We start from the raw sequence: 248,073 nt of genomic DNA, 5'->3' as shown, positions 1-248,073 counted from the left end.
CTGCTTGATTTTTAAACCAAATAGAACTTAGTTTTAATGTACCTCAAGTGTCACAATTAACTTTCTCTCCTGTCTTTGTCCAAACACTGTAGAAATGAGGGCTTATAATGAAGATGACGACACCTTTTGTTCAGGTGGGTGGTATAAGTTGCTTTGTTCAATCTGTTCAGTCATTAAATTCATATTCAGCCTAAAGCATTAGATGCTCTTTGTGCTCTAAAGAAAAGCAGGGTTTACAAAAGGTGTTTTTTCTCTCATAAGAAAGTTAATGCCTTAAAAGAGAGTCCTCTTGGAAACTGTCTTGAGCATTTCATTAGCTAGAAATCTTAAAATATTAACAATAGGATTTGTCTTAATACTATACCAACCCATCTAAATGCTATCTGTTCCAGGGAGGTGCATTTGTTGCTTATTATAGGTGGGGCTGCTCAATCTACCTATTATTAAAGTTGCTTAATACTTCCTACTGTAAAGACCTGTTTTCAGTTGTTTGTAACTCGGGTGAATTTTAGCCATGTAGGCAAAATCTTTGCCTGTTGAGTGTTTTATGGGGGGTAGTGGGGGGGGGGGGGGGGGGGGGGGGGGAGAACAGCTAAGAACTTAAACTTAATTTGCTAACACTGCATTTTGGAAAAGTCTTGGGGGGGGAAAAAAAAACCCTCAGGGTGAGGAAAAGTTAAACTCTTAACTTCACATCCGGACTGGCTCCTAAGTCCTCTGCTGTCCTGTTTGGCTCGGGGTTTTTATTTAATAAATGCCATTATGCAAGTCTCTTGTTTGGCTTGCTCTTTCCGTCTTTTCAAGTGAACATTTGTGCTTATGACTGGCAGCAGTGAAAACAAGTCTCTGTGGTTCCAACACAAGCAGCTACAGTCCAAGCAGCAATGCGTTTCCTCGCTGACGACCTCGGGGATGACCCGACACTCTCGAGGAATGTCCGTGCTGGCTGGAAGCTGAGCGTGTCCTCCCCAGCTGCTGCCAGCCCTGCCAAGCCAAGATGTGTGGCGTGATGTGAATTGCATTTAGTGCAGCTGGACTGTTCTCCTTCTGTGAAGTTGGAGTTGAAATGACGGGGATCTGACATCACGTTCCTTAATTTTTCCTTTTGTTCTAATCCTTTTTTTTCTTCTTTCTTTTTTTTTTTTTTTTTTTTTTTTTTTCAAGTGACTCAAACAGGCTGTCTTGACAGACCAGTAGGTCAAGATCTCTGCTACCAGAACTTTAAGTTAGGATAGTGTCACCTCAGTGACCACAGGCCTGGGGTCCAGGTCTGGAGCTGAGGGAAGCCTCCTGGTCTCCCACTCTTCTTCTGGTTCCTGGGCAGAGCCAGCAGCATAGGTCTGGCTCTCCGTGCCAAGACAAGACTCACTTTTGTTCTGCTCCTGCTTCCCCAACCATGCCAAGGTGTTTTCTCTCGTGCTCAGCTCAGCAGCTCTGGTGCCTGATTGTGGCAGGCTGGAGGTATGGGGTATTATTCTCCCTTCTATTTCAGGCAAGGAAGCATTTCTGATTCTTTCTTGGAACTGGCCTCTTGTAAAAAGCAGTGTTGAAGTCTGTGGGCTGTATTTGTTCCTTGCTGCCATGACTATTTTGAAGTTCTTCACCTTCAGTCTTTTAGTGAAAATGTTTTGCTTGAGGTTCTTTTGGTTGGTTGGGGTTTTTTTGAAATGTGATTCAATCTCTTGGCAAAATATTATAAGATGATGTATTTGCTGTTTTGTGTTTGGATGGCACGGTGGCTTACAGGTATCCACAAGTCACACGAGCTGCCTGGCACAACATAACCCAGCGCTCGTATCTTGAATTTGTTGGAAGCTTCCTCCTGCTGTTGGCTTTGGGGACTGACTTTACGCCCCTGCTGCCATGAAGCTTTGCTGCCATCACCGCCTGCCCGCATCCCACGGGCAATGCCAGTGGGGAGGTGGTGCGGGAAGGGGATGGAAAAGGGGATGCTTTCCCTGGAGCGAAGGGCAGGGGGCAAAAGGCTTCAGCCGTGAAAGGCAGCCCCTTCCCTCTGCGCGGGAGCGTGGCTGGTAGCCCTGCTGCCCGGTTTCTATAGAAATAGCAGTGATTCCGGCGGCACCGTGTGGTAAGTGACAGCCCTCTGTGTATTTACGCACCCAGAAGAACGCTTACCGGCAGCTTGCTTTAAACCAAGACCCACCGGGGACGCCAGTGCGCGTCCACCTACGCGGTGGCGCCAGCACCCGTTCATCCTTCCCCTCCTCCCGCACAAGCATTTCGGTACCACGGGCCGGGTACAAGCGGACCGCCAGAGCGCTCCTGGCTCCGCCGCCGCTGTCACCTGCCGCGGCCCCGCCCGCGCTGCGCTGCCCCGCCCCCCCACCCCCACCCCGCCCGCTCCGGCGGGGCGGCCGCGCTGCCATGGGAGGAGGCGGCGGCGGCGGGTCCGGCTGCGCGCGGCGCCGCGTGCTCCCGCGGGTGCGGAGGTGAGAAGCAGCAGCAGCGGCGAGAGGTGGGAGGGGGGTGTTGGTTCCGCGGGGGTCTTCTCCCGGCTGGGCCGTGGTGCCGGGGGTTTGTCGGGTGCGGGGGGCGACGCGGTGCAGCCCCTTCTGCGGGTCGTTCTGTCTCCCGGAGACGCTGCGGGGAAACGGGCTCCCCCGGGTCCGCCGCTTCCTTCACCTCCGTGCGGCTCCTCTCAGCGGGCAGGAGCCGCCGCCGCTCCCCTCGCAGGGTGGGCGTGTGCGGCGGAGCGGGTGCTGCCGCGGGCACCCTGGGCTGTCCCTGCGGGGGCCGCTGCGGGAGGGCCGTGAATCCCGGGAGCCCCGGCGAAGGGCGGCGGGAGCGCGGGCGCCCCCTGTGGGCGGGGCTGGGGCTCCGGGGCGGGGCCCGAGGGAGCGGCGGGCGCGGGGCGGTGGAGAGCGGCCGGGAAGCGGAGGTGCGAGGGTCGCGGTCGCCGTCGTGCCCCGGGTCCAGCCCAGGCGCTGAGGCCGCATCAGCCCAGCGCAGCGGAGCCCGCGGAGACCCCGCCACGGGGCCAGCGGCGTCTGCTGGAGGGAGTCGGGAAACGAGGAGTTCTCCCCGGCTCTTCGGTGATCCCGGCGGCAGAGCCCCCGCAGCGGGCGCAGACAGCCTGCCCGCCTCGGGTGGGCGTCCCGGCCGAACACCGGCTCCGGAGGGAAAATAAGACGGTAAGGCTGAGGGGCTGTTCTTCTGGCGTCCCTTTTCCTGCCGTGGGGTGAGCGCAGCGGCTGGGAGCCCGAGCAAAGAACCGCTGCAACTGAACCCCCTGACAAATGCCGTGCGGTCCCTTCCCTGACTCCGAGGCCTTCTGTCCCCTTCTGTCCCTTGCTCTCTCTCCCACCCGGGGTTCCCTTCCCAGCCTGGTCGTGCCGTATGCAGGGTTTTCTTGGATGTGTTAAAGTGTTGAAGCGCGAAGTTGCTGCGCTAGCGAGAGCTGCGTCTTTTTTCCAACTCTACGCGTTTTTGGCAAGATCAGCGGATGGTTGTATGAGGCAGTATTCGCAGTTTCTGTATCTGCAGTTAGCAGCTCCTTGCTCCGTTTGCCTTTCTCTGTAGCTGCAGTTGAGACCCAGACATCCAAATACTGTGGTTGGGCTTTGGTGTCAGGATCGGCGTTGTTCTCATGAGAATTTGGAGGACGCCTGACACAGAACGTGGGCAGCAGGGAACATAAGGTGTGAGTTAAAGGGAGTAGTGTCTTGCAGTATGAATTATGAGATGCCCTTCAGCACATCGTGCATTTCACCTGTTAATTTGTGTATGCAAATACAATGTATGTCTGTCTCAGCGGCAACTGCCTTTTTTTTTGAGAGAAACAAATCACTTTGGAGTATTTGTCTTCTTACCTGGGGAGAAAGTTGTCCCCACCCTCTAACTTTGAAATATATTTCCAAGTTAGATTAGGTTGGTTAAAACAATGAATGAGACAAAGAAACAAAATATTTCTTTTATGCCAAATATGGACACAATTAAAACCTGTGGTAAAGATGTTACTTTAGAACTCTTGTATTTCTCGGACTGTTTTGGATATCAAACACTCAATAATTAATCATAATTGCGGTATATGTTTGTTCTTGGGTCCCTTTCTTTTTCTTCCCTTTATTCCTTTGAAAAGCAGATAGGCTTTTTAGTAGTTAAATTTTTGCTTGGATTTTATTACACATCCCTGTCCCAGCAGTGCGTCTCGGTAATCTGTAGTTCACAGTCTGAACAGTTGTGTTGTTCCCCACCTCCTTTTGCTGTACTTCCTGCTTGGAGGCACCTGCTGATACCAACAAGCAGCCCAGAGCCTGTCCTGACTGCTGGCTTCTCTCCTATCCCACCCACAGTAATGGTGAGGGTGCTGGGAACCTCTTGGAGATGCTTCTCTGAAAGGCAGCAGGAGAAGGGAATTTTGACCAGTCACCTGGTAACTTGAGAGCTGTCTGCTTACAAGCAGGTGACCTCTGTCACCTGCGTCATTCTTATCTGTCAGAAGACAAAGCTGAATGCCAGCCTTTATGCTGTGCTTTCCTTTCATGCCTTCCTTCCAAGTGCTGATTCTTCCCCTTTCCTGGTTCTGGGTGATAGTTACCTCATCTAAAGCAGTACCAGGCACGTTGGCTTGAAAACAGTCTTTCCTGTTCTATTTATCTATCTTTACATCTAGGCTGGGATATTTTCTTCCCCTTGTGTTCTCCACTCCTTTCACTAGGAGTGTCCCTTGTCTAACTCAGAAGTGCTCAGGTCTGAGATCAGTCGTTTTCCAGTCTTCTGTGTTAGCACTGGAACCCGATGATTCATCTCCTACAACTTTGTTTCCTTAGGATTTGATCCCATTTTTCTTAAAGCATCTAGATTGATTGAAAGTTTCAAAATGAGGTTCTTGCATGTTGCCCAGGGGCATGGTCGGTCAGTCTGTCTGTCTCTCCTTGTGTTGGTTTTTTTTGTTTTTTTTTTGTTTTTTTTAATCTGTGGGAAACCAAGTTAGAGAATAATAACTGTTGAATACTGCTTTGTGATGGTGGTGGAAGACTAGCTAATGCATTTTTCATTTTAAACAAATGGTAAGGAGGAAAAGATTTTTTCCTACTTGAGTATTTCTTTAAATTAATGCAATGCTTAATTGCTTTAAGTGATTAATTTCTTTCCACCACCTTGCACCTGCTTTTTAATGCCTCTCTGCATCTATGATCATGAAGCTGGGAGGAGAGACACAAGCGTACAGAGCTCTGTAATAGTAAATGGTATTAATACTGCTTTAAATTTGCAACCATCTGTCCTGATCCACTTTCTTTGTAGCTCCTTTTACCCTGAAATTACAATATTTTCCATCATTCATGTGACTTAAAATTCATACAGATTTTTTAACATGTTTTCTATTCTTGCTAATACCATGCTAATGTAAGGTATAAGGTTGGAAAACCTGAAGCAAGAAAGAGGAGTTTGTTGCTACCTATGTAAACTTTTGAGGAGAAAATGTCTGGTGGATCGTTTTGTGTCAGTTTCCATTAACTTCAGTAAAGCTGTAAGTGGCTGAGTCCTTGCAGACCAAGAGAGAATTTGCCCTAAGGCTTGTTTCTATGACTTGGGTCTGTTTGTTCATGTACTCTGTAATGATGGATCTCTGGCAAAGACAGCAAAGGTTTTTTCATCACTATTATACAATGTCAAATTGATCTGAATTGCTGTTAAGTCCATGTGAACCCTGTTAAAGAAGCATACAGCTAAATCAGTGCCAAATTTCTGATTTTACATTGTCTTTGTGCCAGGGCATTACTTCAACTTTTTCTGTTGAGTTTTCCTGCACCTGATTTTTGCTCTGAGGGTGTCTTTCCTCTATCTAAATTTTAATAATGTTATTTTTTATTTTTTGTCAATTCCCAGGGTTTGGTTTTTTTTTGAGATAACTTACAAATTTCCATAAAATCATTACATTCTTCATTAGTCTATACTTGAAATATCTTAATTCTTGAGACTTACAAAGTAAATGTTTTTATTTAAAGTGGCTTGTCAAAACTGGGCTTTTCACAGAAGTCTTACTTGAAGGCTTACTGTCAGTAACAGAATCTTCATTTAGTAGGAGACAGTGTAAGAAAAATTGCTCAAAACTATTGTGACTCCTGTTAAGCTGCTTCATGAGGTAGTTTAGACGTGAAAGCTTTCCTAGCAATTTGAAGTTTTGCATATGTACAGCACTTAGCATGTGTAGGTTAGTGTTCCTATTGGCTCTTCTGCCCTTTCTCTCCCTCTCCCCCCCGATTGAACTGGCTGTTAACCTAAATACCAAAGCCAATTATAAGAGGCAGCTTAATCAAACTGTGTCCTTTCTTCTCTTGGTGTGTTTGAGTAGGTAGTGTAACCATACTGGTAATGGTGAAATGCAAATACTGTAGGTTTATGCTCAGTGAACGCAGAGTTTGTAGACTTCACATGTTTTTTTTCCCTTACTGAGAGCTGCATGAAAAATAAGAAAGCAAAAAGTAGTACGTTAGGTAAGATTGTTAAATAATTGCCATATTTTTTGCAATTTTAATGCAGCTTGGATTTAAACTGTGAATGAGAAGGGCTCAAACAGGGTCTGTTTGATCCAGTGAATCCAGTGCTGTAGTTAATACTTACATTTCTATCTGTGTGTAAACATCTTTAAATAAAAAAATAAAATGAGTTGAATAATATTTGTTTTAGTAATTTGAAATAGATATATTCTATTACAAAATTGCACTGAACTGAGAGTAATGGAGGGATTCAGTATATACTGTAGGTGATTTAAGAGGTGTTTTTATTTTTATGTTCTTGTAATCTAGGTATACAAAGCTATTTAAAATCTTGGCGTGGATAAATTTTATGCAGTTGCTCTGAGACTCTTGATCTTGAATTTCCTTTCTGAATTAAAAACTTGGTAGCTGTTACACCTGAATTTTGCTGCCTTTTCAGTGCGAGGGACAATATCCCATCTCTCTGATCTGAGCCTCCCTATTGTCCTTTGTTGTAGGTTGTGGAGATGATACAGTCCCCTCTTGTGTTGCTGCTGCTGGCAGCCTTAGAGCTCCAGAGAGCCTGAGGTCCCTGGCTGCTGTGCTCACTGCTCGATGCTTCAAACGGATGCAGGGAAGTGACTCTCTCCTCTTCGGAGAGGCCGTAAAATGCATGTTATGAATTGTCTCTCCTTGGTCAATGATAAAGAAAATGGGGCTGTTCCAGTCACGACAGGGTTGATGAACGAGGATACCACGACAGGATCTCAGCTTTCTCAGCCTGCAGCACTGCCGCCCCCTCCGCCATGTCCCCTGGCAGGGGCACCCCCAGCCCCTCCGCTCCCCCTGGGGATGCCCCCCCCTCCACCACCCCCTCCTCCACTGCCTGGGCCAAACCTACCTGTGCCTCCTCAGCTTGTCAATGGACATGACAACCACAGCAAAAAAAAACGAATGCGGAGCTTTTTCTGGAAAACTATCCCCGAGGAACAAGTCCGCGGCAAAAACAATATCTGGACAATCGCTGCAAGACCGCAGTATCAGATTGATACAAAGACAATTGAGGAACTTTTTGGGCAGCATGAGGAAGCCAAGCCCCAGGACCTCCGAAATCGACCTTTGAAGGCTTCATTTAAAGAGACTAAAGAGGAGGTAAGAGTTGAAGTACATCCTCTCTTTTATATCATGTTGTAGGAATTGGTGTGAGTTCTGACTTACCTGTGTCTCTTTCAATGTCTTGTTTGATCCTTGTGGCTTATTTGTCTTGATCTGAAGGAGAGGAGAATGATGGGGAGGATAAACTCTTAGTCACACACATTTGCTTTCGAAAGAGCTAGCAGTGTTTTACTGTTTTAACTTTAAGTTCTGTGATTTGATCATCTTTATTTCACCTACTCTGCTTTTTCTGCACACTAAAATAACCTTCCAAGAAGGTCTAAAGGCTGTTCCTGATCTCTGTTCTGGGGTGGGAAGGTGTGTACCAAGCACTTTCAGGTTCAAACACTGTCTTAGTTGCTTATAGTCTCCCTTGCAGACAAACTCTCTCTGAAGACCTAATTGAATTGTCTCAGGTGATCTTTCTGTCAAGTAATTGGAGGGCTGAAATGTAGATTTAATCTCTGATCTACATGCTAGCCTGTAAACAGAATGCAGAGGGCATGGGGTTAAAAGGTGTATCAGTGTATAATTTTTTAGTGAGGAAACAGGGACTTGTTGACAGTATTTTGCAGGATGCAGGAGCTGTCAAAATAAGATCAACAGGGACAAAAGGTGAGAAACAAATGTACTGATAGTGTACATGTTGTACGTAGACTAAGATGAGGGATTTAAAACAGGCATGTGTTCTGCAGACTTTGAAACCCTGGCATGGGGAAGGAGTAATTGGGGCCATCATCAGAGGTAGTCATTAACCTCTGCACTGTTTTCAGGCTACATTCATCTTCGAATCAGGGGTGCAGTGCGTGGACTTCCTGCACTCCACACAGCTGTACACAGCGCCAGCTCCACGTGTCTCCTTAGGAGCTCCTCCTGTTCAGGACTGCCGTGTGGTGAAGATTTAGTTAGAGAAAAATGATAAGTTTCATAAATTGAACGTAGCCCCCAGTGTATGGTACTTGGGGCAGAGGAAGCCCCAGCGTTCTCCAGAACTCTCGTGTTTTCATGAGAAACTTGGGGCAACTTAAGAGCAATGTTAGAGATTAAAGTTACAGGCCTACAAGACAAAGGTTTCTCCAAGACACAGTGCCTTGAAATCAAAAACTTGCTTAGTGGTTTTGTGTATTCATCTGGACAGTGGTCCAATGCACCTGTACTGCTTGATGCCTGTCCACCCAGGATCAGGGCTCTCACCATGCCTTTGCAGCTGGCAGGCCAGGAAGCCACAAAACTTGCCTCTGAGTTACACTACTTAAGTGACAAAAACGTTTGACTCCGTTTTCTAAGGCTTTGTCAGGCATGCCACAACAGTGTGCCAGGCAGGGGTGAGCAATTTCTTGTTAATGTGTTAATGAACTCCACGGGACAAGGAGGCGAGGAGATAATCCCGTGTTATTGGATGCGCGGAAGCGCAGATACGCAGAAGCTCACGTGCTTAACGTTGCTACAGGCATCGTTCAGCAAGAGGCTGGAGATTTTTGAGGCCTGTGTCATGTTTGTGATTTCCATCATCCGGGCTGCCAGCTGCTGCTCACTTACTTTACTGTGTGATGGTTATCCCCAGGACACTGTATTGAAACCAGCCAGGGCTGAAAGAAGGTGGGGGCAGGAGGAGGTGCACAGTGTCCCGATGAGCTGGCGGAGAGCATGTCAGTGTGGGGCTGAGGAAGTGGTTGATTGCCTCCCTGGCTGCCTCACTGGCCTGGCAGGGGAAGGTGGACAAGGCATTTTGTGTGTCAGTCCCTCTATTCCTTTTGTGCAAAACACAGTTATTGTTTAAAAGTGCTTTATGGTCGAGCAGTGAAAAAATGTTCATTGTAGATTAAATAGTAGAATTACTCTAGTTAACATAGTCAGTCAACAGTGAATATTCAAAATAACTTCAAGGGTGTAAATTGAAGTATTGCTTAGGTCCAAATGTTAAAAGAGTATCAGCACATGTCCAAAGTGCTGTACAAAAGTGTGTGGCCAGAGTCTGCTCTTTTGGCTCATCTGGGTTCCTCTCAATGCAATGGCGAAGCTTCAGTGGAAGTGGTGACGAGTGACTCCATCCAGTGCTGAGGAAACTTCCTTAAAGACTGTGGTGTTACATACCTTCTCCAGAGATTGCTGTTGATTATGAAATCATGAGCAGTCTTGGAAAATGCTCTCCGTGTAGGAGTTTACAATACTGTGTATCCTTTAAATTCTTCACTCACCAGTAATTTAAATAGGGAATTTGGTGCCCAACTCAAGTTGTTGAATCCCAGTTCTGGAGGGTTAGCACTGAACATCACTGATATTAACAAAGTCCCTTTTGAGAGTTGAGTCCGACTCCTACAGCTCATGCTTTCCTTTTTGCAAACAATCCCTCACCAGACTCTCAGGAGATTAATTAACATATTTCTTTGGCTAAAGGCTTAATTTGCCCTACGGTCTAACGTAATTTGAGCCTCTGAAAAATAAGGGGGGTAGTGTGTAGTTTACACAGCACTTTACTTTCCCTGTCCTATAGTGGTGTCACAACATACACTTACCTAGGCTATAGGTAGCCTGGCAGTGGAGTGGGCACAGCAGCTTGTTGCCAGCCAAGAGAGCTGGTTTTGCTTTTTCCTCCAAAAAAGTCCTTCTGCTCTTAGCCCTCAGCTCCCCCCATCTGCACTGGTTCTGGCAGATGCTGGGCCCTCTGTGGTTCAGCAGAATGTTGTTGGCATTTTTCAGCTATTTTATTGGGGTTTGAGGGCTTGCAAAAAGGTGCAGTGGATTCCAGAGCCTGTGCCAAGGGGCTAGTGAGAGGAGGAGAGAGAAGGAAGATGGAAGGGGTGAACAGGATGTCTCTTCTACCCTTTCCTAGCCATGGCCTCTCTGTTCTCCCTATGCTGGCTCTGATGCTCATTCCTTCCTCCTTGAGAGCTGATTCAACCTGTTAATCCAGCAGAAGACTAACACAGCAAGCAAATAATGAGATGAGTACCAGTGGCTGCCTAAGGGATTGAGCAGCCTAGGAACGTGACAAGGAGGATGACATGGAGGGGGACAGGCCTGGAGTAAGCTGCTAGATTCACTCTGCTGCTCTGTAGAAGTGAACCTTTCCTCAGCCACTCCAGGCTCAGAGAATAGAGGCCAAAATATTAAAATCAACAGTGATGGTTAGTGTGTTGTAAAGGGAACTGGAAGCTGAAGCAGGAAGGTGCTTATATCCTTCCTGACCTCAAGCACTGAGCCTGGACCACCAGGCTGTTCCATGCTTGATGTAATTCGTAAATGGTATCCCACCATGTGAAAACCCATTGCTCCCATCCAAAGAATATGTATAATGTTTTGTTTTCGTTAATCTGTCATAAATCCACTTTGTTGTGTTCCTGTTCCTCACTGACAATCTCATGCCAAGAAACTGCTGCATTTCTGTAGTCACTAAAAACTCAGTATTGATGTATTGCTTTTTGTGCATCTCAGAACACGTCTCTGAATCTTTTGTGTTGATTGCAAATTTGTGACAGTTCAGTAGCTTTCTTTTTACCATCACCACAACTTCACCCTGAAACTCAAGCTGATTCTCCACTTCCCTTAATACAGCTAAAAAGGGAATAATTCAGTGATGGGTTAACATTTGTCAAACTGAATGCTCCTATTACTTCACATGATCTGTGCCTGCTACAGATTTCAGAACTATGCTGAGTTAAGTACTGTGGTGATGAAAAGCTGATTCATGAAGGAATCAGGTGTCCTTGTTTCAAGGATTGCACTGTTTGTGAAGGAGAGGTGACAAGTGTGTGAAGCAGTAGCACTTGCATTGGCCAGCAAAGTGCAGATGTTGGGATGGTGCAAAGTACCTGAGAGAGCTGTTGTATTTCCAAGGTAAACAAAAATTTAATAGTTTTCTCTGTCACGAGAGTTGAAGATGAGAATGGAGAAAGCTCTCCTCAATTTATCTAAAGTAAATATTAAGAAACCATATGAGAGTTTTCTTTGGTGTGGAGAATCTCTTTGGTATAGAGAATAGGAAAGTCTCTTCTCAATTCTTAATGACAGCCCAGTGTACCTTTTTGAGTGAGGAAGTACAAGGGTATTACTTGTGTAGATGCACTTTAGAATCTCTTCAGTTGGTAACAGCGATTTGGAACATGCTGTGCTGGCACCGGTGCTGACAGTGTATATGAGTAAAAGATAGGAGCAGGCTGAGCAGACTTCATAAAAAGCTGTAGTAAAAAGCAACAGCTTGGTAGGAAGTGATGTGCAGACTACTTTCTGCAAGGACAAAACTGAATTAAAGCTCATTGAGGAAGAACAGTAGACCTTACAGACAGATGTTAAGGCTCAGATTATAAATTCTACATGCAACTGAATGTGAGATAGAAGATACAGTATTCATGTGCAAGGAGTAGGAACTTGAATTTGTGTCGCATCTGCCAGGTTTCCCTTTTCTCCTCTTCACAGTTCCATCTGGGAAATCCTTAAATGCAGCTAAGTAATACCAGCTTTTCCAAACACTTTTTGACAATCTTGAAGTGGCCACCAGGCAGAGAGTGACCAAAAACTGAACCGTGTGTTTTTGGCTGTGTGCTCAAGCAAGAAACAAAGCCAAAACCACCAAAAGCCAAGAGTCACATACAGAGCTAGAAGTATGTATGAGGTCCTAGTACTTAAGAATAGCTATAAAGTTTTCATGTTGTGTTGGTAGGGCAAATGCAGCTGTATGTTGTGATCTGTTGTTTTTCTTCAAGGGAAGGTGTTAAAAAAAAATACCTCTAGATTTGTTAGAGGTTATACTGTAAATCTGAGTTGTGCCATGCAAACCAGAGGTTTACCCAGCAGATGGTCAGTCTCTGGAACAGTTACTGACTGTGACTGAAAATATTATTTACAGAAGGTTAACTGTGAATATGCTTTTAAGAAACCTGACAAACCAAAAGCCAAATAATGATTGCAAAGCTTATAGGCTTAAGCTAGTACAAAGAAATCGGAGAATTAGGATTTACCAGAGCAATTGGAGACTGGAGCTGCAGTTTGAAAGGTCAGTGAGAGGTCCCTGCCATAAAACATTTGAAAAAAGATTAGATACTGCAGGGGAAGAGATAGTTGAAGCTGTTCTGTGTTAAGGGGCTTTTCCTTAATGATTTGTTGGGTACCTCTCAACTCCTAAGATAACAGGAGAATAAACTGCAGTCTGTCCTCTTATCTTTGCATATGCTAAAACCAAAGGGCTTCAGGCTAGCGATCATCTAATTAAAGCAAACATACTGATATTTCCTGTGTTTTCTGGTCTTTGCTAGTTTCAGAGGAGAAGAATTCCAGAATTTCAGAAAACTTAGAAAACTTTTAAATCTGGTTCACTCTTTTCAGCAGATGTCTCCTGGGTGTATGCTGAGGATAGCACATTAATCATACTGGTATTTTCACTGTCACTGTCTGACTGCAGGCTAATTCAATTCTGTAGCAATGCCAACATTGCATTTTATATATGTATTTCTAATTTGTGTACTGTCACAAAGGTCAAGACACCTTTCCAGCTGTCAGAAACCTCAAACATGTGAGTCCAATAGCAGTTGTTCACATCTGTGTGTACTGAGTTGTTCTATTGTAGCGCTCAGGTGGCACTGTTAAGGTGAAACTGTTCTCTTGTCCTTGTAAATCTTAAGACTTTTGTCACTGTTATCACAAAAATAGCTGTGGTAACCTTAAGGATGTGATTTGCTATACCAGAACAAACATGTCACTTTTCAACTTGTATGCTGTTACAGGAAGAAAAATGAGTATATAAGGAATTAATTCCTTTATTTAAAAACATTTTAAAAATTCATTAGGGAAAAAGCTTTTGGTTTTTTCCCTCCTCTGCTTAATCTCCAGAATTGTACACATAAGATGATATAGAAAATCAACATTAAAAGATGAAGTGGGGGGAGTTTTATGGGTTTCTGTTTGCTTCCAGGTAAAGCAAACAGATTTCAGCATTATCTGTCTTGGATTTTGGTTCAAGATTGACTTTGTGTCTTCCTCTGGATCAGCATGGCTCTGAGTTTGAGTGGCTGCAACCAGTGGTGCCTACTGACCTCTGGCTAGAAAGCCCATCCTTGCATTTGCTACAAAACCTCTGAAATATGTGGATTTTGAAGTGTGGTGCTCACTAACCATGGGGCCTTCAAATACAGTACAACGAATTATTTGATAAGCAACATTTTGCAGGTGCAGTGTTACAAAATAAGCAAGAAGAATGCTTTTACTTGGTTATGAAATAGAGATTATCTTCATTCCTCTCTTCTGTAAATGTTGCTATGGTTCTTTTTTTGCTTCTCTTAGAAAAAGGTGTTGTGGGTGTACTGTGTATTATCCTGGTAAAAACTAGTTCAGTAATATATGATTTTTGTTGGTAGGAAGTGACTATGTATTCATTTAGCCTGTGAATTGGTGGCAACTGCAATTACCTGGAGCAAGTTAAGAAATGATACCTGCATTATATGCTATTTTCCTAGGGACTGGGAGCTTAATCTCTCTTGCTTTCTCTCTCAGGTTTCCATTTTGGATGCGAAAAGAAGTATGAACATTGGGATATTTCTCAAACAATTCAAAAAGTAAGATTTTATTTTTCCATGCAGCTAATGTAAGCTACAGATGTATGGAGTAATTTGTAGTTCTCATCAGATGTGCGGTGTTTCTTGTGGGATTCTTGTAGGATTTTACAGTCCTACAAGTTTGTCATGAGTAACTACATTTCATGATTTCTAATATATTTAGTTTTGAGTGTCATTATGACTTAGCTCCAAACATATAGAGTTTACTGCTGTCAACCAGTTGAAGTGGGTTTCCAAGTACTGTTAAAGGAAGCACTTGTATCTCATGTAATAGTGCAAGAAAGAATAAAGGTGTTTTTCACTGACTTCTTTTCTCTATAAAGAATTAATAGAAAGGGGTGAGGTGAGAGAAAGCTGTTTCAAGGCTCTCTTTAGTCACTTATAATGCCCTTTAGTAAAGGCATCACTGAAGGTGGTGTTAGAACAGTGCTGCTGTGGACATTGATACATAACTTCACTATAATTCCTTTTATTAGCCCAGGCATGGGTTTTTTTCAATTTGTGTAACTATTCGCCCTGCAAGTGTTAGAAATGTGTATGCTCAATTGTTTTTTCAAGGTCTGCTGAATCCATCATTGAAGATATATATCATGGAAGAAGTGAGACCTATTGTTCTGAACTGCTGAATGAATTTCTTAAATTATTACCAGAAGCAGAGGAGGTAAATAATGGTTTTACACTGAACTTACTGTGTTTTTTTAGACTTCTACTGCTGGGATTCTAACCTTAAGGTCTATAAAAGAGGAATCCCAAAGCCTTCCTGAGGCCAGAAGATAGGAAAGCACTGAGTGCAAAAGTTTGATCTTAATTTGAGGTGGTATTGAGGTTACAGTGTAGTTATTCCCTTTACATCAGGTCATTTCACTTACTTTTAAGGTGCTGCTTAAAGTAGTGATAAGGTATTTTTGTTTCTCTTGTCCCTTATGGTCTTCCTTTTGTCACATAAGCAAGACCTGGAACCCTCCTGCGCACAGCTAACTTTGCTCTGGAGAGTTAAAAAAATTCAGAATCAGAGTATATTCTAATACATACAAATTAAATTTCACTACTTTTGCACCTTCTGTATGCTTTCCCATTGCAGTGTCTGCCAGTTGAGTGTTTGTAGCCCTCTGTTACTGTCTCCCCTTTGCTGCCTGCTTGGTGCATCTGGGATCTTCCTGCTACTGGGCCTGGGTCACTGGGTCCCAACAGGGGAGCTTTTCAGCTGTGCAGCACCCATAGAATTTGCAGCCATAACTGAGTGCTCCAAAGAGACAGGCAGGAAGGCACAGAAGTACCAGAAGCACCTTCTGCAGTGTCCCCACGATCGGAGTGTGACCAAGGTGCTGCTTGCTCCCTTCCCAGTCCCAACCTTCAAGTCCATTCACATGATTAAAGAGGTGAAGCTTCACAAACTGACCTGGGAGCCCTGCTTAATGATGCACAGTTCCTTGTCTGCTCATGTATTTGCACTGACCCATTTGTATGCACTTGAGAGAAATGTATACCACAAACCTGACAAAATTAGCATTAGAGTTGCTTGAGTGCTTCACATCAAAGTGATGGCTAAAACCTGGGAAATTGCAAGTTAACATCCACATACAGATCAACCTCAGCTCATATGCTTTACCACTTCAAGGTCACACTGTGAAAGCACTCTGTTTCCTCTCTGCAGCAGCAAATCTTAGATCCAGTCAAGAGCAAAACATGTTGTCTTGTTTTGCTGTCGAGTATATAAACCTAAGCTGAGTAGGGAATCTTTTAAAAACCATGTTGTGTTACTATATTTGATTAATGTCTTTTTTTTTTAGAGTTGGAGGATATTGGCAATTTGAAATTTAATTAATCTGAAAAAAAAGAGGGCATGGGAATTCAGGGAGCTCAAGACTATTCCCCCTTCCCTCTTTGTTTGAATTTCAGTACATATTCCTTTATTTAAAAAGAATTTAGAATAAGCCAAAGAACAGTGAAGTACTGACTTAAATGAAATTGACTCCTAGTTAACTTGGTCTGTATTCAGTAAAGTAGACTGAAAGGAAGGTACTTTTTCTTCTTCTCTTTCTGGTTTTGGTCTTGGTTGTTATTTTGTGACAAGTAGAAAATCTTTCAAATAATGTACTTCTATGTGATATAAATGTTGTAATTCATCTAGAATTGTAATGTAAATTTGAAATCTGTCAGAAATTTGTCTGCATACTCAGCTGGATTCTTTAAATATCCAATAGGTGCTGCTAGGAGTGAAAATGTGTATTTATTTCCTAGTAGGTGTTTGACAACTGGTTAGTGGGGCCGGAGCACTTAAGAAGTGCTTTTAAGGAGGCACTTGAAAAATTTAAAAAAGAAGTTTAGTTGTTCAGAGGGGTATTAGAAATTAAAGGGCATTAGGTGTTAAACTTTTGCCTTCCCAAGGGAAGGATGGAAAGAGACTTTTTCTCAGCATGCAGGTATTTGTATGTATTTAATTAGTTCCAAGCTTGAGGGATCTTGTTGCTCACCTTCAGGAAGAGACCCCCTTTCCCTTTGTGAATTTTCCCTGTAATTTTTTTATCTTCTTGGGAGTTCTGCTCAAGAGAGCTGAGGTGGAGGGGCAGGGCAGGGAGAAGATCCTGCGTGTGAGGGGCTGATATTTCTGCTGGTATGGAAAAATGTTTCAGTGTCTTTATATATATGTCCTCATGCTTCAAGTGTTCAAAGAATAAGTGTGTCTAATAAGTTGCTTGCTACTGTGGCTCCTAACATTTTAGTGCAGTCAGTTAAAAAATTCACTCTCTTTAGGAGCCCCAGGGCTTTTGTTGTTAATCTTCCTCAACATTTCTCCCCTAAATAAATGCTCACTGCTTTCTTTATCTGTCCCCTTCTTTTCTGCTAGTTTATTATATGCCTCAGAGTACGAATATCAGTGTCCTATAATAGGGATTCACCATTGCTAAGGGAAGGCCATCAGAGCTAAGGGGATATCATCAGAACTATGCAGACCCTTTCCACACAAAAATAATGCAAAATTGCAAGAGGTACCAGATGGTGTTATTTGTTCTGCTGTTCCCTATTCTGTTTAGTAGCCACTAATTTATTTTTGATCCGGCTGTTGCATCACATGGCATGGAGTTGGCAAGGTGTCATCCCATAAGCCTGTCCTTGTAGACTCTTTCACCCATCCTCAGCAAGGGTTCCCTGGGATTACCCTGAGATACTTCCCATTCTCCTGTTGTGTGGGTTGAGAATTACTTTGGGCAGAGACTTAAGCAGTCATATCCTAAAAAGTGAGTAATTACTCAGTTACCAGTGCCTGCTGCCTTGGTGTTTTGGCAGTTCCTCTGTGTGCACACTTCTTTCCAGCAGCTCAGGTATTTACAGTCACCTTTCCCAGTGGCACAGTTGTGTTGCAGGTTGGAATGAGAGCCAAGTGCCCCCTGCCAGGCATGTAACTGTGTTTGGAGATGTCTTCTGCTTTTTCTTTTATACAGTGCCATAAATACTTAATCTGTAAAAAGAGAAAGGGCTACAGAAAGGCCAACTCTGGACCATCGTTTTTCTTCTTTTTTATCAACAACCTGAAGAGTTTATCTAGTGTGACTAAACACTACCTTTAAACTCCAATCTTGTCTTATCTAGAAGTGTTGTGATATATAAATTACCTGTGTGCTCCCCCACTCACGAGTTTGACTTATGTGACATATTTTACATCATTTCAGTCTGTATTATCTTGGGCATGTGATGGATGCTCAGCATTTTTGAGATGGAACAGCTTTTTGACAACAGAGGCTAAATTCTTGGGTTACGAAATACATTTAACATCTGACATCTTTAAAATTATTCTTTTTTTTGCAGTATTGTAATGCTGTAATGCAGCACCTGTGTTTACATGCTAAAATAGGTATCAGTACTAGTAGCTTTTTAGCCATTCTCTATGAAAAATCCCAACAGCTACAAAAATGGTTTGAATTTTTGGGTATAAATGGCAAATACTGGCTCTTTGCTGGACGTTTTTGTCAAACTGAATGAGATCATTATTGAAGTACTGGCACTGCTGTGAAGTCTTTTGTCAGACTGAAAACGTTTGGGGTATTTTCAAATGCTGAATCTGAAAAACTTGAAAAGCCCCTGAAGCTGCCAAACCTGGAGCATGCTGCAAGGTTCAGTTTTGTTCAGGGCTGGGGGTGTGGCACGAGCCTACCCATCAAACTGGTTAAAAAAATAAAATAAAAAAAAAAAAAAACAGGAAAGGTATAAAAATTCTCAATACATTAGCAAGTAGGGCAAGAGCATTGGTTTTGTGTAAGCCTTGTCAGAAGTCCTGTTGCTTGTGCCTTGCTGTGGTTGGTAGTTTTGTAAGAGGAAGAAATGCCTCTTTGGGATCCCTTTTGCGGCTCATGGGTTTTTCCAGAGCCTTTGTCTTGATGGGAGCAGTGCCCTGTGTCACTCCTAAGAAGATACCTGGCTGTTTCTTAGCCAGTCTTAGTGTGCTGTTAAAGTGCCTGACAGCTGCCATTTACTGGCATCCTGACCAAAGCAGAGGAGTAGCTTTTAGCTGGTTTTATGTGCCTATCATTGTACTCTTCAGCAGGCCCGAGCTGGTGAAAGTTGAGAGTCCAGTGTTTAATGAGCTGGAATAGCCAAAATTTACACTTTAAGTATATAGAGAAGGGAACATATCCTTCTGCCGATCAGCCCACCCACACACATGCACGCCCAGGTTATCATCAGAATGCTTTAACTTCCTTTAGAATGTCTCAAGCGTGTCCTTTGCTCCTAGACTCTGTTTTAAAACATCTGTCAGCTGCTTTACTGGAATTGTTTCTGTCTCTCAGATCTGCCCTTTTCAAACCACTGCCCCTTCCTTTCCTCAGCCAGTGCTGTGTATGGCTGACCATCCCTCATAGCTTTCATCTCCTGCTCCCTTTTTCACCCTTTCTGATAGCTGCAGGTTTTTCTCCTTGTATCATGTCCTTGTAGAGGTTTGCTACTGCCCACCTAATAGTTTAGCAACTTTCCAACCTGCCCCTGTAGTTGGATTCCACTGTGAAGCCTTTTGGGGTTTTGGTACTTTTTAACTCTGTTTTTCTTTAGTGCCTTGAATGTTTGCAATAGTAGGGAAATATTAAAAAAAAATGAACAACAAAAAACCCCATCAAACCAAATAAATAAACAAACAGACCCACAAAACAAGAAAACAAAACCAACTCAACAACAGAAAACTAAAACCAAACCAAACAAAGAAACCCAAAACAAAACCAAACCACCAAAAAAAAAAAAAAAAAAAAAGAAAAGCAAAAAAAAAAAACCCAAACAAAAACAAACAAACAAAAAAAAAAAACCAGAAAAAAATGTTTACTCCTCTGGACTGCTGTGTTTGGCTGTACTTCATTTGTAATGTGGGGACTGATTGACTTGTTTGATCAGAATGCAGGGAAATACTTAGATATAAGGACATACTGGGATCTGTGGTGTAGTGATTTACACATTTCTGCAGAGGGCTGTGCAATTCTACACAGGAGTGTTGTAACACACCTGTCTTATGCCATGAAGTAAGATCCCACTAGCTCTAAGTAAGTGCTCAAATACAACTGAAAACTGGAGTGTCAGGAATACAGTACCTTTCCTGTCTGTGAGGAATGATATGATACTTGCAATAGGCAAACCTACTCCCGTTGTTCACAAATCACAGATCAGACTTTCTCTGTTTCATAACTGTTTTTAAAATGAAGCAAATTACCTGTGTGAGAATCTTCTATATCTAAAATCTGACTTGGTGTGCATGGGCATGCATGGACAGTGCAAATGCATATTCCATATACAAATGTAATGAAAAAATAAATTAGTAGCTCTGTGCCCAATTTGAGTAATACAGAACTAAGCATACAATGTAATTATGCTCTCTTGCATGTATGTGGCCACCTACTTTCGTGGAAGAGGTTTTGTTGGGCTTGAACAGAGGAGGTCAAGTCCAGAACTGACATAGTTATTCATTGTGATAAAAATACCAAAAACACTCCAATATGTTTTATAGCTCTTTTGTGTTTTCAGACTAATAGACCTGTCTGTTATATCTGTTATCATGATTAATGCACAACATTGTTGTAAATCCCCAAAGTTCCTTTCCAGTTCTTGGCTGCATTTGGTATTTGAATTTGAACACCACTTCTAGGAGCCATCAGATAATCTCAGTTCTCTTTGGGAAGACTTGGACAACATTGCTGCAGAGAGGAGAGGCCAATCTCATGGGTTTTTTAGTAGCCTCCCCTGGAATGTCTACAGGCTGCCGCCCTAATATGTGTCAACAGTTTTTAGCCTTTTAGTTCAGAAGTTGTTCTTTTAGTTTATAGATAGTGTCAATTAACTCAACTTTTTTTCTTTTGTTCCTTCTCTGCTTCGTGGTGAAATAACTGATCTCTTTCAATTAGAAAGTCTGTGGTGAAGAGACAACTCAATTTCTTGTCCTAACTTTACTGTAGCTATTCCCCTATTTACTGTTTTAAGGTAAAGTGAGCAGAGGATTTAATCTCTTCTGTCAAAAACTTAGGTACAGAGAAACAGGCTTGACCTGTGCTCAGTTCCAGGATGAAAAGGACCTTGAAACTCTTTCATGTTTCTGTTTTTACTGTTTGTGGAATGGGTCACTATCCTCCACCTTCCTTGGGTTTTAGTTTTCCAGGTGATCTTCTTCATTTCTTTTTATAAAGTTAGTTTTAGACATCTAAGGCAAAGGCACTGGGGGTTAAAATGGCTGATGTGGGCTGGGAAAAGTGTCTTTTGGGTTGACTACTTCCCAAAGCTTTTTGCATTGTTAACATTCACACCCCATCCTATCCATCAGAAGGCAGTGCCCCCTCATCAAAGTGTTCTGTTGTGCATGTACAGGAAAGTTCCTCTTCTGGATGAATTCTAAGGTTTAGTACTGTCTTGTACCACTACAGGCAGTTTTACTGATACAGTAGGAGAGAATAAAGAGGTTTTCATCCAATCTCTCTATAATTAATATTCCACAGAGATAACATTGATTGCCATTTACTATCAAAAGCATATTTAAATATTGTACAGGTAGCAAGAGTAAATTAATATTACTTTGAGTATCTTAGAATCCCCCGTTGTTCACTTTTTGTGTATTTAAGTCTTAAAACTGGGTCTTTCTATAATTACCTGTAGTTTATGTGATCTTGATTTTGATGATTTCTGGTGGGTTTTTTGGTGGGCTACTATTTTTCTCCCACTCACCCCACCCCAAGTCTGAATGCCTGTATTTTTTTCAGGCAAACTTTGATATTTGCAACATATTAAAATGAGGTTGGAGAATTTGTAGTTTTTGTTGTTTAGGTTGCAAACCACTATATTTTTGAAAGCTACGTTAAAGAACACCTGCAAAGACTGAGATAGTGGATGTCTCCCAGTCCCCACTTCATGATATAGAAAAAAGTGTTTATTTTGGTTTTGTTTCTTGCCTTTTTGACACCTTAGATATATAAGGAATGTCAAGCCTGGTCTTTCTTGTTTTTTGTTGGCAGGCATTTTGAGTGACTCTGTAAAATGGGTATGTTTTTGTATGTTTAAAAGGAGTTCTTGGCCAAGTGTCTTGAGTTAAATGATGGAGAGAAGATGCTAAGAAATTGAGTTAAGGTAGCCTGGTAAAAATTGTTCTTTGAATAGAATTATTTTTCTCAGTTATAAGGTTTTTTGTTTTGTTTTGTTTTGTTTGCTGCTCTTTTTCTTTTTACTTCAAAGAGAAATTCTTTTCTATTTTGGGTTTAATTGTAATTTTTATGTTCTCTTTCTTAAGGTGCTCACAGCATCTCTGATTTTTAGGGTGTGAAAAAAAGAATGGGAATAAAGCAAAACAAAGCTGTTATAAGAATCCTTCTCTTCTGCTAGTCCAGAACTTACTTTAGAAACCTGATATAACATAATGTGTGTTGTTTACCACTACAAATCAGTAACATTTTACTGTGTAAGCAAAAAAATAAATGATTCATTTGGAGCCTGGTGCTTTTAAAAAACATCTTGTGGATATTGTTTGTAGATAAAAAGGTGTGTTGTGGGTATATTGCTAAATCATGGCAACCTGTAACTGCTGATGCCCTGATGCAGTGCATCTCTATCCAGGGTAGCTTAACATGCAGACTAAAACTGAAGACCTTATGTGTAAATAGGTTTGTGAATGGAGGTCAAGTGTAATGTTATAGAGAGGAAGCAGAATAGCTTGTGCATAAATCAGTGTAAGCATGCAACTGATACTGGGTGTGAGCTTGCTGGTTGTATGAAGAAATAGTGTAATTGAGAGTGAGCTCTGCTTTTGGACACAGTTACTGTGTTGGAAGATGTGGAAGGAATTCCACATAAACATATGTGCATATTTTCCACTTCTTCTGTATAAACAAATAGTAAGCATGTGAGCAGATCAGTAGCTTCCAGATCATGCAAATAGTATGGATTTTGGTGGAGCTGGGAAGGAAGATCGACAAAATTAATGCAATGATGTTTCCTTTGTATGTAAATAGTGTTCTCAAAGTACTGGCAAAAAATCCCTTAAAATGCTGGATTGAATTTATCTGTAAAATATTTTGTATGCATGAAAAAAAAATCCAAACTCAAGACCTGAAGGTTATCCCTTAGGGGAGTTTAAGAGGAAATGGTGGAAGCAAGTATCCAAAAAAAAAACCAAACCACATAACTTAAGCCTTAGCTGCATTGTGCCAAAGAGATCTGGTAGTCCTGTGCTCAAAGTGCTGAACACAAATAATTTTAAACTATGCCCAAGTGTATATCACAGTTGTTGCAAAATCGAGGATCAATTTTCAGATGACCATCACTTAAGTGGCCATGTCCTGGGCAAACAGCTGGAGAAAAGAGGACCAGGCAGAAAGAGAAGTGCCAGCTCTTCTGGGGCAACTGGAACAGGAGTGTCCTAAACATAGTGATGAGAGCAGTCCTTGATCAGAAATCAGAACAATCAGAAATCAATCACCAGTGGGAATAATGGCGTTGGGTTTTTTCCGCTGAGCTGTGTAGATAAGTTTTTAGGAGAAGAGTGATGTTACTGGTTTTATATTTTTTTTTTTGTGCTTGGGGTGTGTGCAAATTAGAGAAGCTTTACAGTGACGCCATTCAGTCTGTCACAAACTGTCAGTGGACTCTGTTGCCTCTTGTTAAATTTACTGCTTTTCAAGGTGTTTCCTTCCAAAGTCAAGTAAATCTTGATCTTTGATGAAATTTGTTGCTACTGTTTTTTTCTCTTTTCTAGGTAAAGAAATTAAAAGCCTTTGATGGAGATGTATCAAAACTGTCTCAAGCTGATTCCTTCATGTATTTACTAATCCAGGTGCCAAAGTAAGGAGATAGTAGGTTTATTCTGTTCATGATAAATGTTCATTTTCAGCTGTCAGTTCTAAACTTGTTTGTTTGTGTGCTCCAGCTATGCTCTTAGGATTGAAGCCATGGTGTTAGAGAGGGAGTTCTCACCCTCCTGTGCTTCTCTACAGAATGACATGAAAATTATAAGACGGGCAACAAAAGGTAATTAAGCACGTTGGGACATGCATAATACTCTTGTTTTTGTTAGTGTGTTAATTAGTCTGCATTATGAAGACTAGAGCTTGAATTTCAGGTACCTTAGCTATTAAAAGGGAGCTAACTCCCCTCTGACAAATGCCATCAGGGTGTGCCTGGCAAATCTTTGCTTCCAAAATCAAATATCTGGAGACTTTGGACACACTGGCTATGAGTTTGTGACCAAAGCCTACAAGTAGTGCATACGAAACTGACAGAAGCAAAGGCATCCATGGCCAAATTAAGATAAATCATCTTTTGAGTACAGTTGGCTCATTCATGCGTTGCTGTCTCTGATTGAATGTGGCTTTTCACTTCTCTGCTCACCCTTTAGAGATCCACAGAGAAAATCACTGTATAGTTTCCAAATTTCTTTCTGTGCTGTTGCATTTTGAGGTGGTAGTATTGATGGGCTAAACTCTTAATTGTAGAGACTTAAAGTTATTCCTATTCCTTTGTTTTCTGTTCCTCTACATTTCTCTTTTGCTCTCTACATTTCACAAGTTTTGAAGTGCTGCAAGTAGTTATTTGTAAGGTTATCTGGTGTCTTCTACTCTGCAGGAAAATAGTTAATTTCCTGGTTTCTGTTAAACATTAGTGCTGACCTTTTCAAACACCTTGAGTGTCTATTTGTCCTGCTCATCAATATGCAATTCCTATTTCACGGTGCCAGATTTTATGACAGACCATTGGTTAGACTGCTTCTAGTGGTATAAAAAAGCACAGTAGTAAAAATATTCAAGTTGCAATACCAGTATTGAGGATAGTCATTTGTAGTGAAAGGAAAGGGAGGAAAGCTGGGTGTGTTTTTCCCACCAGTGGGGATTGACTTCTCGACTCAGAAAAAATTGCCTTAGCTTGGGCTGAGGTTGGAGTTTTGCCTTTTATTGGGCTGTCTTTCAAATCATCGTTCTTTGTGTTTTGAGCAGCAGACATACGTGAGGGAATATGTGATGTATAAAAGCAGCTGCACCCTCCTGTCCTTTGTGTCCCTCACCCAGGCCATCTGTGAGCTGATTAATTCATTCCCTTCAGAGGAGACGCTTTGGTCTCCAGCTTCTGCATTGGGCCAGTCATGCAAATCAGACTGACTGAGCTGCCCTGTTTTCAGTCCCCTTGTCATGTGCACCTCTCCGTTTGGTCTTCTCACTTCAGGGTCTGCTGACAGCCCGAAGTTGTTTAGAAATTACATCTGCTTTTCTATTCCTATCTCCTGTGTTTTTCCCCTTGTGATTATGCCGAGAAAATATTTACTTAAATTCTCACACTGCTAATCACTAAGGGTAGGATGGACTAAATAGCCTGATGGATTCTCATCCATCCTGCAAATGGATGCATCCCATAGTGACACTGAGCAGGCTCTTAATAGGCTAAAGCTTTAGAAGCTGCATTCTCCTCTTGGCCTTATGAAGCACCTTCTCTTTTGTATTCTCTCCTCTTTATTCCTTCCTCACCTATAGCCTCTTAGATCAAAGGTTGTTTAATTAGTTCGGTGTTTTTAGGCTGCTAATGCTGAACCCCAAAGATAGAAGGGCTGTCTGCTTCCAAAATGATAGTGTATTGAGCTGGGCAGTTAAATGTGGGGTAAATTATAGAATGTAAACTTGGCAGCAAAATAGTTTTTAAAAGTATTTACACTGCAATCAAAAGGATCCCACCTTTTATTATGTTCATCAGTGTAAAATATAGTCCTTCACATTAAAAACAGCTCATGTTATTTTTCTTGCCACATGGACACTTGCATAATGCTGATTTATTAACTCTTTGCAGTTCTGAATTTCTGTATCGTGTTTCTAAGGCAATCCCTCTGGTGACTTTCAAGCACATGTATTGTTTTGTGTTTAAAAGTAGCTGGGTGAAAAGGTGTATGAATTCAGGTAGAGCACTGTTGTGCCTTTTGCAAAAAATGGAAATATGTACCAAACAGGATTCTGCTATGGAAAAGCTTTAAAAGGCAGTTTTATTCCATTTGATTCTTTGCATAACACTGAATGTAACTTTGTGCTAAATCATCTTTGTGACTGAGGTAAAATAAATGCTGCTCTGAGCTGGTGATCATGCAGAAATAAAATGGTGATTCATAGTGACAGTGGAATAGGCACAGAAAATTTAAACATTGCCTGCTATGTTTTCAGGCCTGATGGCTAAGAATTCCCCCCCCCCAAAAAAATTGTTTACAAGACCAGTGCCAACAGAAGGCAAATGGGTCCTGCAGGATGCAGAACACTTGCTTCATGCTAGAATTAGTAGGTTGTGAGGATTCTTAACCACTTTGCACATTGCAGGAGTAGGCCCCAAATGCTTTGGTAGCTGCTGTGGATTGCCTTGGCAATACTGCACTTGTTTAGCTGAAGTCTGAACATGTACTTGGGGTTTGTCAGCTGTGCTCATGAATTTGAATTTTATAATGCAATAGCATCTTTTTTCCCAGGACCTTTTCAGTTTGTTGTAGTTCCCTGTTAGAATAAAAATTTTCACCTTTAGAGCTTGAGGAGAAGAGCTTGGTTACTGACTGTGTATATTTCTAAGCAAACAATTGTTAGACAGCAATTTTCTTGTTCCTTACAGAGCTAATGACTTGCGAAGAGCTGCATTCCATATTGCACTTGGTCCTTCAGGCTGGGAATATTATGAATGCGGTATGTGACACCCAAAGTGGAGCTGGCTGGTTGACCAAACTTCCTTGTTAGTGTTGCTGTCCACTGGTGCCATGCCTCAGCTGTTTGCTCCTTTCTTTTTAGGGAGGTTATGCTGGCAACGCTGTTGGATTTAAGCTGTCGTCACTGCTCAAGCTGGCGGACACAAAAGCAAACAAACCTGGGATGAGTCTGCTGCATTTTGTTGCTCTGGTATAAAAAAATTACTTTGTTGGTATAAGCAACTGCTACAAATGTAAAGCCATAAATGATAGACAACAGAAGGGCATTGTGTGCCTCTGAAAAAGCAGCTTTTTTACAGCTTTGATCCTAATCTTCACCCTACTTCTCCTGCCATAAAATTTACCACTTTACCTACGTCTTGTCATCCTATCCAGAAATCCACAGAAAACTTAGGGGTTTTATGCAAAAGCCTGCCTTCATCTAATTTCCTCATTGCAGCTTTTCTCTTATTGTCCTAAATTCTTGCACTGTGGAAGTGACTTCTTTTGATAAACATTCTTTCAATCTTCCTGTTGAATCTTTCGAGCAGATTTTTATCAGAGCTTTTTTTCCCTCCCTTGGTGACTGACTAGTAGTTTTAAAGCTGCTTCAGACTTTTTTTCATGGGGTTTTTCCTTCCTTTAAATCTTCTTGATTTTAAAAGGGAGATAATTTAAATGCTTCTCTATGTGACTTTGGTTATCTGTGTACAAACTGGCTTAACAGATTTCCAGTCAGCTAACAATAGGGTATTAATTGGTGTTTGTGCAGGAAACATCATATCTGCTTTAACAAAGGGCATCAGTAAATTGTTCTTCCCCTGACATCCCCTGTTAATACACGTGGCTTGTGTTCACTGGTAGAAGCAGCTATTGTTGTACTGTGCAAAATGGAAGCTGTTGTTTAAAGTTTCCAGTTCTGATCCCTGCCTTTTGTTCAGGGGTGTCCTCTACTCACTTGTGTTAGGATTGAACGGGAAGAAAAACAGTGCAGGAGAAACCTTTAAGTGCCCTCCCAGAGGTTTTAGAACTGCTGGACTTAAGGGCTTTGGCATGGTGGTGGAATGTTAATGGATTGTATGTGTTTTGGGTTTTGTTCTGTTTGTTTTAGGAAGCCCAAAAGAAAGATGCTGCTCTACTCAGCTTCTCAGAAAAGATTAGGAATGTTCATGATGCTGCCAGGTAAGTCAAAAGAAAACCAAGAACTTATGGTTAGACTGTGACCTGGAATTTTCCTATTTGTGAAGTAATGAAGTTATTTAGCGAAGTGTTGGCACAAAACCTGAGATCTTTACAAATGTATAATAGAGCTTTGAGGGTTTCATTTCCATTTGCTAGTAGAAGTATGCCTGAAATGTGCCTTCAGGTATGAGGTTTTTTTATGACATGATCTCCATAGGATTTCGATAGTTTTGTCTCTGTCAAGTGCATGTATGTTGCTTTTAAGGGACTGAACTAAAAACATGTTACTGTTCTCTTTAAATCAATTTTCATCTGTCTCTGAGCAGGCTACAGTACTTTTGCAAATCTGGTAGCAGGTACTAGTACTGGCCCTGGCATCTGTTGGATGCTTTCTGGTGTTTTGGTTGCTTATCCATTTCTGTATTGAATGGAAACTCTGAAGGGCTTGGGGCTCTGTGATGTTTTCATCTTAAAGGTCCCTAGATGCATAATTTTAAACTGAGATTGATTTGAACCTTGGTAACTGTACTTGCTTTTGTGAGACTGTGTCATCTAAAACCCAAAACTGGAATTGAGTAGTGCTGGAGTTCTGTACACAGTTCTGCTACTTCCTTACTCTTGAGCTTTGGGCAAATCTATTTACATTCTTTCCCACCTGTAAAATGGATCCAATCTCTAAAATCTGATGCAAAGTTAAATAATGTCTGCAGAGGACTCTGAAATCTTCTGAGGGAAGGAGTGGCCATGGAGTTAATCAGAAAATTTTTGAGGGACCACCTGTGTGGCTCTCTGCCATCCAACCCACACACCTTTTTGGACGTCTGCCATGTGGCCTGCTGAGGAATGTAACTTCCCTTAGCATCCAAGCCCCCTGGCAAACAGCAGGGGAACAGGCAGAATCCCAAATCTGGTGGTATTTTTTCTAACCACTTTGATCTCATTTGTTAATGTTGAAAATCTTCTGTTGCAGCTCATGCTGAAATCTATTCAGGGAATGCACTCTGTACAGGAAAATGAAACAAAATGAAGTACATGTCTCACCACTGGGCACAAGAAGATCTTTATTAGAGACAACTGTCATGTACAAGTTGCTCATAAATCTTCTCAATTAGAGCATGTTAAAACAACTTGCTTGTTAAAACAATGTTTTTATTGGTTTTTTTTACTTGTAGACCATTCTATTCCTCTGCGGGAAAAATATAGCCTGTATCTCCTACTGCTTTTCTTATTTGCAAAAAACACCCATGATCTGCCCAAAACAGGGAACTAACCTTTATAGATGAAGTAAACAGAAGAACAACCAGCACACGTTCTATTCATTTGTGTGCTCACTGACAAACTTAGCCATGCTGTCACCATCCTCTGCCATATGCACTTCAGTCCATCGTCCACAAATTTGTCAGCTCTACTGTTTTCACTGCTGGTGAAATGAACTTAATTGGGAGCATGTTAATTGTTATCATTTTGGAAACTGCAGTGGTTTTATTCCTAGGCAAAGCTCAATTCTCTTGTGAAGGAAACACCATAGTTTTAGAAGCATTAACCCTCAAAGTGACCGAGAGATTTGTGTGGGAGCTACTGTTGTATGGAATGTGGGTATCTCAGGATAAAGCTTAGATAACATCAGATCAGAGCCAGTTTCCAAGTTATTTCTCCACGGGAGCAGCTCTGCTGCTGGTGTGTAGTAGAAGGATAAAATATTGTAACTGCTGAGTAGGTTGCATTGCTGAGACTTCTCAGGAGAACATAACCTGCATGTTCATTATGCCAAATGCTACTGCCAAAATGGGGAGTCCTGGCTGACAGTCTCTTATAACCCTCATTTTTATGCCAGCTACTGCACTCAAACCATCATGTAATCAGCTGTACCAAATGATCCACCCAAAAGCAGATTGGTTTTTTCCCTTTCCTAGGTTCAGTACACTGGGTCTGGCCCTCCAGAAAATAAATGGTAGCACAGGCACTAGGGAGAGAAAAGGAACTCCTGGTCAGAGGCAGGGCAGCATTACCCTTTCTCATGGTAAGGTTGGGTAGGACTGGCTGGAGTTAATTGTGAAACCACACCCCATGGGAATCTTTTCAGGTTGCAAATAAGAAATGTGCTTATCTCTCTCCTAAATTTCAGAGTCTATTCTGTAAAGCTTTTCTGAACAGGCAGGTCTTGTTTGATAGCCGGGTTGCATCTCATGTTAAACACCTGTTTTTGAAGCCTGTTGTGGCTAACCTGTGGGCAACTCCTTGCCCCTTGCTAAACCTTTTCTGTATATGCTTTTTTTAGGTTATCCATTGATAATATAGAAGCAGAGCTCCACTCACTGTCATTGAAGGCAAGATCTGTTAGAGACAGCATTCGGCGAGACCCAAAACTCTTTCAGCAGATGGAAAGCTTTCTCCAGGTTTGTAGGATGTCCATGGTCACCTCAATTCAAGAGCATTCCTCATCTCTGTGTAATTTGTGTGGACATGTTAATGAACAGGAGCATTGTTTTGATATGTCTGCCCTATCAGTTTTGCAGAGGTGTTCAAACTACATGCTCTTTGTCAAGTGAGACTGTTGGAAGGACTGTGTTTTTACAGGGAGGGATACTGAGTGTACATTGCCTGAGGCTTGTTAGGCAGGCGTGTTCAGTGGCTGTGAAATGACTGATGAAGATGAGTAGTTAAAATATAAGACAATTTGAACTGATCTTTGGTTTTGTACTTCACAGCTGCCCCAAATATAGTATCTGTGTGTTGTTATACTGGAGCATGTCAGTTTCAGCTGAGGCTGTGCTGTGCATCCAAATCATGATTGTTGGGTGGCTGAACAGATATTGTTAGAAGCTAGAAGGCTAAAGGACTGTTTTCTGTACTAATTTACCCTTAGGTACACAGTGTGTTATTCTGAGCCATACCATTACTTCTGGGTGGGTACTTTTCTTTTTTAGTTCTGCAGTGACTTTATAGACATGAATGTGCATAGCACTTAACTTTGAAAGAGAGTTCTTGGTATTTTCTGAGTACATGGTGATACCCAGAGATACGTGATTTCTACTTTGATTAAATGATTTTTCTGTTTCATGTTTTAGATAACCATTAAAAGCAAGAAAGCAGGTGTTGATCTGGAACTTAACCTGCCCTGATTTTCAACTTGCAAAGCTAGTTAATAGCCCCTGCAGTTTTTCAGATGAGAAGTTGATGAAGAAAGGGGTGGGTTAAGATGGAAATACCTGTCCTCATTCACTCTGAATTAATTGGCTTTTATCCATTGCACCCAGACTCTTTAATGTTGTGTCCTAACATGTTTGGGATTTTTTTTTTTTAATAGCTGGTTTTATGTAACACTACAACCTTGTTTAGGCCACATTCCAAAAGAAATGTTGGGGGGAAAAATAATTTTACAAATGCATACCTTACATAAACACTTCCGGTTTTTGTTTCTAAATTGCAGATGATAACCAAGCTGATTTAAAAGTCAGCTTTCATTATCTCATCTTCATGAATGTATTACAGAAATATGTGGGAGGTACTAGTTTTCTATGTATGCTTTTACCAATTGCCCCATTTATCTTCAGCTTTTTTGGGAGAGAATGGCTGGTGAGGTGGAGGAGGAGACAGAGGGGCAACTGCTGCAAGTGTTCTGAGCAGCTCTGCTGCTCAAAGTCTTAACTACAGCCTTATTTTTTCCTCATGAGAAATCCACTAATCTATTCCTGCCATGCTTATAAATCTGCCCTTAGGATTCAAAGTGCTACTTTATGGCAACCTTTTCTACATGTCTTAACATTATGTATTTGCAGTTGTTCCTTACCTTTCCAGTGTGAAAACCTTTTTTATCGTGATCTAAGGTCAACTTAGGAAGGAACTGATTCTGTGATGTATGTCCAGGAATTTATTTTTGGGGAAAAGTAAGGAGGAGGAATGAATCCACTTATGCTTAGTTGAAAGTGGCAGGGAAAAATGGGAAAAAAGAAAAAGGCATGGAGCTTTCAAGGAGCTCCAAAGTCATCTGTCACTGTCCTGGGCTCAGTAACAGCTCTGAGGTTGGAACATGAATTTCCTAAGTTCCTAATATATACGTGACCTGTTGTGACTTAATTTTTCTGCCTGCTTCATGCCATATATGCTTTTTGCTACAGTTTGCTGTAAGACATCTAAAGGAGCTTGAACACCAGAAACAGGAATTACAAAAGGAGGGAAATGCTCTCATTGACTTTTTCTGTGAAGACAAAGAAACTATGAAGCTGGATGAGTGTTTCCAGATATTTAGAGACTTCTGCGTAAGATTCAACAAGGCTGTTAAGGTAAAAGCACTGAATGAGATTCTCACTTATTTGAAATAGATGTTGGCTCACATGATTCGTGCAGTACATCAGACTGCCCTCTTATAGGGAAATGGTATTTTTGTCCATCCCTGTGTGCATTCCCACTGCTCTCCATCTTCTGCTGCAGGCTGATTAGACCGTGGAGGTGATAGATCATGAGGGTACTGGTCTCCTTGGCCTCCTTGTAAGTGTGCTCCTTCCTTCTCTTTTGGTGAGGAGGTTGGTGATTACTGAGCTGAGCAGTGAAACACATTGTGCACAGTTCCTCATTGTTCAGGCCCAGAACTGGAAATGAGAGATCACTGGAAAGACCTTGGGATATCTTAACACGTTACAAGGCCATGCCAGCCTGTCCCCACTGCCCTCCTTTAAATGACCAGACACACTTTGCCAAGTAAAGTAAGGACTGTGTCAGCTCCTTTGTTCTTTCAAATGCGTTTCTGTGGGTGAAAACTTAAGAAATTAAACAGGCCTATAGTACAGAGATACCTCATTCCCATTCCCAGTGTGACTGTTCATTTGCTAAGAACCCTGAATTGGTCCCAAATAATTCCAGTAGTACACTGACGTGGAAGAATGATGTCAACATTGGTTACAATTTTTGATTCAGCAAAGTCTCCCTATTGCTACAGATATTCCTTAGGCCTTTATAAATAGCAGGAACTAGATGGATCCATACATTTTTCTACCTTACTCAGTCTACATTTCACAGCACTTTGTGTAGGAGCTTCAGTTCAGAAAATAGAACACTCTTGATTTACAGCAAGCTGACAGGATGTTCAGCTAACATGCCTGTTGTACCATTAGTTTCCCTAATCTTTATCCCCCAAGATAGTTATGCATGTGTGTGAACAAATAATGTAAACAAATGTGTAAAACCAGATGGTGGTAACTGTTGCAGATGGTTTAGTGAGTGGTGGGTTCATGCATACATGTTCAGTTATTCAGGACTAGGGATGTGATCCACAGTCACACATTACAAGTGGCTGTTGGATACCTATTACTTCAAGATCCAGTGGGGATCTTCCTTCCTCTCTCTGCAGCAAGTAGTTACACTTCAAAAATGACAGATTAATCTCTTCTTTGCAAATATTGAGGAGATTTGCTTACCTGATATTTTGTGAAGAGTAACTTCTGTCCCTAAAAAATCAATAGAACAATTCAGAATAAAGATTGCAGTTCTGACAAATTAATGTGATGTGTGGATAGCACAACCAGTAGTCTAAAATGATGGCTCATACCACAATGGACATGTGCACATATTTCAAATGTTTTAACATTTTTTTGCAATGTTTTAACATGTCTATGTGTGTTTAAAGTAGATTTTTTTAATTTGAATAAAATCTCCTGAAATGTGTTTTTGTTGAGGTTAAAATGTTCTGTGTCTAATATGGAATATAATAATAGTATCTACAACTATTTTTAACCATTTCCTCTCTTCAGTGGGATATTTAAAGTTGAGCTTTAGCATTTGGCAAGAATTCATCCTGTAATTCCATACCTGGGAAAGAAGCTCCCTGCCACAGACATTTTCCCTGAAATGCAAGTTTTTTTCTTTTTTGCTTTCTTAGCTGTTCAGGTTTCTGAGGTCTTTAATGCATCTTATCTTTCAGACTCCAGTGTGTTCTCAAATCCCCTTTAAGCAGTGTAAATTAATCCATTCATTGAAGAGAGCTTCAGCATTAGGCTTTTGTTTACTGAAAGCTTTCAAGTGACTTTTTCTAGTTGTGCAGCTCTTCTGTTGTCACAGTAATAGAAAGATCAAATTAGACAGTGCTTCAGACAAATTTGGGTGAGTTTTTTTTAAATGGTGTGTCATTGCTCAGAACAGATTTAACAACACGCTGGAAGATTATGTAATTTTTGAATCCTCTGTCAAGAGCAGCCTCCTTCTTCTTTCTTTTGCTACAGCTGTTCTGGTTCTATAGAACCAGGTTTTCCATTTAAAAAATTAACCTGAAAATTAACCGCAGCCCAGCTGCCAAAATCTCCAGCCTGTCCTGGGCAACTTCTGTTCAGTAGTTGCCAGATTTTGAAGCCAAGATACAAAACTGGGATGAGGGATTGATTCATGGTCCTTGAGTGGTGTCAGTTGATGTCTAGGTGGTAATTGTGAGGCATTGTGTGTACTTTTCTCTTTGCTTTCCCATGCAATTAAGTAATGCCTTTTCACAAAATTTTGGATGGGTAATGTTTGAGTCAGAGGTAAGTAGCAGCCCATAGAAACAGCACTTGCTAAGGAACAATTGCTACTGCAGTATGGGAGGATGGAAGGAACACATTGGCTGTGTGCTTGTCAGACAAGTTTGTCTTAAAATGTGAATGCAATGATCAGATTTACTTACCTGATAAAAGTGCTGACTTTAAATTTCATGGGGACTTGAAGCTCTCTGTCTTATAGCAGGAACATTTGGGCTGGACCTGACATCTACTTGGGTTTGATAGGCCACTGTAGTTTCTGCAGGGACTTGCACATTTTTTTGTTATGCTGACCAGACTCTGGTGAGCTGCCAGCATTAGTTTTGCAGGGAACTGCTCTCAGTAGGATTAGTGATTGCATGGTGTGGTATCACATGGTGATTTTGTATATGTGTTGGGGTTGGAAGAGGGTGGTAGTAGTAGGAGCTAACTTCCATGGGAAGAAGTAAAAGTAAATATAAAGGAGTGTGGCTAGTTCTCATGCACAGGACACTGTCCTCTGAGACACGTATTTATACTTTTCCTTATCAGGAAAATGGGGAACGAGAGATACAGGAACTTCAAAGTCTGCAAAGGCGAAAGGAGCTGGAGGAGAAGCGTCGATCTTGGGCAGCTGGAGAGCTTGGGAGCTTTGGACGGAGCAGCAGTGAGAATGATGTGGAAATGTTGGCCAAAAAAGGACTTGAAGAATTTCTTCCCTTCTTGCAGCAGAGACCGCAAAGCCCTTCGTACAGAAACACCAATTCCAGGCGCTCTCGGCTTTCTTTGGGAATAACTGCAGACAGGGAGTTGCAGAGTTTCCTGGAAATCTCAAAGGATGAGGATCCAAACAAGTTTAACAGTCTTCCCCGTGCAAACACCCGACAAGCAAGACCAAATGTAGCCTGGACTGAATCCAAAGAAACAGGAGATCCCAACTTAAATACCTTGTACTTACACCAACAGTCTGAAACCAAAGTGAAGAGTGGTGGCCTGCTACAGGTGCCTGCAGCTCAGCCCAGTCACTTCAGTGGCTCAACTGGTCCCAGTGCCCGCTACTCACAGAGCAGCACTGACTCCAACATGCACACTTTGAATGTGTCCTGTGAGGACTCCACAGATATAAATGCTCTGGCCCTTGCAATTGAGGAGCGTGAGCTTGTTAAGGGACTACGTAAGTTTGATATCCATGGAACAAAGCCTGCAGAAGATGCACCTTTGATATATTTAGAGGATGCTGGTGGAACAGACGTGGAAACTCTTGATGATCTAAGCTTTCATTCCCTCAGCACTGCTGATGATGACCTGCCTCCATCTTGCAGGAGTTCCAGACAGGCCCATGACAATAAAGCCAAGACAGTGGATTGCAAGAGTGAAGCTTCAGAGCCCAGCAGCAGCAGTGCCATGTCTATGGATACAAATGTTTCAGGAAGTAGGGAAGATGGGCCAGTGTTCTACATGTCAGATACGACGACTGATTGTTCTTTGACATTGGACTCTGAAGAGGGAAATGATTTTAAATCAGCAGGCAATGAAATAAGAAGTGAGGCTGACAAAGAACGCTCTTCTGGGAATGATGCTCAATACAGGGCTAGAGCATTCTTCTCAAACGTGAATTCTGCTTCTGCCAAGGATCTATCTCTTCAGACTTCCGCAAATGATAAGGATGATGCCAATAGCAAGCATGAAGCATCATTTCCTAAAGAAAAGCCCATAAAAAGTAAAGACCCAGCAGGGCCAAAGAAAAATTCCCTAAAAGATAGATCTCCAAGCTCCTCAAAACCCAGTGGCACTCGCCCTAGCCACACAGCTCCTTCCAGAACTGTCAGGACTTTGAATGCCTCCGAGAATGAAAGTATGAGGAAAGTGGTGCCTATTTCTCGGTCCAACAGAGCACCGAGCAGTGTGAAAAAGCCAGAACCCAAGCCAGCTCCTCGTGAAGCTGCTCCAGTGGAAAGTCGGCTGTCTCGTCGCAGCTCTGTCCGAGGCACCACAGACACACTGCCGAGAAGTCCTTACAGGCACAGCATGTCAGTAGAAGAACCAAAGTTACAAAGGGGTACTTTCACCTCAAGCAGTGCTCATTTTGAGAGAGACAGAGTCGCTCTCAAGAAGCCAAGCTCGAAACCTGTTAGGAGTAACGTCAAATCAAAGACGGATGACATTAAAATTTGCCGCTCCAGTGGGAAGCCCCAGGCCCCTACAGATGACACCAAGGTTGCCACAGTCATTGTTCCCAAAACACCATCCTCTGTCCCAAACTTTGCGAGGAATACAGTGGCTTCTTCCTCAAAGCGTGCAAAAGTGGATCTATCCAGCTCATCCAAACCTCCACCCATCACAAGGTCTGTGTCCCAGAGGCTGCCTAAAGTGAAGCCAGCAGTGACCTCTGATGACCCGAGTCCAAAGGAGAGCAGCGTGAGTACCTTAAAGAGAGCAAGTAGTGCTAGAGTGATTGGAAGAAGCATCCTGCAGGGAGAAGCTGTCAGCACTAAAGTAGAGCCTGCACCAAGGGAGCAGGGAGCAGCAGAAAGAGCCTCCCTCAAACTAAAAGATGCAAACCGGACGGCAATTGGTAAGATACTGAAGCCCTTATTGAAGTAAGGGAGCGGGGTTTTTTTGAATCTTGGAATGTGAACACTTGTTCAGGCACTGGGTGTCTGTGTCATGAAATTCCTTAAAACAGTAACATTGCTGACAGGCAGCATCTTGTGCTTACTGAAGTACAGCACACTGTTAGAAAAGGGCAAGAAGTAGTTGTGTTCTGGTCTAAATCCTTTTTTATGAATTTGAATGTATTTGAAGCTACTGTGATGGAATGCGAGCGTCACAGCCAATCTGCCTATTTGTGATGCAGAAGGCCACCAAAAGCCCAATAGTTTTAAGAAGTTAAACTGCAAGATGAAATGCTTTGTGACAGAAAACGTGGATAAAGGCCAGTTTTTGTGTAAATAATGTTCCTCCATAGACTCAAGCCTTTGTGATGGTTGGTTCCTTATTAAACGTCAAAGCAAATCCCGTGGATCAGGACTGAAAATGGACCAAAGTGACTGTGCTTTCTGTCGCTTTCAGTTCTTTGGATTCAGGAACTTTTTTTTGCCTGTTGCGAAGTCCATTGCTGGCGATTGGACAGACTGGGAACTGCTAACCAAAAAAATAGTAAACCAAGACATTTGCTGTTTGTGGCTGTCTTTAACCTCACTGAAGAATTTATAGCATGTTTTATGAATGTGTATGTGTGTCTGGAGAAGGCTTTCTGCTGGGCAGGAGGCTTATTCTCCAAGAATGTGGCAGCATTGTCTTGCATGCACAAGTAGATACGGCCAGTGCTGCATCGAGTAGCGTGGCTGGAGGCTGCACCTGTTGGAAGAGCCATCAGTAGCCACTGGGAGGATGACTACTCCTGACTTGTTTTGGTCACAAGCAAACTTGCCAGCTTTTGGTCATAAAGAAGTGCCATATATTTATGATACATATCAAGGATGTTTGCAGTTCGGCTCTTGAAGTCTGCGATGTAGTGCTGAGCACTTTCTTACCATTCCACTTTTCCACTGGTTTATCTGCTACCAAATTACTTGAATGTTGCAATGGCTCTCATTGAGCTAGTAGTTTCCCTTCCTCCTCCTCCTTCTCCTCCCACCCTCCTTGTCAACATAAATATTTAGCATGAAACACAGAGCTTACGCATGACAATGTTTTTGTAGACTTCCTTGGTTGCTTCAAATGTGGTTTTTACTGTTTAAAGACTCTAAAGGATGAATTTAACTAGTATTTGATAAGCTTTTTACAGAAGAAAAACACCTCTTTTTTTCCTGCAGATACAAATTTTAACTACTGTCAGATTAAGGTACAGAGAATGAGGGAAAACTCGTTCAGCGTGCTGTGCATCTTCCCAAGAGAAACATACGTAGGTGGGGAAACTGATCGCTCTTGTCCTAAACATCTTATTTAAAGAGTTGCCTTTTTATTCACTTATGAACGAAGCATAATTTAAGTATAAACTAAAAAAAAAAAAAGTGAAAGGAAAATCTCTTTGGACAGGTGGCATTGGCTTACTGGTGGTAGATCTGTTTGTCTGCTCTATCCTGCAGTGCTGGGAGAGTGTAATTCCATGAGAATGAGCCATTTAATTGCTCACATGCTTCTCATGGGCTTGTATCAGGGACACCTAGCTGTGTGTTTTGAATTTGGCAAAGGAGCCTTCAGCTCTTCCCACATATCAGCAAATCTTTATGCAGACATCATACCCAAACACCATGAAGTATTGCACAGGGCCTCTTGTTTGAGTCTGTCCCATAGGGAGAACCTATAGCCCGCTTTTCGGCAAGGGCAAATTTTTGCTTGAAAATCTATAAGCTTTTTGGATACTGCCTTCCTTGTGGGTTAGATACAAAAGCATCTCCCTTCTTATTTGTATCTGTGTGTATGTGTGCACATCTGCAAGAGCAGATAATTGACTTTTTTTTCTTCTCTTTTTTTTTTTTTTAAACCAAAAAATTTTTATTAGCAGCAAGCTTGAAAAATAATTTAAATGTGTTTGGAATATGTAAATAAATTTCTATATATCTGTGTAAAAGAAAACTGAATGTATTTAATGGAACATTTATACATTTCGGAGTAACTTGGTAGTTTAATAAAGTTCCCATTTACTGGGTATGACGTTTGTACTTTCTCCTTCCTATTATACATTTGGCTTTGATCCTGGAGATCTCAAGCAACTGGAGTCTGGATGTAGGTGACTGTTGGAGAGCCCCAAAAGGGAGGACTTGACAGCAGAAATCCTGCCATTTAAGATGCTAGGTTTGTTTTTGTACTAAGCCATGCACTTCAGTTTCTGAATATTTCTGAGGCAGGACTTTCTGCAGAGGTTTGGGTATAATGTGGAAGGCATTTAGATAGTAAATGCAGCACTTTGTGTATACGCACTTTGTGGCCAAGACAAATGTTCATGGCACTGACAAGTCTGGATCTGTCGCTGTCTTCATGCCTTTTAGCTTAGCACACTTTATTGAGAAATCCTGGTTTACAGCTCCCAGGACTTTGGAAATAAAGAATAGTCTGTTTTGCAGAAGCAGGTGGTGACTTTTATACTGCAGTTCTGACTTTTTCCATTTCGTCCCATTCTTCCATCATTTTTCCTTCTTTACTGCATACGATAGAGCATCTACTCAGCAGAAAAAAAGCAAAAGCCAGCCAGCCTCCTTGTCCTCAGGGAGCGTTTCCTTCCCTCTGCTATGGAAATGGTTTTTGGACTGGAATTGCTGCTATTTGAAAACTTGTTTAGCCCCTGACTTTTCTCGTTTGGTGAGTGTCTCTCTCCTGGTGCGGAGTGTCAAACACCTGCTGTCTGCAGTGCTGAGTGATGGCTGCTGGTGGAACATACGTGGGAAAGCCCTTCACCATCAAAAGGTGTGTCTCAAAAAAAAGTTTATGTTTTTTTAAACTTCATCTTTATTTCAAAAGGGTTCATAATCACCAATTCATTATTTAAACTACCAGCTGTCAGAGACAGCGATGCCCTGTAGGTTTAATTTCCCAAGTCATGCAATTTTCCCAAATGCTAACAGGCTGTGGGGCCAGCCCAGTTGCAGTCAGTTTTCAAGAAAGAATTGAGACCTTTTCTCCAGCTTCGTTCTGCCAAGTGGCAGAGCACATGCTTCTGCCTGTGACCAGGGGCTGAGGTGGCAGTGAAGTGGGGGAGACCAGGGACCATGAGGGGATGTGGAGCTGTGGAGCTAGTGCAGATTGAGAGATAGGGGAAAGAGCTGTGGGAGTAAGAGGTGCTGATTCATACTTAGAAGAATTTAATATTCACATCTCATGTGGGAACTGCATACAAATGAGGGGCTCAGTGCATCCCTCATTACAACAGCTCATTAAATTATCAAGAAAGACAGAAAGAGTTCCCATCACACCTCCCACAGTGTACAAGCCCGGACGATGTCATTCAAAATAACCTATGGCTATCTTTCTAATCTGAGGGTATGTCTGTGTGGACAGATGCAGACAGACACACTGTTGGCTCCAACCTAATCAGACCCGAGCCAGCTCCAGGCTGGATGCTCGCAGTGCTGACCCCAACCTCCTACCCTGGGGCTCCCTCATTGCGCTCCTTCAGCCCATCTGTGCCAGCGGGGCTGCTGCAGCAGAGCCAGAGCTGCCTCTCCCCGGGAAACCCCTGCCCTTCCAAAGCCTTTGCTGCTGCACGGGAGAACCTCATCCCTGCAAGAGAGGCCCAGCTGAACACTTCAGATTTGGCAGCTCAGTGCTTTCCATTAACTTGATCCATGCTGTTTACATCCTCCTGCCTCCACGGCCAGAGATAACTGTCTTGGGAACAGCTCCCTGCAGGTATTGTTAACAGCTGCTGAAAACAAAGGAGTTTGTTTTAGCCACGTCACTATCTAAATAGCCAGAGATACATTGCTTTTTTATTACTCCTAAGCCAAAAAATCTGTCGTGTTCTGCTGGCTGAAAAATGCATTCTGGAAGTGGTGCATTAAAGCTGATGGCTGAGCAAATATCCCTGCAACTGGAAAAGTGACACTGAGGCAAGGGACAACAAGTGAAGGCTCTTGTTTCATGAAATCATGTTTCTTTTCCCAACATGTGATCACCACCGCCAGTTATCAACTACTTGCACTTAGAGAAAATTGTTTCCACCCAGCAGTTGTTCCTTGCCATGTTCCTGTGTCTTTTCAGGCTGCAGGCTGGGTGTGCACTGCCCTTCAATCTTCATCAACCTCCAGCTGCTGATGCCCTTTCTTTTAGCACTGAATGCCTGGGGAGCACGGAGGGAACATCAGCACACTGACTTCAGTGGTGGTATTTAGGGTGAGGTTTGTGGTGGCGAAGCAAATGCTTGGCAGGGGTGGCCTTGTCTGCATGGAGGGGAGAGAGAGTTACAAGAGTTTCTGAGACTGCTCACCCCATCTGAAGCAGAGGCTCTGGACAGGCTCCCTTTGAGCAGACTTGTCTGTCCTGCTTTTGATCAGGTCTGAACAATAGCTCCTTTTTTATCCTATTCCATCCTTATTTATTGAAAAAGAAGAGAAGAAAAAAAACCAGACAACTTTGATGCCTACTCTTGGGTCAAATGGAGAAAAGATGAATGCTACCTACTTTTTTTTTTAAACAATAGAACTTTGATTGATTAATAGAGCAGTTCACTTCCAGTAACTCCCTACTGCACTGAGACACCAGATAATTTCCACGTCTGCAGTGATCCAGCTGCAGAATAGGCATAAAAGCAAAAGCTCATTTAGCTCCAGAGTGCATCCCAGTGACTGCTTCCTCTTGACTCTGAAATGTATATCCTAGCAACTGAATACAATGTTCTTTTAGGTTATAAAAAGGAGCTTGCTAGAAGATACTTGATTCCATTTCTAACTAATGATTTGCAATGAATTTTGTTTCCCATTAATCTTGGTCGTAATCACAAGTGAAAAAGGTGCCCTCAGCAGAGTGGTAAAGCAGGGCTGGTGGGTGAAAACCCACCACCCACTGATACATCCTTTCCCTGGCCCTTACTTCTCATGGCCCTTTCCTGTAGGGTTAGGGAAAGAAATTAATTGACTATGTGCACTTCTGTTTGTTTTGTCAAGGGGGTAAGGTGTTGAATCTTTCCAGTGGACAAGCACAAGGTTGAGGAAGAAAGTGAATTAATTTCTAAGGTGGGTACATGGCAATAGGTGTTACAAATTACTGAAGCCCAGGAACTGATGTGCTGACTGTGGAAGTTAGGGAAATGTACAAAAGGGAAAATTTGATGACAATGAATGGATAGGCACAACTGGAGACAAGTTTTCGAAATCCATATGAGCCCTTTCCTCTCTATCATCAGCATTCTCACTCTTCCCTGAGTATCTGCTCTTTCTCACCAGTCCAGGTTTAAACCATAGTTTTTAGGAGCAATGAGGGCTCTCCTGTCTCTGGCTCCACTGAATCACTGCAGAAAGAATTTGACTGAGAACTGCTGGAGTTGCTTCAGTTTTGGGGCTGAAAAGATGACATGTTGCTGGCTTTGTGTTTTAGTTTCTGCTGTTGCTCACGCAGCATTTTTAACTGATTCAGACGTATTCCCTATGCAAATCTTTAATCTCTTTTTTTAGGATGAAAAATGAGTGTAAATGTAGTTTTGATTCTCCACACCCTTTTACAGCTGTATTTGCCCCTTTACGTCCCAGGACTGCTTCCTCCCGCCCCTATTTCCTCTACCGAGTTTTTCCACCCTCCTCTATTAAATTTTCCAACCTCAGCTAATAACTCATTACTCTTCTTTATCTTCTATTCACATGGCAGGCTTTCTGTACTCTTCCACTCGTTTCATCCTTATTTCCCTCCAGTTCTCAACTCCAGTGACCGTTTTGCTCCATCACTCCCTTTCTTCTTTCTGCCAGTGAGAGTCTTTCCCCAAATGTCTGTCTGCAAGATCTGTGAACTGAGACTTCAGGCCAGCTTCCAGTAAGAAAGGGGAACAGAGCAACAGAGTGGACTCACTTTTTAAGCTTTACATGCCTGCATTTTGCAGCTTTGCCTTGTGCACTGCAAGGGGGTAGCTGGAGGAGGCTGTTGCCAAGCAGAAGTGAATCTTTGCCTCTTTTTCATGGGGATGCTGCTAACCCCTGTGCTGAACAGCCCACGGGGAGGGGGCAGGAAGGAGAGCTGAGGGCATGGGGTGATATTGCAGAGGTGGGTGAGGAAAGTCTGTTCAAACAAAGGTGTGAGTAATTTAGCTCTGTGGTTGGAGTCTAAAAAGCCCTAATGAAAGACTGGTGATGACAGCTTAAAAAGCCATTTGGCAAAAAGATTCGTAACCCCGCCCGTCATCTTGGTACCACAAGCAAACAGATTTCTTCAGCCAGTTCAGTGCTGTTTTCCTGTGTATCAGAGCAAAATTATTGTCTCTGAGATTGCCACATAGCTTTTCATTGAGTGGGTTAAAGCTCCAGCAGTTTTTAGTTTTGTCTCATAGAGTAAGGACTACAGAATCACAGAACTGTAAGGGGCTGGAAGGGGCCTCTGAGGATGATCTAGTCCAAGTCCTGCTAGAGCAGGATCCCCTAAGACCTTTTTACAACAAGGGATAGCACTAGAAACAGAAAGATGGCTTTTGGAGAATATGTACTCAATTCTCCTTCTGCTGGAGGTGACTAAATGCTGTAAAAAATGGAAAGCACTTGGAATGCATGCATAGTGGATGTTTATAGGGTGTGCAGTGCACTGTGTATTTCTGCAAGTAGTTGATATTCACAAATGTTTTTTTCTAAAAAGAACTGAATCCTGTTTAAGATGGTCTTTCGTCCCAGGAGCTTATAGCATAAGCCATTGACTGGATGAGCTAGGAAAGCACTTCTGGAGGTCACCCAGCCCAGGCTCCTGCTCCAAGAAAGGCTAACTTCACATGTAGGTCACTTTGCTGAGGACCTTAGGATGTTGTTCTTAGCACAAAGTGGTTATAAGAGGGAGGCATATGATTTTGCTACTGAAAGAGGGGTGCTGAGGATGAGAAAATACTGAAGAAAATGCTGGTTTTCTACAGCCTATGGCTTGAAAAATGTTTGCCACCTAGTCCAAGGAACGTATTGCCATTTTGAGTGCCCATATGACAGTGATGTGAAATTAGAGAACCAAGTAAAGGTAGAAGCCAGGACAGAAATTTGGGAGAAACCTCAAAAGCAGAAGGCAACCTTCTTGGTGCAAGAAAGACAGAAGTGTGTGGCTTAAGAGAAACAAGACAGAAAAAACCCAATGAAAGTTGCAGAGTATCTTGAGAAAGGGTGGACTTCTGCAGTTTGGATGAAAAGAGAGGAGGAGAGGTGAAAGATGTTCAGTAACCAGGCTGTGAATCTGTCCAGGACTGTTAACCCGAGCACGGATGAATGTGTGCAGCTGCTGGCATCATCATCATTGATCTGAGGGATCATTGAGGAATGACCCTCGTGATCTCAACAGCCCAACCCTTCCTGGTGAATGATTAAGGATGAAACAGTATAGTAAGTTACAGTAAGTACTCTCCATGACTTGCTTGTGTCCTGCAGCACATGGATCACATGGAAATTTCTGCTGGTGCTTTTGGTGGCCTCTGCAATGTGTGAGACTGGTTCCTTCATCAGGTAAGATGGTTCTAGATCAGAGCTCATGCTCTGAAGGCCCTCATATTGAGGCAGGTCTAGCAAGGAGATTGTTACAGGGAAACATGAATGCTCAAGCCAAATCTTAACCCCTGCCCTCCCTGTGTATACCTTGCAGTAGAAGCATAATCAATTGTTACTGACCACTTGGACCCACTAAACAAAATAATCATCCAAAACCAGGCCCCTGCAAGACAATTTGCAGATGCGATTCCATCTGAAGATACAGCACAGAGGCTGGATGCGTGGTAAGGTGTTAGCAGCAAGAGCTCTTTAAAATATTGTGAGAAATATCTGTGAAACCATGGGCTGGTCTTCACCTGTGCAGCAAGCAGAGGAGTGAAGCCACGGCAACCTCAGGGTCCCAGCAGCTCTGGTGTCCCCCACCTGCACAAAGACAGTGTCTGAAATAATGTGAAATGTGGCATAAGCAACCTATGGGAGAAGAGAATGTGGAAATAGAGCAGAAGACATTTTGTAATTGTAGAAGCAACTGACAATGTTATAAAAGACTATAAAGCAGAGATTTGCAAGAATGTGTAGCTTGAAAATTCAGCGTGAATTGGCAAAGTGGATCCATGACTAATCACAGAGGCGCTTTGTGCGACCGAGTTTAACCTCTTGTTTGATGAAAATACCTCTCTGAATAAGTCCCATTTAAACTACAGTAAATACCTTTGAATAAAATGTCCAGCCTTAATATACAACATTTTAAATGACAGAGAAATCACCCCAACCTTTGGTAAACAGTTCAAACAGATAATCAAGCTCTCTGTTTAAAACTGTCATAGTATTTCTAGCACAATTTAATAGGGGTGGAGTGTCTAATTGCTGGTAACTGGATCTGTCACAATGCTGAGTGCCAAACTGGCAAGCTCTTCTTATCAGATTTCTGCTTCTCAGATTAAGCATTTGCAGGAAAGAGCTGTGATTTCCCCCACTGAAGACCCACAGTAGCCCAGGGGCAGTGCTGGGTGCTGAAATGCTTGGGAGAGGGTTTCCCACTGTGCTCCCACTGCTGGGGTGAGGCAGAAGGACCTTGTTCTCATCAGGGCACAGTGGCTTTTGGCATCGGGGCCAGTTTACCTGCTGGCTCTGAGCCTCCATCCAGTTCCCCCATGACTTCTTGTGCCTGGAGGCTGGACTGGGAGAGCAGCTCTGCCCCAGGGCTGCTGCCTGCCTGCTGGCCTCAGGAGAGACCCACAGAAACCTGTTTGGCAGAGTTTATTTTGCCATGGGGTGGAAGCTCTGGAGGGTAAAAGCTGTGGTTCCTGCAGTGGTTTCCCAAAACCACTCTGGGTAACCCAAATTTGGTCTCAGTCACTTTAAAGACATGACTAACAAAAGGGAATTGTTTCAGAACTACAGGTTTGTTGTGTTTAAGTGTTTATTTTTAACCAGACTTCTCTATCGAGTGAATAATGCAGCTCTTTGGTCTTGTCCTCCTGTCCCTTAAGCTAGGAATATTCATTTTTTAGTAAAGGTCTTTCCCTCTGCCCTTGGGACTGTGTTAAACTGTTCTGTAATAGAGGGGGCAGTGATAACATCTAAGGTCTCATTTACTGATATCCTTTAAAAAGGGAGCTCCAACTCTGTCCCTTCATCTCCTTTTGTCCTTGCCTCACACTAAGGGTGATGAGGGCCTGGGGCTGTTCTGCAGATTAAATGGGAGCTCTGACACCTGCTCCTCAATCGACCATTTTCTGACTGTGTTGCCCATTTTCTCTGTTGTAAGGCTGCCTTTTAGAAAGAGAGGACACTCCTTTTTTTAATCTTTTACATCTCTTCATTTTTTTCCCCGATTGCCCCTGACTGCTGTGCCACAGAAGTGAAATGTCTCTCAGCCAAGCGTGACACCTTGGCTGCAGTGCCTCAGGGGGACTATAAAACAGGTGGCCTCATCCCATGTCATTTTTCTTTATTGGTGTTATTGCAGAGCACCGTGCTTATGGCAACCAAAGGAGCTGCACTCTTAGCTGGGAGCTGGAGCAAGGCAGAGGGTGGAAGGACTCTGGAGCTGCTGTTTGGGACCAGCCCTTGCTCCAGCAGCCAGAGGTGTTTATCCAGAGTGACAGTGACTCATGGGTGCCATGCTCCACCAAAGCCATCTCTGGCAGCTTCCTCTTGAGTCACAGCAGCCTGAGAAGACGTGCAGCAATGCCTGGGCCACCAAGAGGATGAGCTCACTGCCTGCCAAGGCGAATAAGGATGAAGTCACATGGAGCTCTGCTCTCAGAGCCAGCAGGAAAACTGGCATCCCAGTAAAGAGTCTGCAGGTCACCTAACCAAGCACATGATTCCGTGGGATGGGACTAAACAGGGCAAAGATCCTTCTTGCAGGGAAGCAAGGAAAAGGTTGCAAGATACATATGAATAATTTGAGCTGGCTTCAGAACAAAACCTGTAAGGCAAGGAGGAATGATATGGCATGGGGTTCACAAAGAGTTTTGAGAATTTCTCTGGGCATTGCATGTTTTCATTTACTTCTAGAGTTGTCCAAGTGGTGTTGCCTACCCTGGGTGATCACAATGAGAAGTCTGATGATGTAATCTTTGTACACTGTGTCCTGCCCATGGGGCTGAGTTACGGCAATACTGGTTCAAACTCACTTGCCAAACCCAGCTGAAAGGTTTACTCAAGTTTAGCCTCAGTTGAAATAAAGCGCTTTTGCCTCCTCTAAAAATTAATTCCTGGGACTTCTCCATTTCCATTGGATTTGTCATTATTTCAAAGATGCTGCCAATTTCTGAGCAGGCAGCAAGTTGTCTTTCTTGATTCCAAATATAAAAAATAATGATTGCATGTTCTGTCTCCTAAGACAAATCTTGAAATGCTATGAAAAGTGCTAGTTATTTATTTAAAATATATGGTCTTGTAAAATCATGATCAGTGCAGAAAATTTGGTTTGTTTGGTTTTTTTAAATCATCTTGAAATTGTACCAGGCTGAGAACTTCACAGAAATTAAAAATCAACTCATGTTTTGTGAAGAAAGACTGTCAGGGTGGATTTGATGAAGCTGGAATTTGCATCTGTAACAGTGACAGTAAAGCAGTTCAAACTTCTTGCCTCTGTTGCTAACAGCCAGAGCTCCAACCACTGGAGAAAGAGGAAGAAATTTCATTCTGGAGATCCCCGGGGTTTTGAGGTACCACATCTGCTGGCTCCAAAGTATGTGCCCAGGCTGCAGGAACCCAGTGGCCACAGTGAGGAGCATGGACCAACTCCCTCATGCTTACTCTCTCCTTCAACTGATGGCCAGCACCCCACTTCCCCAGCAAGGCATCCCCAGGTGTTGCTGCTGATTTGAAAGGGCTGACAATCCCCAAAGAGAAATTTTTCCAGCTGCTTTCTATCCCTTGACTCCGGTAGGTGTATGCTGGTGGCTAACCACACTTGACAGCACAGATTAGATAAGGAAATCATTGGGCTAAGTGTTGATAGGATTGAAAAACCCAATCCCAGATGGGACTTCCTCTCCTTAGAAAATCAGACCGCACCACCAAGTCCACCCCTGCTCATGTTTGTTAATTTTCCCCTTCCCCAGGCCTAAGATTGATGTGCATCATGGAAAAGCTTTGTGAAAGTCTCAGCTGAGGGTGAACATGGTGGGTGTCAGTGGCCTACCGGTCCAAAGGTATCAGTCAAGCCCCACATTTGAAGTACTTGTAAAAATTGCCCTGTTTTCCTCCTTTCTTTCAGGTTTCCAGTATGTTTTTAATATTTGTCCACCTTAGTTAGATTGCTTCACTGGTAAAAACGATGTGCTGCTCAACTAGGGCAAAGGATCCCTCTGCACCTACAAGATGCACTCACTGACCTGGGGAGCTCTTCAATGATTTTGCAGGTAAGATGGAAGCTGTCAGATAGAAGGCTTTCTGCCTTTTCCAGAACAGCTACTTCGCTCCTGTAAGCGTGCGTCTGAGCATGGCCCAAGCCAGAGCTGTAGCTACAAAGGCACCAAAAGCTTTGTTCTGGCTTGCAGGGTTTTAGGGAAGTGAGCTGCAATCACGATGACATCAGGCAGTTAATGCTGAATTTGTGCTCAGTGAACTCAGAAGGCATCCACTCCTTGTAGGTGAATCTGGAGCCTTTGGAAAGGGCTTTCCCCAGCCAGTGTGCTCGCTCTTTTGAGTCATAACTGCAGCGTGTGCAGCACTGCCCAAATGCAGCGAGTGACACAAGGTTTGCTTTTTGAGAAAGGTGTCTCAACAGTTTTCAGTGTGGCATGTTGGGCCATCTTGGAAATACTGGCATTTTCCTCACAGACAGGATTTTAAAAATTGAAACGTATGCATCTGAAAAGATGTGGGGTGGTCACCGTGCCCTACATCTCATTCCTGTGGGAGCTGGAAACGCAGCACCTGCCTGAGGTGGCCCTTGCTCTCTTGAAAGCTTTAGAGAAGAGGAGGTGGGCAAAGGAGCTAGAATCTTTGAGTCATGGCTATAAATGGAAGAGATGTTCTCTAGTGAAGTGGCTGAAAAGAAAAAACATTTGGAAATGTTATGAGCACAGACAAAACCAGTTGTTTATTATCCTGCATTTCTCCTGGGCCTGTTCTATGCACAAATATGGCCAAAAAGGATTTTTGAACAGCTTATATAGTGACGGGGAAGGACAAAGAAGTAAGAAGGTCTGTTGGTTGGTTGCCCTGCTTGCCAGAGGGGAAAAGGAGCCCCAGAGGCCTTGTGCTGGGGAGGGAGGGAGTGCTCTGGGATGGAGATGATGCTGGGAAGAACATAGGTAGCCAGAGGTGAAGCAGAGTTCATGTATCCCTGTTACTCACTGTAACACAGCCAAAGGAGCCTGCTCTTAAGCCTTCACCATTGCCTGAAGTTCACCCTTCACCATTGCCTGAAGTTCACCCATAGCCTCTGTGCCTTCTGTTGTTGGTGTGTTTGGGCTAAGCTGGGGCTGTGGTCCTGCCAGGGGTAGAAGGTGATGCAACTCCTGTCACCGCTTTCCATGGATGAGTGTTGGGGGGGGTCTCAGCTGCCCCAGGAAACTTGGCTCCTGTGTCCCCAGATTGGCACTCAGCCCTGAGAGCTGGGTGTGGGCACCGTGTTTTCATGAATGGAAAAGTTCAATATGCCCTGATTTTTTTTTTTCCTCCCCCATCTTTTATCAGTTTATTCGTCATAATAGGATTATGTTCATCTTGGCCTGATCCCAGGGGTGCCTTGTATCTGCTAGGAACAACCAATAACCAAAGCTAAGCCTGTGTGTTTCAGGACAGATATCAGGGTCCATGTGAATCACATGCCCTAAAATTAACTGTGTAGTCACCGTGTGACTACAGGACTCCCTGCTGTTGGTGTGATGTCTTCATCGTTGTGACTTCAGATGAGCCCAGCACCTGAACTGAAGGCTTCCTTTTGATATACACCTGATTTTCCTTAGTGAAATGTACCATGAGGCATCCAAACTACAAATTAGTGGTCTCCATAAAGCACTTTACAAGGCATTTTGGCTAAAGGAAATGTACTGTAGGGGTATGGTATACAATACAACATATTCTAAAGACTGCTTTGTTTTTTTACAGCTTGTTTTTTTACACCAAGTTCTGCAGCTTTTCTGGCAATTTTTGATGTTTTGAGCTTTTCAGAAGTAGGATGCTGATGCTTTCTTGTGAGAAACCTGTCTCTAGTGCCAATCACTGAAAACAAAGCTTTGCTTTCTATGTATGTAATTGTTTCAAGAAAGAAAGGAGTAACCTGAAAGAAGATCATGGGGCATGCATGACGTGAGTGAGATGGGCAGATCCAGAGGCATTGGTGGGTAGTGACCAAGAGGTGTGAAATGTCAGCAGGTAGGAGCAGGTGCCCAGCAGATCCCCTGCAGAAGAAGCTGCTCCAGGAGCAGTCGGGTTGAGGCATGCACTATGTAAGTGATGAAGTGTTCATCATTACTCAGGGGAGTAAGACAAATGAGAAATCAATTGAACATCAAACCATTGTTGTTGATTACCTATGTTGAAAATGAATGATTCATCGAGTGCTTTAATTGATTCATATACATGGCAAGGAGTTCCAGTCTTGATTTACAGACCTCTTCACCAGTCAGGCAGGAAAGTCTTGCTCCAACTCAACTTTATTTGTGCAACAAACATCCTTTTCTTTTGCTGTGAATTAAGCCTGCCCACTTACAAACTTCTCTTTTTTTTCCCTCTCTGATTGTTTACTTTGTCTTTAAGTGATTGATAACTCCACTCACTTACATGGCACTTTTTTTTTTAATTTTGAATTTATGCCGGAGGACCCCGGAAGGGATGGGGATGGCTGTGTGCAAAGTGCTGGGCTCTGTGCCCAGCAGGGCAAGCAGATGACCCCATCCTCAGATAGCTGCAGTCTACAGTGTACCATGGATTTACAGCATCCATCCCTAAACTAGTGGGAAAAGGGATGCTTGGAGACATAGAAGTCTTCTGTAACTCCTCATGCAACAGATGGTGGAATCCTTTGTGTCTTGAAATCTGTGTGCCCTCTGTAGGTATAAGGGTTTGCTTACAAGGGTTGAACAAGACTGTGCCTCCTCCCTGCCACTGTGTCTCTGTTTACCCACCTGCCTGAGGAGGAGGTGTTGGAGATCTGCTGCTGCTTTTTCCACAGCAGTTTGATAGGGTCGTCAAAACAGAAGGGAAACAAGGAGGTGTTTGCTGTAGGTGTGGGGAGAAGGGATGGGGAGGGAGGTGTATCCATCCTGGCTTGCATAACTGGTGGGTGGCACCGCCGTGGAAAAGGTGTGGGGAGCTGGAAGAACAGGGAGGCCCTCCTTGGCTGAGTCGGGAGGGCAGGGCTTTAGTGCTGCTGGCCAGAGGAGAACATCAGTGAAAAAATGAGAGAAAAAGGTTTCCAGGCAGCTGCAGCAGCTGTAGCCCCTGTGTGCCCCAGTTATGTGTGGGAGAAATGGCCTGGCAGCCCTTTTGCCACTCAGGCTGTACCATGGCTGCCATCACTGTTGGGTTGCATGGTTTTGTCCAGGTTTCTCTGGCTGTACCGAGGCCAGACTGCAGGGAAGCAGTGTGAGTTATCTAGGGAGAGCCTTCTCCAGCAGAAAATAATGGAAATACCATTAAGATCCTTGATCTGCCAGCAATCACAAGAGAGATGGTTACCAGCAAACTGGGGCTGGAACAGCAAGAGAAAACAACAACAAAACAGTGGCCATCTCTTGCCACCAAGTAGAAGACTTTGAACTCAGTTGCTCAGAGGATGGTTAAGGATGGGGACTGACTAACTTTGAACTTGATACAGCCCACAGGTGCTGCTATAGGATGAACTGGATTGCAGAACTTCTCTGACTAAGAAACAACACTTTCTGCCAGGTTTTTCAGCTGGATCAATTTCTTTCACCCAGCTTTTTCTGCCCGTACTGAGGCTGACAGGGGCAGGAGAGGCAACATAAGGGAGCAGCAGGAGCTGTTTTTTTTTTTTTCTGTAACAGTTCTGCTTCATTCCACACCATCACTGCTGCGGCTTAGGCTGGCAGTAACTACATCAGCCAGGCATAAAGGGTCTTCAGCCTCTATATGCACAGGACACCTTTGTGATTTGATGGACTGACAGTTTTGGCTTGGAGTTTTTGGCAGTGAAATGGCTAACAGTGCCATACATTTGTCCCTTTTTTGGGGGGAGTGTGATGATATGTTTTTTAATTGCATTTAAAAGAATGCATGTCTAGTAGCAGTCTGCTCAACTTGCACCTAGCAGGGAGCCCTCACAATGGAGAATAACCAAGAGACAATGCCTGCACCTGAGCTGTTTCCAGCATTTGTCAGTCAGAGTGTCCCACTGCAAGACAGCATAGCACGAGTTGGTTATCTGCATTTCTGTTTCCCTGATGAGACTCTGGGCTCCTCAACAAAAGGGTTTGAAAGCCTGTAAGGGAAGAGAACAATCCTGATCAGAGAAGCTGGGCAGGCAGGTGCTGGTGGGGTACTGCCCCTCAGTGCAGCCTGGCTCTCCAGCCACAGGAGCCGAGTCCACAGCAGACTCTGTTGAAGCTGGGTCCAGTTATCCCTCTCCTGGGTGTGCAACTTTCCTTGCTCAGCCATGTTTCAGAGAAGACAGCACAGTGGGTATGGCAAGGGAGAGTAAGGTTAAGGACTGAGGACTTTGACTTCAGTATAGGGGCTTTGCCAGGGGAGGTAGCTTGGGAGTTCAGAAAAAGCAGTGTGTGGTGAAAAGACAGAAGGGGAGAAAGAGATGCTGAGGATGGTCCTGGGCAAATAGATACTGTGATCACATGGCCATAGACAAGGATCAAAACCTGGAAGGCTGCTGGTGTGCTTGTGCTGCTTGTTATTTCTTTTCTCATTACGGGTTAAAAGACAGCAATGTAAATATGAGGAGGATTCAGCATTCACCATCCAAAGGGCATACATTAGTGGAGAAGTGTCTCTGTAAGCCTTGCTTCAGCTCTGGTTCTGCAAAGAGTTTGCAGGAACTCATTATTCATGATTTTATCTCACTACCTGAAATACATAAATAGCCTAAAGGTTCCTCTGATGGACTCAGTCCAGCTCTTTGATCTGCCAAAGATAATTTCTGTACATACTCCTTCAACCTGTCCCCACTCCCTACATAAGGTTTAATGTTTCTACTTGTTATGTTTACCTGTCTGTACTAGACTATAAGCTCTCCAAGGCAGGGACCTTGCCATCTTTCATGTTGAAGTACCTTGAAGGAGTTGTAACATCAACAGCTATAAAATGTCATCTAAATTATCAAAGCAACATCAACTAACACTGCTCAACTCTTTGTCCTCTTCTGCACCAGACAGGCTTTCCATGGGGCTGTCAGCTGCTCCTGATACCAGCCTGGCCCCCACGGGCAGATGCTGTTGGGAGAGCACATGATGCCTTGCGAGTCCTGTGGCTGTGATGATGAGTGGGGTTATAGAGCCCATGCCTACCTGCAGCCAGGCTCCTGACAAGCTGCCAGCAGTGGCAAGGTTGTTTGGAAAGCAGAGAAAAGGTTCTTCTTGCTGCCTGTCCCAAGGCAATAGCAGCAGCACATCAGCTGCCTGTCCACTGGAGAGAAACCAGGTTGCCAGCAGCAGGATTCCATGCCCCTGTCAGTTTAAAAACTCTGGACTATACCCCAAAATTTTTAGTAACTCAAGAGCCTCACAGCACTTTGGACTGCAGTTGCATCGTGTGAGACCATTAACAGTAGAAGCAAATGGATCATCCCTGCCCACTGGAGCTAATGAAAAAGCAGACAGAGCCAAGCAACATGCACTCTCCCACCCCAGCTCCTGCATGGCTCTGTCACATCCCTGAGGGCAGATCCACCATCCTGCAATGTGTCTGAGAGCCTCCCACTCATACCCACAGCCCACAGTGTGCTTGCAGCCAGGTCTCTCTTGCCTTCCCTTCGTTGGAGCCAGTCTCTTCCTGCAGCCTGGGATGTGTCAGGGAAAGACCTTGTTTTTATGACTTCCTGTTACGGCTTGAGGTGATGCCTCTGCAGGGATGGCTGGAAAGCAGCCTTTGATCTGATGCATCTATGCTTCCTCTAGGAATTCAGACCTTTGAGTCTTATTTGCCCTGGGCAATAGTAAAGAGGATTTCCCCTAAATAAAGAGCCATCAAACCTTATCAGCTGTCTCACTATTCCTGTCACTGCTACAGAGAGGTCAGGCAGAAAAATCTCTGGGTAAAAGCCCACCTTGCAGCCCAAATCAGTGCATAATTTTGGAAACACATCCTGAGATTGGCCCAGCCGTGTGGCACCCCCAGCAGCTCAGGGACTTGCAGCTATCAGGCCATGAACACAAGTCCCAGCTAACTCGCTGCCAAGCACGTGGTCTCTCTGTAGTTCCTGTAGTTTGCAGTACCTGTGGGCAGGGTGCCATCAGCAGGGTCTCACCAGTATCAGCTGGATCCCACACACCTAGGAAAAAACCCATGAAGAACCTACCAATGCCTGGCTAGAAGGCAAAGGTGCAAGCTGGGCTGAGGCTGAGGACAAGCAGGACTTTGGTCTTGTATGTTGTCCCTGGCATCCACTGGTAATAACCCAAGGCCAGGCTGTACTGCTGTGGCATGAGAAGGGCTTGCTTTAGGATTTTGGAGTTCTCATCACTGCAGCATCCCAGAAATCAGAGAAAAAGGGTCTGGTGAAGGAGCTGGGTCAGGACAAGGGATAGGAAATTGTAACATTCAAGTTCTGCTTCTGGCTTCATTACACACTCTTGCTTCTCCTACCTGTAAAAATACTAGAAATGCCTTCATGTTTTTCCTGCCAGTTCGGTTTCTGAAGGATCAACCATGGCATTTGGAGGTAAATCAAGCTGAGCTATAGTGCTCATACAGGTTGCTGCTTTTCAGTGAAGCTTATTTCCAAACCCAGGGGAATGGGATGCTGCTAAAGGCCCCAGAAGCTGTTTCACACAGGAAGCTGCAGACCCTATACCCAGCCAGGCTTGACACTGGCTCTACATTGGACCTCAGAAGCCCTTGCACTCTCGGTTACATCTTTTGCACATCTGCTCCTGAAGACTCTGCCATATTTCTTTCAAACAGCTTTTATTTCAATGACCCAGGCCTGCTATTCAGTGATGAATTGGATGCTGTTCATTGCAGCTTGAAACACTATTTTGCTGCTCTTAATGCTTCCCATTCATTTTCTATAGCCATCAGATTCATAACAGCAGATATGCAGCTTTCATTGACACTTGATGCAGCAGCTAGACCCTCAGCAAAGGCTTTTTTGTACATGGGGCTTCAAACCTTTCAAGCTGGCTATCATGGAAAGCCATAATGTCCCTTTTCTGCAATGCCCTGAGCCACCTGCACCCCCTGAAAGAGCACATTGTTTCCCCAGTTAAAGAAACAACACAGGCAGTGTCTGCACTGGTTGCAAGGCAGGGCTCTGGGTAATCTCTTTTTGCCTTGCCCCCATCCTTCATCCACTGATCCCCATCCTGTTTGAGGCTGAATTTTGACCCATTGTCCATTTACATCTAAATAGGAGGATATTTGCAGGGTGGGTTGTTTTAGCTGCTAAATGAGGCTACTGATGTTATGCTACCAGGTGGGACCAAAAACCCCTGGGGTGGGGAACCTGTTAGGAAAGATTCCTGGGTGCTGGAGTTTTATATGCACAGCCACAGTTTTCTTCTTGCTTTGTCTGGAAAACCATATACTTCCAGGTGTAGTTCCAGTTGGGGGGGAGGGGGATTTTTCTTTCTCCTTTTCTCTACTCTTTTCCACAGAAACCGCTTGTATGGAGGGAAGATGCTGCACTACCTTTTGCTCAGAGAAAAGGAGTCTGACAGCTTAGTACTGCTCAGAGACAAGAAAATAACTTTGTCTAGTGCATATTCTAAAGAGACAAAATAACAGGGTGCAATCAGAATCCTCTGTTTAAAAGAAGAGCTTTCTCACTCCTGCTAAGACACCAGTTAAAATGTTTTGCTTGTCTTTAAATGCAGAATAACCTTAGAGAAGGAAAGGTCAAAATGCCTGTATGCACTTTCTGCTAAAGAAAATGAAGATCCAGGTTGTAATCCATGTTGGCAACCAGAGGAAAAAAAAACTCTGCCCCAACGGATAAGTGGTTGTTTATTATGGGCATATCCCTTCTAGCACTTGCCTGTTTCACCTACTGGAAAAAGGAGCTGTCACCCACAGCCCATCAAGTCAAGTGCCACCCAGCAGCAGGGCAGCAGCCATTTGGCATGGTGTGATATCAGCCCTTGCTTGTTTTCAATAAACAGAGCCATCTATTGTAGGGATTGGCAATATTGTTTAAGAAAAACAGAGTACTTGAACAAAGATGGATTGTACAGTGAGCTAAGAAAGTGCCAGAGATGGCAAAGATAAGCTGGAAGCTGGCATGCTGCAGTCCCCTGGGTTTCTCAGTGCCAGGAGATGTGGCTGGGGGGCTGTTCCCTACAGCCAACAAGTGTGGGGAGGTGGACACAGTGCTCTGAGTCACGGCTTTTCCTCTGCCCCACATTTTGTCTTTCTTCCTTGTGGCTGTCTCGGAGGGCGTGGAAAGCTGGAATCACCTCTGCATCTCAGGGCAAGAGAAAGTCACCTCACATGCCCAGCCTTGGTATATATTTCCCTCCTCCTTTCAAAACCTCTGCTTGTGTTTTTGGCCTGCTCTGTTTCACAGCACTCACTGACAAAGAGGGGGCACAAGGCTGCTGCCCCCCATGGCACACAGGGCTGGGGTAAGGAGCAGAAAAGATGCTGGGGAGAGGCGGGGAGGTGGACAGCTCCGGGTTCCCCGGCCCAGTTCCCCCTAAATCCCTGAAAAAATAAAACCAAAAAAAACCAAACCAAAACCCCAAAAGCCTGGCACCGGAACAGCTCTCTGGTATTCCCTTTTCCTGCTGTTCCTCTCGAGGGCTGAGCCACTTGTTTGTCTTGTGGGAGAAGTCTGCAGCCACGGTTGGCTTTGCATATTTGATCCTGTCTGAGGTAATTTCTTTTCCTATTTGCAGTATTTCTACTCCGGGCGCCTCTAATTGTTTAACTGAGGTAACACTCACCGTAGCTCATTGAACGTGTTACTTCTATTGTCCCCGTGATCTCAGGTACACACCTTGTGGCAGTCACCGATTGTTTGTGGGCTTAGCGACAGTGGCGCCAATAAACTGCTGCCAGAGCTCCAGCCATGGGTGGCACTTCAGAGCCGATGCCTGCAGAAGCCCTGGGAGCCAGGACACTCCTCCAAAGGCAGAGTTAGCACTCAGCACCTCCAGGACATCAGTTGAGGTGGATGCAGTCAGTTTTGGTGCACAACCCACAGGCGCAGATGGGATTTTTTTGAAGGACGCGGTGCCCCGTGCACTCGGTTCCTCCTGAACACGACCTGAGGGCTGTGGGTGTGTGTGTGCCATTCCTGAAATTCAGGCTGTGCTCAAACGGGAAAGGGCAGGCAGCCATGTGACAGGAATGATCAGAGATGTGGCATGCTATCTGTATAAGATGAGACTGAATCAGCTTCAGCCTAGAGAAGTGAGGACTCCAGGCTAATGCGGGAGTCTACAAGGTGATGAATAGCAGGAGGAATGGCGCCTGTTGCTCATAAGGCAAGAACAGAGGGATGTCAAATGAAATCATCAGGCAGATATTTTTTTTTTAAGGCAGAGAGGAGGAAGTCTTTTTCACACAACCATAATTAATTGGTGGAACTCATTGCCACAGGATGGCTCACGTGCCAAAACTATACATTGGTTCAAAAAGCAATTAGGCAAATTAATGGGACAGCAGTCTATGGAGGCCTGTTAGAGCTGCTGCTGCAGATGCAGCCTGTGGCTCAAGAAATTACCTGGCTGGTAAGCACTGAGGCTTGCAGGGCTGCATCAGGCTTGCCCCACTCTTTCCCCCATAACCCCTATGGGCCCAAGTGGCAGAATCTCTGTAGTGTGTCTTCTCCTCCCTGGCTCACCACGCCAGACTGGCAACAGTCCTCTGTAAGGATTTTTCTCAAATGTCAAAAGTCAAGTGACTTCTGAGTATCCCAGTGAGGTACTGGGAGGGAGGAGAACTCTGCAGCTCCTGCTTCTCTGAGATGCATTGCTGTGGGAGCAGAAACTGACCCTGTTTGGGGGAGCTGTGTTTTTGCCCTCTGCCACTCCCTGACTGGATGCAGGCAGCAATGCTGCCTGGCCAAGGGCAAGCTGAGCCCGCAGGAAAGCCAATGGTGTGGGTCCTGACATGGGGTGTGTGAGGCTGGGGTGGGCAGCAGGGCAGAGAGGGGAGACAGGATAGTGTTAGCTGCTCTAGCTGCATCCTCAGCCTCACATCCACGTATCTGAACACCCCCAGCACACTCTGTTTGTCATATAGATGGGAAAGTGCCACTGGATTCAGGTGCAATTTTAAGAAATTTGGAGGAAACTGTTCCCATGTATAGAGAGGGAGGGGGGTTGTTCTGCAGGCTGTGATTAAAGCTCAATGCATTTACATTTTAAATGCTTCAGTACTCAGTTTAGATAGCTTAATCTTTGAGAATTAGATAGCTTAATCAGGCAAAAATAGAAGCTGCACAAAGGTGGCTCTGTAACACCCCAGGGCTCTAGGTACAGGAACCCCAAGTTTGACTTCATTTTTGTTTAATGCAGCAGTTTGCAAGGCACTTTTTAGATGAGTATAAAGACAAAGTGCCGGAAAGAGATTTCATGTGCAGAGACATGTAAAACAAGACCTGTGATTTGTTTATTATATTAAAGAACAAACCAGAGCTTTAGGATAAAAGAGTATAAAATAAATGGCATGGGAACCCAAACGGCAGCATTTTTTTGCCTGGCAGAGAGAGGTAGGATGTGGATTGTGTCAAGTCACCTCTTCTGCACCTGCCTGGAGCTGAAGTGATGCTAATGTTGGCCCTGGGTCTGCCCTACCCAAAAGTCTCCTGGTGGCTTGCAAGGAGTCACAGTTTTGGAGAAGGGTTTTGTACATGGCCCTCCAGACCCACTGTGCTGCATGTAGGACATGGGAAACCTGATGGGGTGTTAGCTGTGGCTGTAGCAGGAATCCCTCAAGGGCTGTAGGGTTAGATGGACACCAATTGGCCTGATAAATGATAGTGAATGAATGCAGAGTTGGTTCCAAATTACATTTGGAAAATAGTCTTGGAAAATGAGTGACAACAGTGACACAGACAACAGACAACATGTAACACAACATTCCTGGGCTTCCATAGAAATTGATGAGCCCTACTGTACAATTTGGTCTCTTGCTCCTGGTTGTCCCATCTTGATAATTTGGAAAAACTATATTCACCCAGAAAAAATGTACTTGCCCCATGGTGTGCAAGCGTGGGATTATTTACTTGTGCTCTGGAAGGGTGCAGGCTGGAAGGAGGTCATGCTCAGCCTTTGCACCATGGGATAACAGGCAATTATTTTGCAGAAATGAGAGACGTTGTAAAGAAACACTGGAAAGATCTTCAAGGTGCAGAGGCATCTCCTATGCCCTTCATTGATCTCTTGGTTTTGGTTTTTTTTGTTTAAACTCTTCAGATAATATCATACTTTTTCTGTTATTGTTTATTCCCTGTTTATTTTCTCTTTTCTCTCTTTTTTCCTCTAATGATGCTTAAGAAACATCAGAGAAACACTTGTTTCATGCAGTTTCTTCCCCCTTGTCCTTCCTTGTTTGCTCCCAGAGCACTCAGCTAGGCTCCCTCTCCTTCCCCTTCCGCTGTTTTCTGCTTTGAGGGTGCCCCCAGGATTTGTCTCAGTGAGCAATCCACTGCTGGTAGGGCTGGGAGCAACTTGGGATGCAGCACCTTATTGTCACCCCTGCTGCCCTTGCCCTGAAGCTGAAACTACACTTTAAGGCCTGAAGCAAAGTGAAAATCTCTGCAGTTTCCATTCCCCATCCAGGTAGGACAGGGCTGCAAGGAGGGAGAGGCTAATCTATTCAGGCCATTAAGACATGGGCAGAACTCAGCCTGTCCTAACGATCCCCTTTGAAATCATATATATATATATTTATATATATATGTATATATAATTCATCTTGTGCTCCAGAGGATCCTGCCTGGAACTGGTATTGCAGTTCTGTTTCTACTCATCTGCTTTTGTATTCAGTACTTTGAGGTAGTTTACATAAATGGGTGGCTTTCATTTGCGTTCCCATCATAACTGCCTTGCAGCTGTGTGGGGCTGAGCCCCCTCCACCCCATTTTTGACAGAAGTTGACTTACTGAGGGCGTAAGGGGCCATGGCTCTCTCCCAGAGCCCTCTGGGACACATCACCAGGCATGGCACGTGCTCAGCACCATGGGGATGGGGCAACCCTGCCGTGTCACCCACCCCGCTCCCCCCCAGCCCTCCCCTGACACTCCAAATGTTCTCTGCCACCCTTGCCATGCAAAGCAGGGCCACAAAGGCAACCACAGTCTGTATCAGCCCCTGAGGGACACCGAGAGGTGTCTGGAATGGTTTTCAAAGGTTACTGGTTCTATTTGTACATGGGCTTGTTTGGTTTCCTTTATGAGTGATTTTGAAGGATCAAATTAGTCCCAGAACACGCTTTCCAGGCTGATCAGATTCCCATTAGCCATGACCTTCCCCACGGTCGATTGTTGGCTCCCCTGGCTCGTTCCACATCAGGGTGGAAATTGTTTGTGGCAGGGTGTGGGACTTCCTGCACCAGCCTATCGCTCCCCAGAATCTACCACAGCCCTGCTCCAATCTTGATTTGGGGTCTTCGGATGTGACCACAACAGACACCTTGGGAGAGGCAGGGTAGGCCACTTCTGAGCATGCTCGTGTCCACTGTTGAGAGGCACCAGCTGAATTTTGGCAAAGCAAATGCAGCTTTTGCCTGCCAAGGCAGGACAGCAGGAGGCTCCCCAGACAGTTGTTCTCTCATCATTACCCAGTGAAAGAGTCCCAGGAAAAAGACATTGGCTTGGCGCCTGAAGGGTGTTTCACACAGTTCTAACCACCTTTAATTCCAGCAGTTTCTCATAACTGGGTGTGTGCGTGTGTTTTTCATGTCCCTTTTTGCAGTCCAGCTCTTGAAGGTTTTGCTGGAGCTTGTGTTCTAGAGCTGAAATGCACAGCAGGCGAAACATGAACAAATGACAGGATTTGTGATGATTGAACACTTTCTCCAACACTTAAGAGCACTTAGAGAACTACTGCATTGATCGCTGTTCAAAGCTGAAGCTTTCATGGTAAACAATAAATAACAGATGTTTGATTTAAAAACAATCTCTTATCTGTCCCGAGAGGACATACAACTTCTTTGTATGTGCAGGAACCAGTCCTGGGTGTTACAAAGCAGAGAAGAGGAAGGAAAAAGCAGCATCACAGTGTTTAGTGCTGAACCTATGGTTAACAATGTCAGTGGGCATGAACACACACAGAAAAGACATCTCACATCATTCCTGGCTAGATGTTAAAATGGCTGTTAGAGCTGGCTAAAACATTGATTTTGGAGTTTGGCAGCCAAAGAGAAAACCTGAGACACAAAACACTGTGAAAGGAAGGGGTCATTCTGCCTCCCAGCTGTTCATCTCTCCTCAGTGTCATCTGTAAGCTGAGCAGCAGAGCCAAACCAGCCCTCTGTGCTATTTCATCTAGCTGACTCTTCTCATGTGCCAGCAGTTTTTAGCCAGGTTTTGCTCTCCCCCAGGCAGCTCAGCCCTGGTATCCAACTGCACTGGTCTGGCAGCTGCCTGGCACCAGCAGCATGACTACCCCTGCACCAGGCTGGGCTCACAGTTCTGTCAAGTGACTACCCTGGGGCAGAGGCTGCTTTTACAGTGCTGGGAGGCAGGGATTTATGTGTATGCAGTGGTTTAGGGTCACTGTCCCCTGGTTATGCCCATCAGTGCATTGCCTCTTAAGAGTTCCCACCTCATGCTAGGCATCAGTTTAGACCAGTGTAACCCAGTCAGAGGACAGGGGCTTTATTAGTCTCTCCTTCCCCTCCATCAGCCAGTGGGCAGATCCAGCATGCCCTTCAGGAAGGAAGAGTAGCTTGCCCAATTCCTCAGCTGGCTGAAAGGTGCTGCAAACTATGGCTACATGATAGAGATTTGATGGTGGTAGAAGTCCTCCCCTAGCTCAAAGAGCCTCTCCCTGCTCCCAGTACAAACCACTGCCATTCAGCCAAAAAAGTACCTTTCAATCAGCTTACTGTATCGAGGGTCCTGCCCTGTACCCTGCATCAGTGAGGGTCTCTGGGTGGAAACAGAGACACCCCCTCCCCTTGCACCTCTCCCCATGCGCTGTGACTCCCCAGCTCTCCTCTCTCATTCCCCACCAGGAGGGCAAATCAAAACTCCTGAACAGAAAAACTGATTTATTCTTGCAGTGCAGCGTTGCAGCTCAGAAGCAGGATTGACTTTTAAATGAAAGGTTATCTGAAACCAGCTGTCAGAAAGCCTCCATTTGCTCCCTGCCATGTTCCTAGTGCAGGGGCCAACCCCACTTCTTGCCCCCATTCCCTTTCTCTCTCTCTTGCTCTCCCTTTCTTCTGTTTCTTACACCGAGCTCCTTGGCTGTACCATGCTATGGGAACTTACAGTGAGATGAATGTGAGTTGAAGCCTGAAGCTCTATTCAGCACAAATGAATGTCAAAAGACACAGGGTACTTAGTGTATGGAAAAGGCAGTGGCTTAAAGAGCTTGTCACCTCTGCTGCAGTGTGGATGTGCGTGGCAGGCTTGAGGATCCAGGAGCTGGGAGTCCTCTGGACAGGACACTCATGTGGTTCTTCCTCTGGGTCAGTGCTGTACTGTGTCAGTCCATTTGTGCTGGTGAGGATGAGGGAGGCTCTGCCTTATATCTACCATGAACCAAGGTCAAATTGAACTCTTGGACAGTTGTAATGAGTGCTGGCTGCTAGAAGCCCCTGTGAAACTGGGGAGTGTAGGAGTGGGAGAAGGAGAGGACTCCCAGCAGTGTCTATTTCAGGCCAATGTGTATTTCTTACAGGGCAGAGGCAAAGCTTTCAGCCCCATCTCAGGCCACATCTGTGCTCAGGGCAGGCTTTGGCACACTGTGACCTGCATGGTGTGCAGAGTGTTACCCAGGCTGCCAGGAGCCCATGCAGGACTCAGTGCCACCTGGGTCCAGCTCCCCCAGCACCACAGAGGTGGGAGGCTGGTAGCCCTTTGGGCTTGCAGGAGGGTACCTGAGTTTTCCCTCTCCAAAGGGTGCCCTGGGGGAGCTGGGAGGCCTGACTGGAGGCTGGTGTGGGAGTGTGCTGAGGGGATGACAAGTCTCAGCAGGTCTGGAAGCAAATCTCAGTGGCGCAGTCATGGGAAGCAGAGCACCTCTGCGTGTTTTAGAGGTTGGCTTTAGTTTAGAGAGGCTTTAGTGTGACAGCACCTGATTAGGACTTCCATTTGCTTAAGTCAGGTAGCACAGCTGAAGTCAACAGCTGAATTACCCTTGGCTAAGAATGCTAAGTCTGCCTTAAACCTAACACAGTAGAAAAAAAGTTTTCCAGGTTCCCAACATCAAATTTCAGATACAGTAGATACTGATTTTCTTTCTAAAGGCAAAATTCATTAGCAGACTAGATCAGAAATGGTAAAAAAGCTATTTTTGCTCATGGGAGTGGGATTATATGTGGCCAGACCCTCAAAAATCATCCATCTCAAAACCATTCATGAGGCACAGGGTGCCCATTTTTTTTCTCCAGCTATAATCCAACAGCTTCAGTCCTGTATATCAATCCAGTTGTGCTCCTTGAAGCTTTCTGTAAGGTGCCAGGTGGTCACGTCACTCTTCAGTGCCTGCCTGTAGCAAGGCTCACTCATACTTCTGTTTAGTAATAGCTACCAAATGTCACCTGTCACAGGTAGATAAGCAATGTGACACAGGTGACTCACCCCACATTCCTGGGAACACCTTGGCCACAGACACACTTCTGTGAGTGTATCACACCCTTTCCTGCAGGCTTTAACACACCTTGGCTGAAAAGCAGCTTAGTGTTGTTGACCTGAGAAAAGTGGTCCCCTGACAGCTTAGCCACTTGGCTACCATCGTAGAAAACTACTATGCTATGACCCACTTTGCATAATACACCGTTAAAACATCTTCAGGGTGTTTGCCTGCAGATATTTGCCTCAAAAAAGGGCTGGGATGCAGAAAGCATTTGTTTTATAATAGTCTAGAAGTGGGGTTACCACAATATGACGCACATTTGGAATAAAGAAAGTGAAAGATAATATAATGTATCTCTGTAGATATATCCACTTGATTAGGTAAACACAAAAAGAGGCTTATTTTGGATATTGCATTTAGGCCTGGACAGAAACAGAGTATTTGCATATTCATCCACCTAGTTTTTAATGATTTCTTTTCTCACAAAAATACGTAATATGTATATGTGCATTGCAAAGTTTAAGATATCATTCTGTTTCCACAATAGTTTCTTCCAAGGATATATTAGACCCTCTGTAGAGCAGATTCCCATTTCATCACATAACTTAAATAATGTTGAATGTTACAAGCTGTGGTTGTGTTTGCTTTCTGCTCCCAGCTCACTGCAGTCCATCATATTTGTCAAAAGATGTAATTCAAAATTAGCCTGATAATCTGCATCCCAAAAAGTCTCTAGATGCTGCCACTACCTGATTTGCTAATATATATATATTTTTTAATTCTTCCTCCTTTTGTTCCCACATTCATTTACCTCCTCTGCCTACAATATTTCTAAGAAGTTATGAGCAGGTTTGCCACTGCCATGCTTGCTTTGGTATGGAAGCTTTTATGGGTAAAGCCATTTACAAAATAAACAGGGTGGTTTTAACCACCTATATGGTGTCATCATCCCTTCTGTTATGGAGAGCTGAGCACACTTCACTCTGACTGCTTCCAAAGATGGAGACAGATCACTGCCAACAATCTGGGTAAACAAGACCTGGCAATGTCACTGCTCTCAGCCTGGGCGTCTGTGCTGTGCTGTGTTTCCACAGCACCAGTTTTTAGTCTCTCATCACCACTGCCTGAGGAAGGTGAGGCAGTTGTTTTGCTACCAGATACGCCTGCTGATTCTAATTGTTCCCCAGGAATTTCTGCTCTGTCCAGACCATGAGCCTAAGTTTGAAATTTAGCACTGCTCAGTGTTTCTCTCTCTTTCCTGCTAGGGGAGGCAGGCAGCTTCCTCTCCAGCTTGCTGTCACTGGATCCTTTGAAAGCCAGGTACATCCTCCTGGGACAGCCACAGTCGGAAGTCTGGAAAAGCAACCACAGGGAAACTGAGATTTCTTCCTGCCATTCTCCCAGGTTCCTGGGAGGCTGCTGATAAGCACATGCATTTCACATAAAGTGAAGAGCTGCCAGGCCTCCTGTTCCCAAGATGACCAAAAGAAACATGTCAGAGAGGAGGTTTTTCACACCTTGCAAACTGTGGGGCATACAGAAGCCCCTCCTTTCATTTCCCAAATTATTTCTGGCTGCCAAATCTACCCGGGCTGACATCATCCTCTGCTAAGGGTGAATCAGCATGGCTGGGAAGTGCAGTTTTGCAATCTCTTCATGACAATTCGCCACAGCTTGTCCCTGTATCAACTGGCCAGGGAAATAACATTAGTGCCCGGTAAGCAAGAAAACATGTTTAAGCCTGTGGCTTAGGCAATGCAGCTGATGCTGCAGCTGTGCACATGGCCTGGGAGGAATTTTGTTGCTCAGCTCCACCTAGTGGCACTGTCTGTGGAAAGATGTGTCCGTGACAGGGTACAGGGCCCGTGGGGACCGTGGGTGGCCGTCAGGCGTATTTAATTATAGCTTTTCTCCTTTTGAACAGATGCATTTTTATGCATGCATATTGACGTGGATCTCTATTGTAATACATACACAAAACAGTGCAGAAGGGTTGAATGATGCAGAGCCACCAAAACCAAGCACAAAGCTGCAGTACATAGCCCCTTGGTCTCCTGCAGTCCTTCTGCTTTTTTTTTTTTTTTTTAGGAGATGTTTAGCCCAGATGCTACATTTTGTCTCAGCCAAAAGATGAACTCTGGGACCACCACTGGGTGTGCCTGAGCAGCACTTCATGAAACAGGTCCTTAATCCTGAGCTAGGGTGCTGCCTGCTCCTGAAACACACTAAATACTAATCCAATTGAGGTGGTGAGGTGTGAAAGCAACTAAAGTATGCGTGATCCTAAATTACAGCTTGGGTCTGGAATCTGAGGAGCATTTGGGGTGGGTCTCAGCTCTGGCCCTGGGAAAGGACCTGGCCAACAAGCCTGGATATGGAGTCACAAAATGCTCTTAATTCCTGGCCTGGGATCAGCTGGGCTTCAGTGAACCTTGGAGAGTCAGTTCAACTCCAGGAGCCAGAATGGATAAGATTTATGTCAACCTGTTGTCAGGTTGTAACACTTTTTGTTTGAATTTTTGTATTTCACATGGCAACTGAAGACAGATCCAGAAAGTGAGTGTGACTCAAAGCAACGGAGAAGAGGCAATGCCAAAACCAGCAGGATTGTGAAAAGCCTATTTGCATTTTTCCTCAGGGATGCTCATTTTTAATATAGAGAGGTGCTAAAAGTATGGTTATTTGCTTATAATGGCATGGGGTTTATTAATGACATCCTTGAATGGGAATTTCTTGGACATACTATTCCATTTGGAGATTGGAAGTGTGTGGCAGGGCTTCACACTCTCCTCTTTGCTGAGTAAAGGCATGTTTGGAGTGGCTTCTTGAGTCCTCAGGATCAACAAATCCATATGAAAGAAATGCTCAGCTTTTACATGCTGCAGAGCCTTTCAACTTCAAAGTACTTTGCACACATTAGCTCATCTGAGATGCGTTCCATCATGAAACTGTTATGCCTTTGTTTTTTTGTACCACACTATTATTATATATATTAACCCGGTGCCTAGAGGCCCGGCTGAGCTCAGGGCTCTGCCATGCATAGATGGAATAAGAAAAGAGCTGCTCTCCAGATGAGTTCAGGATCTACAGAGGTAGCAATGGGTGGGAAAGCAGAGAGAGGCACTGGGAAGAGAAGTACACCTTGTGCCTCCCGGCTGGCAGCTCGCAGGGCATGGGCTCTCTGAGCCTGAGACCGGCACGCAATCACTTGGCTTCCCTGCCTCATGTCAGTGTTGAAGTTGGCAAGAAATCCTGTCAGCCATTTTGTCTCAGAACAGGCTAATACAGACAAAATCATACACAACACCCTCTCACTAATCTTTCGCTTTGGTTGTCTCCTTCTGACCCCTTAATCCAAACTAAGAGTTATTTTCGTTGAAATCACTCTTCACACATCATGTGTAAAAAACCCTTTCAGTTACAGTGTCCAGTGCCTGTGACCTCAGCTGGACAGCTCACATATTTAATATACAGGGCTGTGTATGCATACCTATGCTGAAGTGGAGATTAAGTCAGGTCTGACATTGCTATAGATTAGCATTGCAGCTGCACTACAGTGTCTGGAGGCTTAGGCACAGAGCAAATGGATGACTCTGAAATTCTTCTAGAAAACCTTTTCTAGTGGCTTAACTAATTTATTCAGTGCTTTGAAGATAAAAAAGAACAGAAAAATAACAATTGTTATTCTTAATAGCAGCCCTTAGCATAAAAGATTTGCCTGTGCCAGTGAGGAGCAGTGCTATATATCCAGGGTAAATTCAGAAATGTGCACATGAAGTGCTAGAGATCTGTGCAATCTGGGACATCTTTGTGAAGAAAAAAGAAAAAGAAAATAAAAATGAAATTTTAAAAATACATATATTTAAAAAAAAAAAAGAAAAAAGAAAAGAAAACCTAGGGAAGCTGCAAATACAAATAAATTGGTAAATTGGTTGCAATCCATGTGTTGCAAATAATACCTCAGGAGACAACAGGCACAAGTCTGGATGTCCAAATATCCAAATATCTGGATGTCCAATATTAAACTGCATGCCAGGTTTGTACACTGACTACCAGAACCCTTGAAGCAGGGGGACCATTAGCTTCCTGAGAGTCGTTCAGTGGAATATCAGCCCTGAGGATCAGGTATGTCCTAGGAGTTTATCACAGTCTGGTGACCTTCCTGTGAGATTTAGCACTGACTTCTATTTCTGTAGCAGGCCTCTGGAGGATGGCTCTGGGGCAGTATGGAAATGCTGGTGTTGCAAGACACCTAGGTAGACACTTTCTTTCCTCTTGGAATAATTTCCAGTGTGTTTTACAGTAAGAGCTAGGGTAACATCCAAGCCTCACTTTGACAGCTAGTTCATTCAGCTTATATTTTTTCCTCTCCTCCTTCATACAAGGGGTGTATCAGACTTTTGGGGGCTTGTTCTGCTTTTATGTGCCTAACATAATAATGCCCCACCTTGAGGGGCCTTAGGCACTGGGCTAATAAATAAGAGGAATAAATTGCACTATCATCTCTTAACCATGTGGGAGGAATAATATTAGTGGACCTTTTTCTTCTGTTGTCAGTTATCCAGAGTTTGCTTTGGATGTTCATGGCACTTCAGGCATGTGCCACTGAACTTGCCCATACAATCTGTCTTGGTAAGGAGCCCCACTCCTACAGCTTGTGTCTTTTCTGGGACTCAACAGCATTTTTTAAAAGTCATCTTTTGCTCTGGTGACTCAGTTCCTCTGACAGCTCCCTGACCCTCTGATCAGTTCGACACTGGCTTTTCAATGACAGCCAAGAATAGGCGAAGGGCAAATCCACAAATTTGCTACATTGTTGAGAAGCAAATAAATACTTGTAAAGATTTTGCTTCATTTGCACTTTGCCTTTATGTAATTTATCATCTTTCAACATCTTGCCTGCACTTTTTAATTACTGCAAACCTTTCATCATTTTTGTAGTTTTAAAAAAAGCCAATTATATGACAATCTTGATTGCCTAACAGTTGCAGTAAAATGTGCACATGTGTAAGTAAGGCTGATTGTTCTTTCTTGTTTGTTTTTTTACCATTCGCCTTTCAGATTTCTAGGTTATATAATTGTTCCCTTTGGCCAGCAATCAAGTTTTCAGATTAACGAGGGCTCTGCTGTAGTGCACTGGGGAGCTGACATATGGCTAATCCACCTGACAGGCTCTGGCTCTTCATTCCTTAAAAGCATGGGGATGGGAGATTTTGTTGTTAAAATGGCACTGTCAGTCATGTACTAAGTGAAATCAAAGTTCCCATCTCCATCTCTAAAGCAGCACTAAGAACAAGTTCAGTGCTACTACTCCTTGCAGGTTTGTAGGAACCTCACCTCCCTTGGGCTATTGAGGGTATTATAGATGCTTAGCAGTTCTGAAAATGACATCTATAAAACCCAAACCCACCTTTGTTTTCTCCAAAGTAATCAGAACTGAAAAACACTCTTTCAAACCCTTTTCTTACGTGTGTCAGATGTGCAATGGTTTGTGTCCTACCTTCAGAGAAACCTTGACAATGAGGCTTCCATGCCTCAAACTCTTACTTGTCATTGCTTACATGTTTTGGCAGACCTTCCAGCAGGCTGTGACACCAAAGTGGCAAGCACTGAGCAGGTAGAGATGACAAGATGCTCCATAAGAAAACATTAAAATAAAATATATTAAAATCCCATTGCAATTTTTTTGGTCATGGTTTTCATCAACACTACAGAAAATAGATATCATTAGAGTTTCAAAATCAGTATTTTAAAATATTAAATTTGACTAAATTAAAAGTTTATGTGGCTCATTAAGAGCTTGTTTTTAAAAAATTTTTTCTTTCAGTTTTTTGTTTCAACTTGTTTATTGATAACTGCTTCTTGTGGGTAGAGAATTTTAAATTTATACAGTACTTAAGGAACATATCCATAAACTAAGATCTCTGAATGTCTAGATACAAGATGTGTGATGTAAAACTGAGACAAAAAAAATTACCTGAAATGTGCACTTTTTTAAAGTGTATCTTAAGACAACACATAAGTGTAGGAATGTACTAGGTTGTGCCCACAGGTATTTGCAGGAATGCAGGCTCAGGTCCACCCACACAGCCCACCAAGTAAGGTTTTGTGTGGGTATAAGGTATGTGTGCCCATTAACAGCAATTTGCAAGGGAGAGACCTGATAAACAACTTCTTTGCCAGCTGTTGTTGGAGCACTGACACAATAAACTAACAGAAAAAGAGCTTTTGAAAAATGTTTCTTGGATACCTCAGGTGGTGCCCCTTCAGACGGAGAAGAGCTTTGGAATGTGTATTTGCATTCTCCTCTTCAGCGGGGAGATGTTGCAGGGTTCAAAAAACAAGTATTAAATAATAATACTAAGAAAAATAGTATTTTCAGGATTTGAAAGAGGATTATAAAAAGCAAAAGGCCTTGGGAAGGCCTGAGAAAACCATTAGATCATCAGATCACATTGTAGGTAACAAAAAAAACCCAATTATAAAATTTACAGGATGTACTAAAAAAAAACCAAAACTGTGAAACACTGAGATGCTGTCTTCCCTGTGAATAATGATCAGTTCATTGCTATCAAAACATGATGTGGACAAAGGTATGCTGAGGTGATTCTGTAGCATAAAAACACAGAAGTATACAGTAGTGGAAAGAAATATGAGGAGGAAGGAAGGATTTGCCTTGCTGGTTCTTCAGGTGGGAAAGCAGCATGAGGATCAAGGACACCTTAGAAAGTGATGGGGGAAGGATTGTGCTTCTTGGGTGGAAAAGACAGAATAGGAGTGAATTCAGACCAAGTTTGAAGTCTGCAGTTAAGCCACCATTAGATTTTACAACTTAGATCCAGCAGACATTAAGAGTCAAGATAAGGGGTTAGGACATTACATTAAAAATTGAGTTCACCTCCTGTAAGAAGCAGCTCTGTGATATAAAAAACCCCCATATACTTTCATTTAGCTCATTATTTCAGTTAAGTGGTTGAAGGAGGCAATGCATCCAAAGACATCTGAAGATATTACTCTATCTCTTTGTTGCACCCACTTCAGTGTGGTCCTACCACTAAGCTTTGGCAGCAATTCTTAGAATAAAATTGCCTTTTTTTTTTTTTTTTTTTTTTTTTTTTTATTATATAGCAAATTTGCAGGTCTAGATCTCACAGCTGGGGGCAGAGGAGGAGCTGCCTTTAACTTTCTTTGTCAGAGTTGGGTTGGGTACCAGAACAGAAAGAAACTGTTTACCCTAAATGTATTTTCACTCTGTGGATGGATTGATTTGACAAAAGGGGAAAATCTGGGAAAACTCAGGTTGGCTGCTTTATGCCTACCAATGGGCAAACTTTGAAACCTTCATCTTTCAAAACCACAACCCTGCGTGAATTCAAGCAGTCTCTCTTATGAAAAAAAAAAAAGCAAAAAACAAAACAAAAAACCCATAAAACCAAAACAAAAAAGCCCCAAACCAAAACAACAAAATAAAAAAATAAAATAAAAAAAAATCCAGCAGAAAACCCCCAAAGCACAAAAAATCCAAACCCTCCCCATAAACCCCAAAGCTCTATAAAAATGTGCACCGGGCGTATAGACTTTATACATATTTTCTCCTTTTCTGGACCTCCATCCCACGGAGCAGGGCATTGCTGAGCAGCGGGGATGTTCATGGCTATTGCTGCGGTGTTGGGCTGTGGCAGCGCGGGGGTGTCCCTGGATGCCGCTGCTCTGATGATGCTCCGAAAAGCCGGCGGCCAGTGGCTGCAGCCTCCGCAACCAGAAAGGTCGCAAAAAGCTAGAATTTCGCATGGCTTCCCGTTAGCAGACAGCATTTACTGTGTGGTCTTTAGAGAGCACTTCAGAGCTTTTTCTCCTGCTCCTTAATGGCAGCACCTGTCCAAGGTTTAATTAACAGAGGGTGGCAGCGGTCTGCAGTGATGCGGCGAGTGGGGCTTTGCTATTGGGGTATAACCCCCTCCCTCATATCTTGTCTGCTCTTTGGGAAGGTGCTGCTTTCTTTAACCTGTGAGGTACTGCTCTGCAAAGGACATACTGCGTATTGGGGGTGGTGGCGGCGGTGGCAGGAAAGCCCATTTCCTTTTTTCCTCTCGGTCTCAAGGAGGCGATGGAGAATTTCATCCTTCGCATGGCACTGCCCGGCTCTAAGGGATCGGCCTTTCTCTAGGGGCGGCCCGGCACTGAGGGTCCCCCTTTCCTTCACCCCCGGGACGGGCAGCAGGTCCCCCTCCATTTATCCCAGGGGCAGGCGGAGGTCCCCCTCTCCTTCATTCCCGGGACCGGCACCAGATTCCCCTCCGTTCACCCCCGGTACCGGCAGCACGTCCCCCTCCCTTCACCCGCGGTACCGGCACCAGGTTCCCCTCCCTTCATTCCCGGTACCGGCACCAGGTTCCCCCCCGACACCCCCGAGATGGGCGGCGGTGTCAGGCGGTCCCCGCTGGGTGGCGCCAGAGTCCCGGCAGCGGGATGGCCGCGGGGGTGCCTGGGGGTGGCGGTCGCCATTTCCCTGCGAGGCTGGGGGTGGCCCTGTGGGTGTAGCGGAGCGGGGGACGTGGAGGCTGGGAGAGGGGAGGGGACGCCCGGCCGCAGGGCGTTTCGAGCGTAGGGCTTCTCCTCTTTGGCAGGCGACGGGGGTTTGCAGCTTAATCCTGCAGCTGTTTTGGCGCAGGGTGGAAGTCAGGGGGAGGCCGTAGGCTTGTGCGGAGCGCTGAGGGAGCGCGTCCGTCCTGAGGCACGTTTGGGCCCTGCGGTTCCGAACAGGCTCGAGTTGCTTTGCGGGAGGAAGAGATGAGGGATTTACAGGGTGTGTTTCTGGAGGCTTTCTTGCCCACGGGGGCAGAGGTACCCGTCCAAGTTACAGGAAAGGATGTGATTTAATACAAGAAAAAAAAAAAAAGTGATCCTGTGTTTTCTCTCTCTCTCTATGTTTTCTCTCTGAATGAAAAAAGTTATCTCTTTCATTCATTTTATTTGAGAAGCAGGGAGTGTGAAACACATATATTAGCCTGGTGCAAGATGTGCATCCTTTAGTAGCAGAGGAAGAGATGAGGTCAGGATTGAGAGCAGTCAAAGTCCGTGTCACTGATGTCTAGCAGCTGTGCAGCATGTGGAAGTGGGTCATGTGCAGTTCCCTGGGTTTTTCTATACCTGCCTGAAAAAATGCTGCGTTTTCTTTCCAGACAGGCATTAGAAATAGCCATGCCTACTCGTCAGCCTGTATTTGGAGTCTGTGTAAAGAAATGTGAGACTTGGTAGTAGGAGGTGAATCTTGGCTGAGTATGGGTGACTGATAAAAAGCTTGGATCTCAGCACTGTTTGAGAGGGATCGTGTAACTTCTGAAGTAAACTACAGGCAAGCACCACAGGCTGAAAAATGGTGGGTTTGGCATAGTTTCAGTTTTGTTTTTCCCTTGATCTGAAGACTCAGACTAAAGCATTTATTCTTCAGGAAGACATCCAGTCTTCATGTGGAAACACCAAGCAAAGATGAAAAATCTTCCCCCAGGTACTTTTGCTCCTCTGGTTAATCACCTTGTAGATTACAGCTTGTGTCTGATTTCACAAATTATTTTCTTGGCTTGAGCCACTGGGGTTTGATGTGTGTGTGTGTCTCTGCTATGCTAAACCTCTCTAATAATTTTAATTTTCTTCTTTTGAAGCATTTATATACTGTAGCCAAGTAATCTCTGTGTCTTCCTTTTGATAGCCTTAACAGCTGATGCTCCATAGGCCTCTCGTGCAAAGCATTTTCTTGAGCTCTCGCCCTTTCTTTGTGGCTTCTTCTGCCTCCTCCCCAGTTCTTAATCAGAGACCTGAGGAAAATCTCCTCTTCTACTACTTCTCCCCCCCCCCTACAGCACACTAAAAGCACAGGGATTGTCCTCCCTCGTTTTATGTTTACAGGTGTGTGTGTGTAATCTCTTAATTTTGTGTAAACTCAAATTATTTTCAAGTTCTTTCTTTTCTGGAGTAGACTTGTCCTGTGAGGCCTGTGCTTGCTATTCTTATACTACGTTGTATTTGTTGGAGTTCACAGAATTATCTGTGTGGAAAAGACCTCTTGAGATCATCAAGTCCAACCTTTGATCCACTACCACTGTGATTCCCAGTCCATGGCACTAAGTGCCACATTCAGTCTCTTCTTAAAAACCTCCAGGGATGGAGAATCCACCACCTCCCTGGGCAGCCCATTCCAATGCCTGATCACCCTCTCTGTAAAGAATTTTTTCCTGATATCTAACCTAAACCTCCCCTGTCAGAGCTTAAGTCCATGCCATCTTGTCTTACTGGTAGCTACTTGGGAGAAGAGCCCGACTCCCCCCTGGCTCCAACCTCCTTTCAGGGAGTTGTAGAGAGTGATGAGGTCTCCCCTGAGCCTCCTCTTCTCCAGACTGAACACCCCCAGCTCCCTCAGCCCTTCCTCACAGGACTTGTGCTGGATCGCTTCTCAGCCTCCTTGCTCTTCTCTTGACCTGCTCCAGCACCTCAATATCTTTCCTGAGCTGAGTAGCCCAGAGTTACTGAGCTGAATTTACTTATGATCAAATTCTTTACTCTTTTTGTGCTGGATGTGGCTGGGATAGAGTTAATTTTCTTCATAGTAGCTAGTGTGGATAGCTTTTGGATTTGTGTCGGAAATAGCGTTGATACTGCAGAGATGTTTTCCTCCTTGCTGTGCAGTGCTTACACAGAGTCAAGGCCTCTTCTGCTTCTCTCACTACCCCACCAATGAGTAGGTTGGGGAGTGCACAAAAAGTTTGGAGAGGACACAGATGGCACAGCTGACTACAACTGACCAAAGGGTTATTCTGTACCGCATGTCAGGCTCAGCATGCGTAAAGCTGGGGTAAGAAGGAGAAAGGGGACAGATATTCAGGGTGATGGCATTTTGTCTTCCCAAGTGACTTATTTGTCATGGAGCCTGGCTTTCCTGGGGATGGCTGGGCATCTGCCTGTTGATGTGAAGCAGTAAAAGAATTCCTTGTTTTGCTTTGCTTCAGCACTTGGCTTTTGCTTTACCTATTAGACTGTTTTTATCTCAACCCACAAATGTTCTTACTTTCTTCAGATTCTCTCACCCATCTTCACCATCTCTCACCCATGGGGTGAGTGAGTGAATGAGTGGCTGTGTGCTTCTTATTTGCTTGCTGGGGTTAAACCAGGACATTTTAAACCGGGACGTTTTCTCTGCCTCAGAATTATAAACATCCATGTGCATGTATCAGACATACAAACATACAGGTGTTATGTACATCTATGTTTCATAGAAGATAGAGGAAAACCCCACCTTTATTGGCTGAGTATCCAGAACGAAGCCCTGAAGAACCACACTAGAAACTTCCTCAACTGACTCTTGCTCCCCACTGTCTCTGAGTTTTCCAATTTGTCAGTTTGTAGTCCATTTATTGTGCTCTCATTGGTGTAAAATAAGAGCAATCTTTTTAAGTAGAATAATCTGCAGCCCTATGTAAAGCACTCTACCAAAGCTGCTTTACTTTCATTATTATCAATTGATTCTGCAGTTTCAGAGAGTGCAGCCTGGTTTGAGCCAGTGTCTATTTTTCGTGTAATCAGGTAGACCAGCCCTACTTATGTTCCCGTCCTTTCATTCTTTATTGATTGCATTGCCTGGTTTTTGCCATTATCTTGCCTTGCAATGAGAGTTATAATTACTGAGATTAACCCATTCTCCTCTTTAGTGGGTGTCAGTACAATGCTCCAGTCTTCTGGCATGTTCCCAGCTTTTTGAAGGGGAATCTCTTCTTGGCGTAATCAGAAGAGGTATGAAATTAGATACTGCTGCAGCCCCTGAGCCTCATGAGCAGCTTGATGCCAAAAGCTTGGGTAAACAAAAGGTAGTCATGACACCGATAGTGTTCTGTCAAATATCCTGGAGTTTGTTGATCCTCATGAGCACCTTGTGTCTTTAAACCTCCATTTGACCTTCACATTCCTGTCTGGAATGCAAATGCTGTAGTCTGCATGTGTGTTTTGCGCGATCCCCAGCATGTATTGAAACTCTGTTTTCATTCTTAGGAATGTATTTTAGTCTCTTCACATGGACTGTCAAGAGTAACTGAAGGACTGTATCATTTTACCAGGCTGTAATCTATAACTGGCTTGTAACCAATTAATCTGACTAGGAGCAGGCAGTTATCAGAGCAAACAGCCATCTGTTCAAATCCTCCCTTTTAGCCACTGTACAAAGTCATTTGAAAGATGCAGAGCAGGAGAGAGAATGGGCGGTTAAACTGGCCTCCAGAATGATCCTCTAAATCACCTTATCTTTACAGAGAGAAAGGATATGGATAGAATCCTCAAATCGCCTTTGTAAAGAGGAGTTTCATAATTAATTACTTTCTGCTTTGCCTGATTCTATGCAGTTGGAGCTGTAACTTTTGCTACCTGGGAAACTTGCATTTCGGTGTTGTGCACTGTTTCCCATTGCTGAGCCCTACAGATAGGTACAGGCAGCCATCTTATCTGTATGGTTAAGCCTTAACCATTAATATCTGTAAAAATCATTTGAGATGATCTTCATATGCAAAAGGTTGTATTAAATAGAGATTTTTATTTTAATTGAATCAATTGTGATGCTAAACTTAAGAGATTGCTTCTATGCTGAGTCTCTAGAGGCCTGCATCAATGTGATGTGTGTGAGGGGTGCCTCCCCCCTGCCATGTTTTTTAATGGTGAATGTACTTGTGGATATACCTCAGAGTCTGGAGCAGGAGCTGAAACCTTACTGAGTGCAGACATGTTGTTAATGATTGTAATGAAAAGTCACTAAATCATTGGTCTGCATAATGTGCTTGGTGAACAATAGCAGAGAGGTCTGATTTCTATCTCATTGGCACTTTTGGCTTTTTCACTGTGTGACTTTCTCTGGTGCTCATGAAAAAAAAAAGTGCTTCATATGACAGGTGCTTTGTGAACTTGAAAGATTAAGCTTGTTCTTCACCCTCCTCTGATTTTCCTGTTATTCCAGTCCTGGTTTTAAGTTGTCCCCTGAAGCACAGACTCAGCAGTGATATGGATGCAGGATTGTGTGGTGATGTCAGACAATTACATGTGCATCAGAGCTCTGAAATGCAGTATAAGCTTTTAAGTGAGACTCTTGGCTAAAATTGTAGCTTCTCACAATCTGTAGAACTCCAGCTGTTCCCTCTGGTGGTGATGTCCCTGTGGTCTTGCACCCATCCAGGGCCACTGCTATCACTGCCCTGCATGGGGCACCTGTAGTGGTTGTTCTGCTCTGTCACTAGATACAAAACTGTGTCCTTGAAAGCACCCAGAAGTGCACAATGAAGAGGTAAGGGGCAGCACTGGTATGTTGCAACAAGGCAAGTTCCAGAGGGACACAGAAAAAAATTATTCCCCATGAGAGTAGCAGAGAACTGGAAGCAGTGCCAGAGACCTCATTTCTTAACCCACGTTGAACCTTGAGTGGACAAGACCCAGTATCTCAATGGTCAGTGTGAAGTTAGCTCGGTGTGGAAAATATGTTTGGACTATGTGACCTCCACATGCTGCTTTCAGACAGATTATTTTTTTTTTTAATTTCTCTTCAGCCATTAGTACTCATTCCTTATACCAAGGTTCATTCTGGCTGTGTCTAATAGAAGTCAGTTTTTCACCACGAGGTGACTGAGAATTGTGCTTATGTTTCCCCCCCAAATAAACCCTTTTTTTCCAGACTCCTCATTTTTGGGGCTCCATCTCAGAAATCACTCATTTTCCCAAATGATTCTTTTCTACTCTCCCAGGTGTCAAGTGAGGTCTTTCACTGGAATACAAGCTCCAGAGCATAAGAAAATAAAAACAGTTAATACAAGAAGTTATTAGAGCTCATGGGCATGTTCTTAACTAATGTAGATCTCGCAGTGACTCCCACTGTTAGTGGTTTAGGATCCGAACAGTAAGTATTTCTGTAAGATAGTTAAGCAACAGCTGTATTCCTGACTTCCTTACTGGGATTTAGTGGCTTAGGTAATTGGGTTCATTGCTATTTGGAGCATAATCAAGAAGCATTCATTCTCTGTACAGCCAGCATATAAAATCTGCAAGAGCTGCATACAGCGCTTACTCAATCAATGTAAATCATTTAGCAGCCCACATAATGGACATCTGGCTATTGGACTAAAAAATCCACTTGGTAATAAAGGCAGATGAGTCATGAACAAATTTTCCAGTTATATATAAAATTATTACATCCACAAGAGACTCTGAAAGATGAACAGACTTCAGCTTTACAGACACAAGGAGGGGAGGTGAAATGCTGATGTTGTATTTTCATGTATTCTACATATGTTTTTTCAGTGCCAAGCTGGTATTTTGGCAGTTAATAATTATTACTGACAAAACCCAGCTCAGCTTACTTGAGGGACTGGGTGATTCTTTTCCACTTACTAAGGGCTCATGGTGATGGTGAACACATGTGAATAGATCTGTCTTGAAATTAAGTTTGAATTTTGCACCAGGATTTAAGAGCTGCAGAATCCTCTATGCTGAATTGGAAGGTAGGGAATCTTCTCTGTCCTTGAGGAGGAGTGTGCAGTTGTTGTGAAAGCTGGACCCTTGGCTATTAATTCAGGACAGATTTCCTGGGATTAAACTATCAGAGTATGGTCCTCATTTAGACCTCTGACATCAGTTAGGAGTGTGCTGGCTGAGTATCAGCAGCTGCAAAGGATGCAGATGATGAGGTTTCTTCTTGCCAGGGGATGTCAAATCCCTGAACCTTTTCACTCACTCAGCATGTATTTGCCAGTCAGCAAATGCTGTGATTATTGAAGCATAGGTTTGAGCTCAGTTTCCTTCCTTTCTTGAATAGCTCCTGTGCAACAGGAGAGGAAACAGTGCCCCTTCCCATAGCATATTCCACCTTTTGCTTTCAGTGTCACAACATTATGAATCACTAGGGGAACTAAACATCTAACAAATTATTTTTTTAAATGAGAACTTGATTAGCCTCTCTTAAAACACAACTCACTATCAATTACATTGTGTAGATTCTCACAAAATTTTCATCTCTTGACTCCCATCTGCTCTCCCATTCTTGTTTGTATACAGACTAAACGGGCACATCTTTGGGGCAGTGTGGTAATACTAAAGCAAAAAGCACTGATTGAAGGTTTTGAGTTTTCCTATATGAGCTTGGGAAACTCCGCCCCTTGAGTTTTAAAACGTATGTACTGGTACTCTGTAGCTGTTTCTAGTCCAGGATCTCCAAGTGCTTCATAGTAACAGAGTGTTAGTGAGCACTATCTGCTGCTTTGGAAAAGGAATCCTCCCTCCTCCCACAGAAAAATGCAGGCATGGAAAGCTGTGTTCTTAATGCTGCCACAAAAGAGCAAAACACTTTATAAAGACCTAATCTTCCCAGACTTGCAGTTTTAACTTCAAGTAAGATAAAAAAGCACAACAATTGCTTTTAAATCATGGATGTAAAAGGTGGAGTAGGACCAAGAGAAAGAACATGGATTATGGATCAAAGCTGTAATGTTTTGCAAATGATAATGTGAAAATCTCCCCTGGGCATTGGGTCCTTTTCTTGCGATTTATCTTCCCTTCCTAACTGGCAGGCAGATCTCTCTGTGCATGCTTTTGTTTCTCCCTTTCTCCCCTCTCCTTTCTCCTGTGCCCCAATCTTGTCACAAGTCAGGGTGACATGAGCTTGCTTCTTGGCTGCTGCACAGAATCAGGGAGAAAAAGAGCACTGCCTGAATGGGCTGAGGAGTGGTTTGTGTGTATGTCACTAAATCCAGGCCCTAGTTCAGCTGTTCCTCAGTGCTACTGGAAATGATTCCTCATCTGCATGGACAGAATTGAGACAACAACTGGGCTCATAGCTGCCCTTTGAAAATGTGCAAGGTTTGTCTGTAGGACATAAGGCATCCCTGCTGCTGGGGCAAATCCTCCTGGGGTGTTCCTGGATGCTGACCTAGGCTGACTGTGGAAGCTTCTCATACTGAGGTGATTCCAGTAGCTCTGTCCTGTCTTGGACTGGGACGCAGCTTCAAAGCACTGAGCAGCAACAAACCTGAAAGCCTTTAGGGAACTGGTGACATTACACACAGTCTACTGGTAAGGCAATTGATTAGTTTATGAACATGGCCATGTTTCTATGTTCTCTTTCTAGGCGTGGACTAAAGTCACAGAACTTTAATCCAGAAAAAGTCACTTTCCAGCGAGACTTATTCTTCCCAAATCTTTCTGATGGCAGAAGGCAGGGAAGGGTAATTGATGAACAGAGTTCTTAAGATTTAAATGTGAGGACTGTTCAACCCTAAAGATGCTTTTTGGTTTTTGAAGTTTTTATTGCAAGGGAGACACTGACAGTGCAGTGTGAGATAATTTTTTTCTTCCATATAAACTGAAGTGTATGTTGCAGCTGCAGTGTTTGATGTAATAGACTAGGCCATTTTTTCCGATGCATTTTTGTTTGGTTGGTTGGTTTTTGTTGTTTTTTTTTTCCCCCTAGAAATACCATATCTAAATCTATGACTGGTCTGATACATGAAGAAAAAAATAATCATGTGCAATAAATATGATGAGTCCTGCAATATACCGTTTAAATGTTCACATTTAAATATTTTGGTGCTGAGCAATTACTCATATTGGTTAATTGTTTTGTGTCTGTGTTTGCAATTCCTTGTAGCACTGCCAGGGACTCTGGTATCTGAAGTTGCAAATAGCCAGCATGAGCTTTCACTTATCAGGCACTACAGCTAAGGAGTGTTTTCCTTTGAAGTCAAGAAAGGCTTTGAAGGAACAATCTGTATGGAGCCTTCAAAGAGAAGATAATAGAGTGAAGGGCTACTTTACTTTTTGTGAATGTAAGGAAAAAATGGAAGAGTGCTGTATTTTTGGGGGATACTAGAGAGAGATAGTTGATAAGGTCCCAGTGTTTTAAATTGCCTAGTGCTTAATATGTGCCAGCTATGTAAGGAAGAAGATGCTATCTACACTGGAGAAGAAAATAAAGCAACTCTTTTAAATTTATACCTTTAGTTAATTTCTACAAGGTATTTACCTTCCGAACCTACTAAATCAAAATCACTTTCATTTTTGACAGATAATGTTGTACTAAAGACAATAAAGTGGGATTATAACGGGGTTTGGAGACCTTGTGGAAAACCAGATGGTTAGGGTAAATTTTTTTCACTTCATTTAACCTGTTAACCTGCAGGGCTCCTGTCATTAGAGACTTAGGTAGGCCAGACTCTTTCACAGAGTTATCTTGTTCCACCTGAAATGTGCTCTGCTCTTGTACATCCCTCTGCTAAGCTATCCCATAACTATTTAATTCTAGGTCTTTCCCTTCCTTAGACAAAAGCAGGCTTGTGAATTAGACCAGGAGTGAAGGGAAAAGTTCTTGATGTGATGCCATTATCCCAGCTTTTAATGATACATGGCCATTTTAAGACATTCTTTCATTTTTTGTATTGATTTTTAAGGTCACTATGTAACCAAGATAAGCCAATGCATTCAGTAAGTAGTTGTTCTGATGCCCAGACCAGCTTGCAGTATTCATAAATTATCAGAGGACAGATCCAAATCTGTCTGAAAAAGTCATTGAGATTAATTGTGAAGATCAAGCACAATACAACATTACACAGTACAAGCCAAAGCAAAGCGAGGTGGAGAGAATTAGGCAGGGCTCTTGCACTCTGGGCAGTTTCACTGCTGATGTAAGTGAGAGAGAGGACTTGCTGAGAAAGCAGCAGTATGCAGATTCTTTTCCCCACAGTTTGCACTTCTTACTCAAGCCTTACTGTTTATTTGTTTGTTTCTAGGACATTTATTTAAAAGAGGGGAAAAAAAAAAAAAAAAAGGTCCAGCATTGGGAGGCTCTTAATCTTTAGCCTTTTTTGGATTACTTGTAAGTGATGTTTCTATGCAGATTTGGTGTACTGGCACGCTGGTTGCACACCTGCCAACTCTACCTACTTGCAGGCCTACTTTGTTCAAATTGTCCAGGATCTGAGTGCTGAATGAAGGTTTTTTGGCCCTGTGGTGAGCAGTAGGTTGCATTTTGGTCTTTGTAACATGTTCCATTACATTTGAGGGCTGGAGTTAGAGTGGAAAAAAATGTGGTAGAAAGCTCAGCAATGATGTTTATCTGTTGTGGGATTTGTACATGCAGAGTACGAATGAAAAACCGTATGAATCAGTTTGAAGGCTTAGATAACTCCTTGCGTTTGTTATAGGCTGTGTTCCTCTCCTCATTCTTTCTGTTTTAGTCTGTCTTAGTTCTGCTTGTTGCCAGCTAACAATTTTCACTTGTTACATAACCTGAATGTGGAATGTTTGGACCAAGATTTGCGTCCTGACGTGTTTTTGAGGTATCTGGTACACAAAGTAATTAACAATTAGACTGACAACTCAGATAAATCTTTCTGGCATAAAGACATAATGGAAATGTCTTTACAGCTCTTATGTCAGTATTGTCTTAAGCCATAATAGGGAGTAGGTAACATTTAGGATTATATCAGTAGGATTATATCAGAATTAGGAAGAATTCTGAAAGTGAGAAATCCATTCAACTTAAAAGGTTCAATGGTATTTGTGATAAAGGACCTGGGTTTGTGAGAGCTAAGAATTGCACACTTGGCCCTTCAGGGTGGTAGCTTCTGCCTCTAATCATTGTACTTAGGTCAACACTTTTCCTGGGCTGATCATTGCAACATGCAAATAGGTGCCTATGGGGTGGGAATGTACAGAGTGCAGCAAATGAAGGATTTTTGTCTGAGCTGCTAATGCAGCTGTTTCAGTTTAGTGAATGGTTAGATTGGAGCAGAGAATATTTTCTTGTCTGAGAGGTTTCAGTGTTCTTCAAGGCCACATGGCCCTTTTGAAGAGTAGCCTACAGCTGGCAGTTTGGCTGTTTTTGTGGACACACGTGGAATTAGGATTTGGTGTTGGAGGGGAAGAAGAAAGGGAAGTGCTAATGGCTGACTTTTGACGTGATCTAATTTAGCTACCGATGATGCTGATAAATAGGGGAAATATGCATGCAGAAATATTTCTTCCTCTCTGTCTCTAAATATATACATAGCACACTAGGTATATTTCTGCATGCTTTAAAAAATTCTCTGCATCACTCTTTCCTCTGTGGGTGTATAGGATTATCCATTAAGACAGAATTAATCCCTGATTGCGAAACACACAAGCTCAGCATTTGCCACAGCTTTGCTCTTAGAAAAGGATTCAGACATTGTGGGCTTCATCAAAGAATGGCAGATTCTTGGCAGAACCTTCTTCCATTTGTTTCAGTGAAACAGTTAATAAATCAGTCATGCATCATTGCTGGATTAGCAATCACACCCCCAAATGCTAATAATTGTTCTCACTCTTTCTCCTGAAGATTACCCTTAAATCCTATCAAAGGACAAGATGTCTTTTGCCTTGTATGGCATAAGCACCCTAGTGACCTACAGCCAAAGTCAATAGTAAATTAAATCTTTGACATGATGAAAGAACACTGTGCCTTAACCATGCCCAGTGTTTCTTAAGATGCCTTTAGTTTCTCTGGTCAATGCCTCCACTTTTTATTTTTCCTTTGTTTTGGTGTGGGTTTTTTCCCACCTCAGCCAGACTGGCCACATACGCTGAAGTTGAAGGGGAGGAAGTTTGCCACAATGAATCACTCCAGAGTCTGTTGCAGCGTCACACAGGCTGGGGGAGATTTGCAAGGCTGAAGTCTCCAGAGCAATTGGAACCAAGAAAATGAGAAGGTAGGTGCTTGAGAAATTATTTCTGTTTTGTTAATAGGGCATATGAGTTTGGTTACCTCTTGTCTGCAGCTAAATGTGGTCTTTGTCACTGCCTGCTACTCTTTGTCTGAAAGCAGAGAAACAGCATTGGAGAAAGGTCATAAATTGATGAGAGAATTCAAGATCTGTGAGCTGCTCTTGTTCTGCAGTTTCAAAGGAGAGTTGCTTGGATGTTGTGCATATAAAATATTAAAACGCTTTCCTTGGTTTTGCAATATTCACCCAGGAAATTACTTGGCTCAGCAAGGACTCCTTACCTACAAGATATAATATAGTAATTTATATTCTTATAGTTTCATGATGTTTTAATGCATGGGAAATTCATATTAGTGTATCTGTTAAATATTTTGCTCACAACCTTACAATTATTTGCTAGTCTGTTATTAGATTTAAGGGATGGTCTGGAGATTCAACTTCTCTTAGCACACAGGCAAAGATAACAGGATATAAAATGAAAGGTGTAAACAGTGTTCAAATTTGATCTTGGATGCATAACCAATGATACAAGATGGTGCAAGTAGCTTTTTCAAGTGCTTCCCTGTAACTATGCAACCACAGTGTGCTGGCAGAGATGTACTTTCTGGTATGATCAGCATGGTTGTCTTTTGTATTGAACTGTTAGATGAATAAATGAGCTAGCATTCAGATCCAGGCTCACTGAGAGTGGCTCCAAATAAGGTGTCACACTGTTACATTCAGAACTATTGTCTCCTTCATTGACAGAACAAAATCTTCACTTACATTTTAGTTTGTAATATTTCATTTCTAGAAACTGCAAGGAAAAGTGGTGGAGGGGGGCATGTAGGTGAGAAGGGAGCAAAGACAAGTGCAGCTACACAAAGAAGAAAGGTTAAATGTTTGGGCATAGAATTGAAAAGTAAGAGAAGAAAATTGGGGTTGAATGGAGAAAAAAAATGTGTGCAGGGACAGCAAAAAATAAAAAAATCTGAGAGGAACCCAGACTGAAACTGAACTTCGGTTTGTACCAGGTGCTGCCTTGAGTGAAGACTTAAGCGGGTCAGCTCACTATCTTTTAGTCTTCAGCCTCACCTAATACTGAATTCCTCTGCAGATAGTCACAGCTCACAGAGCACTTCCATCTAAGCATAAAAGAACATGCACTTTTAGTTTAATTGAAAACTCAGGTTATGGGTCCATCCTTACCAATGAAGTATTTCGGTGACTTTCAGACCAGCTCTCCCCTTTTCTGGTTTTCAAATTATGTTTTCCTGGCTCCTTCATAGAATCATAGAATCATAGAATCCTTGGGGTTGGAAGGGACCTCGAAAGATCATCTAGTCCAACCCCCCCTGCCAGAGCAGGGCCACCTAGAGCACTTCGCATAGGAACGTGTCCAGGCGGGTTTTGAATGTCTCCAGTGAAGGGGACTCCACGACCCCCCTGGGCAGCCTGTTCCAGGGCTCTGTCACCCTTACAGTAAAAAAATTTTTTCGAATATTCAACTTGAACCTCCTATGCTCCAATTTACACCCATTACCCCTTGTCCTATCACTGGTCACCACTGACAAAAGCCTAACTCCATCTCCCTGACACTCACCCCTTACATATTTGAAAACATTGATGAGGTCACCCCTCAGTCTCCTTTTCTCCAAACTAAAGAGACCCAGCTCCCTCAGCTTTTCCTCATAAGGGAGATGTTCCACTCCCTTAATCATCTTAGTAGCTCTGCGCTGGACTCTTTCAAGCACTTCCCTGTCCTTCTTGAACTGAGGGGCCCAGAACTGGACACAATACTCCAGGTGCAGCCTCACCAATGCAGAATAGAGGGGGAGGAGAACCTCTCTTGACCTACTAACCACACCCTTTCTAATGCACCCCAGGATGCCATTAGCCTTCTTGGCCACAAGGGCACATTGCTGTCTCATGGTCATCCTCTTGTTTACCAGGACCCCCAGGTCTCTTTCACCTACACTGCTCTCCAGCAGGTCAGCCCCCAACCTATACTGGGACATCGGGTTGTTCTTCCCCAAATGCAAAACTCTACACTTCCCCTTGTTGAATTTCATCATGTTTCTCTCTGCCCAACTCTCCAGCCTGTCTAAGTCTCTCTGAATGGCAGCACAGCCTTCTGGTGTGTCAGCCACTCCTCCCAGCTTAGTGTCATCAGCAAACTTGCTGAGGGTACATTCTATACCCTCATCCAAGTCGTTGATGAAGATATTGAACAACACCGGTCCCAGTACCGACCCCTGAGGGACTCCACTAGTCACACACCTCCAACCAGATTCTGCCCCATTGACTACAACTCTCTGACTCCTTCCTTTCAACCAGTTCCTGATCCACCTCACTACCTGATCACCAAACCCATACTTGATCAACTTATCTACAAGGATGCTGTGAGAGACGGTGTCAAATGCTTTACTGAAATCAAGATAAACCACATCTACCGCTCTTCCATCATCTATCCACCTAGTAATTTCCTCATAGAAGGCTATGAGGTTAGTCAAACATGATTTACCCTTGATAAAACCATGCTGACTGCTCTTGATGACCCCCATGTCCTTGATATGTCTGGAGATAGTGACAAGAACAAGTTGTTCCATCACCTTTCCAGGGATGGAGGTGAGGCTGACTGGTCTATAGTTACCCGAGTCTTCCTTCTTGCCCTTCTTGTAGACTGGAGTGACATTTGCTATCCTCCAGTCCTCAGGCACCTCTCCTGTTACCCATGACTTAAAGCTCTGCTTCTTGGTGTGTTCACTGACAGACTTACAGCTGAGCTGTGACTATTGATGTCCCAGCAGACTGCACCATGGACTCCACCACTGTCATGCCAAGGAAAAAACACAGGAACCATAGGGCTCACATCACGGTTCTGCAGTGCAGAGCTGTTCTTCTTGCAGCCTCAGAGCACTTGCTGTGTGACTTTTCGTTTATTGTCTTTGGATTTCAGCTTCTCTTCAAATGTGGTTAATAAAATTTTGCTTGCCATATGAAAATTGTAGAGGAAAAGCAGTAAGTACAAGGAAAAATATGATGATATAGCAGCTACTTTGGAAATAGCGCAGCTATTTTAGATGAAACACACTTAAGAAAATGGAAAAGCCTTAAGACTTCACACTGATTGTTTTCAGTCCTTCTTTAAAACTATTTAACTCTGTAGTATTCAGGCCCTTTGAATTTTTTCTTTACCCAAAGCCTAATTCTTCTTGGCTTATTTTAAGACAAAAGGGAAATAACACTTTTTTTTTTTTGTAGCATAGCAGTACCTTACACTTTTTTTTTTTTTTAAAGGAAGGAATTGGATATGTTCGGTAAACAATTGCACCTTGGCTTTTAATATGGAATGCATACCTGATGTGATGTAAGGAAAGGCTGTTCAGAGAACAATGGATTCTAAGCCCTCTGACCACCAGGAAAATATGAATTCAGTTCCTTCTTTGCCACAGACTTTTTTTTAAAGTTTTTTTTAGTTTTTTATTTCGACATCACCTTGGGCAAACTGTTTTGTCAATAAGGCTTTTCAAGACCTAGGCTACTACCCTTCTACACAGAGGCATCCCAATGATGAGTACGTAGGGAATAGTGAGCTCCTTCAGCATTACTTTGATGGGAATCATGTGAGTACCTACAATAATCACTCCCTCTTCCAGCAGCAGGCTGTGCCCTGAGGAAGTGCCCTGAAGGTGCATTACCTGCACCTCATGTCTGTGCAGGTAATGAGCAGTATTCCAGTGTTGTGGGTTAATCTCCAGGCTGGTGTTCAATGTGCAACAGAAAATGTCCCTACAAAAAAACAAATGCAAAATGCTGAGTGATTCTGGCAAACTGAAGATGCAGTGCTTCCATTGGTGACATATGGAGTGACTACTCCATTACATTTCTTCATCCTCCTCAGCACAGCCTCTGGACACCACAGTCCTGAGCCATGCCGTAGGTTTTAAGGGTGCTGCGGTAATGCAAATGCTATTGCTACCACTAATGAGCTTGATTTTGTTTTAATAGCAGCCTTCTCTGCAAAGCCACAAACCCAAATTATTTTCACAAGGCAGGGGGAGTGTGGAATTATTACAATAATTAGAGCACGACAGCAGCCTTGGTCCAGAAAAACAGCTTAGAGCATAACTGGTGGAGAAAGTTCAGTCCAGCTCACTCAGACCAAACATTAAGATCATGGGCAGCTGCTGAACTGTCTTTTAAAACCTGCCTCTCCTACTGTGTCTGAAGAACTACTCTGCCTCTCCTTCCTAGCATTTCATTTTTCATTTAATTTTCCTCTCCTGCCCAGCCAAACTGAGACCAGCAGCTCCCACCTCACTGTGGCCTGGGAAGTCTGAGGTTGTAAACCTCTTTTGGTGCTTTGGAGAGAATTTCCCATCTAATGTGTGCTGATTTGTTTGAATAAACATGGGTAGAGGAAAATACCCATGGCTGTCTTTGGGGCAAGTTGTTACAGTTTAGTTACAGCACTTTATAGTTCTTTAAACTCTCTGGGGCTAATGGGTATCTGATGTTCCCAAAAATTTTTTAGCTCTGTCTGCAGACATAGATTTTCCATTTTTTTCTTCTTCACCTGTTCTGAGCACTGTCTTGACAGCTTTGCTCTGCCAATTGAGACACCCACTGGATTTTACACCTGCTGCTCACTCACCTGTTTAGAAGGTAGCTTGGATATGACTCCTATCACACTGCCAGTGGCCCAATAGCAGGGCTGAGAGTAGGCTTTTGAAGCAAATACAATTTGGAGTCAGCTAAGTTACATCAGTCAGAATGGAAATTTTTAACTGCATTTGTTCTGGAAATCAGCACAGGATGAGTATTGATGAAATGTTGTAATACCTGATATCCTGCATCACCTAAGAGCAGGTTGCATCCACAGTGGCATCTCCTTAGTCTTAAATAGCTGTGAGCCAGTGATTCTTGGACTTTAATGTGAGTCAGTTCTCACTAGGAAAGGACAGTGATATCCTGAATGGATACTGACTTCAAATAAATGGGTTCTGCCCAGCTGTCCAGAGCCTGTGGATGCCAGAAACAATTTATCAGTTTGACAGTGATGGGAGCAGAAGAAAGCAATATAAGGCTGAAGAGAAAAAAGACCAAAAGAAAAAGAGAGGGAATGACTTGACAACTTTGTGGCGATGAAGAAATATGCCTGAGGGAGAGAAGTAAGCAATATGGATGTTTCCTTACAAAATGGGGTAGATTTGATTAAAGAACCCTGGGAAAGTAGTGATGAGGAAATATAAAAGATGATCATCTGTAGTACATGTGACAGAAGAGAGGAGGGCCTGAGAGGAAAAAGAGAGCAAAAAAAAAGTCTATATAATGAAAAAAGTCTTGCTGAGCTGACAAAAGAATGCCCTTGGAGGAGAAAATGCGAAACTGTAAAGAATCGAGTATTGTGACAATTGTGAGGTGCAAATAAACCCTGGCAACAAGGCAAATGAAGTTCTGTGGAAGAAGGAAAAAGTAGGTTTTCAAATAGAATACAAACTACAAACATTCAGAATTAAATTAAAAGTCTTATTCCACTGAAAGCTGGTTAATCAGGTAGTGCACTAAAATGCTTACATTTTCTTCTTCTGGGTAGGAAAGCCAGTAGCAAGTTTCAAGTACTTAATTCTTGTAGCCTCTCTACAAAAGGTCTCAGGATGGTATTGTGAGTGACTGAAAGAGCCTGCCACCTAAGAACTTCATTTTTAGTGGTTTATCTTCCTCACTGTGGGTATGCCTGCAGTGTGACACAGGGAGGTGCCCCCAGTGGCTTAAGGGAGGCTGAATTCAGTCCAGTTGCACTGTGCTGAAGCAGCAGAAGCGTCAGTGAGCCCTGTGTTTGAAAAATGATTGAGAGCTGAAGCCAGTGCTATTGTCATTGCTCTTCTTTCATGCCTACACCAGTGGCAGGTGCAGGTATGTTGGAATTGAACTTCATAGATGCAGGAATGATGCCAACATTTATAAAAATCAGCACGTTTAATCTTCAGTGTAGTTGTTTCTGCTTTTCCATTGCTTTGTGCCTCACTGGCCCAGGTTACTGCTTGGAGACGGATATGCTGAAGGAAAACCCCCTGTTTTAGCAGGACTGACTACTGAGGGAAACCTGAGCTCCTGAAAGTCTTTATTAATTTAAAATGGGAAACATACTCTGTGTAGTCTTAGTTTTTGCTGGCAGGAGCAAGAATGCAATCAGATGTTCATCTTGTCTTCTAGGACAGTGAGGGTTATAAAAAGGACATATTTGGAAATGTCTCTAGCTGAAGAATTACATTTTTTGTAGAAGAGTAGTTGCTTTATTCAGCTGGTTTTCACTGAGACTGAAAGATTAATCTTCAGGTAGCTCAAACCTCTTAGCATAATTGATTCTAAAAATACCAGTTCAGAACATGACTTGGAATGTAACTTAATATTGTTTCAATTAAAACAGGTAAAGTTCCAGTCTAGCCCTTCATGAATATACTTAGTGCTGTGTTCTTTGTTTTACCTTCTGAAAATTAACTTTTTCATAGGTTATCTTATTCCAAACTGTCTAATGTGTCTAATATATGCAAAGCAGCTAACATATGTGCCAGTGGAGAACTTCAGCTATTAAAGTTTGAGTTCTTTATCTTCCCAGGAGGTGCTAATTCTTGTATCACCACTCAAAACTTTTATCCTTGTTCTTGCAAGTAGAAAACCATAACCCTCTGTCCTCTTAACTTTATTTTTGAAGCCCATATGAAGAGAAAATAAAAGGATTAGAGAGTGAAACAGAAGTTACTAGATGACTGAAAGAATATATAAGCAGGATGTCAAAGAATGCAGGCAAAATGAAACCCGTTAATCAAAACTGGTAAATTTTCTAGGCCTAAAATATTCCTGAAAAGTTAGAGAGAGAGCATTACAACAAAAGCAACTCTTATTTGTTTCAGGTCATTGGAAAATTTTATTACTAGCCTTAAGTAAGAGTTGGTGCTGCAAGTTCAGCCAAGTTAGAGAAAAGGTTATTTGTTCCTATTTCTAACAAACCACATTTGATGTGACTCTGAAGTGCTGTCCTTATAATAATTCCCTTGTGTTTTAATCTTGTTTTATTTCTACACAATAGCTCTTTAGTATATTTTATTGTCGTGCCAACATATGCCTTTCTATTGAACAGCTTTCCACATACAAATTATTCTTTCTGGTTTTGTTGTACAAACAAGGCATGTGGTATAGCTTGTTTCATTTACTCATTTTCACTTGCTCTCAAGGAGAAACATCTTTGGGAGTTACAGAATTTGCCTCTACTGATAACTTTCTGTGTGACTGTGATCTTGGAGACATGGAACTGTACATTCAAAAGTGTTCTTCAGATCTGGGTATTGGCTTGAAGTGTTAATCTTCAGCCTCTGCTAACATTTTCAGAAATGCTAAATGCCTGCTGTGATGGCAGGATTGCTGAGTATTCAGTCTTTTCAATAGCTTAACCATGGAACAAAAGCATCAGGGCACAAAGAAGAAATCATTTTGGGGAAAAAAAAAAAAAGGCTTATTTCTGTAGTACCTTGGTTGCCTTCCATAGTGAAGCACAGCCATTTCTTATCAGCCACCCTTGTAAACCTTTCCAAAATGAGTGAATATTTATTTCTGAATAGGTGGTTTGTCTTGAGCCTGATATTAGCAAATGTTCATACTGTGAGACTCCTACTCCTACTACTAAAAGCAGGTTTGACACCCGGTCTCACAGAGGTCTCTGGTCAGTAACCTTAGACAAAGCTTTGTTGTAGCTCTCATCCTGCTGTGAATGACAATGTCTATTGTAAGTAAGAAAGACTGGTTGCATGCCTTTTTGCCTTTTTATTTTTATAAATATCATCTGGCTGTATGTTCAAGGCCCTTGTGGCAGTGGTGTGCTGCAAAAAACCCCACAAAGCCAAAAAAACCAACCAAACAAACAAAATTTAAATTATTTCCCTATCACCAGGTCCTAATAATTAGAAGTTCTTTTTACGAGAACTTTTTTACAAGAATTATAAAAGTTCTTTGAACAGGAGCTCCAAATGTGTGTATTTTCACTAGATGGGGAGCCAGCAGGAGCTCCACAGAACTGAAGTCCAGGTGCCCTCACAGGCAAGCAGCTAGAGTCTGGACATTTGCAGTAGAAAATGGAGATACCTAAAGACATAGATTATGATCCCCTCATCTGAAAAGAATGTGGGTGCATCCTCCAGATTGCATATTAGCTGAAGGTGGAAGAAAAGCCTATTTATCAGTATTTTTCCTGCAGGCCATTGGCATAGGTCTGCTGCAGTATTTTTAGCCACTGGTGCAATGGAAAATAGTGGTTAAGGCTGGCAAGGTAGCAGAAAAGGGAACTTTTGTAAATATAATAACAATAAATAATTTTAATTCAACATTCTGGAAGACTGTGGTGACTCTGCTGTTTGCCAGTCTTTAATACTTGTACAATGGTGGAACAGGCATAGAGATGTTTGCAAATCCCAAAAGATTAGTTGTGGAAATCCATTCTCTGTTGTTTGCTATAGATAATTTTCCATGGAACTTTCAGCTACCCACTCAGCAAAAAAGGCAATGTTTGAAAAGCATACACATAATTCAATAATAGCTGTGATGTTCATGAGCAACGAGCATCTGCAAAATGGGCCACCAAACTGTTTGGCAAAAGCTTGAAGGAACAAAATGTGTTCCTTGAGACTGAGAAATATTTGTGAATGATTGTTAATTAGAGAAGGTCAAAATTAGTGTCAGATGGCAAATGGTGTTCAGCCAGCCCCCAACGCTGGCACTTAAAATCTCAAAGAAGGAAATTCCTGGAAGTGTTGAAAATAGTCTGCCTGGAGGAGATGTATCTGATATAAAGATAATGCCTCTTTTTAGTCCACTTTATATTAGACATGTTGAGAGGATTCAGTCCAACCAATGTAAGACACAAAGTCTCAATTTCTGCTTCTGTGCAACTTGTCTGTTTGCATACAAATGCCCAGCACTGTGAAGACTGGAGCATCAAAAGCAAAGCTCATTCTTAAAGAAATCTAAGGAGAAAAACATAAAAACTGCTTCAGTGTGCTTACTACAAGGTGCTTCTAGTCAGTTGGGGGTTCAATCAGTGCAGTGTTGTTTCAGCAATGGGCTATAACAATGTGATAAAAGCAAAACTTTTTCCTAACAAAAAGGAGTTGCTAGGCCACATATAGTACTGGAAAATCACGTCATGTGTAAGATAAAATCCTTAATAGACCACTTTGGAGCTCTTCAGACATCTGCAATGGTAGGGCTAAGGTAATGTATAAGAGATGCCACAGAGCCTCTGTAGTGAGGTGATTCTCACACTAATCATGAACAGCTTGATCCATGGGATGTGTGAGGGTCCCTTTGTGGATTGAAGCCCTGGTGCCTATATTGATTACAGAATAGAAAAAAATTTGTGGTGTTACAGCTTTTGTAATTCACTCAGTTGTGTTACAGAGACTGTGAATAGGATATAATAAATACACAGATCTTGGGCTCTGCCATGGTTTTGCTGTACTGGATGTTCATCACTGTGTAAGCAAAGTATAAAAATTTATAGGTCACAGACAGGGCTGTTCTGTTTCTTCTCTGAATGTTTAATTGCTTGGCTAATTTAGTTGTACACAAGCACAGCATGATTTTCCTTAGGTACTTCCTCTCAAGCTGAGGGAAAATGCTTGATAAAGGACAAAATGACTGATTTGCACCAGACCAGTCAAATCAAATCCCATTTTAATTGGAAAATGGGAAGGCATTTCTTATTTATTCATCTTACCTGCCAAATTTGTGCCTTCTAACTCCATCCCCTTCAACACAAGTCTTTTTTACATTCTCTGTGTGTGTACATTTAGAAACAGCAAAGCATATTTATTCTTCATACTGCAAAGTTACTGAAATGCTTTTGCTTACATTTATTACTTGTCTTTTTAAAGACTAACTGGGAATTACCAGTTGGAAATGTGAGTTTTAAAGCTCTTTATAACTGATAATGTGGTAGTATCAGGAGATAAAGAGAGATGAAAGGCACTTGCATAGAATGTTTATTCATTTGGCTTCTTATTTAATGAAATTGTTAGCTCTGAGTATTAGTTACCTACAAGGAAGACTCTTTCCATAACAACTCTTTGCTGGTTTTTTGGACACCCAGGCTGTTTTCCCTGGGTAGTATTCTGTCTGTAACTTTCAGTGGCTCCTTTGGCTTTGTTTACTGAAAGCTACCTTACTCTCACTTGTGCTAGTGTGACTGACCTCAAATCTTGATCTATGAAATAACCTGTTTAAAATGAACTAAAATACATTCAAGTTTTAGTTGGGCCAACTCATTTTGCAAGTCTGTTCTGAAGTGCAGTCACACAAGTTGCTGGACTGTGCAGGATATTAACTTCAGCCAGATGGGCTGTGAGGAACCAAGCTGGGAACCTGTGACCATGAATATTCTGGGGAAGGAAAGTGACAAGGAACAACAGCCTGAAAATACAGATTCTCTTTGGAATTGAAAAAAGTAGTATTCTCACCATTTCTTCAAACTCTTCTGAGTGGTGTCTTCTGTTACAATGAAGGAGCTGATCCCTGTCTTGGGTACTTCCAAGTTCCACTTTTGCTAGAAGTGTGCTTTACATTCTCTAAATGTCATGAAGGAGTAGAACAGGTTGCACCTAAATTTGGAACAAAGGATACATAAATAGATGTTTTTTCTTCTTTCAACATCTGATCCAAAGACCTTTTAAAGGTAGTAGAATCACACCTAATTTCAGTGAACATTGAATCAAGCACCAAACCAGAAACTCATCATCAATACTGTCATTTGAAGACTGCAATCAAGTGGATAGAAAATGCTTTTGCAAAGGATTCCAGTCATCATATGGCTTAGTCTGGTGCCTTACCCTAGGTCCCTCAGCATCATGACTGCTTTCATCTCTTTGCCTAGCTTTGCAATAGCCTGAAGCATCATAAAAATCCCTCAGCCTTATACTCTTTGTTGTATATAAGTGTATTCTTTGAGAAACTGCCTGGAACAGGCATACTTAAGCTAGCATTGAACTCTGTCTAAATAGGAATCTTTTGTGGTTCTTTTGTTGCTCTTGTTCTTGTTTTGTGTGGGAGGATGATATAGTTTGTTGATTTAAGATGTTTCTACAATTTTAGAGACTTTTTAGTGGTATATTTGGTGTTTGAAAGCAGCTGGATTCTTTTATCTCTGGACTTGCCAAGTGGAATTTATTCCACAAACCCTTTGGCATTTTCCAGAATATGCTGCCAACCCTGACTTCTTTAAAGAACTCCACAGCTTTTTTCTTGTGCTGTCATCTTGTTTTCCATGTATTTTTGGTATAGAATAAAAGCTTGAATAAATATGCATAAAGTGGGCAGATTTAAAAAAGAAGTCCAAGTTTTTGAAGAAAAACAGAATGAGAGACAAAGGTATATCAGAACATAGATCTGCTAGGCAGTTATGATCAAATGTAGATCATCAGTTTCATGCTGTGGCATGTAGAGGAATCTCAGAATTCACTTTTAGCTGTTAATTGAGCACATGGAAATTGCTTCTGTGAAAATGAAAAATCATTAAATATTGAACTGCCTGTGCAGTGAACACAGTGATCCATTCTGTGGATCAGTTTTCTATTCAAATGGTTTTGATTTTGTTTGGATTGATCTTTTCAGTAGGGGTCTAATTCAGAATTCCCAATGAAATACAGAGGAGTCCACACTCTGAACATCTGGAATGTCACCACAAATATTTCTGTTGAGCATGTAGATGGACAGTTCAAAATTATCAGAAAATACTTTTCTACTCAAACATGCTACTGAGTGCACACATAACCACAACTTATGTACCCATAATGCATAACCTTTCAAACTTTTGTTTTTCCAACCATCTGGATGTTTGTGCTGTATTGATAATCTTGGGAAAGAGGAGTGATGATAAATAAGCTAATAATGCCCCCAAAAGCAGGAAAGCATGGGAAATTGCTTCAGTCTTATGGTATGTTGGCCTTCTGACTGATGACCACTTTTTCAGAGGAAGCAATCTCTTCATTGCTGGGCCAGAAGCAGGAACATTCTATACCAAATATTTGAAACATTTCTGATGCCGTTTGGGGATTCACATGTATTGGGTTTTTGCCCAGTGCTGCTTGGCCCAGAGGGAGCATTATGACCTGAGTCATGGAAAAAGCCTGGAGGGTCACCAAGGTCCTGGCATTCTCCCCAGAGGTCTCTTGCATGCTGGGATATCTCAAGCCAATGTTAATCAATGGGGTGACGTTTCCTCCAGAGTGGCAATCTCTGCACTGCCAGCTTCCCAGCTGGGCAGAACAGCTCAGAAAAACGAGGTCCTCTTCCATTTTCCTTCATTTTCCTTATTCTGTATGGTAATTTGTGATGGGGTACAGGCACCCTGAATATGGGCGCAGTACCTTCTACCTATGTCTTAATGATCATTCACACCCATCAGAGCAGAATGTTTTATTTATATTTATTTTATATTTTATATTTATTGCCAGCTAGCCTAAAATCCCCCATAAGATAAAAGTGGAAGGATAATTTATTTATGTAAGCCAAATATAGACACCAAATAGGTGCAGAGGCAAGCAAAAAAAACCCAAAACAAAACAAAAAAACAAAAAACCAAACCAAAACCAAATCTTTATCTCTACCTGTATTTTAGCTCAAGTGCAATTAGAATACATTGGTGTTTTATAGCTGGGATCTACCTCCTAAGCAAAACACCCACTGCTTTGGATATAAATGTCCCTGAAAAAAGCCTCTATTTGGGGATTACTTGATAACTGGCCCAACTTTTCTTGGAATTCTTTTCTGATTCAATTTTTCCCCCTCTCTTCATGTTTTCCTGTGATTCAGCATTTAGAGGTCATTTTGAATGTTCTCATACAGGACAAGTGGCAATTTTTTTGTTTGCAATGGAAAAAAGACTCAAGCTTTCTCCTTTGCCCTTTTTTAGACTACAGACCCACTTCTTAAATATTGTGGATGCAAGCCCAACTCCACTCATATCTGTACCAAATACCCCATTGACTTCACTAAAACCAAGATATTGCCCTGAATTTATCAAGTGGTAAAGCACTACTGAGCTATGCACACCCAAAATGCCAGTGGTTTCTTTTCAGGGATTGGCAAAAAGGCTGCTAGGAGATCACAGAGTATTAAATCAGTGTTTCTTTTGTCAAATATCCAGCTGAACCTTTGTTGGTATAAAGTGGAATGTTATTAAACAGTCCACTCCCAAAACTATTCTTAATGTTTAATGTGCAATGTACATTTTTACATTTTACTTTGTTTTGAAACATATTTGCATATCTTTAGTGCTTTGGAATTTGCCTTTTATGAATACATGAGATTCACCTAAAAATGTCAGTATTGTGTTTTATTGTGGTTTCAAAATATCACCATTTTTGGTATAAATACAGTGTAGGATAACCAGCCTCTGAAGATATCTGTTATGAGCTTCTCTGATGTGTTTCTGGCTTGTTTCAGAAGTTCTTTGTTTAGGTGTAGAAGTGGAAGAATCCTTGGTGCTAAGATTTCCAACAGGGACAGTTAAGTACGATTCTGTAGGACACTTTCTCCCTAGGAACTGATATAACTTAGTATAGGTCACTGCAGATTTCAGAAAGTGGTCCTGACCATCACTGAATTGATCCAGTTAATAACTACACATTGAAAATCAAAGAGTCCATAGTTAATAAACCCAATCTGTACTTACCCGGTTAAAAACTGAGCAACATTTTAGCCATGCAGTCTGGAAGTGTCTGAGGAAGCATGGAGCTGCTTCCACACAGTTTACTTGAAGATGGTGCAGATGCACTGTAACTGACACAAATATTTAAGAATGGTGATTTTTTTTTCGTGGGAATACTGTGATTGCCCAAAATTATTGCCCTTCTTATTGGTATGTGGAAGCCAAATTGCTTTTTATAAAGAACTAGGCTCAGAGGCTACCCAATTCATCTTGTGTCTCCATATTTAATTTACTTTTATGTTGGAGTCACTGAATTAAGGAAGGTTACTTTGCAGTGACTTAATACAGCAGGGAGACTCTAAAGGTGTAATTCTCCTTACAGTCAAAAGATGGTGGTATAATTTCTATTCCAAGGGGCCTAGCAACACAGAACAAGGGCTGTAAATCTGTTGTTTATATTTATAGGAAGAGATTCAGCAACAAAAAGAGTGCAACTCGTAGATGAGGTCATAGCAACCAGTTGTTTGTCAGGCAGTGGTGAGAACCATGATCTCTGGTAGTCAGTAATTCTGAATATGGCCATGATGGCCCTGTTTAAATGGCACCAGCACAGCTATGGAGCCAGCTGGTGCCAGGACGGACCCTTAGTGAGGGGCTTAGGGAGCTGAGAGATCATGAAATAAAATGGTCCTTCTCACCATCTTTGATTTTTGACTCAAGTTTCTAAAACAACTGATGGAACTAAAAAGCAAATTTAATGATGTGGAACTAATGATTAGTATAATATTAATCACAAAGTATTTTATAGTGTGGTTCAAAGAGTTCACAGCAAGAAAATGGCTCCTCTGTGGAAAACAGTACTAAATTTTTCTTAATTTAAAAAGGAGAGAAGTCACCATGCACTAGGTGCTCAAGCATAGATTTAAGACAGGCAACAGCCTGTCCCTGAGAAGTGTAGGCTCTTCTAAACCAAAAAAGATGCTGATGCTAAAGAAAAAGATCTATTTATCTGCTTTTTTTCACGATTCAACAATGGGCTTTCAATCCCATTTTGTCTGTAATGAGTCCTGTTAGAGCAGATGTGTGTAATACTGCTTTCTTAGCTTAGTTTCAGTAACATGGCTGCATGCAGTGTGCAGAGATTGTGATGGAACATTTGTGTCCTTGGATAATACAGTGATTACCTTTGTATACACTGAGATGCTACTGTGCATCTGCTTAGAAATGAGCCTAATAACTTGAGAGCCTAAAGTACAAGTGCTCTGCTTTTAGATCTGTAATATTTAATTCGAGAGTTCCAGTTCTGAACTGTGATGCCTGTAACACTTGTGCTTAATCCTAACATGTTAAGCCCAGGCACCCTATAGAGTCAATGTAGAGTCTTCAGGCTCAGCATAGAAGAAGCCAAAAGAAAACAGTGAGCACAGGACTTTGTCCAAATTTTCTTGTTTTCAGGAACCAAGCTGCAGTTGACAGCCACAGATAATCATATTTTCCAACTGAGGATTCCCATATGGATGTCACCTATTGCAGCAGGACTGCATTCAAAGAAGGCAAAATGAGTAGTGGTATTTTTCAGTTCTCTGGCTTCAGATTGAAGGATACAAGGAGATGTATATTGAGGGGAAAATGAGGCAGATCAAGGCAGAAGTTGGTTTCTGGGGTGAATATGAGCACAACAGTGCAAAATCAAGGGTTGATTTCCATTCCCTGAATTCAGACTCAGCGTGGGAGTTTGCAACTCCGAGTACCATCAGGTACTGGGATGGTCTGAGTTCTGTCTAAATACATCTCTATTATCTAGGGAAAAAGATGGTAGAAGCAGACTCACACTTGATTCCATCCCACCAAGCCAGAGCCCTCTTTGAGAAATCAAGGAACTCCCTGTGCATGGAAAAGGACTTCTGCAAAATCTGAAAGAGAGAAAAAAATACTACTAATTTTCATCATTTAAGATAGCTCTTCTCTCTTCCAACAGTCTTTATTTTCATTCACAGTGTTTTCTGCAGCATCCTGGTTCTCTCTGGGAATTCACTTTCTCAGGCATGGCATTGTTTGTGGTTCCTAAATTATAAGTAATCCACTCAAATAGTTGATATGGACTGAGTACTGGAAAAGATTGCTAATGAGTGTTTTGAATAAGTCCTTTCATCATTTTCATTCCACTTGGAAACCCCACACACCCAGAAAGTTGCTTAATTCATTCTAAATTGGAGGTAAAGCCATAAAGAGGTCTGACTAGCTGAATGTGTTAGTCACACTGGAAGACAATTCTCCTGGTGGATGATTTTGGTTTGTGTGTTTTAACTTGTTTCCTTGTATTAAAGACATTCAAAGTAAGTAGGGCTGGTTGTGGAAAGTTCCCTCTGGATGTCCCTGGAGTCTGGAGACATCTGTTTCATTTCAGAATTTATAGGGCACAGATGGTGTCAGAGCAGGCGACAAAGTGTCTCCATACTGACTTGATGAGGAAGGAGAAGTAAAGGTAGTTATTTCTTGTTCTTTCTTTGCCTTCCCTGGCTCAAAGGGTTAAGTGGAGAATGCTGGTTGTGGTGATGAGGTACTAAAATGCAGGAAGGATTGGGGAGGTGGACAAGGCAAGGACCAAACTGAGACACCAGCAGCTCATTTATTCTCCAAATAAAACTACATTTGACTTCCCTTTTACAGACACATCTTCCAATCTGTGTACCAACACCTCAGTTCCACTTGCTATCCTTTAGTAACTTTATTTAATAATAAAAGGCAGGGTAGAATACTACTAACAAGACATTGCATGTACTGTGTTCAGAAGGCATTTGCTAGATATAATATCATTGAGATGTGTCCAGATGTGGTTGAAATCACTAATGGATGTTAAAGGCAAAGTCAGCTGTACTGAAAAAGGCCTTCCATGTAAATTTAAATCCATGAGACAGCTAAGAAGTTGTGCTGTGTCTCCTGGATGCAGCATTGTGAGCTTGACATATTCAGCAGCACTATTTTTTCCTCCTCCAAACTTATGTCAATAGATAAAATCCAGACCTTAGCAGAGAAATTTAGAAAATTTGATAGTTTTCTGCCTAAATTAGAAACCCTCTGTTCTATAGAAGTTTGCAGAATTGCTTCCCACTTTTCAACTGTCAAGTTAATGGGTTTGTATCTGAATTTCCTGCCTTTCTGGTTAAAGTAGTGAGGCACAGATGAGACTTTCACCTTTCACTTCTGTGCTGCTAGAACTCTATAATTATAGATGGTTAATGAAAAAGTGTACTCTTCTCTTTGTCATTATCTTAATGCAGCCTCCTGTGCTGTAGCTATAGAGACTCAGTGCAGCTTCTTTCTACTCTATCCATTCTGTACCTACCAATCAGATCAAGATTGCAAGCTAACATTCTTCTTTTGATGTTGTAAGATTTAATTTTATTATTTTTTTAATTTCCGTTCAAATTAATTTGATTTCATGTGCATTTTATTTGGATAGAATGGGTACAGAAAGAGTCAAGTAACAATGTTAAGGGGCAACATTTCAGATGGAATCACTTTATTTGGTCTGATGACATAGTAGACAATCTGGAAGCATTTGGAGTATTTTTAGACTGAAAAGGGAAATGTTACTTTGCAGTCTTTGTGATTAGAAACTAACAGATCCACCACCCTATGAAGAAAGGAAAATGAGCAGGTTACCAGTAAAATGTAGAACTAGGAGGCTGGTTTAGGTCTAAGACAACCTTGCCACAAGCACATACAACTCTTGACATTCATAATAATCCTTGACCCAGTAAATGAGGAACCATTCTCAAATATTTCTTGAAAAAACAATCCTAAGTGATGAGAGCTGTGGGCTTTGCATAGGAAAAAAGGCAAGACATCCTGGCAGGAATTAACTGTTGAGCTCCTATGTTGGCTTTTTGCATGTCTCTTGATTTATTCTTTTTTTCTACATCACTCAGCCCTCTTAGGGATAGATAGGCGCGGGTTTAGCTATACACAAGGTTTATTTGAGGTGAAGCACCTTGTTTGGTGATGGTACTTTGCATCTTACATTGTCATAAAATCTAATTTCATAGAGCAGTCTATGTTCCACTCTCCAGGCAGTTGAACACCATCTCTGCTTCTCACCCTGGGGAGTAACTAGCTCATTGGCCATATCATGCAATCATATCACAAAAACCTTGGGGACTGTCAGTGTTTAATCTGTCCTTAATGAAGACTGCCAGATCAGTTTACACTATTTGTCACTATTTTCAGGTCTGGCTGCTAGAGCCCTGGCAATGATTCCTGCCTCTAAAGTGGGGACAGAAATGGGCAGGCCTGCAGCTGGGAGCATTAACTGAAATCTATGAGAAACCCAGGCAGAATCCATCTTTTACCTGTTTCCTATGTGTTCTAGGCTAGATGAAACCAGATTAGTTTTAATCCCCATAATAACTATTTCCTTGCCTGAACCCAAGCAAGACCCATTGAGGGACTGAAGGCAGATGTAGGGCTTGCCTACTTTTTGAGGTAGACCAGAGTTCAGGAAACCTCAGTCTGGAGAAGTCACAGAGCAGCCTTGTGCACAGCCCTGTGGTTTCTTAGAGACCAGGGGCAGGGTCAGATCCTGCACTGAAACTGCACTGAGCTCCCCAGCACTTCTGGTTTCTCAGTCAGTATGCAGATCCCTGCCAGCTCAGGTGGCCCTGCTCCCATATTGCAGGCATGGCCTTAAGTACTTAATGGCCCTGTTAAACACTTGAGGCAGAAATGCAGATCTTTGAAACCTGCCAGGTAACCCAGGTGTCTGAGGATGCTAAATAATATCAAGGGCTGAGCAGCCAGGCATCTCCTAGACACGTCAGGACCATCACAGAAGACACTCTGTGCCTTGTCCTCTCTGAAGCAGTTGATCTGGCAGAGCTCAGAAAGCATCTGTTGAACTCCAGCGATACAGCTCCTGCCAGCAGGGACACAGAAACCTGGTTCTACCAATGAACAGCCAATTACTGATCCAGAGATTGGACTTCCAAGGTTAGTGACTTAGACAGCAGCCTGTCTTTGTTGTCTCCCTCCCTCCTTTTGTTATTTAATAGCATAGAGGCAGTAGCTTTGGGAGGATTCTTACTTCAGGATAACCTAAAAAGGTGCAATTAAAGGTTAAAATGTTGGTTAAACTGTCATCTGGCTGCTAATATTTTTGAGCCTGGGTTAACTCAAGAGAATGGGTATGTTTGAATCCCAGAACGAGAGGGGCATTTTCCAGCAGCCCAGATGTGGATTTGTGGAGAGAATTTAAGTTCTCTTTCTCAGCATTTCTCAGTAGCTATGTTGGGCAGCTCTGTGCTAACGTGATGGCTTTTGTGGGTGTCATTCTTGTGGATTGCTTAAGCACAGAACTCTTGGCAGGGGGATCTGCAGACTGCAAGGCACCTTGTGGTTAGGAACTGGCACCCCTGTCTGTGCCTCTGTGAATCTGTCTCTCCCTTTTTTTACTACTAAGGTTTTTTTCTCATCTAAAGAACATCAGTCCAAGTAAACAGGAATTAAGACCTTTTCCCAATAATGGGACTATGGGAGGAAAGAGATTGCGGTATCAAAAGCAGTTTAAATCTCATGAGCAGTCAAGACCTTGAAAATATAAGTAGCTTATCTATGTAAAGGCTTAGCATGGAGTTAAGGGAGGTGGTGTCGACTAGAGATTTCGTTTTGGAATAAGTGATGTAAGAAGTGATGGACCTGGGGGTGGTGGTACACAGAAGGATGCCCATGAGCCAGCAATGTGTCCTTGTGGCCAAGAAGGCCAATGGCACCTAGGGTGCATTAGAAGGGGGTGGTTAGTAGGTTGAGAGGTTCTCCTCCCCCTCTGCTCTGCCCTGGTGAGGCCACATCTGGAATATTGTGTCCATTTCTGGGCCCCTCAGTTCCAGAAGGACAGGGAACTGCTTGAGAGAGTCCAGCACTGAGCCTCCAAGATGCTGAAGGGAGTGGAACATCTCCCTTATGAGGAAAGGCTGAGGGAGCTGGGGCTCTGCAGCTTGGAGAAGAGGAGAATGAGGGGTGAGCTCATTAATGTTTATAAATATGTAAAGGGAGAGAGCCAGGAGGATGGTGCCAGGCTTTCTCAATTATGTCCAATGACAGGACAAGAGGCAATGGGTATAAAATTGAGTATAGGAGGTTCCATATGAACACAAGGAGAAATGTTTTTTATTCTGAGGGTGTCAGAGCACTGGCACAGGCTACCCAGGGAGGTTGTGGAGTCTCCTTCTCTGGAAACATTCAGTGCCCACCTGGACACATTCCTATGTGACCTCCTGTAGGTGACCCTGCTCTGGCAGGGGGGTTGGACTTTCAAGGTCCCTTCCAACCCCTAACTTCCTGTGATTCTATGTAACATCATATAAAGGGTTTCTGTTGACACTTCTCTATTTATCTGAGCAAAGCCATTTATGTAATACTGTTGCTAATGTATTTTTTCATACGCTTGATGTAATAACATGGAAAAGATGTGGAAAATGTACAATAAATACTACTGGAATGGATAGATGCAATATTTAAATAACCACTGGAAGCCTTTCTTAGCTGTAGGGTTGCTATCATGTTCAGTGAAATTCTTCAAACAATGTCCAGGTCATAACAGCTCAATTACATTTCTTCTCAGTCTCTTCACTGAGAGACCATTTTACAGATCCTGGGCTGTCAAGAGAAGCTTGGACTCCTGGAGTGAGCTAACTCCCTGCTGGAAGGGTGCTATCAGCAAGTTCACAGGTTACAGCTGCATCTCTGTGTGTCTCTGTCCTGCTGTGAACATATATCTTTCTTTTGTTAGTCTAAATGCCTTCTTAGCAGTATCTCAGCCAGGTCCCTTACAGTATGGTCAGAAATAGCTAAAAGCAGGCTTTAAGATAAGAAATGTAGATGCTATAGGCTATCTTACTGGAAGTATGCTGGTACTAGTGAGATGCCTTCTCCTGAGGTCAAAAGCTCAAACACTCTGTCCTCTCTGTCCTGTGCTCCTGGAAGCCACAAGTGTCCATGAGCTGAATACACACAGGATATTTACAGAAATACATGGAGATGGATCCAAGTTCATGGTGGCTCCATGCTGAACTGGCTGCATGTTATTTAGTTCAGTCTAGAAGCCATATAACCACATCAGTTTTTGCTGTGCTCAGGGTAGTAATCCATGTTGGGAGAGTTCACACAGCAATGAAAAGTGGGTGAGCTTTCTTATTCTTTGTCAGATGTTTACTGCTTTTTTTTTTAAATAAGCAATTAACTTCTTTGCTTTACCTTGTTATTATATTAATTTCTCAATTTGTCCCTGGTACTGCCTTTATGCAATGTACTCTTTGAAATTTAAGGTTTTACATAGCAAACATGTCAGAACTACATGAATTGAAATGACAGCTTAGCTCTTTCTAATCTGCTTAAGGAATCCTTTTTATTTTACTGATTTTTCTTTTGAATATATTGTCTTTCCTGGGGCCACTTAATAAATACTCAACTAGACATAATTCAGAAGTGGATGTAGTTGTTTTGTTGAAAATATTTTCCAATTTCCTTTTTTTTTTTTTTCCCCTTAGTTTTAGACAGCATAAGATTGTTTGTAACACATTTGTATGTCCTGTGGATAGAACATGGTAACTCTGGGGTTTGAAAATCTCATGCCAGAGAGGCACGATTCCTGTGTAATGTTTGACTAGGAATGTGGGGTTTGATATAAAAGTTTCAGTCATGTCAGGTGCCGAGTGTGTCCTGGTCACACTGAGCTTTCTCAAATACAATTGGAATTAACACCATGCCCCAAATTTCCTTTGGTTTTCTGTGTGAAAGAGAGATATTTAATGCTTTCATTTCTTCCTGTAACACTTTCACAGACAGAGTGAAAGTGTAAAGTTTCACAGACAAAAAAGTAAAGTTTTACAGACAAAAAGGTGTAATGACAAAAAGCTTCTTACAAACACTCTGTGGAGATTGTAGATATCCTGTACGGGTCAGTTTAGGTATTCAGTGCAATTTATGGACCAGTTTTCTTCTTTAATTTAGCAGTCAAACTTTTCCCAGCACAGGGAAAACCCTTTGAAGGATTTTGTATTAAGAAATATCCCATGACTTTTAGTTCTTTTGTGAAACCCTGGTCTTGGCTCTTGAACATCTGCTCAGAGAAGCAACATCCCAAACATCACCTGACCTTCAGGCATCATGAGATTCCTTTGTAAAAGTGTCTGTGCTACACAAGAAAGGAACATAAACACTGTGGGTTGAAGCAATGTTTCCTGCCCACCTTTTCCCACCTGGAGAGAGGCCCTTCACAGTGAAACTGGGAGCTTCTCACAGTGGAGGACCTTGCCTAAGATTTGGGGAAATATTCTGTAGGCAAGGTGTTCTTTCTTCTGAATAGAAGCAGAGAAAAAAAATCGGTCCCTATGTATATTAATGTAGTTCATACTAATAAAAACTGCTAGATTAACAGGTCAGGAGAGATCCTGATCCACTGAATCTCAACACAGATACCTCAGTGGTAGGATTTTACTCAAGTTTCCTGAACAATATTATTCAAATTGAAATCACTGGTTTTGTTAGAGGTAAACAGGTAGCTTCACCTGTTAAACTACTTGACTTTTGATTTGTATTACTGATAAAAGGGTTATCTGCAAGGCTGGCTGCAGATGGGCGAAGGAGGGGAGACATCTACCTACCCCTTTCACAAATGTCACAAAACATCTGTGGCATGACTACCAATTCATGTCCTTCCCAACCCAGGCAGGTCTACAGCTGATGACTTGGAAGGCAAAGACCCCTCACCCTGCTGAGCCCCATCACCAGGGCCCTAACCTCCCTTGTCTCCTGGATGGGATCTGACAGATCTGCCCTCTCCACCATGGCTGTGGGCAGGTTTGTCCCCTCTGACCTGAGAGGGAAGTCCTATAAAGCAGCAGTGCCTCTTCTGCTTCTGCCCCACTGCATGTGATGCCTCGCTGATGCATACAGCTCCTTTCAGATCCTTCCTCTAGGTTTAATGTACTACAATGTCATAATGCAGAATAAGTGACTTCAAAGCTGATATTTCAGTTTTTAACAGGGTTCTAACAGCTGAGTTTGGACTTACATCATTAAGTAAGGTCGTGGTTGCTGAAAGAGTAAATGCAGATAAATTCTCTATAAGGTGCAGTATTGATTGCTATATTGGGCCATCACATCAAGTAAAGGTTTCCCTTCCTCCTTGAGTCCCACAAATGCTAAATAATAGATGTTTACTGGAATTTAGAAAATATTTTGTCTTTGTGAGTGGTGCAATGACAGTGCTCCATATGCTCTCATTTAATTCTTGGTAGCTTTTGGAGTTTTTTTAATCCTACATTTCTGATGCAATTTGAAAATAATTATATTTATTTTCCCCCCAGACATATCAGCTCTAATTTTATGAGAAATCCAGTGTTAGATTATTTAAAAAAAAAATCTAGGCCATATACATTATGTAAGGTTGCCATAGTAACAGTTTCTCTGAGGGGAAAAGGACTGTCCATAGTTTCCACAGAAACCACTCCCCACTGAGACAGGTGCCTCCGAGGGAAGTGGAGGGAATATAAATGAGAGGGAGAAAAAAAAAGACACACACAGATGTCATATGATCTCTGCAGCATCCCTGCACTGTTGCAAATCCAGCTGAATATCTCTGGGTTTATTTTTAGTTTGTTGTTTTTTGATAGCATGACTGGTGCCTTCTCATGTCATGTAAACTCTGGCCAGCCTTCCCTCACATGGAACTGGTTTTGCAGCTGGAGGTATGGCAATGCTCCACCTTGCTAGTGAACTGACCACATCAGATACTAAAGTCCAGTGCTCTAGGAAACACCGTGGAGAATTTAAATGGTAAATGAGAATTTTCTCTTTTTTTGTTTTTTTTTTTTTTTTTCCCTGAAAGGAGTCAGCAAAGACAGACAGGTATGGAAATAATTCCTTGCAGAGAGGAACCAGAGAGAAGTGAAGCTCAACTAATTTGTCAGTTAATGGTTTTGTTCTTCTGGGGTATGAGCATGCACTGAGGTAAAATGTATTCTGAAAGATCAGAATGTAGTAAAAAGGAATAAAAATGCAAGTCCTGGGATTTGTTAAGTGAGGAAAAAAAGGAGACATTTCTCTAATGTACTATAATGTCTAAGGCAAGTATGGATTAACATTTTTAAAATCGTTTACACATTTTTTTTCACAAATAGTGTTGATTTGTTTAATTTTTTTTCTCTTCAAGGGCAACAAAACTGTGACATTCATTGAAGGCTTAGTGCAGCCATAGCTGCAGATTAACGCTCCGGCTACTTCATCTTCATCCTGTCATCTCTCTGCCGCTTTATGGGGAAAGCAGTCTGACATGGTTATTAAATCTGGCAGCTGTGTTGTATGCACATGGGAAGTAAGTAGAGCACAGCATATAGAAAATGAGTAGCTTTCAGATAAGAGCCTTCTTTTCACTGCTGCGAGGCTTGAAAGGCGACCTAAAACGCTTTTTCTCTTCTTTGTAATCGCCAGTCGCTGGATCAACACGTAAATATCACAAATACAGTTGCAAATGTAAGTATTCCTTGCCTGTGTGGTGCTTTCAGATTGCTAATTAGGGTTTCTACCTCAGTGTTCTGCTTGAAAAAGCAGAGAGATGAAAGCTGAAAACATCCTGACAGGGAAGGCTGCTCTGCAGTGTTGTTTTGGCTTGCAGTGGAAGAGCTACTGAGGCAAAGGGATGCATGAAAGTTTTCCAGAACAGACAGTAGTTGTATTTGTTGATTTTTTTGGGATGTCTGCTTGCCACTTTGTCTGTGAGCGGATAAAGCCAAGCAAATGCAGGAGGTGCTTCTAGAGAGATGTTTCTCTGCTTAGATTAGATACGCAGTGAGGAAGATACTTCAGCAGTAGCAGACTACTTGTAAATGCATAGGAGAGAAATCTGTCATGGTTTTTTTCACCGGGAATTTTTCCTGTAAAAATCCATAAATGCAGACCTGAACTTGTCATTAAGAAACCCAACAGTACCTTATTATGAGAAGTGCAAACAAATAGTCATCATAAGGGGCACCAGTATGTCTGCATCTGACCTGATAAGAACAATGAACACAGCATGGTGAGCAATGCCTGTTTTTCACCAATCTCCCTCTGTCTGTACTTGAAGATGATTTTTATCTGCTGTGTGGCATGAAGGCAGGAGAGTCTGCAGCTTGAGAAGCAGCAGAATTGAAGGTTTCTCAGTGTGATGGTGATACTATAAATAAGAGAACTGGTATTTGTTAGTGAATTTTGGTCTCAAAGCACTGAAGAAGCAGCATCTTGTATTTGTTTCTCCTTTCTAATTCAAGGCTTCTGTAGTGCCACCATCAATTCAGTTTATGGCTAGTGAATTCTTAGTGTGCTGTGAATGAAATCTGCATACTGAAACCAGCCTGTGATCAGTACCAAGTCTGAATGTCAGATAACTGCACAAGAAATGCAGGCTGTGCCTGGTTTGTTTGTGTTGCCATGTTATATTTCTCTCTTTCTTCACAGGTTTTGCTATTTCTTAGGGACCATAGTGATACTGTAAGCTTTTTACGAGCCTGTGAAGGTGTCATTACATCTAACAGGTGAATGCCATTATGTGGCTAGGGAAAGAGAATATATGTTGTGTTCTTTGCTGTGCACAGAGGGCTAAATATATTCATGGTATAACTCCCTTGATAATGCTGCTATAACACAGGCATGTTTGGTCAGTCTGTTGTTTTTAAGCTCCTTTTGTAATACTTCAGCCTGATCCTGCAGATGTATATGTACTGTCTTCACTGTAGCAAGGGAGAGAGGATTTTGGAGCTTCTCTTTGCTCCCTCTTGTCTCCTTTTTCCTTCACATACTGTCAGAAATTCATAGCTTCCCTGAAATGTAGCTGTGAAAATCATTGTTTTTGGTGACAGCTGGGGAGCTAAGCTTCCCAAGCCTAAATGGCAGCCAGCCAGCTGCTGAGGCAAGTGATGACCTTTCAGGACAATGTCTCTCAGAAAAATGTGAAAATATTAAAATGGCAGACATCAAATGCCATGTGTGCAGGGAAGGGTTGTCAGCTGGCAGGCTTTCAGCTGAAGGCAGTTAATCCACTGCTTGCTTGGATTAAACATTGAAAGCCCCTGCCTAAATCTCTAAAATGTAGAGAAATTATTCATACGTGTCCTGAATAATTTCAGTAGTTCTGGGAAGATCTGGGACAGGAATTTCAGAGTTGCTTTATTTAAAATCTAGTCAGGCATTTTCTGACAGGTGTCAAGAATAACAGCTTTTAGCCTTTCATTTTGCACTGTGCATCGCATAGCAGTTTTCCACCCAAATTTCTTACCCACAGTATAAACTGATCCTGATGAAGCCTCAGCGAAGTTCATTGGTGTGCAGCAGGATGCTGAAATTCTGATAGCCTCTGCACTGACTTTTTAGGCATATGCTCACAGAATATTAAACAGTTCCCTGCAGTACTTGGTGCTGCAGCACTGAGCTGAAACCTCATTTGCTATTACATGCATCGATGCTTTGTAACTTTGTCTGAAGGCACTGAGGTGTGAGCATTCCCATGCTGGCTGGGGTATCAGCTTCTCAGATACCTTTACCCCTCTGTTAACAGATCAGTGAGAGTGATTACCTGGCCTTGTTGGTTTTCCCCCTGCTGCATAAATATTTCTGGGGAGGTGTGAAACTATTTGAAACTACTTTCCCTTGGCCTGTAGGAAAGCCAGGCAGCCAGGAAACTAACCTGTTCACCTTGTGGTTGACCTCTCATGGAGAAGAAGAAAGGTTCCACCACTGACTGCACCAGGCCAGTCTTGTCTGGCCAGTTTGCAACTGGCCACAGCTCAAGAGAATTCTCAGTGACTTCTCCCTGCAAAGCACAGGGTGAGCTGCCAGCACAGGTAACCCCTGCAAAGCAGCCAATGGCCAGAGTTAGTGGTGCCAAATCCATTGTTACTTGACAAGATGATGAAAAGGAATATAGTACTTTCTGGTATTTCTTTCCCTTTTTTTTCCTTCCCTTTCAGGACAGGGCTTGTGTGTTATTCCAAGTTCTCTCTCTTACAAGCAGGTAACTTCATTTCAGTCTTACTCACTTCTACTCCTAGATAATCCCATCCCCCAATGTCCCATCTCCCTGCCATTTAAAACTGGAAATGCTGCACTCCAGCACCACCTTTCCTCATCTGTAGTCACAGGAAAGTCTCCATGTTGGTCTTTTCTTTCCAGTCAGTAATCTGTGATCACTTCTCCTTTATCCTAATTCCTTGCAAGCAGAATTATGAAGCAGATGAGGTAGGTAAGGACAAATTCCTCTTCTCTTACAAAAATTAATTTTTGCTCCTTCCCTTTCTTCCTCCTATCTTCAAATTTTTATCTGCTTTGCCATAGGCATCTGTGATTTGAGGCTTACCAAGACTTAAAAATCTGTTTGGAAGAAAAACTTTATCCTCATCTAGTTGAGGAATTAAAAGGTAACTGAAGTACCAATTAATGTAACCCAGATACCTAGGCTGAGTTTGGGATTTTGGTCAATTTTGGGATTTTGAGCCAATTACTGTATTGAAACAGAAGGTAATCTTTTGCCCCAAATTGTTTACAAGCTATTTAAAAAATAAAGCAGACCCCCCTTATCACATATTTACAAGCTTTCTTGTTTGGCTTTTTGTCTGACTTTAGAATATAAATGTCAGTAGCATGTTATACCAGAGTTTACCTAGACATGGGCTTGAAATGGCATGTAATTTAAATAAGAAAAAGACATGCTTACTGTGACCTTACTTCAAAACTGTCTTACGGATCCACTTGGAGTAGCTCCCTTAGGCTGTTAATGTTTAGCTATAAAGTTAATGAAGTACATTAATTGAAATTAACTGACCAAAAGATGACTATTAATTTCAGAATAGCCATATGTGGAGCACAGATGAAGATTCTCCTAAAAATTATTAAGATGCTAATGTAATTTATTAAGTTATTAAGGCTTATGATAGAAGTAATTACTATGGAAATAATATTCATTATTAAGTTTAATAAAGCATGCTTACCTGTGGTTATTTACAGGATTTAAATTTCAGTGTTAATTATTGACATGAAATAGCAGCAAAATGACACACGGCTGTCAGACAGTGATTGACTCATCAGGGATCATGTACTGTGAACAGTAGGATCATAATCTGGGGTGGGAGTCTTCATCTACATTTTCTGTATGACCAGAAAGATCTCTGTTATACTATACTATAATACACTATTTCATTTGGAAAGTATTTAATTTATTCAATTTCTACACTCTTCAGATCATCCTTCATGAGGCAAGGCTGTAACATGGGAATGCAAGCTATAACTGAACTGAGCAATGTAACTGAGCAAAACTGCATAATTATTCTTTCTGCAAAATTATATTGTATGACTCTTTATGATTTCTGTCATATTTACACTAAGCCTAGTTGAATATGCAGAGATAAAAAATCCAAAGGATCCCTGAGAATCTCTAATCTTTGCAAGATGCAGTTGAAAAGATTCACTACCTTGCATTGCAGTGGATTTTTAAATTTCAGTTTGAAAATATACTTTGCAGAAATACCTCTTTTTGCATCGACACTGCAACTTGTATAACTGTGGTGGCATATTTAAAGCAGTGTGAGCCAAAATTTAAACATATTCTGACAGTGGTACTGTTGTCTCTTCCATAAAGCAGCTGAAGGAATCTAAATGAATGCAAGCTGCCAAACATGAAGGGCTATTGTTGTCATCAAATGTCTTTTTTTTTTTTTTTTTTTTTTTTTCCATACAGGGAACAATGAATAAAACAGTCTGAAAGATTACTTGCAAGCATGCAATTAATCATAAATCCAGCTTGATCTGGATGGATAAAGCAGTAGTTTATCAGTCTGGTTAGCTAGTGCTTTGAAAGGATTTTGCAGAACTCAGTTCAAGAATATTAAGACAGGTACCTATTTTTTTATGAGACAATAGTATGTTTTCCAAAGGGATAAGCTAGAAAGTCAAAAGCAAAATAATTTATCCCCAGGAGTGGTGTAGATTACTGGTAAGAACACTCTGAAATCCTATTGTATCCTTCATATATTTCAAAGCATTCCTAAAAGTAATGACCTAATTTTAAAGACAGTGAATCAGAAATAACCAAAGCACTGCAGTTTGTTTTGTTTGTCTTTTAAAAAGGTAGCTTCAATTTTAAAACTTCAGTACTTTTGAGTCTCCTTTACATAACTAGGGAAGTAATTTTAAAAAGTCAAATATTTTTTCTCTTCTATTCCAACCCTCCCCTTCAGTTCAGTGGGAATTCAGTCACACAAGAACTGAGAGAGTCCACGGATTGAAAGTGAGCAGCTGCCTCTGTTGAATGCATTGTTATGAACCAGCTTCCATTCTTCTTTGGATAGAAATAGATTTACTTAAATATGTGTCTTTGGCTCTGTCTTGGCAAGATGCATAGTGCTTATAATGCTTCTAATGATCAGTATGGACATCAGAGGTCTTGTAGAAATCAATAATTATTGATGAGATAGGAAGCCATTATTTTAATTTTAATTGTAATTATTAGGAGACTCATGATGGTTTGCTTCAATTCTGTCTGTGATTGTTTATCTACTGAAATAAAAATTGCATCTAACTCCTTTTTTAAAGAAATGTTAATTCCTCAGTCAGCATCAGGGAGTTTAGGTAAGGGAGGATCAACATTCAAAAAACTGTTGTTTTTATTTACTGGGAAGTATGAGCTTATTATCTTGAAGCAATAAAAGGCCATGTCATTGGCTTAGGGTAACGCTTTAAAAAAATAGCTCTGTCTTTAAAATGTCATCTGAAAGGTTTTGCTCTGCTTTATTCTTGAAGATCTGAGGGCAGTTAGAGAGGACCTCACCTGATTGCAAGAGCTGTGGAGGGCAGGAAGCAGCAAGGTCGTTGATGCTTCTTGATCCTCAGCCAGCTAGCCCTAGGGGAAACTGGAGCTGATGTTATGCATCCCTGATTTATGAAGCTGGGTAAAGATTGCTTAGAACCTTCAGCAGCAGAGACCCCCGCACTACTCTGATCCTATACTCTGATCTGGGAAGCTTTTTCCTGTAAATATACTTCCTCTCCATTTGTCCCTGAAGAAAGTTTGAGTGTTGCCAGAAGAAGTGGCATAACATCACTGTGTCATCTTCTGGTGAACTAACTAAATAAAGGTGTTTATAGAACCCTGCAGCTCACTGGTTTAGTCAGGTATGGAGATCAGAGCAGGTGTAGGGCTGCCTATCACCCTGCCAGTATAAGTCTCTAGGTCAATAGATTCCTGTCTCTTTTCAGGACTGTCTCTCAATGGGTACGTGTACAAAGAAGTCCATAGTGGTTTGTTTATCTACTGATTCAGAACAGATGCTCAAATAACACAACTTTCATGAAGGAGGAATTGATAAAGAGTGCAGCTGGGGAGTGGATGGCACAAGAAACTCCATCCATCATTTTCCAAAAGGCACAATCAGTGGTTTAATTGTTGCTGCTAACAATTGTTGGCCATTTTGTTTGCTACAGACAAAGGATGATTCCACTAAGGGCCAACTCAGAGAAATACAGTGACAGAGGAGTCTCTTTTCCATTCACTTGGCTTCATTCACTGAACAGATTCCACAGGCTATGCCTGGACCAAGACCTTCCACTATTGCTCACCTGCAAAGCCCTCATGAGGGCTTGAGCTGAGTAATGTAGCTGTAAATAGGGAAGGAGCAGCCCAAACAGTGAGGACATAGTGTTAGTACAATACACAGTGAAAGAGCAGTATTTCATGTTGAGGAATTTTTGTAAGGCAATATGTAAAGGTACTGTCTTCAGTATTCCCTTGGGAATGCTTATCCTCATGTCAGAGGCTTTCCTCCAGTGCCTTGTGAATTTTATGTCTTCTTTTGTTGAACTGGGTTTGATGTGTCTTGCTTAACATCTTCCTCTGCTGCAAGGTTTATCCTTAAGGCCATCTCTTGTGCAACACTGGATGTAAATTTGACTGCAGTACTGATATCTCTAGAGGATTTTACAGAGTATTTGATTTTTTTTTTCTTGAAACAAAACATCTACCAGAATGGGGTTTCTATTTTTATCTCTACATTTTATCAGTCAGTGGAGTCGTGATTGAGGCTTGCTACAGAGGAGAGCTCAGTCTTATGAATGGAGAAAAAAGGACTTTTCACAATAGAAATGTGTGCCTTTGTCTTACTCTTCTAGAGGTTCATTCCATTCTCTTTGATCAAAAATATTGTGCCCAAATCCAGCGGGGTGTTATTCTTACAAACCCTAACTTTTGACAGTGGTTTGTAGATGAAAAAACAAAAAACAAAGCAAACCAAAAGCAGTTAGAATTTGACCCATTATGGATTTTTACACTGAAGACACGAGTCTCTAATTAGCATCAAATGCTAGCATCCCAAAGCAGCCTTTCTGGGCTGCATTAGGAGAGGTATTTCCAACAGGTGGAGGGAGGTGGTCCTCTCCCTCTACTCAGCTCTGGTGAGGCCACACCTGGAGTGCTCTGTCCAGTTCTGGGCTCCACGGTAACAGGAGAGACCTGGACACACTGAAGAGAGTCCAGTGTAGGCCCACACAGATGCTGAAGGGGTTGGAGCATCTCTCTGATGAGGAAAAGCTGAGAGCTGGCACTGTTCAGTGTGGAGAAGGCTTGGGGAGGACCTCATCAACATATACAAATATCTGAAGGGAGGGTGTAACCAGGCTGGCACCAGTCTCTTCCCATTGGTGCCCAGTGACAGGGCAGGAGGCAGTGGCCACAAAGAGAAAAAGTTGTGCCATCTGAACATCAGAGAACAGGTTTTCACTGTGAGAGTGAACACTGGCAGAGTTTGGAGATTCCAATGAATATCCTTGGAGATATTCAAAACCTGACTGGACATGGTCCTGGGCAACTAAATCTAGGTGGCCCTGATTGAGTAGGGGGTGTTGGACCAGATGACCTCTACAGGATCTTTTCCCCGCCCCCCACTGTCCTCAGGGCCTTTCTGTGGTTCTATGATTGTGTAATTCTGTTAATGAGTGTCAAATAGTAAGACTAAACATAAATACCTACAGACTTACTCACAGTACATACTCATCATAAAAAAAGCAAACAAAAAAACCCAAACAAAACCAAAAAACAAATTATAATATCAGTCATATGCTACACAAACATTAGAAAAGGAAAGAAAGATGGCTGTAGCATATAAAAAATTCATCTCCCAAATAAGTATGCATGAAGACACAGTGAAGTCAGTGTACATGCTCATATGATTTCCAAAAGGCATTCTCTGGAGTAAAGCCCCTCTTTAGTGTTCAGCCTCCTACCACAATACAGTAGATTTTAATGGTTCTCAAACAAAGGCACCAGAAATTTTATCAGGCAAAGCAATCAGATTTTTCTTAGTCTTTTACTCAGAAGGAACTCAGTGGTTTTGGCCTGAAAAATTTCACCCCACAAACTAAAGAATGTCAATCTACCAACTGTTGAAAGCAAGGTCACTAGAGGAGGAATATGAAATGACCATGCTTACAGATAATACTACCAAAATGCACTAAAAATGCACACTTGACAACAAAATGCTCCTTTGAGGAGACATCATGGCATTCAGTGCCTCCATGTAGCAAGGTGGTTCCTAAGTAGCTGTAGCAAGATTTCATAAAAAAAAATCTAATGGTAATTCATTCTGTTGAGAATGGTACTAGATATCTGTATGGGTGCTTCCCCTTCTAAAAAGTGGTATTGGAACTCAATGTAAAGGCTGAGATTACTATGGAAAAGGAAGAAACTGAAAAGCAAAAATACTGGTCTGTGTATCTTCCATTTAATTGTTTCAAAGCACTACTGGGAAAAATGAACTTTTTTCCCTCATTCAACAGTCAAGCAGATTTTTGAATCTGCAAGATATTTTTTTATAGAATGCCTGTGTCCTGTTATTATGAATTTTGTATATTACTGCTCTTGAATGCTCTGGAATATCAGGGAGTTCACATGTGTTTTGATTTAGCCATGGTCATATTTAAGGATGCAGTGGACTGAATGCAAGATAAGCTTCCTTTCTGGCTTACTTGTGGTTTCTGCTGTCTTTAACCTGTCCTTAAAAACACTTAAGAAATAGTGCTTTCAAATAACTGCATTAATCCAAGCAATTGCCTAATTTTAGCAATTATATTGCAGTTACCATTGCCTCCTTTTTGAGGTCTCTTCCAGCTTCAGCTTGAGTGAGAAAGCAACCAAGAGCAAACACCAATCCTTCCAAAGCAAGAAGCTGCCTTTAAAAGTGCCACATTGCTGATCTTGACAGGCATGAGGAGAAGCACAAGTGAATACACTGAATTTTTGAAGGCCTTCTGTTCACCCAGGCACAGAGTACTGTGCAATATTGCCTCACAACAGATTTTGTTCCTGGCATGCAAATAGAATCACAGTGTGCAAGCCACATTTTACTCCATGTAGTAGAGAGGTTCCACAGAAAGCAGAGCACTGGGCTGCAGTCTGGCAGCTGTGTCTGTTTTACCAGAATTCAGGGAGTTCTTGCTCAAGGAATGAGGAGCATATTCATTACTTTTAGAAGACAGATATGAAAATAAGTTGTTTTTTGTTTTTTTTTTTCTTTAAATGGTAGTGAAAGTAAATAGAACAAAAAGCAGAGTGAAATGGATATAATTTCATATTACTATGAAAGTATCCTAGTGATGCTGGATCCAGGTTATAGAGATTTTATTTCTTTCTGCATAATTTCAGAAATCTTTACTAATTTAGATAGCATTGGTATTGCTTTTATATATACATTTTTCTTTATTTATTTGCTTGAGATACAATATACAATATCCCCAAACTTCTTTGCTGGCTGGGCAATATTTCTAAAGGCTTTAAGCTCCTTTTGCCCCAGTTAATATTCTTGAGAACTTTTTTGTTTGCAAATAAAAAGATGTACTTTAGTTGATTTTAAACTCATATTGAATATAAAATTAAATGTCTCATTTTATTGTCAGTCATGTCTTTTGGACTGCCATTTTAGTTACAAGTATGTTTTAATGGAGATTTTTTCCCCATTATTTACTATATAAACATACAATATCATACAAATATTTTCTTATGCAGAATTTGTTTTAAATACATGCATAACTCATAACAAAAATATACTTCTGAAGCATTTTAGCATGCCATTAATCCAAGCTATTTTCAAATCATTGAAAACATATTGAACAGAATTTGCTTGTTTTATAGAGCATACAGGAATTTGTGGTAGCATTGGTTCTTTCACTCTGCAGCAAGCCATTTGTCTGTTGTTCTTGCCTTTAATAAGAACCCTTGTATGCTCAGTCTGCTGATATTTTCTATTATCCATTTTTACCCAGATTCTTACACATGTGATTGGCTGAAGAATTACTCTGTGATTATTTGACCCCCAGTTCAGGCTTTTTAGGCTGCTATAAAATGGCATAACATAATTAAATCCAGACATGGCAGGCATTTGGTTCTGATTACCTGACAGCTCTGGCCATATGCTACTTGAATCAGGGGGCTTTTATATTTTTATTGGGTTCTCCTGCATGGCTATAGTTTGCAATGTCTTTTGATATTAAGGTTGTCTTTCCCTCTCCTTCTCTTCAGAACACCTCTGTAACAGAGCTTTGCTTGAGAACTAGCGTGGCCCTATTTTTATAGGGGAATGGGTAATCACCAGGAACCTGAGTTGAGAACACCTGAAATACATCAAAATTCCCTCTTACTATCCTGTTACATGAGGTTACTGAAAACCTGGACTGTCATACTTGCATCTGGGCTTCTCTAAGTACACATCACCATCTTTTAAAAGCATTTGCCCATTCAAGTGGATGATTCTGACCTTTGTTGTGCCTCTGCTGTTCCATTTCAAGTGTTTAAATTATTAAAGTGTTTCCACATGCTAAGGAACGAGCAGGCTTTCTCCAGGGTTGCTGGACAGAAAGGCGGTGTAGAAGCAAGCTGGGTATAGCATTGCTCTTGGTATTCCATTCACTCTGATTCAGCAAGTAAGCAGATGACATAAAATGCCTGCGTAGTCTCATTTAAGAGCAATAAACTGCTGATCTGCACTGAGAGTGGGGAGGGACAAGGCACATATGCACCATGGGGTGCAGAGCACTCTGGCCATTATTCAGGGCAAGTGTGTGTGAAGGGAGTTAATTCCTTTTAGCTCCTGGATAAATCCATGACCGACCTCATTGATGTGACAGTGAAATCAGCAGGAGCTCTGTATGCTTAAAGGGAAGGCATGTATTAAAGTGCTTTTCTTTGAACCAAGGTCACTGCATTGCTAATCTAAGCATTTTCCTGTGCTGGGCAAATGCCTCCTGATCTCTGAGCATCCTTTGCTCTTGTTGATGCTGAGGTTTGGTTCTGTGCCAAAGGAACAACTGACATATTTACTGCTGACTTTAAGATGAATAGGGTTTATAATGGAAGCAGTCTTCTAATTAATCATATCTATTTGTTGTATAACAGCAAGGTCTTGACAAAAGAATTATTTTGAATAGCTCCCCTGAGTAGTTCTGTGTGAGCAGGGGCATCTCAGCCCACAGGGAAGTGTGAGGAACTGGGAAGCTATTTTTTTTCCTGATGAGCAAGCCCACATTGCAAAGGCCATACCTAGCAAGCAATTGTCTGTTCCAAAGAAACTGCTGGAAATGTTTATACAGTTATCTAGAAAAGCGTTCTTGAGAGACAGGTAATTTTGTCACTTGAAATTAGGGTGGATGTGTATGCTGCTGGTGTCAGTGGCTCTTTTTTGGAAGTACCTGACACTCTGAATGTGGGTCTGATCCAAAGCCAAAACATTTGTCCTTCTGAAATATTTTTGTGAAATCTAAAGCTCATGGTAGCTAAGGGGTGTTTCAGCACTGAAAAATCCCACTAGAACTGCACGAATCACCCATAAACAGTGGATTTTTTTTAATCTTGTGTGTATAATTCACATCATCAATAGAGAAATGTCTGTACTGTAGTATAGCATGGCTCAAAGTAGTTTATAGTCAGATTGGTTATAGAAGCCCAATTATGGCAGCATGGTGTCCAAAATAGGATAACTTGCTTCACCTCCTGACATAGTTTTCTAGTACTTCAGCAGGAAATACGAGACAGATATTTCAGACCTAGCTTTAATTATTTCTTGCTACACCCTTCTCAGTGCAATCCAGACAAACCTTGAGGCTCAAAAGTCTTCCAGACTACCAGACTTCCAGGTCAGATGGAAAATTGAGGCCCTCAGTCTGCAAAGGATGGTAGAGTACACCTGAATGGCAAATGAAAGGCATGTGCAAAGAGTAGTTTGTGTTTCAAAGGCCTCCTCTAAGCCCTGTGGCAATTTGGACCTTTGGGCTACCTCTTACCAGGAAAATAGGAAGAAAATTTTCAGAGATGGAATTTATCCTTGTAGGTTTACAGTTTTGTGCTGTGCAACCTCAAGGTTAATTTCTATCCACAGCACTGCTATTTTTGGAGGCATCTCTCCTTTTATTAGTGTATTTTTGTTACGTTTGGAATGAGTGACCTCAGAGGTGGCAAGAAATTTTAAACAAAACTTATCCTGCCAAAGTACTTATCCTGTTTATTGGCTTTCAAAGGATGTATGTCTCAAATCCATAATGAAAGTAGTAACAGTTTGTATGTGCAAAATGTCTTCATTGAGAGCTTCAAAGCACTGCAGGTGTATCCACACAGTATTTCTCTGAAGTAGGTAAGACATAATATTACCACTTTACACAGAGGCATAAAAAATTAAATCTCTAGTCCAGATGTAACTGAGGAAGCAGTGACAGTCAGATAGGATAGAAATTACAGCTCCTGATCTACGTTAGCTATATAACCCTTGTTTCCTTACACACAGCTTCTAATGCTATTAGACGTCTTTGAACTTGTGGTCACTTACAATTTTTTAACAGTCTGCTGCTTTTCCACTCCTGTGAAGCAGAGAATCAGGTCTCTGTGTCCAGTGGAGCATTACTTACACTATTAAGTTCCAGGCTGATATCTCTGATCTAATCTGATCCTCGGTGTGGCATTACTGATGACTTTGGAAGAGACACAACAAGTCTTGAAGAGAGGCAAATTGAGGATGGGGATCTGGGAGGTTAGGAGGAGATCCCAGCAGCTGTTCAGTGCTGGAAGAAGCAGTTGTAAGCCTGACTTTTGTGTAGAGAGCCATGAAGAGTGAGGTGCTGACAGCAGATGTTTCTTGAAGCCATTTGGAGCTCTGGGTTATTTCCTGTAGTCAGATGTGGTCTCCAGGGCTTAGACACACCCTGAGTCTTTTCTGGCCTTTGCTGGACTTCATGAGGCACCACCAAGGGGTTAAATCGTTCCACAATGTGTTGCTGGCTCTCTAATTAGGAAATGGTCCAAGAGCTCAAAGTTCAAAATGCACATGTCTCTGGGCTGGGACTAAGCCCAAGCTCCCATTGATTGGAGCCTCCTATGTCAGTGTGCTGCATCTGCAGAGGATATCTTCCCATTGCCATTTCTGCCATTTGTTTTCCTTTTTTTAAGGAAAAATGCAACAATTAATCTACAGAGTTTCAGTTCTTTTGTCACTATCCCAAGTCCTTCATTGCTTGAGCTTGTGTGCTTTCTGGGAGTAACTTGTGACCCACTTTATAATTGAAACCAGGCCAGTAAAACATTACAAAAACACACTCCATTCCGGAGCATCTGCCACTGTTGCTGGAGGGGCAGGAGAGGTCTCATCCCAGCAGAGGAGCAGATCTGAACTGCTCAGGCTGCAGCACAGGGCAGCTGAGGTTCCTTGGCGGCCCCCAAAGGAGACGCAGAGGACAGGAAAAGTGGCATCCAGCTAGGATTGTGTTTTGAGCAGCAAGGGTAGACTGAGGCTAGGCTGAGGCCACAGAGAGGAAAAGTTTAAAAAAATAAAAATAAAAAAAATAAGTTTTACCAAGCAAACAATAAATGGTGGAAGCCAGATGCATGGATGGTAATAGGGAAGGAGGAAGAGTCAAAATGCCTTCCTATGGAGCCTACATACAAGGGAGTGGGCAAATTCATGTTCTGGTTATTCATAGCCCAAATGCTTATGGGTTTAAGTGCAGGAAACTTAAATGTCTCCTTTTTTTGCCCATCACAATCTTTCTTCTGTCCGTATTTTTTTTTCTCCCTAGGAAATAAAATTACTATGTTTTCAGAAACTCGCATTAAATTAAAATCAATCCTCACCTTTCTTTGGAAATTACATTTCAATAAAACATTTTAGTGCTTGCTAGAAATCAAACAAGGCTTCTATAGAGCTTTTGGGATCTTCTTTTTAAGAGTGACATGGTTTTGGGGCTCACAATTTTGGGTCTCAGCCAGAATGGATGGTGGCTTCTGGGAGTGACAACCAGCTTTCTGCTAATGAAAATGGAAGTGGTAATTCTGGTCTCCACCTCTTACCCTCTCCTGCTTCCAGCCACATGTATTTACTGCTTCTCTCCACTGACTCGTGGGCTGTTTGACATAGCAAGGAGATGAGTCAGATCCTTTACCTGTCTGAAAAACATACCCAGCAAGGTAAGTTTGGTCTGTGAGCTTTCACACTGTTCCTGAAAACATGGAAGGGAGGGAAGGTCTGTGCAGCTGGGAATGGCGGTGAAGAGAGGGGACCCTTTTGGTAAAAGTAAGCTTGTTAAATCAGCTTGGCTGTTTCACTTAGCTGGTGCCTGGTGCTGCTGCCATTGGCAGTGCCAGTAACAATTTCCCTGCATCGTACAAGGCTTAAGGACAAAGAGGCAACTTCCTCCTTGGCATAATTCTATCAGTGGAGTTGCAGGACTTATACCCAGGGTGACTTTGTCTAAAGTGTGCCTTTTCAACATAGTCCACTAAATCAGCTCATTCTTGCTCTCTTGTTTCTTTATTTGTGGCTACACTGAATTAGTATCTTAAAAAAATTGCCATGGGAATCAGAGATGTAATAGCCAGCTTGCTTTCTCTTGTGCACCTGCAAGCAGTCTTTTTGCAGCACTCTTTTCAGAACCTCGTGTACAGTGTTTGGGCACTTGATCCATATCCATCAAGGGCTTTTGATGTCTGTCCTGTTCCATCAAAAAACTGCCAGTGTAAGGTGCATAACTTATTATGGTTGATTGGTAGAAAATATCTAGTGCATGTAATTCACATATGCAGATGAAACATCTTTCTGGAGTGACTTGTGGCCTATTTATTGCTTCTCACTCTTGTTCTGATACATTATATTTTGTGACAGGTGGACTGTAGAAAAGAAAGAACAAACAACTTGATTTAGTGAAGCAAGGCATTCTCTCTCTGCATAAAGGACATGGTAAAAAAATAAATAAGTGGAAAGAGCTTTATAGGAAAAGAGAAGGCTGAAAGGCCTTGTGATGAAGAGAACTGTGGGCGTGGATCAATAAGAAAGAAACTCTGAAAAGGCCTTGAAGCTCAGGACAAGAAATCATGGTTTTCATGGGGGTGTAGGCAACAAAAGATGACACTACTGCATTTTCTGTGTATAGCAATGTAGGTGCATCGGGAAAGAGATCCAGGCTCAATAATCAAAACCATTAAAGTATTCAAATACTGTGATCACAGTGTGGATCTGGGCGGGGCTTTACATCTTAAAAAAATGTCCCGCTCTGTGTCACTGTGAAGAGAAACTTGCAAAGTGACCCCAGCACATTGTGATGCAGTGATAATGTGGCAGAAGAGGCACACAGGCTGTCGGCAGAAGCCCGAGAGCTGTGATATGCTTGCACATATGAATGAGGTGCTAACTTCAGCATCTGCTTCTGCAGGAGCCTCATCTCCTTTACCGAGGCTGAGGAGGAGGAGGGAAATGACTTGTGCCAAGACTAGACCATAATGAATGTAGTGTGACTGGAGTGCTTTGTTTTCGCCCAGGAAAGTATCTTAAAATTAGGAGCTGCCAAGGCATTTAATACAGGATGCCTAAAATACAGGGTAAAATATGGCACTGGAGAAAAGCAGAAATCTGGCACATTGAAATGCATGCTTATAAGTCAGTGACATAAAAGCAGTACAGGAACCTGCACAAGCAAATAGGTAAAACTAAATAGAACATAAGAAGATGTAGGGTGCCTTGGGAGTGTGAGAGAGGAAGAGGTAGATGCTGAGAGAATAATTAATCAGAAAATTCAGAAAAGAACAAGTGAAAGCTAAAAAGATGGCATGGATTTTAAGGAGGATTTTAATTATTTCCAAAGCAGAAAAGAGCTCAGAGAGGCTAAGGCTGAAGTACAAAGCATGATATTTATGCAAGGAGTTATTGTAAAAGACCTGATAAGACTGATTTTGGTAGCAGGCAGGCTTCACAGCTGAACTAGAGGCATAAAAAAGTAGGACAAAGTTAGGATGAAATGGGACTAGCAGCTCTAAGCAGGGTATTCAATTAACCAGGAACAATTCAATTCAAACAACAAAGCAGAGAAGAACTTGGGGAGACAAGTGGGAACATAGATGCCTGAGGCAAGGCCAGAAGGAGCTTAAATTTCAGGGAGTATTTGCTGCACACAGTAACTCTTCTGTCTCTTCGATAAGTTTACTAAACTGACAGATAAGTATTTGAATCTGTGCTGTATTACCTCTCCTTGAAATGACCTGGAGGAACAGCCAGGGAACCACCGTGTGAAGAAAGGGGAGAGGAGAGGTTCAACATCTCCACTTCTGGCAGCAGTAAGTTACTTGCTAGATCAGCTTGGTCGTCTCACAGAACCTTACTTTAAGGTGCTTGTGTTGTGACCATGCTCTTTTGGGGGACACCAGGGACAAAAGAACGAGCAGTTAAGATGGAGGTAAAGAGAAGCAATCATAGGAGCAGTCAATAAAGATTGGGGGGGTCAGGTGAAAAAGGTCAGGGTAAGACATTTGTGACAGAGAAGTGAGAATTCCAGTGTCAGCAAACAAAGTGTATTAGGAAGGGTGAGAATAAGAAAAAAGGTGGAGAAAGCTAAAATCAGAGACTTTGCAAGTGAAATTTCTTTACAGCGAATATGGACTAAACTTAATTTGCAGGTTTGTTTGTTAGGCTGACCTAAAAGGAACAATGCATTAGGGATGCCTGTGGGCTCTCTAAAAGTGCTTGTTCATAGAAGCAGCAGATGTATCCTTTTCCTGAATCGACTTAATGATTTTTTTTTATTTATTTATTTATTTTCATTCTATCTGAAGCATTTTACTCCCTGTCAGTAAATCGCCGTGCACCAGCCCTTCCTAGTCAGTCCCTCTCGTTCCCCCACTGAGGGATGAAACCCAGTATCTCGAACACCCAGGATGCGAAGCAGCTAATCATTGGCTCTCCTTGTGGCTGGCAGGGCAGGCCCGCCTCTTTGGCTTGTGCTGACAAGCTGTGTGTGTTTGTGCAAGGCCACCCTTCAACTCAGCCGCCCCACGGCCACAATGGGAGCCACCGCCTGAATGCCGCGGGAGCTCCATCTTCGGATCGCGGGCACGGGGAGCTTCAGGCTCTGCCACTCCTGCGTGGACTCTATGGGACACTAGTAAGTAGCCTTCGGTCTCCTTGTGGCTTTTCCCCTAAGACTAAGGGCATGTTTTAGCAGAGCAGGTAGGCACGGTCGTGGGGGGAGGCAGCTATTAAAATTTTACTTCCGACGGAGGAAGTAAGGGAGCAGCTACTTTGTATGCAGTGTCATGACTACGGGGACTGCGCTATTTCAATTTCAAATGAGACTTTCCTGGGAGGCAAAAAGGAAAAAGTTAATAGGGACACAATCAATTTAAGCTTGACAGGTTTTTTTTCCTGATTTTTTGTTTGTGGGGTTGTTGTGGGTTTTTTTTCTAATTTTTTTTTTTTTTTTAATTTGACTTCGATTATTCTTCATCTCATTCTCATTTTTAGCTGCGTTCCCACTATTTGATTATTCAGCAGGGTTTCAAACAGTGGCAGTTTTTGCAGTGCTGTAAGTAGCCTTGTTTGGAAAAATGTAAAGGGAATAATAATAATGGGAGGCTATAAAATGAAAGCTTCCAAAAATGCTGATAGGTGCTGTCATTCTCAGATATATGCCTAGCAGTAGAAAAGGCAAAGTCATGTTCAGAGATTTCAGTCCTCTTTGCTGTCTGCTATTAGGAGGCACTCACAGCTCCACAGAGCCAAAGACTGCAGAGATGGAATAAGCTTGATGTTTTGTGTGTTTGTTATGTCCTTTCTGATGCTCAGAATTTTAAATAAAATATTCCATGTTTGAAAAATAGTCTTCAACTTAATCCTGCATTGCAAATATTGATGGAGTTTTCAGAGTTTCTTTTACCTTTTACATCAGCAAAGGAAATCTTAATGTCCCTGTCAGAGTTGGATGCCATGCAGAAACTCAGAACTTGTCTGCCCCTGATGGTTTGGCAAGTCGGTGTCTAGATTTTTTTGTGGTATCTGAGGAGCTTATCTACAGATCTCATTTTATAAGTGAATAAATATATGACAGATTATGTGACTTTGCTGTGACCATAGAGCAAAGTAAGTGTAAGCACTCAATGGTCTGTTACTGGGGTCACTGTACTATATTGTTTCTTTTTCTTCTTTTCCGTTATTTACATAATCCTATCAGATAATGCAAATAGTAATTTCTAGGGATTATTATGTGCACCTCACAGTGTTCAGGCTGGCTAAAAGAAATAACTCATCATTTGCCTGCTTATCCAAACTGCTCTGAGTTCAAAACTGAATGGGAAGCCTCAAGCAGCGTATTCTGTAGCAATATTTTTAGTTCTTCCTATTTTTGACATATCTGGAAATGTCCTGTATGGCAATATGGCAGCACTTTGCTATTGCCACAATAGTCCACATATATAACAGTCGTAATAGGCTACTTCTTAATTTTTCTCCTGAGCCAGAAATGCCAGAAAATTCAGCCCAGGCTTTGAGTTCAAGATACCTGAGGGGGACAAAAAAAGGAACTGTCACTGTAAATAAGTGTATTCATTATGCCTCCTTTAAAAATCACAGGAAAAACCTTACTTCTCAGTTTCAATCGGTTCTCTGTTAGCCTTGAGCTATATATATATATCTGTAAAAAAAGCAAATCCAAAGCAAAGCCTGATGCTGTGTACTTTTCAGCTTGTTTACTTGCCCCCTGTGGATGTACCAAATAGGGGGATGCCCTGGGGGTTGTGTTGTCTCCCTGCCTTGCTGTTTTTTTTGTGTTTTGGGGCTGTGCACAGATTCTGCAGACAGGCCTGATGCAGTCTGGAGACCTTTGGCTCAACTCTCCTACTCATCTATAATGCTTTTAAGGACTGCATCATTCACTGGGTCTTGAATTGCAGAGAGCCAGTCAAGCTATATATATATATAAATAATATGTATATGTATAGGTTATCTGTGGGAAGCAGTGGCTTAGAGGCAGTTAGACAGAAACTTTGAAGTGCAACTGGTCAATTATGGGCAGCTATTGTACTCAGTACATTTTAACCAGATGAGTCTTGATGTTTTACAGCAATATAGTGCATTCATGGTAGTCTGTGAACTAAAGCTAATTACAGCAATAAGCTGCTTCTGTGCCAGGTTCTGAATACAAGCCAGAGGTTTGCAGTCACTCTCTGTAAACAGCAGATAGATGCTTAGCCTTGATGAGCAAGGATGAAAATGAAATTGTTTTTCTTCTATATGTTAAGAAAGCAAGATCTCAGTGCTTAAGTAAAAATGGAAGCTGTGAGATACACATCAGGCATAAATACACACCTAGAAATTTTTGCTGTGCTCCCTTTGTACATAGTTAAGAATAATCAAGATGCTTCCCACATTGTCTCCCTCTGGACTAAAGAGAGAACTCACTTGTGCATCACAAGCTCAGCACAACGTAGCTTGCTGTGTAGAGGCAGACTGTCCCTGTTTGATTTCCATCAGAGTAAGCAGGCAGAAGATTAAAATTGATTTGTTTTCCTCCTAGAGAGATAATTTTCAAGATGTATTCACAGGGCTTGCTAAAACAGGGTGCTGAATCAACATCCTTCATTGAAAACCCTGACTACTCTGAATAGCATATGCTATTGGCTTACTTTCTGATTCTGAGATGGTAGGCAGTTTGTGGAAACAAAATTATTTACTAGTATTCATTAGCTGAGTTTTCAGATAGCCTGGGAAGCAGATGAGCATATCATCCCCAATCTACAAAAGAGGGAAGCAGAATATGCAAGAAAAGTTAGAAATAGAATCTGCTTCCTAGGGCTGAATTTTTACTGCAGTTCATTTTCTTCCCTTGGCTCTGTAGGTGCACTCCATGTTGATTGTGTGATACCTCGCCAGCATTTTCCTGTGTCTGAGTCTTTAGTTTGCAGGCACACTTGCAGTATAGCAATTGTTCAGTTAGTCAGCAGTTAATAGAACATATTAATTTAGGGTTGAATCAAACCCTGACCTTTTACCATGACCTCTTACCAGTATTTCCCAAATACAGTTAATAGATTACAAAGCCTGTAACATTAAATCTAATCTACTGGATTTTCCCTTCTTTGACCTTCAGAATGTCAGACCTGCTCCCAGAACTGATCAATCTCTCGGGAAAGAACAGCCCTCTAGATTAATAGGAGTTTCCAGTTATAGGATCTGCAACTCATGACACAATGAAATGAGCATTTGAATTTTTAGTGAAAGCAAGAGGCTTTAAAGGTGCTTTTCATTTCAGAGGTATGCCTTATTAGCAGGTGCTCTGCTGATGTGTCCTGTATGCTTGAGACACATCAATTAAGGTTATGATAAGAGAGAGCCTATGAGTGAAATGTACCTCCCTCCCATCAGCTGCTTGAGTCTGACTAGAAAACTGAACTGACAGGTAACAAGAAAAAGACTGAGGGCCTGAATAAAAACCTGTGGGACCCTTGTAGCAGGTTTGGGTAGACTTCTTGCAAAGTTATTCACCATGAGTACTCAGATCTCTGTAAGGATAGAGGCTGAGGTTTGCAAACAATCCCTCCTCATCCTCCTGAGAGAAGTTGTCCTCTCTCTTAAATCTGAACCCTCTGATTAATATCCTCCATGCTTATATCCTCAGTTTTCACCCATACACATGAAAGCTTTTAAAATCTTTCATTCTGTTGTATGGTGTGTTTGTTTTTGCTTTGTTATTGTTTTGGTTTTTTTTTTTTACAGGTCCATTTTTTTAAGAATTAGGTACTTTTCTAGGTAGGGGATGTTGTTGCCACTAAAGTGGAACATGCTGGTTGGCTTTTAAAAATGAAAATGCTAATCATACAGCTTTTTCTATTAAAAAAAGAAATGCCAGCAGGGCTGTAGTACTCAGATCTTGCTCATTCATGAAGAGCAGGAGGTCTTCTCCAAATGCATGCATTTTATTTTGGTGGTGTTACTCAGAGAAAGCACTATTCTGGAGGGTGGCCTGCCTGAAATAGAAAACAGGTCAAGACAGAAAGAAAAGGGATGACTTCCTACCTTCCTTGCCTGTGGCAGAGAGTGATTTGCAGTGGCTGAGTGGTCTTCGGGTATGTGCTGCCTTAAATCTGCATCTACCAGAGCCCACTGGTTTCTTGGACTCTGTCCTGCCTGATGTAGCTGGCCAGCAATGCTGAAAGAGAAAAGCATCAGTGGCAAACAGGACTTACACTGCCTGTGCTGTGATCCAATGCTGGGAAGATGTTCCCTTGGACTCCATAGGCAAGCCCTAAGCTTTCTTCTTCCTGGAATCCCTGGCTTACAGAAGAGGCTGTCTGCATTGCTGCTTTGCTTTGGTAGTGTGTAAAACACACAGTCTTGGGGGTACATACAGGACTGATATAACATCAACTGCGGCCTCCAGATGGCCCACCCAGATTCCTCTCTGAGCTTCCCTCTCAGGCCCAGAATGCAAATTGTATCTTGTATGTGCTCAAGTAGGCAGGAAATATTATAGATGCCACTGTTCCTTCATCCATGAAGGAGGTCTTGAATATTTCAGTTTCCTTCCTTTTTGTATATTTAGCTGGGCCAAAGGTCTAAGAAAGCAGCAATTTAAGCTCATAGCATAAAAGGTTCCTAATTGAGTGAGTAGCTTGCTGTGTTCTGTTCTGGTCGCTGCTGTCTAAAAAAGTTATCACAGCTGTCCTCAGCCTTTCCCTCTTATCACTGCTGGTTCACAGCATGTGAAACTCAAAAGCATAGTACCCATTAAGATTCAAGGACTGCACTGCAGTTTCTCTCATGAAATCCAATCATAATGGAGCTTCCTTTCTCCTTACACAGCATCTTCAGTGAACACCGTACTTAATGCTCCCTAAGGTACACTATGACCTATCATCCCCTAACTGTCAGACGTTAATGTTTGTTATAGTAATACCCTGGCATGGAATTCTGCAGGTCTCACTCTGGTAAAACTCCCACTGAAGGCAATAGTGGGACTGGTTATTTCAGCACTGAAATGGGACCATGAGAATTGGTCCCATTTGTCTTTTCCCATTTCCCATATGTCTTTTCTCATATGCGTGGTTTAATTTCTGCTTTTCGTTGTGATGCTTAACTTTAGAGCAGTACCTTTGGCCTTCTGTTCAATTAGTCTTTGAATGTGCAAAAGCAAGTTGATAGGTATTTGATGAGGTTAATATTAACTCAGCACTGCAGTAGCTGCGCTTTCATCATATTACAGTTTTCAGACGCTGTCTTCATGAGGTGATCTGTCCAGAGAAGTCTGGTTTCTTCTCTCCATTTTCCACTCTCCTCTATCACTTTGAAGTCTATGCTTGACATTGCTGTAACTTTGGGACCCAGAGCTACCTCAGAACATTTCCTTGATTCACAGTGGCTATGGAGAATGCTATGTTGTCACACTCCAATACACAGATAAGAAAATGGGAGTCAGGGCCAAATGTGGCTCTGACTGTAAAAATTAAGATACAGGAGTGGGAAGAAATTATCCTGTGAGTAGAAAGATCAGGAGCAACATTCTCATATATGTGTGCAGGTACATAAATAAGGTTACTCTCAGTAGAGGTATTTTTTATTCCCACTCTGCATATCCTCAAGCCTCTCAGCCTTTCACTCTGTCTTATTAATGTCTCCTAGCATGAGGTTCTTTATCCTTAGACCTGGTCTGCAGCTCATGCCAGTGTGGAGCATCCATCCCCTACTTGTAGTCCATGTCCCCCTGCTTCAACCACATAGTTCAAAGACTTTCCCTTTCTGCCACAACTCCTCCCCTCCCATTCTGGAGCTGCCTTTTTTTCCAGGCATCTCATCCTCCTCACAGATCTCATCCTCCTGAAACCTCTGTGCTCCATACCATGTCAGATGCTTGTTCTTCCCACCTTGCAGTCCTTAAAAGCTTCCCCAGAGCCCTTTGCTGTATTTTTCTACCCTCACTCTTCCTCACTACAGCCCCGTGTTTGCAGGCTGAGAAACAGCAGGCTGTTTCTTCTCCTCTTGAGTGTCAGGCTTCTCAGGTATCAACATACCTTCTTTTTCCTCTTTTTTTTTGTACTTGAAGGCAGAAAAGTAGGACAGATCCAGGATAAACCAGGCACATACTATCCCTCTGCATGCTGTAAGCATGCATAGCTCCAGGCAAGGTCAGAGAAAGACTTAAGCCAAGAAATATGCAAGCGTGGTATATTTTTTAGAAAATATAGCCCTTTCTGTTTCTCTTGGCAAACAAAGTGTCCAGTATTCAACACATATCTTGTGAACCAACTTCAGGCCCAGAGCTGCTTTTGAACTGTTAGCTGTGATTCCTCATGTGCTCGTTTCTTTGTGTTCCTGGTCACATGGCAACATATCTGGTTCTTGGATGAACGGTGTTTTCAAACAAAAAGGGGGATTTGGACATGTTACTTTTGGTTCAGAACTTTTCATGAATGCAGCCATGTGAAAATGTATGACATCAGTGTTTCCTGGTTACTTGCTTTTTTAAAGAGAGCTTACTTGTGAATTAAAGTTTGTGAAAAACAGTAATACTAAGACATGACAGTTTTATCAGCTGGTGGTTAATTTCTGAGAGTAGCAAACTGTGATTCAGGGCAGCACAGAGAAGAAGCATGAGCCTGGTACAGACTGAGTCTATGCCAGTTTTTAAGGGTCATGGTTGCCACACAAGTGTTACTTAGAGCTTGAAATAAGTTTCCAGTCAGGAGGAGTTTGGGGCTGGCTTATCTGTTGTTTCACAGCTGACCCTTGTGAGTTTATTCACTTCACACAGCAGAAAATGGATGTTTTGTTATGGGTCAGTTTTCTATCTGGCAATGAAATGTAATCTGTTCATTGGGAATCCAGAAAGTGCCTCAAAGCAAGGTGAGAAGTGGGAGCTTACAGCCAGAGGGGGAAAGGGAAACTTCAAAAAAAAGCCTGATATTTGTATTTGAAATTACATCTTTCCAATATTTGACCTTCCCTGATGAAAACTAGCAGGACATATGCATTCCATACTGTTTGCTGGCTTATTACTTAGAGAGTATAAAATATCCAGCCATGAACTCATGTACTCAAAGCTTCAGGGTGTAAAAAGGGACCACCACTCCAGCTCACTTAGAAGGTTTTGGCTGCATGTCTCTTTGTCACCGAATCTCTCCGAATAAGATCATGTGCCTCAGGCAAGCCCAGGTCCCTTCAGTCACAGATGTTTGTCAGAGTTGATGAGAAAAGTGGCTTAGTGCTACACTTATTCTCATTTTTCTCAGGACAGCCAGGGGTTACTGCAGGCTGTAGAGAAAACAGCAGCAGTCACGGGGCTTCTATAATGATGACATCAAGTTTATAATGCATTATGGTTTTGTCTGAGGTGCATATTTTCTTTTTGTAGAAAACAAGTGATACGCTATAAAGCAAAATACATACATTATAAAGGAAAATACAGAAGGCACTGAAGCAGCCTGGTCCTCATCTAACAGTAGTAGCAGGCTGCAAAGGATTATCACACTATGTTATCTCTTTGGAAGATCAGCTGACAATTATATGGCTTTCTGAAGGGGCACTGGCTTATGCCAAACTCAAGTCACTGGGCACCAAGCTGAGGTACTAAAATAAAATATGTAGTAAATGAGGCCAAACCAACTGAATACAAGCTTAATATCTGAACCCAGACCCAAGATATTCCATATGCTGGCTTTAAAGTGCTGGTTCTACAATGGTTTATAGTGTCACAGTTGATTTGTCTTTAAAAAATGGGTTATTGTGACAAAATCTGTGTTATTTTATTTCATCACCACCATTAAGTGAACTGAAGCTTTGTCTTTAACTCCTCCAAGGGCAGATTTGTCTCAGTTTATCAGACTTGTGGTTTTTCTGTCTGTACAAAGCCTGCTGGCTTGTTTGCATCAGAAGATTCATCTGGGACTTAGACTATGACCAACTAGAAATCTGCATAAACATATTTAAAATCCTATGCCAAGTAGTCTGCTGCTAATAGGAAAGGTGAGCACGTAGCTGGGTTGCATTCCTGGCTTCTTAATCTGCCATCCTGAGCTTCTGTCATTCAGGCAGTTTCACAGATTCAAATTAAATAGCAAGGTGCATCCTCCACCAAACCCAGACCTTTCACCTTTCACTTTCTCAGTATTTAAATTGCAACAGAACAGGGTGGAAAAGAGATTTATTTCATCTATACCCTTGCAATTCACCAGTCCCAAGACAAACACAATAGGTTAGATGGGAACAGAATCCAGACCAAGAGAGATACATATTCTGCCACCTATTGTGCATCACAACCTGTATGTCTCTGACTGAAGAAAGGCACTTTTTCCTTGATTTAGTGAACATACCATGAGGTTTAAAAAAACTCGTCAAGAAAACTGTATCTATTATGCTGTATCTAATCAGTATAATCAGTATCTAAGCTGCATCCTACTTTACTCTTGTTCTACTTACATCGTGAACATAGTTGATCTTGGTGGAAAATGAGGGTTGTTTTCTACTTAGATGGAAAGTAACAGGATTATTTTGTAGTTGACATTTGAAAACATCCTAAATGGAATGGCCTTTTTTCTTAGAAGGCAAATTGCTCCTAGCAGGTTGTTTCCCTATCTGAACTGTTCTTTGTTGCAGTTTTTCCTATAGGCGGCTTTCTACAGTATATTTTCTCTCACTGTCAAATTGATGAATATCTGAACTTCTCCAAAAAATTAACATCCCTGTGCTACACAGGAACATGGTGCTTGACTGCCTCAAAGTTCATGGAGACAGTGTGAGAAAGTGGGGATCAAATGATGCCTTAGTAATATCCAGGCAGCAGTGAGGGGACACACAGGTAGCCTGTCTGGAGGCAGGAGCTGTATAGTGACAGCAGGATGCTGGTATCCCACATGGACTACATGAAAGAGGAATTGAAGAACAGAGCAACCTGCTGTAGCACTTGGGCAGACACATGTATATGGGAACAGATGGGATCTTCCCAAGAGTACTGAGTGAGCTGGTGGAAGGGCTCACCATGCCACTTTCCATCATCTATCAGCAGCCTTGGCTAACTGGGGAGGTCCCAGCTGACTGGAGGTTGGCAAATGTGATGCCCATCTACAAGAGGAACCAGAAGCAGGATTTGAGGAATTACAGGCCTGTCAGTCTGACCTCGGTGCCAAGGAAGGTTATGGAATAGATTATCTTGAGTGTCATCATGAGGCAAATGTAGGACAACCAGGTGATCAGGCCCAGTCAGCATGGATTCATAAAAGGCAGGTCCTGCTTGATTAACCTGATCTCCTTCTATGATAAGGTGACCCACTTAGTGGCTGAGGGAGGGAGCGGTTGTGGATGCTGTTTAATTTGGCTTCAGCAAAACTTCTGACATGGTTTCCCACAGCATTCTCCTGTAGAAACTGGCTGTATATGGCCTAGACTGGTGTTACACTCTGCTGTGTAAAAAACTGGGTGGCCAGGCCCAAAGAGGTGAGATGAGTGGGGTTAAACCCAGTTGGCAGCTGGTCACAAGTGGTGTTCCCTGGGGCTCAGTACTGGGGCCAGTTCTCTTTAATGTCTTTATCAATGATCTGTGTAAAGGGATCAAGTGCATCTTCAAGAAGTTTGTGGACAACACCAAGTCGGGTGGGAATGTTGATCTGCCTAACAGTAGGAAGGCTGTGCCAAAGGATCTGGACAGGCTGAGGCCAGTTGTGTAAGATCCAACAAGATGGAGTGCTGGGTCCTGCATTTGGGCCACAGCAACCCCATGCCACCCTGCAGGCTTGGGGAAGAGTGGTTGGAAAGCTGCCCAGAGGAAAAGGACCTGGGATGTCCTGAACATGAGCCAGCAGTGTGCCCAGGTGGCCAAGAAGGCCAGGGGCATCCTGGCCTGTATAAGCAGCAGCATGGCCAGCAGAAGTAGGAAAGTGATCATCCCATCATACTGATGAGGACACACCTTGAATACAATGTTCAGTTTTGGGCTTCTCACTGCAAGAAGGACATTGAGGTGCCAGAGTGGGTCCAAAGAAGGGCATCAAAGCTGGTGAAGGTCATGGACAACAAGTCTTATGGAGAGCAGCTGATGGAGCTGGTGCTGTTTAATCTGTAGAAAAGGAGGCTGAAGGGAGACCTTATTTCTCTCTACAACTACCTGAAAGGAGGGTGTAGCAAGGTGGGTGTTGGTCTCTTCTCACAAAGGATAGAACAATGGCCTCAAGTTGCACGGAGGGACGTTCAGGTTGGATATTAGGAGAAATGTCTTCACTGAAAGCACTTTCAGGCCCTGGAACAGGCTGCCCAGGGAAGTGGTGGAATCACCATTCCTGGAGGTATTTAAAAGATGTGTAGATATGGTGCTTAGGGACATGGTTAAGTGGTGGACTTGGCAGTGTGCTTGGTTACTGGCTGGACTTGATGATCTTAATGGTCTTTTCAACCAAAACAATCCTGTGATTCTATGAAAAAAAGGGAGAAAAGTATAATGAATAGGAGTCATCCCTGAAGCCTGGAAAATGCAAGGTCATTTAAAATCAGTTTTCTATTTTGAATCTTGAATTTCCCTTACATTTAGTTACAGAGTTACTTTTTGTGAAAGCAGCCTTTGATGTAAATGGACTGCTTCAGAGTGAACAGATACATTGAAGAGTACACAAGAGGTATCAGTGTGAATTAATGCATTTGCTTCTGAGGGCGGGGGAAACATTCAGTCATCATAACATGTCTTTAAAAAAAAAAAATTATTTCAAAGATAACAGTCATTCATCTGTCCTGTGATAATACAGTGAAGAAGAAAACCTATATGTCCAGGAAAGCACACAAGGGCTATATTGCTGTACCCCATGAAATAATTTCTGACCCCAAACCTGAAAGTCTGCTCTATCAAGATCAAGTCCATTGTTTTCATGGAAACTCTCAGTCCTGATAAAAACAAGATGTAGTAAATTTATCTCATTTTTCTACTAAAGTGGGAGAAAAAGAACTCGATTTCTGATAAACCGTGTTTACTGCTGTTTCAAAAAATATTATTTGCTTCATCTGATGTCTGCATTTCAAGTATCTTGCTGCTTGCTACCGTAATGGGAGAACAAAACAGAGGAGAGGAAAACTGATGGAATGCAGGCCAAAGACACAACTGTGGCAGCAGCTGAGCAGTAAGGCTGGTGAAATGTTTTCTCATGTACCTCTTGTTTGTGTGGGGTGCTCTGGTGTCTAATAATACAAGAGAGCTCAAATGTAGCCTTTTACATTGAATCGCTGGATTGTATTTCACTCATCTGGAGGGCTGCCTGTTTTCACAAAAGCTGTGGGAATAAAATACCTTTGAGATCTCTAGCATTCTCCCTGATGTGACTGAAATGATTCAATACAAATTTTGAGAGGAATTGTGACAGCATAGGCAAAAATACATGCAAAGAAAACAAGTTAATAATTTTCTCCTTTACCTTTACTAAGTAAAGTAAGCCTTGATTTTTAAATTACTATTATAATAATATTTATTTATTTAGAAAAATAATTTCACTGCTTTTGACATTAACAATCCAGTCATGCCAATCCTATATTCAAGTACAAGAAGAGTAGACAAGCAGCACAATCCTAAATGTGCAAAGATGAAAAACTGAGCAAGTGACAAGGCTCAGGACTTTTAGGCAGAGTGTTTACAATGGTGTTTTTATTTTGTTAGTGACTCACTGCACTGATTCACCCAGGCTTTAGTGAAAGCTGCCTCTTTTGTAGGTTCTCACCATTCAAATAGAGCAGGATTATTCAGAGATCTTGCAAAAGTCCTCTGGCAAAACTAAAGACTAAATAAAACCTGGTATGTTTAAGTAAAAGAACATGCAGATAACAACAACTTTAAGTTTTAAGCAATAGCAAAACTTTTTTATCCATTATAAATTAGCTTCCCAATTTGTTATTGGGGAAAAAGATGTTCTTCAGTACTGACTCAAAAGCCTTGAGGTATCCAGAAATACAGGTGACCCTTGAAGCCTCTGAATGTAAGCTGGGCAGTTGACCTTTAACTAGCTGGAAATAGAGACTGAAAGTGACTTTAGGAGCCTCAGGCCATGAACTTCCACAGGGTGCTTTTCGAAATTTTTGCTTGATGCATGTTTGGTAAAATGTCCAGTCCTGTGGTTTATGGCTCTCTATCAACCAGCTGTGTGCTGCCTTATTAGAGAAAAAAACGCACCCAACTGTAAGCAAAACCTCCCCAAACAAAACATTTGCTTCCCACCTGGAAGAATTTTAAGGATGTGAAGTGCATCAACATTCCCTTCCCTGTTTATAAAAACCGGGCTGGTTTTAAGTGACTTGCTAAACTATTGGAAGTGTTTCAAGTGATGCATTGGAATTTCCCCCCCCCCCTTTCCCTCTCTCCAGGGCGGCTGCTGGTGCTGGGAGGGGGGGCTGCAAGGTTGGGTTATTTCCTGAGGAGCAGTCAGTCATCTGCAGGCAGGAGAACATCCCAGCATGGGGCTGGCTGTTTATTTTCAAAGCCTTTGTACCTCAGGTTACTTGTAAGGCTGATACTCGGGGAGTTCTGCTGAAACCGGGCCGTATATATTCCTCGGTTTGCCTGTAATTTGCAGATGATGAAAACCAGACGGATGGCTCAGTGCTCGGTAAGGTAGTATAGGGATGGGAGCTTTGACATAAGAGCAGCTTTTACAGAAAACACCGAGTTAAGAAGATTCAGGCTCAAGCTAGATTGCTTCTTCCCTCCCCTCCCTTCCTCCCCCCCCTTTTGTCTATTTTTACTGCATCATTGGTATGTGTCCAAGGAAAGTCGGCCATATCATTCGGAAATGCAAGGGGATAAACTTTTGATCGGATCTCCTCAGGCTGAGAGACTCCGAAGTAAATGAGCTGAGGAAGAAAGAATTAAAAGGAGAGATTGCTTTAGGCGAACTTCCGTTTGTTGTCTGCTCTGCCAACACCAGTGTTAAATAACGAAGAAACCGCAGCAAGCCCTTTCCCACTGCCTTTCCGAGCAATGTAAGTGACCCTTCCAACACTCCTCTCGTAACCTTCCGTGTGCTTTTTCTGCTTTCGAGTATTTTGTGAGAGCAAAGGGGTTTTACAGCAATCGCTTTGTCTTTCTTTTTCTCCTCTAAGTCAGGGCGGCACTGGGGAAGCCGAGCAGTTTGACGTCCCCTTTCCCTGACATGCAAGCTCCATTTTAGCTGCCTGTCGAAACCTTGAAACCTCTGCAGCGTTTCTACAGAAATTCATTTGTAGCTGGCAAGAGACAAGAGCGAATGTTTTGCCGGAGCTGCGTGTGTCGGGCTTGCCTTAAGAGCCCGCGTTTCAAAGGGGATTGTGTGTGACGCTGTGTAAACAGGACAGGATGTGACAAGGGAAAAGAAATGCTTCCTGCTCTTTAATATTTAAAAGGAGTAACTGAAACAGAGCCAAGGAGCTTGCCTAGGAAAGGAATAGTGATGTTTATTCAAAGGCAAATAACGCCGAGGTGTCCTCATTAAGGAGAGTTTTGCTTTTCACAGTTTTTTTGAAGCTGGCAGTGGGCATGAATGTTGCTGTATTCTGTTGTGCTTGTGTGGAGTGTAACTTGAGCCATTACCTGGTACGTAGCTCTCTGTTGGTTACTTATGTTGGTTGACTTTCCCCCCTTTGGCTTGATTTTGTTACTTTCAAAATGCAGTCTAGGCAGACTGCCATGCAGGTTGGGAGGTTTAAGTAAAAACAAGGAATTAGAAAGATAACGTAGCATGTAGTGTACCAAGAATAAGATAAAAATTGCCCTGAATGCAAATACTCTTTAGGCCAAAATAATTCCATAAATGTTCACTTATATGTGGACAAATAAGAAAATATGTTTCTTATATAGGAATGCTGCATAAGAAAAGTTGGTTTCTGTTCCAGCCTTGGATTTTTTTATCTTTGAGGGCAATGGATTTATTACCTGGATAACAGTTCTGTGGCCACCTATTGTGATTTAATATCAGATTCTTTTTTTCTTAAAATTCCACATTGCTGCATGTGTAAGAACTGAAATTAAATTGACTAGCAATACTAATGAGACCTAGACAATATAAATATTTGAAACAAGCTTGGAAAGAGAAACTGTATGGCTTAAAAAGCATATTAAAAGTTTTGGCTTGTTAAAATCTGTATAAAATTGTTTATTTTAAAGCTAGTCCCATAATTTTTTGAAAGATGGACTCATGGTATCTAAAGCCTGGAGTGACTGTAGAGAGACGGTACCATGAAGCTATTTTACCTGGTTTTGTGACTGTATCATCCTGCTGGAAAAGAAAACCAACAGAAAAAGGAGTTTAGTCCCTCTTTCCAGAGAGGGTTTTTGGGGGGAATCGTTCTGTTGGCTGCTGGCAAAATGAAATAAAATTTCTGTGCTTTGGCCCTCGTCTGAACCTGCTTACCATACACCAAAGGCTTCCTTAAATTTTTTGGAAAGCATTTGCCAAACTTGAGTTGCAGAGAAACTCCCTGGTCTGATCTGGGCCTGCAGTGCCCACAGTTTGGCTATGAAGAACAGCTTGGGGGTTTCTTCATTGAGGGCTTCCTTTAGTCCTTGAGATTCATCCTTTTTCATGAGAAACAGCTTTGATACACCTTTAACAAACCCTGGATTTCTTCAGGGAGAAGCCTGTACAGAACTTTGTTGCTTCAAGGAGCACCACTAACACATGCTGCTTGAGGGTCAGAAGGAAACATGAAGTGGGTTTTCTAACAGAACAAATGCTAAGTTAAATTATTGTGTTTCTGGGAAAAGGGAAAAAATAGAAAATCTATATTTCAGCAAGCTGGGAAAAATCCTTTGGTTTCTTTGTGTAATGGATGGGGGAGCTGGATGTTAATCTTTCTATGAACTCCAGTGGCTGCCACATTGAAATCCACTATTGCAGATCCTATGCTTATCTTACACTTTCAACAAAAAATCAGATATGGTATTTCCAGAGACTGCAGGTTGTGATTGTCATTGCTGATGTTTGTGGATTATTTATAGGTGAATTTACTGGAAAGTCAGCAATTTAGTTGGATCACAGTTTGTAAGTAGCATAAAGTGAAATAAATGTCACTCTAATATACCATGTGGGGACAGCTAAGGATCTAGTAAATTGAGAAGTTTGCTGGCAACCAGGCAGCCTTCCCACTTACAAGCTGGACTTCAGGGCAATAACTAAAGCAAATACCATTCAAAGGGAAGAACTGAAATAACAACTGGAATATATTTCTTGAGGTCCTGAAGAGATAGTGTGGCAGGTAGATGTTGCTGGCTCCATCCATCTTATCACTCATTAGCTGCAGTAGGGTTAAAAGAGGCCTTGCTAAATTAAGGAGACTAATCATAGACATGTAAAAAAATGTTAGCAGCGTGTATTCTGGCACTTCTTACATTACATGGTGATCCTGTTAACACAAGCAACAAAATATATCCTGTGTAGCTGGGCTGCTACAGTAGTTTACAAAGAAAAGGCTGCCAGAATGGCCTGGTGTTTTACTGTTAGGTATTAAATCTAAATTAGAATAACTTTAAAAATATGTCCTGCCAGTAGGAAAAGATAAATGACTTTAAAATGTACTGTTATCATGTATACCCTAAGCATTTCCCTGGAAGAACTATGGACAACTCTGGTTTTTTATGGTCCGCACTTTTGCTCATGTGTAAAAGTATTGTTCATTCTCTCTCACTTTAAAACCTTCTGAATGTTGCCAGTTTTGGATGCATTTTAGGAGCAATTAATTAAGTGGATGGTGATATTCAGTCCTTATGCCAGGGTGGATGCCTGCTGTGAAAGATACATAAAGGTTGGAGTAGATGCACTTACTTTTGATCAGGTTTTAAATGCATGAGATGAAATTTCAGCAGTCTGCCTGCTCCTGATCCTCTATGAATTTTTTTGTGTTAGTGTTATTAGTATGCCTAAACATAGTATGATCAGTGTATTTCTGGGACTTTTTTTTATCAGACAAAGCCATTTACTCTGTACTACCATGAGCTTCTATTCTTGGTGATTTTTTTCTTTCAATTCTGGAAATGTAGAGTTGCATACTCTGGGAGAAACAGGACTTCCCGAAGAGCAGATGCCACCATGGTCAGTGATATCAGGTGTCTTCAAGGCCACCCTGGTTCTTCTGAGAACAGTTAGATGTTGTAAATACTGAGAATCAGGCTGCTTACAAATTCCTCTGGAAATAAAATGTCCCCCAGGAATGGAAACTCAAGACTGAGGAACAAGCCCTTTGCAGCACAGGTAAACTGTCCAAGAGGAAAAACTGGCATGTTGTGGCTACATTTGCACAGTATTTTTTCTTCCTTTTCTAGAAAGGAAATAGTATTAATGAAATACCCTCCTACAACTTTCTCTCCTCTAATCCCCATATTGGTGGAAGTACTAATGTAAAACCTTCAGGGATTAGCTCCCACCAGATAAGCTTCTGCAGGAGTTTTTTGTTGTTGTTATCTTGAAAGCAGATTTAATTTGATATTTAGTGCTCAAGTAATTGCCCAAAAATCAGATAGAGCCAAAGCCTAATTTCATAGCATCTGAGGTTTTTTTTTATCTTGAGTGTTACTCTGAGGAAATACTATGATATAGGTTAGTGTCTGGCTTTCCCAACATGCTTCAAACTAGCTGGACTTCCCATAAAAAGCAGGCTCTTCTCTTTACTTACTGCTTAATTCTCAGTCTGCTCTGTGTGGTCTGGGGAACAACTGATTTTTCTGCATCGTAGTCCAGAAGGTATTGCATAATAAAGAGATAAAATTGTTGCCCCATGAAGATTTAATCCTATTAATCAAATATGGAAGGATAATGTTTTTGCCTTGCATCTAAAAAAGCTGAAAATAAATTCTGATTGTGAAATACAAATTTGTTCAGAGATACTTCATTACTTTTTAAAGATAAATAATTTCCCTTTAGTTCACAAATGTAATCATTTACTTAAATTCTCTCAGCGGAGGTAAGAGCAATCCTTTATTACACAGAATACAGAAGACCTGATGTAACAGGGGACTGCTTTAGAACTACCCTACATGTTGTGTGTAAGCAAAGAACCTTCTCATCACTTAGCTTCCTCATTCTAATTCCTCATTCTAATTTCCATTCTGAAAAAAAAAATTAAAAAACAGGCTAGACTGGTATACGCAAAAATGTTTTTGTACAATAAGGTGAATTTACAAAAAATAAGTCAGTAGTTCCATTTCCTGTGCTTCCAAAGTCTAAAGGTTTTGTTTTTCTTATCAGAAGCTGACACATTGCACAGTCTTGAATACAAGCAAGCAGAAGAGCAGGCAGGTTTCTTCCCATATTTAACTTTTGAGAGAGATTTTTATCTGCTCTTGAATGCTCTCAATGAAAATCATTGTTTCTCTTCTTGGATGTGCTTTTGCAGGACTGCTCTGAAGGTCTTCACAGCTACTGAGGAAGGTGGACAACATCTAAACTTTTAAATTAGGAGAACCAGGCTAACAATCAAAGCCTGATTTCACCAAACTCGATGTCATTAATTTTAGAATAAAATCACTCTTAAAGAAGTATCACTAGAAGGTGGTTGTTTTGTTGGGTTGTTGTTGTTGTTTTGGGTTTTTTTGTTTTGTTTTGTTTTTTCTTTTTTAAGGATAAAGTGAATGTAAAAAGGTGGGAGGAAGTGAGTAGAAGTGCTAGGTTAGTATTGTACTCTCAATGAAAGGGCTCCCTTCTTGGGATGATGATGATTTATCTCCATTGTTGTGTGTCTTGTTATATGATTTTGAAGTGGGTGTATGCCTTAAAGGTGCTCTGGCCCTGAGAGGCATTTTTCATGCAACAGTGGTGTATTAGGGAAGCTGCCTGATGGATTTGTCTCACCTGACATCTCTAAATGGCAGGGCTCTGCAAAGTGATAAAACCAGCCTTATGGAGCCATTAGTGTCCATTAACATTGCCAAAAGGGAGTGGCTGCTGTTGCAGCTCCTGTGATGTCTACACTGAGTATTTTGAAGGTTTGTCTGCATCAAATCAAAAGTAAATCTAGTCTAGCCTTATAATTTGGATGATGGCTGACAGTGGATGTCTACAGAAGGGCATAAGAACAGATCAGAAATATCATGGTACTCTCCAGAATGCTCTTTCATATTTAATGATTTGTGCTTCCAGTTCTGCTTCTGGTAGAAGTGATGTCTTTCTATTTTAAAATATTTTCAATTTTTCTGCCATTAATTTTCCCTTCTCCCCTTGAATGCCTGTAAAATACTAACAACTGCAACATCCTGGGGCATTGGGTCTCACAGCTGAGGGGATGAAAGTGTATCCAGAACATTACTAGAAGGTTGAAAAAAAGGTTTCTCATCTGTAGCCAAGAAAAAGGAAGAGTAACAAGCAATAGCTACAAGTTGTGACTGAAAATAAATTGTGAATAAAATTTCACACCAGAGTACATCATGATCCACCTACCAAAAACCTACTGTTTGCTGTATCACCAGGCTTCCAAAAGCACTTAAATTATTTGGAATACATCTTAACAGAGTTAGAGAAGTTAAGTGCTTGAGACAGTGCAGAGTCTGATAGAATCATAGAATCATAGAATTGGCTGGGTTGGAAGAGACCTCAGAGATCATCGAGTCCAACCCTTTTACCACCGTTGCGGTTGCTAGACTGTGGCACTGAGTGCCACATGCAGTTTCTTTTTAAATAGCTCCAGGGACGGAGAATCCACTACTTCCCTGGGCAGCCCATTCCAATGCCGGATCACTCTCTCCGTAAAGACATTCTTTCTAATATCTAACCTAAATTTCCCCTGGCACAACTTAAGACCATGCCCTCTTGTCTTGTTGAAAGTCTGATATTCTGTATGTACCTGGTTTTCCTCCAGGATTTCTTAGTTACTTGTAACATCAGGGCCTAGAGCTGGTTACTTTACATACCCCTCTCATGGGCTTTACTGTTTTTTGCTTACTATTGTTTATTGTTTACTACAATCAACTGCACTTGTGAGACCCCACCTCCAGTACTGTGTCCAGTTCTGGTGTTCCCACCACAGGGAGAGAGATCTTTTGGAACAAGTTTAGAGGGGGGCCACAAAGATGATCGAGGGGCTGGAGCATCTCTGCTGTGGGGAAAGGGTGAGGGAGCTGGAGTTGCTCAACCAGAAGAGAAGATTCTGGGGGCACCTTATAGATAGACTCCTTCTGAAGTGTCAGGCAGTACTTATATCCACTCTTAGAGTTTGGAAAAGGATGCTAAAATCTGCTCCTTTTCTCTGACTACAAAAGATTCAAGTTATTTAGGCTACTATCTTGCACCTCTTTCTTTAAAAAAAATAGTCCTTTTCCAAATTAATGTCTGGCTATGAAAATTTATACTGTAGAAGGGTATTTCATGTCACAGATATGGTTAAATGGCAATAGTTGAATTGTATGAGATGCTAGGATATGGGCTGCCTGTGCTTGCACACAATCTGTGTTCTGTGTGGATGGTGCCTGTCACAGTAGAATTCTGGTACTTGGAAGAGGTTTCCAGGTGCTATCCCAATCCAAATGATAAAGGGGATGATTTAAGACAATATTGTTCACAGCTGTCCTGATGCTAGTGTTTTTTCCAGGTGCTTTTTAATTTAAAATACATCTGCGTTCATACGCTTACTGTTTTCTAAACTGTTTCCTAATTTGCTTTTCAGGTACTTAAAAATGTACCATTTTTCTGTAAAATGGTTGCATTTTCATATAGCAATGAATGTGCTTTGTATACCAGTTCAGCTTATGAGAGTCTTAAAATTGTGTCATGTGTGGTTCTAGTTTCTTCTTCTTTCATTAGCTGTTGCTTCATAACTTGTGATGCCCATTAAAGAGGGTGATCTTCATCCAGGAAGATATGGATGAGGGTCTTGTGAGAATGAAGCTTTGAAGATGTCTGACTGACATCAGTGCTGCATATTTGCTTATGAATAGCCTGCAAACACCTGTGTTGGAGCCTTGGGCATCCAGCCTAAACCAGCCATGTGTGATGAGAAAGAACCTGGGAAAGATGTCTAAGAGAAAGCTTAGGCGAGTTATTTTTGGTGATGGGGAATAAAGGTGGACAACTTCTAGTAGTGCTGTTCCTTTGCAGCTTGCATGAGGTACAAAACCTAGTACGTCAAGGAAAAACCTTAGGGAAAACCTGGGATGAGCCAGTGTAGCTGCTTGGTAGCAGGTCCCAAGAAAGGACTACTGGAAATCATCCTGCTTGGGAATATGGTGAGCTTTGCAGTCAGCTAACTGCATCTTAATGTGGCTGCAGTGGGACTGCTGTGGAAACACACAGTGGGAATCAAATCTTTTCTGCAGATAAGGCACAAGGTACAGGGAGCGCTTGGGCTCTGCTGTGGGAAGGCTTTAGCTTTTCCCCATAACAACAGTTCTTTAAATAGGAGCACTGGCATGCAATCAGCGAACGGGTGTCCTTGCTGAGGACTGGAAAGACGTGTTTACTGGGTGAAGTTTGGCCATTGGGTGTTTCCAAGTTCTGAACTGCTGGAGCTGAGTACTGGGAAGTCAAATGGAGTGAGTGACCCTGTGAGCGTGGAGGAGGACAGAGCCTGGCAGCCTGCACCCTCAGGTTCTGGGCACATCGAGTTTTCCATGGGAGCTCTGGGGTGGCTTTTTGTTACTCTTGTTCAGTCAGTTCAGGCTCCTGTGCTTACAACCATTGTGAAAACTCACAGATCTCCTTTTTGCCAAGGTTGCTCTGACATTGTTCCTGTTGCTGGTGCTGCCAGGCTACCTGCCCGATGCCAGCTATTTGTTTACCTACTCCCTGTGAAAGTTCAGGCTGTTGCATTTTTGCCAGCACAAAGAGCCCGCCTGAGAAAACCTCTGCACTTGCTACTTATCAGTTGAGCGAGGTTTTCTCTGAACCTTGAGACAATATTAAAAGCATCACTGTGTTTCTGAAAGACAGGTCAGTTCAGCAGGAGACTTCGCAAATGTAGAAGGTAGCACTGCAGCTGGGCTCTGGGCAAGAAAATGAGGTGGGTACTGTACAAAAGCTGAGGTAAATATGAAGATGCAGCAACTGATATTTTGCCTTTTAAACAATTTTGAGTACTGCAAAGTATGTGAGCCTGAATTCAGCCTGCTCAGAGGCTGGAGAGGGTCTTTTTCTACCCCCTTCTTCTTAGTCCCTCTCTCAAGATGTCTTTTTGGCAGAATGCTTACCTGCTCAAGCAACCTTTCTGTTGTGTGCTTTGCACTAAGACACAAATTCCTTCACTTTCTGCCTCCATTTGCTTCTTTAATGGTTACATTCCATCTGCTGTTTTTTTTTTTTTTTTTTTTTTCAGTTTATTTTCCATATGCTGCATCTGCTGGCAAGTAGGATTTTGAAGATTGAAAGAAAAGAATTCTAAATGTCTGGCAGTCCCTAAATTAATTTTGTAAAGAAGTTACGTAGCGTGTGGTGATTACTGGGTGCTGCCTTTTCCCTTGCTGATTTGAATGTAGTGCTGGGTCAACAAAATCCTACTGAAATAAATAGAAACAGAAGTGGGGGAACTTTACAGTGTGGTGGTCAACAGAGAATACTTGACTACGCTCCAGTACCTGATGTGTATCACCTCCTTAGGATGTGTATCCTAAGAGGAGCTGCAGATAAGATGGAGCAGAGATGCAGCACGGGCCAGATCCAGAGCAGTGTCTCAGCAATGAGTGGGGAGGATGGTCTCAGCAGTTCAGCCTTTAGTATCAAAAGCATTAAGCACTTCCTACTTGCTTTTGCTTTTCTTGCTCTTGCTCAGCAACTCTGAGAAAGATGTCTAAAGCATTTTTCAGTATACCTGATATCTAGCACTATGTAGAAAATTCTGGGCACATCTTTCCAAATAGATTCATGATTAATCTTCTGCTTTTCTTCTGTACTGCCTCTTATCTTGTGCCTGGAGGGGTCATATAGAGTCTCCATGGAGCACTTTTATTTCAAGTAGCATTTCAGAGCAGATGTTTGTGGAATCAGCAGCTATTTGATGTGCAGTTTTAATTATTTGTCAGTTCAGCTTGTTTTTGTTTGAGCCTGTGTATGTATAAAAGCTGAATAGAGATCTGTCAGCAAATAGGTCGCCCTAGAGAGTAAAAATGTACAGTTTTAAGGGTGACATTAACAGCACTAGGTAGGTAATCAGGGTAGGAGGATTTTCAGTATAGATGCTCTGACTTGCTCCTTTGGATGAAAAGCGTGCAATTTAAAATCCTTTTACTTAGGCCTGCACAACATCAAGCCCCTAAAATAATTACTTGGACCTACCTCATTGCAGATATTTTTTAAAAATAGCTCACCTGTGAATATGACATTTTATTAAACATGGAAAGGGCCCTAAATGACAGCACCAAGGCTGTCATTTAACCTCACCTGTGACAGTTTAATTCTGTCATTTCCCCTGACAGTCCCTTTTTTCTCCCAATGTCCTACCCCTTCACTCTGAAATCTTATTTGTGAGAGCATTGCCTGTCTGGTTGGGGATTTGTGGGTTTCCACTGCAAGCACTCAAATTGTCCTTGCACGTGCAGTAAGTCCAGTGTGCTTCGGGTGTGTTGGAATTTATTGTGCAAACCCTGACCCAAAATGAGGCAGTGAAAGCCTCAACTAAACAGCCTTAAAGCAGTTATCCCAGCTCAGCTGAGGGATGGCTGTGTGACCACACCAGCTCTAGCCTGTCAGGTCTTGTCCTTTGGTGTGTGCAAGTCCCCTCTGCATCCAAGGACAGGACAGCTGGGAGATGGGGTCAGTGGGGATGGGAGCAGGACTACTGGCACCACCAAAGGGTGGTGGAGAAGGGGCACTGCAGAGGCAAGCAGAAGTTGTGGGGATGGGGAGAGAGAAGAACAGGGGGTGCCACCCATAACCTCCTCTTCAAATTTGAAGTATAAAGCATTAGTGCATTGATGTCTTCAGAGGCCCACCCGTGTGTTTCAGTTGTTGACCCCATTATACACTTATGGTCTGAAGAAAGGAAGGAGGAAAAGCAACAAAGCATTGAACATGTAAATTGTTAAAGCAATTAAACATGTAAAAAACCAAAACAAGGCTTCCCTTTATAGCAGTGGCTTCTATTCCTGTTATTCCTGTGCCTTTAGCCATTGGAAGCTTTTAAAACAAACTTCATTCGTGACATCAGTGTCTAACAGTGGTACTGAAGGTGAGCCCACTGCTGTGCAGAAGAAATGCCAGAATTCAGAGCTTGTTTCTGACCACACTGCCCGGCCCTGCCACCTCACTGGCAAATATCCAAAAGGGGAAAGAGAAAGAATAACGCAGAGGGGATAAAACCAGCTTGTGTTTGTTGCTGCCTGACTTCCCACAGCAGTGCTGGAGGCAGGCAGGGAGTGCAGGCACATCAGCCAAGCTTGTGCTGGCTGAGCTGGGAAGCCAGGCTGCCCCAGACTGGCAGCAGTTGTGCTGCAGAAGCCTTGGCAAGCTAAACAAGGTGTATGCAGAAAGCAGAAAGAAATAGAATATGGTGGCAAAGGCATGAGTGCTGGAGGAGCTGAGAATGTCTTCAGCAGCCCAGCATTACATCCCCGTCAAACCTTTCAAGTTCTTTGCCTTCCAGGCTATGTCAAGCCATGTGTCAAGTCACAAGCTTTCAGGGAAAGGCATCTCCTCCACTGGATCACAAGATGGGGGAATGATTGTGGCTCCAGGCTGTGGCTGGTGGGGAGGAATCAGGTCCTAGCAGGGCTTTTTTGAGGGCAGACATCCCCTCTAGCTACAAGCCCACAGTGGAAGGAAGCTGTGGCTCTTCCAGCCCATGTGAGCTACAGCCTGGGCTATTGGAAGCTGCACTTGCTCTGTGGGAACTGCTGGGTCTGCATGGGTGTTGTGGGGAAAGGTAAAGGTGCCTTGTGAGGATGACTGAGGCCCCTTGATTCCTGGTGTGGGCATGGTCCCACAGTGACAGAGTTTATTTTTTGTTTCATCCCACTTGCTTTCCTGGTGCCAGAGTTAAATGAAGGACGTGGAGCTGGGTGATGGCTGTCACAGCCCATCTGGTCCTATATTTGTGTTCCCAAACTAGCCGTCATTCCCAGAATGTTGGCTTTGGATAATTCATTTCTGGGCTTTCCCACCTCTTATTTTCCAGTCAGTCTTATTTGCCATGACTGTGTTAGCTGGCCATTTTAGTTTGGGGTAATACAATAATTTTTTTCTTCTGCTGACCTGAAAACCTATTTTGCACAGCAGCCTGAATTGGACTACCCCCCCTTCAATCAACATATAGTAGGGGCTTCAATGCAGACCATTAATCTTAACCTAGAGTGTTTGGATAACTTATTTAATATTGGGGAAGGATATACCAGTATCTACCTATGATCTATAAATTAGCTGTGGTTTTTTTTTTGTAAATTACTATTTATGAGCTCCTTAAGAATATTAATTCAAGTTGTGCTCGGAACTGGGAAAATGATAAATTATTCAAAACTCATGATATTTACAGGGGATGATAACAGGGACTAGATCAGCCTTCCATGGCACTATAAAGATGGTATGTGCTATGTATTTTCTTCTCCATAACTTAGTTCACAAGTCAGCAGTGACACATAAAAGTCAGCAGCAATGATGAGGGGACCAAATTTCTAAGGCCAAATTTCTAAGGGCAATTTCTAGCCTGTTCTCTTTGTAATAAAAATAAACAAAACCAAGCACATAACAACAACCTCCACTCCCATCTCCCATGTCAAAAGACATACAATAAAAGTATTTGAAACAGGCTGGGAGTAACTGCTATGGGGGTAAAGTGCAAGACTTCACTGAACTACAAATCCATTTCCTCTTCACTAGGGGAAGAAAACCACATTCCCACATTCAACACATTAAGAGAACTAATCTCAAGGGAAATGTTATGACTTTTTCTTATTTTCCTTGCCACCATACCACTTTTTTTTTGTTGTTGTTGTTGTTGAAGAAGCAGGATTATTTGCAGAATGTCAGCAGGCAGCTTCTCAGAGTTAATTATAAGAGAGCTGCACTTTGAAGAAATCTCTCATTTGGAGGGGTAGATCCCTGTGAGATCCCTCCCTTGACTATGAGGTATGTTATGGGATCAGTTCTGATTTGAGAGTCTGAAGCCCTTAGTGGTGACTGTAAATGGAAATAGTAATATGAGTAATAATTTTTGTTCTGTTCTACTGAACTTGCATTTGATTCTTGACATGAGCAAGGAAAAGCAAGCAGGAAAGTGTTGACTGGGAGTCTGCCAGATTGGTTCTGGGGGTGCCACTCTTGAGTTTTCTCTCTTGAGTTTTGTCTTAACTGTGTCTGTGTTCCAGTGGCAGAAACAAAAGGCTTTGGATCTCCTTGTCGTGGGAATGAAATACGTTGCTTTTTGCAGTGGGGGTTTTCTAGGCAGTTTAAAAAGAAAACAAAGATGGCCCAGCCAAACAGAAAATAACACCCCTCCAAAAATGTGCCTGAAATATCTGGCCTTTTTTTAAACTGCAAATCCTGCTGTGCAGATGCTTCCTTCTTCTGACCTGCTGAATGTTGGCATGAAAATGGAACACACATTGTTCTCTCTCTTTGACAGTGTTCAGCACGTGTTGAGGGACTCAGAGGAGCAGTATTTTGGCATAAGCACCCAAAATCCTAACACACACTGTCTGATGTTTCATTTCAGGTTAAAAACTGGATTACAACATACTTTTTGCCCTGTGGGTATCACCCAGGGAAACCAGGCTGGATCTGCCTGATGTATTAAGGCCATCTGGCTAAATGATTGCTAAGTAGAAAGTGAATGATGGACGCAGAATCTGTATTTTTGACAGGAATTTATCTTACATTTCAATCATACTAAATGATCATTAAAGGAATCTATCTCATCAGTCCAAGAATGGAATAAATATTGCATTCAGGAAAATGTGCTTAAAGAGCTTAGAACATCTTAAACTTCCAAAATAACTATATCTGTCCTAATTAAATCAGGGTGGCACAGACAGTATTTAAACCCCACATTTTTTCTTCTTGATGCAAATGGACCTTTGTGTCCTTTTATTTGTAGGAAGCTTTGTTAGCCTCAGTTAGCTGAAATACTTGCATATGATTTGTTTTTTCAAAAGAAAAGATACACTGTATTTAGAGATGCAAATACTACCTTGTCTGCAAAAACCACCAGCTGTTCTACTGGAAGACAAAGCTAATTCTATGTTGCTTTACTTCAGTAGGGTCTCTGTATTCACAGGCATCTTATTAGCAACCTTCTCTGCTTAGCTGAAAAATACCAGATGCCAGATTTTTTTCCTTTGGTAATAGCCTAGAAAAATCTAAATTGATCTGTGATTAATTTTTTTTTTTAATAAGAGAATAGATTAACTACGAGAATACACCTTTGTGTTAATATTTGTACAAAAGTTGAAGAGACTGTTAGCTTTGAGTCTCGTGTTCCTTGAATCTGAATGCACTAATTGCTGCCTTAAATATTTTACCTAAGTCTGAGTCAGGTAAAATGTGCAGCTCTGTAGCAGGAGAAACTGCTGCTGGTTTGTGTGTCAGTAGCATAGATTTCTGAAGAGCTTCTTTGCTTCTGCTTTAAACATCTGGAGAGAGACAAAGAGCGTTTGTGTGCTCTTTCGTTGTTGCTGAAAGTTGGAGCAGGGAAGAATTGTGTTCCAAGAAATACTCTCGAGTCCTGGAAAAATCAGGACGGGCTCGTTTAGCATCGGGCTTTATCTCCTTCATTAACGAAAGTGCTTTCATTTCATCCGTGGCGACCGTCCTGGCAATGGACGTTACGTAGTATTTACTCTCCCCTTCAGAGTTAAATCCTTTTTTTCTGATTTCCGAGCAATATTTGCATATGTATTTCTTAGCTGCATTGACATGCCAGCTGCACAGTGGTAGCTGTCTCCGCCTGCTAATCCTGTAAAAACATTCTGGTGCCCAAAGCCTCGAAACAGCTGATTGCTGAGTAGGGAGGGAAAAAAAAAAAAAATAACCCAGCGAATCTCGGTGCAGCTCTCTGCTGCATCCCTATCCCACAATCCCTTGCACCATTTGCTGCAGTCTTTCTACCCAGGCTGAGTGAGAAAAAGATGTGCTAAATAAAGATTGATTGGTTTGAATCCTGAAGGGGTCTCCCCCTTGTAAATGACCCGAGGGGAAAGAAAAAAAAAAAAAAAAAATTCATGACGACTTCACTGGGCCTCCTCTTATTCTTCCATTTTTCTTTCCACCTGTCCTCTTCATGGAATGGAACGGCATTGCTCAGAGCACAAAATACATTGTGACCGTGCTGGTGTAGGGATTCTTAATCAGTTTTACGCGTGAGGCTTGAAATATCAACAGATGATGGTTTGCTCGCTTGGATTACTGTGGAACTGCAGCTCCGTCCCTGCAAGGATTTTATCCTCAGCACTGCACTGATTAAGCTATTTTTCTACAAAGATGGGTAGGTCTAAAATGCTCAAGTTTGCTGACTGCTATTCCTGGTGGCTGCTGCTGGGTTTCTTCTTCTGTTTTTGGCCCCTGGTTGTCCCATTATGCTTGTGCATGCTCTAAGAATGAAGAGGGTTGCTGTATTTTCAGCAAGGCACCGAGCTGATTGCAAGAGTGGGAGAGAAAGGATTGCAAATTCAGCTTATCGAGCCTTTTACACAAGAGGACTTTGTGGCAGCTATGATTATTAATTTGCTCAGGACGTTCTGTGTCAGCTAATTTTGGGGCAGCTTCTAGAAATGGCTTGAATCTGTTCTTTATTCCTGAAGACTGTGGACAGGCTATATATATGTTTTAAAGACTTTTAAACCCCAGCCCCCTCTCTGGTCCTTGAAGCAACATTATTGAGGTTCCCCACCCTTTCTTACGCCTCTCAAGGCCTGACTGATCCTTTGTAAACGTTGCCATTGGAAACCTTTTCATTCATAATACATGAATAGACCCTCTGGGTTGTGAATACCATTGATAAGGGGAGGATGAACAAGCTGCGAGCAATTTGTGCCCCTCAGGCTGTACTTTCAGGCTAGTTGCAGCTCTGGATGGGTGGAGTTCACTGATAGCAGTGTATCAGCATCAGAGGATTCTGCACTTTTAGGAACAAATCCTGGGAATTTAACAGTCAGTTATAAGTTTCCCAAATGTTGTGTTTTTTTTTTTTCTCTGTTAGTTATAGCCACAGAAAGTAATAGTGAATTTGGTAACTGTTGAGGAATTTCAGAGCTCGTTTGAAGGTACCTGTAGCAAGGCTGAACCATCGCTTCATTGATCTGAAACAACTCCTTTGGAACTGTTATTTGCTGTACCCTGACTTTTTTTTTCTTTTTCCCTTTTCTAATACTAGAGGAAATTCTATTCCTATGGGTGGGGCTGCACCCTGACTTTCGTTCCTAAAGGTTTGCATGTGTAGCAAGCAGCACATGGCTTTCCACTACCTTAGAGAGCCATTGTTATCTCCCCTTTGCTGTACAGCGAATTTTTGAATGAAAAGCAATAGGAAAAAGAACAATGTTACTTTTGGGATGGCTCAAAGGGATGACAAAGGGTTATACCTTTCACAACCCATTTCTGTGCTTGATTTAGCAAACCTTGAACGAGGCTTCCAGCGTGTGCTTCTTACAGATATAAATGGGTGGGGTTCTGTGTCTTGTGTGCTGCAGCGTTTCACAAACCTTAAGCTTTGCGTGTTTAAATTATGAAGTATGAATATACAGAGTAGTGATTCTTAGGCTTATTTTCAAATCTCATATTTCAGCTGCTTTTTATTAGGTTGTGAAACGGAATGAACCTCCAAAAAAGAGCTCTGGCAGTTTCTGAGCTCAGAAGATGCTACTACCAAAAGAATGTTTTTTCTTGTAGAAATAGTGTTACTTTGTGAAATCTCCTGCTGGTAATACACCTGAAACTTACCTTGCTGTTTTGTGGAATTGCTGGCTAGCATTGCAGTAAATCAGGGTAAAAGCTGTGTTTGGCCAGATGCAAAAGAATCATCTAAAATCTCCAGCTTTTCAGCAAATAGTCTTTGATTGTGCAGTTGCTTTCATTGAGGGGCAAAACTGTCCTTCATGTAGCTATGTCTCATCACATTCATCAGAATTGTATCAGAGGTGGAGTTGGCTTGGGGAGGCTGCAGAATCCTGGAAATTCTATACTCAAAAAGCTTTTTAAACTGAACCACTTGTGTAGTAAGTTGATGTACTTGGTAGTGGCCGAAGCCTGAAAGGTACTAATGAAAGTCTATTTTCAGGGTTATGATTTAAATCAGAGTTATGTAAATGCAGGGAATGGGTCACAGTCATGGGCTTCTGAATTCCAGACAAAACAGAAATACTGAAATCACTTGTTTCTGAATTGTTAGTTGTTTCTTTCATTAACAAAGCTTAAAGTGTGAATATTTGAAGATTAAAGTAGCTGACTCGAGCTTTGTGTTTGAAATGCTAAGGATCACCAGATTTTGCACTGAGACTGAGGGAATATAAAGGACTAAGATGAAGATCAGATGAAATCAATACAAAAATTTGCAGGCAGCAGATTTTTTTTGTGTAAACACTAAAAAATAGATAAGGGCTGAACTTGATGGCAGAAAGATGAAATTACAAAAAATACCTGGTTGTTAGAGAACTTTCCTCTCTTAAATTATAGAATCACAGAATCATAGAATGTTTTGGGTTGGAAGGGAATCTAAAGACCATCTTGTTCCCACCTCTCTGCATGGGCAGGGACACCTCCCACTAGACCAGGGTGCACAAAGCCCTATCCAGCCTGGACTTGAATACTTCAAGGGATGAGGCATTTACAAATGGCAGGCAGCATTCACTGGAGACCTATTCTTTCATATTTTCAGTACAATTTTATAATTATTTTTATTATTTCTCCTTAGTCTATAACAAAAATTTATACAGTTCATAAGCTATCAGTGTCCTTCTTATCAAAGAAGTCTTCCTGCTTCTGATCATCCTGCTTGTTTTGTTTGTGTCCCCACCCTAAATTTTGGGTAAGAAGAGTAGGAGGCAAATACAGCTGCATTAGGGTGAAATAAATTCTTTTGAATAAGTTCTTTTGAAACACATCACTGAAGTTCTGCATGTTATACTGCCAAATGCATGAATGCATTGGTGCATATTTAATTGCTGCTCCTCCTACTCTCTTTTGTGAAAACTAGGTATTTTTGTTCCACTTCTTGTAAAGCCATTTTTAACTCAAGCTTTTAAAAGGAACATGGGTTCCTAACTGATCTCTGAAGGTTTGTGTGTGATTTATTTAAATAGGTAAAATTAATTTGTGTTTATTTAGTATTCATATTTTATCTTAATATGGAGAAAAGTTCCTGAAGTCATGCATTTTTTGGGTCTTGAAAATGCAATTTTGTGAGTATTATAGCAATTTTTAACCATGCAGATTCCCGTTTCTTGGAAAAAAGGGAACAAAGAAAGGAAGCTGCTGTATTTTTCGTCGGATTACATGTCAATTACTGCTGCTCTTGGGTATTTTAGTTGTGAATAACTTTATGCTGCTATGACTTGGTGGCACAGAGGTGATTCCCCAGGAAACTGTTTTGAGGAAAGTCAGTACAGTGTGATCCAGAATCACTGTCATTATCCTAGAAATAGCCATTTGCTCCATGTAGTAAGTAAACCATACCTGCACAGCTAAATACACAGCTCAGGAAGAACAGCATGAGTTCAGCTCTGCCTGACTAGTGTGCCATGCATTCAGCACAGGAAAAAAAAAATCTGGTGTAATGCTGCCAATAAAATACTCCAGGTCATGCAGGTCAGTGTAGGATGGAGTGACCTCTGGATGAGCGCAGTCGGCACGAAGATGGAGGGCTTGTTATTTCTGTCTTGGGAAGCCTGAGCTGCCCTGAAGCCTAACATCAAATTGTCTGAGATGGATGACTAAAAACTAGGGTAGAAAATGTTTAGGGGGAAGTTACTACCTGCAGTGAAGGAGCCCCTGTTTCACTGTGGCTGTGGGGTGACTGGCAAGAAGTGCTGTGAGAGGGACTCTTTGATGGGCTCCCCAGGGAGCCAGCCTGGTAGAAATGCTGGTGGAGAGGAGGTCTTGCTGGGCCACCCAGCCAGGGCCTTTGCTTGTCAAGTTTTCTTGAACTATTTTAGCAAGCAGTTTACTTTTCTCTGAGGTTGCATCCTTCCTTTTCCTCCCACCTTCTCTTCCCACATATTCGTTCTAATGTCTATAATCTGGTTCTTCAGCTGAAAAGAAAACGACTTTTTTCTTTCTCTTTGCCTTCTTCCAGGACAGGAGGAGTTCCAAGCCTTCTGGCATTCCTTTAACCTGCAATTTTAATTCTGTCAATACACTGTTTTCTTACCCTTTTACTTCATGCTTCATATGCCAGGATTAAGAAGATTGTTAGTCCTAGAAACATGATTCTTACTACTCTTTCTGCCCAGAATGCCTTTTTTGTCTTACATTTAATCATTTGGATGTGCTTTTTTATCCTTCACACTACCTCTGCTGATGCTGAGCAGCTAGTAGTTGCTGCTTCTTTGCTGATTTCTTTTATTGTGAGAATTTTCATTTCACCTACCTTACCCCTCTTAGTGATGCAGAATTTCAGCACTCCCACCCTAGGGACTGGCGGGTTCTGGAGGTTCCTTTTGGGGGCTTCCTGAAGTCCAAACCTGCTGTGTTTTTGGCAACATCAGCAGTGATAAGGGGAAAAAACTGTTGGGTGAACCATTTTCTAACTCTGTGATGCAGCCATTTGGTTGTCTGGTGTAGTTCCAGTTTAAGCATTTTGCCAGTGATATTGTAGATATAGGAAATTCTGTGTTTGTTTGCACTGGCTGAACCCAGTAGTGCAAGAACATTTTTATTGTGGGATTTCTTTAAAACCAGGCAGCCCTGTAACTGTTTCAGTCCATAAGCAACATGCTTGTATAGAATGCATGTTCAGACAGAGGGGGTATGTGGGGTATTATAGACTTGGCTGACTGTGTCTTGGGCTCTCATCACTGATAATCTATTTTAGAAGTTTAATTCTTAATTATTTTGGTTTTACATGGCAATATGAATTCCTGCATAAGGATGAAACGTGAGCGAATTAGGCTTTTATTTTATTATTTGATGGAGTTGATGAGTCTTTTTTTTTTTCCTTCTCTTTTTCTTTTCCCCACTCCAGCAGTGTGCAGGCTAAACGGGAACAGGACCCATATGTCAGTGGTCTAGGATGGCCAGTGAAGGCTCCAACATCCCAAGCCCTGTGGTCCGTCAGATTGACAAGCAGTTTCTGATTTGCAGCATATGTCTGGACCGCTACAAGAACCCCAAAGTACTCCCCTGTCTGCACACTTTTTGTGAGAGGTAAGTCCTTTCCTCTTGCTTCTAACTAGGTATTTGTCTCTTACAACAGGCACAGAACTCTGCACCCTTTAGTGGACAGTCTTGTCATGCAAAGGCCCAATAAAGTCTGGAAAGATGCTAGAAATGTAGAAAAACACTGTAGAAAAACATTTGTTTCAGGCAAGAAGAGTAGACAGAAGCAAGTTATTTGCAGTAGTCTCACCCTGTATGCAAGAATAAATAAAAAGTAAATTAAATTAAGCTAATGAATACAGTTACAACGCTGTGAAAGATGATGGAAGTCAGAATTTGGATCTCAAATTAATAGCCTCAAATTTATACCGATCAGTCTATAATTAGAAACAATAAAAACCTTTCTTTGTTGATTTACCAAGTAGAGAAATAATTATCCCATCCTTCAATGTCCAAGGGTTGGACATGATACATACATTATTAATAAGCAGTGCTTAAGTGTCTTCATTATTCTGCAGCTTGGTTGACTGAAATGGAAAAACTCTGAAAAGAGATGTGATAAAACAGCAAACAGCCTTCTACTGCATTCAGCTGAATGAACTGAATATACCTAGTGGTACTTAAATGTTATGTTATCTATCAACTGGTGGAGAGAACACAGCATCTGCAGAAAAGTTATCTGAAGAATTGTTGCTTAGAGTTCTTTATCTGATGATGGGATGCAGCTCTGTGGATTATATAGTGAGTGCCATAAGAATTATAATAGGTTTTATTCTGTGTTAACATTTAGTTCAGGAGATTGCTGTGCATGTCTGCACAAGAAAAATGATGGATTTCAGAGTGTCTCAGATGAAATGCTCTTTTGTAGAAGAATAGGAAGTCCCACCTTTACTGAGGTTAGCAGTGAAACTCTCACTGAAGCTGGTGAAGTTAAGATTTTTACCACCATTTCTTAAGTTTCTTGACTTCATTTCACATGTAAATTCTAAGGTCAGCTTCTGATTTTCACTGTAATCCTCTTATGCTGATCAAGTTATGGAGAGAGGCTGGAAGAACTCTTCCAGTCTACTGCTGATGTAGAAAGCCAAAGCTCTCCTTTCACAGAGCCCTTACTGGGGGTGAAGACGGGAGCTACTAAGGGAGGATGAAGAAGGGTGCTATCAAACCCCACAGAAGTGGATAAGTGCTGTGTAGCAGTATGAGGTTATGCTTGCTTAGTTAGCAGCTCATGAGGAGTTGGGTGTAACACTGCTCCCCTTTTATGCTTCTGAAAAGCCTCACCCTGCAAAGCTTCCTGTGCTTATGGGGCTATGGTGAGTGACCAATTGCAGTTAGGTGTTGCATACCCAGCAGCTGTTAATTTGATTTTCCAAACCAGAAGTGGCACTAACAATTACCTGGACCAGTCTGCTTCATATTTTTGATCACAGAACCTTTCTGTCAGATTTACAGTCTCTGAAAAACAATTTTACTAAACCACCCCTTCCAACAAAGCAAACCCTCCAAAACTCCCTTTAACATAAACTGTGATAACCCAGACCATGCTTCTCTGTGTAGTAGAGATCTCTGTTGGTTCTGGCTACCTGCCAAATAACTTTCCTAATTGAAATAAATGCAAACATTTCTATTGGTTTCATTGGGACCAGGTTTTAGCTCTGAAACACTAAACCCACAAATAAAAGTTAATGAAGGAAATTCTATTGGAAAGACAGAGGGTCAGCCACCGGTTACTGAGTTAAAGTCAGAGGCTTGGATACTTGTTGCAGTAACTTTATGTCTGCCAAACTTTATCTGATAGTTTATCATTTTTACTGTCCTGTGAGTTGGATGTGGTAGATTCCAGGAAGCATGAATCCACTCCAGACAAATATCTCAAAGAAAGGCACATAACTCTTGTAATGATGTAGCTTACAGAACTCCTTTTCATGTGTCAGAGGATAAAAAGATTTAAAGGGGGAAAAAAAATCTCCAGAACCCCTTTATTTCTGAAACCTGGTGAAGTATCTTTCCTTGTATAAGTAGGATCAGCACTATTTCAGACCAGTTCTTAAAGTGAAGGGAGGTTTATTTCTCTTTGATGATACTTTGCCTCTCTCTTTCTCCTCTTCCACCTCCCTTCCCCATAGGTGCTTACAGAATTACATTCCAGCCCATAGCTTAACCCTTTCTTGCCCCGTGTGCCGCCAGACCTCCATTCTGCCAGAGAAAGGGGTTTCTGCACTCCAAAACAACTTCTTTATCACCAACCTGATGGATGTCCTGCAACGAACACCAGACAACAGCATTGAAGAGTCCTCCATCTTGGAGACTGTCACTGCTGTTGCTGCGGGCAAACCACTCTCCTGCCCCAATCATGATGGAAATGTAAGTTGAGATGGACTCCTGTGGTGTGTACAGTTACTGATATGTACTGACTGGTTGGGTTTCTCGTGGTTATTTGGTTCTAAAAGGATACTGAAGGAACTGGAATCACACTATTTCTTTGATTTTATAATATGTCAACAAAAGACAAGTGATTCTTAAAATTTCGCTTGAATGTTTTTTGTGGGGCGTATTAAAGTAGTCAGGGTATTATTTCATCTTACCAATCATCCTCTGTGATACTGTCCTTCAGCACATCTGGTCAAAACTGTTGTTCTGCAAGTGCTCAGCCTTGTGCTTTTGCCTCCTTGGGATGGGTTTCCATAGCTCTCTTACTTGTAGACTCAACTATTGCTGTGGGAATGTGTGAGCATCAGGGACCATATATGCTTAACTGACCTGCACCCTAAGGCAGTTTAAAAATCTATGTGAGTATGCTAATATAGAGCCAAGTAAAAGGGAGTCCTAGATCAGGATGCTTTGAGTCAGCACAGGCTAGAAACAGAGAGCTTCTCTTTATCCTGCAGTGTTTTGTGCATCTAATGTATCAGTCCTTAGAGACTGTTTTGTTTTCTTCCCCAACCTATTTTTTTTGCCCAGCATCCCCACACCCCTCCTCAAATCATACCAGTGTGTTCATTGGCAAGTGCCCCTAACTGAGGAAGTGTCCCCAGGTTACTACAAGAATAGCTGTGATTCTGCTTACCTCACCATTTTCAGTGTTAACCTCTGTGGCTTCATGGTAGCCATAGGAGCTCCCATTTCATAGCCAGGCTTATGCAAACAGGTAAGTAGACCACATTGCAAACCTGAGCAGCACTGTGTTGTAAAGTGAATGTACCAGTCTTTTAAGGTAGCTTTCTGGTAAAGTTTTATTTGATACTCAGTTTAGGTATGTCAGTTGCATAAGAATAATTCAGCTAACAGGTAGTGATTTCTTTGGAGAGAAAGCACTGAGTTCCTTCTCCTTCACTGGCCTGCTAGAATTAGGTGGACTTGTGGAATTGATTTGCTTGTACAGTCTGGTTGATGAATAACTGGTGTAACTTTTTTAACGTGTACTATATCTATCTGTGTGTGGTGGTTACTGATTAACACATTCCTAGGTTTTATTTGCATGTGATTGGTTCGCCTCAAAATGAATCATAGTTCTTTCCTGATATACCACTTGTTATAGGAGCCATTTGGTTGTGGAATGTAGAAAAAAATTCAAAATGAAGAAGGTATTATTTGTTTTGCCTTTTACATTATCAGCTGATGATACTTTTGTAGAGCTCAGAAAAAAATGGTTTGCCTACAGTTAAGTATACTTTGCCTTAGACCTCTCTGAGGACTCCTATCTAGGAAAAGGTGAGTTTGTTAGGCCTCTAAAACAAACTTACTTGGCTTGCCTTGAAACATAGTGTGCCTTTTAGGATGTTGAGTGTTGCATGATGGGAACCTCTTCCTACTTCAACAAGTATCTGGGAGGGTTGGGGACAGGCTGAGGATAACTCCAATGTGAAGCTTTGTGGTTATATAACTATGTGGTTATTCAAATGTGGTTTTAGATCAAGAAGACTTGTGATTTGTGATAGCCTTTTTCTTGAGATCTTGGAAGAAACTTCCCTTCTTCTTGAACTTGGAAGGGCTGGGATGAATGTGCATTTGGTTTGTGAAATCTAATTCAGAAGTACCTGTATCCTTGATAGTGCCAATTACAAAGTTTCTGTAAATTCAGTTAAATTACAGTTGTGAAAATATACATGGGTCTCTCATTAGATCATTGTGCTGAAATATGCTCATCTGGGTTAAGGTGGGAGTTTGTGGATAGGATTTCAGAACCAGTAGTTACTAATTCACCCTTCATGCTCTCATTGACTTCAGTGGAAATACAGCTGAAGTCAGTGTTGGATGCTATAATATACCCTACCCAAGGGCCACCATCAATTTGGGCATGAAGAGCTCAGGCAAATGTTGTTTGTTTGGTTTTTTTTCTGAGATGTTTTATAAAGCAAACTTTTTATCATGAAACACTTTCTGGGAGTGTCACAAAATGTGATGTTCATGTTGGCCACTGAAGGGAGAGATGAAAAGCCAGTAATACCTGTCTGTCTGTAGTACCTGATTAAGAAATACTAGACAAAATCCTAGGAAATCAGCTTGTCTAGGCACTTAGAGCCTGAATCATATTAATATTAGTTTTTCTTTCTCCTTCAGCTAAGGCACAATCCAAAGATTTTAGTAGGAAATGAAAGCTGCTTCACTCCAAACATTTTTAACTTGACTAAAGCAAGGGAAAATATTTTTGCTGAGACATAGACATTAGGTCTTTGTGGTCTGTTGGCTTTTACCATTTGAGCTTATGTGATTCTCTGGTGCTTGACTAAGAGGAAGAAATGTGCTTGAATTCAGGGGCTTTCAATACAGTCCCCCCAGAGCCTCTCCCCTCTGAGAAATGGTTGTGTTATGGTCTGGGCAAGAGGACTGTGGGAGGGGAGCTGGCTGAGAGGCAGCAGGTAGTGGGAAAAAACTCCTTTTCTAACTGGCAACCTGTCACAAGTGGCATTCCCTGGGGACTGATATTGGGCCCAAAGTTGGTTAATATTTTCATAAGTCATCTGGATGTTGGGACCAAGTGCACCCTGATGAAGTCTGCAGATGACACCAAGTTGAGTGGGGAAGAGGACACTCCAGAGGGAGAGTCTCCCCCTAGGAAGGTCTGGACAGGCTGGGAGAGTGGGCTAACAAGAACCTTATGAAGCTCAATGTGGACGAGTGCAAGGTCTTGCAACTGGGAAAACATAACCCAGGAGTGCAGCACAGACAGAGGTCCACCTGGCTGGAGTATGGAAAGAGAGCTGGGGATCCTGGTGGACAACAAGCTCAGTGTGAGTGAACAGTGTGCTGTGGTGATAAAAAAAAGCCAGCAGGATGCTGGGTTGCATCAACAAGGGCATCAACAGCAAAGACAAAGAAGTCTTTCATCCCAATCCATTCAGTGCTTGTCTGGCCACACCTGGAATACTGTGTTCAGTTCTGTTCACACTACATAAAAAAGATATGTACAGGCTGGAGAGGGTCCAGAGAAGGGCCACAAAGATGATCAGAGGACTAGGAAGGCTGCCATGCAAGGAAAGGCTGTGAGAACTGGGTTTGTTCAGCCTGGAGAAAAGAAGACTTAGAGGATTCCTTATTGATGTGTTGCTTTACTTAAATGCTGACTGCTGAGAAAATGGAGACTCCCTTTTACAGGGAGTCACAGAGAAAAGACAAGGGTTAATGGGTGCAAGTTACTCTTGGGGAGATCCCAGATGGATATCAGAAGAAAATTTTTCCCCATGAGAACTGTCAGATATTTGAATAATCTCCCCAAGGAAGTGGTGGATTCCCCAGCATGGATTCTATTAACACTCAAGCTGACAAGGTGCTGGTCCATTGCATCTAAACCATGTTCCTACCCAGAAAGGTTGGACCAGATGATCCTTGAGGTCCCTTCCAATATGGCATTCCATGATTCTATGAAAAAGACTTAGGAGTTCCCTAATTATATAATGCTCCTTTTAGTTGCTTCTGGTTGCAACTTTCTGAAGTCTTTGAAATTAATTTATATCCCAAATTCTGTTTAATTCATTACCTCTAGGCACTGTAAGACTGCATCACGTCTTAGTGCCTACCAATGTCACTGTCAGGCCTGAGAGGATCTACTACTGTGAGGCTGCTAAATTCATAGTTACTGGAATAGTATTAATAGGGGTTGTCACTGTTCAGAAGGTCTGCTTTTTTTTTTTTTTTTTTTTCCTTGCTGATATATTTGATCTTTCACAGTTTATTTGGAGCAACTTTTAAATTTTCTCTTACATGGTCTTGTATGAATGGCCAACAAATTACTAAACCCTCACCACATGTGGTTCCCATGTCTTGTGAACTGAGATAAGAGGGAACAATGGGAATAAGCTGGAAAGGAGCTTATGAGAAGAAAATCCCTATTAATGCGAATAGCCATATGCAAATGTTGGTTCTTACTTCTCCCTCCTAATTCTCAAAATGTCTTGGAGCAGCCAGTGACTTTGCACAGTGCTGTTACAAGTCCCTCTGCTCACCTGAAGCCAGCCAGTCCTACACAACTATTATGGTGTCAAGCAACATCCCCAGCAAAGCCTTCTTTGTGCCCCAAGTCTGAATGCTAGAAGCATTGACCAAGTCATGGAAGGTTGTGATGCTGTGTTCTGAATGTGAGAGCTGCCAGGGTCTTGCTTTGAAGCCTGTACTATGTGATTCCTTATGTACTTTATTAAGCCTAAAATTCTTTATGGTCAAAGACTTCTTAGCTGCAAAAGAAAGTCTCATGCCAAATTTGCATATATGTGCATTATAGTGACTAGTGTATGATTTTGGGCACAGCACTTTTCTATTTCTTTCTTTCATGAATATATTCAGAATTAGGGGTATTTATTGCATGTAAAGATATATTTTTGGTCCCCAGACAGTATCTTACTGGGTAAATAATAGGTCAAAACCATCTCCTCCTCTTTCAAGTGTAGATTGCCACTCTTACTGTAATCTCAGATGTGAGGTTTTGATGGCTTTAAGGGATTAGTAATGTCATATGGAGATTTTTCCATGCAGCACATTGGTTCGTTTAGGGTGCTTTTGTCTAGCAAATAAACATGGTGTTTGGTGAGCTCCAAGTTCATGTTCCATAGGTGGCCCTGTTAAGTTAAAGAGCCAAAGTTTGCACTTTCTTTGGCAGATCCTCTGAGGACAATAAGGACTGAGTTAGTGAGGAGACATGAATGCCCTGTTTTTTGAGTTGTTTCACAAAATGCTTCAGAGAGACACCAAAACTTACTATCACACAATATACACAATATAAAGATGTTTTTAGGGCCAGGCTTGAAATCCAGCCTTCTGTTTCTCAGGCTGCTGTTCTGATGTTTTCTGGTATAAGAAAAGGCCTTTCAACTAGCATTTTCATATGAAATGTATAAAAATAGTATTTCTTTTAGGCAATAAATTGTCAGTGTCTGAGAAAGGAGATGCTTTGTCTCAGATCTTGGACAGTGAGTTCAAGACCCTACAAGATCTGCTTTGACTAATGTTCCTGCTGCCTTTTTTGAATTAGTCCTGCACTTTTCCAGGTGATGGAGTTTTACTGCCAGTCCTGTGAGACAGCCATGTGCAGGGAGTGTACAGAGGGAGAACATGCAGAGCATCCCACTGTGCCACTCAAAGATGTGGTGGAGCAACACAAGGCTTCCCTCCAAGTCCAGTTGGATGCTGTCAACAAAAGGTATGGAGATTCCACTGATTATTTTCTGTTTTCACTTCTGTCACTGGCAAGCATTTCTTCAGTGGCAGAAAAGCTAAAAAACCCAAACAAAAAACCCACCCAGAAAAAAAACAAACTCCCCCAAAATGTGGGGTAGTTCTAGTTATATCTTCCTGAGTAGATGTACCTTTACATAAAGGACATAGAATGCATAGAATACATTTGCATAAAGGACAAAGAATCCAAGGTCTCCTTCTTGGAAATTCCTAAAGTTTAATGGGTGTCCACCAGGGAGGGCCCTGGTTTAGCTTTATTTTATCAAAACTACTATGTGGTTATAAAAGGAATGAACTTCTGTGAAATGACCGAGTTTAAAACCAGCCTGCTGATGAGATTGTTTCATCACAAGGTATCAGGGCAAGGGCCAATGTTTAATGACTTTTGCAACAGCAATCTTTGTAATTTAATCCTTCCCTCAGGCTTCCAGAGATCGACTCAGCACTTCATTTTATATCTGAAATCATACACCAATTAACCAACCAAAAGGCTAGCATTGTAGATGACATTCATTCCACTTTTGATGAGCTCCAGAAGACTTTAAATGTGCGAAAGAGCGTGCTGCTTATGGAACTGGAAGTGAATTATGGCCTTAAACACAAAGTAAGATGCATGTTTTGTTTCAATGAAAAGCTACTAATTTAATCAACCAGTTTTTACAGATGATGCAAGATGCCAGTTTGACAAATTCCATCTGAGATCCAGAGGAGAAATTTTGTTTTTCTGAAATCAAATGCTGCAGAGCTTTGCTTGTGGGTACCCAGCCTTGAAAACAGAACCCAGACCTGGATGGGTAGGTGGCTCTTTGCTCGTGGTGTGTGAGGATCCAAATTAACCAGGCATCTGCTTAAAGCCAACATGCTGATGTGTAGAGGACATCCATGATGATACAGGCCAACTATTTCTCCTGAAGAACTGAGCAAGGCTTACTCTCTTGATTTAAAGCAGTGTTTTCAAGTGCCTGGTAACATATTTCATGTTGCATGTCCCTGGGCTGGCACAAATTGGAGGTGCATCTCACTTTCTCTGGGGAATGCAGAGAGTAATAGATTCCAGAGCTATATTCACTCATTTACTTCCTACCTGGATGACTGAATGTTGCATTTCCTCCTCTCTTCTCCACCTTCCCCACCCCTTTTTGGATACTAAGCTTCAGAGGAAAATAAACCCAATTATGCCTTTTTACAAAGCTAAGTCTGTAGCTTTGTGGGTAAGGATTTTGTTGAGGATTTGCAAGTCTGAATCAGGCAAATTAAAGAATTTAGTCCTTGTCTTCCTGGTCATCCATTGTATGTTTTATATAAAAGAAAGGTCTCTTCCCTCAATGTAGCCTTTAAAAGAAAGACTGGAGTTATCAGGAGTGCCTGATAATATTCGCATCTTTGGGCATCCTCTGCAATCACTGAGCAGCTTGAGCATCTCCAGATGTCTGAAGCAGAGGAATGCTGCATTCCAGGATCTGGAACAGGCTTGAACATTAGGAAGGTACTGAACTGCTGGGGCTGTGAGAATGGAGGAATTTTAACATGTGCACAAGAAGTGTACTTTGAGGAACACAGGGACCCCAAAGCCCTTTGGACACATAATTTAGTCATCTCCAGGGCTAATTTGCAGATGAGGAGCTTTTGGCATAAAAAATTTGGACTTAGATCCCAGGTTCATCTTAGTGAATCCAAGATGTCACAAAAAATTATTTTCTTCCAAGCAAATATACTCAGGGTGTGTACAAAGTTCACACAAAGTAGAATATGATGTTAAATTGTCTTTTCGTTGTTTAAAGGGATCTAAACCAGTCAAAAACTATTTGAGATGTAAGAGAAAATTTTTACAATGCTGCACTAAAGCAGTAGAAGAGGCATCTCTCCTGTTTGTATATAAAAAGAGCAATTGCAATTGGATATTGCTTTTGAATGAAAAATAATTCAAACCCAAATATTCCATCATTCTGACCATGTATTTTGCAAAAATGAAAAAAAGACTGTTTTTTACTAAAAGAAACTTGGCAATTCAGTTTCTGTTGCAAATGGCCTGAAAGGGACCTCGTGTAAATACTCAAAACACATTTTAAATGTTAGTTATGGTAAAACTGAATATTTTCCATCTTTGTTGTGAAAGAAAACTATATTGGGAAAATAATGATTTTAAAACATAGCTGGAGACTGTCTTTCTTTTCAGTTTGTGGCTTGTTATCCCAAACATATGGGATTTTGTCATCCTGGGACTTAGCTATGCTATCTGTTTAACTCCTTATATCCTAGATTAAAGATGAGGCAGATTAGAAATGCCTGGTATTGTATCCTGAGGAGGGTTATAGATGCCTAGAAAAATTCAGAGTAGTCTTGAAATCTCTGCACTCTGTTTTGCCTGCAAAGGATTGTGTGTTGTTAACACTTTTCCTTGTCAGTAAGTCATCACCCTGGGTTTTCTTCAGTGAGTGAAAGGAGTTCACTTTGTAAAATTTTGGATAAAAATCCCCTTATAATGCAGTGTCATGATATGGTGTGTCTCAGCAAGGGAGTAGTATCTCACAACAATAAGTAGACCCAGGCTCTAGGTTTACTTGAAAATCAAATGAAATGTTTTGGAAACACTTACTTACAGCAGCTGTCAACAAAATACCTTATCTGATACTCAGTAATGTCTGTGTTCCATGTAGGGAAATCACACTCCATGTATAACTGGGTATTTTGGTTTGGGGATTTTGTCAGTGGAGAGTGTGGAGGGTAGCTGGAATGTATGGGCTTTTCTGACTGTCAATTTCTCTGCCATATTGTTATAATTCAGGGTTCCTGTTTCCAATTTATTGCAAAACTGGTTTGGAAAAAAAAGTTAGCCTTGTTCCCAGCCCACACCTAACAATTTTGAGGTCAATATGGTTTTAAAGATTTTAGATTGAGGGCCAGAACTGAAACTCTAATAAAAACTCTTTCTCAGTCTTAAATATAGAGTAATTAGCTGCTACCCACCAAAATTTCAGTCTGCTCAACCAAGCTCTTCTCAATATTCACAACCCATCCTGTCCAATTTGCTTGCCTGCCTGCTGAAGCTGGGGAAGCAACTTACCCACTTCTGCGGGGGAGACTTTTCCTTCCTTCACTTATTTAGATCAGGAATCACACTTGTCCTCAGGATAGGTGTACAGATCTTGAGATTGCCTTCTTGTCCATCTCCATGGTGAAGTAACCCAAGGTTTGCTTTGTCTCTGAAGAAATGGTGTCAAGAAGTTTGTTGCAGCCTTAATGGGCTTATGATCCCAAAATATCTCTATCTCTGTGCACAGAGCTCAGTTCCTGGTAACTCAGTAACTGTGACTGCTGAGAGTTAGGTGGAGCAGGGTTCAAGCTTCAACATTTTCTAACAAAACCAAAACACATGACAGGCAAGTGGGGCAATAATTCAGTTTAGTCTGATGGTGGATCTGTGGAGCCTTGAAGACCCAAAAGAGGGTACATTTTTTGTGTTGCATCATGATAGTCCAAGACCACGTAGCAATTAGTGCAGTGCTTTTTCTAGAAGGAACCTTCAAAATAGACTCTAAAATAAAGCACTATAAATTGGCTTTCTACAAAGGCCTTCAGCTATAAAGCATATTGCTGGGGTAGTTCTTGTAACATGGTGCTAATCTGGTGTTTGGTGCCACACGCAGGTCCTGCAGACACAGCTGGATACCTTACTTGAAGGGCAAGAAAGCATTAAAAGCTGCAGCAACTTCACAGCCCAAGCCCTCAACCACGGCACTGAGACTGAAGTTCTGCTGGTCAAGAAGCAGATGAGTGACAAGCTGAACGAGCTGGCTGAGAGGGACTTCCCCTTGCAGCCCCGTGAAAACGACCAGTTGGACTTCATAGTGGAAACAGAAGGCCTGAAGAAGTCCATCCACAACCTGGGAACTATTTTAACCACCAATGCTGTTGCCTCTGAAACCGTGGCCACCGGTGAGGGGCTGAGGCAGACGGTGATTGGGCAGCCCATGTCTGTTACCATCACCACCAAGGACAAGGACGGGGAGCTCTGCAAGTCGGGGAACGCGTACCTCACTGCCGAGCTCAGCACTCCCGATGGCAGCGTGGCGGATGGGGAGATACTGGACAACAAAAATGGCACTTACGAGTTTCTGTACACTGTCCAGAAGGAAGGGGACTTCACCTTGTCACTGAGGCTTTACGATCAACACATCAAGGGCAGCCCCTTCAAGCTTAAAGTGGTCAGATCAGCAGATGTGTCCCCCACCACCGAAGGGGTTAAGAGGCGCGTTAAGTCTCCCGGCAGCGGCCACGTGAAGCAGAAAGCTGTGAAGAGACCTGCAAGCATGTACAGCACTGGCAAAAGAAAAGAGAATCCCATCGAAGATGACTTGATCTTCAGAGTAGGTAGGTCACTTCTTCACTGCCTATTGACATAATTAAAAACCATTCAGATCTAGCAGTTTAATTATCTTAAGGTTAAAACTGGAAGTTTTAACTTCAGTTCAGTTTTAACTATCAGCAACCTTCAAGTACTGGTAGTACCTTCAGGCATCCTGACGTTTGTTAAGATGTAAATTTTAATAGCACATACTTGAGAAGTTCCATTTGCAGCAAATATTTAACTAGCATTTGGGTTGAGAAATGCATGCGTTTGATCAGGGATAGAATATTTTACCACTTCATCAGTAATCTACTAGGCATCATAAAATGAAAATAAGATTGATGCCTTCAGATTAGATGAAATGGAATTTATCTGAAGAAATTAATTTACCACCAATTTCAACTGGACTATACTATAATATAATGTACTGCTACTGCACAGCTGCTGCTGTGCTCAAATAGGACAAAACTTTTCTTAAAAAAACATTCATTGCAATCTACTATAGCACAAAATATAAGGATTTGCTGAAATTATATCCTATATTTAAACAGTTATTTGAACAGTTCAGTTTCAAAAAGCATAAGAACAAAATCCTTCTCCACTTACAAAATATATCACAAAACCACTCTAACATGGTAATTGACCTTAAAATATTAATAATACATTCGTTAATGTATAGAAAAGGAGAAAACAAATTAAAACTGAAAACTACAAAGGGAGAACTCATCTTGTAATTATATTACAATTAATTCCCTAAAAGAATGGTGAATTCCAACAAGCTCTAGAAAAGGGAGGAAAAATGGAGGGAGAGTGGCACTAGGACAATAAATACTAACTAAGTTTATATTAGTTCTTTCATAAGTTGAATGGCCAGGAGGCAAGAAGGAATGCAAGGTAACTCATTCTTTAAAACTATTGCCCTAAAAATTAATCTAAATAATTAACCTGGAACTATATATGCTGTGGTGATACATCGTTATTTCACTATGTCAGCATAGGACAAAATGACAGTTTCCTGTATTTGCTTTTTTTCCTCAATATCTGGATATGTTTGGTTCTTTATATAGTGTAATATTATCTCCAAACCTGTGTCCTTCTGCTTGGGAAAAATATAACATCTTGGTGTAATTTACTGTGATTTTCTTTCAGGTCTTTCATTGTACTCTGTTTTAAATCTATGTGATAATAATTCAGAATTTTGAAAGGCTGTACCCTGGGATACTGTATGTATATAATGTCTTCTTATAAATTAGAAAATACTTTTCACTTTACACAACTACAGAAAAAAAGCAACTTAATGAGTCAGGATTTCATCAGTATGTGTTACCAGGTTTGACAAGCAGTTGTCAAGGTTACTTTTCCCTTTGTAGCAGAGAATGGATTGTGTTTGATCCTGGAGGGATTTTTGGTGATTCTATTGACAATTCATCTGGACACCATTTGTCAGCTGGTTAACCCTGTCCATCTGATTTCTCATCTGTCAGAATTTCTAATAGGTTCCTTGCTTTGATAGAGAGTCCATGCAATAACATCATGGTTTTGTATCAGAAAATCCACTCAGCAGGTATGCTTTGCTTACTGAATGGGACAGTACATTGTAAGCTTTGGAGCAAGCCACTCAGAAGATGACCAGCCTTTCCCAGATGGCCAGTGCATTTCCTAGTTAGGGAAATGATCCCATAAATGTAACAGCTCCAAGGTTGTTTTTTTTTTCACAATGCTATCCAGCTTTACTGTCACTAAGGCTAAATTTTATAGTGACAGATGAGCCCAAAGTTAGAAATATGATGTAGAACAATTGATACTGAATCAAGCCAGCCCTCCTCAGCAGTAACCATGCTTCATCATCCAAAGCTGGTAGGTGACCTGTGTTGCATTAGTATCCAGGCATGGCCTTTCCTCTTCCAGGAGAGTATTCTTGTTGCACTGGCAGAGCTCTTGTTGGCAATCCCACGGGAACAGAAGTTCTTCATAGAATCATAGAATTGGCTGGGTTGGAAGGGACCTCAGAGATCATCGAGTCCAACCCTTTTATCACTGTTGCGGTTGCTAGACTATGGCACTGAGTGCCACATCCAGTCTCTTTTTAAATATCTCCAGGGATGGAGAATCCACTACTTCCCTGGGCAGCCCATTCCAATGCTTGATCACTCTCTCTGTAAAGAAATTCTTTCTAATATCTAACCTAAATTTCCCCTGGCACAACTTAAGACCATGCCCTCTTGTCTTGTTGAAAGTTGTCTGGCAAAAGAGACCAACCCCCACCTGGCTACACCCTCCTTTCAGGTAGTTGTAGACAGCGATGAGGTCTCCCCTGAGCCTCCTCTTCTCCAGGCTGAACAGCCCCAGCTCTCTCAGCCTCTTCTCATAGGGTCTGTGCTCGAGTCCCTTCACCAGCCTGGTTGCCCTCCTTTGGACCTGCTCCAGGACAAAGCTCCACTCTGCTTCAGAGTGGTCCGTGTCAGGGCCCTGCTGGAATAGGAAGGGACCTGTGGCTCTTCCCAAATGCAGTTTGATTGCTGGTGCTGGTACAAGTGGCAGTGGGTATGTATAAATGAAGAGTGAATAATTTTTGAGCCCTGTTTGAGATGGGTTAAAAAGAACAGTCTGACTTCTGTCCAGAAAGTGAACATATCTCTATTCTGCAATGTTTGTGACGTGTTGTAGGCTGTATAGAGAAGAGGCTGGATGGACAGATTCAGTCAGATGGGCAGATTTAGTTAGAAAGAGCCTGTGAGTGTAGCCAGGTAGGAGCAGGATGGGAAAGCCTGCAGAGGTACCCTGTGCCTGTGAGCAGCAGAGGATCTCTGTTATCCACTGTAGCTGAGACTGTCACTGAATGCTAGAGCCTCTTGTTCACAGATACCAAGCATTTATTTGTCTTGGTGTGGAAATTCTAGATCTAAATACTGAAAAAGAAAAAAGTCAAAAGTCCATAAATTATTTAAAAACTACCACCAATTTCAATATTCTTATTTAAAGCATTTGATATGCATTAAAGTGATTTCATCTTGTAATTTCTGTTTCTGTATTCCTTGCTTCTAGTAAGCCACTTTTGGCCTGACTACCAAATAATGTTCTGGGTCTGGTTCGGGCTTTGATGTTGTTTGAATTTTATTTTTTTTAACTGTTCTCTCCAACACACCATAAACTCTCAAAGTCTTAAGTGGTTTTTCAGAAAATGCAGTACCCATTCTTTCTGCTGTGATGCAATCATGACCACGTACTTTGTTTTGGAGTTCTGCCTCCTCCCCTTCTTCACTCCTCTACCTTCCAAAACAAGAAAAGGAAATAATTAGAACAAGAGCTACATGTCTCAGAGCTTTTGGATGATGAAATCTCTCAGGGGTATCCACGTTTGGGATGTACAGTTCCCTGTTTTATTGAAAAACTCAGCTGAGAGTGCTACATCATCCTGTTACATGTTCAGTTCTCAGCTGCTTCTTTCATGGAATGACCCTACATAGAGATGTCCCTCTGGGATTCTCTGGGCTTATGTATGCATCATCTGAAAGGTCTCTTAAGCCATTGCAGTTGTAATGTTCTCTCTTTTTGCATTCTTCCAAAATATGCTAAATTAATGGAGACAGGTAAAACTTCTGAGAGTGTCACAGAGATTGCCTTCATGGATTTAAGAGTTCATTTAGTTGCAGTTTCAGTTCACTTCAAAAAGTTAAGTTTTGGTAATGTAAAATAAAGTTTACCACTGTTTTCCAACACAACTGCATTTTGCTGTCTTGAACCCATTGTTGAATTCCTCTGATAGTGCTGGTCAAATCTGGATTTGATATCTGGGCAAGATAAATGTTATAATTGGGCTGCCAGAAGCTCAGGCAGCTGTGTTGGAGAACCATACTGTAATGTTCCAATGAGCATCCAAGTATATGGAGTATGCAGCTGTATATATACTGATACATGGGCTTTTATGCACAAGTAAATCAATCAGCTCCTAGCAGGGAATAGTTCTTGTGCTAGTATTAACAGAGATTGCATTAATGCAACATTAGTACAGTCAAGTGCTCTCAGTCATGGGTAATTGTGCATTTTATCTTTTGCCAATTCTGTGTTATTCATGGCTCTTAAAATGGCATGTGGTTCTGTTCAGATATTTTAAGGTCAGATTACTGACTGCACATTCATATATTCATGTAATTCATTATTTACAAGAACAGAGTATTTTATTTCTTGCTTCCTTCTCACAGTAATTTATATCCCCTACCTTTTAAATTTCTTTTTTTTGAGCAGGCATGACCTCTAAGAGTGCATCCACACAGTATTTATGTTGCAGGTACTTAGCTTATAAAAATTAAAACAGGACTGGTCTTCTAATACCCAGAAAATAATTGTTGTGCAATGGTTTTTGCTTCCTTTGCAAATGGTACAAGCATTGAAGTGAGAGGGAAGGCTCTTTTCTATTACCTTGCTTTTGTGTCTTATACCCATGCTGAGCAGAAGTAAATGGACATGAGAGATGTTCACAGCACCAGCCACTTCCACCTAACCTGGCTGATCTCTCCTGTCCTCCAAAGGAGGCTTAAGAGCCATCAGATAGCTACTCTGTCCAGGACACCACCTGGTGCTCTAGCTCTGCCATGCTGGGACATATACTTCAGGGTTTTTTTTTCTCTTTTGGCACTTTTCATGACTAGATTCTTTGACACAGTTTAGCAGTAGTGGTGCTATTTCCCACTTTAACTGCTTTTTCTCATTTATTTTTACTTGAGATTGGCATCAGCTACAGCCAGATGGAGAGCTGCTCTCTGCTAGAAAGTTCAATTTTCCTTTTCCTCAGATTGTGTTTAGTTGCCTGTTCAGTCATGCATTAGAGTATCTAAGTTTAGCTGGCACATCCAATGTGTGTAGTTCACTCTGATTTAAAAAAAAAAAAAAAAAAAGGTGCTTTTAACAGTTCCTTCTGTCAGCCTTATTACTAGGTGTGGGTGTCATCTTATGGTCTGTTATCAATGCTGAAAAAAATAGGAGCCATACTGTGAATTTACTCCACATAAAAACTCACTAACAAGGTCTGCGTAATAACAGCTTTAGTGAAATGTAAGAAGAGGCTTAGGGGGGAGCAAAGGGATTCTTGATCAAGTTCTTTCATTTTCTGTGAAGGCCTCTGAAACTCTGCATTAGATTGTCCTGTTGGAAAGGAACAGGGCTACCTACAGATATGTACTTTTTGAGCTTTTACAAAAAATACAAATGGTTTATATGGATATACATTTTCTTGAAAAAAGGTGTATGCAGTTAACCCCCATGTATGGGTAGTCCAGAGGAACCATCTCTCCCGTAGTAAGCAGCATGTCCTCCCTCTCATTCCCCCATCCTTTCTCTACTATTCCATCAAGGTCCTGTCATGGACACATTACAGCCTGGCTAAGGACATAGGAGAGGACAGGGATATGAGTGTGTAGTTGTTCCCTGCAGTGCCAAAGTATGAGATATGAAATACAGAGGCCCCTCTGACACACTTGAATCAGTTGTTCTTCATTCTCTATTCCAGAACTCTGGAACAAACCCATTAATAAGTAGTATGAAATAGCAAGATGTTTTCTATAGAGAATTTATATTTCTGTAGAAACAGGGAAGCCTAGAAATTATTTTTCCAGTTTATTACCTCAAATCCCATTAAGTCTTGGCATGAACTGTTTGAGGGATTTCTGACATGACATTGCTGGTAAAGTCCCCAGCATGAGTTTGATGTCCTGGCAACTGAAACTTGGTATTGGTTCGATTCATTCAGGTTTTGCTGCTGGATCAGCAGGGATTTGCTTCTGAGGGGCACCTGTACCTCAGCATTGTGTAAACTTACCTGTGCAGTTCTGCTGCACAACCAAGGAGGTGGTCTTGGACAAGCTTTTAGGGACAGATGCTGTGTAAAGCAAAGTAATGCACATCACCCCAAACTTCATTACTGACAGTGTGGGGGAGCATCTGCTGAAGTTCCTACTGAATCATTCATTCCTCTTGAAAGGTTACAAACACCATGTGCTTTAATCCAACAGACTGATTGGTTTTAAAACAGATTTGCATGGGAACTTTGATTGGAATAACTGACATTTGTTTTAAAATGAGCACATAGCTTTCAAACAAGCTGATTTGGTGCAGTTCTACTGCAGAGCCTTTTGTCTTTTAGTTATATCTATTAGAGGAGAGGCTACTGAGGAAAAAAGAACCAAGGTTTGGGAACAGGAAAACAACTCATTGATACCTGTCTATGCAGTATGTATGTAGACACATCCATGATGTTTATTTTTATCCTTTTTTCAGTACCAGGTCAAGAAGTATGTGAAGTGTTGTAGGCAGGAAAGAAATTGTATTCACACATGTTATAGATACTTGCAACCTCTAAAATGTCCCCATGAATTTATAGTCTTTCTGCAGGGTTTTTGTCCCCCCATTCCTTTCCTGCTGAGTGCAGTGACACGATTTTCCCCTGGGTTTTAGGAAGCTGGTAAATCTAGGTTAGCAAGCATGGAGGTTATTATTCTTATTAGTAAAACTTTGAAAGCAAAAAATGCCCTTTCTGTTTGTTACTAGGAGCATCAAAAACGTACATTGTACAATAGGTTTGCCCAGAGGCCCAACACTTACAAAGCAGATTCTTACTGCAGTTACGTGATGTAATTGTTAACATCTCCTGGGATGTTAATGGGCTTTTAGGGTATTTTTTTTCTGCCTTCTTTTTGGTGAGATTCAATCTGGCCTGTATTGTGGAAGAATAAAAGACTAGAATTATTAGGCATTTTATGTCTTCTAGGTTGTCCTGAGCTGAAAATGGATACACTTTTGATAAAGGCGTATCTTCAAAGCTGAATTAATTGGTTTGTGCAAGCAACGTTCAGTAATACCAGAAGGATTAGATAGGGCTAAGGCAAATCTGATTGTTTATTTAGAGAACTGGATACAAAGGTGGTATAAAAGGAGCTATTCCACAGGCCACAGATCTCTTTTCTTGTAAATCTCTTCAGCTTGCTCTTTTGAAAACTCCTGTCCTCTCCTTGGCACAGAAGTTGGAGCAAAACATTTGTCTTTCCTCTGTGCCCTGCAGTAGCTGAGAACAGGAGAGAGGTAAGGCTGGGCTAAGACAGGCATGAAAGATGCAGGCTTTCATCTCTGAACCAGAATGCTTGGGAACAAGGATCCCAGCCCCCTCTGTTTGCCTCCTAAGCCAAGGAGTGGTGGGTGACTGCACAGGACAGAGAGAAGACAAAGCATGGTGTGCCTGGAAACACTGAATGAGAGATGGGCTGAAGACTCCCTCTCAGGCAGGAATCTCTCCGTGCAGGAAAAGTCCTTTAGTATTGCAGAGTCAGTTTCAGGATCCTGCTTTTCCAGAGGCTGATGTACTTTACTACAAGGTTTCCTCTTATCATCTGAACTGCTGCCACTGCCTATGCTGGCATTCAGATCTTTGCTGGTATAGGGAATTATTCAAAGCAGAAAGTGCAAAGTTATCTGTTGTCCTCTTGAACAGAAGTTTGTAAATAAGCTGTGTTTCACTAACCTCAGCTTTCTTCTTCAGAGAGGTTTGTGCCACTGCAGAGGGGACTGTATAAATCCTGGGTGTGAATTAGGACCTAAGTGATGGGTTTAATAGCTGCAAAGTGCAGTACAAGACTTTGCATGGAGCTAAATTTCATCTGCATGCTGTGTTAGTAAATGACTATTTCTTAACCTTACTGTGAAATCTGAGTGTGGTATTCCTGGGTAATATCTTCTGGTTTGCCTTTGATGTATGTTTACAAGGTCCCACTGAAGAATGCTATGAGTAACTTTTTATATAGGTCTCTCTTATCTTGAAAAATTAAATTCCTTGACTTTCAAGAACATTTTTCCAAGAGTAAAGAGCATACATTCCATAATGTTTGCACTAGTTGGTTCCAGATGCTCTAGTTTATGCTCCTTCTTTTCCAACAAATGTTTTCCCTTTATTCGCAGTAGTACAAAGAATGTTTCTTCCTTTTCATCCATTGTCTTTGGCTAAAAGGCAAAAAAAAAAAAAAAAAAAGGAAACTTATCATTAGCATATGGTGGAAAAAAAATTACTGTATGCATCCCTCAGGCACTGTTTATTAAAGAACACTCAGAAATGGCACAAGTGTGGGTAAAGTAGTTGGTGTGTAACTCACTATTCCTGAATATGTAGTTTCCCCTTGCAGTACAAAAATCAAGGAGTATTTGCTTTGTTCAGAGGATGTAACCATATGGAGTTCAAGAAAACAAGCATTGAAACAAAGGGACATGGTGGCAGTGCCAAGTGCAGAGGCATTAAGTGTGACTTGTTAGCCAGTGCCAGGAAATACACAACCCACAGCAGAAATAAGGGCTGTTAAGAGCATACACCTCCCTAATGAAAGCTAATTACAAATTAGAGCTAATATTTAAGTCTTATATTGGGCATCCCAGTCAGAATAGTTTTAATCACTGAGCTCCAGGATATTTTGGACTGACTGAAATAAATTACAAGTTTTTCAGTTAAACCCATGTATTGAAATCCATTAATGTCTGATACGCAGCCAGTGAATGCTTGTAAAAATACTGCACCAGGAAAAACAGTGCTGTATCCAAGTCTTGGAAAGAACAGCATTACAGAGGCTTTTTTGTTTCAAAAGTCATTCATTCATTATGAATAGGCTTGGGGTCCACGATCATAATTGCAGTCTTGTCGAAAGACCCCTGAGTGTCCTTTACAAACAACACAGGCATTTGGATACTGTTTCTGTGTTCCAGGTGTAATTTGGACCAGCTGCTTTAGGGCTGACCTTTTACAGGCATCAGTTTGCTGTGTGACTCTCCTCAGAATGTATCAGAACAAACATTCTCAGTAGTCAGGCATCTAAACTTAATGAACCTGTGTGAAAATTTGGCATTTTACAGCTCCTTTTCTCCTTAAGCCACCGGGGAAAAGACTTACAGTTCCATGTAAATAATTTTTCCTGGGTAAAAATGAGACCTCTTTCTGTGTGTGGATACTGCTTTGTGAGAATAATCTCAGGTTTTCCCAGAAGAATCCAGTCTCCAGGTTTTGATCTTCCTTGGCCTACATTTTGCAATCATTCAAAACCAGTTGTTTACCTGTGTTTTCCTTCTAAGGGAATTTTTAAAGCCTGTGACTGAAAACTGTGTGTGAGTGAATAGGAAACTTCCCTGACTTGAAATGGCTCCATCCAAAGTGGTTATTGATGTGTTTTATCTCAACTTTCTGACTTCACTGAGGAGATTTATCTAATTGTACCAAAACCTTGTCATGTGTTCAGGTTCTTATCTTATCCTCTGTCTGTGTGTTTCTGCAGTATCGCCCCTTTCATTGCCTTGTCAGTTGAATAAAAATCCACATTTTTTTCAAAAAAAGTCATGACTTATGAGAAAACATTTTACTTGTTCTATCACTCAAGGGGCAAATTGTGAACACTTTGATTTGGGGAGGGCAAAGAGGTAAAGAGGTAATTATATTGATGGAAGCTTTGATGGCATACATGCCCAAGAGTGAAAACAATCCCTTCTTGTACTTAGAATTGGGGATCTGTTACTGAGATGGTTCTTTGAAGTGTAGACCTCTTCAAAATAGAAATCCATTGATCAAGGATGTAATAAATGCACATTTGGGCATTTAGGTCCTAACTATTTAATAGTCTAACCTGATTTCTTATGTGCTTTGTGTTCAATTTTAGGCACCAAAGGAAGAAACAAAGGGGAATTTACAAATCTTCAAGGTGTAGCTGCATCTACAAATGGAAAAATATTGATAGCAGACAGTAACAACCAGTGTGTGCAGGTAAGAGGCTATGTCACTTAGTTTTTTTCTTTTTCTCCCTGCCTCCATACCTCTGCCTTCTCTGTACTCCAGGAAAGACACATTTTGTACAATTGAAGTAGATACAGAAAACACAAAGGAAGCTTAACTTGTCTGTCATCCATTATTGTTCTTGACCCACAGCTATCTTTTTCAGATCTGCACTATATCTAGTATGTATATCAGCATTTATTTTCCTTCCTCATGATGTTTGGCAATGAATGAAGGAAACAAGCAGTGCGATAATCTGGAAAAGTGCCTTTTTGTACAAATCATTTTACATTGTGAATTTATCACTCCATGTTTCCAAATATAAATGTAGGGCTAGGTCCCACAAAAGTTATTTCTTAAGCAAATATAAATGCAAAAGCAAACATTCAGATGTCATTTTCAAGTGGCTTTTAGTCTACTTAATTGACTTTTCTATCTGATATCACGATTAAATCTCTTCTGTGGTAGCACCCCTGACACCCATGATTTCTTGGCTTCTGTAACCTGTGTGAAAATCAAGCTGTGTTTTTTATTTTGCTTGCTATGTATCTTTTTTACCATTAACAACTTGTCATCACTCTTAAGGCTGCCCATGTGGTAGCAATGAACAAGACATCACTGTGGGGCTTGTTCTTCAGTATGTAAAAACCATCAAGCCACATGCAGCAAGAACTTGTTTCCAAGCTTTTTCAAAGAGTCTAGTACTCATCAGCATGCTCACTCCTTATAATCTTTATAATTTGCAGCCACTTCAGAGGAACATCAGTGTCTAATTGCTGGCCTGGGGACTCAACAAGTCAACTGAATTTTGTCTTGCTAAAGCGTCTCTCAGGAAATGACCTACTACTTATGCCTGAGTCAAATAATCAAATCTTGAAATTATCTTTTAGCTTCTATTCCTGTATTTTCTACGGCATTATTGTTTGGCTGTGGCTGAAACACTCAGAACCTCAGTTTCCTCCTTTCTAATATGGGAGTCATACCACTTCCAAGGGACACTTCACCAGGGACATGATGAACCTTAATTTGCTAACATTTGTTAAGTACTTTGAGATCGCTGAAGAAACAGTGCAATCTAAGTGCAGAGAATGGCTTTATTTTTAATTAGGGTCCAGGTTGAAACCTTTTCTTAAATTAGGCATGTCACTTTCATATATAGACTGTGTGAAAGTGCTTCATGTTCCTTACTCTCTGCTTGACTACAGCGTTCGTGCGTGAATGGAAGCTCCAAGAAATAGGTGGTGCTACTCTGGAGGTTTAATTTTATACTCTGGAGGTTTGACTTTAATATGCATGTTTTCTGTTACAGATATTTTCCAATGATGGTCAGTTCAAAAGCCGTTTTGGCATACGAGGAAGGTCTCCTGGCCAGCTGCAGCGGCCAACAGGAGTAGCTGTGCATCCCAGTGGTGACATCATTATTGCAGATTATGATAACAAATGGGTTAGCATATTCTCAGCAGATGGAAAATTTAAGGTATGAGTTATCATGTGAATTCTCCTGAGCTTTCTCTGTCTTACAAAGGAATGCAAAGTAAGGGTTGTTTTGTTTTTTTTTTCCAAGGAACTACACAGTTTACTTGAGACTTAGTCCAAATTCCATTGTTTTGTTGTGGAAGCCCATGACACAGCCACGTTGTATAATTAATAGGAAGAGGTCACAGCTGTGATGCTAATGTTATACAAATAGAGATGATATGGTTTATTTCATAGTTCTGCATATTAGCTGCTTGGATACCATTCTGTAACTTATAGTTGAGGATATCTGATGTAATCAAGTCGAGTTGGACGAGCTCAACAACCTTTGTATCATTAGTATTCTGATTATACAGAAAGGTGTGTGCATATATGTACAGACACACAGGCAGACATAAAAAGTTATGAGGAGCACAGAAAGCTCTTCAGTGACACACGGAGGAGAAAAATAAGGTAGCAGGCTGATGATGACTTCCTATATTTCTTCCATAGATATCAGCGTATTAAGTGTATAATTCATACATGAATAAATGCAAGGAAGAACAACCCAGGATGTTGTTCCAGTGTTACGGTATAGACAAGAGTGGTGTAGCTGGGTGTTGTGCACTGAATAACTTAGATTTCAGAAATTAAAAATTCTGAGAAAAACACACCTCTTATTTTCATAGCAACTTTAATCCCTTTATAGGAGTAAAATAAGAAGACAGCTACTACACTACACTGATGTTTGCCAACCTGCAACTTTTATGTTGCTTGGGTTCAGGTGCATTTCCAGAGATAATTAAAGGTTACCTCCATTTGTTGCTGTTCTCTGAATGAACGTAAGAGATTCTGGTGATGCATGTTATAAACAGCCACCTGTAGCAGAGGTTAGCAGCACACACTGCTCAGTGAAATAAAGGACCTGCTGGGAAATCTTGACCATAGTTACTTAGTTTCACAATCCTACATTGGACAGAAATTGCCTGTTTGGCTTATTTTCTGGTAGCCTAATAACCAAAAAACTCAGGTCCTGAGCTGTTCTTGTATGTACCAAGAAATGTTCTTCTTTTCAGTAGTCTTTGCAAAGTGACAAATGCTATAGCAAACAGACAGTTGTACCTCCATAGTCCCCAGTAACCCCCAGCTGAGAACCAGACATGTGCATGCTTTTAAAAGTTTACAGATTCTGCATAGACTTGAAGCTAAAATAAAACAATACTGATATGCAATGCAAGTGTTAAAAAAATATAGACTACTTGTATTTGCAGAGAGTATGAGATTTTGCCAAGTAGTGTGAAAATATACAGCTACACGGGAAAGCCTTGGTTTTGGCCAAAGTCCTTGAATGAAACAAAGACACCAAAACAAAACCAAATTTAGGTAAGAATCCAAATACTCTGAGTAAGATAAGTGTGTTTTAAACAATTATTAACATCTGTAATGTGAACTGCCTTGATCTGGACACAGAGCACGGAGGGCTCATTTTCCTTCCTTCTCAAGATATGCCGTAAATCCAGCATTTTGGATGGTGCCACCTCTGGAGGGAAAAGCTATACACAACCAGAAGGGAGACAGGTATTGAAAAAGATGAATTATTAATATAATTCTTCTTATGTGCAGCCTAGCTTTGGTTTTAGTCATTGTTTTTGCTGGATTGCAAGAGCTATGTAAGGTTGACAATGTTTGCATGGCTAATACAAGTTAATGTATTGGACTTTATAATTCTAGGGACTAGACTGATTAAAGGAGAGATGCAGCAATAATGATATAAAGTACTATTTTTAGCTTGAATGCAACAGGCTGTATTTATGAGAGAAATATGCACAAATGTTTGTAGAAGCATTTGATCTTTGGAGGGCAGGTGTAGTCATATAGTTGCAACTCAGGACATGGATAGAACAGATCTAGGCTGTGGGAAGCTGGGCATAGCCTTGTAATTTCTTGTGTGCTGGCAATGCTAATTCTTACCAGGGCTTTGTCAGATTAAGTTAGTCAATGCTTGCTAAGATACACAGAGAGATAGGGAAAGGGATAATTGTGTTTCCCTTCAAATGATTGTGCTGTAAGTCATTGCATATGAGCTCTGGTGCAGGTGGTCTGTTTGTTGTTAACTCTGCATTGTCAGGGGGCTGTTCTGAACTTAATCTAACTCTTTTTGGGTTTTATCCCCTTATTTCTGTGTGTACTTAGACTTATTCCCCCTTAGGATCATTTTAATAGTCATGTGAGTCAGAAGGCAAATTTTCCCTGGAGCCAGGCCCAGGCATCTCTCAGATCAGAGCACTGGGCTGACTCACCCCAGCAACCTCCACTGCCAGGCAGAAAAGTGTCACCAGGCAGAAAAGTGTCACCAGGCAGAAAAGTGTCACCTTCCCCAGCTGCTGAGGGCAACAGCCACACAGATCCGTTTTCTCAAGGCCGTAAAACTTGTATAATGCAGAGATGGACAAACCCTAATCTAAAGTTACACCAGAGCACCAGTCTCCTAAAATAAACAGCTGTATTATCCTGTGAATGGTAAAGCCTTGGATGAGGTCTGAGGAGTTGGGCTTCTGTTTCTGGCTATGCTGTGGGTCTCACAGGTGACCCCATTATCTTCCATTTCATTTCCCAGTGCTTTATTTTCCTCACCTGGAAAAGGCAGATAACAGTGCTGCCTTCCTTTCCAAATTACTCTGAAGTTGTTTAAGAAGTTGCTGTTCTAGGAGACATGTTCCTTGGCTAAGGAGAGAAGAGATGGTGAAGCAGCAGTGGTGATGCTCCAGACCAGTGAAGGAACCAGGGACCAGAGTCAAGGGAATGATTCTTGGTCCTCAGAGAATTACTTTCTAGTCTTGAAGGGCTGTATCTAAGATAGCTTGTTATCAGCTAAGCTGCAAGTCAAGTTTAGATGAGTGGGAAAAGATGAAAGGAAACATATTATCTGTCAGACTTTTTTTTTTCCTTTCTTTTCTCAGTAGGAGAATTAGGAAGGGATCTGCTTGAAGCTGGATGCAGATTCGGATAGGAGTAGTTCTGTGGCATGTGCTTAAGTAGTCACTGTTGAAGTAAGTCACATGAATGATAAATCCATTTATTGTGTGACATTGCAATGTTTGATAAAGCTCTATCTCTGTATTAGGGAAGTTCTCAAACAGGAAAAGATGGTATGTTGAAAGCCTGTAAATTCATTCCTAACAATCATCCTATCTTTTCAGAGAGCAGCAAGACTGATAGAGTTAAAGCCCTAACACACTACTTCTACACTGGAAAAAATCTTTATAAATTTTCATATAGGCTAGCTGATTTTTTTTACCTCTAATAATATTCCACAGTAGAATATTTTCCACCTGGGCAACTTGACTTTATAAGCACATATTTGAAAACCAGTCTAAATTCATAAAAGCCTGAAAAATAGGGTACATAATGTCCTTGACTGAATTAAATTAAACATGTTATTTGTATTAAGGGTTGAGATGATTCATTATAGTTTATTAATGTCTAATGGCAGAAAAGTTTCAAAATGCTTGCATTCATATACTTAACAGGAATGACTGGGTTTCATGATGTTCCCTTCTGTTCTAAATAATCAAACCTATAATTCTAAGAAACCTTCTGAAAGAAAAATATACAGAGCATATGTTCAGCCAGACCCAGTAATGTGTCATCAGCATATTTTGATCTAAACTGGAAACAGAGCTTTTCAATAAAAAGCACTGCAGACTCTAGCTGGATGTAATTTATTGCTGCCTGCAAATTATATTTTAAATCCTGGCCCAAGAATAGTGATTATTATTATTATTCTTAACACTGTGTGCCCATTAATGTAGTATGTAAATGATTTTTTAAAATATGTATTTATGTGGGCAGGAAGGCACTTTACTCATGAGTCTGAGTAATTTTTCCATAGGAAACCTGAGAAGATGGTAAGGAGGTGGTGCAGTGCACAATCAGACAAACACATGGGCATCCCAGAGGAAAGAAGGGAATATGATTTAATCACCCCAAAGGAAAAAAATCAACTGATTTGCATTTGGTTTATGTTTTTGCTGCTTTGTTGTTATGCAAGCCTGAATAGTTTTTGTATACACCTTCCCCCTGGTGAACACAAAGTAATTTTTAAAAGTTTTCCCTGGGGATATTTTAGCATGATTTAATTAGGTGGGTTTTGCCTAAATATTTAGCAATTTATAGCAGCAGATGCACCTGAAGGTAAAGCAGACATTGTCATTGCATGTTGGGTAACCATAGTCCTGAAACTGTAAGGTTCACTTCCTAGGGTTTTATTTCTTTGAGAATGAAAGAGGTTGTGTAGTAATGCTGGTGACTTTGTACCAGCCTCAGAAAGCCTGAATGGCTTTATTTTTTTTATTTTTTATCTGCAACCCCACCCATTGGAATCGAGGGTGGAATAGGAGCACGGGGCTTACTGAGGGGGCTATTTGGCTCCTTCAGTACTGCCATGATAGGTTGCTTTGGAACTATGAAAAAATTGAGATAAATTGAGTTAGGTAGTGGATCTTTTCCATACCCTATATCTTGAGCCACCTTGATAGTCACAGACTGGCAGAGCTGCAGCTTTCTCACCTCTTACAGGATGGAGGAGAAAAGGGGAGAAAAGTCAGAAGCATTGCTTCTTCTAGGTGATGATCAGTCCTATCCCGCAAAAACAGTGAGGTGAAAAATGTTTCATAAAGAAGACAAATATCCTATTTTATATTAATTTACATTTCAATAGAAGCAGGAAATGAGGTCCTCCACCAGAGATACGGAACCAGAAAGGAAGCTGCTGAATTTCAACAACAAAACCCCCAAACAATTCAGTGATATTTTTATAATTTTTTTTAACTGAAAGGCCAAAGCTCAACTGATTTTATGTAGATTAAATCAGTTTCTAGAATCTCTTCCTGAAAAAAGAGCAGAATGATGAAAAATTTGAAATAGGTTGTGAGGTGACCCTAGAATGTTATTTGATGTATTCTGACATCTCTCTAGCCTTTCCAAATAATACACTGTGTGTGAGCTCCGCCTCATCTCCACTGAAGGTTTTTCCATCACTACAATATGGAATATTGTATACAATTCCTCTCCTGTTGTTGATTATGCTGGCAGATGTTTCTAGTAGTCGTGAAACCTATTTTAAATGATGGCAATAATTTTATTTCCCTAGGACAGGAGCAAGCTTTGATTCATTTAGTGTTTCAAAGATCACTTTATTTGCTGTTGGGCAGCACTGTCCTACCTCCTTCACAGCTTTCAGCTGACACTTCATGTGTCTAAGTAGCAAGTGAAGCAATCTCACCTGGATCTGGTGGAAGATAACAAAGTTAGCCTGAGCTTTAGCTCTGCTTGGATTCTTTACAGGAGCACTCAGAAACTGCACGGGGTCTCATTCACCCAGGTAACACAACAGCTTAAATCCCACCCAGATCTGAAGCTCTAAGAGTGAGCTCTGCTTGCTTTGGTGGAGCAGGCAGTGGTCCAAGAATGTTTCTTCAACCAGGTGATTGTTGGACTCAGGAATAGTATCCAAGAGGAGTCAAAAGTCCTGTATACCTATCTCTGTCCTGCTCATACACTGGTGCTGGCTATACAGCCATTTCTGACAGATGCTGTGGTTTATCAAGACACACAAATCTGATGATTATGCTTCTTATGAGTTGTATATTTAGAGCTGGTTGCTGAAGTGGCAGGTTTTCTCCTCTAGAACGGACATGCAGAGAGCAACCTTTAAGTTCATCTGAAATAAAATGAAGTACACAATAAGAGCTGATAAAACCAATTACCTTCTTCTGGGAAACTTGATGACAAAAACGTCTCTCTATCTCACTACATGTTGTAATAAATAAAATAATAACATAATTCAAACTGTACTCATTTCTATCAAGTCAACCTATTTCCCTGTTTTGTCTTTTCCCTTTTAGGCCAAAATTGGATCTGGAAAGCTCATGGGCCCCAAAGGTGTTTCTGTGGATCGTAATGGACACATCATTGTAGTGGACAATAAAGCATGCTGTGTCTTCATCTTCCAGCCAAATGGGAAAATAGTCACCAGGTTTGGTAGCCGAGGAAATGGGGACAAGCAGTTTGCAGGTACACTTGATGGTAATATGTAAATCCCCTTTTCTTGCCTCTTCTGCTCACATTTGCATGATGTTTGAGCATGTGGAAGACGCTCTATCCCATTCATTTTCCTGTGGGGTAAAAGTTCTGCTAAACATAACAGCTCCTATTCACCATTTGTTTAATTGGTCAGGAAGACTGCAACATATGTTCTGCAAATGTAGCTGTGACAAGATGGGTTTATCTACCTCCCTGCCCAGAAGCATATCAGATCAGTGGCACAAGGAAGACTGATCTCAGCTAGCATTTTATAAATGCTTCATAATGCCCACACTCAGCTGTTTGTGATCATCACCTCAAACACCATTCTTTCTGTTTCCAGATCAGATAGACATTAACCGATGCCCTAAGTGGTATCTTTCAATTAGAAGATGAGTGCAATAGGATAGTGTTAAGGTTGAAATGGCACAGTTATGCATCAGGTTACCTGATAATAATTCCCCAGTTTGGGGAAATTACAAATTACATTTAACTGACTGCTTGAGCATGCAGTTAAGTTTTTTTTTAAAAAAACAACATATTTTGAGTGAATAGCTGTTCTCTCAGAATTTGAAAGATGCAAATTACATATGCAGGTCATTTTACAGGTGATGAGTCACTTTAAATAAGTGGCTATAGATTGGTCTGATTGGGTCACAGTATGAGAGAAATAGCATTAATGGTATAACTTTTATCTTACTTGAGATCTCATGCAATGTCTATGGCACAAATATAAAATTTGTGAGATCTTTGGCTCAAACACAGAGCCAGAATTTTCAGGTTATGTCCAGTTTCTGTTGTTGTAAAATTAGTAAGAAAGCCTCCTGAAAATGTGTGCAAATACCCTCTAACAGTGCCTTTGAGAAATGTATTGCCTGATAATAATTTGAGAAATATTATTAATGGCAGGTTACACAAAGCAGGATTGTCACTACTTGAATGCTTTCAGTGTAAAGGTTTCCAACCTTTTTACACTTTACACTGAGATACTGTGAAAATGAAAACAGTTCTGATCTGTTTATTAGCTCAAAATGGCACCAAGTATTTTGATTCAGGTACTTGCTTGTTTTCAAGCTAACATCTTTTTTTTCAAGTTTGTGCACATAGTTCAATACACAAAGCAGAAAATGCATTTTTCTCCATGACAGTGTTCTTCCATGTAACATCTGTATTTATCCTAAAACTTGTTTGCACAAAAGCTTATAAGAAGTGAGCACACAAAGCACAGAAGTTTTCAATTAAATCTTTCCATGAACATTTTTGAGAACTATTTTCAGTGTATACACAACTCTCTGCCTAAGCACCACATGCTTTTTCGTGTTAATAAGTACATAAATATCTACATAGACAGCTTATTGATAACACTAGCTAACAAGTGGCTAAAAAAGAAATTTTATGTGCTTACAAAAAGAAATGCTGAGCTTTTTAAAACATGAAATTAAATTACTCTTAATTTGAAATTGTATTCCCAAATTGATTATTATTGCTCATAAGCCAAATACAATATTCTGGCAGAGTAATTTTAAATTTCTTTTTAATTTAAGCATATTTTTTATTTAATGGTATTAACTTTTTTTCTTCCTTTGCATTGCAGGTCCTCATTTTGCAGCTGTAAACAGCAACAATGAAATTATCATTACAGATTTTCATAACCATTCTGTCAAGGTACTGTCAATTATTCGCAGCTTGGAAAGCTTTTTATTTTATCATGGAACTTTCTTGGGAAAAATAAAGTCTTATTAAAAGCAAAGAGCTCACCCTTTGTATGTGTGAGGTCTCATGTAGGGGCTGCACAGAGACCTATGCATGTAGTGCATAGCTTAATGGAGATTTAATCTCTTGCCTTTGATGCCATGATAATGTTCTTTAATCCAGTTGCTTAAATACAAGTTTTATCTGAGATAAATAATATCAGCTGCGTACTTTTTACTATCTCTCTGCCAAACTAGTTACTTACCCTATGTTCTTTCCTATTTTAACTAAATCTGGGTAATTTCTTTTTAATTTTTAGTAAAAGCTTCCCACAGTTCTAGTTAAATTAAATTAAAACAAGGCAAAGATACCTGGCAATCTTAAGTTCCATACCTCTGAGCTTTAAGATTATTGATTTAAGATTTACAACCCTGTACTCTTAACAACTGTGTAAAACAGACCATGGGGTCTGTGCCTGGGGCAGAATTGGCCACGAGTCCTTCCACACCTGGGAAGCCCTGACTCGGGGCCTCTGTTGAGCATCATGGTAAGATAGGGTGGTGTTTGTTTGTCCCAAAACAAGGATACACAAGAAATGTGTATGAAGGAGCTACAGGCCATTTCAGAAGTTACTCACCTCTGCCTGCTTGTTTTCAGACCATGGCATTCCCTTTCAGTCACTTCCCATGCTCATTTTCCTTCCCTCAACACACACAGCAGGAGCAGCAGGACATGGGCAGCAGAACACTGCCCTGCCTGGGTTCTCAGAACATCTGAGTCCCAAGCACCTGGTATTTCACCTAATGGCTGCCAGCTCTGATGGAACAGAAAGATGAGCCTTGAGTCCAGTTCTTCTGTGTTCATAACTGGTGAATTCACACTCACCATTCACACTCACCTGGAATAGGAAATCACTGAGCATAGATACCCTTACGTCCTGAGCAGGGCTGAATGATGGATCATCTAGCTTTTGACCTTGCTCTTTTATCCCTTTGGAATTAGAGAGGAAGGAGGAACTTGTTGTTTGTATTACAACAAAGAAACCAAGACTTCTGCAGGAATTCTGCTGCACACTGCTTAGGTGACTCCATAGATTACCCCTCCACCAGCAGGGATTGCTGTGGTAACAAGAATGCCTGGAGAGAGTTAACACAAGGGCAAGCTGACCTGAAAAAAAAAGCAAGCAAAGAGGTGTAAGATGTAAGAGATGTAAGAAGTGTGGCATCTTAGCAAATTTATAATTACTGTGGTCCTACTGGGAACACAGCGTTCCCCTCTGTCTCTGGTGTGACTCAAAGGGATGACAATGTTACTTATTGTAATTTGATTCCAACAGGAAAAGATTCTTACATGTGTAGTGTTCCCTAAAACAGTACAGATAATTGTAGACACTCTGTAATTTATTATCTGGGTGCTGCTGTTAGATGGTGGGCAAAGGAGGAGAGAGTACATTTCTTTGTAAAAAATTCATAAAACTATAAAGAAATAATTTTCACTCCTATGGGTCCCAAACCCTTTTCCTGCCACAAGTGGTTTAAATTAAACATCCTCACTCACTAACATTATCCTCCCTCCCCCATTAACCTTCAAGTGCTTCCCTTCTTCCAGGCATCGTACATCTTTTATGGAAAATCCAACTCAATGTAGGCTTCTCTCTCGTTTCATCACACACACCATCCCTATTTTAACTCCAGAGAAAGTGATACATCTTGGCCTGTTCTTTATTAGTTGACTTTTTACTTTTTTCTTTCTTTCTTTCTTTAACCATCTGAGGCACCAGCCTGGTAGTTCATTAATTTCATCCCGCAAATGCTTTTTCTCTGTTCACTGCAGGTGTTCAAGAACAGGATGATTTCCTCACATCTTCCACCATCCTAGCACTTCAGTGTGCACTTGTTAGGTCTCTACATTTTCTTGTGCAGCCCACAGCCAGTCTCTAACTCTGTGGAACCTTGTGGCACATCTGGGCCTGGGTCCAAGATGGACCAAAGAGATGGCTATGGTACTATGGAAATGACAGGTCTTGTATCTCACTTGGTCCCATTGGTGTATCCAGGTCACTGACAGAATAGTCATTGATCAGTTCCATCTTTCTGCTGTCTAAACCTGTCCATCATAGTGAATTCAGATGCTGAACTGTCTATATGGAGAGCAGCACGTCATGATTCTCAAAGTGTGCTAGATTATGAAAGGCAGAGAAGAGTTGTGTTTCTGTAGGACTGACTCCCAGTGCTGTATCTGCACTCAGCTTGTCCTAATTCCAGATGCATGAGCTGCAGAGGGGTTCCTGTGTCTGAGCTGAATCACATCTCAAGTGAGAAAGGAAATACTCAATGATGTAATGGAACTGGAGGGACATTTTCTCTCCCTTTTCTACCTGTGTGTGTGTTCCTGGGAATTCTTCAATTCCCAGTTTTGTTAACAGGTGAACTGGTAGATGACTAATACTTGATACAATAACATATTCAGGCTTTTGTTTTAACCCATACAGGTATTTAACCAGGAGGGAGAATTCTTACTGAAGTTTGGATCAAATGGAGAAGGAAATGGACAATTTAATGCACCAACTGGAGTAGCTGTAGATTCTAATGGAAATATTATCGTAGCAGATTGGGGAAACAGCCGAATACAGGTAGAGATTTCTGTATTTCAAAGGTGCTTGGTTAGGAAAACTGATCACTTGATAACTCTGGCCACTGAAGTCTTCAGACTTCCCAAGAAACATGGTTGTGGAAAGATGTGGTTTCTAACTCAGCCTTTCATTTGCCTCATTGCTGCTCTGTCCATTTTACGAGTGGTGGTAAACTTTCCACATGATGGAGTTTCCAGTGTGACTGCTAGAAACTCTGATGGTTACTGTGACCATGGCTCTTGTCTCTAAGTAGTTTCCCAAAAGCTATTTGATGACTTAAGAGACTTACAAGCATTCCTAAGATGACAGTAATTTATAATCACCATAACAGCAGACTGGAGACATGGTAGAAAATACGAAAAAGCCAATGATCTGTGCAGACCTTGAGGCAATTGGAGCAGATTTTTATTATCTTTTTTAAGTGTTGAGAAAATATTCTGCTTTTATGTTATGAGAGGTGCACTCTTTATTTTTAAAGTGCTAATCACAGTCATCTTATTTGCCAAAGAATATCTAATAAATACCTAATTGTGTTTCCACTGAATATAAAAATGGGGGAGCTGCTTATGAGTTGTTCTCAGAAATACTGTCAACAGGGACAACAAATTCCTGATTTTCTCTGTGTGGAAACCTAAGAGTCATGCTAACCACAACAGCAGTATTTGTTAGGAAAACAAGGTGTTGGTTCAGTTCCTGACTGAGTTTGATTTATTGTAGCTGGCTATTTTTAGAAGGAACAGCCGAAGTGCTCTTATTATTATTTCATTGCATGTTTAATTCTTGACAAAGATCCTCGCAGCTTTTATTAGTTCTTTTTAATTAGAAAATATGTTTCCATATGAGCTTGTTTGTTATGAGAACAGATCAGGTTCTGCCCTCGTTTATACTAATGGATGTCAACCTTTTCGGAAATGAGAAGTATAATGATATAATTGAGAGCAGACTGATGTCTACTATTTTTCATTTTAATTCATAACATTTATTCTGTGCTTTCTCACTCTCAAAGGTTTTTGATGGAAGTGGATCATTTCTGTCCTACATTAACACCTCTGCTGACCCACTTTATGGTCCCCAAGGTCTGGCCCTTACTTCAGATGGCCATGTTGTAGTTGCAGACTCTGGGAATCACTGCTTCAAGGTCTATCGATACCTACAGTAGCAATGAGCTCTGTGGCTGGATAATCATGCACCCTTCAGAAAAGACTGGTCCTACAGACCCAGTGCAGGATATCTCCTACTTTGAATTAATTTTTAATAATGAAGGAGTCTCTTCCGGACTTCTCCTGTTAATTTCCAAACTTACCTTGTTTACATAAAACTTGCACCTCCTATGTTTCTCACTGAACTTTTTGTTGTAAGGGTTAATAAGCAAAATCCTCTTTAACTGAATTCATAAAGACAATGCAATATTGAATGCAAACTGCAGCTTATGGAACTGGAATTCACTGATTAGGCAAAAATAAGAAAAATTTGGAAAAAGTCCCCAAAGCTTTTTGAAGACTGCAAAGGGTAGCTCCTTCTCAGAGCTTCCCAATTTGTATGCATTATTTAACCCAGAGGTGATCCCAGGAATCTTCTAGATCTCATTATCATGGTAGGTATTACACTTATACCATTCTTCAGTCTTACTATCTATAACGAGTAGGTCCTTTTAGTATAAGGTTAAGTCTCACAAAATCCACCTAGCTCTGTCAGACCTAACACAGCTCAATGTTTCACTCTCTGAGAATCAATGCAAATTCCCTACTCATGTGGGATTAATGAAGGATTGTTTCATGTGCTTGTTTTTCACTCTTCCTCTTGCTCAATGTGCTGGAAGGAGTTAGCAGAGACCTGACATTCTGGAGCTCTGGAAAAACTTAATTGAGGTGATATGTTTTGATTAGTGAGAGCTGAATTTCTGCATCATGACAGACCTTCTGACACCAAATTAGTTCATTAGGATCAGGGTTATTAACTCAATTAACCTCATGTGTGCCACTCTTCTGTATGTGTTCATTGCCATGCTTCCTTAAGGCAACTCATTGTGTTGACTGATAAAATAAAATGCAGCATCACACAGGACAGAAAGCCAGAGAGGTACCCCTTTGGAGGACCTACGTTACACAGGCAAAGGAACTGTGGTGAACAGAGGGTGTGTAGGAAAGCCAAGGGTTACCAAAGCTCTTTGACATGAGAAAAAACACATTACAAGTAAGAATGAATTTGAACCAATTCCTGAAGTCCTTCATCAAAGGGAATTTTGTTAGAGGACAAAATAAGGACTGTGAGATTTATTCTGATGTGTTTGTATGTATGTATGTATGTATGACTGACACAAAAATTTAAAAAAAAGTAAATGTAGGTTATTTCAGCAACCTGGAACCTGGATGTATGCCATTTGACAGTGGCAGTACTTGGAAAAATGTCCCTACTTCTTCCTTCTGGATCTCTCTACTGTGTTCTATGTTGAAGTATTAATTTAATTGGAAATGCTTACAATCATATGACTTGGTCCTCTTTTTTTAATGTGTTTTGGGGGGGGGTTGTGTGTGTTTTTGTTGTTGTTTGTTTTGCTTTTTTTTTTTCTTTTTTAAGTTGGAACTTGTCCTTTTTAAAGTAACATCGGCTTTACTGTTAATTTCTAAATCCAGTGGTCAAAGAATACATTGCTACTGTAGCTTAATAGAGGTAGAGTTCTGCTCACTCTTATACCTCATTGGAGGAGCTGGTGAGCTTGCTGCCAATGCCTACAATAGTCTGGGAAGTACTGTCTTTCTTTTCTCATTTTTAGGGCCTTGAAACAAAAGGACACTGGGTCAGGAATAAGGGAGTGTTTTAAGAATGTTTGAAAACCTGAAAGAAATCTGTTAAATTTCTTGTTCTGAGTATTTGTCTTATTTTTAAAAGGTTAAGGTGGTTGTTTATACCAATTTAAGAAAAACTAATGGTTTTTTTGTAAAGATGCATTTGACTCATAAAAATGTAGCCCCTAAAATTCTTAAATATGGAGGTTGACTGTTTTTTTTAATTACTGTTAAAGATGTTCCCTCTTCTTCCTCTTTTCAATTTTTTTTTGCACATAGAGCAAATTTTCAAATTTGTATGCAAAGAAGTTTCCTTATTTCATTGGAGTAAGTATTTTGCATTTATGTCTTAAGGTTTGGAGTATATAATGCAGCTAAGAAACTGGTGGCAACATTTTTGAGATTATAAAGAACAAGTCTTTATTACCAAGATAGCAAAATATCTTCTTGAACCAAGTTTGTCCTAAAATTCTGAAGATGGTATCTCAGTCATTACACAATAAACTGCCCTATCAAAATTTAACATAGTTGTAGATCAAATTTTCTGATAATCAAGTAACCTTCTTCTAAGTGTCCTTATAAACAACATTCTAGCAAACAATTTTTGACATTGGGATATCCTTGAGTGGCTAATTTATCAATGAAGAAAAGGTACATTGCATTTAACTGTATTTATTTACAAAGAAATAGTTTGTACCCATTCTTAGAGATAAAAGCTTAAAAAGAAAATGAAAAATGTGCTATTGCTGTCAGTTGTGGATACTGTTAATCAAATCTAGTTCCAAAATTGGATATTTCCTAATAATATTTTACGCAGTTTGCATGGTTTCCACTCAGGAAACATTGCCAAATTCTCTATTGCCAGGACCTTTGAGAGCTGTAGAAATCAGACCCTGACCTACCTATCAAATATATACTTAAGATGGCACTAGTCCCAATGTACACTATTCTTCAAAAGATTTTCAGTCCTTTTTACTCTGTATTGTTTCCCAGGATTTTATGTAACCTTTGTCAAACCAATGCATCCTGATGAAATATGGAATTCTGCACATAAACCCCTTACAACCAAGCTAGCAGCTATTAGGGGTGATATGGATTTTTTCTTAGGATTGAATGGTCTTTTGGATATTAAGACATTTTTGAGGTTTTAGGCATTATCACCAGAGCTGCACTTCCTGCACCTGAAAAATGTCTGTAATTTTGAGTTCCTTGAAATAGTAAACGCTGCCAGGCATCAGTGGCAGAAGGCATTCCCCTCCAGGGTCTCATTTTTTCTGTGTGGCACTGGGAAGCACATTGCTTTTATGGTGTGCTTCTGAAGCCAACTTAGCTAAAATGCTTTGCTTGCAAACCTTACCATCAGCAGCCAAAGCAGAAATTCTGCTCTATAAAGATGGCAGATTATTTTCTCCTCTAATGAAGTGAAATTCAAAATTGCACTGCTCACTTTGCTGAGTTCTAAGCATTTATTAGAGACATTCTGTTGCCAGATTTCAGGTGTAACCAAATGTTCCCTTGACTTTCCTGGGATGCTAACTGATTAGCAGCACAGCATGAATTGTAAAAGTGTGTGCTTAATTTAACTAATTTTCAACTCAAAAGTAATCACAAAAGGTTATCAGATCTTGTGTAATTTGGAGCATTTTAGGGCAAACTAGCCAAACATATTTTCATTGTTTTGTGAATAAAATAAAAGAATCTGTTCAGATAAATCCAATATAATCAGTAGGAGATTTTTACATGGGCTAAACCAGCAGCAGTGTAGCTGGAAAATAAAAGGAAAATGGTTTAGGCAAGTATTTGTCTATTGTAGATGGAGAGTTATTTATCAATAAATGCTCTTTTGTGCTGTAAAAGCTAGAGGGCTTTTGATTTTATGTCAATATTTTTTATAACTAAGGATCTAGTGTTGCCATAATGAGAACTACAAGTGCCCAAAATGTTGTGTTTGCTATAAAGAAATGACTTTTGGTTGTGGATAACAGCCAGTTATAAAATCATGATGTACATTGAGAACCTTCTTCAAGCATTGTAAGCAGTGATTGTTTTGGCCTGTTTGTAGAGAGCGTGTGAAAGGTATTTGTGCTACCGAGCAGGAAGATTTCTAACAGGTTGTGTTATTTCTGATGAATGTACAGCACTCCAGTTGATGTTTGTGAGCAGCACAGCCTTAACCCTGACACTTTTGCTTTGGCTTTATGACAAGGGAATGTTCCCTCAGCTGCATAGTGTAAGGCAGTAACCCCTGTTAGAAATCTTTACCAGTTGATACGCTGCAGCTTTCCAGTTCTAGGAGTGAGTCTGTCTTTTTATTCTTGATTTTTAAGAAAGTTTTTGTACATTCCATCTCTGTAAGTCAATCTCATATGTTTTGTGTACATGTAAGCCTTGCACACTCTTGACACTCATAATGAAATACTCCTCTCACTTTTTTGTTGTTGTTGTTGTTGGTTTTGTTTTCTTTTTTTTCCATCCCCGTGAGGCTAAATACAAACTTTGTCTCCTTAAGGTCAAGGATGAAAGATGCTCATCAAAGTGTTTGTGTGTGTGTGTGCGTAGTTTTAGCTTCCTGTGTGCCACGGTATTCTTGATGCTTTAGCCGACAATTAAGAAAAAAATTACTCTGTCTTGGAAATGTAGGAAAACCAGAGTCAAATGTGTACCTTTACCACGCACAAAAATTTCAAATAATAAAAATAAAGCTTGTCTCCTCTGTTATTTTCATGGTTAAGGATTTCTTTTTCGTATGTCTCATATTCTCTGTTGCTAAAAATAGCCTTATAGTGCAGGAACCTGTGTAATTTTTTCCAAAAGGAAACCCTGACACCACAGGTCACAAGCCAAGACCATTGATTATTTCAAGCTTTTTTGGAGATACAGAGGAAAGAGGGAGTTGGGAAGAAGGTGGGGAACTGGACCTTTCTTGTCTTCTCACGTCTTCTGTTCAGTCATCAGAATTAACATTTTCATTGTTAGCAGTAAGATTAGAAAAACTTTTTCGCTTTGTATCCTGGAAGTACAGAGTACCTTTCAGCTGTGCTGTGTTACAGCCTTTCCAGGGTATGCTGCAGAAAACCAAACTTAAATTCTTGTGGAAGAACAGAAAATTTGCCTTAGGAGTTCAATCTGACTCCTTTACTTCAAGAATAATTTTAAAGCTCATATTAATTTTTTTTTTATATATAGTAAATATGTCTTAATCACTGGTGACCTTTCCAAACCTGAATCTTTTGAGAACTCACTGTGATTGGGAACTCATTCATGAAGTAAGGAAGAACTTCAAATGCATCATTTGGCTTGGAAACAATCTCACCAAAGGAGATGAGAGAGGTCAGGCTGGTGATGCGTGTTTGCTTGGTGGCAGGACACTAAGAAATGAGTAAAACACAGAGTAGCCACCTTTTTTCATGGATCTTTCCCCCAAACCCTCTAAAGAAATCAAAAGACTTTGTCTGCCAGCTAAAAAAAACCCACAGCCTGAAGCAGAGCATATTTCACTGGACACCCTTCCCAAGCAAAAAAGACCACAAGGAACAGAGGAAAAGGCACAGGATATCCTGGAAGCCCTAAAAAGACAGGCTGAGTAGCTGAGACCCTTACTGCATTCTCAATCTTTTCTCATGATGGGCTCCAATTTTTTTCTGTCCCTTGGATTGTTACAGCAAAAGGCTCTCCACCACAGAGCAAAATCAGACAGGCAGGCAGGATGCTGAGGCTGGGGCACACTGACCTTTACCAGGAAAACTGTGCAGTAAATGGCCACCTCCTCATTGGCCTTCCTGTGGTACTGACTTGAATACTGACTCAAATGCTGCAGGAGGATCTTTTAGAAGGTTCTGTAAACAGGAATGCAGAACAGAGTCTCACCAGTGAGCAACAATGTTGGGGAGAGGATGGCCCAAATAGAAATCATAGAATAATTTCGGTTGGAAAAGACCTTTAAGATCATCAAGTCTGTTAACCCAGCACTGCCAAATCTACCCCTAAGCTATGTCCCTAAGCACCATGGATGGAGTGATGACTCAAAAATAGCAAAAAGCATGTATTTTGGGCATCTAACTCAAGATAATCAGGATATGTTTCCTCTTACAGTGCTAACCACTCACATATCATTCAGTGTTCAGAAGTGTTTAATTTTTCTTTAGGCTGGAGTTCTCTCTCACATCCAGCTGTGCTGCTCTTCACTCAGCCAGTCCCATAGTTTTGCTGACAGTTCACATGAATGTTCCCTCCTTTGTACAAAACAACACTATTTCAGTGAACTCCAAGAGCCAATGTATTTGTAGATGATCTCCCCAGACCCCAGCTGTGCTGGTGGAAAATACACCCACCCTTTGCTGCTGACCCTCAGATCTCTTGTTCTCTTAGTGAAATGCCTCCTTACCAAAAATTTAGCATTTAAGTTACCCACCCCAATGGGCTGGTAAGTTCTTAATTCAGCAGCTCTGATAGCAGAGCTGTGGAAGCAGTAAATTTTGGAGGTGGCCCAGCAAGGATTTCTCACTGGGTTAGATGTTTGTAGGGAGAACAACTGCTTACAGTACAAACACTCATCTGAGTGAGGACAAAATGAGGCAACAGATGCTACAGAAGCTGACCTGTGTGGGTTACTCATGGGTCACATTGCTTCCAAACATCTGGCCACATCCCACCCCAGACTGCTTGGACCTCGGAGTAGTTTGTATTCCCTCCCATGGGTAAGCATCTCCTTGTTCTACATCCTCAAGCTCCACTGAAGGATCTTCTTGCTGTCAGTCATACAGATGTTGTGGGAGGCAGCCACAGGACTTGGAAGGTTTTCTATTATTGCTGTGGTCACATTCAACTGCTGAAACCAGGAATACCTTTCAGCTGTATCTCCAGGTGTGTACTCCAGCCATGCACCAGCTCCATCCGAGGGTGAGATGTGGTCTACCTGGACTTCAGCAAGGCCTTTGACACCGTCTCCCACAGCACACTCCTGAAAAAGCTGTCAGCCCACAGCATGGACAGGGACACTCTGCACTGGGTTAGGAACTGGCTGGAGGGCTGGGCCCAGAGAGTGGTGCTGAACGGTGCTGCATCCAGTTGGCAGCCGGTCACTAGTGATGTCCCCCAGGGATCAGTGTTAGGCCCAGTTCTGTTTAATATCTTTATTGATGACTTAGATGAGGGGATTGAGTCCATCATCAGCAAATTTGCAGATGACACTAAGCTGGGGGGAAGTGTCGATCAGCTGGAAGGTAGGAGGGCTCTGCAGAGGGACCTGGACAGACTGGAGAGTTGGGCTGATTCTAACGGGATGAGGTTCAACACGGCCAAGTGCTGGGTCCTGCACTTTGGCCACAACAACCCCATGGGGAGCTCCAGGCTGCGCACAGAGTGGCTGAGAGCAGCCAGACAGAGAGGGACCTTGGAGTTTGGATTGACAGGAAGCTGAACCTGAGCCAACAGAGTGCCCAGGTGGCCAAGAAGGCCAATGGCATCCTGGCCTGCATCAGGAACAGCGTGGCCAGCAGGTCCAAGGAAGTGATTCTGCCCCTGTACTCAGCTCTGGTGAGGCTACACCTTGAGTCCTGTGTCCAGTTCTGCGCCCCTCAGTTTAGGAAGGAGACTGAGGTCCTGGAGCGGGTCCAAAGGAGGGCAACTAGGCTGGTGAAGGGACTCGAGCACAGATCCTATGAGAAGCTGAGGGAGCTGGGGCTGTTCAGCCTGGAGAAGAGGAGGCTCAGGGGAGACCTCATCACCCTCTACTACTCCCTGAAAGGAGGTTGGAGCCGGGGGGGGGTTGGTCTCTTTTCCCTGGCAACTCTCAGCAAGACAAGAGGGCACGGTCTCAAGTTGTGCCAGGGGAGGTTTAGGTTGGATATTAGAAAGAATTTCTTTACCAAGAGGGTGATCAAGCATCGGAACGGGATGCCCTGGGAAGTAGTGGATTCTCCATCCCTGGAGATATTTAAAAAGTGACTGGATGTGGCACTCAGTGCCATGGTCTAGCAACCGCAACAGTAGTGGATCAAGGGTTGGACTTGATCTCTGAGGTACCTTCTAACCCAGCCAATTCTATGATTCTATGTGGCTGCCAGTCTGCTTCCAGATGTGATGGGCAGACAGCAACAGCTTTGCTGCCTCTTGACTGTGTGCTGACCAGAAGACACGAGGACTGTGCCCCAAGCCTGCTTCAGAGTGAGTGTTCCTTGGAAACCCCTTCCTCCTCCTCCGCTTCCACCTCCTCCTCCTCATCTGCATCTTCTCCCAGCAGCATGTTTAGCTCTACCACTCACATGTGTGGCTTGGAGCAAACCCACGCCCCAACAGGTGCTTTGCAAATGTTGTAGCAACCATCTGCTTGGCAGGGGTGAAAAAAAGAGGAGCAGAGATCAGTTTATTTCAGGCTATGAAGGCACAGGAAGGGGCCCACATCCTGGGGGGGGGAGGAGGTCACAGTGGTGGGAGAAAAACAACTGTGTGAGGGCACTGTCACTGTAAGGGCTGGCCAGAGGAAGGGAAAAGCAGGAGGACAGAATACAAGCCCTCACAACTGGTGAAGGGGTGTGCCAACAGATGCCATTGCAGGTTAGTGAGCTGAAAATGTGATGTATGAAGTATGAAAGAACAAGAAGCTTTGTGCTTTGAATACCGAGCTTCATATTAATAATGTCCTTTCTAACTTACATTTCAGTTTTAGCAATACACTGCTGTGGACAATGAAGAACAGGATTACTGCTAGGGCTGTGTGGAGGAGAACCTCAGGTTTCAGGGAAAAAGGCACCTCACAGAGGTGATGGAAAATCCTCAGTGGGGACTGCCTGAAATGTGTTTTCACTTGCTTGAATTCCAGCTCTAGAATTGGTATGGCAGATACAAACCCACTGCTGCTAAACTGCAAAACAATTTCCCAGAGCTGCTGTAGTTAAAGGTGACTTATAGCACAAATAATGAAATAATAATGAAAACAAACTGTAAGTAATTAAAGTTGCTAGAACAGTCATTGCAACAAGCAGCTATTTCAAGCAACACCAGATGTCTGCTTCCACAGGCAGAGGGTTTTATTTCATCACGTTCTGTTGCCCCTGTAATGGGTGAGTTGTACAACACATATTTTTTAGACCACCATGTCTATGTTCATATTTCACCTTTGTTACTGGGCCTCAGAGGATAAAAGAATAGGCAGTGCACCCATCAGGCAGCACTAGCACCCAGTGCTTTGCCTAGGAGATGCAGCTACCTGGAAGCATTAAAGCACGTCCCACAAATGGTCAAACCCACAGATGTAGGTAAGATTCCAGAACAACTGTTTTCCCCCCGATGACCATTGTCAGTGGTGCCAGGATTTGAAGTATCTGTAGAACTTTTGCTAATTTTTATTAATAACACAGTGAATACGCATTGATGATACGACAATAACGTGTAAGAAAAATGCACTTTCAGAATATCAAGTAGCCAAGTACTGAGAAGCGTGTGAAGACAAAATGAGAACTAGAGAAAATCTTGCTTTAAAGCACTCGGTACTGCTCTGCAACTTGCACCACACCGGACTGACAGGCAGCTGGTGCCAAAACCCGACTCCTGATTCTGAGCTTCCCCTGCCCACGAACGCCTATACGTGCTTCAAAGAAAACCCCACTAAACCCACCAAGCCCCGTATTATAAATAAACGAGAGAAAAGCGATAACCTGCGTTCTGCTACTGCAAAACTGCTTTCTCAAAATGCGAACATCTGCTCCTCCAGACATAAGAATCAGACTATAACGTCCATACGCATCTTTTTCTTTTTTTTTTTTTCACCTTAATTTTATTGCACGCCGCAGACCGAACGAGACCGCCCCTGCCCCTTCCCCGCCCAGCGCCCCGGCGCATCCTGCCAGGGGTGCGGTCACTGCGGGGCGGGCACTGGGAGCTGCGCAGGCGGCCTCCCGCAGCCTCTTCCCTCCCTCCTTCCCGGTGGCGCCGAAATCAAACCGTGCCGGGGGCGACATGGTAAGCAGCGGCAATGGTGGGGCTACTTCTCCTCCTCCCGCTCCTGGTGGCGGTGTCAGCTTGGGCTGCGGTGCCGAGCCGAGTCGGGCCGGGCGGTTCGTGAGGCTGTAGCGCCACGGAGGGAGCCGCGCAGCTGGACGGGCTGGGCTGGATCGGACTGGCCTGGGCATGGCGGGCTCTGGCGCTGTGGGAAGGAGGCGGAGCCGTTCTGTTTCTTCCCTCCGCCCTCTGAGGGAGAGCGGCGGCAGCTGCCCGCCCTCCCGCATCGCCGCAGCCATTGCAGCAGCGGTCACCGTTCTCCCGCCCCGCGTTGGGGGGCAGCGCGGTTCCCCGTCCCCTTAAAGACCTGCAACGCCGGTTCTGGGGCTGCGGTGTTGCTGTGCGCCATTATTTTGGTCTGGTTTGGCGAAGAGTCGTGTAAATCCAGCTGGCACCTGGAGCTGTAGCTGGAGGTGGGCGCGGTGCCTGCTGAGTGCCGCCGGGAGCCGCACTCAGGGAATGGGGAACTGGGGAATGGGGAATGGGTGGCAGCAGCAGCCATGCAGGCACCCGGGTGAGAACAGGGTGGGCAGGCTGGGGTTGTTCAGCCTGGAGACAAAGAGGCTGAGGGGCGACATTATCGTTCTCTACAGCTACCTGAAAGGAGAGCGTAGCGAGGTGGGGGTTGGTCTCTTCTCCCTGGTAACAAGTGATGGAACGAGAGGAAGCGGCCTCAAGAGGAGGTTTAGATTGGATATTAGGAAAATTTTCTTTACTGGAAGGGTTGTCAGCCTCTGGAAAAGGCTGCCCAGGGCAGTCGCCATCCCTGGAGGCGTTTAAAAGACGGTGCTTGGGGACATAAGGTTAAGTAGTGGACTTGGCAATGGTGGGCACTTGATTAATGGCACTTGATCGTCTTAAAGGTCTTTTCCATCCAAAGCGGTTCTGTGGTGTGCCTGCTGAGTTTTATATACACGGTGTGAAACATCTGCCAAAGAAGCAGGGGAAATTGTGAAAATGAATAAAAATTGTCTTGATTTGTTACTTCTGTTTGTTTGTCAGAGTGCTGTGCAGTGAAACCTGGTGCCTGAGGGACGCAGTGAATAAGCAGTGAATAAGTGAAGAATTTCTGCTACAATCTAAGCAGAAATACTTAGATTTCACATCGTGCATAGCTGGGGCTTGTTCCTGTTGCTGGCAGGGGCTGAGCTGTTTGGAAGCATGAGGAAAGTAGCTGAAGATCATTCTGTTTTCTGTTCACGCTTTTATTTCCTTATACATGGTGACTCCAGGTTCTAATCCTTCAACCTTCTGTCATAGGAGACAGCTCTGATGTCAGTGCTGATGCAGGGCACCTCTGCCTGAAGCAGGAGAGAGGAGGCTAAAAAAAAAATATGAATTGTGTTGTTTTTAGATTTAATACTGAATTGCTTCTGTTCATGCCTGTGTTTTATTGCTGCTACAAAAGTTAGTTTGTCCATTTATTTTTTGAAATCTAAATCAATCTGGCCATTTTGTTCTTGATGGACATTTTAAACTTTATGCTACCCTGCCATGTGATTTATTTAATAAGGAAGCAGCAGTTAAGTGAAGAAATGGTACTGACTCCCTTCTGTAGGGGCTTGACCTATTTCTTAAAAGCATCTTGTTATTAGACTGCTTGTATTGGTTCAAGGGCAGCAATACTTCTGCCATTTTTTTTTTTAATGTTAAGACTATTTTTTGCCAACATCTTATTTTTCTCTATCCCCCCATCAGTTTCCTGTAGCTGCACACAGCAGTGCAGTCTTGCAGCCTGCAAAACAAAGCTGGACATGGGGCAAGGAAAAACATTCCTGGGTCACCTTAAGTCCACTGCTTTTGGGTTGTTGAGGACTATGCTAAATGCTATTAATAAAACTCCAGTTTTCTGTGAAATATTTTATATCCTCATTTTAAAAGGAGCATGTTAAGTTAGTCGAAAGTCAGAGGAGGAATTTTTTAAAGTTTTGTATTACTGGTAACAGTTTGTCAATGGAAATTTCTGCCTTTTGCTTCTAGTTCAATCCACGTTAGTTACCACTTGGTCACACAAATGCAGAGAAAAGAAATAAAAGATTCAGGATTCTAACATGTGACATTGAAATTATAAAGTTGGGTAGGACTTCTGAAGAAAGATGCAGTACCTCAAAATGCTCTTTATCTCCTTAAAAAACCCTAAGTTGTCTACATACCATAGCACTCTCTCTATATCACAGGATAAAAACTAATCTAAACAAACAACAACAAAAAAGACATTCCTTCATATTGTTTTAAGGACTATTAATCATATTGTTGAGTTGCTGAGAATTGGTATAAATACACGTTTTAAATCTAGTAAGGTAAAATGAGGAACTGTTTGGGTATGCCAAGAGATATCAAAGTTTGAGCTCTGGGTTATGTTGTATGAAAGGTTGGTTCCAAACTTCTAGATCCACCAGTTCAGTAGATTGAGGGTGTGTTACTTTGATATAATGATTATTTCTGAAGAAGTAGTTAGTTTATTGGAAAGTCTGGGATTAGTGGTAAGGTATTTTAAAGGATGGCAAACATAGCTTACACGTAAACAGATTTGAATTCTGAGTAGATGTGAATTACTGAAATATCTAAATGTGTTGGCTTGTTTTTGTTTGGGTTTTGTTTTGTTTTGCCTTTTCTAGTCCAAGAAAAAAGGTCTGAGCTTTGAGGAGAAGAGAGCTCGCATGATGGAGATCTTTTTTGAAACAGTAAGTAACTTGTCATTGCCCTGCATTTAAATTGGTAGAAAAACAGGTGCTAGAAGGAGCTAACTGTAGAATTTGATGAACATTTTGCATCCTGATATGTGTTTCACTGATACCCTGTGTCATCAGTGTATAAATTAAAGGGATAGAGCTTCATTCATGTAGCTTCTGATCATGGCTTGTCCCCAGGTGGAGCCAAGGCACAAGGATGCACAGGCGGTGTTAAATGTTTCATGTATTTCCTATTCAAATCTCCCTCAATTTGAGTCTGTTATCATCAGAGGGACAGCAAGAGATTAAGAAGTATCTCTGCCATTTATGAGAGGAAGAAATCTTAAATGTTAAAAAAAGATGGAAACAGACCTGGAAGAGGTCACTGTGGAGAAGAAACCTGAAGAACCAAAAGCAGAGCTATAACTGTATTGATGACATATGTAATTCACAGTGCTTCAGCAAAGTGGTGCATCTGGTGTTGACACTTCAACCTTGGCTCTACCTGTCCTAAAGAGGTTTGCAGTCTAACTTAAAGCAAAATAAGGTGATTTTAGAGTACCAAAGAAAAGAACAGGGCTTGTTACAACAATATTATTTCTTACTTGCTGTTTTGTCTTTTTTTTTTTTTTTAATTCTAGGAAAGTTCTAATTCTGTTGAGGGATATGCAACCTATTTCCCTACCAAAGCATGAACATGCAGTGTATTTCTTACTTGGTTTTGTTGGCACTGAATTAGTGTAATAGATAGGCTTAGCTGATGCTGTCATTTGGAGCTAAAGTGTCTTCTATGTTTTGCACAGAAAGATGTGTTCCAGTTGAAGGATATAGAGAAGATTGCTCCAAAAGAAAAAGGGATTAGTAAGTTATTTCTTTTGAGCCATTGATAATATTTGGGACAGATCATACACTGTAAATTTCCCTGGCTACAATTTTAGGTGTGTGACTGTAATAATAAAGGAAAAAACAGCTAGAAAGGTAGGATGGTCAATGTCAGGGCTGTAGTGTTAAAAGTGTTAGCAACAGCAAACCCCTACCACAGTTTGATGTTTGTCACTTGTAAACTGCCAGAGCTAATTCTAAGTTAACCACTAAAACATGGGATGGTTGTTTTCCTAAGCTCTGTATGACTTGCAGTGGCATTCAGTCTATAAAGCTGTAGGTACTCAGGTAGTGAACAGAGGATTCAAATGTCTTGTCTGTAATGTCTTATCTTAAAGTGCTAGTCCAGATGTACATGGTTAATTTTCTCTTGAGCTTTACCCACCAAAAAAGTGGCTGGACAGCTGTAAAAGGGAAGGGTTTGTATTCTCAATGAATGGTTTTCTGATGAGATCCATTGGTTTAGGATTAGGTTCAAGACAATTTACCTTAAGCTGTTGAGTTGTTTTATATGTTCCTTCTGCTTCCTTCCTGTGCTCATTGACAAAAGGGGGACAAAGCATAATGTCTGTGTGGTTGCCACTGCCCCTGACTGGAATATCCTTGTGGTACTGCAAGAATAAGTGAACTTGTTGAAAGAACCACAGACATACGAGGGTAGATTTAGATTGGAAGTTAGGAAGAAGCTCTTCACCATGGGGGTGGTGAAATACAGGCACAGGTTGCCCAGAGAGGTGGTGGAAGCCCCATCCCTGGAAGTTTTTAAGGCCAGGCTGGACAGGGCTCTGAGGAACCTGATCTGGTGGGAGGTGTCCCTGCCCATGGCAGGGGGGTTGGAACTGGGTGATCTTAAAGGTCCCTTCCAACCCTGAAAATTCTATGATACTAAGATTCTGTGTGTGCCTATTCAAGTTTTTCAGTAGTGTCAGCAGCTCACAGAGGCACTTGTAGGCTTCTGAAGAGATGTGATGCTGTCTTGATTGTTTTGTCAATTGCAGGAAGTGGAAGGATGCAAAACACTAAATAGAAGTAATGGAATTTTGTATTTAAAAATTTGGAGTGTAGTATTTCTAAAACTGTTAACACCTTTGAATAGTCCATATTCATCCTTACTCTGAATATAAAAGCATTGTCCACACAATCCAAGCACAGTAACTCTGAAAAACCCCCTATCATCTAGCCTGGAGAAACGTCCCCATACTGTCATCCAGTCTGATGTTACTGAAGTCAGACACTAAAAACCATTAATTAGCTCAAAAGTCTGCAACACTTGAGTATAACAACTACTTTGATTAGTTGAAGAGGTCTTGTTTTTTAAATGGTGAATTATACAACACATTTGCTAGAAAATGAGCACTTACATTCAGCAGTGTTTTGGATCCTTCTGACTGAAGATGACTTTCTGTCTAGGAATTGAATATAATCAGAAGTAAAATTTGTCCCTCCTGAATCTGTAGACAGATGGCTTTAGTGCCTCTGCTGCTGTTCAATGCTTTGATAGGCATTACAAAGTGAAGTGTAATTACACTCCTAATCAAAAAATTGCAAGTTAATTCATGGTAGAATTGAGATTGCAAGACAGCTTCTCAAGTACTCTCTCATGGTTTTTTTCTGATATTGTCATGTGTTGCAGTCTGTGTAGAATAGCAGCTTTTATGTATAAATTGATGATTTTGAAGTGATTCATTCCTTCAGATGAAGCATTAGGCATGGTGTCTTGAAACTGTCCATCCAGTAAAGTAATCATACAGGTGATTATAGACAATGGCTTATGGTAGTTGTAATTCTCTGTAGTTTAGATGCTATGCACTTCTAATTTGATATTTTTGCTTTTATTAGCCTCAATGTCAGTGAAAGAGATTCTGCAAAGCTTGGTTGACGATGGCATGGTGGACACTGATAGAATTGGAACTTCCAATTATTTCTGGGCTTTTCCAAGTAAAGCTCTTCATGCCAGGAAACGCAAACTGGAAGAACTGGAGTCTCAGGTAAATCTGTTTTAAGGAAAGGACTTGTTTACCTGAAGGGGTTTGCTTTTTCCTTATACTCTCTTGTCATTCTTTTTTATACCATGCACTCCTTTGTGTGTGTAGGTGCACCTGTACACACATAAACACACACACACACACAGATTTAACTATAGGGGTCATCTGGCACTTGTGGTATAACATTTTTTCTCATTATTGTGCTATTACTTCAGTACAGTACTTTTAGTACTTCAGGTTGTTCTTATTGCAGCTTGAGAAGACTTCTTGCTGCTGCAAGCATGTTATTCATAATGCAAAACATTTCAGGACTTCCTCTGCATACTCAGGCAGCATATGCTTCCATGAGCCTTTTATATAATGTAGGCCATCGTGTGGTAATGATCTAAAAGCCATGAGAGGACTAAAATAGGTTGCCCAAGTAAATGTGGCCATGTTTTCTACTTATGGCCATTGTGCTTTCCTGTCTGTTTTTATCAGTAGCTTAATTTGTGAGTACTTGTGCATTCCCACATTGCATTTTTATTAGGAGAGAAGAGCACCTTCTGCAGAAGAGCAAGGCATCTTTTGTTATAACATTGGTGTTCTATTGATCTATCAGTTTCTTTTAGAAACTTACTTGCTTATTTTAAGTGGCATGGGAAAGCATCTCTCTGTCAGTTTGTCACTGGAGTACATTATAACAAGATCAGTAAACAAGATTTATGGTCTGATTGCACCACAACACTGCCAGCATTTCCTGTGGTTTTTTAGCATTATGTCCATCATCGAAGAATCATTAGAATTAATACAAAATTATTGGTAGCATTTGAGTGTTTTTACTGTCATTGTTTTCTTCAGGCATAGATCTAGTGCCACCACTGCTATCTTGTGAACATGCAGTGTTGACAACTTCAGCTGGTTCTTTAAAGCTCCCAATTAATTTTATGAAAACATGCCCTTTTTTTTTTTAGCTCCAAAATCAATTGAAAAAACAGATTTTTAATCTGAAGACTTCACCAAAGCAGATTAAGCAGCCTGATCAATGCAGTTTAAATGGCTTGTTTATGAATAGTGTAGTGTGACCAGCTGAGAAATAACCTTATCAGTTATTCCTTGCTATGCTGTCATTGCCTGGAAATCTCAGTCATTACTAAACTGAAAGAGTTCAGTCCACTGTTCTGTTTTAACCAACATAAGATTGGTCCCTTGATGTTTTCATTCCTGGCCTGTATGCTCTAGACAGCTATCCAAAGGCATTTTGGATGTCTGCTTACATGCATCCCTCAGAGGAGGAGAGTACTGGTACTCTGTCCTGATGCTTCTGTTGTGTTTTTCAAGAACAACAGTAAGACTTGCTGGAATTTTATTTACTAATTTTTTTTTTTAATAATTCTTGTCATTTTTATGATTCAGTAATACATTCAGGGATGAGTGGCAGTGAAGAGGAACTACTGCAGTCCTTTCCATCTTTAACTGGAATTTGTGTATTGAAAACCTTTCAGACAGGTGGTTTTGATGAGTTGGAGAGCTTGAGATATCTCATGTGGTACTGTATGGGTCTTCAAAATTAATGACTGGATATGCTTGTACTGTTTTCAGGCATGGTGGTAGAAGTCTAGTAGGTGGGGCTTAAGCCTAGTAGGACTGGGCTTAAATTCATTCTTATTGACTGGTAGCAACAATGCACTGATTCCTACATCAGTGAAATACTGTTTTTCTGAAACAAGATCAGTTGAAGTGAGTTTCCTAGTAAAGTTACTCAATTTTATTAATATATTCACACACATTTTAAACCAGGCTACTTACCCTGCCAGATCATAAATGCCAACTGAGCACTGAACGTGCCAAAACTCGCACTTTGTTCACCAAACACCATGGTGCCATTGTCTTGTTCAATGCAAATTATTTGCTTTTTAATACTTTCTGGTTTCACTCATGCTGCATATTATATCCAAGTAGGTGAATGAAGAGTTGATACTTGTCTTTGCCCTTGAGCCCAGTTCCATCATGAATTTTAAAGATAATTGATTGTGCAGATCTCTGGCATGCCATAATTAATATATTCCTTGGAATGTCTTGGCAGAATCTACCTAATGTGGTCCACCATAAGTATCAAGGGGTTATCTACAAACATATGCTGTACTGCTTTAAATGTGCTGTTACCTTATGTTACCATCTTAAGCATTGTTTCTATGGAACTGTCTAAAATATTATGGAGTTATTGTATTGTGAAGTTATTTTATGGTTATTTCTGTGTAGGAAATAAGCTATGCTGATATAAGCATTTTTGCAATATGAAACTGTACCAGTTGAAAGAAATAGTTCTGTTACCAGACTCTTATTTGCAAACCAAGTCCTGCTCCTAACTTACAGACTTACTTACATACGAGCTCTCTTTAGACCATGCCATGAGTCCTTAAAATACTTCTATTCGTTATCTTGCTTTTCTGATGAGAATGGAAATGTTTCAGCATTTCTGGGAGAAACATTTTCACTAGCTGAAGATAACTTTGTTGGCTGTTGACACAATGAAAAGGGTGATATATTCGATGAGCAGATCTCTGAACATTTTTACAAGATGATAACAGATTTTATGTGTGAGTTTAAATTAGCTATTTTAGTATTTGTGTTCTTCTTGATGTGAACACATACTGATTTTCTTAAGAGCTTCTAAATCCAGTCACTGAGTATCATAATACTTCTTGTCAGAACATGCAAAACAAGGAAGAAAAGTTAAGCTGTTGTACCATTTCTGTTACACTTGCCTGCCTTTGATTCTTCCTGTATACTGCTTGTGGCATGCTGAGAAACATGTTTTCTTTCTGTGTCTTGTCCAAATCACTGGGTACCTGAATTGGTCTCTTTCTTCTGCAGTTAAAAGCTGGAATCAAGCTGCCTTACTAAACCCAAAAGGTTAAAAATCTAGCAGTTCATACTGCAATGAAAGCTTTTTACCAGGAGGCAGTATCTTTGTTTGCTGAGGGTGTGGGTAAGGAGTGAAGGGAAGGTGATCCCAAATGCTGAGCAGAGACATTTGAAAAAAATGTGGAGAAACAGAACAAGCTTCTCCATGATGCAAATTCTCCCACTAATTCATAGTGCTGAGGCTTATGTTTGCCTGCATATATTAGAACATCTTAGAGTTTTAGCAAAGTTGTTTGTAGCTCTCTGCATCTTGCAGAACTTGGGGTTGTAGGGAGGCTGGTGTAGGAACTGGTTTTGAAAAAAAAAATTATTTCAGCTTTTTTAGTGATTATCAAGACAAACTCCACTTGGAGACTCAGTAAGCAAAGAGATGTGACTCAGTGTTTGTAAGGAAGAGCAAGCCAGTTTTGTCTGATTGTTTTAAGTGTTGTGTATATCTTAGATTTTTTTTTTCAGAAAGGATTTATTAGATCATCACTGTGATCCCCTTGTACAGAGATATGGCAATTAAAAAAATGGTTGAAATAAAGCTTCTGTATTCTACCAATACTTTCCTGGCAGTCAGGTTCTGAAGTTTTAAATTACCTCATCTCCAGTCTCCTCATTTTATGAATGCTATGAAGTCAACAAAATCATCAATCAATGATATTTCTGCTTAAGTAGGTCAAATTCTTCATTAGTTTTATAAAATCCCTGAACTTCCAGTATTCTTATGCCAAGAATAAACATCTCATTTTGTCAAAATATAATTAATAATTAATTATTAATTGAAGTAACTTGTAACAGGCGTTTTTCACCCAAGGGTGTATGAGTCTGCAAACCTCAGAAGCACTAAGGAGTGTCCCATCTCTCCAGCACACTGGCTGCCATAGCCAACATGAGTTGGGGGGTCTTGCCTGGAGCTGCACTGGGGCAGGTTTAGTACTGACACTATGAGGCTGAAGGGAGGCAGAAGCAATGTTGGTGATTCCTGGTGACATCAAAGAGTGCCTGGCATTCAGTATGACATAGATATATGGTCAAATCATAAGGTCACAGAGGATTGCTACAGTGTAGTATGGTACTTTAAACAGATAGGGGCCTGAAATACCACTTTCTTCAAAGAGTCATAGAATGGTTTGGGTTAGAAGGGGCTTTAAAGATCATCCAGTTCCAACCCCCATGCCATGGGCAGGGACACCTCCCACCAGACCAGGTTGCTCAGAGCCCCTTCCAACCTGGCCTTGAACACTTCCATGGATGGGGCATCCACACCTTCTCTGGGCAACCTGTTCCAGTGTCTCAGCACCTTCCTAATCTAAATCTAACTTCTTCCAGTTTAAAGGCATCACCTCTTGTCCTATCACTACACACCCTTTTATAAACTCGCTCCCCAGCTTTCCTGTAGGTTGCCCTCAGGTGCTGGAAGGCTGCTTTAAGGTCTCCCCAGAGCCTTCTCTTCTGCAGGCTGAGCAACCCCTAATCTCACTCTGTGTTCACAGGAGAGGTGCTCCAGTCCTCTGATCACCTTTGTGGCAATGTTGCACAATGCTGTTTGTATAACTACTGGCAGAACTGTGAACACTGTAATTCAGTAGCTTGGAGAAACAACCAGTTTACTTCCTTTCCCCACTCTGATTTTGTGACAGTTCATTTCACTGTTCAGCTGAAAACCATTCATTACTTTTGCAATTGTACAATTACTGTTAATTGTTGCACTTAACCTTTCTTCTTTTGATGTTGGTTTCTTGTGGGTGATTCTTTTGTATTCTTAGGCTTTGGCAAGGGAAAGTTTTAAGAGCAAAGAGTATTATAGCTGCTGTTCCTTCTGAGACTGAGAGCAGAATGGTGTGACCTTGTACTTCAAGAAAGATTAAATGGATCTTTTTTAGAGCAGGATACAGGATTGAATTTTTATGCTGTTCCCTTTGCAAGATGCATGTAAGCAACAGAGATCTGGGAAGAGTTTCTGACAGTCCCTTTCCTCCCACTAAGCATGATATTGGGCCAGTGTTAGTTAAGATGGAAAGGATTAGTTGATGTTTCATTCCTTAAATCCCGGCCCTAGGGTTGGTAAGAGGAGGGATTTTCACTTCCCATGACTCATGAGCCAGTCTAAGAATTAAGAAATCAGTCCATCCTAACTCTCCTTTGGCACCAAAACAAACAAAAAACATCAAACTAACAACTCACAAAACAAAACCCACCACCAAGTCCCAGGAATGAACTTCTAATGGAGTGCCTTCTTGTGTGCCAAATTGTTTGTACTTAGGAGAACTAAAACGTGAGAAGCTAAAGGATTTATTTTATTTAAGTGGAAAAAAGACTCAGGGAATGCTATATTTGGAAATGCTTTTGTTAGGAATGCACATTGCTTGAAAATGGTTAATGAAAATAATAATCATATGGGTAAGTAATCTGGGTTGAAGCCTCCTGGAGATGTTTGGCAAAGTAACTAAAGGGAGAGAATCTTATTTGTTCAGAATGCACGCAACAAATTTTGAGTTGTAACCACCAGAAGGTTCTTTCTAGATGCAGCTTGGTTTATTTCTGGCCTTTTAGACAGTTACATTTTTCCTCCTCAAATACTCTGTCTGGATTTACTGTATGGAAAGTTGCTGAATAGCGACTGCTTGAGACCATTGGCTGAAGCACAAGCAACTTCTGTTGTCCCCATTGTTTCATCCTGAGAAGCTGCCTGCTTGGTACAATTTACTCATTCAGTTGTCAGGGTATTTCCACACAGTTCAGAGAGATTCTGTACTGCAAGTAGGTACAGTTGCTCAGAGGTGGCTGGCTTGAAGTAATTAATCCTGAACTGAGGTACAAATCCATGGAGATGCCAGATGTTCAGTGAAAGGTAACAGGTTTGATGGTGCTTGGAGCTGGGTGATGCTGGACAAGATGTGTACCCTGACTGGTCCTTTGCATCAGCCAGGGAGTGCCCATGGGACCTGGTGCTTTGAAGCAGACATTTTTTGAATTGCTTTGTAGCAGTGTGCTCAGCAGATGGTGTATCTGCCTTTAACAGAGCTCCTTACACAGCTCAGATCTCTATTTCAATTTTCAACTTCTGCTGATGGTTTTGAATGCAGGCTCTCACTGCTTTTTCTCCTTCTGTCAGTAATAAGCTATTTCTAGAGATATGTGTGCAACACCTTTGGAACCTGTAGCATAATGTGTTTGGTAGAACAGTGTATTTGGTTTTGGGTGCACGCATTTCATATTATGATCAACTGAATAGCTGTAGTAGTTCATTATTCAGTATGGTTTTTAAAATACTTTTTTTCATTAGCTGAACATAAAGGACTTGCATGCATAACATGCCTTAAGGTTTATCATGATCTTAAGATTTGATGAAATATATTTTCTAAAAGCTTAGGACTATCTTTTTAGTATGGATTTTATGATTGTTAGGGAATAAACAGCATAGTTAAAGAATTGTCCTCTAAAACCAGTGAAGACCTGGACATTTTTGCAACTAATGCATGTGACTTGTTAGTAATTATTCATTTGGACATTTTTCTCTAATATGCATGCTTTCAACTAAATTTCATTAGGTTGCAGAAAAAATAACGAATGGTGCCTTCCAGGAAAAATAGAAGTCTAATTGCTGAAGTGTTCTCTCTTCCAATACCCATTTTAATATGCAGACATGATCCCAGTGTGTTTCCAGAGCAGTCAGGGCAGTCGTCCCATGTCCAGACTGTCTTGTTAGATTTCTACTTTATTTATATAGTCTTCCTTGGATTGGCCTGGCTGTTTTGATAGCCTGCAGCCCCAGTCTGCTGGGTGATTTGGGTGATTCCATTCCCTTATGGATTTTTTTTTAATGGGTTTTTTGTGGGGGGTTTTTAAAAAAATTTTTTTTTTCCTCAGGTAGTAATGACTTTCCCAACAGAGGCAATTAGTGAGCCCTCCCTATTTTCAGCTTGCAGACTTTCACAAACATGTAAATTTCTTTGAAATAAAGGACAAGACACATAAAGAAATGGCCAACTGTGAAGCCTGTATGGTATGACTAGCTAACTTTATACCATGCACTGGGAGTTGTAGCAATTATGCTAAACACAAGCAGCTGAGAATTTGCATCATTTTAACATTGATAATATGCTGAATAGGTCTATATTTATTTCTTTGCTGATCCTTAAAGCCTGAATCAGTCTCCCAGAAGATCTGAACAAAGTTTTCTTTGAAGCAGTCCTGGGGTTTTGTTATCTCTTTGCATTTTGCAATTAAACAAGATCAATTTTGTGAAATGATTCTGAGTATAAATGATTCTGAGTCCTAAAATGTCCAGCAGAGAATGCTCTTCTAATGCTGTATCTTATTAGAGCCTTCTGGAAGTATGTTTAATGGCATGCTGCAAAGCCCTGGGGGGTATGCTTAGTTACTGCTGTCATGATAAACTTCTGAAAATATGGTGCTCTGGAGGCTTCTGTTAGAATCAAGCAACCTCATAATTTGGTGTTCATTAGTTGAATTTCATGCTTTTCCTTTTACTAGCTGTTAGTATGGCAACTGTGAGGTGTAGGTTTTCCATTCAGGCTTTTTGATGAGGGTAAGCTAAAACTGGCATGATTTGAGAGCAATTGTTTTTTTTAAGAAAAGCTGGCTTTTTAGTAGCTGTAAAAGCTTCTTCCTTCAAACCTACTTTATAATCTACTGCATTAAAAAGAATGTATTGTTATTGTGTCCCAGTAGTCTATGTTATAGATTCATTCTGATATAAGGCAAGGAAAACACAAGCTTTTTCTAACATTGTTTTCTGTGAAACACTGAATTTTGTAGGTAATGTCACCACACAGTTTACCTGACCTTTTTGAAGGGGTTACATGCTGGCTGCTGGCTCCAGTCCTGACATAGCAATCAAACTGGTGATCAGAAATGCAGATAAATTTGTAATAAAACATGGGGCTCTCCCTCCAGAAGCCCAGACAAATCTGGCACAGATGCTGCCCTGCACATCTCCCTGTGCCCCACAGTAGGTGGCATGGGGTGAGTGCCAAATCAGCAGAAACCCAGCACCCTGAGAAAGCTTAAAGGCTTAGATGTTGTGCTCTGTCTGGCAAACCTATAATAAGTTTGCCTTTGCTGTAAGGCCAGGAGCTTCCAGCCTGGGGATCAGGTAGAGGCAATAGTACTTCCAAAGCTGGATTTGATGGGAAGGGTGAGTTGTAATCTTATTTAATTTGAACTTTTCACTTTCGCCTTAAAATATTCTCATTCAATTAATATAGCATATTTTAATTCAGAAAACTAGCATGCACACAAATAAAAATACTAGCATGTTATTATGTGTCTCACTTCATAGCATTCCCCTCTTCTGAAAGGAATGAAATAAAACCAATAAAAAGCCACAGTGTAGTAGCAAAATGTATGAATTCATTTGGAAGGAGGGAGACTTAACAAGCAAGGTCTTTCTTGTCATAGTCTAACAGCTCATTATTTTCCAACACATGGTAGTTGCATCATAGAATACTCCTTGTATCAGGAATTGGAGATGACTTGGTTATCTGTCTGAACATTACTTTAAAATGATGAAATGGCATTAAGAGTGGCTGTGTAAGAGTGTGTCAAAAATCTGGAATTTGATAGTGTCACGGTTTAACACTGGCCCGGCAATTAAACCGAAACAGACGCTCTCTATTAATCTCTCTCTCCTTGATAAAGAAAGGAGAGAGAATAAGGGAGAGAGACTTATGGGTTGGAAACTAAACTACACAACTTTAATGAACAGTAATGATAAATAGGTAAAATTACTAAATATATACAAATATACAGGAAAATGGATACCACATTCCTCCCCCCTCTTCCCCAATAACTCTCACGTCACCACTGAGGCTGTAGGGCAGCCCTGGGAAAGTCCAGGCTGGACTCCTGGAGTCAGCAGCAGTTGGGAACCGGAGGTAGGAACACACAGATATGGGCTGGCATGGATCAGGAGCACAGGCAGATGAACAGACAGGATCCTTCCAGGATGCTGGGTGAAGGAAGGGAGGAAGGGAAAAGATCTGGAAAGATCTGGCTCGGCCCACGTGATGCCTCAAATTTATACTGAGTGTGACGTATATGGGATGGAATACTCTGTTTGGTCAATTCTGGTATCTATCTTGTCTGTTCCTCCCCAAAGGAGGGTTCAGGTGGGACCTCTTTACTCCTTCTGGACGGTAAAATGTTTTCCATCAGAGCTGAGCAGTGTCCTTGGCTCTGCATACCAGTCTCTAGCAGTAACTATAAACATCAAGTGTTATCAATCCTAGAAGCACACACACTGTCTGAGAAACTTGCTGTTAATTTCACCAAGTGCAACTACTTACAAGGGACTTAGCTAAAAGTAAAAGTACAGAAACAGAAAACCACCTTTATCCTGGCCCAAACCAGGACAGATAGATGTATTTTACTGACAATATCTCAATTTGAAATTTGGGTTTTTTAAACTCAGTGGAAAAAAGTTTGTTTTTTGTAGTCTTTAAGCAGGACTTGAGCTCAGGGAATATGAGATGAATATTGTTTTTTAACTTGAGATTGTCTGTGTTTAGTCCCTGAAGGCATTATCAGTGTACAGACCAGCTGGTTAGGATAACAATCTTTAAAAGCCCTTTAGGGAAAAATTTGAACTTTTCTTCTTTCTTTCAGTTTCTTTCCAAGGGAAAATATTTTCCAGTGTTCATTCTGCCTTGAACAGACCTGTTAATTACTATCTTGGACTTGGTAGGTTTAGTAAATACACAAATGTGTGGTAACAAGCATCTTTTATGTCCAGGTATTGAAAATTTGCCTACTTCTGCCTGTCATGAAGAGAAAAGATTCTCTTTTGGCTCTTTGAGCTTTTCCTATTAGACTTTGTGAAGCAGAGTTGAAAAATGAAGAGTTTCAATTGTGTTTGTGATTTTCTTTGGGTTTTTTGTTGTTGTTGTTTTGGGGGGGGTGTTGTGGGTGTGGGGTTTTTTTTGTTTGTTTGTTTTTGGCTTGATTTGGGTTTTTTTTAGGTTGATTTGGCATACATGTTATTTATATCTGAGAAGGCTACCATCAGTCCCCCAGGTCATGCCAATTCTGTCAACTCTGAAAGATGCCAGAGAAATTAAATTCTTTCTTTCAGCCTGCAGAACTGTTTCTTTCACCTTATGTCTATTACAGAGATTGGCCAGGAGTTTACTGTTGCATTGTGTTAAATTGTGTTAAAAATGAACGAAGCAAAACCAAACGCTCATGTCAAGACACCTTCTTTCAGTAAACCTTAACTATTAAGGCAAAACTAAAATGATAGAAAATAATTAAAAGCTACTTTTAATATAGAGGAGTTTACTATATAGTAGCAACCCTCAAAATAAGTGCAGCTAACAATATAAAGTTTGTACATAGATGACTGAAGTTTCCAGTGGAGGGGAAATTCCTCATTTGTTTCTTCTGGATAACCAGTGTGTTCTGTTTCCTTATCCAAAAGCCATCGCAGGAAGAACAACTCATATTCAACATAAACTGATGATAGAATTATGCCTAATTTACTATGAGAGATTTCAGGCTCACATGTGTTAGCAATTTTAAATAAATCAGGATTATAGGACTAAATGTAATCTTGAAACACAAAATGGATTGTGTTTGTGAAAGGACAAGTAAATCAGTGTTACCCCCATGAACACTTAAGTAAAACATATCAATGCTGCTTATGAATGCAGAGACCTAACTTCAGAATTCTCTATGGTTTCAACAATCTTTATAATGCTTTGTCAACAGTAGTATGGACAATCAGGTATTTGTTTAGTTAGTTCCCTGAGAAAATCTTTACTTACTTAGCTTGAGTGTCTGATAGTTTTTTATTTTTTCACTGACATAAGTTACAATGCAAAACAAAACAAACACCCACTTGTTACCTCTTCAGTACTTCTCTAACAAGATAGAATTTGTACATTGGCAGAACAAATAGCATCATGTTTTGGAACAAGTATCATTCACTTAGAAGGATCAATGCACCAGCCCTTCAATTGGAACAGCAAATGTAACTTGCTTTGGGTCTCCATTTTCTCTGGAAAAAAGAGAAATTTTTTCTCCCTATTTTCCCCTACTTTTTCTCAAGGTTTTGAACTGACTCTTTCAAAGATTGAATTAAAAATGCAGTAATCCTTTTATGGTAAAATTAGTAGCACACATAAAGGTGAATTCTTGTATTGAATGTCTCTCCAGCATATAATGCAACATTTAGAAAATATACTGTAAATACAGTAACTCTGTACATAACCGTAAGTCTGTCTCTTCTCTTTTTCTATGATGTTTTCCATTCATTTAATGGCGTTTTCTTGCTGAAAAAATTGTCCACTCTTTATTTTCAGAGTTAAAAGCTCCTATTCTTTATTGCTTTATTCTTTACTCTTGTTCTTACCTGTGTGTGTTGAACTGTTGCAGTCTCCCAGTTGCTTCTCTCATGCTCCTGCTAATTCCCAGAAAACACGAATCCCTGCTTCATATTGCTGAAGTGATTTGTAATGACTTGGGGTAAGACATAGCATGCTTCTTTTCTCCTCCTTAAAATTTACTTTAGTTGTATTTACATAACAAGTGTGTGTTTTCTGTCTGTGCTTCACTATGAGTACATCCCATCCCTGAAACAAATCCCTTTGAACTTGGGACCTGCTCCTACTGTAGTTTTTGTTCACTGGATGGGTTACATGCAGAAATGTCATTTCAGGAGTCATGCACAGGCATTCTGAGACCAGAGCAGAAGTGACAGTGCCAGTACTCTGCTCTGCTGTGAGCATCATTAGCTGACTTAAAAATTGGCTTCTGTGTCTTTGAAGGCCCTGACAAGTACATATTTGTGACTATAAAAGAAGCAGTTGTATGCTTACTTCATGTAGTAGTACACTGGGAAGCACTTCTGAGCTTTTTTTTTTTTTCCTCTTTCAAATTCCATTGTTTTAGTCAGCAGTGGTTGCTGAGCAGTTTCTTTTAGTTATGATCTATGCCTTTTAACACAACAGGTCTGTTTCCAGTATTTTTGCATTGTTCTTTGGCTCTTAATCATTGCATTTTTACTCTACATGTAGTGTTATTCTGCTTTCTAGCTTCAACTTTTTTTTTTTTTTAATCTAGAAGAATGCTTCGAAGTCCTTTTCTCTCTGTGCCTTCTGTCAATTCCATTTAAGTTCTTTGGTGGTGGGTTAGGTTTAACAGAAAGAAGTACACCCATCTGCTGCAAGTATCACCCTAAACTCTTGAACTGCTTCTGTTTTAGCCAAAAGCAGTAAAGCCCTTGTCTCTGGCCTGAAACAAAGCACAGTGAGCTTCAAACCCACAGTAAATAACTTTGCAAATTTAGAAAAGTTTAAAAGAAATTATGCCTTAAATTCTTTAGTACTACGGTGAGTGGTGCTTACAATAGTGGTAGTATTTAATGCCATTTTTTAGTGTTTTGGCTGAAGGAAAACAGAGCATATGATATTTCTCTTTAAGACTGTAATGACAGTGGGCTGACAGCTGTGATTGCTCTTGGTGGTTACCATGTGAGACCCTGGTTTGGTTCTTGTCCAGTGTACATACTAAGTAAGGACTCTTTGCATGGCTTGCACCAGGTTTGTAGATATTTTAATATGCTAGGGAGGCATGCCACATGTTTGGTGGGATATTGGTGGTCAGAGTGGTTAAGAACAAGGAAACAGAGGGAATACAACCAACAAAAACTTTTGCTGGAGAATAAAAATCCAGTCATGTAGAGCTAGGACAGCATCAGGCAGCTTTTGAGGAGGAGGAGAACCGAACCTTCCTGCTATTGTGTGTCAGGCTGGAGACACAAACCTTTCTAGTACAGTGTAATATCTCCATATTTTTTCCTTTTTCCACACCTGGCCAGTTACACTTGTGGCATCTGTCAGACCAGACATCTCTCTTAAGAAACATACAAGGGAGACAATAAGTGCCTTTTTCTCCAAATTATTCTTACCCTTTATGGCAGGAGTCAGATTTCTCTCTGAGTGATTAATGTTCCTTGAGAAATTATTTGCCATTTCCTTTGAAAAGTGTCCCAAGATTGCTCTGAGGATTGAAACCTTCCATCTGCTACTGTGCTCCTTTGCAATCTGACTTTTCTGCAGCTGGTGAATGGGAAAGTAAGTAACTGTGTTTGGCCAGATGTGATCCTCTACTGTCAAACATACACAGCTCTTGCACATTTTGTTTTCTTTTTTCTATTGATGCCCTATAACCTGTGATGTGCCATTTGCTCTTTCCTCTCAATTAAGTGTTATATCATCTGTATTTATCCTTCCTCCAACTCCCTTACCCTTGCTGAATATCTTCCCTTCTTTCATGTACAGTATTCTCAGCTGTTTTCCCATCTCTTTATTCAAGTCTCCCTGCTTCTCTCATCATCATAGATTCCTTGCACAGACCCTGGCCATCTGTTTCTCACTCTTTTGCATCCTTATCTTATGTTTGGTTTTTCTCAGTATATCATCTCCTTCTGCTGTTGCTTTTCTAATCCTTATCTTTTATTTGTTGTCATGGGAAAACCTACTGTAACTTCTAAATAATATACAGAGCTGTAGTGTTATTTTATTTCAAAAGTCTTTATTGTGAAGACAGAATTGGGGGGAAAAAAAAAGGCAAAGAAGTAAAATCTGTGAGAGAAGAGAGCAAAAATCTTGAATAAATTGTATAAAAATCGTTCCTTTTAGGCAGAGGAAGAGCTGCTAATCTTCTAACCTTGCATCGTGGCAACCTTGCATGTTATGTAGGTCAGAATCTAAGAAATTCTATAGTTCTCAGTGTTTGTCTGTTTCATGATTAAATGCTGTGGAACATAGAGGAATAAGAAAATAATGAGATGCCGTACTGTGAAATATGCTTCCAAGCTGTAAGCCAGCTTCTCTGATTTTATTGTAACTCCCTGAGAGCTCCTTCTGTGCTTGTATCTTAGAGAATGCAGAAATGTTACTAAAGAACCTCATTAATATGAAAAAACAGAAGGCAACACTTGTGGCCTTCCTGTTGCACAAAACATTGGCTTATTCTTTGCACTTGTGGTGTACGGGCCTAGAGAAGCTCCTTGGCTTCTCTGATCCCTCTGTGAGCTTTGTTTCAGAAAAATTCTTCATTTAGAAATACTGAGTGATGTGTGCCCTGGTGTTTGTCTTCCCTGGGCTTCATGAACTGCAGACTCCTCCTGAGTAATTGTCCTCTTCTGAACTAAACACTGGTTAATATGGCATAACACGGGGACTAACACTTAATGTTACATGAATTTTGTGGAAAGCCCAGAAATAATACTGTTTAAGTACATCAAAATTAAGATGTTTGTGTACTTCAAGCCACATTGCTTCTGTGGTTACTTGTAGTGAAAGTAATCAGCAAACAGCTGGACATACTTTTCCCCAAATCATATATGCCTTACCCTTAGTGTAATTTCTACATAAATTGAAGAAAAAACCCACCATGATTTTTGAAAGGAAACCTTCTTGTTTGTATGTGTACTTGCACATGCATGAACACATACAGAAAGAGTAATTAATTTTTAAAAAATGAACTACAAAAGGAATCCCTAAGCCCAGCAAGCTTCAGTTGATGTGGGCCCTAATCTGTATGGACCACCAGGACAGAATTTTTTTTTTATCAACGTGGCTGATCTCAAATGTGTCAGCGAGCTCTGCCTGATACTTACCATGCATTTGTTTAATATGTGCTTCTGAAAATACAGAGTGAACGTGAATTTAAATAGAAATTGAGAAATTAGGATAGCTCCAAAACAGCTCTGTTTGCATTGTATGAATTCAGCTCCACAAGTATATAGAATTATCAAGATTAGGGATTGCAAGAAGTGTCTAGGAATGCTTTTCCACTCAGTGGGAGAATGTAGAAGTGCAGGCTTCATGTGAGGGCTTTTTGGGAATGAAACCTATCCTGTGGCAGTGGCCCTCGTTGCCTTCATAATTAGTCTGTTTTTAATTACTGTTGCTAAAAGCATCTCTAAGCTACTCTAAAGAGTGAGCACTTACAAAGCTTACTATTGTTCCTTTTTTTTTTCTTTTTTCTTTTTTTTTTTTTTTAATTTTTGTGTTCATTTCAAATGCAGTAACTAATTTCCAGAGTGTATCCTATTAGATTTTTTTTCTGCATTCTCATTCATCTGTAATATTTGAAGGTGCTTTGGCTAATGCTGAGTGCCCTGTCCCTGAGGAGCAAGTTAAACATTCTGCTTAGCTTGCAAGTTTCCAAAGTGTCTCAGGGAAACTTCCAACTGAACTGGAAGGGCCTGGTCCAAGATGAGTGGCAAGTTAATGGAGAGAGAGCTCTCTTGATGAGTGCTTCCCCATGAAGTAAGAGGAAAATACAGGGAGTATTCACACCCATCCTGTGAGAATGAGACTTCTGTGACATTCCTCTGCCTCAGGCATGAAGGAACAGAACTCTCAAGGCTAGCAGTGCAAGTGTAGGACAGAAAAAGGGGGCCATGGCTTTACATGCCTTTGAGCTATGAAGGCTTCTATTCAGCACTGTGCATGAGGGGCCTGGGGCCATGCCAATAACTTATGGGACTTTGGGAGGGCTGCAGTCAGAGCCAAGCAGGTGGATCTGCTACAGCTTTTGTCACTTCTTCCACTGAATAAGAGGAGCTGGAAAAAGACCAAAGCAATCATCTAATCCAAAACCTCTATGTCACGGAGCCCTTTGTACAGAGATGCCAGATTATGGTATGAAATAGGATTTTGGTCCTATGCTGAACATGCAGTGCATAACAAGATTATGTGCTGTGAGACTCAATATTTCTTAGACTTTAAGTTTCTTCCTCTAATTCTTTTGGTTCAGAGTCTCAGACTTGTATTTGGGTGCTTTTGTATTAATTTTGTTTATTTTAATTACACATTATATATATATAAAAATATATAAAATATATATAATTTTTATACTGACATTTAAATAAATAGATGGATATATACTTTTATTTCTTTGTATGCACATTTTATATGTATGTTTGATATATGTTACAGAACTAGGTTGATTTCCATTTTTGTTTCCTTTATCAGGTTGCTGAAAGCAGTCAGAAGAAAGAGGCTTTACAAAAAAGCATTGAGAAATCAAAAATTGGACGTGAAGATACTGTAAGTTGCTTTGGGGGGAGGCATTCATACCAGGAATAATACCAGCTATATGTATGCATGGTTTTTAAATACTAATGTAGTAGTTGGAAATTCTTTAAGAATTCTAATGCTGGAGAAAAAAATTATATTCCTTAATTGGTCATGCACTAATGAGTAAAATATTAACTGGCTGCTCCATGGCCAAGAAAATATGTGAGTTTGTTAATGTTTGTTAATGTTCCAGGCTTTTGCAGACTTAAAGATGTCTTAATTCTTGAACTAGTTAGTGAGGTCTTGAGTTTTTTATCTTATTATGAAAAGGATTTCTAAATTACCATTCCAAACAGCCATGTAAACTTGGTGTTCTTTGGATGCTGAAGCTGGTAACACTGCAAAATAATATTTAGACTTCATGTTTACCATACATATGATATAAAATATTAGAAACACTTCATATGGTTTTCCAAGTCACTGATTTATTTTGAGATGCTCAGTCTGAAGTGGTTTAAACCTCCAGTAAATAAATGCATAAACAAAATGGCCGGAACCTTTCAGGTGGAACTCAGTTTTATAAGAAAATGTCAAATCTTATAATCCAAAATATTTTATAAAAATGCTCTGGGTTTGACTGTAGTCGGGGAATTAAGGCAAGTTTCTCAGTTGTGCTTGTCCTGTTTCCAAATGCACTGTTTGAGTAACTCCACTGTGTGGTGTACCCTAGTTAGAAAAAACCTGTCCTGGAAATCCTGTCAGCTGATGCTTCCAACATTTTGGTTCCATATTCTGCATCAGGAAGAAGTCCCCAGAAATCTAGACCAACATTTAGGTCTCTGAATAGGTCAGGAAGCTTTTTATTTCCAGTGTGTATTTTCAGTATGTGCTGAATTCAGACCGTTGGCAAAAGTACTTGAAATATGTAAGTTTGAAACAACAAACAAACAAACAAAACCCTGGGGAAAAAAACCAAAAAACAAACCAACCCCAGAGGACAAACCACCTCAGCCTTCTGGGCTCCTGTAGAAATTGCCATTGGCTAAAAACCTGATGGCTTATGAAGTCGTACTATCTGGCTTTTTTAGGCTACCCAGTGCCCTAGCATGTGTCCTTTGAATATCTGCCAATACAGTGTTTGGCTGCAGCTACAGACTGAATTAAAAATATGTGCTGAGTTGGCTATGGGACAGCTCATGTTGAGTCAGTATCTACAGATTCTTACTGATCAATAGAATACTTGAGGTTGATATTGTATTCTGTCCCAGAAAAGACTACAGTGCCATAAATATCTGAATTTATTTCTTATATGACTTATAAATAGTGTAGAAAAAAGGAGAAAAATTAACCAAAATCGTGTTCGTACAGAGCATCCAAATTTGTGGAGGTGTGAATGGTAGGTTTTTCTGTAATGCTGACTTAAGTTACTAGACAATCACTCCTAAATATCATGTAGCCTTTAAGCCCAACAATTAAGTGATCTGTTTGGAGTTTTAAAACCTTTGAACCTGATGTGGTTTGTCAAAAATTTTTATTTTGTTCATCCATTTTAGCTTTAAATTTTTCCTTCCAGTTTGTACTCTCCTGTTTTAGTGAAAGAGTTGGACTAGGTGATCTCTAGAGGTCCCTTCCAACTCTGATGATTCTGTGATTCTGCTTAGTTAACAGAATTACCACTCTAAGAAGCAGACACTGACTGAGAAACTTGCTGTTAATTTCAGCAAGTACAGCTACTTATGAGAGACTCAGCTGAAAGCAAAATTAAAAGACAGAAAATTAGCTCTATCCTAGCCCAAACCGGGACGGTCAACAAAAGTTTTGTGTGTGCATAAAATGCCCAACAGATTCAGTGACAGAAAGCAGTGGTGAAAACATATAAATTGATATAATTTTATTTTTTGAAAAAATGTGTGCAGTACTGATTTTTATTTTTGCCTTTTTTTTTTTTTTTAATATCTCCCAACATACTTTGAATCCCTAGAAAGAACGTACAGCTCTAATAAAGGAACTTGCTGCCCTTCAGCACAAAAAAGAGCAGTTAAAGGCAGAGATAGACAAATACAGAGAATGTGATCCAGATGTTGTTGAAGAAATGCGTAAGTTATATATTATTTACAGTGAACTTCTGCACAAAAAGATCTGTACTTCTTTAGCTTAAAGCAAAGCATATACACTGACGGTTTCTTTTCATGTTCTGTTGCATTATACAAGGGATTTTTAATGACATTTACTCTGCCAGCAACTGAGCAGTTAACAAACAATACTAAAATTGAAATACTTAAAAGCATTAGAATTAATATTGGGACCTCTCTTTGTAGGACCATAATAATTCTATCCATTCTAAGTATGCTGAATCCTAGAATGTATGTAGAAAGAGGAGTCTCTGACTCCCACTTACCTCTAATTCCCTGCTGGCAAAACAGGTATCTTTCTACTTACTCTGTGTTTTCTATTTAGAACATAAGCATTTCATTAGAGACACTTAATTTTAACTGATAGGTCAGTATGTTGTTACACTGTTGGCTTTGTTTGTACTGTCTCTGGCATGCTGGGTTTTTGTTGGAGTGTCTAATTCTAGTGGAGTAAGAGGAATGATGAGTGACTTTAACAATTTATCAGAATTGGGCACTGAAATGTACTTCATATTCTGATCCCTTATCATGAAAAGTAAAAAGTATGCATGAAATTTCATTGTATTTTCTGTACTTCAGCTATCACATTTTATTTATTAGGCTCTTAAGTTGCTACCCCAGCACCATTCCATATTCAGTTGGTGTAATGCCAAAATGCATGATGAGGAATCATCACAATGATGAGGAACAGGCACAGACCTTTTTCTGAGAAGATACCTGATCAAATCTTTCTCTTTCCTTACTCTTTTAATGAAGTACACAGCTGTAGAAATATGCTGAAAGCCAGGAACACAATCAGAGTTGGCAGCACACACCAAAATCTGATGGGTACTTTTTATTTTGAGGAGCTGTGACATTTTTTGTCAGCTGCATTATCTTTCCCCAAGGGTGTAATGGTATGGTGGGGAATAAGTAAGATCAAGACCTGAGGTTTGTTGCTGCTCTGCTGTAAAACCCTTGCTGTGTGCTTTTCTGGGGAATAGAAACAGACACATTCCAGCTGATTCCAGCTGTAAAAATGAATGAGGTTAGGCAGATCCCAGCAGCAGAGGGATTCATAGTGCCAGGTATTTTAACTGCTGAGATACCCGTACAGTGAGTGTTGCACTGAATGATCTGAGGACCCCTCTTTTGAAGCATTCCCATGAGCTTGTTCCTAAATGCTAGGCACAAAGGGGCAAATCACAGCTTGAATGGCAGGGCAAACTGCAGTAGCTGTCAACACAGAGACTAATATCCTGAAAAGAGAGGAAGAAGTGTGATCAATATTTACGTCAGTAATGCTCTTACTTTTTTGTTTATTTTGTTGTTTTTTTCTTGTTAGCCTGTGGAAGCTCCATGTGAGCTTTTGCTATGAAGGGATGAGCATTTATGGGAGTGGTGAGTTAGCCTTGGGCTACCTGTAGGATTCCCATGGGAATATGCAGTAGTATTTCTAAAATAATTTGTTCCTGACCTTTCAAAAAATTCCTGCTTCATCAGTTATTGTTGCACTGGCAGTGCACATTGTGGCTGACAGTGGACAAGTGAATCAATGGCAATGCCAGTGTTGGGGACTTAATGTCTTTCTCAAAACTGAATGGAATTTTATAGGCTTTAGGGGGAAAAAATAGTAAGAATTTTTTAAAAAGGTAGAGGGGGCATTACTCTTGTTCCAGAGTGTGGGGAAGCACAAAGGCAAAAGATGAAGGAAGTTATGGTTTTTAGTGAAAGAAAGCAATAAAGAATCTCAGGCAATGGAAGGTGTTTAGCTAGACAGGAAAGTTACTGTTGGTGTTTCACAGAATAACTTTGTAATCAAAGTTACTGGATGTGATGGTTTTGTCTGGGATCAAGTTAATTTTCTTCATAGTAGCTAGTAGGGAGCTATGCTTTGGGTTTGTGCTGGACACCCTGTTGATAATGCAGGGATGCTTTCATTGTACTTTTATATTGTAAGAGGAAAGGAAGACTCAGTTTTCGCTAACACTTCTGAGTTACTGAATTAAGATACCATCATCTTAATCTTAATACCATCATGCCCAGCATATAAAGCTGGTGGAAGAAGGAGGAAGGTGGAGGGTGTTCAGAGTGATGGTGTTTGTCTGCCCAAGTACCCATTACACGATAGAGCCCTGCTCTCCTGTGGATAGCTGCCAGTGGGAAGTGGTGGAGGAATTTCTTGTTTTCCTTTGCTTGTGCACATGGCTTTTGCTTTACCTGTTAAACTGTTTTTATGTTAACCTGTAGATTTTCTCACTTTTACCCTTCCAGTTTTCTCCCCCATCTCACCAGGGAGGAATGAGCAAGCAGCTGTGTGGGGTTTAGTTACCAGCTGGGGTTAAACCATGACAGTGGTTCACATATTTTAAAACATTTTCAAACAGCATAAATTTCTATTAGCTGTGCAATATAGATAACATAATCCTTGTGATTATTTTCAGTTAGATCACCTGAACAAATTACTAACTCTAAATTACCATGTTCAATTTTGAGTCAGAAATCAGAGATTGCCGTTATATTATATAATTGTACCTTTTTAAGAGCTGGATTGTTCAATATGATATTTTTTTAAAATGAGCACTGATCACTCTCTACATTTGGGGTTTCCCTCTTCTTCCATAATGGCTTCAACATGCAAGGGAATCTTTCTCGTAAAATATTTTCTGTTAGAATTTCAATCTATTAATTTCCCCTTCCATATGCTGGATCTTTTTGTTGTGGTATTCTAGGGGTGCATCAAATTGTCATCCAATTTCAGTGGCCTTTCATTTAGTGCATGCTTTGTTGTGTCTTTTTAATAGCTCTTTCCTTCAAAGGATGATTGCAGAAACAAACTTACTGTGTAGTGATGAGCCTCATGAAAATACAGACACATTAATTATAGGGTCAAAATAAAGTTTACATGTTTCATAGCAAATATCTGAAGAGTCAGCTAAAAGCTGAACATCTGTCTTGCTTCCTGAGTCTTCTGGTGGGAAAGTAAAGTTTGACCATGTAACTAAATATGCTATAATGCATATTCACAAGGGGGCAAATCAGAAGACTAAAATACTAACTCAGCTGGGTATTTTTTACTTCACTGCTTGTCCTTTTAATATCAGTAACAAATGTTTTGCTGTATGTTTTGACTTAATTTCCTTTGCTTCTGTGTTAGAGAACTGAAGTATAAACTCTAATGCCTTCCCAAGTTCACAGCATCTGAATGCAGAATTTCAGTACTTGTATGTAACAACTAACTACAGTAAGTAGCAGAATAAACAGGATTTTGGGACTGACCACTAGAGGAAGCTACATAATAGTTCAGTCTTGTGGATATATTTGAATAATTTCATTTTACTGATAGGGTATTGTAAAAATATACATAGAATTACAAAATATATATTATTTCTTCAAACAACCTCTGCAGTTCAATAGTTGGAGCTTGCCTTTGCCACTTGGAAATGTTTAAATCATCTTGTCTGAGTGAGGACTGAGTAACAAACTTTAAAGGCAGTAAAACTGACAGCAGTCATCAGAAATAAAAAAACAAAAGAAAACTGGGATTTTATATTTTCTGTTAAACTTGTAGTACTGCTTCAGAACATAGACCTTGTTTCTCATCTTTGAGGCAGATTTTTGTAGGCTAGAGGGTATTCTCATGGGGAAGCAGCCATTGTAGAGAAGAAATTCTCTATTTCTTCAGGAGAACTGCTTATATGACATAATGTGTGTGTACAGAGTTGGTTGAATTGATACCCTTAAGATTATGAGAGAGGAGAAAGGCATGGAGAATGCAAGTTTTCAGTAGTTCATAATTTATCAAGATTTTCATAAGGTCAATGAAAAAAGCTGGACATAACATCAAAATTAACCTCCTGCATAAGTTTAGTTCTTTCTGCCAACCAGAAAGAGATGTTAAGGAGCTAATAAAATTTCCTGACCATTAATTTTACAGAAATGTTTGTCTAGCATCCTGTGTGTATAAATTACACAGATTTTGCTCCTAATTGTTGGCCAGCTTATAACTGGAAACAGCTAAACATTGTCTGTGTTCACTGTAAAATAAACATTTCTAGAATTTCATACTTGTTCTCCCCCTGTAACTAGAGGAATGTTGATTTATACTATATGAAAACATCTATTAAAACACTCTTGGGTCTTAGCTATTTTTTTCACAGTATCTATGTTTTGGTTACTCTGCATGGAACAGTAATCAGAAATAGTTAGGTACTGACTCAAGTTCTGTGTGATATGATTTCTAATATTTATGGGGTTGGCCTTAGATGTTTTCTGTCAGCATCCCTGTTTCATTTAGCAAGTTTTTAGAATGTCCAATTACTGATAGTTTTCATGTCTTCATTTTCCCCTTTCAAACAGTAATCTGAACATAACTAGACTAACTATATTCTCAAAAATTTGCCATATACAACAAATTCAATGTAGCAACGTTGATGTCAGCTGCTTTACTACTGCTATCTTTGGGTTTTTTTACCATGTAGCAAGTGGCATAAATGGTTCAAATGGACAAGATTTGAAACCACAAATATCCAGATAGATTAAAGATCCTTTTGAGACTTCGAAAGCGTGTTTGTAGAGACATCACTACCAGTCCAGGTCAAGGTTAGGCTATTTTCTAAAAATAGTACTTACATGGCTATATGAACATAAATTTTGGGAAAACATTTACCAAATACCATGAAAATGTTGTGCAATATATACTATGCACTGGAAGATGTTGTCTTTCATTGGAGGTGCATAAAAAAATTTTAATTTTGATGTGTCTAAATGCTGAAAATTTCAGCTTGACAAACTGTTGTAATGGATTATAACAGGGTATACAGACAGTGTAGGGAAATAAAGTTTTGAGTTTACCAGTTTCTTCATTCATCTTAGTACCTTGAGGCTGAATGCTGAAAAGGAAATGTTGATTTGAGCTGCTGGATTTTATAGTGTGCATAGCTTGGGGTTTGGGTTTTTGTTTGATTGTTTTGGGTTTGTTTGGTTGGTTGGTTGGTTTTTGTTTTCTTGTTGTTGATACACTCATCATGTTGTTAGGTTCAAATCTATTTGCAGATCTATTTGCACTCAGATGTATTTAATGTTACTAGATGTATTTAATGTTGCTAGATTAATATTGGGGTTTCTTACTGAATAATCCTTGATCCCAAAGCAGGAACAGTAGTGAAGAAATAAAACTATTATTAGGCTGTACTAGCTATTGGAGGGGCTTTTAAATGAGTTGCATCAGTTTTACTCAAAATCTGTCAAAAAACTGGTAATATACAGAATTACTTTCTATATTTTGTGGCAAAACCTATAATTCAGAAAACACATCTGCAAGGTTATTTAAACTAAGGAGCCTTTTCAGTGCTTTTGGTTAATGAACTGTTAGGTAACTATTTTTATAAATGTAATGATTAGCTTGGAAAAGTGAATGTCTACAAATAATTTTAAGCTCAGTTCTCTTTGCCACCAAAATCAATAGGGCACTGATCAACCCTATAGAGAGAAGGTTTTTTGTTTAATCACTTCTAAAACCAGTATGTTCAGTTTGCAATTAAGAGGATGTTTTCTACCTACTGACCATGAAATATGCACCTGGCATCCAAGTGACAAAGTGTGCTGTGCTTTTTATAGTTTATGCATCAATACCATTAACAAAGAATCTACAATTAGGAATCAGTCATTCTGTTGAAGTTAAACTAGTTTCTCCATCCACACTTATCTTGGCCTTAGAGAGTTAATCTACGCTTTCTTTGGAGTGAACCAGACACTTGATTGAATGTACATATCAAAAATAATAGATTTAAGACCAGACATTTTTTAACCTAGTTTCATCCATCAGAGAATTGTATTTTAATGTATTGATCCTCCTGAATGGATGAGGATATAAGAATTAGTCTATGATCATGTACATAACTTGCAGGCAATCTGCTAATAACAGAAACAAAACTACAAAGCACATACTCCCCCCTTTTGTTTTCTCCTCTTGCTCTTTTATCATGGACTACCAGAATGTATATAGCACCAGTAAAGAAAGAATACATTTACTTGAGTAATTGCACCAAGCCATCAAGCTAAGATTATTTCTTTTGTGCTTCCTCTGTTTGCTCCTTGTAGTGTTACTTGACTTGTCACTTGATTGGAAGGTTGGCAAATTAAATGAATTATTTGAAAGCTACATTGAAAGACAAAGCAAAATGCTTTATAAAACCTCAACATAACTATTCCTCATTCCCTCTAAAAATTATAAAAGTACTTGTATATAATTGTGGCTACACATAAAAACAGTAAGCATAAATTATAACTTTTAAGTAAAGTCAAAAAGGGCACTAATAACTGGAATTACAAATGTATACTTGATCACTAACACTCCGAACTCTTCAGTAATCATAGCAAGCAAGTAAGAATTGAAAGTTTAAGCAGCATTTCTGCTTCTTTATCTTCATCCTTTCCAGTTTTCTTTCTCTCTTGGAAATGAAGGCAGGCTTGTTTGCAGTTCAGTTATTGAAAATGCTTGGTGTTCTTTCAGCAGAGCAAACTTTGAGCTTGCATAGAGGAGCTGCAGAGAGGAATCTGGCTGTGGTTACTGGTGAACAGAATGTGGTAGGTGTAAGGACCTTCCCTGACAAAAGTAGGTTGAAGATTTCCCACCTTGGCTCTTCATTCCTCTGCTGCAGTCTACTGGTGGTAACAGCAAGTGAGTCAGAGTTGTCAGCTAGAGTTAGGAACTGGTGGTATTTATATTCATGTCTGGTGGTGGATTCTTCTCAGGTCTTTGAAATCTCTCTTTTCACTGAACAGTCCAATGAAGTCTTTCTCCATCTTCTTCAGATGTGTCCTGTATCTCCCAGAACTGTCTTGTCTTGTGGTAGTTGTCTTGAAGAGCAACCCAGGGATCCTTTGACCAACTAGGAGTTCATCAGGTGACAAAGGGCATCTTCCTGAACTCTGCAGTGAGTTGAACCAGGTAGAAAATGGATTTGGAAAGAACTGAACAAGGCAGGAACAGTAGTGGGTAAACAGGTGAACAGCTTCTGGCACTTAAAAAGAAGAGAGAATAAAACAGCCTTGAAGAATAATGAGCAAAGGACAACCAGTACATACAGGATGCATCAGCACATCTATTTCTAAGTTGTAAAGCTTACAAGCTTGAAGTAAAATGTGAGGCTTCTGACTGAAGCTGGGAAGCTGAAACTCAGAAGGGTCATTCAGCTTTCAGCAGGAAGGCCCTAATTCTCTGTTTCAGAGAATTTCTGCCCCTGTGTTTTGGCATAAAGTCTGGACTCAGGTAAGAGGATACTCTGCAATGAAAAACTGTCCTAAATGTTTAGACACATGCATATGTGTGTATTTATACCTCGAACAGATTCTGGCAAGATTCTTCTTCTTGGAGACGTTCCATTTACAGCAGTTTGCTTTAATTTTAAGTTGCATTTTAGCTGGTTAAAAAAAAAAACAACAAAAAACCAGACTCAGAAAAGAGGCAGTTGTAAGATCAGATATTTAGCTACCATGTATAACATCCTGCTTAGATAAACTGCATAGTCTTGCAAGTTCCTTTGCCTCAAACTTAAATGCTAAAGATCATAAGGCTTATTTTTATTCATTCTGTTTACTTTGTTTCTTATTTGTTTGTATTGGAGTGGCAGAAAAAATACGTATGATGAGAGGCAGATGGGTGAAATATGTGGGAATCATTTTATTGTCTGTGCCAGTAAAGCTTTATGGCAAAAGTTATTGATCTGCTTAGGAGTGGTAGACACTTGATAAAACTTGGGATGTGGAAAATGGCTACTTGTGTTTACATTTATGATGCTTCCTGGTTTAGAAATGATTCGGCAGAAATCCATTTGGCCATGTTTCAAGCCATGCAGAGAACAGCAACATAATCCATAGATCATTTATACAAGAAACAAAAAGGCTTTTGTGAAATAATTATTTTGCTCTCTGTCCCAGTGTTAGGCCTGCTAGGTTAGTTGTATATGGTACCATTCCTTCACACTGCTTATGGTCATGTTCAAAGGGATTTTTTTTAATAGTTGCTTATATACTTGCATGATTTCCATATGGAAAATGAGGATTTTGATTTGTTGTCTTCAGTGCTAAGTTGCCAGACTGTAAAATGTCATCTTTCCTTGCCTTGTTTAAAAAAACTGTGTTTCCAGTCTCTTATGTTAGGAAATCTGTAAGTTATGGGATAGTGGAGTATGTTTTTGTTACGGATTTATCTAGGTTGGGACCATATACAGCTTAGTGTATATTCCTAATATAGATATCTTGTTCTGTGCTATTTAGCTGCAGACATTTTGCAGGGCAGGTTGTGTGAGTGCAAGACTAAACTTGGCACTGGTAGTGTATTTGAGAATATTTCCAAAGCTTTTTCTCCCTACCTTGCTTTAGCATTTTATGAGCTAGTTTCACTGGCAATAATGGAATATAAAAAAACCCAAAACAAACACAAAACAAAACCAACAACAACCAAAAAAGCCCAACCAACTTGGAAACACCTAGAAGACAGAGAGGTTTTCTCTTTGCAATTGTAAGAGACCTTTATAGTTAGGAGAAATTTGTCTCTGGTGTTTTAATTCAGTTTTTTTTTTCAGTGGTAAAGAAAGTAGGGAAACAGAGTCTTGATGCAACTGCAGTAGTGTGAACCTCTGACTACTTTATAACTGTACTCAAGTTGTATTCATTACTAATTCAGTATCAGAAAAGGGGAGGCAGAATCAAGTAAGTTCAGAGTCCATCATGTCTGTGCATGTGTTCAGTATTTATATTAATGAGATGGACCACAGAATAGAAGATGTACTATTACATTTGCAGATGATGGAAACCAGGAGAGATTGCATGGGCCAAGAACAAGGTGAGATTTCACAATGAGCAGGACAGAGTGCAAAGATAATGAATTAAAATAGGTAGTGGCAAGTGCAAGGATATATACTCATTCAAGGGTATTCTGTTACATAAATGATTTGGAGCAGATAGTTAAGGATGGAGGGTTTGAAAAAAAATGTCAGAGTTATTGTAGTTTACAGAGTGAATATAAGACATTTTTGTGGAGAAGAGCAAAATCACCATACTAAGATACAACAAGGGAAGTATGTCCAGCAGAGATTTGTGTAATAATCTTTGAGTTGGCATTAGGGAGGCTTCAGCTCTAACAGGGTCACTGCTGTATATCCTACTTGAGAGGTATGTAACTAACCAAGGAGAATTCAGAGTAGAACAAGAAGAGCAGACATAGAGTAGCCACATTCTAGGAGGAAAGGTTTTACAAAAATAGGGCTTAAAAGAAGATTGCTTCTGGTTGTTTCTACTTCCTTAAGTTTCCTTTGAAAAAGGAAAGGAATAGCCCTCTTGCTCATGGGGAACTCAGCAGTAAATTGCTGGGGAGGGGGGGGTTCGAAGGTGTTAAGTTAGATGTAAAAATATTCTAAGGATGCCAGTAATCAAACACAGAGCTAGGTTGCTTGGGAAGGTTGTAAAAGCTCTTAACACTAGAAATGTTGAAAACATGCTGCAGACACTTCAGAGATGGGAATAGGTATGGTTGGATCTTCACTGATTCATGTCCAGAGATGAAAGAACCCCCTGTAGTGCCTTCCAGACACTTCTCTGCAGCTTCTGTGTCACAGGAGGCGTGCAGCTGAGTGACATCCTGAGCTGGACAAAATCTGTAATGCTCTGGGATGGGCCTCCTTGCAAAATGCAGTCCAACAGCAGTTTGCTGTGGGTATGAAGTACAGAGCTTTTTCTAGTAAATGAAGTGGGGAGGGAGGAGTTGTGCGCTGAAAGATAGGCTAAGTCTTGTTAGGGAGCTGTGAATCAGAAAGTGGGTGTGTTTGCTTCCCTTTTATAAGTGAATAGTTTCCCCCTTTTCTTTGGATAAGAATAGATGTAGTTATGCAACTAAAATTTCAGCGTGGGCTCTCAGGTAGAGTACTTGAAAGGTAAATGGTCTTTTTCTGTGGGTATATGAATGCACAAAGCTTAAGTGCAAGAGCATGTATTTTGCATAAAAGAATTTTTTTGGTAGCAAGTCTGACAAATTCTGCTCAGTGTTTTTCAAAGGGACACTGTGTACATCCTAATGAAATGTGACAATGTGACCTTTTCATATGGGAAAGAAGGAGCTTTTGCTGATGGGTCTTGACACTTCTTTCAAACACACTAACAAAGATCTCAGACCCTTTAAGAGCATATTTCCAGAGATGTGGATCAGCTTATTAGTAGTTTTACTATGCCCTGCCACGTCTTGCTATATAGACAAGACTGGGGCTACATTATGTGTTTGCTCTGGTTTATTTTCAAGCACATTATATATATATACAGAGCTTCTGCAACAGAAAATCTAATTTAATTCATTCATGTATCAAAATTTCTTGAGTATTTTTTTTATTACAAATTGTTTATGTTATGTACTTTTCAAAATAGTTGTAGATAAGTAGTAGAATTCATAATCGTCAACACTTTGTCTTTTAATTTGAAGGTTTATTCAGTCTTACATGTAAAAAGAGGTACTCCTTTTTATCATTCAATAATATGTCAGTATTCTGTTGAATTTATGATGTCATTTCAGTCAGAAATCATACCTATGCACCAACTTGAATTTAGGCATGAATTTTGAAGAGTTTGTGACTTGTTGATTAATATCATGTGGCTAAGTGTTATGTGGGATACTGGAGTGTGGGGGAAGAAGGATGTTATTTTGGATTCAAAGGAGCTGACAGAATTCTGATATGCTGTCACTCTTCTACACAGGAGCTCTTTATTCTGCCTCGAAGAGGAGCATCCTCTTTGGGAAGCAGGGGGGAAGGTAAAGGTTGCATCCAGGCTTCTCTGCCTAAATACTTGGTTGCAAAACCTTCTTCTAAAGCTGTTCTTGTGATGTTGTGAGTTACCCTGTTGACAATGTTGCGGACTACAGAGTCTCCAGACTTGAATATGGACTTAACAGAAGCCACTTGATCAGATAATTGCCATGATCAATCTTCAGTGGCAAGCTGCAGCCTCTTGATCAGGGCCTCTGGTGTCAGTGTGTGGATGGGCATGTCAGCAGGAGTTACTAGGCACTTAGCTTTTTAACTCCCTCTGGATGACAGGTATAGAATTTCTGTGTTCACCTTCTACCATGGCCTTTAGAGACGGACTCTCTAGCTGCATGAGACATTTTCATTAACAGGAAAGATTTTGGAAGTTGTGCATCACTGGGTATTATTGTGAGGCTTCTACAAGTGAGGCAGGGAAGCACAAGTCTGTCACAGTGTGATGATAGCAAAGTAAATGAGTCTTCTCTAAAATCAGGGCAACCTTTGAGCAGGAGAATGGGTAACTCTACAGAAGGCAAGGCAGAGAAGTCAGTAGAGATTCAAGTTCACATAATATTCTTATGGTAGTTGTCATTTTTCATATTTAAATTCAGTCTAGTGGATGCAGAATTATTACTGGAATTCAAATCCACTTAATGCAATTTGTTTACCCTGAACTATTTCATGAGAAAGATTGGGAATCTTCGGGCTAATAATCCTCACTGGCCCCTGAGAACATTTGCAGCTGTTCTCTGCATTTCATGCATAAGAATTGCAATTCACACTGTAAAATTACTCCCTCACACACATGCTGAAGACTGCACTTATATTTTGTATGTATCTGCTAACAATCCCTTCTGCTGATGAGTGACTGTCTCCTTGAAAAGGTGCTAGTTTCATATTCAGTCGTGTGTTTAAGTAACAAAATTCATACAATATTCTTGTGGCATTAGTTGTGGTAGGTCAAAACCAGCACCAAACTATGTTAGTTTTATTAATATAAGTAGCTTTTCTTATTCTGTAGAAATAGAGGTTCTTGGACCTAAAAAAATGTTTACACTTAAAAAGATTACTTACAATAATCAAATTTATCCTGGAAATGCCAGAGTAGAAGCTAGGAGAGGAAAGAATGCTACTGCTCTTTCTTCATTTCCAAGTCTGTAGGTGGTCGTGAGCTGGTTCTGGTTGTTGAGATCTTTCCAGTGTAGCTATCAGAGCTGGAATATGGTACCTTTACAGTCTGAATTTGAATGCTGTTTGGTGACTTTTTACTTAGTGCTCCGTTTATGGTATGTTCAGGACTTAAAAATTTTTAGAAAGAACTTGAAAGTAGATTTGAAAAATATTTGTGAGGAGATGGTGGTGGTTGTTGCTGTTGCAATTGTTTTTCACCTATAGAAATATCTGAAGTCTGAAGGCTAACAGAGTCTCCTGGAACATATATGTTGTGTTGATGAGGCATGTGGTGGTCTTTCCCTTCTGTGGAAATATGTAAGGCTTCAACAGGTTTTGCCCATTTCATTTTGAAATCACAAGTAGGACCTTTAATTCCTACCACCACCCCTTCCAGAGGAAAAAAGTGAGCAAATCTGGGGGAAGGAGGAAAGAAAAGAGTACAGAAGAGGCAGTAGTTTGGCAGCATGCTGTGAATGACAGTAAGGCTTTCTGAGTCAGATCAGAAACAACTTGGCCTGACCATGCTAAGATTGGAGTCCACATATATTGTGCAGTTCAGATTTGGTCAAAACTTGTCTGTCTTAAGGTTTTGTGCTGCTTGCCTTTACTCTTAGCCAGGTGCTGTCCATTTGCTGTCCAACACTTCTTGCTGCACCTCCTACAGCTGTTCTTGTGCCCTTCTGTCAGCTGTCTGGTGGCCTGCTGCTGAATCCCTGCAGGTCATTGCTAGGATGTCACTTGCCTGCATTAAAAACATGTTTCCAACCCTCCCTCACTTTCTTTTTAGACATTCACTGCTGCTGGGCCTTCCTTTCCCACCTTTGCTTTCCTTTAAGGGAATACAGAGGATTGTCTTTGTGATAAGGACAATCACAAATGCTTCAGACAGTGGTTCAGTTCCCAGAATGTGGGCTTTTCCAGTTCTCTGCACTTCTCTATAGATACCTGGGGTATGGATACCTGAGGGAGAAGAGAATTCCATGAGGACTGGGCAGAGCTATCTCTTGGACCCATAGCCTTTCACTCTTCAGGGCACATTTCCCAGTGTGTTTTGCTAATACAACAGACTAAGTGCTGCAGGCCATGCTGCCTGTGGGACTTGTGTTTCTGACCACACAGTGGCTGGATTTGTTCAGATCAGGAGAGAAAATGCAAGCTTCCACTCTCCTGTGTAAAAAATGCCAAGTGTGTCAGAAAGTGGTCAGTGGAGAATAAGGCTCTGTGTCTCAGCCAAGGGAATGACTTGTATGCTGCAGGTGGGGGAGCAGGAAGTTGATTGATGCATTGCCTCACAAATTAGTGAAATAAATATGCAATATCCAGGAAAAAAATGGGCTATTCTGTTGCTTCCAGACAGCAACTGTATCTTTTGTCAGCCTGTGTGCAGAAATAGTGGTAATGAGAGCATCTGGAAGCATCTGGAGCATACGTTGCCTCCTGTATTGCTCACCTCTTCTGTATGTTTGGCCCTTTCATGGTCTTGCACAGCTTCCATACTGAAGGACTACTTGGTACCTGCCAAAAATCAAGTTCTGATAGAACAGTTATGTTCAGCAGGAGAATCAACAGGACCCCAGCTGAGCTTGGGACCCAATGGTTGGAGTAGTTCTGGCAACTAGCCAGCTGCCCTCAGTGCTGTCTCAGCTTCTCCTCACATAGTTTGTCTCATAATACTTCATTGATATATTTATGTTTTTAGGTTCTTGTGCCATTTTCTTCTTCACATCTTAAACTTTCTTTTTCAGTGTAGTCTAAAAACTGGGAAGCCAATGGCTCTGTGATGCTGTGGAGCTAGAGAATATTGAGTTAGAAGTAGTACCATGATTTCGAGTTACATCAGTACATAAAGTGTGTGTGTCTGGGGGATATCTGATTTACTACTTTTCCTTTCCCTCACCCTCCATACATGTTCACATGTAGGTGACACAACACATGAAACTTCCAACAAACCACTAGAAGAGATTTCCAGAAAGTACTTAAGGCGCTGATTCCTCAATTTGTCCTCAATTTGTCCTCAATTTGTGATCGTTTTGGGGGACTACTGGAAGATGCTGGCAGTGATGCAGATGTAGCTGATGTCCTCAGGTGATGCAGGTCCATAACTCCCAATGCCTGTTTCTCCTTGATGTTGGTTACAGCAGGAAGGCAAGACTACAGTAGAGTTGTGGGTAAGAGTTGATCCAGGGGACTTAATTATTGCCTTCAGATGGCTAAATGATTAATCCATAACCATGATGCAACAGTTGAGATGATGACATAATACTTTCTGCAGATGAATGAGGTATGAGCTGTGTTCCTCTCATCCCAAATTAAAAAAAGGAAACGTAAGGGGAAGTTTTAAGTGAAGAATTAATGGTTTAGCAGACTGCAGCCCCATCCTGCAGCAGTGGCAGTGACAGTCTCAGTCTCACTCAATGTCAAGAGACAGTGCAGCTGTCTCTTGTTTCCTGAGCTTGTTCAGGCTGGACATGAGGAACATGTGAGTGCCTTGCAACTTGCCAGACTACCTGGCATTGCTGTGGATGTAATATGCCTGATGGTCAAAGCAGCTTTCAGCATGGCAGAATAAACCCACACCTGCATCCCTCTGGTGCTATTGTGTACACGGGCATGTGGAACAGTCAGTGTAAACGGGAAATCACAAGCAACAAATGCAAGCACACTTGCACTGGCCTCTTGTGAATGCATTCCCTGGGGATGTCATGTGCTTGAAGCTTTGCAAGTGTCTTGTTTCCCCAGTCCTGAGCCTCCTGCCAGTGGAATAATGTCAGGTACTTGAATACCCAGCCTCTGAAGAACTAAGGCATCTTCTTCTTTCATATTCAGCCAGATTGTTTGAATGTCACCTTCCCCATCCCAAAGTTGTGCTTCCACTTGTGATCCTTCCACACTTATACCATGACACCTTGCTGCCAGTCTGTGATCAGTTAAAATATTTTTCCATTTTATTCATATAACTTTCACTCTCAGGAATTTTTTATTTGGTTGTTTTTCTGTTATTTCTCTGCTATTTAAGTCATTGAAGGTGCTGCCCCACTGTGGGACTTCCCAGTTCTATCTTCCTGCTCTTACTACCATGATTTCATCTCTAGCTGTACTCAGTTACAGGTAGCCACTGCCATTCTAACCACTCTGTTGCCCAACCAGTATCTGTTGGTCACTTCAGCCTTTTCTTTGACAGAGGTAAGTCACGTTTGAAAAACACATGATAGCATGTGTGTGTTTTAGCATTCTTAAGCAGTGTTGGAAGGGTGTCAATGCACCATGCTGCCTCTGTTTTTTTGATGCACTGTGCCATAAGGTCATTGTGGTTTAAGCAGAGTGCTGCTTGCTTGAAGCTGCAGGAACTTAGAGCTGTTGTGTGATGCAGAAGTGCTGGGTTCAGCTGCTGAGCTACTTCTAGCAAAGCAAAGGTCTGCTGAGACTTCACAGAAGTCTTGGCAGATACTGGGGACTGAGTTGGCTCCCCTGCCATTAGGATGTTGTCACCTTGTAGCTCTGAATCCACGGAGTTTAATTCCATCCTCCTCCCCTTCTTCACTTCAGCCTTCAGTACTTGGAGTCAAATACAGCCTTCCAGTTTTACTCTAGAGTTTCAGAAAAATGCTGAGTGGAGTATCATGGGTAACACATTTAAAACCTTGACCAGTGAAAGCCCTTACTCTGCACACTTGCTTTATGTATATTTTTCAAAATGCCAGTAGCTGCCAGCATGTTGTCAGTGCTGCCAATCCTGGCACTGAACAAGGAGGGGTGGCAACAATCAGCCAGCAAAGGAAAGGAGCATCTCCCTCAAGACAGAAAGAAAAAAAAAATCCCTTTTTTTGCTCATCATTCTTTTTTGCTTTTCTTCATGCTATGCCCAAGCTTTCTAATTATAGGCCACTTCTAGAAACTGTGCTGTTTGGATGATGTTTTACTCTGATTAAAACATTAATTCACATCACTTACTGAAGTATTAAGGATAGGATAATGAGTGCTTAGCTTCCTGAGTGCTTCGCTTCCTGAATACGAGCAGATGATTTTTCAACATAATTTAATTTTGCCTGAAGTATAATCTTTATAACAATGGATACCTGATCATGCATTCACTTCGCATTACCCCTGGAGACAAATTTCATGCTGACCATTCAAATGAATATTATCATGCAAGTACTAACAAGACTGACTTGGAATAAGTAAGCTCTGCGTAGGCGTGAGAACCGTAATGATTCTGATAAATTCCCACGTTACAAACCAACCTGCTTGATTTAATTCAGTACTTACTTTAATGGGAGGAAGGTGATCTGACATGAATTCTTCTTGATACTGTTTTGCCTCATGGAAACTATATAAAAGCTATTTGTGGCAATGGTAATTTATCATTATGTATTTAGATCTAGAGTCATCGTAAGAGAGGGAAGCCAGGTTTAACAACCAGGAGCATTATTTTGCCTTAATGTCATTGTGGGGGTTCTTAAAGCCTGTGAGAACTTCCAGAGTAATATGATAAATATGATATTTTGGATTAATGTGATAGATTAATGCTACCCATGTCTATATTAAGTCATGCATACCTATGTGATGGAGTACTTATGTATAGAGAGTAGTACAAAATATTTTCCATCTCTGTTGCCTCTAGTATCCTCAAGCTACGTACCTCTAACCTTGGTAGAGACAATTAAGCCCTGAGGCAAACCAAACTAGGATTATTTTATTTCAAAATACACTTCAAAAACTCATAGCTGTTCATGTAGTATCTTAATGTTTCTTTGCTCCTGTTTTTCTTTAATTTAGCTTTGTGCTTGCTGGAACTTTACAAGTGGAAAAGAGAAGAAGGGTTTTGACACAGCAGAATAACTTCCTTATATTGTGTGACTCCCTAAAAATGACATCAATAAAATTTAATCTCTGTGCTTTGAACTTATGGCATGATTGTGCTCTGCTGTATGGTGTTATTTAATTATTGTTTTCTTCTCTATTTCAGGTCAGAGAAACAAAGTAGCCAAGGAGGCAGCCAATAGATGGACTGGTGTGTATGCATTTATATTTCTTAACACAGCTTTAGGCTGTGAGCAAACTCAGTAAAAGACCAATTCATTATTAAGAATTTTAAATTTGATTAGGACTTGTTGTAGGATAGCCCTCACTTTTGAAAGCACACAGAATACATTTTGCTTATAAATTATCATGATTCAAATAAGAATACATTTTCTCAGTTTAGTAACTGAGGTACTTCACTTGGCATACTTGTCCTGCTGCTGCTATCTTGCACACAAGATAAAACATGCAATTCATTTTCTTGGTTGAGTTTTCTTACATTCTTCTGGTAGAGTGCTGCACCATTTTGAGGAAGGTTACTGTGCTAACTATAATATGGATATATAACTCAATTTTACATTGTTGTTTAGTTTTGCTATATTGCTTTATATTTCCATTTTGCAGAGCAAGCAATATCTATGTCCTTTTTAAAATAATATTTAGAACTTGGTTTGTATTTTTTTATTTAGAATTTACTGCTGATGGACTTCATACTATCATTGGTTATACCAAGTGCATCAGGGTATCATTGTCACAGTCTAGTGACTATTGTTATTTTATAACTTCATTTACACTGGGTTGTTTACTGCAAATGGGGGAATAAAGTTAGTTATTTGAAAATAACTTTTGGGAGTACTGCTGCCAGGGCTTGCTTCTGTTGATGACAGGCTGCTGTTCTCAGGTTTTTCAGACAGTTAAAGGAACTATGCCCCAGCCTGCAGAAAGTGCTTTGCTATTTAATTAGAAAATTATGTTAATATGCTGTAACATTTTTCTTCTGAAGGGACAATTTTTCAAATAAAATTTCTGATGGTTAAAGGAAAAAAATATTTCTAAGCTGTGCAGACACAGAGAATGCTTTGTGTCTTGAGGAATGCTGCAGTTTATGGGTGTTAGTAATGATGTAGTGAGTTTTCATCAATACTGCAGTAAAAAATTATGTTAAATTGAAGGGAGGGTATATGCTAAAATAATAGTAATGTGATGCTTAAACAAGTGCTGACTAAAATGAAGCATTTGAATGTTTCTTTAACTTTCAAACAATGTGCATTATCTGAACAGACATGCACAGGACTAGAAGGGACCTTATAGTTAATTTTAATGTGATTTTTGTGGTTGTAGACTGTCACTGAGTAGGTATCTAGTTAAAGAAGGACCTATAGGGACCTATGAAATGCTTGTTATGCATAGTCGTGCTTACCCCATCACTCTACAGCAGGCTTACATTGTAATTGTAGCTTTCAGCTTTCTCACAGAAGAGGAGAGAGAAAAGATAAAGGTAACCTCCAAAAGAGCAGAAATCTTTTACTTAGTGCTGAGTAAAAAGTAGATCATTAACAAAAGCCTTGTGCTTTCTGTTCTGATCTAAATATTGATGTGCCCCCACTATGTTCTTTTTTTCTAATACACAGAAATAATGCAAATAGGAAGATTTTGTGTTAGCCAAGACTAATTCATGTTTGCCTAAATATTCAAAACTTGGTTTTTTATTCTGTTTACAGATAACATCTTTTCAATAAAGTCCTGGGCCAAACGTAAATTTGGATTTGAAGAGAGCAGAATTGACAAAAGTTTTGGAATCCCAGAAGATTTAGATTATATTGATTAGTGTTCAGCAGCTGATGGCTGACACAATTGTACATAGTTTGTTAAATATGCTCAGTTGGCGTTTAAATGTGTATCTGAATCCCCTCCAAATAACTGACCACCCTTTAGTTTGCAGTTTCTGTTAAGGTTAATAAAATTCTAAAAATATTTGCTGCATTTCCTTTTTTTCCTTGTACTCAGTTTGTTACTTCTGTAAGACAGAGTAAGAATGAGCAAGTCCTGAGTTTGGTGTTGTCTTTACCTAACTGGAAGTAGGACTAAGAGGTGGAATCTCCAAGCATTTATGTTTAAACACATTGAAGGCCTTTGGAGTGGAAACAGCAGGGGTCAAAATGGAATGAAATTAATTTTTCCCTCATCTCAACAATGAAGTAGAAGGGAGACTAATCCTTTAGTAGAACATGGAGACAGTAAGGGTGTGAGTGGGAAGGCTAAGGTCTGATTTTGAATTGTTCTTTACCGTGTTGCTAGAACTGCAGGCAAGCTTAGTGGAAAAAAATTTGTTTCTTGTTGGAAAATACAAGTTCATCAGAGCTAAATCTGTTCCTGGATTTGTCACTGGCAAAGCTTCTCTGGTCAAGATAGGAGAGGGAGCAAGGAGCACCCATGCACCCATCGCACCACAGTCCAACCAAGATTTAGGATGCAGAGAAACCAAATTCAGTTTGCTGCTCAAAATTGACCATCTTTGGGTTTATGGCTGAAAACATAGCCAACCAAAACAATAACAAACTTCAGAGTGTCTCATTTTTGTTTGAAATTTCACAAGCAACTCGCTATGTATCAGCCCCTGGTTTCCAGCTCGGATCAGTCCCTGGCTACAAAAAGAGGAGTGGAGAGTAGAGCCTGGTCTGTTGCCTGCCACACCTGTGGATTGTGAGACCACGTTTCTGCTATACAGCTCCGGGATTTGTACACTTTAGCTTAAGGAGGCATGTGGGCCTGCTGCAAGGTAAAGTGTGTGTATCACTGGAAGGTGTCATACTTTTATGTCATATCTGCTGAGAGTTGTGCTTAAAAGGTGACGTTTAGCTGAAGATAGGCTCAGAAGCCTGCCACCTGTGACCTTTCCAATTAAAATGCTTTCTAGCAGCTCAGTGTGTGTTAAAATCCAAGGATTTTATGTGTGCCCCTTGGTATTGTCATCTATAAAGGCAGCAAAGTTATTGGAAAGATACCAAGTGGAAGATTTTGCTCTTCCAGAGGTAGCTTAGCCAAGTTATCTGTTGCCTAAAGGAAACGTGTGTGATGCCTGGTGCATAGTGAAATGTCACTATCCTTACAAAACTGTTGCAATGGAGATGTTCCACTTTCTGTGTTGGGAAAAATTTTGTTATTAATATATCCCATATTTAGCATAGATTAGCAAAGGCATACAGAGCATTCAGAAGACTTCATAAAAGAATCTAGAGCAATAAGCACCTGAAGAAAAGTACAGAGATCAGTACCTACAGTGCCACTGTACTGTCTACTGCTTTATATGGGTCTGAATCATGGGGCATCTACCACTACCTCCTGCAACTCCTTGAACACTTCCATCAGTGCTGCCTCTGTACAACCCTAAACATCCACTGGACTGGCTGTGTGACCAGTGTCCCTGTCCTTGAACAGGCAGGGTCACCAGTATTGAGGCCATGCTACTGAGGACACAGCTGTGCTGGGCAGGGCACGTCTCCAGGATGGAGGATCACCACCTCCCTAAGATTGTGCTCCGTGGTGAACTTGGCACCGGCTGCCACAACAGAGGAGCCCCAGAGAGGAAACACAAGGACTGTCTGAAACAATCCCCCAGCTTTGGCCATATTGACTGCCAGCAGCGCTCCACTCTGGCCTCCAGTGGGGATGCATGGAGACACCATCATTAGCACTGCTGCCTCTTTTGAGAACACAGAATCAGTCTGGAGAAGAAAAGACAGCGCAGAAAGAGCTGTGCCTTGGCCATCCCCTCACAGGAGACTCTGCTGGGCCTTTTGCAACCTCACTGCCTGTCCCACATCAGCACTCTTGCAGCAAGAGTGGTGAGACCCCTTCTGAAATCTTCGGTTGCAAAGCCAAGCCATGAGATTTAACATTTAATGTGTTCCTAAGTAAGTAGCAGCTCATTAGTTGCTACCAGGTGAAAGCTTAATGTGAGTGAGTCGTGTTTCTTGCCATCCACCAAAGTGATGGTGCCAAACCACAGCACTGATACACGCATAGCTTGGTTGGGTGTTCTTACTCTTGGATTTGAGCTGTGAAACACTAAAGAAAGCTTTTTCTGCTCTTTGGAGAATATCTCTCAAGTTCTTTTTGTTTTGGTTTGGTTTTTTTTTCCTTGTGAAATGTCTTGTTTTTTTCTGTGAATCTGTTCTGTACCAGCAGGCAGATGTCAGAAGCTCCTTGGCACATCTGCATTTGAGAGCACACATCTGCCACTGATGTGAGGTGGTACTGACTCAAGGCTTGCTCAGAACACTGAGCACGTGAGCTTGTTGATGGCTCTTGCCTCTTAGAATCACTTTCACACGGCTGAACTTTTGCTTGTCAAGGAGTCTTGGGTCATTTGTGGCCTGTAGCAGCTTGTACACCAAAACTTCCTGTGGCACCTGTTGGGATAAGGGCTTCTTACTAATTTTTGCTGCTTTGGCTACTTTACAAATTCAAGAAGGAAATGAGGATGACCAAATGTGTAATTTTAGCTGCAATATTGTGGCTTCCTGTCTGTAGGTTGAAAGCATAGTGAACTGCAATAAAAACATTAAATACGATAAAAGGCAACTGAGTAACTGTACTTGTGGTAGATGCTGCAGTCAGCTATAAACAAAACCTTTAAAATGTTGAATGCAGCTCTCATGCTTTGGGCACAAACCTTTAGTTCACATGCAAGGAATTTCTAGAATACAGTTTTCTGTAGAGTTTTAGTTGTGTTTTACAGGTACAGAACAGAACACAGACATGGAGTTGTACTCTATATTCTACTCTTCTGGTGCTGGTTAGCAAACCTGGTGGAAAAAAGTGTCCTCTGTAAGGACACAATTTTGGAACAGCCAGAACAGAAATTCCTCAGCTAAAGAGAGCCAGAGAAGAGGTGGTAAATCTTCAGAAACAGATGCTTATTTCTCTAGTGGAACTGATTTATTTTGTGCTACCTTTCTTATGATTCTGCATTTTGATTGTAGTTGACTTTCAACAGGAAAAGCAAATGCAGATCTTTTCTGAGACAAAAAGAGAGACTGTATGTCTTGGAATATTCCAAGATACTTTCAGACTGCTGCATCTGCTTACTTTCAAAAGTTTTTTTGTCTCAAAAAGGTATGCAGCAGACTGCTAAATTCTACAGTATTAAATTATTATATGGTCTGAGACGTGTTCACTTCAATTTTTAACAGGCTTTTTTTTTCTGCTGAATTAAGAATCCACTAGTAGTTAATTTTTTTCCTTCTCCTGAGATGTTTTTGGCTATTAGCCTATAACAAAATTAGTCAATCCAATCTTGTGTCCCAGCTTGTTTCTTTAGAGTTTTCCTGACATGGAATCTGATATATGTCTAAAGAATCTAACATGAAAATGGAGGGATTTAAATGCTCAGTTCTTCTGTCACTCTTGTGGTTATGTCACAGCTATATTATGTGTATCTTCCTCTTTTTTTTTTTTTTTTTTTTTTTTTTCTTCTTCTGCTCTTTACTTTTTTTGCCCATGTAAGGTAAATACTTTAAACTGTTACAGCTAAGTTGGGAGGTCAGGCCCTTACTACAATTCATGATTAAAGCAGCTACTCGTGCAAAGTGCAAAAACTGAAGGTGTTGGTTTTTTTTCAGCAGAGTCTGCAGCTCTTACAGGAGCACTGTCAGGTCCAGCTTTTCCCAAGGATGCCATGAGGAGTTCATCAGCACTGTACCAGGCTGAGGTGTTAGGCAAACCTGCTCTCTGGGACTGCTGTTAATTAGTCACTGTGAAGCAAACCTAGACACTGGATAAAACACTTGTTTGTACCTGATCTACTTAGAAACCTTCCCCATTTAAAGAAAGTTTGCTGACTGTATCTGTCCTGAAACAACATGTTCTTCAATTTTTAAGTAGCCAGCTTCATGCTCTGTGCAACAGCAAGCTTGAGCTCCAGGGCTCATTGAGTGACACATGCAGAGCATTAAAATGTTAACAGTCACAAAGGTTGAGGTTTTGCTGTAATTCAGCTGCTAAACCTTTCATTGATGTATCCTCTGAAATGTCATTACTTTTTTTGGGTTCAGTAACCTACATGTTTTAAAGGGGAAAATCCAGGCTCTGAAGCAACTGACACAGTGGTGCTGGCACCGAGTGGCAAAGCTGGAACTGAAACTTCCTGGGAGAAGGAATGGGGAAGGAAACCTCCCCTGTGATGGTGGGTAAGTTGTTTGACATCAGAGCTCCTTACAGTGTCCCTCTGTCATCCAGGCACTTGTTAGATGATCTGGCTGATGCTTATCCTCACCTTGTTTCTCATAGAGGTGAGGTTTGTAGGATTATGTTTTCTGTCATTTTTCTCCTCCTCTTCCCTCCCAGTGTTCTTAAGTTTCTCAGTGAACTTCAGCCAAATTTAATCTGAGGGGTGCAGTGCAAGCTCAAGATTTACCTGTTCTGCTTGGCTGGCTGCCTGATAAATACAGGCTTTCCCTTTATCACTTGCCAGCTTAGGGACCCAAGGAGGGGTAAAGGATGCTGGGGGTGAGAGGAGGAAGGAAGAATGTTGAAGATGGCTGTAAAAGACTTGGAAACATTTACTGCCTGTTGGTGGTGATGCAGTTTATGTGAGGGTCTGACAGCATTGCTCAGGGGCTGAGGTGTGACAGGGTGTGTATTGTTCCAGTGGGAAGGAACAGGGGTCCAGGGAATTGTGTCTTGGCATCCTGACTTTATTTCTGCTGCTCATGGAGCTGTGATCATTATTTGGGGGGGGGGGGTGTGGCACTGTAATCTTACACAAGGCCTTACTGAGCAGTTAGGTGTCTTGCCTGCTTTAGAGATGCAGCACACCTCAGAAGTGTGGCTGGCTTCTGGTGGCTTTAAGAGCTGATGCCTTGGCTGATCCTTGGTGTCACAGAGGTG

General features: G+C 41.2%; 3 protein-coding genes across 12 annotated transcripts; all 3 read left to right on the top strand.

The window, feature by feature from the left end:
• The first annotated feature begins 7,109 nt into the window (after positions 1 to 7,109).
• FHDC1 (FH2 domain containing 1) lies at positions 7,110 to 36,565 on the top strand. Its single transcript, XM_008493789.2, has 11 exons — positions 7,110 to 7,592; positions 14,082 to 14,143; positions 14,702 to 14,804; positions 23,355 to 23,440; positions 23,526 to 23,626; positions 26,228 to 26,298; positions 26,401 to 26,508; positions 27,409 to 27,479; positions 29,758 to 29,875; positions 31,598 to 31,762; positions 34,514 to 36,565. Exons 1-11 carry the CDS (start codon positions 7,110 to 7,112, stop codon positions 36,563 to 36,565), a joined length of 3,420 nt encoding a protein of 1,139 aa, XP_008492011.2.
• Positions 36,566 to 74,499: 37,934 nt separating this feature from the next.
• On the top strand, positions 74,500 to 195,533 carry TRIM2 (tripartite motif containing 2). 10 transcript variants are annotated; one of them, XM_030449587.1, is made up of 13 exons: positions 136,760 to 136,779; positions 136,999 to 137,152; positions 156,227 to 156,408; positions 158,487 to 158,724; positions 163,842 to 163,993; positions 164,452 to 164,632; positions 167,676 to 168,399; positions 178,054 to 178,157; positions 179,476 to 179,643; positions 185,528 to 185,696; positions 187,300 to 187,370; positions 189,889 to 190,029; positions 191,036 to 195,533. In XM_030449587.1, the coding sequence occupies exons 3-13, from the start codon at positions 156,275 to 156,277 to the stop codon at positions 191,186 to 191,188; spliced, it is 2,235 nt and encodes a 744-aa protein (XP_030305447.1). In that variant the 5' UTR covers positions 136,760 to 136,779; positions 136,999 to 137,152; positions 156,227 to 156,274; the 3' UTR covers positions 191,189 to 195,533. The 10 variants fall into 10 exon arrangements, with proteins under 10 accessions (XP_030305454.1, XP_030305452.1, XP_030305445.1 ...); XM_030449592.1 differs by lacking the exons at positions 136,760 to 136,779; positions 136,999 to 137,152 and adding an exon at positions 74,501 to 74,518; XM_030449585.1 differs by lacking the exons at positions 136,760 to 136,779; positions 136,999 to 137,152 and adding an exon at positions 124,165 to 124,325.
• A 5,185-nt stretch (positions 195,534 to 200,718) lies between these two features.
• Positions 200,719 to 243,158, top strand: MND1 (meiotic nuclear divisions 1). The gene is made up of 8 exons (XM_008493792.2): positions 200,719 to 200,774; positions 203,432 to 203,497; positions 204,289 to 204,346; positions 206,207 to 206,355; positions 222,258 to 222,332; positions 224,284 to 224,398; positions 241,349 to 241,393; positions 242,904 to 243,158. The coding sequence occupies exons 1-8, from the start codon at positions 200,772 to 200,774 to the stop codon at positions 243,008 to 243,010; spliced, it is 618 nt and encodes a 205-aa protein (XP_008492014.2). The 5' UTR covers positions 200,719 to 200,771; the 3' UTR covers positions 243,011 to 243,158.
• Positions 243,159 to 248,073: the final 4,915 nt, after the last annotated feature.

The sequence above is a fragment of the Calypte anna genome, chromosome 4A (assembly GCF_003957555.1).
Source record: "Calypte anna isolate BGI_N300 chromosome 4A, bCalAnn1_v1.p, whole genome shotgun sequence".
NCBI classification, from domain to species: Eukaryota; Metazoa; Chordata; class Aves; order Apodiformes; family Trochilidae; genus Calypte; species Calypte anna.
The sequence above is the reverse complement of the archived record's forward strand: the minus strand, read 5'-3'. Positions and strand labels throughout refer to the sequence as shown.

What these genes read in the sequence shown, in the direction of transcription:
- FHDC1 (XM_008493789.2), top strand. Translation starts at nt 7,110, where the DNA reads ATGCATGTTATGAATTGTCTCTCCTTGGTCAATGATAAAGAAAATGGG. An exon ending in TGCTGCATTTTGTTGCTCTG is followed by an intron (nt 26,509 to 27,408) that starts GTATAAAAAAAT and finishes TGTTTGTTTTAG; the next exon opens with GAAGCCCAAAAGAAAGATGC. An exon ending in AATGTTCATGATGCTGCCAG is followed by an intron (nt 27,480 to 29,757) that starts GTAAGTCAAAAG and finishes TGCTTTTTTTAG; the next exon opens with GTTATCCATTGATAATATAG.
- TRIM2 (XM_030449592.1), top strand. Translation starts at nt 156,275, where the DNA reads ATGGCCAGTGAAGGCTCCAACATCCCAAGCCCTGTGGTCCGTCAGATT. An exon ending in GCCCCAATCATGATGGAAAT is followed by an intron (nt 158,725 to 163,841) that starts GTAAGTTGAGAT and finishes GCACTTTTCCAG; the next exon opens with GTGATGGAGTTTTACTGCCA. An exon ending in CAGCAGATGGAAAATTTAAG is followed by an intron (nt 179,644 to 185,527) that starts GTATGAGTTATC and finishes TTTCCCTTTTAG; the next exon opens with GCCAAAATTGGATCTGGAAA.
- MND1 (XM_008493792.2), top strand. An exon ending in AGATGTTGTTGAAGAAATGC is followed by an intron (nt 224,399 to 241,348) that starts GTAAGTTATATA and finishes TCTCTATTTCAG; the next exon opens with GTCAGAGAAACAAAGTAGCC. An exon ending in GGCAGCCAATAGATGGACTG is followed by an intron (nt 241,394 to 242,903) that starts GTGTGTATGCAT and finishes TTCTGTTTACAG; the next exon opens with ATAACATCTTTTCAATAAAG.